This window comes from Rhipicephalus sanguineus, chromosome 1, assembly GCF_013339695.2.
Source record: "Rhipicephalus sanguineus isolate Rsan-2018 chromosome 1, BIME_Rsan_1.4, whole genome shotgun sequence".
Classification (NCBI taxonomy): domain Eukaryota; kingdom Metazoa; phylum Arthropoda; class Arachnida; order Ixodida; family Ixodidae; genus Rhipicephalus; species Rhipicephalus sanguineus.
In genome coordinates this window covers 164,279,453-164,488,629 of record NC_051176.1, presented here as the reverse complement: position 1 = coordinate 164,488,629, position 209,177 = coordinate 164,279,453, and the positions used below count along the sequence as shown (strand labels likewise).

At 45.6% G+C, this 209,177-nt stretch overlaps 1 protein-coding gene and 1 non-coding gene across 2 annotated transcripts; both read left to right on the top strand.

The window, feature by feature from the left end:
• The first annotated feature begins 24,782 nt into the window (after positions 1-24,782).
• Positions 24,783-24,855, top strand: Trnar-ucg (transfer RNA arginine (anticodon UCG)). Its single transcript has one exon. It is a non-coding gene; the product is annotated as a tRNA-Arg (tRNA).
• Positions 24,856-54,810: 29,955 nt separating this feature from the next.
• Positions 54,811-179,246, top strand: LOC119401525 (wings apart-like protein homolog). Its single transcript, XM_037668410.2, has 18 exons — positions 54,811-54,972; positions 61,023-61,208; positions 65,879-67,132; positions 80,114-80,182; positions 82,930-83,073; positions 89,245-89,381; positions 89,617-89,728; positions 92,870-93,124; positions 96,206-96,317; positions 105,205-105,317; positions 107,162-107,238; positions 110,558-110,754; positions 119,684-119,799; positions 130,583-130,717; positions 140,556-140,733; positions 149,477-149,565; positions 159,120-159,215; positions 173,615-179,246. Exons 2-18 carry the CDS (start codon positions 61,032-61,034, stop codon positions 173,678-173,680), a joined length of 3,327 nt encoding a protein of 1,108 aa, XP_037524338.1. The 5' UTR covers positions 54,811-54,972; positions 61,023-61,031; the 3' UTR covers positions 173,681-179,246.
• Positions 179,247-209,177: the final 29,931 nt, after the last annotated feature.

The window sequence follows — 209,177 nt, the reverse complement described above, 5'->3', positions numbered from 1 at the left end:
AAAAAAATTAATGGGGGAAAAAAAGGTCATTCTGCCTTAAGAGGCAGAGAGATCGACCGTGAATTTATATTTTTTGGTATAATAACATAGATTTAATCAATGTAGATAAGGCATTAGGACATCATGAAACAATGAATTTTTTTTTCTTTTTTTTCTTTCTTTTTTTTCTCCTTCGAGCCTGGTGGCAGACATGTCACCGCCCCGTTATAAAGGGGACGCTCATAGCATCCACCTATCCATCCTTCAACAAGCGGACTTGTCTTTTTCCAGGCTGCAACTGCCATACACGGCTATGCTGTGCTTTATCCGCCCCCCTTCTGTTTTCTCTCCCCCTCACCCTCAGTTCCCTTTTCCGCCCCCTTGCTATACCATACTATACATGGCTATGCAATACGTGATTTTGTCAGCGTGACAAGCTTGTTATGATCGGACTTCACGGCTTCGCGCCGCTGGGCCGTTGGAATGGTATGGCGGCATCTGCCCTGCTTTCTTCGCCCTCAACGTTCCCCGAAACGCACCAGATGAGGCGACGACCCTGCCGTAGTGTCCTGGACCCTTCAAAGCTGTCAAGTTCCCTCTTCAATCGCCTTGGACACGCTTGGCTGCATAGGCGGAGATTTTTCATTTTACCGGAGGGGGCGGGGGCCCGACTTGCTCTTCCACCTTTCTCTCTCACTCTCCATATATATATATATATATATATATATATATATATATATATATATATATATATATATATATAGAGAGAGAGAGAGAGAGAGAGAGAGGAGTCCAACTTCCAAATTAAAGAATTTAATGTAACTTTAGTCTCTTAGGTGCCCGCGATATCATAATGAAGATCTGTAAGTGGAAGACCCTAGATTTATTTTTCAATTTACATAAAGGCATCCATCCACCTCGTAACTCTTGACTCGGAGCGAAAAAGGTCGCCTTCGTTGACTGCGTCGCGTAAAATCGATGCACGCAATGCGGGGGATTAGGCTTTACTTTGTTAAAGCATGCGCCACACAGGAGACAGTAGGCTAACGCTATCACGGGAAGCTTTAATTATATGCCAGTGAGTTCAATTAAAGATGGCCGAAAGTAATCCTGAGATGGTAGCAAATACCATTTGCTACCACTACACCTTGTGCGAAGCTGCGGTTATGAATCTGGACGAGTAATGGAGTTTTTCTCATTGGTGGCCGAACTTTTAGTAAAACCCTTCACTGATAAATCAAAACTGCGTACATCTTTTCTCGGCGCTTTTATAAGCAGGCATGTCGAAGGGTACCAATATGTAGGCAACCAAGAAATAACCGTTTTTTTATTGGCGAGTAAGTTTGTGCGAAAGCGTTCACTGACTGACTGTGTCGGGATTGCTTTGTATTCTCAGTATCATTTTTGTGTTCTCAAAACCATACACTACGGGGTTAGAGACAATTAGAGCGCAGACGTCCGTTCCTGCGTTGAGCGGCATCGCCGTTGGCGTCGATGGGATACTGGCCTCTAACCTCGCGTTCTTCCTCTGTCGCGCGCACTGGCCCCTCGGTCGGAGCTCGTGCGCATGCAGGCCTGGCACGTGCACTGCGGCTGGCTTTGCTTGTCGTAACGGGGCTGTGGGCGTTTCACTTGGTTCGCGAGAGCTGCAATACACAGAGTATATAGTGTGCGTAGCACTCGAGCGCTGGCAGTTTCTGTGGCAATATGTAACGAATGTTACATTGCTACAACTGCGGATAGTGAAAACTTCAAACACCGCTGGCGTTGCCCGAACACGAGGCTGCGCTCAGCGAATTAGGCAGTATCGTAATCGCCGGTGAATTTTTTAATTTGTCATAGCTTAAGTCGTCGCTTCAGTTGTTCATCAGCACAACATATTCTGCACGTAAAAATCCGTTTGAGGGGCACTTTTCCATTGAATGTTTGACTTGTCACTGGCCCATGTGCCGAACTTTAAATAGCTGAAATGAAAAACAAGCGGGCATAAACAGCCTCCTGTGAAATAGCTGCCAGACAGGACGACCCGGGGACCTAAGAACCTAAGCCAAGCTCTTAAAAAATACTCTGTGCCGGCGCCAGGGGGGGTTCTGCCTCCCCATGAGGCCAACATGAAACAAGGAAGCTTTTTTTTTTTTTTTTTTTTTCTTCGAGCCTGGTGGCAGACATGTCACCGCCCCGTTTTAAAGGGGACGCTCATAGCATCCATCCATCCATCCAGGCAGTCCGGGGGGGGGCCCAAGCCCCCCAGCCCCCCCGTACTCTCCGCCTATGCTTGGCTGACTTTGACGCTTTTATGGCCTGAAGATGAGCGATTTACAGTCCAGGCTGCTCGGAGGAGGCAGTCGCTTGTGCATTGCTATGTTCAGGCTTCTGCATACTTCTGCGAGATGCACCGAACAATTAGCTGTGTGCTGCAGTAATCCGTTCACTGTGTGTATGGTCCTTTGTGGCATGGTGACCCGACTAGGAGCTGGCCATCCGCTGCGCCGACGGCGCTATCGAAGCAAGGAACGACTGCACCTGACAGCACACCTGACAACGTAGCCCGTTTCCGGGAATGTGTACCGCCGAGATCCCTTCTTGGTGTGTGTCTTTTGTGTCTTGTTCGCCTCCCGGGACCGTCCGTCGTCCAGGTGCACCGCTTCTCTCTTTCCCGGAGTGCGAAGGAGGCGGTGCTTACTTAGTGGGCGGAGATGAAGACAACATCTTTTATTGGACTGTCTTGGACTTGATTGTTTCCTCCAGCAGGGAATCCTGGGAAGGCCCAGGCTTTATAACGCGAGCGTCGGCACGCTCCAGCCTCCAAGAAGCTATGCTACGACGACGCTTCGACAGGCCACGTCGAGGCTACGTCGACGCGACGCAGCGTCGATAGACGACGCTACGACACGCTACCAAAACGACATGTAAAATAAACGTTACTGTTATTAACTCCGGCTCCTGAACTCGACTTCTCCCTGAGGCCAGGCTGCTCCCCGGTCCATATGAGCAGACCCCCGATCACATCAAGCTACATGACACATTAGACACCGATAGCCCAGGCCCCTAAAGTGCTCTGCACTTAGACCGGCGTATGTGAGTGACAACTGCTGCCCCGTCCCTTTAGTACAAAGTGACAGGCCCCCTTTACCGTCGTAGTGAGGGCATAATCTGCCTACTCCGAACTGAAAAAAAAATTGCAGTGGCTAAGCTCGGCTATGCCAGGACATACGTAGCGTTAGCAAAGGTACAGCTGATTATTCTTAGCTTTCCAGATTGTCTAGAATTATTAGCCTTCTTCTGTTCATTCTTCGTACGCTAAACCGCTAATTGCCAGGCAACTACTTCGGGATCCGATGAGATAAGCTTCTCGGCTCTTCTGCGCCGTCGAGCAGCATTTGCGCTCTCCTTCTCCATGGCGTTACCCACCTGCAAACGCCAGTCAGAGGCGCTATCAAGCGGCCCCAGCGCAGTGTCAGACGGCGACTGCACAGCGAAGGCGAATAGCTGCGCGCGCGCCGGCGCCACTGTGCCTCTGGCTACGACGTCACTACTCTCGAATGCGGCGCAGACCAGCAGCGGCGAGCCGCGCGCGGCAGTGGCGGAGTCTGCGCGCGCGCCGGCGCCAGCGTGTCTGCCGCGCCTACGACGCCACTCCTCCCGAACGCGCAGACCAGCAGCGGCGAGCCGTGCGCGGCGGTGGCGGAAAGCGCGTGAGATGCCGGCCAGATGTTCTCTGTGCCGGCTCCGGTGACCCAGCTGTGTGACATCACTGATCCTCGCGCATGCGCAGCACGGCTCATGACCCTCCACGCGAAATCGGCTCCGGCTAGGCAAGTGTAGCTAACGCTACAAAAAACTTTCACTGGTTCTGCAAGATTTTTCGCGCAGAATGCTGGAGACAAGTACGATTCTATACTGACAATCCGTTCAACCAACGTGCGTGATTTTATATGAGACAGAAGGGGCGAAAATGATGACGCGCCATTTTCATCGGGCACCAGAAACTCATAGGGATCAACGTTGGAAAACCAGCTTCTCCACGTTACCTCAAAAGAATAAGCAAATGCCTCAAAATGGATAAGACCATACTAAAATGCAAGATTGCTAACTACCTTCTAAACTGCAATACACGCTCGACAAAGCACCAAATGTTGCTTTAAAACGTAATGTCCGACCATTGTGGTTCACAGGAATGGTTCATGCTACGGCCGGTCGTGCTCTTGAGGAACAAAGAGAAGCCACGACTTCGGAAGGCATGGGCTGTATCGTGCACGCACGCAGTACTCGAAAACAAGACGATGAGGATAAGCTGCTTAAAAAAAACGACAAAATACCTAGTACAAGCCAACTTGTATTTGGTGCTCTAGACAAGACTTCAAAGTTTGTGGTTGATGAAGATGGACATGACCAAGAAACTGCTGAAGGAATAACTAAAGAAACTCATGCTGACAAATTCGATTAAAGGCATGTTAAGCTGGTGCAAATCTGGCCGTGAAGACGTGAGAAAGACTCGGCCTTGACAAGCTCAAAACGGACGCAAAACGATGCAGCAAACTAACTCAAACACCGTTTTTCAGCTTAAAAATGCATAAGTAAAGCGATCTATTTCGAATTATTGTAGAGGAGAAGGCGACATAGCAGCGATGTGCGGCAGTGCACGTATACAAGCATGGGTTGGGTGAGCGATCTGTTGCGCTTCTTCTCGCAGACAAACGAAAGTTATTCGCGCTTATTTAGAGTTTAAGAAAGAAACAGATAAGCACTACACACCGAACGCAAAGAATAAGCGGTCCAATTCGGTATTTGAGACGACTTGCTGTTTTTTCTGACCAGAATCTGCTGCGACGCGCCTTTTTTTTTTTAAGTTCGTCACGTGAGCTTCCAATCTGAGATAACACAGCGGCGGTATTTCCTGCGCGTCCAGCTCGCTCAGTTTCGTTATCGCTGGGATCGGCGCCCTGAATTTCGATTACTACTATGATCTATCTCAAACTAAATGTTTTGGGGGATTTTTTAAAAAATGGGTTTGCCCTAAATTGTCACATCCTACAACTTTCCCATATAAATAACTGCCCCCAAGTTAATAATTGAAAATGGAATTAACAAGTTTTTGTTAATTACTCATTTCAATGTCGCTTTAGGTGCGGAAAAGTTTTTCCGCTTCGACATAGAGTTCGTTTGCGAAGACGACAGGGCCCTGACTGGCATAACATTTTTATAAAAAATGTGTGTTCTAAAAGAAAGACCCTTGACATGACAAGAACTTTATTGGAGTCCTGAGGAACTGATATACAGAGTTTTCAATTTTAGAGTGTATAATCAGGGTGGGGTCCTCTGGGTACACGCGCGTGCATGCCTGAGTGAGTAAGTGAGTGAGTGAGTGAGTGAGTGAGTGAGTGAGTGAGTGAGTGAGTGAGTGAGTGAGTGAGTGAGTGAGTGAGTGAGTGAGTGAGTGAGTGAGTGAGTGAGTGAGTGAGTGAGTGAGTGAGTGAGTGAGTGAGTGAGTGAGTGAGTGAGTGAGTGAGTGAGTGAGTGAGTGAAAAGTTTATTGAGCCGAGAGAGCCGCAGGTCTCGCCCGGCTCAACATGCCAATTCAGAGAATCTCGATTGTGTACATACATCCCGCACTGAAACTTTATTTTTTCACCGTAAACTTTTATGCTTACCAAGCTGGAAATGGTCGACATACATTTCTCGAGAAAAGACACGGCGACACTCGTATCAGCACATACTTGGCGCTTCCAGCGAACCCTCTGGACAGGTGCAAGTCACCATGCAGTACGGGCCTCTATGCAAGATGCATCGTGTGACTTCTACATGCCGCGAGACCTTAACAGACAAGATGAAACATGCCTGCACCGCATCAGATTAAACTGTCTGATTGCCCGTTATGCATTCAATGTAACGCCCCAAAAGACCTGCAACAAGTCCTGTGTGACTGCAGGCGATACGCATCACAGAGACAGTCTCTCAAAGCGGCATTACACCTTCAACGGGACTCGTGCCTAGAACTGCGGCATATTCCGGGCCCGTGGCAAAGCACCATCTGTGCGTTACGTGCCACGAAAGCGCTGTTTACTTTCTTGCGGGTCACGGGTCTCATACAAAGCTTTGTAAACAGTGTAATCTATGTATGTGTGTGCGACTATATGTGCTGTTATGTGTTCATCAGTGTATATATCATAATCATCACCCAGCACCTGGAGTAGCATGTCAGGCGAATAGCCAGGTTAACATCTCGTTTTCATTAAAGCATTTCTCTTTCTCTCGCTCTCTCTCAAGCTGGACGGCTAGTTAATAGAGCTAAGCGCGACGAAAATGCCGCGGCATATATGCAACCTACAAAAATGCTTGCCCTAAAGACACATGCATAAAATCTGGCACCTATATTTGCGTATTTGTGCCTATCTCTGGCTCATATGACTCGACAACTTTCTCTTAAACTTCACTGAAGGTTCATTTGTGGCTTACATACAACTCTAAGTAAGCCTTCTTGCGTTCCATAAGACATATCACGTTCAAACTTAGCAAGACGAACTCAGCGTGACGGTATTTTTTGCCTGACTAGCTATTTGTGTTGAACTTATGCGTGATTCATTATACTTCACAGAAATGTTTTAATCGGCTTTCTCCGTCAAGGTCTTACCACTTAGCAATTTCTGCATTAAAGCATAAGGAGGTTTCGTTTCAGTGGCGTAGCCAGAATTTTTTTCGAGGGGAGGGGAGGAGTTTATTCATACTTTATGTATGTTAGTGTGTGCGTATCTATGTGTGTGTATATACACATGCAAAACTGAAAAAAAAATCGGGGGGGGGGGGGGGGCGGTGGGCTGGCTACGCCAGTGTTTCTTTATTAGGTTGTGTGCGTTAGACAGTGAGGATATTATAGCCACCGAAAAATAAAACACTCCTACAAGGAAACTTTCACCAGAGTGAGATAATAGAAGCTCGCTAATCTAATATGCAGCAAGTTAGCCATTACGACGTGACAAAATTTCCCCCAAGTCGCACGCATAACAAGCCAGAGTCAATGAAAACGCAGCAAAGATAATCATGGACATTAATATGTCCGTCAAGACTTTCCGCAACCAGATAATAATTACGAGAAGCTGACCGCCGCAACCCACACTGCTGGCAAATATAAGCTAGTTGGCTGGTGCAGTCCTGACAACCGCAGAAAAATAATTGGGCCATCGCTCAGCGTAATCGATGCCTCACACATGTATATGTGGTAATAAAATGTCGGTACTGATTGGCGCTTGAAATAAGACGCCAGATAAAGAGCATATAGCGAGCGTCCGTCGTTTCTTTCTCTTGTTCCCTGAAGAGTCAAGCACCCGTCGACGCATCCGCGTTCTCAGCAATTTATGGGGAAATTCTTCTCTATAGCCAGTCGGCAAACCTGTTTTTACTTTCGATTGTAAATGTCGGTCTACTCTATATGTGTTCTCAAGCTGTCAACACGTGTATTTCTTGCCTCCGTAAACCTCTCTCTCTCTCTCGCTCCCTATATATATATATATATATATATATATATATATATATATATATAAAGAGAGAGAGAGAGAAAACCCGCTTCCGTGAGAACAGTAACAAAGGAAGTGTTTGTTTCGACAGTTTCGGGTGAATGCGCTCGTCACGTGGTTCTTTTTGTATTTCGCGGGCTTTCTTTGAAGCTTGGAAAAAATGGTATACGTGAGACTTTCTTTATCGCAAATAATAGAATTGGTATTTCTGAAGACGCTCTCGAACTTTGCAAGCCGCATTCCTAGCCTACAGTCAATATTTAGCAATTATTTTAAATAATACTAATTAACAAAATAGTTAATTACTAAACAAAAAATTGTCTGTAGTGCGCAAGGTGACTCTCAGTAATTTGCAAGGGATTTCACTCGCCTGCCTCCGATATTGTATTTTTTAACCCTTGGCTAAAGATAGCTGGGACACCCGGTATATATATGTATATATATATATATATATATATATATATATATATATATATATATGTATATATATATATATATATATATATATATATATATATATATATGTGTGTGTGTGTGTGTGTGTGTGTGTGTGTGTGTGTGTGTGTGTGTGTGTGTGTGCACACAGCTGCTTTTTACTTTTTTACTAAAAGCAGACATTATTATTAAAACACGAAAAGCAGCGTTATTGATGTGAATGTGTGGTTAATTCTGCTGTCTGCCACTGTTTGGAAAATCAGAGGATTGTGGGTACGTACGATATATCTAAGAAGTTTTATACCTTCTTCAAATCAGAATCCACTTAATTTCTAACAACACAAGTTGGGGGTAACAAACTGTCACCCCATAACAAATAAACTAATCATACCATGTCGATAGTAACAAGTTGACGATAACGAACTGTCACCTCATTCGCAATCTGAATATGTGAAAACTGAGCATGCAGGTGCAATGTTCGCAGGGCCTGTTGACTCTTACAAGTACACGCCTAATCCTTTAGTAAAGCGCCCCTAAAGGAAATCAAGATTGTCGCGCGCATCCCTACTAAGCTTCTTGAACGAGCACTGACGAAGCGCAGCGCAGAGAAATAACCCGCCACGGTCGTACAGTGGTTATGGTGCTCGACTGCTGACCCGAAGGTCGCGGGATCGAATCCCGACCGCGGCGGCCGCATTTCGGTGGAGGCGAAGTGCTTGAGGCTGGAGCACTTCCGTTCTTGAGCCCCCCTCCCCCCCCCCCACCCCACCTGCGCCATCCCTCAATCATATCGTGGTTTTGGGACGTAAAACACCGAGAATTATTATTAGTCCAGAGAAATGAAGGCTGCTGTCTGATAAAATCTTCGGAGAATTATTAGGGATAACGCACATATATTGGACAAACAATGAATACGTGTCACCAACTACGAATACATGCATACACGCACAATATGCACGTATAAACCATATTAAACACGATGGACAAAATTAAAAACCCGCTTCCTTCTACTTCGGGAATACAAAGAAATTTTCATGCGTATATACGCTGCGCCATCACGCTGAAACTGCGCTCAATTTCACCGTGGTTGAAACTAACAAACTCGTTGACTATTTCGTCTAGCGCCAGTTCCGCGGTTCTGTCCTTGTGAACACCTAAAAGTAAAAGACGTGTTAGTCCGCATTGTGTCGTACGGCTGCGGAGGAACGTTATAATTAGACGTAGAGCTCTGAAAGAGTGCTTGCCTGAGGCTACGGATGCAGGAATGGACAGTAGAAGCTGGAGGTGCTTAATAGCTCCTTCAAATGTTCCCGAACCCCTTCCAGCTTTTTCTGTATAGGACATCTATGATGAATTCTACTGTTACTGTGTACACTTTGGACAGAAGAGATGCGCAGAGCATAAACTGTGCTGAAAGTCGAAATAGCTCACGTTCTTTCCAGCGTCCGTCAGCTTCTACACTCACAGCGGCAAGAGAGTGCTACACTGTAAACCACTTTGCACCCTTAAGGGGGTTTCAAGCAAGCAAAACACCCTTTTGCCTAACCAAAATTCGCAAAAATTAGGGTGTAAGGGTGCTTTCCTTCCCCAAAACAGCCTTTAGGGGGTAATGCTCTAACTAAACACCCTTTAGGAGTTAAGGGTGTTATGTGTTATCGAAACACCCATGGCCCATACCACAGCGTGTCAGATGATAACTGAGACTCGCTGATTAAATTGTCGTTGGATCTTCGGCGAGTTTAAATTAAAAGATATGTCCCTTTTAGGGCTATCTACAAGCGTACCATAAATTTACGCCTATTCTCTTAATGTTTATTGTTCATTTATACGGAACAGAAATATCTCCACCGGCACTGAACGGCGGCTTAAGATACTATGGCTATATATACCAGATGGTCAGTGTAAGGCTGTGTAGCACGAGCGCTCCGTCCATGTGGTATTTTACAATACGCTTTATTGTGTGTGCGGTGTGGCGCGTGCGTACACCTTCTATGCTGATGTCATCTATAATTGCATGTTCCCTGACTGGTAGATTTTTTTTTCACATTTTTCAGTGATAAGGGTGTTTAGGCCATTGGAAACACCCTATGGTATGGGTGTTTTGATACGTGAAAAGACCCTTTTCCTAGGGTGTAAGGGTGTTAGTTATAGACACGGCAAAACCCCCTTAAGGGTGTAAAGTGGTTTACTGTGTAGCAACTCTCTTTGCGAGAGTAAACGCTTGTCCCATATTTCACTCCCTTTTCAGGAGTGCTGGGAACTCTCTGCTGCACAGAGTAGGCACGCTCTCACGACAGAGTTCTGGTACTCTGGCTGAACGAGAGTGAACAAGCTCCCTCGCCAGAGTAAAGTCACGCTTTTTAAATGAGGTACATACACTCTCGGCTGGAATTGCGCTACTCCCTCTCAGAGTTTTACAATGCTGGTTGGGCTAGAGTGCATGAACTCCCTCCAAGAGCAGAATCACTCTTGCTGCTGGGACTAACGTTTAAGAAAAGGGGAAAACAGAAATCCTTCGTAAGTTTCCTACAATGTAACTGAACCTGGCTGAAATGCCTCAAGCTTACCTCACACATACACAGAACTCACATCCGCACACTCATTCATACACAACACAGCAACACTCAGTGCTGGGCAGTATCGAAGATACATGTATCTTAGATACTATCTTAGATACTCTATGGGTATCTTGTATCTGTATCGCGATACGTCTCGAAAAACGAGTATCTGTATCTGTATTTCCGATACATTCGACAATGTATCGTGTATCTTAAGATACAAGATACTTCTATCGCAACACAACCGTGCGAAACAATAATCGCTGGCCAAGCTCCGCTTCTCAAGCTGGAACTGGTGCCACTAAGCCATCTGAATAAGTCTAAGGGCGGTGACGTTATTTTATCTTTACGCCAGAGTCATCCAGTCAGGCCAGAATATGAGGAAGGCAAGCGCGCGGACGTGTACGCCGAGCCCACGTACCTTTTGTCTTCTCGATTTTTTTTTCTTTTTGGTTGCGCCGATGCCGCGACACTTGCTCTCAGTCACTGTCCTGCGCCGCGTACTCCACAGCCTGCGGCGTCTATCGCGCAAATTCTGATGTTGATACAGTGTCGTTATTGAAGATTCCCTTGCGTCTTTATTCGTAATGAAATGTGACGCGTGTGAGAATGGGGTTTCTTTGCGTTTCGTGGATTTTACATATCAGCGATTTGAAGAATCCCGTGGATGTAAGTTTGACTGCATGCAATGAATTTCATTATATGCAAATAAGATTCTAACAACTTTAACACCACTGGTACTGATACTAGATCTAATAGAGCAAGCGTTTACCTAACAGAAAATATCTTGGCGTACCGTATTTTTCAATTTTTGTTACATTTATTCAAAGAATGTATGAAATCATAATTTGATTTTTAGCACAAGTGCTTTGTAAGCTGTAATTTTGCATCCCATGCATTACCTACGTCTCTGTACTGTTTTTCGGTCTGGTTACTGAAGTATGTCTTTTGTAACGCGCTACCAAATGAGATCTCTGCTTTATTCTTCTAACTGTCTGATTTATTTGTACTACTGCTTACACATTTACACGTTGCCAAGGCGATTTTGAAAGCAAATATATAGTTATGTGGGCGTGCCTTGAGTATACAGTACAAAAACATTCTGCTTACCGCTTACACTCTAAGCCAAAAATGGAAAAGAACGAGAGTAACTGCCGGTTTTAGTCCTAAAGACCAACTGTTACTCCCCAAAAAGACCAACTGGAACAAGATGGCTGACATGGCTCAAGTTGGGGGAGTAAGCGTTTAGGGTTAGGTTGGAAGGGAGCAACAGAAGGACGAACGGCAACAGTTTCTCTCGGCGCGCAACCGCTGCTCTCCTGCAGGACGCACCCTGTATCGGTCGATGCATGGGCCACATTTTCTTGCGGGCTGGCATAAGGAAACTAGTTTTTGTAAACTGAACAGAGAGATACGCACGCTAATAGGGACATTTGGCTTGTACGTAAACGGATACCTTTACGTTTGAATAAACCATGAGATGTTGATGATAACGGCATTTAAATTATATTTAATTTATATAAGATTGTATAACCGATGCAGAAATATCTTGAGGGGTTTTTAGCGTAGAATACCGGGTTATCCGATGATGGTGTCGCCATCTTGTGACGCTTCGTGCAACCATAGTCGTGGACACGTTTGTTTTCGCCTAGTGTTAGAGAGAAAAAAAATGATTGAAAAGGTAACTCATTCGTAATAATGCCGCGGCAAGGCATTTACACCAGAAGTGGAACGCACGATGTTTCTGAATTAACAATTTTTTGCTTGCCTGCTTCATCTTGTTCCCGCTAGATGGCGTCACCTATCCAGCCTGTCGGGGTATTTATGTCAAGGCTTCTCACGTTTTTACCGCTTCGGTATTCTAATTCTAGGTCACTCTAGTGACTCTAGCCGCTGAAACAAAGTGATCGCAATTACCGCTCGCACTTCGGCTTATTTTTACTCGGCGGCTGGAGCCTCGGCAAAGCGGGTATCGCGAGTAGCCGCGAACGAATGTGGATTTTCGAGATAGGGCCGTAAACGTAAAGCCAATCCGGAGAGTAGTTCACGTTCCGTAAAGGCCCGCGTATGCGCAGATTCGTTCCGGCAACTCGTAACACGGTTTTAACGTAAAGCTAAAAGCCCACAATACAAGCTAAAATCGCCCAATAAAAGGCATGGTTGCACTAGAACGCCAGCACCTGAAGCTGTTGCCGTCGCAAGTCAAATGGCGTGTTTGCGTATAACATTTGGCATAAATATATAGCCTGAGAGTGTGGCAATAAAATGCAAAGCTTCGCGAGACTCCGTGTATACTTCGCGAAAAACAAGCGGTTGAGAGAAGTACGCAGTTGATAGACTTTACATTCGCGGTTTTATGCTGACAACGAGACTGACAGCGAGCTAACGCTGCTGCCTCCCCTACCCCCTCATCTCTACCTTGTCACTGGCTGATTTTGGCGGGAGGGCAGTTATCGCAATCGGGTCCGGTAGTTTGAATTTGTGTTTAATCTCAGAGCAAACGGACGTTATCAGCGCGGGCGGTGTTGTCTTTTCAAAGGGGAGGCGACTCTTCCGCAAAAAATAATATTATTAATATTGATATTAATAATAACAATGATAATAAAGAAGAAGAAAACACACCTCCGGGCAAAAAAGAAAAAAAGAAAAAACTGGCCTTTTAGCTAGCGCAAAGGGAGCACGGCAAAGCCTGTGTTTTCGAGAGAGACTCATTGCCTTGACGTTTTCAGATGTATACATTGTTACCTTCTATTCTCTTTCGAACATCACCACTGGTTCTGTTCGCCTATACTCATTTCACTAACATGTCAGAACGCGCAACGACCCGTCGGTACCTACATAACCCCGTTTCCTTTCAGACGGCGCCGTAGCGTTTGGTGGCGCAGTGGTTAGCGTGCGCGCATGGTGATTAAGTGGTCGCGAGTTCGAATCCTGTGTGTTTGTTGCAAATTTTCTGAAATTTCTTTCTGAACGAGATGTCTGTGTATCATTTATACATCCAAACAAATATGTGTATAAACCTCAATGTGCTCTAGAAGTCAATCAAAAACGAATTTTTTTTTCGGCCCGAGAAGAAACTAAGGAGTAACGGGAAGGAGCATCCGTTGCTCCCTTGAGGAGCATCAGAAAGGAGTAACAGTTGGTCCTCAAGGAGAGCAACGGTTCGTCCGCTTGCCGTTGCTCCTTTTAGGAGAGTAATGGGAGTGGCAAAGCACTTGCTCCCTCAAAGGAGGAACCCCTATACCCCCGTTGCTCTCTTTTGGCTTAGAGTGTAGGAAAATAGCGAAATTGAGTTCGCATTATAACAACGGAAAGCATTAGCAACCATCTTAAAAATGTTAGGAAGGGTATTCAAGAAACCTTGTTTTACTGAATTCTCCGTTTTACTCGTGAGCGTCCCAACGAGCCGTTTCAGGCAATTTTCCATAGGCACTGAATTTTCTATTGTCTCAACAGATAAGTTGACGATACTTCGTGCTCATAGCTATTAAGGGCGCCCTCTGTATTGTGTTTCTGTACTCATTCAATGTGAATGTTCGATACAGAACCACCTCTCTCATTTACTGATATTTGTTTTCCTGTTTTAGGCCTTCTTAAATATTTTTGCACCACTAATCGCCACGAAATGGGAGTTATAAGCGGCAATAGCGCGAATAGAGGCGGTGTCCTACGACGCTTTGTGCAACTGTACAGACTTCTGAGACGTTGCTGTGTTGCACATGTTCTCTCGTTGAAGAAAAATTGCTAAAAATTGCACGTTAGTGAGTATATCAACAAAAAATCCTTTACGCTAGCGGATAAGTAGAATGTGAAAATTCATTGCAGTTTTACGTCATCTACGTATACACAAGGGGTCTCAAACTCAGCTTATAGCCAGCGATAGCAGCGCGTCGCAGTCGCGAAATTTAGTTCCAAGGGCCGGGACAGTGAATATGGTGGGATCGGGGGTCGGAGAGGGCTTGAACAAAATGGCGTCGCCATTTGAAAGGAAGTCTTTCTCATACCTCATATATAGGTCATTTCTGAAGGGGATTTGGAATCAACATTCGAGAAACATTGACACCGATGTACACAACATGTGAAATCTGGACGTGGATTTTGAAATTAAGAGTTTTTGTTCCACGGTTATGTTTCAGCACATGGTGACCACCGTTCCTCACGAAAAGAATGCTTAAGACCAGTCATATCTGTGTAGCTCACGAACATACTTATTAAGAAAATAAAAACAAATGGGACGAAGACGGTCATGTGTGCGGGCCGGGCCGCTAGCGAAAGGTCTCAAACCCTAGAATACACAATGCCCCCCCCCCCCCCTCAACAAAAGATATGTTGCTACCAGCGTTGTTGCTGATGTACACCTGTCCGGATATACGGTATTGCGCAAACCGTCTTTTATGGACAAGGTAAGTCCACATTGTAAACCCACTAGTTGGTCGGCAAGCTGGGCAGCGACTCCCACCAATTGCAAAAATGACAAGCAAGAACCACTGTCAGTGAAGTGTATAAAGAGTTGTCCTGTGAAGAAGCTAAGACAAACCGCAATAAGTTATTTTGGAGAAGGAAACTGATGTACTTTGAGCAAGAAGGGCAAAACTTTTGAGATACTAACAGACGTTTCAATCAAGTGAAACAAAATAGGTCACAGTTAAGAAATTTTCAAGCAGACATTTTCGTGCATAGGCGTTTGCTGCTACATTACATGGATCTATAATAACAAATTTGAGATTGTATCGAAGTATCTTAAGATACAATTCCCGAGTATCGTATCGGATACAATTATTGCTGCAGTATCTTGTATCTGTATCTCCAATACTTCTTGCCTGAGTATCTTGTATCGTATCGCGATACAATTTTCAAGTATCTTTGCCCAGCCCTGGCAACACTGAACATATGCACTACTGGCGCTGCACACAACCATACACCCGGTAACCGGTATACATATCCATGATGTTTTACCTCTCTTCCAGTGCCAGTGGCGACAGCTCTGCTGTGCGTATTTACACAGCAGATATAAACGGAACGCGTGTAAATATCTAATGATCTATTGGGATACGGTTGGCACATCGACCTTTTACTATAAAACAGCATAATATTCAACACTGTTTTCATTCGTAAATTCCAAATATCAGCTGGGACTCTATGATATCGGCTCAATGCCGCACAGCCGCTCATGCCCAAGTCTGAGAGTTGTAGCTGTTGTAGCCACGCGCTTACAAATACACTTGCGACGATCTTTTACCAGGGCTGGCTGATGAATACTTTACGACGTTGCGATCTGGCGTCCGATCGGACATGCGGTGCCGCGGCAGGCGCGGTACGTACGCCAGAAAAGCAACGCCGGTCAACATAACCACAATGCAAGCGCATCTCTGGCGATTCTCGCACTTTCCCTCAACCTCGGTTGCATTTTAATATAACAGTGAAAAGCTTTCGACGATGAAATGCGCATTTTTCAACCTTCGCCAGCCACTTGCACCGAGATCGGTCGCACTAAATATGACCCGTACGACTCCCTGTTATAGGCCTAGCGCACCTGCCGAGTCCGTGTGTACATGCTGTTGGCACTTCTGGGTTTAAGGATATGCAATTCCGACGTGTAAAAATGAGTGTACAGTAGAGCTTTAGTATCGGTTAACCTGAATGAACCATTTTTTCTTGCGTACGGTGTTCGTACAAGAAGCGATGGGCATCGTTACGACGCCGCTTTCAGCAAACGCACCCGGGAGCCACCGAAAGCCGCCGGGCGCACTCGCCGGCACTTCGCAGACACAGACTTGTCAATTGGTACGCCTAGTTGAACTAACATGATGGCATACTTTCTTGCACGTTCAATTTGGTGTTTGGCGATCGGTTATATATGCAGTTGCACCTATCGATTCAGATGCAAATCAGTACACTGACACGGGCGCTGTGCGGGTGTATCGTCGATAGCGCGAGAAAATACAGGTTATTGAATGTCATTCGCGGTCGTCAGCGTGTGTGTATGAAGACGCGCATTTTATTTGAAAAGGAAGGTCGCGTTTATCTTTGGTATGCGACCCGTAGAGATGAAGTCGAGCGGTGAGCTCTATGTTGAGTAGCCTTTTTACGGCGAGCGTGTTGCGTTGTGGCGTGGCGTAGTGGTACACTCTAAGAAAAAAAGGACTAAAAGGGGTAGGGAGGTTAGTCCTTTTGGGGATCAACTGATTTGCCACAACCAATAGTCCTTTTGGGGATGAACTGCAAGGGGATAAACAGTTAGTCTTTGAAGGATTAACTGCAAAGGACTAACGGTTGCTCCTGTAAGGAGTAACAGTTGATTTTCGGATATGGTCCCTGAAGGAGCAAATGTTACTCCTGTAAGGACTAACAGTTGGTTTTTGGAAATGGCCCCTGAAGGAGCAAATGTTACTCCTTGAAGGAGTATTGGTTGATCCTCAAAAATGATCCTTGGGAGAGCAAATCGCGCTTCGCAATTGTAAAAAATGGTGGCGAAGTTACTGGGCTCTTAGGAACGGACATTTCACGGAAACATGCCACTTAAATAGTGCTTTAGAAGTGGTACCCGACTTACATGTATTAACTGCTATTAATGCATTCAGTGAGCGCTTGCAAGCAATAATGCTGATCATTCGAATTTACTTTGCCGAACTTGAGAGAAATTGTGTATACCGGCTTCAAGACTTGTCCTAGCGAGAATATTTAGTTGCGTGCCCTGATCTTTCAGCCCTTTAAAACACTTTGAATCCTATGAACAAGGTAAAAACTTGGCGAGAAGTGGCAAACCACGACACGGGAACACAGGTCACATGAATGACACCAAACACACACACATGCACAGTGATTCAGGTTACCAACGGTTTTGATTTCTTGATTGTGTAAGTTGCAGATAACCTACGGTGTTCTATAAAGTATTCAAGGAAGAAAGAGAAACACGATTCTATTAACATCAATCTTTATTTTTACGAAAACACCAAAAAGGAACGAATGCCATCATTTAGTTGGTGTAGGGCCTGTTCCCGAATTACTAGGGCGAGTCCTACCTGGAAGAAATACAAAAAAGAAAATTTTGTTACAAAATAAAGTAGCTAGAAGAGAACGACTTAACGACGTAAGCCCCAATAATTGCGCAGTCGCATGCTCAAAAACATGCGACGCACAATGCTTTTTTACTCTTCATATTATTTATAATACAATGTACCAAGGCAATGAAAATAATAAACTTACCTTTAAAATTAGCAGAGGGACGTTGTTTGCAGAGCAAGTAAATCCAGAAATTGTTGATCACACCTCGATGTGACGGCGTCCATCTCTGAAGCTTTGCAGAAAGGAAGCTGCGATGGAGTCTTGCATGTAAGCTGAGGTGTCCATTTTTCCGCAGGAAAGTTACGATGTTGGGTCCAATAAACAGGCGGTACACAGAAACAAACGTGCATGCGCGTCCACAATTGCAGCACATGCAGCGAGGTATGTTCTTCACAGCTGCGTTCATAGTCTGCGTAAATAGCGGCACTCGCTGACCCCGAAATAAGAGCAAGATAGTTCACAAGTGACAAACAAGACCCGCACCCGACACTCCGGCGAGCGATACTGAAGAAGGAGTGCGGCGCGGAAGGATACCCAACATAAGCGCTGAAACGTCCGTCAGATTTACACGATTGTCACCGCCAGTGAATATTGGGAAGCTTATTGGTGAACTAAGTTTCAAGTCCTCATAATTTATGACACAATATTAACACACTACAAATTAAATTAAACTTTTCTCGCGTTATTTTCTTGATCGCAGCAGTAAGCGGGCCGACGCGCCGATGCTTTCTTGTCATCTGTGCAGTGGACATTTTGAACATGCGTTCGCCGAATTCCTTACCCCTCAGGTCGTCGCCGCCTGCAACCCGCACCGCGACAGAGTAGAAAGGAGGGCTTCGGAACAATAGGGCGCACCTGGCCGAGAGCTAAGCTCATGATCTTTGAAAGAGGCATTCGTGGGTCTACGATCACTGCTTCGCGTTCGTTCGATGCTGAGCCTTGCTGCAAACAAAGGCCACAGAAAAAACGTCTTCCCTTCAACCTCTTCCCGCAGGAGTAAATGCAACCGTTCGTCCCCCCATTAGTCTTTTCCGAGGTATGTCTAGTCCTCCGAATTTGCACACGACACGCACTTCGCGGCAGTTGGGACTAACGACACGATTTGAGGACTAAATCTGACTTTACTCCCCCTTCAGCCGGTTTTTTTCTTAGAGTGTAGAGACCTCTGCTGAGAATGTCGTGGTGGCAGGTTCGATTCCTCCTGTCGGACGTTTCTTTTTTCTCACGGCTCTTTTTTTTTTTTATTGCAATAATGCTTTAGTGTCTACCTTATTCCAGTGGCAATTAGTTTGTGTCGTAAACTAAGTTGGCGATGCGTTAGAAGTTCCCATGTTCGAGGCTTCTCTGTTGGCGCTTCAGAAACCAAAGGCTATCCTATTAACTTGCACGTTAAAGTGACATCTGTGGCGTCTACGCTCGGCGGATTATGGTTAAGAGACAGTTATATATCGCTGCGCGGCGTCGGCCAGAAGCTCGCGCTGGTTTGTACTCCGCCTTCTTAGGAGGGAGTTCCCGACCCTGTTCACGCTACGTCGGGGCGGGAGTTCCGTGGATTGGGAACTCTATCTGAGTAGCAGAGAGTACGCGGTCTCTTTTACTCTGCCTTCAAGGAAAGAGTAAGTTCCGTGGCTAACTCTCCACTACTCCCCCACGGCGTTAAAAAACTCTAGCGAGAGTGATACAGCCGCTCAGTACTCCCTCTATATCTGTGAGTGTAGAACGGCCCAACGAAAGGACCATCACGCGATCGTGATACACGGCTTAGGAATTCAATTTTTTCGAAGTCGAAATTTTCCTGAAATGTGCAATTCCTCATATCGACCTTACGCGTTGTCCAGCAGATCGGTTTTAGCCCGCCAACACGACATATTTCAATGAAGCGCCCTTAGCAAGATGTACTGCTTCCCCCCCCCCCCTTTTTTTTCTTCTTTTTTTCTTTGTTTGCATCGTTGGTAGAACGCTTCAGTTCACAATGGGCAAGCATGGGCGTATGACCTAGTGTTCAAGGCACTCGCTTTCGGAGTTGGGGACCAGGCTTCAAACGCCAGCCCCGGAAAGGAAACTTATTTCGTTTTATTCCTTGGTGCGTGCCAGCTGTAGCTGAGGAGGGTTCTTGTGTGAGCGCGTCACGTGTTTTTTTTTTCCGCGGTGGAGTGTTTTTTGTAACACCTCCATTACCAGATTCACATGTCAGTCAATGCAAGCTTCGCTTGAAAAAGGAATTGGAATGGGCCAGGGGCGTAGCCAGAAATTTTTTTCGGGGGGGGGGGGGGGTTCAACCATACTTTATGCATGTTCGTGCGTGCGTTTGTATGTGTGCGTGTATATATGGGCAAGCAAAATTGAAAAATTTCGGGAGGGGAGGGGGTTTGAACCCCCCAACCCCCCCAACCCCCCCCCCCCCCCCCCTTGGCTACGCCCCTGGAATGGGCGGGTCACATAATGCGTGAGGGAGATAACCGACGGTCAGTGAGAAGAATGGAATGGATACCGAGGGATGGGAAATGCAGCCGAGGCCGAGGAGTTAGCAAGACAGAGCAAATTGGAGACCACTTGGAGGGACCTTCGCCCTGCAGTGGACAGGGTGTCCCCGCTGTCTGTAAACAGGGTTTCAATATATGCCGACACACTCTATGACGACGCCACCAAATGCATGTTGCTGCCTGTAATAAGTCAGGCTATTCTTTGTGTTCTGATTAATTGCTTAATTACGCCACTTTAATTACCCAACTTTTGAAGCAACGAAGCAGGGCTAAAAATTCCAAGGAGAAAGTTGTAGCTCAGTTTGCAAAACAGCCGATTAGTCAGTTTCTAACGTTCTATCTCTTAAGTGTTAGTGTTTTTATGCTTACTACAGATGCCCTCGAAATTAAAAAAAAAATACCACGTGACATGCCTAGATTGCAGCGCTCCCTAACGGTCCGCGTACAAACGATATGCTTCCCTCGCGACGGTTCATGCAGCGGTCATCGCTTGTGTTGCTGCTAACAAAACGTGCGTCATTGCACAGCCACCAGCATCGTCCCTACCCTGTCGAGGCAGCACACCTGACCAAATGCTATGATCGTTTTCGCGCGGAACGTTTCGGAGGATTGCAGTACGGCGCACAAGCGGGCATGTCACGTGTTTTTTTTTTTTTTGTATTTTGCGGGCATCTGTAGTAAGCTAAAAAACACTAATGCTTAATAAATAGAAAGTTAGAAACTGTCTAATCGGACGTTTTGCAAACTGATCTACAACTTTCCCTTAGGAATTTTTAGCCCAGCTTCGTTGCCTCAAAACTTATTTAATTAAACATGCCTAATTAGGCAATTAGGAAGAGCGCAAGAATAGTGTGGCGTACTCTAGACAATAGTCAGCAAGCTGCATTTGGTCGTGTCGTCATAGAGTGCGTCGGCATATTTTTAAACTCTAGATATCTGGGGAACCCTGTGGAACAGGCTGCTGCTGCTGATTATTATTATTATTATTATTATTATTATTATTATTATTATTATTATTATTATTATTATTATTATTATTATTATTATATTATTATTATGACGATCATGATTATGACTTCTTGTAACAAAATGTTCATATCATTTAATATTCTTTGCACGCCACCCCTTATGTGAGACTCCTTTGAGGTGTCTTTAAGGAAAAAAAAAGTGAACGTGAAGGCATTTGAAAAAAAGCCGGCAGATCCCACGCATTGTGGGAATCGATGTAATGCGAAGCAGCCAGGAAAGAGCTGCATACATCGTCTTGTATGTCGTTTAGCAAAATGCGTGTCATGGTTTTCATGTTAACTCCTATTATTTATGTTCGTCACACAGTAACGTCGCGCAATACCAACTTCGGGGTAGATCAAGCTAGCGAAACGGCCGCCAGCGCACCATGAGCCTGGCACGTAAGTCATGCTGTACATGACATGTGTGTCATGACTTTCCTGTTAACTCGTGTTATTTATGTTTGTCACACAGTCACGTCGCAAGATACCAATTTCGGTGTATATCAAGCTAGCGAAACGGGCGCCAGCGCCCCATGAGCGTGGCACGTAAGTCATGCTGTACATGACATGTGTGTCATGATTTTCATGTTAAGTCGTGTTTTTATGTTCGTCACACAGTCACGTCGCAAGATACCAATTTCGGTGTATATCGAGCTAGCGAAACGGCCGCCAGCGCACCATAAGCGTGGCACGTGTCATGCTGTATATGACATGCGTGTCATGATTTTCATGTTAACTCGTGTTACTTATGTTCGTCACACAGTCACGTCGCGCAATACCAATTTCGGGGTAGATCAAGCTAGCGAAACGACCACCAGCGCCCCATGAGCGTGGCACGTAAGTCATGCTGTACATGACATGCGTGTCATGATATTCATGTTAACTCGTGTTTTTATGTTCGTCACACAGTCATGACGCGCAATACCAATTTCGGGGTAGATCAAGCTAGCGAAACGGCCGCCAGCGCCTCATGGGCGTGGCACGTAAGTCATGCTGTACATGACATACGTGTCATGATTTTCGTGTTAACCTCGTGTTATTTATGTTCGTCACCAGTCACGTCGCGCAATACCAATTTCGGGGTAGATCAAGCTAGCGAAACGACCACCAGCGCCCCATGAGCGTGGCACGTAAGTCATGCTGTACATGACATGCGTGTCATGATATTCATGTTAACTCGTGCTTTTATGTTCGTCACACAGTCATGACGCGCAATACCAATTTCGGGGTAGATCAAGCTAGCGAAACGGCCGCCAGCGCCTCATGGGCGTGGCACGTAAGTCATGCTGTACATGACATACGTGTCATGATTTTCGTGTTAACTCGTGTTATTTATGTTCGTCACACAGTCACGTCGCGCAATACCAATCTCGGGGTAGATCAAGCTAGCGAAACGACCGCCAGCGCCCCATGAGCGTGGCACGTAAGTGATGCTGTACATGACATGTGTGTCATGATTTTCGTGTTAACTCGTATTATTTATGTTCGTTGCACAGTCACGTCGTGCAATACCAATTTCGGTGTAGATAAGCTAGCGAAACGGCCGCCAGCGCACCATGAGCGTGGCATGTAAATCATGCTGTACATGACATGCGTGTCATGATTTTCATGTTAAGTCGTGTTTTTATGTTCGTCACACAGTCACGTCGCAAGATACCAATTTCGGTGTATATCGAGCTAGCGAAACGGCCGCCAGCGCACCATAAGCGTGGCACGTGTCATGCTGTATATGACATGCGTGTCATGATTTTCATGTTAACTCGTGTTACTTATGTTCGTCACACAGTCACGTCGCGCAATACCAATTTCGGGGTAGATCAAGCTAGCGAAACGACCACCAGCGCCCCATGAGCGTGGCACGTAAGTCATGCTGTACATGACATGCGTGTCATGATATTCATGTTAACTCGTGTTTTTATGTTCGTCACACAGTCATGACGCGCAATACCAATTTCGGGGTAGATCAAGCTAGCGAAACGGCCGCCAGCGCCCCATGGGCGTGGCACGTAAGTCATGCTGTACATGACATACGTGTCATGATTTTCGTGTTAACTCGTGTTATTTATGTTCGTCACACAGTCACGTCGCGCAATACCAATTTCGGTGTAGATCAAGCTAGCGAAACGGCCGCCAGCGCCCCATGAGCGTGGCACGTAAGTCATGCTGTACATGACATGCGTGTCATGATTTTCACGTTAACTAGTGTTAATTATGTTCGTTGCACAGTCACGTCGCGCAATACCAATTTCGGTGTAGATCAAGCTAGCGAAACGGCCGCCAGCGCACCATGAGCGTGGCATGTAAATCATGCTGTACATGACATGCGTGTCATGATTTTCATGTTATGACTTGTCATTTATGTTCGTCATACGGTCATGTTACACCATACCAACATTGGTGTACATTCGATCAACCAAGCGACCAGGAGAGCACAAAGTCGTAGGCGGCTAGATAGATAGATAGATAGATAGATAGATAGATAGATAGATAGATAGATAGATAGATAGATAGATAGATAGATAGATAGATAGATAGATAGATAGATAGATAGATAGATACGCTCAAAGTCGCAGAAGTTCGCTAAGAAATGCTTCGCATTTAATATTGCATGCAATAGCGCATAAAATTGGCAGACAGCTCATTGGATTGAGACTGAATGAAGGCGATCTTTTTATAACTTATAATAGTGGTCAGGGTTACCGTTCAGTGTGAACACACTGGCTAATCTTGGCTATAAGGATGGCTATAATATGGCTATGACGGCTACTATTGGCTAAGCGTATCTAAATGTGGCTATATTATCAGTCAATGTAGGCTATCCACCACACCGTCTTAATTCAGTCATAATGCAGTCACCGAATCATGGTTTAGCAGACAACAACCTTGGTTCAGCTTGTTTGTTACAAATTTTTTTTTCCTGCATAGCCAAAGTGTTCACGGAGCTTGGATAAACTACGTAATTTTTGGTTCCTTACTTCACTGACTCAAATATGAAGCTGGAATTTCACTTTGCAGCTGCTCCTTTTCCTGATTTATATTAAATATTTTGCCCTCTACCTTTTTATTCTTTCCTGAAAATTGTGCCTCTAAAGCGATGTCATTTCATGGTCCTCGCTGCCATAAGAATGTATAACGTAACCACTCCAATTGTTGTAAATTTTGCTTCCTAAACCAGTTCATCAAACATTTTGCAATCACGTCCCATGATGTTTTTTTTTTTTTCCTTTTTTTCTGCCTGTGAAGCCACAATGCAAATATTTTGTAAACACATAGCATGTGTCTATTTTTTTTTCTTGGTTTCAAAGCAGGGCACAAAGCTAACGTGCCTTCTTCTCTGCGATATCTCTTTGTAAATGTGACCTTGTATATATATTTCGCTACCCCGCCCCCCTTACGTAATGCCCAACCCAGGGCCCTTAAGGGATAATAAATGATGATGATAAAGTGTTTCAAGGGAATGATGTGCATTCATACGACTCGTTTCACCGTGGAAAAAATTGATGGACCGCCAAAAAAAGTGTGATATCCGCGAAAAACCATCCAACGAAAGAAGCCGGTCAAAGCTCGCCCAGAAAAAATATAATCCCCCCGCCCTCTCCACTAGGAAATGAAGGAATGAGATAAATTTCCTGGTGGATATAAAGTCCGAAAAAGGCTGAATTTACAAAAAGTAAAAGCGAAATAGGATTAACGCTAGGCACAAGTCAGGTTACTGTTGGATAACGCGAACTTCGTGTGTTCGTCCGCGTGGCCTAATGGATAAGGCGTCTGACTTCGGATCAGAAGATTGCAGGTTCGAGTCCTGTCGCGGACGAATCTTTTTTTTTTTCTCGCTTTCTTTTTTTTTGTACGTTACTATAACGTAACGAAGCTTGAAGGCACAAGTTGCTGCAAGAGTGCAGCCTTTGTGCATTTCACGGACACCACACTCCAACGCAATTCGTTAGGCCTAGCTCTTCTGCAAATGCTCTCATTCATGGAGTCTGGTGGCCCTATGATGATGCACCGCTGACACACATCCACTATGGGGTATAGACTACGAATCGGTGCGTTTTTATTGGACGAGACGGCTCCTTTTATTTGTTTCTTTTTGGCTATGAATTTTGAAAAGCGCGCATGACAGCCATTAATGAAAATAGCCTTGTGGCTTGCTCCATCTATCGTTTCACTACAAAAGCACTGACGCAGTATTTCCGCTGCGTCTGCTCCGTATCAACCGATGCTCACATGCTCAACATATCTTGATGGCTCGCTAATTCGCACTGCGGTGAAGCTAACAGACGACGAAGCTAAGGAACGCATAGGGTGACATAGCAGCCATAGGGGCAGCATAGGGGACATAATGTTCAATTATTTGTAGTTTTTAATTGCAGTGTAGTAGTTATGATATAAATGGAAATGAATTAAAGTGGAGGAAAAAGTACCTGCAGTAGGTGGGGCCCGAACCCACAACCTTCGAATTACGCGTCCGATGCCCTACCAGTTGAGCTCCTCTAATCATTCCCCTTCTTTCGCACTGTGGTGAAGTAATTTTTAATGGACGTGTGAATAGGGAACATGATGTTGCATGCGTGCAAGAGTATCGCGCGGAAAATGTGCAGACGTGGGTTCGTGTCCCAGCAGCGGTCAGTTGTTGTTTCTCCCACTTCACTTTGCCTTCTTCAAGGTTTATATATTTCAACTTAGTTGAGCTTGTTTATTGACCACGCAAGTAACGTTGAGTGGCTACTCCTGCAATTTTCTTGGTTTTCATTGTGAGTTGCGTTCATAATAATTGTGATTAATTAACGAATAACGTTTGGCTACTTGGTTCTGATGCATATTCTGTGACATATATTGCGTTTTCGTTTTTGTTTGTTTTCCAAAAAGAGCCAAATGCAGAAACCGAAACTGGACTAAATTTCACGGGAGCGTAAAGCGCGCCTAAGTATCTTTAACTTCTTAAACAGTTGGAATCAAAATGGGACAATTTCTGATTGTAACATGAACTCAAAAAGCAGTTTGTAATAAAAAATGAGCCAAATGCTGCATCTGTTTCAATCAAACTGAGCCACATTAATTAAACCAGCGCTGCGTCAACGATCGTGACCAAAACAACGAACATGGTCTCACCCAATCTGTTTCATTTGTGTCCTCGTTGCTTTGTTACTGTTTTTACGCTCCACAATTACTTTTTCTAGGGCGACTTCTCACTTACTGAAGGACATGATGTTGTAGGGCAAGAAGCGAAGGCCGACTTTACTACTTGTTTTTGCGTCTTAGCGTTAATTTTTGAGTTTAGCGCTACAGTATTATGTCCTTCTTTCCCTCCAAGACGGTATATTTGAAATAAAAGATATATGAAATGAATATATTGGGCACCGATCTATTCCTTGAAGAAGTGATCCGAAACGGCACGGCATAAAAAGAGCTCAGGAGAAGAAGAGCTGGAGCAATTTTCAGGGCCTTCAATGGATGCCAAGAACAACAAAACGCTGCCGACAGTCCAGAATAGTGCGCCTTTTGCCAGGAAGGACCACTCGCTATTGAAGTCTAGTCATCGCCATTACGCGCATGCGACGAAGGACGGCACCGACAGAAGCACAAGGATGATGTTAATTTTACCGAAAAAATTTGCTATACCGTACACTCGAATCGTTTTAGGCTTATTTTACGAGCTAATTCAAGCCCAAATGAAATGTTCAAATGTATAAGAGCCAAATACAAAGTTTACTCTTGAATACCGACGATAGTGGGCTATATAGATTTTAGCCGCAATATAGATTTGAGCTATTTAGGGGGCAGGAACACACTGGCAAAAAACTGTTGGAGCAGGCCCGACCATATTGGCAGTAGCAAAAAAGTGCGCTTTTCTCAGTTTCAGTTAAAGTGCATTTGACACTTTTAGAAAAAAAAAACACCACATATATAATGACTAGCAGTGCAGAAATTTGGGCATGTTGGTGTAACGTTTTGCCGTCCAAAGCGGAGTGCTAACTTCCAACAACAATTTCATTTCCGGGAAGGACTCCACTTTTATACCCACATTTCGTCACAGCCACGTGTCTATTGACAAAGCTAACACGAGGGAACATAATAGTATATAAAACCTACGGATTACATGAATAATAATATCTGGGGTTTAACGTCCCAAAACCACGCTATGATTATGAGAGACGCCGTAGTGGAGGGCTCCGGAAATTTCGACCACCTGGGGTTCTTTAACGTGCACCTAAATCTAAGTACACGGGCCTCAAACATTTTCGCCTCCATCGAAAATGCAGCCGCCGCGGCCGGGATTCAATCCCGCGACCTTCGGGTCAGCAGTCGAGCGCCATAACCACTAGACCAGCGTGGCGGGGCTACGGATTACATTAAGCAAAAAACATTTTATATTCACACATGCGCAGAAAGCTAGGGATTACACCAAACAAAATAGTATTGTATTGGACACATGCGCAGGAATTCCATTTCTTTCTTTGAAAGTGACAGAGATGATTGGTTAACACATGAATCGTCAAGCTCTTCAATATCAGCGCTTTCTTCGGTAAGGCGAGTTAATTTGAATCTGTTTCTCCCAACAATAACAGTGTCTTTAAAACACGGACTGCGTCCGTACTTCTGTTAATGGGTGGCGAAAAAAACCGGCCGGCGAGGACTAGCTGATATTATTAGAGTGTTCCCTAAGCCTCTCACTGACACATCTACCCGTTTGTCCTATTTAACTTCTTACTTCTAGAGCAGAATCGGTCGAAAAGAAACACTTTGCCGTAATGCTGCACACCCGCCGCCTATCACACAACCTGAAGATAGGAAAGCGACAAGAGGGTGACGAGCTGTTTTCAGCCCTAAACAAGTAAAGCAGCTTATGCACAAAGACAAAGCTGTATGGAAACAGAGCAACAAGTACAATAACTGTAGGACCTGTACCTGTGCGGTTTACCGAATTCCATTGTCCCGTGGAGAATGTTACGCACGGGTAGATGTCTGAACGCATGCGTTTATAAAAACACGGGGAGCAATTATATATATATATATATATATATATATATATATATATATATATATATATATATATATATATATATATATATATATATATATATATATATATATATATATATATATATATCGAAAGGTGCACCTCTGAAAGAAAAACAGATTTCGGCACTTCAGACGTCTCTAGACACAATTCTGAATACGCGACACGTGCACGGCAAAGCTCTTTCGCCTCCTTTTTTCTGCGCGCGAGTGTTCTCGTCCAGTTGTTTGGTAATAATGAAGGGCCCTACGAACTTCGCGCAGTTTCTTCGAAGGGGACGGTGTACCTCGTTTCACCCACACCTCATTGCCGATACGGTATAGCGGTGCCCGATGGTGGCGGCGGTCGTAACGTCGCTTTTGCTCCTGTTGGGAATGCATTGTCTTCTTGCGCGCCTCGGTTAGTATTTTGCGGCAGTGTCCCTCGTGCAGCAGAACGTCCAGCATGTACAGGCGTGTCCAAGGAGAGTGTACCGCCAAGTTTTAGTAGTTGGCCGTAGATGATTTGGTATGGAGAGGTTCCGGCTGAACTCTGCAACGCCGTGTTAACTGCGTATATGCAGCCGCTATGAGATGCTCTTCCCAGTCGGCCTCACCAGGCTTGTTGTTCGTACAATACGGTGCCAGTCGACTGTCAGGCCGTTCGCTTGTGGAGGGTAGGCTGCCGCGAAATGATGTTCAACTCTCGCTTGCCGAAGGTACGGGGCTCACGGCTGCGGAAAGTGGTCAACCTGTCGAAGATGAGTTTCTGAGGGAGGCCGTGTCTCCAATCGAAGTGGTCCCGCAGAAAGTTTATGACGCAGCTGGCGGCAAGGGAAGGCACGGCACCGACCTCTATACACCTTGACAAAATGTCCACAGCGACTATAATATATCTGTTGCCTGCTACCGATGTTGGAAAAGGCCCGATGTGGTCTATTCCCGCAGTGTGAAAAATTATCTCCGGTAAGTAATCCAGGTTGACAGCCCGGACGCCGTTTGTGTTGTTGGCATACGTCACAGCTTGCGTCATACGAACGCACATTCCTGTCCATTCTCGGCCACTAAAGGCACTCTTGTGCTTTGCGCAATGTTGTGCGGTATCCGATGTGGCTTCCTTCGGGTGTGTCGTGGATGGCACGCAGAATACTCGAACGTAAGGAGGTAGGGATGACCAAAAGGTGGCGTTCGTCTTGCTTCTCGACCCAACGACGACGATACAGCCTGCCTTCCCGTAAAGCAAACTTGGCGTTGCATCCCGTGTCTCATATGGAATTCATAATGGTGTCTAAATCTTTGTCGACGCGTTGGGCATTCGAAACTTCTTGCTGGGAGAACATGATCCAGCCTTCGCGGTTTTGCAGGGAGCGTTCGTCTGCTGGGTTTCGCGATAAGGCATCCGCAACCTGGTTTTGTGCTCCTGCGCGGTGACGGATGTTGTAAGTGTGATCTTGCGGCCGAACTATCCACCGTGCAAACTTGTATTTGAGGTGCTGTTTAGCGAACATCCACGCCACAGCGGAGTTATCCGCTGTGGCGTGGTTCCCGCTGGTTCCCGACGCGCGCAACAGTCTAGTCACGTGTCACTTTTCATATTTCGCGGGCTTTCTTGATCAACCGGAAAAAATGAGCGCGCAATTAGCACGTTCTTGAAAGTATCGCAGTTTGATGCCATTTGAACATGCCTACATACGCCTCATTGACATTTTGACAATTAGGTGAGTACTTGTCGAGTTACAAATATAATTATGACTAATTAATCAAACCTCATTAACGAAAAAAATAGCAGTGGCAACTCCAGTGTGCTAGGAACAATATGCAGTAGGTTTGCTTCGCGTGACGCCGTTCCTCTTTTTTTTTTAATCGTGCTGCGTGATAGCTGGGACACCCTACATATATATATATATATATATATATATATATATATATATATATATATATATATATATATATATATATATATATATATATATATATATATATATATATATAGGTGTCCCCAGTTAGCGAATTAACCAATCCAGAGATTAAAGGCCAAACCCCATATACGCGAAAATGCACGCGACAGCACGGTCGCTTGGATGGGCAAACCCCATTCACGCGACGGCTTCAGCGAGCGATCTCCACTGTTGCTGGCATGAGGGCGTTTACTCGTGCCAAAAGTGGCCCGTAGTCAGCGGTATGCAATGTAAAATACGATGTTTTGTTGCTTAATGGTACATAAAATGTTTATCATTGTCTTGCAGCATTTTTTTCGATCCCATCACTGCTGCTACGTGCCGCCAAGCCGCGTCACAGACGGCGCGGGACTTGTAGTTCCCGTCCCTGAGGGCACGTTCGCGTTCAACAACGTCAACGTTGCGCTCGCCTCCGTAGTTGGCCATGTTGATGAACGTTGTTGTTGAAGCACGTCGATAAGAAAGTGGCGGCAATCAGCAGTACGTCACTGATGCATCTTGTTCCGGTGTTTTGCTATTGGCTGCTTGAGCACAGCACTTCCGGGCGACGAGCGACGGATTCCAAATCTGGAAAACCGAGCGATCGCGCGAAACCGACCACGCGACACGTGGCGCGAACGGCTCGTTTCGTCGCTCATAGCATCGCTCGTCGCTGTCGCGTGCATTTTCGCGCATATGAGGTTTGGGCTTAACAGTGTTGTACTTTCCAAAGTCAGTTTTTGTGTGCATGTGTGTGTTGTGGAGCCCCTAGTTTGGGGGAGCGCGGTGCGAAAAACAGGCCTACGGCTATTCAGTATCTCTAGTTCTGGCTTCTGGTGTTCTCAAACCAGCAGAAAGAAAAAGAAAGTAAGAAAGAAAGAAAGAAAGAAGAAAGAAGAAAGAAAGAAAGAAAGAAAGAAAGAAAGAAAGAACGCGAGAAAGAAAGAAAGAACGCGAGAAAGCGAGAAAGAAAGGAAGGAACAAACAATCAAGGAAAGAAAGAAGGAATGAAGAAAGAAAGAAAGAAAGAATGAAAGAAAGAAAGAAAGGGGGATGAATGGTTTTGGGTCCCCAAACGCGGAGCGTTGCCTCGAAACAATTCTCGCTCAACGCGCTTCCCCCTACCCGCTGCACTTTGGTTGCTTTAGGTTGCTTTGGTGTCCACCGCTCCTGTCGGCGAGCACAGCCAACACCTTCCAGACGATCTAGACGCACCGCCGCAAGGCGGGTGCTCCCTTGCCACTCTTGTTGTGGGACCATCTCGGTGTCGCGACTTTTTTTTAAGGAGCTCAGAGGGCTACAAAGCGTGAGTGCAGCACAACAGCCAGGGAGCATAAAGGCTCGCTCTGTGAAGTCACCGACAACGCGAAAATAAAACGCCGATGCCATTGCCGCGGGCTCATGCTATTCACTGTTTTGCCCATTATAAATATTGAAGGACAAGGATAAATAAAGAAGTTGTACTGAAACGTACTTGCCCATCACGCAAAGCTTTTGACGACGCTCCACGTTTACATGAATGGGACAGTAGCGTATCGTATTCTATGGCGTTCTTCCACTGAGAGCGAGGTGGCTGGTTCGATTCTACGGCCACGATTTAACCATGGTGAAATGAAATTTCGCATTCTTAGGTGCACATTAAATAAACCTCAGGTTGTGAGAATTCGACCGGAGCCCACCGCTACGGCGTCCTTCAGCGATACGAGATAAGCGAAAAGCGGCATGGGAATATCTAATTGAACGTCAAATATTCTCTTACTTCCTAACAGGGTCAGATATAAGTATACCGAAGTGCATTGTCGGATCAGGCTTTTTGGTATCCCACGATCAATAGTACAGCGCGACAACGGACAAAGGACGCTTCGTAGTCTACTTTTGATGTATATATGAAGCTTGTTCAGTTTGTCGAGTTTATGCAATTAATCAATGAATGGATATAACATTTTCTCAGAGAAAGGATGCTTCTATGACCAGGGTAGGGTGTGTGGATTTTTGGGCAGTTATCGAGGTAAATGCAAGTCGGATCATGCGTTGAGGTTAAGTCAAGTCAGTCCAGTGAGGCCAGTCCCTGCGGAAATTTCGCCTACTGGTTAGAGATGGTTGTAGATGACGTTTATATCGTGGGGGAGAATTAGGTGGATAGGGAGATCCATTCCTCGTAGATGCTGGCAGTACATGCCCCGGTAAATGGACCCTCAGTATATTGTTGTTGTGTGACCGTCCCAAAGCAGGTATTTCATCTACTATGTTTAGATTTATTTTGTCCAACACATCGAGCAGAATTGCTAGGCTGAGCATATGTTCCAACGCGGGCTTTTTGGTACATTAGACTTAAAGTCCCTAGATTTTTCCTTTTTACTTAAGTAGCGACAACTGCCTCCTTTCCCGGCCCTCTCTCACGCGCAGCTGGCGTCCGACCAAGAGGGTGTTGGTCCGACGCCATTTTCTTCTTAACTTGAAAGATTTACAAATCCATGCGCGTCTAAGTACATTAGCCACGCATCTTTCAGCGGACAATATGCTAGCGTGACGCGCCTTTCTCCTCCCGTCAAACCCCTGTCATTAGTGAATGGGGAATCGCGTTTCACCGGTTGCTGGAAAAGCGTTAGGAAGAACATGGCTACCGAAAACGAGCGTTAGCCAATGAGATTCGTCGACGGCGCTTCAATGGTTGTCGGTACTTAAGAAAGAACAGGAAAAAATCTAGGGACTTTAATTAGACTGTGCCACACAGACGAGGACGCAGGAAAGGTGCACACACGCATGGTGAACGGGCTTAGCGTCGTGTCTGCGCGTTCATGTGTCTTTCTTGTGTCCGCGTCTTTATGTGTTCTTTCAACAGGTTTGTTTGTGACTGCTCTCTTCGGCACTGTAAAAAATGCGTTCCGTCTTTTGTGTGACGCTCCGTTACGCTGGGAGTCAGTGCGAAAGGCTGTGGGAACGACCTGTGGAGGTTCGGGGTATATTGTCTCTTTTAGTCTTTCTTTTTCCGAATGTGCTCTTTCCAGTCAAGGGTTTCAGAGGGGTTCGGAAGGGAAGTCGCAGCTGGGGAAGGAAGAACATTGCTTCTCCACTGTTGGAGGACGGAGTGCGCGAGCGCGCATGCGGCGTGCTCCTCAGTGTATATATGCCCACGTTATCCCTTTGGTGACTTGGGGGGGGGGGGGGGGCTATAGGTATTTACGTGGGTGTCTGCACAGGTCTTCAGTTGTTCATATTTATTTCTAATCTGTGTAGGGGTGGCAAACGTTGTTGATTCAACCCTCCGCGTTATCCCCGCTTCCTGCAGCTGTTTATGCAGGCAGCCAGCTTGGAGTCCTCGTTGCGAAGGCCGTTGATTGCTTCAATCACTTCACGTACGGCTTCGAGCTCCAGGTGGCAGATACTTGCATCAGGGTAGCAAGTATGGGCTTTTGATTATCCTGTCTGAAGGGGTGACATCGTGCCTGTTGCGGCAAAATGCTTGCCCTGCGAGTCGCACTTGTACAGCTGCGCGGCATTCGTGTATAGATTGATGCGTCAATACTCTTATAGTTGTGTTGCATTTTGTTTCCTGACAATCATATCTCTCCCGTGTTATAATAATAATAATAATAATAATAATAATAATAAGAAGAAGAAGAAGAAGAAGAAGAAGAATAAGAAGAAGAAGAAAATTCAAGTAAGTGTTCAATGAAGGGGCAAGGATGGTCAAAAGGATTTTGCCTTTTTTTTTTCTTAAAATGTAATCGGAGTTCGAGAAAAAGAAGGCTTACTAACGTATTTTTGATTTATGCATATAATAACTATAACAAGTGGTGGAACGTTCCCTTAGAAGCACTGTGCATGAGAAGCAACTGGAGGATAATCCTACCTGGCGCCCCACGCAAATGAACAACGAGTCACCATTAAAATGTCATGTTGGCTGAAGAAACTGGGTGACTGCACCGCAGATCCCTTCGTAATAATCCGATCACAGAGAAACATTGACCAAGTAACAGATGCTGTACCTGATATGTTCGCTCAGGAACTGCGCTAGTTGCACGACAACGTTGATTTCCATGTGGTAGAATCATCCAAGTGTCTGAACTTCCCTCAATTAATTTTTCTCCATGCAGGGTTCAAAACTGTTCGACCCCTTTTAGGGTGTTCGAAAATACGAATACCCGACTACTTACGACAAGTAATGATATTTTAAAACCATGTTTCATATTACAAATAGTGAATATACTCGCACCCCTTAAACAGAATGAATTATAACGTTCGCATGGTGTGGGAGTCGTAAGCACTTTACGTAAGTTTTACAAATGCACGTAATTCCGTTCACAACTTATTGTTGTGTTATCTTAATTATCAGAAACATTTATTTATTTATTTATTTATTTATTTATTTATTTATTTATTTATTTATTTATTTATTTATTTATTTATTTATACCTACTGCGAATCTCACCTGAAACTGTGGTGGGTAGGGCACATAGGATGTTATCTCATAGATGGCCGTGATAAAGTGATTAAGTAACGATCACGAAACAACAATAGTACTAAATTAGAACAGTAATAACAAGGTACACAGTTCAGTTTTTAGATGCGAAGTATCTTATGGCGGAGCTCCATCCGGTGGTGGTGGTGGTGTGCGGCGTGACCACCCTTACTGCGCATACTCTCTCCACTCCCCTTCTACCCTCCTCCTCTCCACTTCCCCTGTCCCCTCTCCCATTTCCCACTCTCCACTTCCCCTCCCCCTTTCCACTCTTCCTCTGAAACGCGGGCTAGACATGCCGAAATTCTCTCCTGCGCAGCGCCGCGATGAGCACCAGCGCATGCGCGTCCCCTCCCCCTCTCTCTCCTCTCCTACGCTGCCCCACTCTCGGCGCATCTCTTCCTTTCCTGCTCCGCCCTCTCCACCCACCGCGAAGCGCTCGCTCGTGCCTTCAAGCAGCTGGGACTTCCACGGTAGATGACATTCTGCACCCGGTAGGATCAGCCCATCGCGTGCGCCCTGCCCTGCGCGCGGTCCTCAACTACATCGAAGCCGCGCAACTGGCCGACCGCCTTCTCTGAACCACGCCGACCAAGCCACCAACAAACGGAACTTCCGTGTTTTTTTTTCCAGTCATGTGTTTATCGCGTCTTCCCCCTTTTTTTTCTTCTTTTTCCCCCTCTCCCCCCAGTGATGTATTTAACTCCCCCAGGCCTCCTCCTCCACTCTAACTCTAACTTCTCCTATACTTTCTCCCCTTTCCCCCTAGGTGTCGCGGTTGTGGTGTCCTCGCCTGAGAGACAGTTACTGCGTCACTTACCCCCATTATTCACCTAATTTTCCCAAATAAAGAATCTCTTTCTCTCTGCCGACCGCGTTCCCCGCTCGCCCTGTGAGAATCAACAGCCAGGCTAGAGGGAAGACAAGACGCGCGTAGCGTTCCTCTTCACGTTCCACGACGCGAGGTCGGTAGCATGCCCAAAGAACGCCAACGGAACGCGATCGTGCAAGTGCTCCGGCTTCGCATCGCCTCATGGTCCCCTTTAACGGGAAATGGTGTAATTTTTTGTAAACACACAAAGAAATGTGGCGAAATAGCTATAACACTTTTGGCTGCAAAAATCTTTTTTTTTTTCAAGAGGCAGCAAATGAATAAAACACCTGTACACAAGCTACTGCGAGGTGTTTGTGTATTCAAGCTACCTGTACGGTGTTGTGCCAGAGCACCTGACCGAACGGGGAAGCGAACAAACACCTGCACTTCGTTGGAAGTTCAGGGCATCGCGGTCAGCGTTTGCCCTGCGACCAAGAAAAGGGCCGGCACCGGCGACCTGGAAGCAGGGATCAACACCTGCACCACGGCAGACCGGATAACAGTACAAAAGAGCGGCCACGAGCCGCGTCAACACCTGCTACCTAAAAGGCTGGTCAGCACCATAAGGGGAGACGTCAACACCGGCTACCTAAAAGGCTGGTCACCACCATAAGGGGAGACGTCAACACCTGCTACCTAAAAGGCTGTTCAGCACCATAAGAGGACGTCAACACCTGCTACCTAAAAGGCTGTTCAGCACCATAAGAGGACGTCAACACCTGCTACCTAAAAGGCTGTTCAGCACCATAAGGGGACGTCAACACCTGCTACCTAAAAGGCTGGTCAGCACCATAAGGGGAGACGTCAACACCTGCTACCTAAAAGGCTGTTCAGCACCATAAGAGGACGTCAACACCTGCTACCTAAAAGGCTGTTCAGCACCATAAGAGGACGTCAACACCAGCTACCTAAAAGGCTGGTCAGCACTATAAGGGGAGACGTCAACACCTGCTACCTAAAAGACTGGTCAGCACCATAAGGGGAGACGTCAACACCTGCTACCTAAAAGGCTGGTCAGCACCATAAGAGGACGTCAACACCTGCTACCTAAAAGGCTGTTCAGCACCATAAGGGGACGTCAACACCTGCTACCTAAAGGACTGCCCGACAGACTAAGGGGACGTCAACACCTGGGACCAAAGAGCCACCCTGTCAACAATGGACTGGTCCCCTATTTAAGACCGGCCTGGTCCGTTGTTAGAGAGACGCCCCAGCCGACTTGGTCGTGCTGGCAGGCTCTGTCCTGCTATAACCTGCTATAACCTGCTATTACCTGCTATTACCTGCTATACCTGCTATAAACGTTGTTACAGTTTTGTAAACGTTCTGCCTCCTTGCGCTGCTCCTCAGCGATAAGTCCGATCTTCGGCTACATCGGCTAGCCAGCCTCCCGGCTCTCAACGTCACGAAAACCCAATTCGTAACAGTGGTTGGCAGCGCTGGGATACGCTACCTTCATCTCATCGTTCGACACGCTGGGATACGCTACCTCATCTCATCGTTGGACCAGCTGGGATACGCTACCTCAACGTTTGGCTGCACGGGATCTGCTGCCCTGATCCCTACGGTGGGCAAGCCGGATCGGATCCCTGCAGGCCCGAGGAGCGAGGACGACCACGACACCGCTCGACGGCAGCCACGAGTTCGACCGGAGTCAGCTACTTTGGTTGGGTGAGTGCCCAACGTTTACTGGTCATTTCGCCAGACCTCTAGCACAGGCAGATGCTAGGAGAGAGTTTTGTTTTTTGTTTTATTCAATTTACTCACTTTGAACCATGGTATTCGTTTTAAAGTAAGAGTAAATTTTGTAGCAAGGCATCACGAGGAACGTGATCGCGATGGAGAAATACCTAGTGCAGGAGCTCCTTGAAATTTGTGAGGACTTGGGCATTTCCACCAGCTCCGCAAAAACAAAGGAAGCGATTCTCGAGGTGATGCGGGCGGAGAACGTGACGATCGAGGAAGCTGACGAGACCTGGGAGGAAATTTGTGAGAAAAAGCAGCGCAAAAAGCGAGAGGCGGAAGAACGTGAAAGGCGCTTAGAGAGGCAGCGAGAACATGCTCTTAAAATGAAAGAGCTTGATCGTAAGATTCAGGCGCTGAAATGGCAGCGAGCACAATACCAACTCAAGATCTTCGAGACAGGCGAGAACATTGTGTCTTTTCTTGATAAGTTTGAACAGGTCTGCGAAGATGTTGGTGTTAGCCAAGACCTTTTGGTGGAGAGGCTTCTCGCGTTGCTCCCGCGCCAGGGCGCAGCTGTTTTGGAGCGCTTATCAGCTAAGGAAGCGCATGACTTTGATAGAGCTAAATATGCTTTGTTCAGCCACTTTGCTGCTTCAAGTCCGGCTGACTGCGAATGTCGTGACTATAGGTACAGCGCTGAAGCGCGTAGCAAAGCGCTAGAAATTGAGGCCCGTCTCAAAGCACGTGAGGACGAGGCGCTTCGCGTGGCGCAAGAGGCTGAGGCGCTCCGCAAAACGCGTGAGGATGAAGCGCGTCGAAAAGCGCAGGAAGACGAGGCGCGCCGCAGAGACCAAGAGGTCGTGAAGCGTCGCGAAGCGGTAGACGCCGAGGCGTGTCGCAAGGCGCTAGAGGAAAAGGCGAAGGAGAAAGAGATGGTTCTTAAAGCGTTTGAGGATAACGCGAGCCGCAAGACACTAGAGATTGAGGCCCATCGCGCGGCGCTACAGGCCGAGGCGCGCTGCGAAGACCAAGAGGTCGAGAAACGTCGTGACGTGCTGGAGGCTGAAGCTCCTCGAGAGGCGCAGGACGCCGAAGTGCGTCATAGTGAGGAGAAGGCCGACTTCGAAGGCCAAAGAAAAGGTTGTACTCGTGACATTAGTACACCGCCACGAATTGAGACATCTCAAGGCGAGCCGGCGAGGTTAGAAACCGTTGGAACTATCGTTCTGCCAGAAGGGCAGACACCGATAAACGATCCCGAGGATCAGTTAGTTGAGCCGTCTCGTGCCTTGGCAAAGCAAATGGAATGCAGCGTACTTGCGAGTACGAAAGCCAATGCTGCGAGCATTGCGAGCCGTTCGGACAGAAAGAGGCATCGGCGAAAACGTAGAGTGAACTCGAAAGAGACAGGTGGCCACAAGCGAGCTAAAATGGCTAAACGCCGTGCGATGGTCTCGCGAGACGCGAAGCTCCAGGTTAGGCCAAAGAAATCGAAAAGGCTCGCTAAGAAAAGATTGAAGTTCCGGCCGCTGCTAAGATCTAGATTAGGCGTGAATCGTGTCTCGAAGACCCGAATTTCAAGTAAATTCAAGCGCCGTTGTCATCGCCTAATCTTTCCTATGCGAAGAAGCGGCAGGAGCGCAGCGAGGTGTCGCGTACACCTGAACAGCGACAAAGGCTGTTCCCCACAGTCGCGAAAGGGTACCGGCTTAGCCCGGAGGGGTACAATGGGCAGACAAAACCGCTGGTATGCCGGTTTGTCTGAGTTCGGCGGACACGGTACAAACGTCGCCGCTACTAAGTGTGTCGGACAGGTTTGTTCCCTGTCCCTTTGTCGAGATCGGACCCCTCGAAAAGTGTGGAATGCGCGGCTCCCAAGAGTTCGTCTGAAAGGGTGCGTTTGGAGACACCCTGGGATAACCGCAGCATAGAGATGAATTGACACCTTGAAAGAAGTTAGTGTGTTAATGTGTACTAACGAATTGAGGAGTGAAATTTTGTAATTTGTCACTTTCCTCCTCATTGTAGCAGACATTGAGATGTTTGTTTGGTTATTTGTTTCTTTTGTTAATGTTTTTTTTTTTTTTCATGACCGTTAACGTTAGTGTAAAGAGCTGTAAATTGTTTTACGGAGATGTAGGCTGAGTTGAAAGCCTCCGTTTTAGATGCCTTTGTTTCGACATTTAGAAGCATAACTGTTAGCACTCGAGTAGAGGAGAGCTGTTCGTAGTAGTTACAGAGATGAAGGCTGAAGGATAAAAGCCTCTGTTTAACGTACTACTGATTTGTTTTTCAGTACGTGTTAGTATGCGCGTCAGTATAATTTCAGTTTATTTCGTTTTGTGTTAAACGCGTGAGTTTGATTTTCAGTTTATTTCGTTTTGTGTTAAACGCGTGAGTTTGATTTTCAGTTTTACTTCGTATTTAGTTTAAGCGCTTTGTTTTCTTAGTGTAATACTCATTTGCCAAGTGCAATGAGCGAGAGCGTTTTAGCGAAGGGCTAATGTTCTTTATCCTGAGATGTTTTGTTGACAAACATTTAGAACGCTTGCGAGTGGTGCCAAGGCGCACGATTTGGGGAGCACTTAGTGAAGTGTTTGTGGGGCGCACGATTTCGGGAGCACTTAGTGAAGTGTTTGTAGTTTTGGGGCAAAATTGAGTCTTCCCCAGCAACTTCGATCGTCCCCAATCTGCCGATGTCACCATTGAGAATCGCTCGCGAAGAAATTCTGATTGAATTTTAGCAGCGTCACGTACTGACACTTATGTAGAGGCACGTCCTCACTTTGGTATTCTTCCTGAGATACGTTGCTCGTGATGTTTTAATTTTAGCTTAGCGTAGTCTCTAGGAAATGTTTTGTTCTTTTATGCTGGTCTGGCGATTTGATCAGCCTTTGGAGGGCACTTGCTTTGGCCAGAGTGGTTTGGCTTTGTGTTCCTTCTTCGCAGTTCCAGGAAACTGTTGCTGTGCCGCGGAGGTCACTCCTGGTCACTCACATTTGACAATGGTCAGCCAGCATCGCATCGTCCGAGCTGCTTTTGACAGCTCGAACTCTGGATGCATTGTCTTGTGGCGGGGGTGCTGTTGTGCCAGAGCACCTGACCGAACGGGGAAGCGAACAAACACCTGCACTTCGTTGGAAGTTCACGGCATCGCGGTCAGCGTTTGCCCTGCGACCAAGAAAAGGGCCCGCACCGGCGACCTGGAAGCAGGGATCAACATCTGCACCACGGCAGACCGGATAACAGTACAAAAGAGCGGCCACGAGCCGCGTCAGCACCTGCTACCTAAAAGGCTGGTCAGCACCATAAGGGGAGACGTCAACACCTGCTACCTAAAAGGCTGTTCAGCACCATAAGAGGACGTCAACACCTGCTACCTAAAAGGCTGTTCAGCACCATAAGGGGACGTCAACACCTGCTACCTAAAGGACTGCCCGACAGACTAAGGGGACGTCAACACCTGGGACCAAAGAGCCACCCTGTCAACAATGGACTGGTCCCCTATTTAAGACCGGCCTGGTCCGTTGTTAGAGAGACGCCCCAGCCGACTTGGTCGTGCTGGCAGGCTCTGTCCTGCTATAACCTGCTATAACCTGCTATAACCTGCTATTACCTGCTATTACCTGCTATACCTGCTATAAACGTTGTTACTGTTTCATCAACGTTTGGCCTCCTTGTCCTGATCTTAAGCGCTAGTCCGATCTTCGGCTACATCGACTCGCCAGCCTCCCGGCTTTCATCGTCACGAAAACCCAATTCCTAACAACGGCCAACAGGCCGGTGCTCTTCACAGTGAAATCATAGTTACGAACATCGTTGGATTTTGAGACCTAAAAAAATCGCTCAGTAATATTAATGTAAGCTGCACTGTAGGTGTTTATGAACCCGGTTGATAATAATTATTAATATACATTGTGTATTTAGAAAACAAAGTATACTTCCGGGGAAGATGAGAAATCCCTGAGCAGGGAATGTTGCCCGAGCCGACGTTTCGACAAGTGGACTTGACTTCGTCAGGGCGTTGTATGTTTGAAATTTACATAAACATATATCTGCTAAATAATTAGGCAAGTACACTACAAATAATATGTCAACTATCGTAAGACTGCAGAAATTAAACTGGTCACCGCCTGGGTCGAAGATCTACTTCTTATTTTTTCTAATTTGTGACATACGCTGTATGTGCTGGGATAATATGCAGTTCACTTAAGCAAATACACGTGCAAAACTTCTAGCAATACACTTTTAACATGAAAATGTTTTCGGAGAGATGTACCTCACCATTTCAATTGCTTTTATTTATTTACTCATTCATTCATTCATTCATTCATTCATTCATTCTTCATTCATTCATTCATTCATTCATTCATTCCCGCCAGCTTTATGAGCATGAAAAAAGTGTCACAGGGAGGGAGAGCAACTTCCTTGATTATAAACCCAAGTCCGGGCCAACATTCTTGATGACCCACAAGGTTACAGGAGGTGGAAAACAAATTCCCCCGGTTTCACTCGGACGCTCGGATGAATGGGTCGAGGAACACGTGGAGGCGCAGATTCATTCTTTGCCATTATTCATACAATGTAGCCTCTCTACATGCAATAAAGCTTTAGACTGTCGCATCTCGTCGCTGTATTTATCACATTTGCCTCTATTACTGGTTTCTTCTTTCCGTAACTCGTGACTGCCAGCCGATACAATAAAAAGCGCCATTCTCATCGCAAGGCCATCCGGACACCGCAACACCGCCATAAGCTCGTTCAGCTGTGTTCCTACAGGATGACCTTCCGAGACAAACTGCATTCATCAACAATAATACGCGCTTTGAGCGTCTTGTGTCATATTCGTAACATCGTCATCAATATTCCCGCCGTTTATACGCCCACTTCTCGTGAAATGTCCCATTGGGACCCTTGAGGTAAAAATAAAGGAGAAGCCTGTTCATTAGGCCTGTACGAAGTGGTAATGGGTAAGAGACACGTAATGAGCATTTATGGATGAGCTGCGCGTGTATAGGAAAAAAGTCATCCACGTGGCTGGGTGTAGCTTGCATGTTAACTGATGGGCAGAGATAGGAAAACAATGAACTTTATTCTGGTCCTGAGGGGCGACTCCCAACACCAGCCGCCGCGGGCTGATCCGACGTCGGCACGGGCAGGCGGTGCCTGCACCGCCGCATTAGATGCGATAATATTGAGTTCATAAAAAGCGGGTCAGAAGGTATTAGTGGGCGCTATGAATGCCTGCATGGGGGACCGATGTTAATAAGTTGATTAGAATGGTTCTCTGGATTGTTGGATATGCTACCGGAACTACCTGATGTCCTTGTGCTTTCAATGCGTTTGATTTGCATTTTTCCGTTGTTTTAAACATTAGTTATTATCCGTACCGGTCTCCATTTTATATGTGAAAAAAGGAGATCCCTCTTGCAGTTTTTGCCCTGGGATCTTCGTCTGCATTACATTTATTTTGCGATAAAAATGTAATAATGCTTAAGCATTTTACTTGTAGAAATAACCTTATTGTAGCTAACCGTAAGTGTAACTGCCGTGCACAGGTATTGTGACAAGGCGGAAATGGGTAGTCGTGTGTCCACTACACCTTGGTCGCAGGCGTAATTCGACAACTAGAAGAAATGACGATAGATGAACAAGTAAAGGATGGCGTAAACCGCGATCATAAACGCATAACATCTGGATAGCCACATGACGCCAGACAGGAAGCAACAGCAGCGCAATATTTAAAACTTGCTTGATATATTGGCAAGTTTTAACTATTCTGCGGCTGCTGTAAAAAAAAAAAAAACTACAAATATGTCGGGACATCTGAGTATTAAGGTGCAGTGAGTACAAGAGTGTGGTCAGAATTGTTTCATCGGCATGACAGACCGACCGGTTCGATCATCTGTCTATACAACATAGCGTTTTACAAAATTTATTATTTCGTTGTTTATATGAATCGGCTTTCTTTCACATGTTACCATAACCAGTTCTTTTTTATAGAAAAACACCAGCAATTTCGATTTCTCATTTTACCTTCTCAACGGTGCTATTTTTATTGATTTACGAGTTCCTCTACTATAAAGCAGTGTCGCCTGCATGTCGTAAATTTAACAACAAATACATGAAGACCATAGCAGTGATCTTATATGGTTTCTCCCTTCCACGTCCATACAGATGAAAATTACTGATGTTGGAACGTAATTTACCCGGCACCTCCACCACGTGTGACGCAACGGTTAATGCGACCTTGATTAGGCCCCGAAGACACGGCGAAGCGACTGCAACCAAAGGACAGACCACATGACAAGACGAGCCCCACAACAGATGGTGAAGAAGAATGCCACGTGAGGATGTAGGTGTATGGCCAACGAAGCTGCTACTAATAAACGCCCACACTGTTATTAAATAAGTATGCTAGCACTGACCATTGCGCGTTAAGTCAACTAAGACAACACTTTGTTCACGCGAAATTCATTTGGCAATTTGTTTCTTTTGTTCCTCACTTTTCTTTCTTGTGTACCTTTAGTTAGTTCAACTATTGCCTGTTATAGTTTTGCGTTATTAAAGCTAGTTTCGCACGTTAACTCTAGTGTAATCATAGTACTTTTTAAGAACCCTATGCTTTATTATCTTTTTTTTTCATTACTTCTTGTACTTTCTTGATCGTTTCGCAATAATTTTGTGTTTTACGAACATCATTAAAAATAATTCGTAAATTGTGAAAGTTCTTGCTATCAACTTTTGCTATTATATCGTTTAATTACGACATGACTTTGTAAATTGTTTAATATTTGGTTGTCCTTTAAGATATGTTAGAACTATCGCCTCATCACGGTTGCTCTAGTCAACCTGTGTACATACCTATTTTTGTACAGTGGAACTGTATAAACCATGCAGCCTTTCCTAACTGTTCTTTGGAGTGAGGAAATCGAATCGATTGATCAGAACAGCAATGCCAGTTGACATGAAGCAATAACACATACATATATGCAAAGTTGAACAGAATGTGCAATTCAAGTTGCTATCTTGCATACTCGGAATATAATCGCATTATGGGACACTAAAGAGCAATACGATTTTTCTCATATTTGTAAAGTACCACGGCCGCTGGATGAAAAAGCGCACGCTTTTTCATCCAGCGGCCGTGAAAGTACTCTTTCACAATCCCAAAAACGCCACGCTTGCAGCGAGAAAACGCGCAAAACAAAATGTGAGTGGCGACGCCACCTCGAAATTTTCGCACCATTTGCCGTGACATCAGATGTTTTGACGGCGCTTACAAGGGACTACGTAGTTCCTAATCGGTAAAAATGACGTACATTGTCCTCTGAGGGGGCCATAGACTTAACATACCAAGTTTGGGGTAATTTTGTTGAGCCAATGGCGCCGAAATACGATAAATACACTTAGAAATCCGTGGCGTCACGCGGAGTGATTTCGGCGCGAAATTTAAGAACGAAACTTTGAACTTGATTTTCTCCTCTATTAATAAACCTATCATGGCGAAATAACGACATTAGAGTTCTCAGAGCACAATTTATCGATCTAAATCGATACATTGTTTCTCTTTAGTGTCCCTTTAACACCCATTACTCAAGATAATATCGGTATATTAACCGGAAATAAATGAGATTTGAAAGAATGAAATGTGAAATAAAAATTGAGAACATCAGCAGATTTCAGATCATTAACTTGCGTAAAAAAGTTATACAAAATGACTTTTGCAAAAGTTATACAAAAGTTATACAAAATGACAAAAACTTGCCTGAAGCCATGAACTGATCGAAAACCTGTGGCTCCCAGCATACGCTCACGATATCACCATGTGGAACACCCATAGGCACACGATAAGTCGGCTTATTATTATTATTATTATTATTATTATTATTATTATTATTGTTATTATTATTATTATTATTATTATTATTATTATTATTATTATTATTATTATTATTATTATTATTATTATTATTATTATTATTATTATTATTATTATTATTATTATTATTTCACATCTCTCTTGTTCGTCCTGACAAATTTCACCCACCACTCAAACTAACACTCTGTATTTCACCAGAAAAACCAAGCTTTCCCAGAAAAATCGACAAAACGCCCAGATTTGCCTTCAAGCGAGGTGACTACGTTGGCTTGTACCATGACTTGTCCACCACAGATTGGTCACTGGTAACTGACAAACCCAACGTTGATGATCAAGTAGATCAGTTTACGGAGCTTATCTTGACCAGCATGCGCAAGTTCATTCCCCAGTATACACCTCATCATTGTAAATATCCCTCCTGGTTCTCATCAGAACTTATAAGTGCACTGAAACATAAAGATCGTGCACACAGGAAGTATAAACGTTCTGCATCAACTCATTTGAAGGAAGAATTCTGTCGTTTTCGTACTCTTTGTAAACGCCTTTATAAACGGGATCACAGTCTATATATTTCATTTTTAGAAAAAAGCGCGTCTGACAGGCCGGCTGAGTTTTGGAAGTATGTGCGCAAACGGTCGAGCAAAAGTGGCGAGTGTTTCAGGATACTGGACCCAAATGGAGTAGAAGTTCAAGCCGTTGCTGACTGTTTTGCCATGCATTTTTCATCTGTCTATAAGTCTCCAGCCTCTATAGTTAGTAACGGTCGACAGGTTAAGGCAGTTGGCACAGCTGATGCTGTGTCGCTAGATGAAGATTCCATTTCAGAATGCATTAAGCGCTTGAAACCACCCTTTTCAGCTGGCCCAGATGGCATCCCCTCTGCCATACTAAAAGCCTATGACAGTATACTTGTACCAGTATTGACTAGCATATTTAATAAGTGTTCTGCATGCTTCAACGTTTCCTAGCATGTGGAAAACTGCTCGTGTTTTCCCAGTGTTTAAGTCTGGCTGTAAAAGTGACGTCTCGAACTACCGCCCTATTTCCCTTCTTTGTGCCGCATCCAAAATCTTTGAGCTTGCTCTTCACAAAATATTGTCTTTTGATGTAAAAAATTCATTGATTGTGAATCAGCATGGGTTTCTCGCTGGCCGCTCAACTGTCACTTATCTTGCCAGTTTCATGATGCAAGTCTCCACGCCTATTTCGCAGAGAGGACAGGTTGACGCTATTTACTGTGACCTTAGCAATGCTTTTGATGTTGTCAGCCATTCGCTGCTTGTGGATAAACTTGCACACTTTGATGTTGATTCTTCAATTGTGAATCTCCTCCATAGCTATCTTCTTGATAGATTATGTTACGTTGCCGTTAATGGCCAAACGTCCTCTTTGTATAAAGCTACTAGTGGGGTTCCTCAAGGGTCGGTACTGGGCCCACTCCTTTTTTTAATTTATGTTAATGATGTTTCTTCTGTCATTCGGAATTCTTCTTTCCTTTTGTATGGCGATGACATAAAGATATTTAAGGAAATTCATTCAGTTATCGATTGTCGCTTGCTGCAATCTGATTTGTGTTCTTTTTCTGAACGGTGCAGGAGCAATAACCGCTCCCTAAATATTTCAAAAACCAAGGTAATGAGTTTCACTCGAAAAACATCTAGTGTGCCATTTTTATATTCTGTCAATTCTGTGTCGTTGTGTAAGGTATGTGAGATCAATGATCTAGGTGTTCTTTTTGATAGCACCTTACACTTTTCTGCTCACGCTAAGCGTGTTGCTTTGCGGGGTCTTCGCACCCTAGGCTATGTTTGCAGAATGTCTAGTGAATTCCGTTCTCCTGTGCCCTTCCGAAAATTGTACACCGCGCTATGTCTTCCTCAACTAGAGTATGCATCTGTGATCTGGAATGGCATTCCTAATTCCAGCAGCAACGCCATTGAGCGAGTCCAGAAAAAATTCCTAAGCATTTACAACCATCGTTTCGCTAGAAATGACTCTGGATCTCGTTCTAACGCTGCTGGATTATTATCATTGCCATCACTTTACTGCCGACGAAATCGCGCTGATCTGTTATTTCTTTACAAGCTTGTGCATGGTATCATATCCTGCCCTGTACTGCTCAACTGTCTTAATTTCCGAATTCCACGTAAGCTGACCAGAGAGAATAGACCTTTTCATGTAACCGCCTGCCTCTGTGAACATTCGACCATTGGCAGGATACAAGGTCTTTACAATGCTTACTTTTTGGAGCTCGATGTTTTTCACAGCTCCCAGTCGTTGTTCTGCTCCGAGCTTTGCACTGTACTTACATAGCCGCGTACACTGTTCATATTTTTTTTCTGCCTGCGCATAGTTGTATATGTGCAATTTTATAACGTTTTTTATCCCTGATATTTTATTATAAATGTTTCCTTTGTTTTGTTTTTTTCGTGCGCCAGTACAAACACCTTACGGTTGTTCCTGGGCACATTAAACAAACGTTTGATTGATTGATTGATTGATTGATTGATTGATTGATTGATTGATTGATTGATTGATTGATTGATTGATTGATTGATTGATTATTTCTAGCTTCTGAGCAAAGGCACCCTGCAGGGTTCTGTCATATCGCTCTTGCTCTTTAACGTCGCCATGATCAAGCTAGCCAGCCTCATAGATGCCATACCAGACCTACGACATGCTTTTTATGCTGACTATATTACGTTATGGGTAAGGACCTCAAGCACCGGAATGCAAGAAACACGCCTACAAGAAGCAGTAGATACTATCGAGGGCTACTGGCGAAAATGCGGCCTCCGTTGTGCTCTTGAGAAACCGGAACGTTGCAACAAAAGAGGAAGGCCGCCCGTCTGCGATGAACCCTCAACGGAACGCCCATCCCGAAAGTGGAAACCGTATACGAGTACTAGGGCTACACATCCCCAAAGATGGGTCTCGGGCGGCCACCCTCCCGCGACTACAGCGAACGCTATCACAGCTTACGCATCTTGTCAGAAGGGTTGCAAGACATAGAAGTGGCCTAAAGAGCAAGACACGCTATACGCGTAATGCAAGCGCTCCTTACCGGTCAAATAACATACGCCGCCCCCCCCCCCCCCTCGCGCTCAAGAAGGCAGAGGTCGAGAAACTTAACCACCTAATGCACAAATCCATCAAGATCACCCTGGGACTCCCTTCCACAGCTTCAACTACTAGGCTCCTCAGGATGGACGTGCACAACGCATGGCAAGAACTCGCTGAAGCACACAAAGCCAGTCAATTAGAACGTCTGAAGCTTACGCCCACCGGAAGATCGGTGCTCCAACGGCTGAGCTACGCTGACAGAAAAGAAAGAATTCCTCCGAACATTCGCCAATCCTTGTGCATAGCACCAATCCCGCGCATTATGTACCCGACTTACCACAAGGAACGAAGACAAGCCCGATATCAAGTGGGCAACGTACGGCGAAAACACGGGCAAGGTATATGGATGCCGATACACCGACGCAGCCAAATACCCGAGAAAAAAAAAACGCCTACGCCCTGAGCGTCGTAGATGCCCAGGCACCGCACAAAACCCCGACACTTCAGAAGAGGCGGCGATCGCTCTCGCGACGACCACGTGCTTGGTAGCAGCTGTCGTCTTTTCCGATTGTCAAAAAGTCGCGTGTCGGCCGAAGTAGTGAAGATATTGCAGCAACGAAGCACGCCGATCCCGTATACCTGCGTGTCATGGGCTCCTGTACACGAGGGGCTGGTGGAGGGGAACGAAGCGGCATATGCTGCGGCCCGCGATCACGTTTGCTGGGCCATTCCCTCCGTACTCTCGAGACGCCAGGCCTGCGTCCGCGGAGGCAGAGACCATACCAACAACGACTCGGCGATCCTTGAACATCACAGGCTACACCGCAAGGTGTAACCACCACCTCACCCAAAGCTTAACAAAGAAAACAGCACCACACTCGGACGACTCCAAAGCAATACTTACGGAATACTCATGCACAGACTTTACCCAACGCTACACAGATACCTCTGTCCAAAGTGCGGCGTACTGGACACTTTACGCACCTAATTCTCGAATGCCCATGGCAATTAGACACAGACGTATCGCCCTCACCTAAAAACTACAACGCCGGAGAAGAAAGCGACGACCTCATTGAAATGGGAGGCTAAGATCGTCGCCGCGTACCTGGAACAACAACGACGCCTCGTCGCCAGGGCAAAGGAGGCAACGAGGGCCAGAGGATTCCTAGAACGAGGGTAACCCTCCCAACTGGAGTATAAACGAAATGAACGTTTATTCCTGCTCCTCCTCTTTCGCTTCTCAGTCGATTCTATTGACCCTCCCTGCGAAGTTACCTGCCCTTCAAGTGTTGCTGCTCTACCTCTCAGGGATCGGCCTTCCTTTGACCAAGTGACGATGTCATGTGGGCAGGGGCGTAGCCAGAAATTTTTTCGGGGGGGGGGGGGGGGCGCACCTTTAATCTGAAGTGGGGGTTGGGCAGGCAGATGAGATCGAGTGTCATTTTAAGCTCTATATATATGCCATGGCAAAAAAAAAAAAAATCGGGGGGTGGACACGGGCCCGGTGTGCCCCCCTGGCTACGCCACTGCATGTGGGACGTCGTCATATGTCATAACGTCACAAAAAGCGGCGACGACATGCATACGTTTAGCGTGCGCACTTTTGAAAACCGGAGAAAAAACAATCAACAAATGCGAAACGACGCGGTTGTCTTGGTCGCACGAAGCGATTGACGTGACTCATAAAAAGAGCCTGCACCTATAGTATGAATGCCCGCCGTTCCATTCCGACGTCCATCCATTCTCGCCGAGGTCGTCATTTAAGAGCATTACTAATCATCAAGTGCGAGAGGACAACGTACGCGGAAGTGCTGGCTACCAAATGAACTCGGTTGCTAAAGCAGCCCGCTTACTATAACTAAAAAGCGAAAAGGCGAATAGGTGATATGTAGCAACATAAGCAGATGTGCAGGAGTACTGACATGACATTTCTGATTCGTAGTTTTCCAGTTACATTAAACTGAAGTCGAAGCCCTTTTTTACTTTTAAAAATGTCTTCAAATACAGGCAGGCGCCAGAGCGCCCTTAATCTTTTACGCATGTGTAATATAATTGTTTTGTCTGTTGCGAGCATTCTGGGAGTACGACAGCCAAAGTGCAGTGTCTTAAAGGGGCCACGATACCCAACTTTCGATCATATATCCGTGTTATATATCTATACATATAAATTGGAAAGCATTCAGAGAAAGGCCATCAGATTTATTCATAAAAAATATCGGCGCAGTGACTCACTTACTTTTCTACTAACAAAGACAGGGATTTCAACCCTAGCCATTCGAGCAAAGCGAGCTCGTCTGAAATTTCTTCACCAAATAAGCCACAAACGTGTAAAATTAGACGCTACAAAATAATTTACCTTTCATCACTCTCGTATTGCCCGCCATAAGCATCAATACACACTAAATGAGTTCTTTTGCAGAAGGGGCGTAGCCAGAATTTTTTTTTTTTTTTTTTTTGGGGGGGGGGGGGGTCAACCATACTTTATGTATGTTCGTGCGTGCGTTTGTATGTGTGTGTGTGTATATATACGCAAGCAAAGCTGAAAATTTTCGGATGGAGGGGGGAGGGGTTTGAACCCTTCCAACCCCCCCTTGGTTACGCCTCTGTTTTGCAGTAATGTTACCTTTCGGTTTTCTTTTTTTCCCGTGTGTTGTCCATGAGTGGAATAGCCTAGATACATCCATAACTAACACTGTATCACAGTCCGATTTTGTTAAGTTATTGGAAGATGTCATACAGAGAAATATAGCTTTTGTATAATTATGTTTTTCTCAACGTCCATTTGTCTGAACCGAACTCTTTGTAATGACGTTTGTTTAAAATTTTTCTCTCTTGAGCCAAACTTTTTTTTTGTATTCTTTCAGTTGCATGTGTTAATTTGTTGTAAAATTCTATTGCATATTTGATTCATATTTCAGTGTTGAAGATTCCAGTTTCAGTTTTTTTCAGTTTGTCTCATTTGTTTGCTGTATTATAGGTTTTTGTATTTTGACTTTGAAAAATTGCTGTATTTGCTTTTTGCCTATTGTTTCAAATTTGCATTTATGTACAAAGATACGCCCACCTGCTATGGTCTCGACATGAGACTGGCAGTATTGTAAATAAATAAATAAATAAATAAATAAATAAATAAATAAATAAATAAATAAATGTGGGTTAATCCAGTGGCGTAGCTAGGGTAGCACACCGGGCACAAGAACCCCCCCCCCCCTCCCGAAATTTTTTTCTGCCATGGGATACAGAGCACAAAATGACACTCGACCACATTCGCCTGCCCGACCCCCCTTTCAGATCAAGAGGGTGCCCCCAACCCCACCCCCAGAGAAACAAATTTCTGCCTAGGCTCCTGGGTTAACCTTTGTACGTTCACAAAGCTGGCTAAAGTTTAGGGTATTTGGTCGAGCACTTCATTTTATAATTGAATATGTTAAAAATATTTTCAGGAACATTTTTATAAAGACGCGAGTGGCCTGAGAGTCGGGCAGCACTGGCGTACTCGCGAGCCGTGATTATGGCACCGTGACGTAACAAGCTGCTTGCTGTGCAAGCGTCTGCATTCCGGTGAACGATTTTGTTACTTGATCAGCTGCGCGTGCAATCGAGCCATTCAGCTTTCTTCAGTTTGGCCTTGAAATTGAACGATTTGTAGCGGCTGAAACTTCGGTAGAAGACGATGGCTCCACTCCATGCAGGGCAAGACGTCACACATGCCCATAGGTCGGCAAACTCACTCATGAGTCGACTCACTCAGACTCAGACTCACGGCCCAATCTGAGTCTGAGTGAGCCAGAGCGACAGGGGCGTAGCCAGAAATATTTTTCGGGGGGGGGGGGGGGGTTCAACCATACTTTAGGTACGTTCGTGCGTGCGTTTGTATGTGCGCGTGCCTATATACGCAAGCAAAACTGAAAAATTTCGGGGGGGGTTTGAACCCCCCCAACCCCCCTCCCCCCCCTTGGCTACGCCCCTGCAGAGTGAGTTATATTTTCGTGAGTTTGAGTCCGAGTGAATCCGGCTGAGGAAAATTTTATCGAGTCTGAATCGGAGTGAGTCCGGTTGAGGAAAATATTGATGAGTCTGAGTCCGAGTGAGCCCTAAGTGCAAGATATAATTCTTGAATGAGTCTGAGTGAGATCCACCTTTCATTGCCGACGTATGGTCCTATCTGCTCATCTTCAGCAGTACTGTAAACCTTATATCGGCTTACGTTTATACTCAAGTCTATTCAAACATATGTCAACGTACTATGACTTCCACCCGCACACTCTTTCACTAGGAGTTCCTGATAAAAAATATCTCGTGTGAGTCGCATATTTCATAAAAATGTCACTACTGGATTGAAACCACCGATAACTCGTATTTGAAGGTGTAAGATCAATAGGCGTATCGCAGAGCACCGATTATTTGACGTTAAAGAGTATTGAAACCATGATCGAAAAATCTCATTTTACGGCTAACGGATTCATGAGTTCACCCACTCAGACTGAAATCAAGCCGTGAGTATGAGTCTGAGTGAGTCCGGCTGAGTAATATGTTGGTGAGCTTGAGTCCGAGTGAGTCCGGTTGAGAAATAGTTTAGTGAGTCTGAGTCCGAGTGAGTCCGGTTAAGGAAAATTTTGGCGAGTCTGAGTCCGAGTGAGCCCTCAGAGCAAAATATATTTCTTGAGTGAGTCTGAGTGAGCTCCAATTTTTTTGCAGACCTATGCACATGCCATGGCAAAATGGCGGTCGCCGCCGGCTTATTTTGTACAAAAATATTCTTGTACAGTGTATTTTTCACATATGTATATAGGTGCAATATACTATGTGCTTCTACTTATCGCTGAAAACCGCAAATGGTTGGGTGACCGTGTCATGGCCACTTTAAACACCTTACTTTATTATGTGTTCTTGTGCAACATACATATCAGTATGTTGCACTTGTATCCGCGGCATTTTCTCCGCAAAGGCGAACGCACACAAGCCTGCACCAATCGGCGCGCACTCCAGACTGACGTCATGAACCGGAAGGCTTGTGCCCCGCCTTCCGAGAACATTGCCGAGAGTATGAGCGGAAGCGACCGGCTGCCGCGCTTCAGTTCTTCAGTCGTCTGGGCGGGGCCTCTCCGGACTTCTCAAGCTGTATGGTTTCGTACTTTTTCCAAATATTTATGCCAAACCATATGGTGCTCGTGCCCGTGAAGTGTGCGAGTGTTGCGCAGTGCCGAAAATTTTCCTCAAGAGGCCAGCCTCAGTCATGCTGCAATTATTTTTTATTTCTAACCCTTTATTGTTACCACTTTCTCTACCAGAGATAAGCATATTTTTTTTATTGTTTTGCGCCAGTTTCGGCTTCTGTACCCAGTAGGATGGTGCGTCATGATCGTCACAAAATATTTGCTCACCTGGACTGAGGAGGACGCCCACCTTTGGGCTCAAGCCTGGTAGCAAAATAAAGTTTATAATAAAGTTTTCTCTCTCTTACTCCGATCAGTGCAAATGACGAAAACGTCGTAAAAATGTTGCAGTGCCTTAGCTCGGCTATGCCAGGATAACGCATCGTTAGCAAAGGTTCAGCTGATTGTTCTTAGCTTTCCTGATTGTCTAGGATTAGCTTGATTATCATGCTTACTGCTGCTCCAATGACACACACATGGTATACATATTCATATTATGTGGCACATGTATATTTATTTTGCCAGGCAACTGATCCGATGAGTTAAGCTTCTCCGTTCTGCGCCGTTGATCAGCATTTGCGCTCTCCTTCTCTATGGCTAAACCACACTGGCAAACGCCAGTCAGAGGCGCTATCAAGCGGCTCCACTTAGACGGCGACTGCACAGCGGAGGCGAATAGCTGCGCACGCGCCGGCGCCAGTACGTCTACCTCGGCTACGACGTCACTCCTCTGGAAAGCGCAGACCAGCGGCAGCGAGTCGCGCGCGGCAGCGGCGGAGTGCGCGGGAAGTGCCGGCTCCGATGCGCCAGCTGTGTGACATCACTGTGTGACATCAAATCCTCGCGCATGCGCGAGGATTTGAGGAAGCTTTGCAGACCTATGCAAGGAGCCACACAAAACTGGCTCTGCTAGGCCAGTGTAGCTAACGCCACAAACACGCGCGCGCGCGCGCACACACACACGCACACACACACACACACACACACACACACACACACACACACACACACACACTGCATCTCTAGTTTATTTTTATTAGCAACCTCAGCAAATATTGATCTGTGTCGTGGCCTCACGACCCTGAACTCAACTTCAAGAGCACAGTCCTTTGAAGGAGACTGACCAAACAAAAACTGATTTGCGAAAAGAGCGTGACAGCTGCTGCGGTTTCGAAAATTTGTCAGCACTGTGCTGTGCTGTAAGAATGAGCAGAATCGTTTAAGCTATATATATATATATATATATATATATATATATATATATATATATATATATATATATATATATATATATATATATATATATATATATATATATATATATATATATATATATATATATATATATATATATATATATATATATATATATATATATATAATATATATATATATATATATATATATATATATATATATATATACAACTTGCCCCCGGGCTATTGCAAAGCCACATTAGGTCGTGTGAAAAACCCAAGCCTCTGGATAGGGTGGCTCTGCAGATATGAATTGTGCTAGCAGACGATCCCCTGCTAGAAGATGACGTCTTACGCAGAGGACGCCACCAAATGCTTTTATAAATATAGTCTAGTAGTAGCACATTATTATTGATTTCATTTATTTTATAATCTACGTATTTTAAACGCCGTTTAGAAGTCATTTTCCTCGCAAAGTATGAAATATTATATACGAAACTGCCACCTGCTGTATCCTCAATGAACTTCCCGTGTTTTTGATGCTATGATAATGGCGGACGACCCGATGGCGGGTTTGTAAGGCTGGCGAAATGTAACGTCTCTGTTTGTCAATATATGACACTTGATCTTCATGTTCAGCGATAAATTGATGGAGAAGTGGATGCCGTAGAACTAGGTACTTATTCTCATGCTTCATTTTCTGTCTTTTCTATTGCTTCTATGTGGCGCATTGTAGCGCTTACTCAACAAAAGGCCTAGGATGTTCCAAGTCGACGAGCAGAGCCGCGTTGTGCGGAAGAAGAGGCACGGATTTCCCTTCACCTTCGCTTTGCTTGTATTACATAATTTCTTGTGCCTTTAACGTGAACCGTGGTACATGCGTACCGAGGCAACTTACACCACCTTAGCGTAATGCTTGCGAGGAGTTAAAAGAGATCGTTTCGGTTGAACTGCCGTCGACTACGTGGGTATACACATCGTTATCATGGAACTTCCGTTTACATCTCATGGCGGTGGTTAGGTAGCCGTTCTACCCGCTCTTTTACCTTACAGCTGCATGATCGCTACTCGATTGGTACTTGCTAGACATGCTTGTAGGCTCTCGTTTTACGGCCCTGGCGCCGTTTGACCGCTGATAGTAACGCAGTCTGTTACGTAACCGAACCACGCGCTGCCCGCCAATTTTATTTACTGCAATTGCATGTTTATTGTACGAACATTTGTCGACAATTACTAATGCGTCTAAAGGCCTTCGATTTTATTAGCGCAAGAGCGGGCACGCACTAGTCGTTATAACTTCCGCACCAGTAATGGTGCCAACGCGCATGGCGTGTTCCAACAGTATACTAAAAATCGTGTGGACACAGCGCTGTTTTTGGGCGCATTGCACTCCACTTCGAAGCCAGTGCCGCATATGTGAAGTTAACATATCGAAGGAATGCCACACTAAGGTTCCTGGGAAGACGTCAACGGGGGTACAGGAAGCTTTTCAGTTTTTTTTTCTTCTCTCGACAGTAGTACATCTTGATGGTGTCGCTGGCATTTGTCGCTTGTGTACGTGGATAGTTATGCGCGCCTGTCGCGTTGAGACGCCCCGCAGGTCGCACTTGTAGCAGCGGCTGCAGTGCGACAAGAAGTGGTAACTTTAATTTAGCATAATATACTCGTGGGGCAAGCTTTGCTCGATGTCGTCATGCAGAGCAGCTTACACTGGTGAAGCAGGCGCAATGTTTGAAATAAACTAATTAAATATGCTTGCATTGTTAGTTCTCACTGTGCACACAAGGATAGGTGTTAATTCAATGTTCGTTTTCAAACTTGCTGTCACATCTAAACGGTTAATCACATCACATCTAAACGTTTGACAAAAAATACTCTGCCTTTTTTTTTTTTAACAGGCACACTGGTGACATAAGCAACACCCTTATGTCACAAGTGAAACTGTTGTAGTGTATGCACATCTATTGCCAGGGTTCCTATCAAGTGACTGAGTGGCATGGTCTTTTAGGCCATGTGGTATGTTTGCATGATTGATGATGCCCCATTGTGCAGAATTTGTACTGGAAGGTTTCTGTTTTCTTTGGAAACAGATTTCTACTAGTCATCTTGAAGCATGCAGCCCTTTCCTTTTTTTTATATATCACCAACTTTGTCATTTATGAATTAATAGCAGGTCTTTAGTGAGGATAGACTGTGCTTCATTTCAGTTTGGTTCATGCTTTTTGTAATGCTGCTGAGTGTGGCAGCAGGTTCTATCATTCCTTCTTTGTGATGACATGCTGGCACTCGCTTTAAAAAAATCGGTGCACTATGCAATAATTGCTGCCGTCTCGAGCCTTGTGGTAACCTATTTTGAGCTGACTGCGTGCATTGTTCTTTGTTACGTGCACTATTGCAGTAGTTTTACAAATGCTAAAGATTTGGATTTTTATTGTATAACTGAATTCCTACCTGATGTATGGCCAACGTATTATGCCAGGCGTATTTTGCAATACCCATTGTGATGCCTGAAACCTCACAATATGCGAGGTAGCCTTTTTAGCAGCCATCAGTGAAGTATCATTTTTTAAGCCTGTGTGGTTATGTTCTTATAGGTATCGCATGCTCTAAAAACTAATATTGTCATTGGAAAGTACTGCCACTGGTTTTGTTTGAGTGAAATCATAATTGCATAGTGTATGTTTTTTTTAGGCTTTTGTGTGTGTACAACAATACTTACAGGCTGACATAAATTGCGTTTATGTCTTGGGAATAATTTTGCTGTCCATTGAGTTCACTTTTCTGCTTGTGCCAATTGATGATATGCAAACATTGAAGTCTGCTTTCCTGCAAGCTTCTTTTCCGACCAAAAGCTTTTGTTCACAGGCTGCTTTTCTTGCTATTTGTGGTTTCCCCCCACGCCCAGCCTATTCCACTGAAGGTAGTGGACACTGCAAATGCTTTAACAAAGTTAAAAAGGGTTTGTCACGCCTCAAAGTTATGCCTCAGCCCAGTGCACGCATGTCATTGGTGAACCTGTTATTGTGGGATGCAGTTTCACTAGAATGGGGAGAAAAAAAAGCACTTAGCGCATGGAAAGTAGTCTGTGAACGAGAGTTTTTGGTTAGAAAAACTGTTCTCCTCTGATCCGCTCTGTCTTCCTGTCTCAATGTTACGCCTATCATTTTCTGTTCCGTCACACACTTTGTAGTCCTTAAAGAAACTGAAAACCATTTTTTATGTCACCTGCTTCCTTTAGTGCAACGGAAAGCCTACTGGTCAGTGTTTACTCATGGAATGGTAACACAGAAAATGCTATAAAACATTTTATCAGAATTTTTCTGTCTACAGTGCCAAAGAAGTCATAGACGCAACACATGCTGCAAACCATAATAGTCAAACACAATAGTGATTATATGCCGACAAACAAGTGAGGCCCTGCCAATCAAGTCTCTGTTGTTGTGGTTTGTATTAGCGCCCTGCGGCACACTGTGGGCATGTACCACGACTGGACACGAGTTTTCGGTTTCACTAATTGCTGCGAAGGCAGCGCCACTTCTCAGCGTCGACTTCTTTTAATAAATAAGCACAGAATAAAGCGGCGATGCCTAATAATATACAGACTGTGATTTTAAAGGGGTACTGACAGAATATTTTGCTGCCGAGATGGCCTGCGGGATCGATTCCAGTGAACATGCGTATATCTTCAAATAACCAACAGCGAATATAGCTTGGAAGTTACTTTAAATGAATTTTGAAGTTTGCGTGAGCGATCGACATCCTCGCGCTACTGACACCCTCAAAGGGGACCCTTGGGGACCCCCTACTTCACACGTGACCACGCTGCAACAAGTTATGACGACGTCATAGCCGCCATGCTTTTTTTGCCACGTTCGCTACAGCAGCCCACTTCTCGGCGGCTGCTCGCGAACCGCGTGGAAGTGCATCACAGTTCTGTGTGCTGACGTGATCGAGCGCTGCACCCGCTAGGTGGTGATAGTTGCACCCTGATTCTTGTCGTTTTTGAAAACGAAACTGACACTCGTCGGTAATAAGGAGCCTGTAATTATCTGTTGCGTGCTGCAGCAAAGGATGTGCCGTGTTATGACTAACAGGACCCCAGCAGCACATTGCAACAAAAAAACGCGAGGCCAAAATTTTTGTGTCAGTACCCTAAGCATGAATTATGGTGTGCCTAAACAACTGCAGACTGCGTACAGCAATCTGAACGGCTCATTTGCACAGTTCCAAGGCTTGTCCACCAGGCGGCATGACGTGTTTGTTTTTGTGACTTTCAAACGTGATTTGAAAATACAAATTCTGTTCAGATCGAGAAAAGAATTCCGGACTCTGTCACTCTGATTCACATTCTTTCTGCTTTCACTAGTATCTAATCAGAAATTCTGGCCGCTTATCAGTCCCTTCAACTTCTCGAGTTTTTTTTATCCTCCAAGCTCCTTCCCCATGTCCTAATTCTGGCTGCATGTAATGATTGTACTTTTTTCACTTTAGGACAGGGGTAAGCTGCCGGTGAATTATGATATATACGTATATTGATCAATGTATAAAGTGCTATAAAATTATCTTTTGTGTTTGGAAAAGTTGGGATTTCGCCCTGCATCCTTCAAGAAATCTTTGACAAGGCCTTGAATGACCTTCAGTTTTTCTCTTTGAAACCTTTACGAGCTCTGTTAGAAATTTACTATTTTAGTATTTTTAAGTAACTGAAAAATGTGTGTTAAAACTGAACTGGATAGGTGCTTCGTGTAATATCTACAATGACATCACTATCTACCACTTCTTAATGTAGGCACAGTACACATGGTGCTAGTGCCAGAAAAGTGCAGTGGGCGATGTCATGCCACGACACAGCAAGCTGTGTGCCAGCCCTTTGGAGTTTGGCAGCAACGATTTCAGCAATGATAACAATGCTTAAAGGGCTTTGCATTAGTGTTTGTCGCCACTACGCATGCGTCATACGCTAACCTCTTGCGGGCCCCCGTTAAAGGGACACTAAAGGCAAATATTACGTCGACGTTGATTGTTGCAGTAGCGCTGCGGAAACCTCGTCGTGCTTGTTTTGTGCCAAGGAAATGCTTATTTTGAAAGAAAATCACGTTTTAGTGGTCCGCACGGCGTTAGGGCACTTCAAATCACCCTCCTGAATGGACCTTCTGACGTAGCAATTGCCGTGCCCAACGATGCTGCCCTTTACTGTCCGGCCGCTGAAACTACGGTTTCTTGCGCAACAGCGGCCATCAGCCTTGCCAAGGCGCAGCCATGAGCCACTCCGAAACTGTATAGTCCACTGTAACAGAGCTTAGCTTGGCCAGCAGCAGCAGAAGTAGAGTATCGACAGGGCGAAAATAGCGAGAGCCAAGCACACGCAGCAGTACACGATACTGAAACTACCACTGAGATGTGCAGCTCGGCGAAAACGGAACTTTTGAACCACTCGCGCCGTTCCCCATGGTAGCACCAAGCGGTTTTTTTTTGCATGATTCAAACGGAAATGAGCAAGCAGCATTTTTATTACGTCTTGTGATGCACGAAAGGTTTTTATTGCAACTAGTTTGATTAGTAATGGTTAATTGTACTCTGGACTCTGACATCATTGGGATCATTTCCAAGATGTCCCACTCGTGGCGCACATCGTGTCCTACATTGACCTTAATTTCTTGATTACTAGAGCACTGCTGTTGATACTATTGACGTTTTAGACGTTCTCACACATTGACCTTCCACTCTGACATAAATTGTTATTTGCCTTTAGTGTCCCTTTAATGGTCGCTCTGCTGGGCAAACTCGCTTCGATGTTTCTAAGACAGGGTGGCCTGTAAATAGTTTCACATTCAAGGGCATGATTGAGGAATCACAACCATGTTTGTTTTTGGGAAGACATAATGACTGAAAGTCATGTCGTTTGGCACAGATCGTTAGAGTATCAAAGAGCACATATTGCTAAAAGAAGTGCAGAAGGAAGAGAATGAAGCGGCGGCAAAAGAGGAGAGTGTGCGCTTGATGTGCAGCAAGGAACATAGGCATGATATGGACATGTTGGTATTTCTTTTACTTATTATAACTGTTTTCTTCTCCACTCTAATGGCGAAGACACCTTTGTTCCAAACATATATTGTCACTGTGTTGAGATCACTGGACATTGAAAAATCGTCAGAGTTGCTCCTTAATGATTAAGACAGCCTGGTGAAAAAAGATGTTATACAACGTTGTTGATTGATATATCTTTGGATGATACCCTACTTCTGCAACTAATGTAGAGAAAAATCTCTGTCATGTTCTTTTCTGATGAGTTGACTGCAGGAGCTGTGAAGTAAAAGTGTGTATTTCAACACTTTGTGGTCATTTCAGTATTGACAGAGCACTTGAAAGGAATAATGCAGCAATAATATTTTTTGTTGTCTATCAGTCATACGAATTTAGTATCAGAGATGTGAGGCTGTGTTCTAATGCATCTATATTCAGGAGTTCATTTGTGTGCTGCAGAGGTTTCACGTGCTTTTTAATAGATGAGGGAAAAGCAGCATTGAGCATGGAGAAAATGTTCGACATCAGACTTTTGGTTTCCTGTCATGTTCAGACCTGCATTTGCCCTGACAAGCTGTGTGTGGGTTCTGCGAAAGTTAGTGGTACAGTCTGTTTACTGTTAAAGTCTGCATTTGTTTTGAGTAATCTTGAGGCCAGATATGTGTGCTTGAGACCTACTTAAATGTGAATTTGATTTGGTAGGTCTGCATCATGTCAAAGTTTGGAGCAAAGACATACGGCCGAAAGCATGACTGCCGCTTGGCTCCTCCATTGGATCAGATTATTCTGGATAAAGGAGACAGCAAAGCCAGTTCAGCTAAGATGTCAGTTGCAGCTGTGCACCGGTGGGGCATGACTTCATTCACATCTCTTCGTAAGGCAGCTCAGGTAAGGGCCGACAGACGTTCAACTTTCCTTTGTCTCTGCAAAACTTATTTAGCCTTTTGATGAGTTCACGGTGGTAGCCCACCTGTGCCACTTGTGCTGTTGTTGTGATATATTTTCGCTGTTTCAGGCCAAGGGCTGGCTATAGGAAACCGTGGATGTTGTTATGTAACAATTCTATTTCTGTGCCATTCCTCTTTGCTGCTTGTCAGTGCTCTGAGCTGTGCTCCACCCATGTTATCACTGGTATTGGTGGGCTGTGAATGATTGTTGTTAAGAAGAGAATAAAATTCAGTGGAAGGAATCCTTGCATTGCACTAGTCTATGTATCACAGCACTAGCATGGGCCTGTTCATCTTGTCAATCCTTCTAAAAAATTTAAAAAAAAAGAGTACCGAGAAAAGGTGGGTTGGTAGGAGCGAGAGTTGTCAATCTGCTTTTTGTTTACTCCTCATTTGCTTACCCATGATGCTAATGCAGTACCATAACTGTGCTTTTAGGTTATGCTAACTACATGTAGATGTACCATTGCATTCAGTCTTTAGAATGACCTGCTATGTGCGAGCAGCAGTGGCATACTTACAAAAAAAGTAGAGGCTATCAACGGTTTAGCTATGTGTATACTGCCTTGCTTTTTTATTGGGGTGATAATACGTACACTGGCCCGCCAAGCAGCACAGACGTCCTTCACCCTTAGTATAGCTTGCTTTGTCATGGTGCATTGCTCTGTTAGCTCCCTAACTATTGTATTTTTTTAAAGTGCATAGTACTTTAGAGGTCTGGCTTGTCCTCCATACATAGATCTTGTGGCGTGGTCACGCTTACAATAAAACGCTCAATACAGGCCTAAAACATGGCTAGCAATGCTCAAAACCGGGTTAAAATAAACAAACAAGGTCTAAAATAATATAATTAACAGCAATAACCATGAAGTAATTGCTATAATTTACTTAATATTGCTAAAAATGCTTCAGACACATGCGATTGACTCCTGCGCCGCACAAGAGAGGGCGCCGTCTCCTCACATAGCGCACAATTGCTCCTGTTACCTGTATTTCGCTGGCGCTTGGTCGCTACATTTGAAAAGGGAAACAACCTGACGGAACCCGCTGCAGACGACGCGTATCTCAACTGCCGTAACAAGCAGGAAGTCATTAAAGCTAATCAGAAAGTAGTGCGCATGTTGCATACCGAGTTTGTAAATCTCCCTAACAAAATCTACTCGTGCCGGGGAAACCCTACATGCTTACCTCAAACATTAATGTCATCGACGGCTTGGTAAACGGAGCAGTGAGATCTCTGCGGATGGGAATCGCTGGGTGACTGTGCTACGCACTTCCTCAGGTTTCACAGTAGTGGAGCTGCATTTGGTTTTTTCTTTTCTTTTTATGATGGAGCAGTAGCTGCTCAGCAGGCCAGGGTAATATCGTTCCGCGAGAGAGTGAGACGAAGGAACCGGGGTAAGGCATTGCTTGAATGGCAGTGCCTTCTCCACTTGAGCTGTGGCCAGAATCTCCACAGGAGATTCTGGCCACAGCTCAAGGGTTGCAGCTATGTTGAATGCAGTAGTACAGTTGAATCTAGCATATGTATAGCAAAGTAGTATGTTGAAAAAAAAACTTAATATTGCGAATTTTATTGCATCATGGTTTTAGCGCTGTAGTGCTGATGATGAAAAAACATTTTTTATTTACTAAAAGGCTTCTGGGCAAGTGGCTGGGGTCCTCAGTCCAGGGCTCCACTGGCCTTTGTGGCTCGCTGGGCTTGGTCGAGCAGAGCCAGCTGGCTCTCCCGATCCTTGCTAGCAAGCCAGTTCTCCCACTGCCTTGTTCGAGATGTTGTCTCCCAAAGGGGAGAATTGATGTTTTGGAGCCACGATTCGCATTCCCACGTAATGTGGGCGAGAGTTGGCTGTTCCCTACTCCCCACACCACAGACAGCTGCGCGCCTATATTGTGGTATTTATGTAGTGTTTTCTTTGTAAATGAGGGTACGTGTTGGTTTATACTTGGCGCCAGACTTGCGCCTGTTCTCCAGTCAGATCCGGATGGAGATGACCGTATTTTTGTCATTCTCCTCTTTGGTTTTCGAGGATGTCGCGTGGAGTTGTTGGTGGTTCCTCGAGGGTTGCAACTGGTGCTCGGATGCCTATTTTGTGAGCAAGCCGGTTGGCCCTTTTGTTGCCCTCAAGTCCTGCATGTGCGGGGCACCAAAGTATTGCATGCGGATTTAGGAGTTGTTTCCCTAGGATTCTCATTGCCGTCCTTGAAATTGCCCCAGCCTGAAACATACGGTAAGTGGATTGAGAGTCTGTAATCACAAGGGCCGAGTCTCCCTTTTGTTCTACGCACCTTATCGTCATAGCAACCACCGCCGTTTTGGCTGTACTGACTGATGTTATTTTATCAATGCCGCTACGGTTGTATCTCCGCTTGTTGCAACAATTGTGTAACGATTGCCGTGCAGTCTGCAGGCATGTGTAGAAGATGGTTGGGTTATTACCGTAACGCTTCTGTAGTGTTCGGGCTTTGGCTTGCTGTCTGCCTGGGTGATACTTCGTGTTCATATTAGTATTGGGAATGGGGGATGCCATGATTTGGGCCCTAATGTTGTTAGGTTAGGTAATAAGTATGTCTCCTCTCCGGCGTGTTGAGGTCTTAAGGGGTAGCCAAGCTGCTTGAGTAGAGTTCCGCCTTGCTCCGTAGCCAGAGTCTTTCAGTGCTTTTCTGGTCATGAAACTCCACCTGTAGTAAGCTGCCGCTAGGTTCATGGCTGTGGGTGTGGGGCATCCGTGTCCGTGTCCGTGGCAATTGTTTATCTTGCATCAGACCGCTACGATTCTTCTCTCACTTACATTTTGCCTGACATAAAATGTGGTTGTTGCATCCATGAGGGAAAAAGCTATTTTTGCTGAAATTTGTAAGATATCAAGGCTATGATGGGGCCAGTTGTGCTGAAGCAGCGATATTGAATGGGTGTGTTGTTGCAGCGCAGTTCCTAACCTCATGCAGGGCAGGATGAGGTCATTTAGGCACCAGATATTTACTTAGGCTTGTGACGCTGTGCAAGTGTCAGAAACTCGCCAACTGACAAATGGAAGTCTCACAGCGAGGCTTGAGGCAGCATTGATCGCGCTATTTATAATTGGACCGTTCAGCTTCTGAATCGGCTTTTGGAGAAGGGCTGATGGGATTGGACATGCACATCAAAAAAACAAAACAGAAAAACCCTGAAGATGGTAGTCCGTGGCCTGTTGTTGTATGTGAGATTACTGCTGGGTTGTTCTGCGATGAGGTGGTCGTTATCTTAAGTGCCCTTCACAAACAAACCCCACAACTTACCTGTAATGTAAAGTTTTGTTTTTTGAAGAGAGGCATGGCATGTCACTTGCATACTTATCACTACCTTGACTGAAATGTATGCTTCCTGTGTCTAACCGGTGCATTGTAAAATTTTTGTTGTGGCTATCTAGTTTGTTTTAAATGAGTTTGTTGCCAGATAAGTCTTCTCTTCCTCCAGCGTGGAATTATAACTAATAGAGAGCTTTGTGATGCTCGTACTGGCAGCATGAATTGTGCATTCACCTAAGATGACTTGAAGGCGAAAGTCATCTTTTTTCTTCTCAGTCGATGTGTTAGGGAGCCTACATGAATGGCCGGTCATGTAGGCTCCCTAGATGTATTTATCCTGCCCCGCCACCCTCTGAAAGCTTTATGCACCTAGCGTGGTTTCGCACTGCGTCCAGGACCGGAGGCACTTCACCGGGTTTTGCACTGCCTCCGTGATCAGCCCACCTCTGACCAAGCTACGATATCATGTGATGACTGTGTAGGCTTATGCCACAGGAGCGAAGGAACGAGATGGCTGAACCAGAATCGACGCCAGCAGGGAACAAGAGCCGTGGCTTCACGTGCCACGGTGAAGCGCCGTCTTTATTTTCTTCTCTCGAGGTTGCGCGCTTTCTGGTTTTGTTCGCTGCCCAAAGGAGGGCACTACAACAGCATTATGTGGCGTTACATCATATGACGTCACCCCAGAATTTGTGATGTCATGATGAGTCATAAATTTTTGCAATCTGGGACGTCATATGGTGACGTCATCACATGATGATTTTTTGCACCACTCGTACCCGATGCCACAGGATGTGAGACACCGCTGACACCGACAGTCAAATTTCGTGTTTAGTGAGGCATTTAAGGCTTTCACCTTAATATATCTTGTGCAAGATAACGAACGTGCTTGCAAGATATTGTGTTATATGTGTAAAGTGTGGGCCCCAGCAGCTTACTGTGTAATATTACATGGTGTAGCAGTGCAGTTCACTTTCATAGGCTTTGTATGCATATGATCAATACCTATTGCTATCTCTATAAACAGCATATAAAGCTTTGTAGTAGGCTTTGATACAGTCTGGTGGAAGGGGCTGTTTGCCTTTCACTTGGGCATTGTTATATATCTTGTTCATGTTGTGTTGGCTAAAAGTTGGGAATAGCACTTTATTTCACAAATTTTTTTACCTGTGGTTGCTGTGGAATACAACACATGATTGTGATGCTGTGGTAGCGAGTTATAATTTTCCTTTATAGAACTCTTGCTGCAATTTTGAGTTTCACTTCAATTGATATGCGAGGAAAATGCATTGTCTTATTATTTTCAAATCTGGTTTGTTTCAGTCTAATGGCCAGCCTGATGGAGTAAATGAGGGACCAGTGTCATCTGATGCAAAGGCTCCCAACCCTCCATTAGATGACGACCCATTCAGTTTTGACATTGACCACGATGAAACGTTGTCTCGTAGCAGCAAAAGTGCAAGCTCACGTTTGCATGGCTCGGCACAGGACCCTGCACACGCAGGCAGCCAGCCGCTGCCTCCAAAGCCCAAGAAGTTCTTCAAAAGCCGCAACACCACTTGTACATCATCACCATTAGCATCTCAGACATCAGCACGTGCTGTGGCGCAATTTGACAGACTGCGTACATCAAGTTCCAACTCGGTTGCTAGCAAGTCTAAGGACAAGAACGAACCTGTGTCCAAAGTGGGCATAAGCTGGGGCCCTGATGATAATGTTGACTTCCGATGTGTAAAACTGGAAAAGAGCAGAAGTGCAGCTGCACTTTCGAGGGATCATCCACTTACTTCTTCTCTGTCATCTGGACCTGCAACTGCTGCTCCATTGACTTTGGCTCCTGTGATGGCAGCTGCTATGACTGTGGCTCCTTCAACCTCATTACCTTTAACTGCTGCACCTCATATGTCCGCTTCTGTGACGGCTGCCCCACTGCCTGCTGCACAAGGATTGCCAACACCTTCTACTTTTATCGCTGATGATTCTGTAAAAGGCAGTGAGCCTGGTGATGATAATGATCACAGCTCATTCCATGCTCCGCCAGTCATCCGAACATACTCTCGAAAGAGAAACCCAGGTGCTCCAGCGGAGACGCCAGGCATGGTGATACCGGTCAAGAGAACTGCAACGACAGTAGCTGTTAGTGATGCCTTGGTATCTGGTTTGGTGCTGGTGGTGCCTAGTACAAACGTAGGTATGACCTGTGTGACTGATGTTAGTGAGGTGGCAAGCTCTGGTGAAACATCTTTTCCTGGAGAGGTGGCTAGCACCAGTGAAAGAGTTGCTGCTAACTTGTCGCTCACAGACACAAAAATGGAGGATGAACCCCCAGTGACCTTGCAACATATTAGTGCAGCGGCCTCAAACTCTCCGCTTCCCAGTTCTCAGGACTCTGAGCTGCTATCTATGGCTGGTGATGGAACATCTCAAGGCTCAATTACAGATTCACAGGAGTCGACACCTGCATTTCAGAACTTGCCATCAAGTTCACAAGAGGATGCGGTGAAACCTTCTGAACCAAAAGCATCGTCTTCTAGGTGCATATTCAAGAGCAAGAAGATATTCCAGAGTCCAAAGAAGGTAAGCAGCCATGTTTACAAAATTGCACCTAGTCTTTGTTTCATACATCAGGTTCTATGCTGTGGAAGCTATGCAAGAAGTTCGGTCAGCAAATTGTGCAAGTCCGCGCGTCTCGTGCTTGGCCTGTACGATTAGCTCTGGCTGCGTGCTACCATAACTAATCGCCGTAGGCCACGGTATGAAAAAAAGAAAAGAAAAAAGATACGCTAAGTGATTCAGAACAACCTATTGACAACCGTATAAATAACGGGGTTTTTTTATTTCTTAGGCTCAAAGCATGTTCATTTATTACTCGGTGTAAAAACGAAAAAAAGGTCGCATTATGGGTGGTCACTTCATTAAACTATTTCTTTGTTTGAATGCATTTACGGCAAGAAGTCTCACTAGCTTCCATAGCACTTCGCCTGATCTATGAAACGGAGCATAGGGTGTTTGTCATTGTGTACCTGTATGAGGCCACATTGTACTGCACGCTGTTACAAGCCTACAGTATAATGCCATCACTTATTTTATCATGTACAAGATATGTCTTAACCCTTTGGGGGATCGAATTTTTTTGCAAAATGCAGTCCAAAAATGTGTATTTTTCTAATGCTGAATTAAATTCTTCAGATGAGTCTATTTAAGAACAAAAATTCATATTTTTTTTTGCCTGACTGTAAAGTGACAAAAAAAATTATTTTTGTTGTTACATGCACATGGTTTATTCATGAGTAACATCAAGCAAAATCTTAAAAAAAAATGCTTCAACGATTTTTTATAAATAAAAATTATGCGTTGTATTAAACATAGCTCACGGACATACAGAAATATACTTGGGGAATAGTCCACGTCGGAAGAATCGCCACTCGACTCACTAGCAGCAGAGCAACCGGCGTGCACTTCCATGGCGTAAGCGAACTTTTTGAGTGAGTGCACGGAAGAAAACTGTATGGTTGTGCACCTGTCCAGAAAGCAAAACGAGTGAAAAAGCTATAATAATCCTTTGTCTTATCGCCAACGAGACGGAGTTAGCTTTTCCAGGTCCCCAAAACAGGAAACGCAACCACGGCGGCATGGTTTGTGTAATTTAGTGCCACACGGAAACAGATGTAATCGTGCCCCGGGGAGCAGGAAACGAGAGAATAACAAGCGGTCACCCTTTGAGAGATCAGAAACTAGACAGCCATCAGCTTTGCGGGTGTGAGAAGCGGTAACCATCTGAAGGACGAAACCAAAACCATCCGCACCGAGCGCATGCTTGGATGCACAAAGGAAAGCTGGCACGCCGCTTTGGAAAGAAAAAAAAAAACGGAGACATCGGTGCATGAAAAAAAATTCCACGCATTTCCAAAGTATGGCAGCACATGCCTAGCAAGAGAAATGATCGAAAAAGGCGCGCGTTTTAAACATAAAGGCATGTCGTACATGCACGGTGAAAACCCTTTGGTGCCTGTTAGGTGATGCCGTAAATGTACGGCGAAAACCCTCAAAGGGTTAAAAGGGCCATGATACCCAATTTTCAGTCGTAAAATCGTAATCTGTGTTATGCGGGTTAATCCCTGTGCGTTCACAAACAAGCTGGCGAAATTTTTGTGCATTTGCTCCAGCACTTATTTTATAATTGATTATTTTTATAAACACGCGAGCGGCCTGAGAGTCCGGCAACACTGGCGCACTCTCGAGGCATGACGTAACAAGCTGCTTGTTCTGCGAGTGTCTGCTTTCCGGCGAACGATTTTGTTCCGTGCTCACCTGCGCGTGCAATTGAGTTATTTGAGGACGTCTTGAGGGGCTAGTTGGTTCATACTATGCAGGAAAATTTGCGCTAAACTAGAAAAGGACAACACAAAGAAGGAACACTTCAACAGATTGAGCGCACACTACCAACTGTTTTTATTGAACGTAGAGCATCAGTTAAATAGGGAACCCCGAACTGCGCAGACACCCCGTGGCTGCGCATAGCTGCACAGACACATTGAGGAACATCACGTGTTAACGCACCTTATTCATCAAAAAAGAAACTTCTGCACAGTAGAGCGCTACCGAGGCCTCACTTACACAGCTATTTTTTTTCCCGTTAATAAAGAACGCTTCCAAAACCTCCCGAGCACACGTGTTTTTGCTATGTCCCAGTATCTTAGTCTGTTGGAATCGTGCTTCGCATCCACAGGCAGCGCAGTGAGCTGGCAAATTCGCCATTTCTTTATTTTTGATTGACAGCTGGTGTTCACGTGCGCGGTCATTTACGCAGCGGCTTGTTTGGCCCACATAAGACCTGCCCCAGGAAAGCGGTATCTCGTACACCACTCCTACATCGCATTGCACAACCGGGTTGGCATGCTTTTTGCTACACAGGCTACCGCGCTCTTCACCGCTCGAAATGCGCGTGCACAGCTTCGAAAGCTTCTTAGGCGCAGAGAACACCATGCCAACGCCGTGGCGATTGGCAACCTTTTTCAGGTTGTGTGTCACCCGGTGTATATAGGGTAACACAATCGGCTTCTCACGCCCATTGGACGAGTCCCCCAGCTGCGGTTTTCGCGAACGCCCTTTTAGCTTTTTTAGGAGGGTTTCAGCCACCGTCAGCACAGACTGTGGGAACCCAGCTGCCTTCGGTCGTCCAATCTGAGCACTGAAGCTGGCCAGCCTCTCATGCGGGCACGATCTCACCAGTGCAGACTCCAAACACAGTGACACGATCGCCCTCTTTACTACCTTGGAGTGTGATGAATTGTATGGTAAAGGCTTCTTAGACTGCGGACAGTACGAGTAACATGTATGGTTATGCTTGAAAATGAGCTTAAGATCTAAAAACTGAAGCGTTCCCTCCTGCGGTAGCTCGTACGTAAAACATAGACCCCTCCCATACTTGTTAAACTTCATTAAAACAATGTCCACACAATCGGGGTTCCCTATTTAACTGATGCTCTACGTTCAGTAAAAACACTTGGCAGTGTGCGCTCGATCTGTTGCAGTGTTCCTTCTTTGTGTTGTCCTTTTCTAGTTTAGCGTAAATTTTTCTGCTGAGTTATTTGAGCTTTCTTCAGCTTGGCATCAAAATTGAATGCTTGCAGTAGCTGAAACTTCTGTAAAAGACTGCTGTGCTCCTCGCAGCACGTGACATCACACACGCCATGGCAAAGTGGCGGTCGCCGGCGGTGGGTGGGGTTTATATAGCCGGTGACTTCTAGAGCTTATTTTGCACTGAAGTATTCACTTACAGTCCATTTTTCATGTATAATAATAATTGCTGGGGTTTAATGTCCCCAAACCATGATACGATTATGAGAGACGCCGTAGTGGAGGGCTCTGGAAATTTCGACCACCTGGGGTTCTTTAATGTGCACCTAAATCTAAGTACATGGGCCGCAAGAATTTTTGCCTCCTTCAGAAAATACGGCTGCCGTGGCCAGGATTCGATCCCGTGACCTTCGGGTTAGCAGTCGAGCACCATAACCACTAGACCTCCGTGGCGGGTCATTTTTCATGTATGTATAGGCACAATTGACCCTTTACTTCTATTTTTTGCTGAAAACTGCAAATTGTTGGGTGACCGTGTCATGGCCCCTTTAAAGGGGTCATGAAGCACCCCTTGGGCTTGTTGAAAAAAGACATCCTGCGGAAAGCTGACACGGCTATGAACTGCTCAGCCAAATATTGCAGTCGTGCGCGCCGCGTAAAGGCTACAAGCGGAATGCGAAGTTGCTGTTTTCTCAGGTGCCCTCTTTTCAAACAGAGGCCGGTTCTCACTCTCGTCGGTGGGCGGGGCGTCTGCCGATTGACGTCGCGATCTGCATCGCCGCGTCGCAAAAGACATAGCATCCTCATTGGCCGATAGCCGACGTAAATCGAGAGCGGCGCTTGGATCAGATACGCTTCTTGCCACGGGGTGCCGCCACTTGCCAGCGCCGCACTCCTCAGTACACGGTAGCCGTGCTCGCGCACGCGAATCACAGCGGGAGAGCGATCGCATTTCATGATGCGCGCTGACGTAACTTCTTTCCCCCATGCCATCCCTCCCTGTCTAGCTTCCAGTGCGCTTGTCGGCACGAGAAAAGAAAGCGCTGAGAGCGTGCACCCAAACCCCGTAACTCCGCTCATTCTTGACGGATTTGAGAAATTTTTACGGCAATAGATTTGGGAGGCAGTAAACTCCGATGCTGAGGTCATTAAATCATTACTTGGAAAAGTGGTTCATGACCCCTTTAATGCTAAGGCTCTTTTAGGAAGCACAGTGTCCCAGACAACACTGTGAATTACTATTTGCGTGCACATGAGAGCCCTGTGGTATGCAAACAGTGTGTCGGCATGTTTTGAAATATTAACTGATTGTTTAAATGCCTATTGTTCTGCAGTATAGGTGAAATCAGACAGTTATAAAAATGGAGAGCTTGCACTGGGTATGGGCATTTGTAAGATAGCAGAGTTCAAAAGTAGGGATGAGCGAATAGTGAATTGGAGGTTCGAAGCGAATCTGAAGCGAATAGTGATTTGGTCGAATAATTTCGAATCGAATAGTTCGAATAGTATTTACCACGTATTATTAAGAAAAATGAGCATTTTTGTCATGACCCTTGCACAATATTTTTAAGGATTGGAACTAAGTATGAGTGAATGTTACTTTTTTGGTTTGAAATTAAGTGGAAGCAGCCTTGAATAGTATCAAGATTTGAATAGCAGTAGGGTGCAAGTTATAAGTGGTGCAATACATTACAATTTAAAAATTACTATACTTAGCACATATAAGCCCATATAACACGCTTTTAAACTTTAAAAAATATGTACATTTAACCTTGAAGTGTGGCTTCGCGGCAGTGGAGATTTCCCCTGGATGGGTTGTTTCATGGCACAGCAACCAGACACTGCAGTGAAACCACCTTTACAGGGGGTTATGTGTGGTCAAATGTATACATATATTCGTTCATTTCGAATAATCTAAATTCGTATCGAAGCGAATTCGAATACTGTAATATTCGTTCGAATATTCAAAACGCCCGAATATTCGCCCATCCCTATTCAAAAGTAAATAAAGCGTGCACACATCACTTGCAGTCACATACTCAGTGTGGCCATGCAGCAAAATAATCCAAGAAGTTGTGCATTCAAAGCACTGCCAGTGTCACCATAATGGATGTCTGTGGTCGGCCTGCGCATCTCATTTCTCCATGTTGCTAAATCACATCCTTCCTACATTTGCTTGCTCTTTGTGCAGTCTGTTTCCACCTAACTACCTTAGTACTTAAAAAGTCACAAACACCAGTTGCCATCACATGCCATGTAGTTTACACTCGTGCAAATATTCAAGGCTGTACATTGCATTTCCTCTGCGCCACTTGTGTGTTATCACTGCAGCCAGTGATTTCACATCAGTCTTTCTCTTATGAATTTGCTTGCAAAACAAAGTGAGTTGCATGCCAAGTTTCACCTTCCTCAAGCTCTGTTCCTGCACTAAACCAACATACGATGTTCCTGCCTATCAGTCCGTGTTTGCTGAAGACAACTGCCCAAGAACTGTGTACTTGAAGCTGAAACTTGGCAAAGACAGAAAAATTGGTTTGTTGCCTGTGAGTAACACTGGTGCTTAAAGGGTTAAGGCTGCTCATAAACAGGAAACTTGTCTCCTCTGTTCATAGCATTGCCTGTTTTAAATTTATCTCTCAAGTCCTTATAGTGATGAAAAAGATGCCGTGGTTGAACGCAGTGAAGCCAAGTTTGTTGAGTGATGTAGCTCGGTTTTGCTCAGAGACGACACTTGACGCTGTCAGTGCTGTCAATGTGAACACGCAGTGAATTTGAATGCACCCAGCACCTCTCGCAGTGGTGGCACGAAAGACTGACCTTGAGCCGCAGTTCGTTTTTGCGAACCCGCTGCACTAGCGTTTCGTTGAAGCTATTTGGCTGGCATTGCAAGAACACATGAGGCACATAGAATGAAGCATGTGATCAGCACGCTGACCTTGGCTGAGCTTGCAGGTCACGGAATGAGACGTTTTCTTGGTTTGTACCTGGAAGAGTAGAGCTATCGCACTAAAATGTTGTGTGGTTTGTTACCATACCTCTATTTTTATGTCTAAACACTAAACCCCTAAACTTGGGCCAAATCATGCAAGAAGTATACTCTTGGATGGCAACTTGGGTTGGTACTTCGGGTACGTACCACTCTTCAGTGAGCCACCTTGATGCCAACTTGTGTAATACCCCTGTCACACGGCAAATCTAATGTCATTTACAGCGAATGTCATTCGTTTGTAACACAATATTAATGAGAACTAACAGACAATAATGCCAGGGAAAGTATAGGCGATGTTATTTGTAGCAATTAGGATATAAATATGAAGAAAGTAAAGTGGACGAAAAGATAACATGCCGCCGGCAATCCCCTATACTTTTCCTGGCATTATTATCTGTTAGTTCTCATTAATAATGTGTTTAACAAACAAAAACGAGCCCTTAAGAGTCATCGTCTTTCCTTCATTCATTCAGAATCTAATGCCATTAGATGGAAACGACATTTTCTGTCGAATGAGTTCACGAAACACATTCGCATTCGATTTCGAACCGAATGCACAGTCTCGACGCCAGGGACGTTTTAGGGAGATGGCTGTTAACTTATGTATACGTAACTTTTGTAATTTGTAAATATCTTATTCTTTCTAGAATAACTTATTACTGGTTTGATGACGTAATAGCATGCGCGAAAGTTTTTAAAAGAAAGCTACTCTCAACTACAGTGGCTGGACACCGGCCATGTTTCATTTGTGCTCTTTTGTCGTTGTTGCCTGTATCGCGGGTGTTGATCGTTCGATTGCACACGTTTTAGTGATCAAGGTGGTGACTACACGAATTAGCTGCCGCCGTCTCATTTCCGCAGCCGGGGTGTCAGTCGTGCTCCTACGCTTCAGTTCACTGTACTCACGCCTGGTCATATCGTGGGCCATGTTTGTTTTTGATTGGCTCTTGGCTTGACTTCGTTTGTTTCGTGCAGCTGTCGCAAGTTGTGTAAAACAGCTGCGTTTATTTCTGGGAGCAGCTTTTTAGTGATAAAGAATTATTTTCGAGGATACATGCATATTACATGCAAGTTTTATTAAGACTTTTATTTCTCCCAAAGTCACAGTTCACGAGGACTAAGGTCATGGTCATCATTTTAAAATTTTTGTTTTCGTCGTGGGACAGCAGGCAGGTAAAATGACATTAAGTTCACCTAATGTCATTCGTTGTAAATGACTTTAAATTTACTGTGTGACAGGGGTATAACTCTGTATCAGAACACAATGTGCTGCACTTCGAATTAGTATGGGGCATACGCAAGGTTGTAGCTGCAAGACAGTTGTATGATTCATAATTATTCTCTACCAAACCAAGCTGTCCCTGCATTAAGTACGTGTCAATTCAAGTTGAGCCTGCTTTCATTTCATTAAATCTAAATATTGAATTGAATGTGTTAGTAATCCATGCCTTAATAATGTGGCATAGAATCAAGACTGATGACATATAGGTCACGAGGACATAGTGCTCATTTAAAGGGACATTAAAGGCAAATATTAAGTCGACGTTGATTGTTGAAATAGCGGTCCAGAAACCTCGTAGTGCTGCTTTTGTGCCAAGGAAGTGCTTATTTTGAAATAAAATCACGTTTTTAGTGGTCCGCATCGCGTTAGCGCGCTTCAAATCTCCCGCCTGAAAATACGACTCTCATACGTCACTGCTGCCGTGCCCAATGTTGCCCGCTTTTACTGCGCGGCCGCCGACACTAGTAGCAGCAGAGCGGAAGTAGCGGGACCCACAGTAGCAACAACGGCCATCGAGGCTTGCCGCAATCGCCGCAATGGATGTGGACGGAGAACCTGACAACGAGACATTGGCTCGCGACGCTAGGCTCCAATTCAGCGACTTGAGCCCCGATGATCACGGTATGCTGCTGAGGGCTCGTAGTGCCGGCGTCGTTGCGTACTACGATAGCAGCCTCGGCAGCGACTCTCCCGAGCCCGAGCCCGAAAGCAGCGAGGAAACCAGCAGTGCGGTGTCGGGCGACGAAGCTCATGCGGCATTTTGTCGAACTTTCTGTCAGAGCGACTTTCACAAGCGTGCAAAACACACGCAGGCAGTACGCGATCCCGAAACTACCACTGAGACGGGTGAGGCGCAGTTCGGCGAAAACGAAACCTTTGAACCACGCGCGCCGTTCCCCATGGCAACGCCACGGATGTTTTTTTTTTTTTTTTCATGAATCAAGCGGAAACGAACAAACAGCATTTTATTACGTCTTTTGATGCTCGGAAGGTTCTTTTTTTACTGCTGCTAGTTTGATTACTAGTGATTTATTGTAGGCCGACTTCCATACGTCATCGGGATCACTTCGAAAATGTCCCACTCGTGGCGCTCGTCATGTGATACATTTAGCTTAATTTCTCGGTAAGTAGGGCACTGCTGTTGATAACATTGCCGTTTTAGAAGTTGTCATACATTGGACTTTCACTCTGACATAAATTGTTATTTGCCTTTAGTGTCCCTTTAAAACAAACTGAGATTTTTAGAAAGTGACAAGTACCGTATACACAAAATAGCTCATCTTGCACGCATGCAGTGGAAAAGCTAGCTCAGACATGCCATCCACACAGGGCACTGATATTAAAGAACCATGCCTCACTTTGTATGTATCACGTTGTTTGTCTTTTCATTGTGTCGTCTGCTGAAAGTTTTTAATGATTGTGGCAATGAAAATATACACTTCAACTTTCAGTGAGTAGTGCAGTGCAAATAAGGAAACTTCATTTGCAGTGTTTTCTTTCTCTCTCTCAGTAAGTCTTGTTTTTTGCCAAGATTACCTGATGAGGTGGCTTAGTGGCTCGGGCATAGTAGTGCCTAGTATAAGTTTGTGGGTTTGATTCCCAGCTGTGGCGGCCACATTTTGAAGGGGTTGGAAAAAAAGAACACCTGTGTGACAGCCCAGGCTGTCAAAATTAATTTGGCATCTCCCATTACGGTGTGCCTTGTAATAACTTTCAACATGCAAAGCCCCACAACTTAATTTTTAAAAAAAGCTAGAAAATTATCTGTGTGTGCACTACATCATCTTCCCTAAATGTACAGCATGTCATTTGCAACCACAATGTTCTGGTGTGGCATTTAGAGTTGTAGTGCCTGCTTGATTGAGCGCCTCTTCAGTTTGCCTGTTGCTTGTCAGACTGCTTGATAAGTTTGAATGAATGATAAGTTTGAATTCCTGCCCTTTCTGGACTAAGACCACCATTAGCTTGGGCCAACAAGGATGAGTTCGCTGCCTTCTTTTTCAGTCAATAAAGGTTTAATTAATTAATAATTATTCAGCACCTTGTGGCATGTCCTCTTTTTGCAGTAAACTGCACAAAGAGGACACTGCACAAACATATGCAGCTGCTCTATACTCTATTTACACATGTCGCATAAAAGCCGTGGTAGCTTTTACGTTGTGCAACATTATTTGCAGCAAAACGTTGAGCCTGCATCCTATAACCACTTCACCTTTGCAATGCACACTTCTATGAACTACACTCAAACATTGTTATAACAGTCGCATCTGCCACCAAAAAAACTTCGTTATATCCGGAAATTCATTATAAATGTTCATTTGTAACACTGCATCTATGACAAGACTATTCTTCCTTTACTTTGTCATAACCGATAATTCATTATATCTGTGTTCGTTATATCGAGGTGTGAGTGTACACTGTTAAGCTGTGATTCTAATCCAGTCTACTGATGATGACAGTGGCTTATGAGCTGCCATGATGGCGCAATTGCTACGACATCGGGCAGTTCTGTGGGAGGTCGCAAGTTCAATTTCCAGTCATAGTGGCTTATTATGATGGCAGGGAAATGCGGAACTCCTCGTGTACTTGAATTTAGATTCCCCAGCTCGTCAACAACTAATCTTGGGTCTCCTGGTTGTCTCATCATTAGCTTGTTTGGCACGCTAAAACCCCCTAGTTTAACCTGGTGATGATGGTAGGCATGGGGCACTTGCAATTACTCTAATCTGGAGTAACGCTGGTTTTACATGTTACTAATTACTACTTACTAATGTTACAGCATGTCACTAATTTGATTTTGGCAGTATGTACTGGATTGGTTCGAATTGCTTGCAGGTATAATAAAAGGATGTGTTCAAAACTCTTATCCGACTGCAATACAATGACTTGAAATGCCACTTGGTTAGGCCCTCTACTCAAGCACAGAAATGAGTTCTGTGTACAAATGTGCAGAGTGTGAAGTAGGGTGAGACCAGTGTGGTCAACAATCGTTGCCTTCAAGTGTTAACAGAGTCAACTTCAACTTGCCTAGTTATTAAGAGCATGGAAAATGGATTGAATGACAAAGAACAGTGACGCAAACAAGCACAGCATTATTTGTATTAGTCCCCCCCCCCCCTTTTTTTTTCTTATTTTCTATATAACTAAAAATGTGGACACCAAAGGGGAGGTATTTGCATTATCATACCATCTCGAAATCTCGCCTTAAGTAACCAGAGCAGGTTAGCAGGCCTTGCAGGTGTTGTGAATTTCTCAAGTTACCAGACATACACGTTTCTTTTCTGTTTGGAAAAGAAAGTAGTTTAGCTTTCCATTCATCCACTTTGATACACAGAATATGAATTTTTTTTAGCATGTCGAGCAATATAATTAAGCGTGAAAGGTACCTTGTTCCATACATAGTAGGTGTGCGATTTACTGAAGCTGTGTGAATAATGCGGTCATAGAAGTCTCACTCAGCCCATTTGGAAGTCCAGCTGGGTGTTTTTTTTTTAACTTTATGTCAAGTGACATTACTTGTGCATTGTGCTTCCAGTATGTGACATGCTATCTTTTGGTTGGGAGTGCAAGTGGGTCACTGGTTCCAGAAACATTTTGACTGACCCACCACGGTGGTCCAGTGGTTATGGTGCTCGACTGCTGACCCGAAGGTTGCGGGCTCGAATCCCGGTCGCAGCGGCCGCATTTTTGATGGAAGTGCAAATGCTTGAGGCCCGTGTACTTAGATTTAGGTGCACGTTAAAGAACCCCAGATGTTCGAAATTTCCGGAGGCCACCACTAAGGCATTCCTCATAATCATGTCGTGGTTTTGGATGTTAAACCCCAGCAATTATTATTGTTATTATAAACGTTTTGACTGGAAATAGGATCAAATCTCCGATGCCTTTCATACAATACCGTGTTTTACAGTATTGGACTTCACTTTTCGTAAGATTACGTGCTGTATGCCTATGTCTTTCTTTTGTATATGGCTCGCTATTTGTGGTTGCTAGTGAGAGTGGCGAGAGAAGTCTCTCTAGCTTTTGTAGTGCTTCCTGTTAAATAAAAAATAGAGTGTACGTAATTACATTGTCATCTGCATTGTATATGAGTACTTTGTTATTTGCCCCTGTGCGTCAGTGACCATGGCGTTCTTCCAGTAATAAGGTCACTGGTTCCAGATATGGCTGTGCCGGCCGCATTTTGAGGGTGGCAAATAGTGAAGAAACTCCTATGGTCAGATTTGTGTGCACGTTTAAGAGGTCCAGGTGCTCGAAATTAAAGCAGAGCCCTTCACTGAAATGTCTTTCATAGCTTGAGTGTTGCATTGGGATGTTAAAACCTGTGGGTTAATCAACCATATGCCGCTGATAATGCTCCAAGACTGTGCATTTGCTACGCGTGGAACCACTAACAATTTTTCAAATTAGTTGTGTATTTTTTACAGCTTTTCTTGTCAGCTCAAATTTAAAAGCATGTAACACTACTTTTATTGACATCAATGTAGACATATAACACTTTTCGATATGCTCTCTTTGTGTCGCTTTCTCAATGATAGGTGACCATTTACACCCTGCCACCAGGTGAACTCATCTGGCTGCCAGATATAAACATAAATTGCAGCAACTTGTATTACAAAGGCATATATGCCCGTTTGAATTGAACCAATCGAAGAAATGTTGGTTACATATTAAAGATATCTTTTATTGAAGGGCCCCTAAACCACCCATAGGTCGAAACTTAGTTGTGATATTGCAGTTGTGCATGAGTCTACAACAAACACGTAGCCATGAGAATTTTTTCGAAACGGTGCCGTAATAGTAGTGGAGTTACATGCTTTTGATGATACAAAAGAGGCCCTCGTTCATTTCACTCTTTCCTTCGCTATTCTCCATTTGTCGGCTATTCTCTCCTCCTGGCCGAGCGCGTACCTGCGAGCGAACAAACAGGTGTTGTAGATGACGAGCAGACGACATGGTGACGTCACGGTGAACATTGAGGAGGTGAGGAATGTTGAAAGGCACAGGAGATGAGAACGGATCGTTTCTTGGAATTCGTGGGGCACCCGCGGCTTGTAGCGCTGCTGCGTTTGTCATTGTTGATCGTGATGGCGTTCTGAACTCGATGCGGGCGTTGACTTGAAATGTTAAAAATTATCGGAGGTGGTTTAGGGGCCCTTTAAGGTAACAAAAAAAGAACTCCACTTTTTCCATGTTAGTCTTGTGTAAAATTTATCTGGCACTTGGTACATGTCCTGCACTTTTGACTTGGGGCAGAGTGCATTTAGCAACCAGAAAGTAGTTGGCCAGTTATATTGCTCATCATGCTTTGTTTCAGGCATGGCACCGGGTTACCGTTTGTGTATACTTTATAACAAAGTTATGGAATAAAGAGACCGTAGCACCTGTCCTCCTTATTTGCTCAGTTGTGTGTGTACTGTGGAGTCTGTAGTTTCTTTTGCTGCTGTGAGTGTTGGCTGTTAGACAGACTGCTAGGGCTATCACCGGGACTTTGTGTTTTATTTGTGCGCATTAACACTTTGACTTTAATTGGGGTACATTGGATTCTTGAATAAATGGATTGGAACTGTGAGGAATAACACATTAATTTTCTGACATGATGCCATGAAGCAGTGAATGTATACTTTATCACATTTAGTGGTTTCAATGTACAAAAGCTTGTATTTCTTTACTCCCCCCCCTCCCCCCCCCCCCCTTTTTTGTGCAGCCTAAAGCAGTTTACAAGCTTCGACACTGGCAGACCCCAGATGCTGAGGAAGACCTTGAATCGACAGAGGTAAGGAGCTGTCCATTGCATTTTGTGTTTCTTGGGCTCCCTCTTCTTATACAGAGGCCGGTACTCATTCTCTTTATGGCTGCCGGCACCTGCTGCTGTGCGTCGCATAACTAGTAGCATGCTGTTGGCCAAAAGCTGACAGAAATCAAGAGCGGCATTTGAATCAGATTCGCTTCTTGTCACAGGGTGCTGCGTCATGCCGCTGTCGCGCTCAATAGTTTGCTGTCATCACACAGTAGCTATACTAGCGTGCACAGGAATTGCAACGGCAGAGTGCGATCGTGTTTCAAGTGCGTTCAAGGTCATAACACACGCTGTCATCACTTCTTTCCCCCGTGCCATCCCTCCCTGTGCAGCGTTCAGCACACTCGTTGGGGCGAGAGGAGAAAGTGCTTAAAGCGTGCAACAAATCCCTGTAACTTGGCACGTTTTCGACGGATTCGACAAAATTTTGCAGCAGTTGAGTCGTGGGGCAGTAAACTATGAACACTGCTGAACGCTGCTTGTGGGTATGAACATTCTCCCTGAACACTGCTTGTGGGTATGACATTCTTCAATTTCTTGTTTATGGCCCAGTTATTTTTCTAGATGATGATTTGTTCATGACACTGTTTCTGACAATGTGTGTCAGCAGCCATGATGATCTCTAAAAAAAAAGAGAATTTACTAAACAATTCTGAGAGTGTCATACCCTGTAGTGTTCTTTTGAGTAAAGATCAACACTATTTGCAGCTTCCTGGCATGTTTTGCTACAGCGCTAGGCTTTCCACGAGCAGACCATATAATTGGACCATGTAGCATGTTGTAACTTGAGAACTACTCAAGGTATCATGATGAAACTGCATATTTCCCTATACAAGACACTTATTAGTATGCATGCCAAATTTCATTGCTCTAGGTCAACAAACAAAAAAGTTTTTTTTCAATGCCACCTCCCCCCTTAAATAACTGTTGCCATGCAAAAGTTCAAAGCAGGCAAAAGTTCAAAACTACGTTGTTGTTTTTTTTCCTAGACTTCTACCGTCCTCTTGAGCTGAAAATTGAGCCCAAAGCCAAATGCTGTCCATAACTCACCTTGCCATTGAGAGGAGCAAACTTTAGGCTGAACAGTGCGACTCGTCATTGGTGGTTTTTGTGTAACCTGCAAGGGGGGGGGGGGATGAGTACAGGTAAAGTCTGAAGGTTAAAGGGTTGTGCCTAGTTGATGGCTGAGGTGAAAATCATGTGATAATATACCAGGTGCTATAGGTATTGAACTGTACAGTATGCAGACTGGGTTTTGCATTGTAAAAACTTCATTCCAGCTTTATTTTGACTTGTGCATGCTTCATTTGGGGGAAAAAGTGATCCATTGTGCAATATTGCTCTAAAATGGAACATAGATGATTATGCTGAGTGAAAGTGAAAGCCTCTTTCTTTGTTGCTTCCTCATCAGTAAAACTGAAACCAAAATTTAAAGCATGCTATCATCATCCTGGCATTTGGCGGAGCAGTCGGCAACTGTTGGTGAATTCCATTGGCGGATTTGGAGTGGCCGACGAACTCTGCGCTGGAGCATTCCACTCCGGCGGAGAGCAACTGAAGGAAATCTGCCAATGGAACACACGTGCTCTCGCCAGAGCATATGGTAGGGAGCGCTAGCGCACACTTGATTCGCAAGCGCCCAGCCTTCCTCGCGTTTCGCACCGTTTTCGCCTTCACGGGCGCGAGCGGAGATACCGGGCACGGTCGGAAAGCGCATTGCATCGCGCACGTAGTACGCCACGCTCTGCACACGCGCGGGGAGCTTGCAACTTCAAGTCGAATCCACCTCTTTTCACGGAGTAGAGAGAGCTGCTCCGTGGAGTGAATCTGGCAGCAAAGCTGCTCCTGATCTGCCAATGAAACACACAGAGAGCACTCTCAATCTGCCAGTGCAACAGACTTACTCCGAATGGAGCAAAAAAAACTGCTACCGGAAGTGCTCCAAATCTGCCAATGGAATTCACCATGTGGTTCCAGATATCACAAACTTCTGTCCCCTTGTCATGGCACTTCTTCACTACAATCGGTCGTTGTGCCATTAAACACTATATATTACCCTCATCATCACTTGCACCCCAACTGTGCCAAGTTGTGCCGGATGGGATTTGCAGTGCCTTTCTGATAAAATTCTGAAAAACTGCATCATATGAGTCTTGGAATTTGATGGGATATACCGCTGGCTTGATGGAACATGTGCACCTTGACGAGCTCTGTAATACATTTTCATTAACCATTACCTTACCACCTGAAATTGTTCTTTGTAGCTGTGCAACACTGCATTTTATGTTTCTTCAAAGTACAATGGGGTGGGGTGGAATTACATCTGATGGCTGGCTTCATATTTTCGTTGTCAGTGTGTTGGCCCATGTTACTGAGAAACTTACATGTAATATGAGAAACGCAATCTAAGGCTTGCCACTTCATGGCACACCTTCGTGCGTCTCCTCCTCCAGGCAGCACTGTCATGTAGCATCCTTCAACCCTTTAAAAAGCACAATAGCAGAACTTCCGGTTGCCATTGCATCCGAGCATTTCCTGCATGTGGCATTACTGCTTGTGATAAATACTCCTGCAAAGCATTGTTCTCAGTAATAAGTGTAAAAAACTTAGTTCTGAAAACGATGTATTGAATCTAGTATTGCATTATTTTTTTTTTTTAGTCTCGTGAATATATCACAATTGAGTGTTTCTCAATGCGGGCAATTATGTTTATATCATTTTAGGCTGCACATGATCGAAACAAGCTTGCTGAGGAATTTGACGAAGATGTGTTCAGTGACAATGCTCTAACAAGAGAAGTACATCAACCATCACAGCCATGGAAAGATGCTGTAACATCAGTGAAGTGTCCTCGCCAGGCTCGTGGGGTAAGGGTTGCTGTGAACTTTCATCCTCATAAAGCAAATTTAGAATAAAGGACTATAATAAACAGCAAAGTGAATTAGTTCTATGTTGCAAGTCATTCATACAATATGCTTTCAAAATAATTATGATGTGTATGTACCTGATTATCATACCTTATGCATCAACATTTGTTTAAGAGTTGTGTATGATGAAACATATATATTATGTGGTTACAAAAATCAGCACTTCATTATCTCATATTTTTGTGTTGGAGTACCATATACAGTGGGGTGTGTCCAGATAAGATCGAACACGAGGTCCCGGTCACCATTCCCGATTCTGATGAAATTTACTGTAGGTGTAGGCATTACACCCAGAACAATGGTTTCGCAGTTAGTTTTGCGAAAAAAAAATTTGTTCGCCTGAAAAGAAATATACAAATTTTGGCCGCAAAAAACGCTTTTCCGCCAATTTCGCGATTTCTGAATTTTGAGCGCACCTAGGGAAAAAACGGTGCACTTCTTCATCACAATATTTATTCCCCTTAAAGAACAACTGAAATAGAATCTCATGAGTCTATTATTTACCTTACTTGTCGAAGCACTTTTGAAGAAAAAAATCACAAACTTGGCAAATCGCACAAAATACCTGTATTTCGGGAATTTATTGCTGCAAGCAAGTTAAAGTGAGGATAATAAAAATCGGTACATATTAACTTTCATACTTTCGCTCTCTTTTAAAATAATTTGTGTGGTTTTGTCGCGCTCCGTTTTACTTGATAATTGGGCTGAAACGTAAGTAATTTACCAAAAACGCCGAACTTTGAAAATGATTTTCTCAAAAAGGCCATTTTTAATTTTTTTTAAAATCCCTCTGATTGAAGTCAAGGACGTCATCTATCATTATGCAGAAAAAAATGTTGCATTATTTTGGTTGCTAACAAGTTATAGTGCGTCAAATGAGACCATGCCAGCCTAGCGGCCGCGTCGTTCGTTATGGGCTGAAACTCGGATATAAGTTGCTCAAAATACTTGTACGTGACATAATCACAAATCAGCAGCTCCACACCAACAGATGCGCAGCCCGGTGTCATGGTTCAGCAAGCTTTGTCTTGGGATCAGCCGCTTGGCAAACCCGCAGCAGCGGCTGCTCGATGCTGCGGGCACTCACATTACATGAGTGCCGCTTCGACTGCGGATGAGCCCCGCTTGCGCGCCAAATGCAATGCCAGGAAACTGTGGTAAAAGTGCCCTATGTGGTTCAGGCTTAACTAAAGAACGTCAGGCTGAAGAAAACTTACCTTTGAAGGCACATATTCACTTTTTGCATGCCTTGCTTCAAGGAAAGCACAGCATGTACATGGGGATAGCGAAAATTGCAAAAAGGAGAAGAGAGAGAAGAAGAAGCTGCCTGTTTTGGACATCTCCAATGCTCGTGTATTCGTCTTTATCTACGCTGTATCAAAACGATTTTGCTGAAAGTTCACTGTGCCTGAAAAAGTAATTCATTCAGCATGGACAATGAGAAAGGAGCGACAGTGATGAAAGAGGTGCTCTGATTGCTCCAAACTGCTCATAAAGAGAAATGATGCTACAAGCTTCTCCAAACTGTGATTTTGGTTAGTAACTGCTCCAAAACAGCGCTGACAAAATGAAGACGAGGAACTTTAACCGTGTGACCTACTGACAAGCCCTAAAGAAACCGATAAAAATCTGTATACTACCATTCTAGTATGCAGCTTTGTCGGCTCTGATCTCATTTATGCAACAAAAACTAGCATGTCAAGCATGCAGGCTATTTTGGTGAAGTTTGAGAATGACTGAAATTGCTTTGATCTCATACCGATTTATCAACTGCTGCTTTGGCTACAGTAATATGTGACTGTGGTTGTTTCTGTAATATGGTGCTCAGCTTTACCGGATTGATCTCATTTCTGCCACGAGTACTGGGTTTTAAATACAGTCAACTGCCGATTTTTCGGACGCCTGACTTTCCGGACATGCTCGAAAATTCGGACGCTTTCGTGGCATCGTCACCAGCCCCATAGACTTCAATGTATTAGAACGTCCGAAATTTCGTACGCTGAAGCTATTCCGCCTCCGATTTTTTGGACTTTCTGCCCAAATTGCAGGTCTGAAAGGCATTATTTGAAGTCCCCACCTCTGCCACATCTATTATCTCGTAGGTTCGAACCAGCGCTTTTGCCAGTCGATCTGTTTGAGACAGTAGCAGAGTCCGAAAGTCAGTTTTGCCGCAATACCGAAGCGTTATGGGGTGAAGCAGACCAGAAATTCAAAGGGGCCGCTATCGCGGCGCCGTGCGGCGATGTTACGGATAAGCAGTGGAAATGCACGGAGGCGTGATGGCGGCAGCTGGCAAACGTGCCAGTACGCCTTGATCGCTGACAACCCTTACGATAAGCATCTTCAGTTACCTGCTCGGTAGTGCACGTGGCCTAGCGCAGTTGCATGAGTACTGCACGCATTTAATAGGCGAGAACCCAAATGCGCCGCGCCGCCATTCCTGCTGCATCTTTGCACGAGACCGCTAAGTGCGCCGCATATACGCGTTGACTTCGCGGACGAAACCAGCTCGCCATTGTCGCGCCCGTGTGCGGTCAGGACCTAAGTGCGCATCACGAATCTTTTCATGATAAATGCGTGCGTACGATACAGCAACAGTAAAGTGACAGCGTCAGCTTAGTTGGCGATGTGCTGCACACAACTAGAAACGATCGGCTTGACACGGCAGCAAATGCAGCGTATCGGCGGCGATTCGGCGATGTGTGTGCACATCGTTTACATGCGCACACGCATCGGAGAAAGCCGGACGAGGCGTCCGCTCTTCCGCCACAGTCTTTGTGTTCCGCGTCATCGTTTACAAACACTTCATGCAAGATAGCCGTAATCTATTCCGCACTTTGCTGTTATCAGCAGCGCTCATCACGAGAAGCAAGTGGCGGTTGGCACGTACCTAGTTAAGCGGGGTTCGCGGCAGGTACCGAATGTATTTGTGAGAGCCTGGACGTGCACCAAAATGCCTGATAATTGTACTGGGAGGCATTAAAGCTATTTCGGAAGTGGCTGGGGCGATTTGACCGCTTCAGTTAAATAAAAAAGCATGAATTCGACTTTTCGGACTGCCCGATTTTTCGGACGATTTCGTGGTCCCTAGGGAGTCCGAAAAATCGGCAGTTGACTGTATATAGCTTATTTCACAGCGCATTCGATAGCCCGCCGTCTTTTCACTTGTTTGTTTCAAGCAATTTACGTTGTTGTTTGTGAAATATCGTTCATAATACATAATAATATTTGTGAGACGCTTCGCCAGTGCTTTGAACTCCAGGATTTGTGTTGCATATTTTGCTATCTGCTCCTAAAGCACCAATAGCTGCTCCAAAGCAATACTTTTTCTGCTCCAAAATCTGCTCCAAAAAGTAAATTCACTTCCATTACTGAGACCCGCCACGTTGGTGTAGTGGTTATGGCGCGCAACTGCTGACCCACAGGTCGTGGGATCGAATCGCGGCTGCGGCGGCCGCATAGGCGGAGAGTACGGGGGGGCAGGGGGGCTCGACCCCCCCGTATGGCTTCAACCCCACTGATGGCGGCCCGAGAAATTTGTCAAGATCTTGGCTTAGGTCCCCGTCCACTGACAACTGTTGGCCGTCCCGTTCGGTAGCTATTTCACAGGGGGCTGTTTATGCCCGCTTCTTTTTAATTTCAGGCTTTTAACATTCGGATCATGTACCAGTGACGAGTGAAACATTCAGCTGAAAATGCCCTCAAACGGATTTGTACGTGCAGAATATGCTGAGTCTTGAATTGCATAGCGACTGGTTTTCAGAAAAAAAAAATGCTACTGAGAATACAAAGCAATCCCGACACAATCAGTCGGGGAATGTTTTCGCACAGACTTGCTCTCCAATAAAAAGGTAATTTCCTGGTTGTCTACAAAGAGGTACACTTCCACATGCCTGCCCAGAAAGGTTGCAGAGAAAAGACGGTACGCATTTTTTATTTATCAGCAAAGGGTTTTACTGCCAGTTAAGTGACCTAAAAGCAACTCAAATACTCATCCGGAAAACAACCTTCGACGGAAAAATTCGTCACCCAGCTTCGCACTAGGTCTAGTGGTAGCAAATGGTATTTTATACCATCTGATAATTATTTTCGGTCATCTTAAATTGTATATTCACTGGTATAATTAAAGCTTCCTGTGCCAGCATTAGCCCATTCTCTCCTGCCTGTGCATGTTTTAACAAAGTAAGTAAAGCATGTCAATAAAAAAATTCTGCAGATCCCACGCAATGTCAGAATCTATTTTATGTGATGCAGTGACAGAGTAGCAGCAGAACACACCCATAGTAGCAGCCTATACCACATTTTTGGCATTGAGCCAGGCATTACGAAGTAGATGAGATGTTTTTGTGTAAATTGAAAAATAAATCTACAGTCTCCCACTAGCTATCTTAATAATGATATAGCGCTGACGGCACCTAAGGCACTAAAGCTGTATTAAATTCTTTAAGTTGGAAGTCGGGCTCCCTCCCTCCCCATATATATATATATATATATATACACACGTGTGTGTGCGTGTGTGGAGAGAGAGAAATGTGGAAGAGCCAGTGCGGCCCCCGCCCCCCCCCCCCGGGAAAATGAAAACTCTCTGCCTATGGGCGGCCGCATTTTCGATGGAGGTGAAAATTCCTGAGGCCCGTGTACTTAGATTTAGGTGCACATTAAAGAACCCCAGGTGGTCGAAATTTCCGGAGCCCTCCCCTATGGTGTCCCTTATAATAATATCGTGGTTTTGGGACGTTACACCCCAACAATTATTATTATATTATTCCATCACTGAGCTAAAAATAACACAAAAATACCTATGTTCACGGAGGTGTTTCCTCTTTCGCACTGCTGAGCGTCGTGATCTTGGTGAGTGCCGCTTTCCTCGCATACACGGCTGTGTAAGAAAATTGGGAGGGGGGGGGGGGATGATCGAAGGCCGGTCAGATGACATTTAAGGGGAGTGCAGACCCCCTGATTGGCTGTTGCTATTGCAGTTTGTGCACTGAAGCTACCAGCAGCTACCATGAACAGCAGGGAGCAGACTCTCGTTTTGATAAATTTTAAACTGGAATTTTGAATGGAGAGCTGAGTGCAGTCTTTAGCTGGTTATACTGTGATTGATGGGAGGCGTACTGTGTTAGGTCAGTGCACACTAAAGTACCCTAGGTAGTCAAAATTATCCACAGCCCTCCACGATGGTGTGCCTCATAACCATACCATGGTTTTGACCAGTGAAACTGTGGATATTTTATATTATTATTAATAAAAGGTGCTTTCTCAAGGCCCAGACGAGCCATTGATTGTGCTGGACCGAAGAAGTCGAAGGCGTTGTGAAATCCCATATCATGTCGGTAAATTAGCAACAGCAAAGAAAATTTCATCTTGTCCAGTAGTGCACTACATTTGACATTGCAAAAGTTGGGCAAGTGAGAATGTAGATAATGCTATGGCACTAGTTCTCACACCTCTGTGCAGCCATGGGTTGTTGCTGACTATGCCATTTTGAGGTACGGTACATGTAATGTCACCGTTACAGAAGCAATGCAGAGCAGTGCCGTGCTTGAGTGCATACTTAGTAGCCTTTAACAGCAGACGTGCATACAACATTCGTGGCAAAACAGCAAAAAGCAAGGTGCCATGATGCTGTTCTTGCGTGGTGGCCGCCTCGCGAAGCAACAGGCATGTGGCGTCATCAGTACCACGACCGTGATTGTTTAGTGCCGCAGTAAATTTAGAGTGTGGTCATCATGCATGAAGAAAAAAAAATCAAATATTTGGTGATTCATTTCAAGGGTGCCATCATTGCATGAGTAAATATGGTACCTTTTCATTGTGAAACTTTGAGTGTGGTCTTCTAACTCCATTGAGATTCAGTTATGAACAACTGCATGTGATTCAAACATTTTACCACTGCTACCGTCAAGTGTAGTTCAATGTATTGTAATTTACGACAATGGGGAAATTTCAAATTTTGATATATATTGAGTCTAAAGGCACTGTACAAAAGGGATCAGATTATGAAATGTAAAAATTATGGTGAGGATTTTGTAACTACATTACATCGAGGTTAATTTGGATACATCTGTTGCATATGTATTGACTGTGTTTTGTTTTTCTTTTTTTCAGCTGTACACAGTAGTCCGCAATGTGAAAAAGGCCTATCAATGCCACGAATCGGGAGAAACACAAGAATTCAATGATGACATTGAATATTTACTGGAGGGAGTGCAGCCTGGCAATCCCATTGGAGCTAGATGCCTGAGGTAAGGCAGGATATGTTGCTTCTAGCTGTTGATTGTCAGTAAAAGAGCTTTCAGTTGGTTGTAAACTCTGCTAGGTACAGAGAGAGTCGAGGATGATTTCATGCAAGTTTTGTACCAGTCTGTCACAGATTTCAAGTTCTTAAACATCCGTCATTGTACTGCAGCTGCTTCGCAAACAGGCTATGCTTGAAGCTATGTTTTCCATAAGTTTTTTTTTCTTATACTTTATTTGCAGTGTTGTTGGCCTGGCATCTAAGTGCATGGTTCCAGCATTCCGGATGCACTTACGAGCTCATGGAATTGTGTGCAAATTCTTCAGTGCCTTAACTGATGCTCCTTCTGACCCAGTAAGTTTCAGCGTTCACTCTTTTTCCTTCTGTATGCTTATGAGGTAAAGTAAGAGTAAACTCTGGCTTATTAATAAATGTTGGAATTATGAAAGGAGTTATAACAGATGGTCAATGTGAAGTGGACGAGATGTTGGGTGATAATAGTTCAGAACACTTGTTGAAAGCATGGAGTGCTGCTTCTGTCACCCTTTAGAGTTGAAGGTTGAACCGAAAGCCAATTGCTGACTGTAACAGGAGCACACGTTGGACTTAATGGGTGTGACTCATCATTTGCAATATTAGGGGCAGCGCCAGAGACGGGCATAGGGGGGCGGCAGCTCCCCCACTTCTACCACTTGCACATAGAACACACGATGGATGTGGGGGCTTTGGACTTCATACAGAAGCTCACGGGGGTGGCAGCAAAAATGCACCTGGAGTGTCGATATAATTGCTGTCACAATAACACAGTGCTGTTTTGTCATGACATGAGAAATAATTGTAATTGTTGTACTGTTTAGAAATGTTCACTCACACAGGCATAGTGTTGATATCGAAAGCACTTGGAAACATTTTTTATACACATATAGTACAGGGCTATACTTTTGCACGGTATTTCATAGGGATATTACAGCTGTTCTATATAAACAATAATTCCACATACCCATGTTTGATATATCTGAGGTTGAATGTGTAATAATTAAAAACCTCTACAAGTACATGTGCGAAACTTGAAAACCCCACAGTGGGAGAGAATGAGTGACGCTAGTGCTCTGTGCTGGTGTCTGCCATTTGTTTACACTGCTTTTCTTAAGCCTTATCCTAGCATTAATTTACCCATTAGTTGGCTTTCTCTTTTTTATCTCTTGGCTTATCTCTTGGGGAGGGGACTTCGTGAAAACCTCCAGCACTTCTAGTGCTTTCTTTTTTCTCTTTCTTTGTGAAAGTTCATGTGACTCATGCAAATTTTCCTTTGTGGAATACTTCATAAAATAAAGCCAGAAAACTCATGAACATCGCCAAACACTGTATAAGAAAGTCCCAGCAAAGCTGGATATTTCCAACATAATTTAGGCAGTAAAGCTGCCTAAAGTGTGTTAAAAGTGTTGCTGCTGTAAAGTAGGGAGCATGGGACGGCATTCCGCACCTTTGAAAAAGCTTTGGCAGGGTCTTGAAGGTTCTTAAATACCCTTGAATTTTTGTCTCGGAAACCTCTACAAATCCTGTCGTGAATTACCGTATTTATTTGAATATAGGTCGACCTTTTTTTCCCAAAAATGTTGCCCATAATCAGCTATCGACCTATATTCGTGACCAAAGAATCTCGACCTATATTCGCGATCAAAGCGACCAAAAGCACCGCACCTATGGCGTTCAACTGCCGCGCCTGCTGTTCTTCAAGCAGTTCCTGCTATATACGCACATTATATACCATAAAATCTGGTATAAAAACCGTACCCGTTCGCCTTTTCTGACTAAGTAACTAAGAAAAAAAAAGTTATTTGTGCAACCGCCTTTTCAAAGCCCCCGCGAAACGCAGCCGCTCCGCCATGTTTGCGCTGGAACCCGTGATTTCCCTAGGTAGGCCGTGAAGTCCCTAGCCCCCTAGTCGTGCTGCCTGCCGACGCGCAGCCGCACTGGCACTGGCCTAAGGCCTCACTCTTTGTTTGTTGTTTGATCTGACGTGACGGTTCGCATTTGCAAATGCGCGGTTGCGACGGTGTCACGTCGGTAGAGCTACACAGCTGACTTCAAGCGTCAAGTGATACTTTTTGCCGAGAATTCCAGCAATTGTGCCGCTCAGCGTGAGTTCGACGTAAAAGTTGATTAGGGGTTGGCGGAAGCAGCGGGACCGACTGTTCGCGTGCAATGGATAGCGTCGTGCTTTTCGCGGCCCAGCAACTGGCAGGCATGACACTCTTGAAAAAGAACTGAGGCTCCGGACGTCAAGGAGGCCCTGCAGAAGGCCAACAGACCTGGTCGTCATACCGCTAGGTATGACGTCCCGGCTACATTAAGGACCGGGTGGCGAAGAGTTACAAAGAGTGGCTTGAAGGAGGATGCTGCAATGACACCGACGGGACGCCGCGAGAAGGGCTTCCCTCAATAGGCAGTTTTAGAATAGCGTACGCTAAGTTAGCGTTAGCGTTTGCCACTTAACGGGAGGCCCCAAGCGGTTAGCGTACGACGCATGTGCAGTTGCGCGAAAAGCCAACGCAAAGCTCTGCGTACGCTATTCTAAAACTGCCTTATGAAGTTGCGACGTGGGTGAAGGACACGCGGAAAGACTTGCCAGCGGAAATTATCGTGACTGGCTTTAAAAAGTGCTGCATTTCCAACGCAATCGATGGCAGCGAAGTCAACGTCATTTGGGATGCCGAGGATGCCTGCGAAGAATCCGACAACCTTCCTTGCACATCTGACGAACATGACACTCCCGGCAGCGACTAGGGCGCTAAGTTAAGTGTAAATAAAGGTGTGGTATGTTTCAATTTTCCTGTTTCTAAAAAAAAAACATGGGTCGACCTATTTTCGAATATTTTTTTTTTATTTCTCGTAGAGTGCTATAAGTAGGGGTCGACCTATATTCGTGCCCGACCTATTTTCGAACAAATACGGTATCCTTCATTTCTGTGGCATCAGTTGCTCTCATGACTATTACTGGCACTGAGGCATTAGCTTCCTCTGAAGTACCTTTAACCACAAAGCTGACTAGAAAACGAGAGTTTTTCAGAGACTACATTGTAATTTTTAACGTTGGCAAGCTTAATATTGATGCATCACTATGTAAACAATGCGTCATAATAAGTAGGCTGTTGAAACTATTTTTTGTTTTGTCGTAAAACGTCTAAGAACAAAATGTAATGGTTCTTTTTATCATTCGCAGCTTTGTTTAGGTTTGTTACTCTGTAAAAGAAGCAAAAAAAAATGCAGAAGAATTTTTAGCTAGAAGCTTTGCTGTCGGCGAAGAATCCAAATATGAAATGGTGCAAAGCTGACCACGATCAATTATCAATTTTACATATGCAGTAGCAAAGCTCTGGTAGCTGCGGGAGGTTGTTTGTGAGCTTGGCACATGTAGCATGATCTTTTTAATTTTACTAAAATTAACACTTTGTGTGCACTCTGATGGCCCCCACCATATATTTTTTTTTGCAGAGCCTGTCACTGTGCACAGCTACGTTGTTCTTTGTCCTGAGCCAAGACCGTCTCACTATGGACCTGGACGCGTCTACACTGTCTCTGATGCTGCAACTGTTTGAGTCGGACCCTCAACAAGGGGAGGGTGGCTTGACTACCACTCCAAGCTCCTCCTCTGAGCTTATTGAGAGGCATCGTGAGAAGGTGCAGCAGCTTTGTGAACAGATGCAGCAGAAAGGTCATGCCAAGCACCTAAACCTCAACAGAGTCAATGTGAGGACCCTGCTCATTTCAACTTGTTTGTGCACGTGCTCACTATTGTCATGTTATATCTTTAAAAATCTGTGGTGTGTGACTGCTGACCCGCAAATCACGAGATCAAATCCCAGCCCCCGCGGCTGTAAAGAACGCCAGATGGTCAAAATTTCCTGAGCCCTCCGCTACGGTGTCTCTCATAATCAAATCGTGGTTTTGGGGCGTTAAACCCCAATAATTATAATTATTACTTTAAGAATCTGTATTAGATTCCAACACTTCATATGGGATATGTTTTGAATACAGAAGAATCCCGGCGAACTGCAATCTCTTCAACTGAATTGCTCCTTAAATGGAACTCGACCTCTAATTTGGTTGGATTTGTATTTGGGTGCTGCGTCCCTGTACATATTTCTGGATAAACGAAACTGCTGTTAAATTTAACATAATTTCCCGGCCCCCTCAGGTTCTGTTTAGATTATACTGTATTTACCACATTTACTCACATAATGATTGCACTTTCATTCTAAAAAAAAATTGAACCATTCTTGAAGCTGCAGTCATTACGCTGGGTAAAATTTTCTGGTGAAGAATCAGGTTGCAGGTTGAAATTTTTACAATGGCTGCCATGACTATAATCAAGGAATCTGGCTGAAAGAGGTCTACTTTTGTATTAAAGGCACCCGTTCACCTCACTTTGTGCAATTGCTCAATGGAATGCTTGGCGTGTACGCAGGGTATCATGAAAAATACAAGATTAGAAACTGCCCTCTTCACCATTTCCAATGCCTGCATATTTGCCTTTATCTACGATGTATCAAAACTGTTTAGCTGAAAATGCTCCGTGCCTGAAGAAATAACTTTGGTCAGTGTGGTTGATGAGAGATGAGCTGAAAATTTCGCAAAAAATTTTGTGGAGGCACCTCGTATTTCCCACTGCCGAGCGCTACCATCTTGGTATGTTCTGAAAGTTCACTGCTCTGCCTTTCCTATCCCACCCTTCTCGCATACAGTGGCTGCATAGGAAAATAGGAAAAAGAAAAAAAAACATTATGATAAATCCAGGTCTCACGAAATATGCAATGTATGTGGACCTCCGATTGGCTGTTGCTATGGCAAGTGCACTGATGCTACCGGTGGCATGCTTGCCTATAGGCCTTCTTTGAAAACTTCACTGATATGCGATTTTTTGTCAGATAATTTCATGATGGTAAACAGTGGCAAACCAATATTCATATTGGAAAGTTTGAAACTAGAACCACATAGCGGTGTATGGAGAGCCAAGAACAACCTTTATCTGATCATATGCGGTGAATGAAAGGAGACGTTTATTGCAAGGCTCTGACGAGCTGGTGATCACACTGGATCGAAGAAGGGCACATCATCGCAATTCGTGCCACATTGCAATAAGGCTGTTTTATATGAACCGTGGGAGAGACAACGAAAGCAATAGTTCCGCAGCTTAAAGGCCAACTCCGGCGATTTTTTGGCCATGTCAAAGTAATGGTGCTTTTATGTTCCTAAGACGCTCCTGTCACGGGCCTGATCGCAGAAACAGTCGGCAAATTGGAGAACAATTTTAAATAAGCAAAAAAGCACCACACCGAAACCGAAACCCAACCGAGCATACTGTCTTCGCGTGATGTATAAGTGGGGACGAAACCGCAAATCATGCAAGGCATGCCGGTCCCGCCAGCGCATAGTATGAAAGCTGCGAAAGCGGCGAAGAGCAGACGCTCAGTTGAAAGGTGACCGTCGGAAATCTTGTGTGTGACTGACCGTGTCACGTGCACAAGCTGAGCTGTCGGAAAATGACAGCTGCGATTCCGACGCATTTGGAGGCCAACTATAATGGCCATTCCTCTTCGATGAAGTGGAACACACTTGTTGTTTAGCTCTTTGCTTGCCTGGTTACACATTCCACCGCCAGATGGCACCACCTGTCCAGGCAGCTCAAGTTTGTGGGGCCGTGATCGGGTAAAGTGCTATCGCTGAGAAGTTCGCGGACTAACTAAAGCTTCTTAATATTGCTATGGGAAGAGTGCATCAGTTTGACAATAGCGGCGTTCAACATCGCATTGGTACGGCCGAAGGAATTTAATATAAGCCAAGTATGAGCCACCTTTCGCACTATTAGGTTACGTTGTTTCGCACGATGCGCAGCTCACCGTATACCGATAGGCCCGGTCACGGTGCATCCTGTATATGCTACGGAAAGTGTTTCCGTGGTGTTCACGCATGTGCATTCTTTAGTCGGTAGGGTATTACCATACTTTCCGTGCGGTAAACCGGCATTGCTAGCTAAAACACTCTAATATAGAGACGCAGGGTAATCGTTAGGTGCGAGTGTTTCGTGACTGCCAACGGGGAATCGTGTGCAGCCCACAACGCGACACCACTTGCCACCCATCGCACGCATTACCACAACCACAAGGAACTGAAATTCACACGGCCAGCCGACGAAGCGCTTGCCAAACACTCGCGATTGTTGCCTTGCGGATAGCAGATGCTTTAGGGGTCCCTCGGTTCCGTCACTTCCGCTTAACAAAAATGACGTCACGCACACAATGTTGCCAATAATTTTGGAAAGCGAGGTGGGGAGAGTCGGGGCAATCAATAAAATTCATTTGCAATGAATCTGCGTATGTTTCCAGCTTGTAATTTGACATAAATAACGGGAACGTGAAAAGGAACGTACCCAACGAATTTTATTGAGATCCATGGACCTCGAAAAATTGCCGGAGTTGGCCTTTAAAAAGTGATTATGCGTTATTGTATGCTGGGTAAGTGCCACTCACTTGAGCAAGCAACTGCAGTGGATGGTTGGCCTGAGCAATCCTACTTGCAGCATCTCAGGATTATGGTTTACACTTGCAGTGTTTGCCGTAGTGAATGTTTCATTGTCAGTGCAGTCACCACTGCCTGTGAGATAACAGCTATTTTCTGTGGTGTATAACTGCTGAAAGCTGCACAAAATCCTGTTTTTTTAGTATAGGTGTCACTTGTAATCTTTTAAATGGCATTCTTTTCGTCATGCTAATATGTGACGGTAAGACTATACTGCAGTCACTGTGCACATTTGTGTATTTTTTCTTGCAGACTGGCACACTAGCACTGGAGACTCTACTAAGCTTAACATCTAGGCGAGCAGGAGAGTGGTTCAAGGAAGAGTTGCGGTTACAAGGTGGACTGACGCATATTGTAAATACAGGTGAGGCACAAAAACCTCCTCTGCTTTTCTTGTTTTGCTTGTTTGTCGTTTGCATGCATGCTTATCTTTTAATAATAAAGTAATACAGTCAAACCTCGATATATCGAACACGGACATATCGAATTATTGCCTATATCGAACGGTTCCTATATCACGTGGGAAATTGCATGCATTTCTAATTTTTTTATTTCGAACGAAGTTTGACGTATAATGGATATATCGAACTCGGCCACCCCGAACCGCCCGCGCTCCGTTGACAGGCGGCGAGCTTTCCCGCCGCGCTCCGTTGACAGGCGGCGAGCTTTCCCGCAACTCTCGAAAATAGCGGTAGCGCGGTGGGCGTTTACGACTGCTGCACACATCGATGGCGCCGAGTGCGCCACTTGAACGTAGCGGCATACGCACGCCACAGCCTTACAGCAACGACGCACTGCACTTGTTGCACCAGCTCCTCCTTGATAGTATCGCCAGGCACCCGTCGCATCGGTCGTTGTTGTGCTCGTGTGTTAGGCCTGCCGCGCGTTGTGGTGTGTGTAGCGATGGCTGCAGACGCGAAGAAACGGACGACCCTGACTTTTGCAGCAAAACTGGAAGCAATCCAGCGCGTTGAGAATGGTGAAAAGAAGTCGAGCGTCGCGGACGGGTTAGGCATACCAAGGAGCACATTGAGTACTCTGCTCAAAAACAAAGCCGACATAAAGGCCAAGGCCGAGAAGAGTCAGCACTCGGGCGCGCGGCATGTACGCAAAGCTGCTTTTGAAGATGTTGAGAAGTCTCTCCACAAGTGGTTCGTGGACGCAAGGGCCCGAAATATTCCTGTATCGGGGCCGATGTTGCAACAGAAGGCAAAGAACTTTGCATTCATTCTCGGCGTCGAGAATTTCAGTGCGAGTAGCGGTTGGCTACGTTTTAAGACTCGTTTCAACATTGTCGGGAAGTCTGTTTCGGGAGAGAGTGAGGACGCCAATGATGAAGAAATTCAGAAGTGGCTTGATCATGAGTGGCCCAAAGTTCTCGCCAAGTATGAGCCGAGCCAAATCTTTAATGCTGACGAGACGGGCCTGTTCTGGCAAATGCTTCCGCGGCAAATGCTGGACACTCGCGGGGACAAGTGGCACGGGGGCAAGCAAGGCAAGGCCCGTGTGACGGTCCTATTGGCTGCCAATATGGATGGGAGCACGAAGCTGCGGCCACTTGTAATTGGCAAATTTAAAACCCCGAGGTGCATGCGGAACTGCCCCAATATTCCGGTGACTTATGCCTGGAATAAGAAGTCGTGGATGACGAGGGATATTTTCCTCAAGTGGCTGAAGGCGTGGGATTCGGACCTGGTGCGTCAGGGACGGAAGGTATGTCTTATCGTCGATAACTGCACGGCACACCACACCGATGCCCAACTGAGCAACATCGAAGTGGTATTTCTGCCGCCCAACACCACTTCGAAGCTCCAACCGTTGGACCAGGGCATTATCCGCACATTTAAGTCTATCTACAAGCGTCGGCTGATCGACATTTTGCTTGTAAGACTCCGGATGGGCCAAGATCTGAAGATCGATCTTTTGGGCGCCATCCAAATGCTCAAGGCGTCGTGGCAAAACGTCAAGCAGTCGACGATAGCCAACTGCTTTCGGCATGCGGGCTTCGGTGGACGCACTGACGAAGCATCAGTGGAAGAATCCGAGGAAGCTGGGTTGGCATGCGCAGATGAAGAAAGCGAGCTCGCCGAAACGTGGAGCAAGCTGGAGAGCTTTGTTGGTGCGGAGCCGCAAAGCATGTGCATCGAAGACTTCGTTGGAGGTGACGACAGCACTGGTACAACGGCGGAGCTAACGGATGTAGAGATCGTCGCCGAAGCTACCGCTGAGCAGCCGAATGAAGACGCTGCTGAGGTGGATCCCGCAAGCGCTGATGGTGCCCCGCTCCCGACATCAGCTGAGGTCGTAGCCGCTTTGGCCCTTGCGCGCCGCCACTGCAGCGCGATTGAAGGCACCGGCCTTTCACTTGTGGATTGCCTGGACTATGTTGAGGACGCAGTCGTCAAACACGCCATTGCCAACAAAAAGCAGGCTACTCTTTTTCAGTATTTTAAGCCAACACAATAAATACTTTGTTTGAATCTTCAAGGGAGTATTTACTGCACCACGATTGGTTCGTTGGTTGTTTTCCACAAGTTCTTGACGCATTTTTTACGTGATTTTTTATATCGAATTCTGGATATATCTAACTATTTCGCGATCGCCGTGCCATTCGATATATCGAGGTTCGACTGTATTACAATATTATAGCAATATTACAAACATTATTCCATAACAGCGTTAACATAAGTTATGGTCGGGTATGTTTTACTGTATTACTCGCATAATTTGTGCACTTTCTTAAAAATATTTGTGGGCCTCAAAGAAGGGGTGCACAAATTATGAGAAAATTTTCAGAACACTTTGTCACTAATATCTGTGATGAAGGTTATGGCAAAACAAAGTATCACGTTTGTGTTGTGTTCTACTTACACAGTCAAACCCCGTTAATACGTACCCGCTTTAAGCGTACTAACTGTTAAAACGTAGTTGCGATGAATCCCCGACCAAGTCTCATAGAGCCTAATGCATTCGCTGACCGCTTAGGCCGTAGTGCTTCGTCCTATGCCTACCGGTTAGTGCGTACCCTGCGTACCGCGATAACGTTTTGTGCCATAAAATTTTACTGCGCCACTGAACTTCCCGCCCCCCCCGCCCCAACGTGCCGCCAAAGATTTTCCACCTTCGAGAAGTGCCTAGATTGGTCAATCGCTGATTCCGACTTCCGCGTGATTGCGACGACACTTTTGCGAGTAAGCACCGGGAAAGAACGAAGGTGAGGCGGCGGCCGCCGACGGACGCGCTAGCATGACTTATCGCCGACAACCATATCGCAATAAGTTTCTTCAGTTATCTGCTCGGGCACGCGCGCGGCGCAGCACTACTTTAAGCCTACTGCATGCTTTTAATAGGTGACAACCTGAACGTGCTGCCGCCTCGTCGTGCGGCGCCGTGTTCAAGCGCGCGCTGCTTTGTAGAAACGAAAGCAGCTCGCTGTTGCGGAGAATTGAGCGTTGCTGGTCGCGGGTGACGAGAAACCTCTTTGCATTGACGCTATCACGCTAAACGCACGTGTACCGTACAGCAAGCGTAGCGCTGTTGTAACCATACTGCACGCTTTTATTGTGCGACCACCCAAACGCACTCCCGTCCGCTGCCAGCACCGCTAGAGCCTCGCAGGTGCGCATCGCTTACAGGAAGTCCGTCATCGCTGCGTTAACTGAACAAGCTACTCACCGCATCTGTGCATGGTCTGGAGCGAAGTGGGTACAAAGAACACTCCCACGACAAATGTGCGCGTGCAGTGCAGCAAGCAGCCCGGCAGTGACGGCGTGAGCCGAGAAGGCCACGCGCTGCACGCAACTAGCCAGGAGACGATCAGCTCCACGCAGCCGTACCGCGTTTCACTGAAACTGTCAGTTTTCGTTTAGTAGCAGATCGCGGTACAGACGCACACACATATAGCCGACACTGACCGTTCCGTCGCTATGTCAGTCACTGCGTATACCGGTCCCTGTAATATAGTTCCGAAATGCTCCTTGGCGTCGCCACCACGCGCTATTGGCACTACCGGACGGTCGTGCGAGAGTGCCAGAATCTTTTCTCCACTTTGGCAAAAACAAAGAAAAGGCTTTGCAGTGGGTAGTTTAGGCAATATTTGCTGTGGCACTGTATATATTTCTTTGCTGCCGGCGATGGCGTATGCAAGGAGATGCAAATTTTTACTTGGTGGTTAATGCGTACTACCATTTAGTGTGTAGTTATGCGTCGGACTCGGTTAAATTGAGTTATCCTTAATATCAAACTCTTTTCGAACACGACGGTACTTTAATGACAATGCATAGGAAAATGTACAGCTGCATGGAATAAAAATAGCTGGAGCACTTCTTGTATCGAACATTGGGCAACACAAAATTCCCCCAAGCTGGCTTTCTCTCTTGAAAGGGGGCTTTTCTGCATGCATTTGGGAGAGCGAGAGGTGTGATTAGTAGGGAACCGCGAGGTGCGAGTAGAAACTACTGTTCGCTGCTCGTTTTTCCGTGATTCTCCACTCGCTTTGTTGATGTGGTGGCTGCCGTGAAATGGCAGAACTCGCTGTTCTCCGCAAAGCTGGCAATAATCAACAGAGTTGAACGTAGAGAAAAGAAGTCTGATGCCGCCACTGCATACAGCATCCCAAGAAGCATGCTTGAGTACGATATTGAAGAACAAGGCCGACATTAGGGCCATGGCGGGCGGTAGGGCCTGCTGCTTCTGGTGCCCAAATAGTACATACAGCTGTGTTTTGAGACGACCTTTTACAAGTGGTTCCTGTATATTAGGTCCCAAAACATTCCTTTTTCTGGTTCCATGATTGATGAAAATGCAAGAGATCTTGCTTTTATGCTCGACAGAGCCAACTTTTGGGGCAGCTCTAGTTGGCTGCAGCACTTCTAAGAGCCTCGAGACAACATAGTTGGCCAAGTGCTCACCGGTGAAGACTGTGCAGTACACGGCAAGTGCGTCAGTAGTTCAATGCGTCATGGAACGATGTCGAGAAACAAATGATTCGGAACTGCTTTCAGCATTGTGGTCTTGGCATTTCTGGTGAGTTTGGTGCCAATTCTCCACCTGTTCAGTGCGATAAATTCCTCAAGGATTTAAATGTGACCATATTCGATAGAGATCTGTCTGGCTGGGTGAAAATTCATACGAAAAAATAATAAACTCTCCAGGCACTTATAGTCCAAAGTTGCTAAAGTTAAAATTTAAACCACTATAACTGACCCGACATTTCCAGACTGATTCGGTCCCTTCCTCAGGGGTGACTGTTCGGCCGGCTCCGAAGCTAGCGACTTTCTTTGGTGGTGTCCTCCTCTCCATCATCCTTCTTCCCGCCGTTCTTGTTGCTGCGGTGTTTTTTCCACTGGTTCCATAGACCGTGCACATACACACTTGGTAAGGTTCCGGTTGAGCGGTTAACATTTCCAGGTGTTGTTTGGATATGCCAGGACTCTAAGAACTGTCTTCTAGTGTGGCTGCCTTCTGTGTCGATGACCCGGGCGTCGTCAAAATTGATGCGATTGTCCATCTTTTCGCTGTGTTCTGCGAGAGCATTTCGCGCAGCGTTGAAGCTACGCACGTCGTTTTGGTGTTGCCGTATCCTTACGGGGAAGTTTGTCTCACCTATGCAAGTGGCATTGCAGTCCATGCATGGAACCTCGCAGACCAACCCGGGGAATCTTCTTTTGGCAACCGATCTTTTGGCCGTGGCTAGAGTCGCCCGATTGTCGACACGGGTTTGTGCGCTACCTGGATGCCCTCCCTCCCCAACACCCTGGACAGCTGCTCGCTGATTCCCGGAATGCATGGGACCAACGTTTCCGGGAGGCCTCATTGTTAGTGTCACCTTTTGCAGAAGAATGCAGGTGGGGGGCGCTTTCCCGGCGTTGCTGGCTTACTTGGTGAATAAAGCTCTTTGGGTATCCATTGTCCAGGAGGTCGGTGGTATTTCTTTGGAGCTGCAGATGGCCCCTGCGCGATTTAGGAGTGTGTTGACCACTGATGTTTTGTGGGCAGTCGGGTGGTTAGAACTGAACTGCAGATATCGTCCAGTGTGTGTCCCGCTTTTTGCCGTTTCACTAGCCCATCCAGAAAAGGAAGAATGTTGTTCTTTCCACGTTCCACGGTGAATTGAATCGCCGGTTCCATCGAATTTAGGCGTGCCAGGAAACTGTCGATGTTAGACTCCTTGATCATGCAAAAGACGTCATCCACATATCAAAAATGAACCACCAAAAATATTTTTAAGATTTTGGGACCGCATCGGTCCCTAAACGTCGGGTCAGTTATAGTTGTTTAAATTTTAACTTTAGCAACTTTGGACTATAAGTGGCTGGAGAGCTTTTTTTTTTTTTTTTCGTATTCCTCAAGGAACTCAGATTATTTGTGGGCCCAGCTGTCCTTGTTTTCCGGGTGCCATTTCTGATGAGACAGTAGCAGCTGTCTTCGTGTCCATTGGCTACAATATTGAGACTAACCAAGAGCATGCCAGCAACAGTATTGAGGACTCGGCGTCTTATGACGTGCCCGCATTTTCTGAAGCACTTCATGTCCTGAACCTTCTTTGCCACTACTGCATATTAATGTAACGCTGTGGGCTCAGCTGCCCTCAATTACTGGACAGCGTTGAAAAGTGCATGCTTCACAATGCATTGAAAAGAAAAAAATAAGAGGCGATCAGAGACTTTTTTTTCACACTGATGTGCCCATGGTGTGTATATTTAGAAAATAAAGAGCAGTATTTTGAGATTCGTTGTTTACATTGATAAATTCTTTACAAGTTTTTATTGAATTATACGATATATCAAACCAGTTCCTGCTTTCTTGCGAGTTTTATATAACAGCTGTGCCAACTGTGCCAATTTGATAAAATTCCTTGCTTTTGCACAAAGCTGAGCCGAAACCATGAAATTTGAAATTGTGCCATACTGCGCCACAATGCCCACCAGCCTCAAAATTTTTTCAGATGCGCTAATTTTAGCAAGAAATGGAGGCCGCGTTGGCCACCCGCAGTTTTGGCATCATCATAATCCAATCCAAACCAGATGCACAGACACTAACCTTAAACCCACTGCAAAAGAACAGAAAAAGGACGGCGGTTCTAAAATTTCCTGGCCTTGTTCTACTGCATGCAGAATGATTTTTAAGCCACTTTCGCCGTAGTACACTGGTGCCATGCGGAAAAGTGTACTAAGATTTAGAAGGGGCTATTAGTACTAGCTTTCACGATACACTGCGCATTTTGTTCTTTAATTACTCATGCATGCACGCACCATATAACTATGTGTACTGGTATGATTGCTGGCCTCTAAAGAAATGACTTGCAATCATTCAGAGCTGTGTATGACGTTTCTGCGGCCCTGAGAAACAATAAAACAAGAACATACTCCAGGTCTCTTCTTTCGCCACCGCCACTTGCTCCTGCTTTACGAATCTCTCGGATTTCGAGGTCGCCAGGTTGACAGGTCCTCATTGGCATTTGCAGCACCTGTCATATGATTTGACAGGCGTTGCAAATGCTAACGTGGACTTCATCGTCGTTTGCACTGTGGGGTGGTTCAGCACCCTGCTTCTGTTGAAATAGCAGGGCTCACGTGCACTTTTCATGAGTTCGATGTTGAATGGTGGGTAAATATTTTTGTTTTTCTTTCTAAAAGTAAGCCTTCTTTGTTATACTGTTCCAAGTTTGGGATTTCATGCTAAAATATTGAGGGTTTTTTTTTCCCTGTAACCTGATGCAAATTTGGATTTTCATGCTCCAAAAGCAACTTTTTGCAACGAAAGCTGTTATGCGATCACAACAAGGGCCATTTTTGGCGCCGTAGTTGTCCGCCACCGCCACTGTACGTAACCACTATCACTCGAAATGAGAAAAAAAAAAACGAAGTAAGAGAAAAATTCAAGGATGGAATGAGGTTCGAACCTGGGCCCTCTGCGTGGGAGCCCAGTGTTTTACCTCAAAGCCATGCCGGTGCTTGAAACTGCTTTGCAAAAAGACCCTACACAGGCTTCATGTCGAGAAGGAACCACATTAACATATGTAATGTAGCGTGGTAGAAGAGTAAAATAACAACCAAGCGTTATACAACATGAATTCTGTAACCACGTGTCACACAATGCGAATTGCACAACGAGTGGTTTGTTGAATGCTTCGAACCCATTACAAAGGGCTGTTCCATAATTCTTCATAGTCATCAGCCACAGCATCAACAAAGTGCACATAATGCTTTACAGGTGTTTAGCAGGTACCACGGTTTTCCACAGAATGACGAAAAATTGCATAGTGGCTGCTACCCTACTTCACAAAAATTATGATTTATAGCGTAGTCGGTTCCTCGCAAGTGCACTTCTCTTGGTTGCCAAGGAAGGCCATAAGGCTCCCATGATCCATTTCCTCAGGTCTCAATAAAGTTAATTCCCTCTCTCTATCTCTTTTTCACGTTAGGGTATGTTATAAAGCGTGGTGGGAGAGTGAAATAACGACCGGGCATCACACAACGCAAATTACATAACTAGTAAGTCCTTTAAAGCTTCCAAACCATTACAAAAGGCTCAGTCATAATTCTTCATCGTCATCAGCTGTCGCATCAAGAAACTGCACATTTGGTACCTCGCTTCTCCGCAGAATGACGAGTAATGTGCTGGGTGCTTCCCAACTTCAGAAAAATTATGATTTTTGGCCTAGTGGGTACGTTGCTAGTGTACTTGTATTAGTAGCCATAAGAGAGTATAACGGGCACTGGAAATGGCGCTCTTCGAGCTTTCGCTGTGACTGTGCTGCGCTTTCCGAGCAGGCCTGGCATTCTTTTCTTGCTCCAAAAATTTCTGCAAATCCTATTTCGGCTGTTGCACCCCTGTATATGGTGTTTGACTGTATTTCTAAATATACTGATTCTAGTAAAGCTGCCAGTAAAGGAAAAAGAGGACAGAATGGGGATAGAATAGCAACTAATTGAGGTTAAATAGTTTTAAAAAAGTGAACGTTGTATTGGAACTTATTTCTAAATACAGCAACTGTCTATTAAGCTGCATGTTGACTTTTAAAGTGGGATGAATGTACTAATTGCATTGTAAATGTAGAGTTACCCTATTGGAAACATTTTTACTTAGGTGTTTTATGGATGAGGCAACTAAAGGTTGATGACCGGAATTCAAGGTTTGCGTTTTATATGCACATCTGTAATTTTGATATTTCGTACAGTTTTGTTGACATCTTTTCTGGCACTAGGTACACTCACTTATGCCAGGTATTGTTTTGTCTTTCATTTTAGTGAGTGAATGCCTCAGTTATTTTGGAGAAGGGGTCACAGTCTTGGAAAATCCAACAGACTTCAAACTGGAGAAGCTGAAGAAGATTGACAGATGCTCTCGTGTATTAGAAAATGTGAGTTACATTTGAAGTTTTTGACAAAAATGTTCTAAATTCTAGTACTCTGTGGCCCTGCCACAAGGCAGAGTGAGGGGTGGTCTGAGCATGCTGCATTCAATTTTACATACTGATGACAACAGGTATTGCATTAGACACCTATTCCTGGAGACCGATGCTAGAGCGCAAGTTCCTTGTGATGGAGAGTTAAATTAGGAATGGTTTTAATATGCACACTTTGATAGTTATACGTCTCGATGTACAGCCCTCAGCGATTTAAATGCGATACATACTTGGCCTCCAAGGCGTTCAGTGCTTCTTGCACCACTGTTGAACGTACAATCTGAATCGCAGTGTATCAGCTTGGCGTCCCCAGCGCTTGCCAATGGAGAAAAAAAACACCTATTAGTATGTGGGTTGTGCATCACATTTGAATCGCTGAGCACTAGGCTTGTTCATGCTCTTTCTCTCTTGACACCTTGACTAGGTACGTTAAGTATAAGCATTAAAAACTGATGCTTGCTTAAATAGACGCAGTTTGGATTCATTTTGAGTATGTGTTTGTCAACAGCTTTTCTTTTTAACAGCTGCTTTCACTTAACCCATATGCCCAGTGCCCTAGATATAGGACGCCTCTTTGATACACTCTAACATTGCTATTTCTTTACCTGATGACTAGCACCACCTACAGCACATCAAGCAGCCCTCATCGCTATTTCTTTAGTTGATGACTAGTGCCACCTATAGCACATCAAGCAGGCCTCATTGAAGCCTGCTTGATGTGCTGTAGGTGGCGCTAGTCATCAGCTAAAGAAATAGCGATGTTAGAGTGCATCAAAGAAGCGTCCTATATGTAGGACACTGGGCATATATGGGTTAATTGATTGCTACTGTTTAGCAAGATTGAAGCTTACACAAAATGCAGTGACTGCATGTTTGGTTAGAATTGGTAGCATGCTGCTATTTTTTATTTAACTGCTCATTATTACTAATATTATGCGAAACATAATTCACTGCCTTGTATGGTGAAAACAATTCAGCTCATTTTCCATTTTGTGCTCCTTCATTGTTTGTGCTTTCTTAGCCTACATTGTCTAAACATATCAGGCATTAAATTTAGGCCATGCCGAGCCAGCTAGGCTCCACGGTTACAGTATTGTGAGAGAGAGCAATGATGCAGCAGTTTCTCTTGCTGCTGCTTCATAAGTGGAGGCCGGTATTTTATGTATGCACTGTGGGAGGACTTGGTTAAAGGTAGATGGCAGTGCATTTTTTTTTATTAATGAAAGTCATATATTGTCTATATTAGAAGTATTCCAAGGAAAGTATTTGTAAATTGTCAATTTCATTTCTTTATGTTTATTTACATATGAAGCTACTGGCCACTTACTGATGTCAGGGCATCTGGACACAGGTACTATGAAGGCACAGTAACAATGTTCAGCAGGCAACATATGCTTATAAATTGCTAACATCAGCTCTTAGTTTTGTCTCAAGGCAAATAACACCAACAATCAGAGGCTTAGAGGCTACTAATAATTGAAACAAGCGTGAAGTTTTTAATGTACGTAGAAAACAAGTAGAAGTAAGAGACAAAGTGTTCACCGGTGCCTAAACTGCATGATTACATGATACTCTGAGATTCAGCTTGCTTTTATTCAGCCCACCTATTAGCTGTCAGACTTGTGCAGCTAATAGGTCAATTTAATGTTAATCTCTATTCGTGATAATAAATAGAGATTAACATTGTACCACGAGAAGAAATGGGTGCAAAAGTCTTGAACAAAGTGAAGGGTCAAGTGGTGCAGGTTTGACAGGAGAAATATTTATTCTGATTTATAAGTTGCATCTGTTTGGCCTAGGTTACATACATGAATCCTGACAACCAGAGGTACCTGCTGGATTTCAAGGACTCCCTCATGGTGGCATCATACGTCAGGCAAGTTCTTAGCACTGTTAAGACCACTTGTAGCTATGGTGCGTCTAACAATGTGTGACGGCCATATTTGTACTATAGAAGAAATGGGGAGGATGAAAGGTACCAAGAGACTTGCACGAAACACTTCCCACTTTGTGTAGGTTGTGTCATATCAATATCACGTGTGTTGTCAATCAGGCAATCCTTGATTCGATGCCAGCAAACTATAAAGTGGACAGAAATTTTTTGCATGAACAAGTGTGTACATATTGTGTATGCCACCTGCCACTCGAGTACACTTCTTTATTGATTTGCTGTGTGCTGTTTACATGCTGGGTTGTTTATTGCTTGGGAGCTTAGTGTGTTTACTGATATTACTAGAAAGGCACCTAATGATAGTGTCTGTGCGTGCCAGCAATTTAATATCATGAAAATGATGTGCAGTATATATGGATGTGCATAAGTTTTATCCTTATCACATGGAATGTCTAACTTTTTGGGTTGACATGGAAGTTTTTGTTACTGCATGTTCATTAAATGGCAATTTTTGGCATAGGAGCTCTATTAGATATCTGTTATAGAGTTAAAAACCTTAGTATAACAAAATCTGGAAATTGGGACAATACAGTAATACCTCGTTAACTCGAACTCGCATATCGAAAAATCAGCTAAGTTGAAATTTTCTGCGGTACCGTACGATTTCTCATAGGTGCAATGTATTTATGCCCTTTATCTCGAAGTATTGCCATGCCCACTTTCGGATATCTCAAAATCTTGACTGAGAGTGGAACAGAAACTTCGGCGCCGAACCATTCCACAAGGTTCGCGCAAGGCTGCCGTGCTTACGACAAAGCGGACACTGTTTTCAAGTGTGAAGTCGGAACCTAGTGGCATAACTTTGTCAAGCAACACTGGATCACGTTATGTGACGCTGTCACGACCTACTGTAGTCCTGACCTGCACAGCGAGCAGAACGCCAGCACGCACATGTTGGCGCTTCTTTCTACTGCTAGGGGCCTTTCCGCCGCCGTTTTGACTCTACTAATTACCCCAACCACGCAGCATCTCTGTGGTCATCTGCTCACACGGAGTTGAGATGTTTGCGTGGGCGTGCACTCTGTAAAACGAAGAAAGAAATGAGAAAAGGGGCATTTACTGAGTAAAATCAGCAATAACAGTACAATGTAGTTCCTAGTGATGCGTGAGAAAAGGATCAAGGCAGTTTTTCTTGAAGGTGAGGCTACTCTTAATTGGTTGTTTATCATGGACGTGCGAGAACGTCGTTACATCAATACAAAATTATACGTACGTGTTGTACAACTAACGTGATGAACTCGTACATTTAATTTTGCTCAGTAAACGTTTCTAGAGCTTGTTCACTGACAGGTAGGTCATTGTTCATTTCCGTAACCGACAAAACAATAAAAAATTGTTATTACCAATGGTCGAAATTTTCACCAGTGTTGGAGCAGTTGATTTTTTTGTAAACAGACTGGTGAAATGTTGGCTGAAGTGTCGTGTAATCATTCTTACCATTAGAGGTGTTGCAGTAATTAAAAAATACGACCAGACTTATAAGTACTGCGAAGAAGCAATCTGAAACTAAGCACTCTTACAGCACGCACTGTTGTGCACCCACGCATCCGCAGGTGGGGTAACTCGAATGCCCCTTTAGTGGCGAAGTTCGGAACGAGAGCCAGCACAAGCAGCTTCGTAGAACGACGCTAGCTGGGCAGGTCAGGATTACAGTAGGTCGTGGACGCTATAGATGTGCACAGAGGCAGGCCATAGATGTTCTCTGGGCAGGCCCTGCAAAATAGCACGATTTGTACGCTTCGTTATGTTTACCACCAGAGATGCGATTTCAGTATTGTTTTATCTATGCAAGGCACGTAGCATGGGTTTTTTCGTCGGCCGTGCAGTGTGGTGAGGATAACACTGCCAAAGCAAAGCAAGTCACTGATGCTGCAAAGAAAGGTAGCCCTAATCAAAGCGGATTCGAGGCTCGAAGTTTCTGGACATCAAAACGGCACTGATTGTGTGAATGCATCATGCGAGAGGAGCTAGCCTTCCAGTCACAACAACGTTAGGCAGTTTTAGAATAGCGTACACTAACTTAGCAGTCCTTGCGGTTGCCCGCTATTTTCGTCACTTAAAGGGACTCTAAAAGCAAATAACAATTTATGTCAGAGTGAAAGGTCAGTGTGTGAGAATGTCTAACATCAGTATTATCAACGGCAGTGCTCTACTAATCGAGAAATTAAGGTAAATGTAGGATGCGATACGTGCCACGAATGGGACATTTTGGAAATGATCCAGATGACGTTAAGAGCCCCGAGTACAATTAACCTCTAGTAATCAAACTAGTTCCAATAACAAAAGAACCTTCCATGCATCACAAGACATAATAAAATGCTGCTTGTTCGTTTCTGTGTGATTCATAGAAAAAAGAATCTCAGCGTGAGTGGTTCAAAAGTTCCGTTTTTGCCGAGCAGCGCTTCGCTAATGCAGTCACACCTCAGTGGTAGTTTCGGTATTGCGTACTGCTGCCTGTGCTTGGCTCTCGCTATTTTCGCCCTGTCGATACTCTACTTCTTGCTGGCCATGCTAAGCTCCATTACAGTAAACTCTACAGTTTCGGAGTGGCCCGTGGCTGCGTCTTGGCAAGGTTGGTGGCCACTTCGGCAGCCGGGCAGTAAAGGCGGGCAACGTTGAGTACGGCAACTGCTGCGTCAGAAGGTCCGTTCAGGCGGGTGATTTGAAGTGCGCTAACGCCGTGTGGACCACTAAAACGTGATTTTCTTTCAAAATAAGCATTTCCTTGGCACAAAACAAGCACTACGAGGTTTCTGCAATGCTATTTCAACAATCAACGTCGACTTAATATTTGCCTTTAGTGTCCCTTTAACGGGGGCCCGCAAGAGGTTAGCGTATGACGCATGCGTAGTGGCGACAAACACTAATGCAAAGCTTTGCGTACACTATTCTGAAACTGCCTATTGACAGAAAAGGCCGATTCTCTGGACATGGCGGTGGGCTACACCGATATGGTTGTGAAAAGGCTGCTTTATGGATCATTGCACAAGCTTAGTGCCACAAGGAACTCGTAGGTCCGTGGCATTCGTCCATGGCAATGCTAAGCCGGCTTTTCATGTTCGTTCTACGACCAGTTTAGTAGTAGCACACACTTTCATTTGCACTCCAGCTTAACACTGCTAGGCAGCAAAAGTTCTTGTAAATGCCTTTGAAGTTTCTGGTAAAGGTTTTATTTTTTTATAACCCAATGACTGTAAGAGTACTGCCAGATTGAGATAGTTTTTTTTTGTTCGTTTGTTTGCAGGCTGCTGTTGTTGTGCCAGTCTAGCCTGATAGTACACCCAGTTCTGAATGAGCCTACAGCAGGAACTGGTGGCAGCAAAATGGGTGAAGGCCAGATCACCTCAGTGGTTTTGCAGAGCTTGCGAGGACCTGGTGCCGTTTTTTTCTCCTGCCTGTTGTCTGTCCTTCGTGTACTTCTGAACATGACACATGAGAGCCGTGAGTACACAGCATGTTTCCCTCTGCTTTCTCTTTATGCCAACTTTCAAAGCCATCATTACTCATGTTAGTGTGGCAATCGCCATCGTTGCATAAGCTAAACGTTGGTATAACGAACTACCTAAACATTCTTTTATGTTAGTAAACAGAGTCATTGGCCAATACTTTGGATTCGACAGGCACCATACAAAAATCAAAAGTTTGAATAATGAGGAATCGAAGTATTAGGTTTGTAATAAGAACACAAGTGGAAGAAAAAGTACTGTTGTGTGCACATAGGCTTGCATGCTGCCGTTTCGGATAGATGAAAGTACACTCATATTTTGCTGCACATTAAAGATCCCCAGGTGGTCAAAATTAGTCTGGAGTCCCCTGCTACAATATGCCTCATAATTATATCATGGTTTTGGCATGAAGTTATTATTATAAAGTACAGTCAATCCATGCACCAAATCTCCATTTCTCAACAGCTTTTTTTAACCCTTTGAGGGCTTACGCTGTACATGTACGGCATCACCTAACAGGCACCAAAGGGTTTTCACCGTACATGTACGACATTGCCTGCATGTTTAAAACGTGCCTTTTTTGATCATTTCTCTTGCTTTGCACGTGCTGCCACACTTCGGGAATATGTGGAATTTTTATCATGCGCCAATGTCACTCCTTTCTTTTTTTTTTTTTTTTTCCTTTCCAAAGCGGTGCGCCGGCTTTTACTCTCTCGTGTATTAACCCTCGGGGTGTAATTTCATCTGTTTCTGTGCAGCGCTAAATTGCACAAACCATGCCACCGTTGTTGCATTTCCTGTTTTTAAGACTCGAAATTACTAACTCCGTCTCGTTGGCGATAAGACAAAGGACTATTATAGCTTTTTCACTCGGTTTGCTTTCCGGATGGGCGCACAACCATACAGCTTTCTTCCGTGCGCTCACTCACGCTGTTCGCATACGCTATGGAAGTGCACGCCGGTTGCTCTGCTGCTAGTGAGTCGAGTGGAGATTCTTATGATCTGTACTATTTCCCAAGTGTATTTTGTATATCTGTGAGCTATGTTTAATACAATGCATAATTTTTGTTTATAAAAAAATAATGTTTTTTTTTTTTAAGGATTTTGCTTGATGTCACCACGAATAAACCATGTGTATGTAACAACAAAAATGATTTTTTCTCACTTTAAGGTCGCATAAAAAATTTTCGACAATTTTTTTCTTAAATAGAATCCTCTAAAGAATTTAATCATCTGAAGAGCAATCGTCTGAAAAATTATCTGAAGAGCAATAAAAAAAATACACATTTTTGGAGTGCATTTCGCGAAAAAAATCAACCCTCAAAGGGTTAAACATATGTCGACCATATTTCCTCTCATAGCAGAATATGACAGCTTTCTTTGCAACAGTCATTGTCCAGCGATTCGCCTACTACGTTGCAGTCTTCTTTGGTGCAGACATGAGGGCAGAATGAGTGCTGCTTGGAGCTTCTTGATGATATTAAGAGACAAAAATTCATAATGGCAGCCAAAGAAGGTGCCCTAGACTGTACTACTATTTAATGCTTAAATGAGCAAATGCTGCATGTGCAAAACACATGACAAACCGCCAATCCAGCCCTTGTAACCTAGCAGTCTGACATGCTTTGGCTTGTTTCTTGGTTTGTCGTATGGTTTGAGCATGCTAACAAAGCTGGGTCTTCTGGGCTGTGCTATTTTCATTTTTCAGAAGGCCCCAATAACTCAAAAAGCTGCCTATTTGTGCTTCACATGGTAGCTGAATTATCACGCAGTTGTGCAGGCAGAGTCTGAATTATTCAATGGCACTAGCTAGTGGTGTTGTGGAGCTGTTCAAGTAGTCGAGCATGTCTGAATTATAGGTTGGCAACTTGTTTTCCTGCTATTATCAAACCATAAACGCAGGGCCTGACATGGTACCTGTTACAGTGAAGCAATATTTTGCAAGTGCAGCACAATATACAGGGTGTTTTTTATTTTTTGTTTCTTCAGTTGCACCAAACTTCTGAATTACTGCAGTATTGCGAGAACAAATGAGTAAGGGAAAACCTTGATTCATAAATTATACTTTATTTTCACAACTTATAATTGGGAAACAGGTATCATATATATACAGTGGAACCTCGATTATCTGTCCCCCGGTTTCGCGACGACCCGCATTTTACAACGAATCGGTTTGGTCCCGGCGAAATCCCCATAGAAATAATGTATTTAAAACCTTGGTTATACGACGCAATTTTACGCCGATCCCGCGTCTTACGACGACTTTTCGATTCCGTCCGATTCGAATCGGACGCCCACAAAAATATTCCCGAGTGTAAAATAAGAACTTAAGTTCCCCTAGGTTGTCGGTTAGAAAAGTAGAGAGTGAGACAGTATGCCTTCTTAGAATGTAAAATTTATTCTCCAGGCAGTTCATGCGCTTCTGTAATCCAGTTTTCCTGGCTTAGGATCGCTTCAGGATACGCCTCGATCGCATGCGTATCCAGGCTTGTTACGTAGACAAGCTCTCTCTAGTACACGGAGAAGCTCCAACTGGTTTAAAGCTCATCTTTGAGATCCGCATATTTTCACGTTTTCGGTCCGTGGAAACTTTTCCTGGTCGACATACAGCTGATCTGCGTTTGTTTGCGGCACTCGCAGTCACAGGCCTTGAGCAAGCAAAAGGACGCGACGCAGCTATTTTTACAGTGTAAAATAACTTTCGCTTGACGTGGACGTTCACCAACAGAGGGGCATCACCAGTTGCACTTCACAATTAAGGGAACAAATATGCGCACAGCTCAGTCGCGCACGAAAGCATCCTACGCAAACTCTTGCTCTGTCACCATTATGTGATTGCGATGACACTGTGTCTGACTCTTCTGATGGGAGGCTGTTGCCAACGCGGTTTCGGTTTCGTTTTAACGTGCAGGCACTTTTCAGACTCTATTTGTCGGGAGGACGATGCGCGTTGGATTGGATATCTTAAAGTTAAGGATAACGACTCGCTCACACCTCATTTAACTAAGTAATGCTGCCATTAGCTGCCATTTTTAAAAATAATTTAATCTACCATCCTTGGAGAACCTCAGGGTCTTGTCATGGGCTATGGAGGCAGTCTGTTCCCCTTTTTTTGGGCAAAGCTGACTGCCACTGCCAATATTTTGACTTTTTCGATTATAAGACGCCCGGATTATAAGACGGTTTTGTGTGGTTCCCTCAAAGTCGTATAATCAGGGTTCCACTGTATTTCATTCTTATATGAAATGTTCTTACACGTCATGACTGCATGGCAAACATGGCAGACATGACATTACTTGTAGGTTGAACAATCTGAAACTTCCTCCTCCTTGATGCCATGTGCAACCCTGTTGGCTTCACCATGCATTGAGGAAGGGACCTTTAAAAGAGCAAAAGAGTGCAAAATTTATCGTCTTGGTCTTCCATGTGGCACCTTGCGCTGTAATATCGGGCAAAAACAATGGTGACAGTGTTCTGTACACAATGTACCTGCTTACGTATTTTCCAGTGTGTAAGTAGCAACCCCTATTTTTAATGGGTTTTAAAAAGAAATTGTAAGCAGTCAAACCTCAGAATAATGATCCTCGTTTTAACAAAATGCACAATTTAATGAGCTATTTTCATTTCCAATCTTAACGCCATTAAGAACCATGCATTTCTCTTTTTTTTTCTCACAATTTGGCAAAGTAACAATTTGTGGCAGTTTCGATTTCAATTTAACGAAATCCTCGTGCATTGCATATACACACACCTGGTGACTATGACAAATGAAAGAGTGACGGACATCAATAGAGAGAAAATCAATCATCAGGTGACCTCTTGCTTGAAAATGTTGCCTGTAGGTGACATTAGTGATCTATTGCTTTTTTTTTTCTGTAAAGGTTAATTGGGGCACCCTTCAACTCATGGTGTGGCCAACTCCACATTGTGCTGCAAAAGATCTTCCGCCTTTTCAGTTGCCCAACCCGCCAGACCATTATGCAGTGATTCCACTCCTGCGCCAAACTGCGCCAAAGTCTCGGGTTTGAGGGTGTCTATCACCGGCAATCGCACGGCCGGCGCGTCAGAACATGTGCAGCTTGCAAAAGTGCGGAGAGCTGGGCTTGTTGGTTGTACATGATTAGAAAACCAGCGCAAAACCACAGGACACACAGGAAGGGGACGCACACAGCGCTGAACTCTCAACAAATTTATTGTGAAAAACCAAATGCATCGCCTATAAATACACATGAACCACTCGCATAATAGTGCGTCACTGGACATAGCGCAGATAAGCCGCGAATAGCACAACCAAGACCGATCACATCAAACGCCTCCGTAGATACTCCATTTCCTTGGGCAATAATGCGATTGACGGGGTGCTGACACAGTTTTCACCCAACTGCGCAATCTTATACGCTTCAACAACTTCACATGTTAGGCGGTCCCTGTGCTTGCTGACAACAATTGCCGGGAGAGTTTTCGTTGCATATTATGACATTTGTTGGCAATTAACGGCCTTTACCTTTCACAGTGATGCATTCCTTCTCTCGTTTGTCCTCTGAGCGTAGTTTGGCGCGCAAGCGGAGCTCATCCGCAGTCGAAGCGGTACTCATGTAATGTGAGTGCCCGCAGCATCGAGCGGCCGCTGCTGCGGGTTTGTCAAGCGGCTGATCCCAAGACAAAGCTTGCTTAACCATGACACTGGGCTGCGCATTTGTTGGTGTGGAGCTGCTGATTTGTGATTGTGTCACGTACAAGTATTTTTAACAACTTATATCCGAGTTTCAGCCCATAACGAACGACGCGGCCGCTAGGCTGGCATGGTCACATTTGACGCACTATAACTTGTTAGCAACCAAAATAATGCAACGTTTTTTTCTGCACAATGGTAGATGACGTCCTTGACTTCAATCAGAGGGATTTTAAAAAAAATTAAAAATGGCCTTTCTGAGAAAATCATTTTCAAAGTTCGGCGTTTTTGGTAAATCACTTACGTTTCAGCCCAATTATCGAGTAAACCCGAGCGCGATAAAACCACGCGAATTATTTTAAAAGAGAGCGAAAGTATCAAAGTTAATATGTACCGATTTTCATTATCCTCACTTGAACTTGCTTGCAGCAATAAATTCCTGAAATAGAGGTATTTTGTGCGATTTGCCAAGTTTGTGATTTTTTTCTTCAAAAGTGCTTCGACAAGCAAGGGAAATAATAGACTCATAAGATTGTATTTCACTTGTTCTTTAAGGGGAATAAATATTGTGACGAAGAAGTGCACCGTTTTTTTCCTAGGTGCGCTCAAAATACAGAAATCACGAAATTGGCGGAAAAGCGTTTTTTGTGGCCAAAATTTATATTTTTTTTTCAGGCGAACAAAATTTTTTTTTGCATAACTAACTGCGAAACCATTGTTCTTGGTGTAATGCCTAGACCTACAGTAAAGTTCATCACAATCGGGAATGGTGACCGAGACCTCGTGTTCGATCTTATCTGGACACACCCTGCTATGGGATGGAACGTTCTGGATGATGAAACCGAATTCAAGAAAAGTAGGCCAAACATCTGACTGCTCCTTGCTGACTTTTATGGTGGTATTGTCCCCGAGAACGGACACTGGTATTGCTACAATCGTGGTGATTGTGACGTCATGGCAAGGACTAGCCTGCTCCGCCACCGAGGATCGCCTTTTTCTGCAGTCGCCGTGTTCCCGCTCTTTCGCGACACAGTGGTGATTAGTACTCCGCAATTTCGCCAAGCAAATCTCGTAAGGTAATTAAAAGGTGGAAGGAAAATACTTATGCCAAATGGTTCTAACTTCATTAAAGCTGGGCTTAGGCTCCGCAGCTAAATCACGTGTCCCAATGTATTACAAATGGAATTAAGACATTTTTGATTCACTGACTACTTCGTGGTTTATCGTGCAAGTTATGTCTGCCTCTACGGGACACTTTAAGTGAATCTGTCTGTCATAAAAAAATTACATAGCATCTTTGAATAATTAAACACAATAATTATGCCAATCACATGAAGGTTTCAGAAATGCTGAGATACTGGTACTTTGATCATTTAGAGATTTCTTCTAAGCAGTTGTCAGTGATTATTTAGTCGTATACCCTGCTTTGCGCGAACTGCTGATCCAGTGAACCGCCTCGTTGGAAATGGTAAACACTGCATGTGGAGCATTGCTGATAGCATTCGTTTTGAAAACAAGCGCCAGAAAGTCGAAATGAGTGTCTGAATTGTTTCGATGGTGCACGCATTGATGTGGCTCACATAACCATTCGTCTTTCACCTCAATGATGCAATGACTCGTCTCGCACATTATATCCACATACAGGTGCAATCTGACAGCAATAATAAGTTTGAGCAATTAAGGTAAACTTTCTTATGTAGTGCTCAGGAGCACTAAAATTATTGTAAGAAAAACGTGAAACTAAACAGCATGGTGAGTGAGCAAGTACACAAGAAAGACTAATAGAATTCTCGGGTGAGCGCTGCTTCGAAGATATTTTGCTAGACTTGATACTGCATCTGTTTTTGTGACTGTGCGCGGGGCTTGGCATAGCGCTGCAAATGCTGTCCACACATATGCGGATGCGTCCAATACAAATAACACTTGCAGAAGCGAAACAGTCATATCTCTTAAAGGAATTGCCCAAGAACAACGCGACCTAATAATGGAAATATAGTGTTTTACGTCTGAAAACTGCGATATGATTATGAGGCACGACACAGATTAATTTTGACTGTCTGGGGTTCTTTGCGTATCTGAGCATGTGCATTTTCTTGTATTTCGCCCCCATCTAATTGTGGCTGCCATGGTCGGGAATTGAACCAACACCCTCGAGCTTTGCAGCGCAACACAACGATGCAACCTGATCACCGCTTTCAAAGAATGTACGATGGAGCATGGGAACAGTTGACGATTCTATGCATAAATATATAGTTGTTTGTTGTTTTTTGTTGTTTTACCAGGAACATTATCTCTGTTGTTTTTGTCATTGATCTGAAGCTTGAAGCAAGCAAAAAGTGAACACAAACAGTGATGGAAGCAAGCACGTTATGTAGGTGCATTGCGGCGGGCGTTGAAAGTCTGTGCTGTGGTCATCCAGGCCTCCCGCCAGGTGGTCTTATCAACACACAAGTGTGTGTTGATAATGTAATGTTTCAAGGGACCCATGTCCGCTGAGCGCAGGTCACGTGCTGGCCGGCTGCATGACACAATCACCGCTTTCCTTACTGCGTGGTTTTGTGTTTAGAATATGCAAAGCACCTGTAATGTCGCCAGACGGGAATGTCTGGCGACATTCCCGTCTGCATTTTTCTGTGCCCACTTTTTGATAAACTGCAGAAAAAGTGAAAGTATTGGTGTCAAAATAAAATATTCATGCAATGCTTATTTTTTTCTGTATGATACTCATAAAAAAAATTTTTAGACGCTTGGTTCCTCTCCTTGTTCATTTATTTTTTTCAGCTTGCAACTTGGCCATTTGAATAACTCTGACATGGGACATGATTTGCCCTATCTATCATAAAATAGTTTAATACTGTTTTGTTCCTGTGTTGTTTCACAACTAAGAATGTTCTCTTGCTCTTTTTTTTACTAGCTGCTCTAAAACGCAATTTTTACTGTTCCAAAAAGTTCTCAAAAAGCAACCTGAGCTGTCCCACCCCTTGTACTCGTCCTCAGTAGTCATCATCAAGCCAGCTCTCTTCATTAACTTCAATGCCCAGCCCTTGCTGGCCTTGAAGTCTGCCTCGATATTCGTGTTTACGAAGCCAAGTCGTGGGCTTCTTGCATAACCATTTTGCATATCACGAGTGGAAACCGATCATGTAGCTGAATCACGTATGCCGCAAGCTCTGGAAAGTATCCCAACTTCGGCCCGTGAGAACCTCAACGTTTGGCGTCGCATGAAAAAATTTGGGCACACTGCGGTTGCCACTGCTGTACCACCCATTCAGATGTTTGCTCCTAACTTGTGTCCTGCTGCACAGTTGTCCATTTTTTCGGCATGGCGAATAGCAACACTTTTGAACGCTGCTGTGTATGAGCACCAATAGTATTTGGGCCCTCGGGATACCCGCCGTGATAGCTTAGCATGTAAGGTGTTCTGCTGCTAAGCTTGAGGGGCATGGGTTTGATTCTCGGCATGGTGGCTGCATTTCTATGGGAGGGAAAGAACACCATGTGCTTAGTATTAGGTGCGCATTAAAAATCCCAAGGTGGTCATAATTAATCCGGAGTACCCTGCTACACCATGCCTCCTAATCATATTGTGGTTTTGGCACACAAAACCCCTGCAATTATTACTTTATTATTACTCACAACGATGAAGCATGACGATCAAGCGTGGATGCGACTGTTGGGGGGGGGGGGGGGGATGCGTCAAAAAGAGAAGCTCTTCTATCAACTTCCGGTAGCCCCCAAACAAATCGCTGCTTAACTAACCGCTGCTCGCCATTAGGAGGGCCACTGCTGATTGGAACAACAGCTCTTTCATCAATGATTAACACTCAATATATGGCATTCAAAGCTCTTATGGGAGTGTCCATCATTGATAGAACAGGCACTGTTTCAATCAGCAGTGGTAATCCTGATGTCGCACAGCAGCTCAGCAAAAGTTGAAAAAAAAATTTTTTTTCTTCTTCTTCTTTTTCAGAACAAGCAAGTGAAATATGTTATGCATTGAACTGGAAATAGTTGTCCTAACCACGTCGTTGCATCCCTGATATCTTGTTTGCAAGTCGAGCCCCCAACTTCGCATTTCAAATTTAAATAAAACAGGTCAGCCTATAATTGTGTATATACGGTAATAATGTTTTTGGCTGCAAGTATCACTTCATTATATTGAGGTTTGGAAGTAATCAGTGTGGCTTTGAATATATTTGATCCTATTTTAAGTGTTCCCTCTTAACCAGTGGATTTGCTCACCTGTTTGCAGTCTTGGGCAGCAAAGTTGTTGGTAGCCAACCAGGACTACTCGCTGCCATTTTGCTCTGCATCCTGCAAGTACCAAAAGCAGTGCCAACGGAGCAGCGTTTCGACCTTTTGGTTTTGGTGAGTGTATACGATTTTTGCAGTTTTTTACAAAGGCTTGTAGGCATGTTTCAGCTTGCTAGTAGCAGCATTAATGGCATTGTGAAGTTTAAAAATTGAACCACCGTACACAGATACCTCGTTGCTGCGAGCCTGGAGTTTCAAGTCATTCGTGATTTAAAAAAATTATTTTAATTCTCAGTAAAATGAAATACGTAGCATCGAATGGAGGATATGTGTTCAGGATATTGCCATTCCACGAACTTATCGTCTACATTATAGTAACAGTCAACGTCCGATTTTTCGGACTCCCTAGGGACCGAAAAATCGTCCGAAAAATCGGGCAGTCCGAAAAAACGAATTCATGCTTTTTTTATTCCACTCAAGTGGTCAAATCACCACAGCCACATCCGAAGAAGCTTTAATGCCTCCCAGTACAATTATCAGGCATTTTGGTACGCGCCCAGGCTCTCGCAAATACATTCAGTACCTGCCGCGAACCGCGCTTAACTGCGTGCCAACCGCCACTTGCAAGTTTGCTTCTCGTGATGAGCGCCGCTGATACCAGCAAAGCGCGGGATAGATTACGGCTCTCCCGCATGGAGCGTTTGGAAACGATGACGCGGAACACAAAGACTGTGGCAGGAGAGCGGACGACTGGTCCGGCTTTCCCCTATGCATCTGCCCACGTAAACGATGCATACACACATCGCCGAATCTCCGACGATACGCAGCATTTGCTGCCGTGTGAAGCCGATCGTTTCTAGTTGTGTGCAGCACATCGCCAACTAAGCTGACGTCGTCACTGTACTGTTGCTGTATCGTACGCACGCATTCATCATGAAAGTGTTGGTGATGCGCACTTTGTTCCTGACCGCACATGGGCGCGCCAATGGCGAGCTGGTTTCGTCCGTGAAGGCAACGCGTCCGTGTGGCGCACTTTGCGGTCTTGCACAAAGAGGCAGCATGAATGGCGGCGCAGCGCGTTTGGGTTCTCGCCTATTAAATGCGTGCAGTATGTATACAACTGCGCTAGGCCACATGCACGACCGGGCAGTTAACTTAAGATGCTTATCGTAAGTGTTGTCGGCGATTAAGCCGTACTGGCGCATTTGCCAGCGGCCGCCATCACACCTCCGTGCATTTCCGCTTCTTATCCGTAAAGACATCGCCGCACGGCGCCGTGATAGTGGCCCCTTTGAATTTCTGGTCTGCTTCACCCCACAACACTTTGGCATTGCGGCAAAGCTGACTTTCGGACTCTGCTACTGTCGCAAACAGATCGACTCGCGAAAGCGCTGGTTCGAACCTAAAGAATGATAGACGCGGCTGAGGCGGGGGCTTCAAATAATGCCTTTCGGACCTGCAATTTGGGCAGAAAGTCCGAAAAATCAGACGCGGAAGAGTTCCAGCGTCCGAAATTTCGGACGTTCTAATGCGTTGACGTCTATGGGGCTACTGACGGTGCCACGAAAGCGTCCGAATTTTCGAGCATGTCCGGAAAATCGGGCGTCCGAAAAATCGGCAGTTGACTGTACATGATGCCATGCCAGGACAAGTACATTACTGAAATAGGGACATCTGGACAAAGAAATCTGGAAAAGTTCCGAGGCAGTCAATTGTTCTTTGATGCTGCACGTTCATTGGACAGAGTTGGAGAGAACAAGTGGTATGGTTCGGTGAACATAATACAGTAGACTCTCGGAAAATTCAAACTTGAGGGACCTCAGGATTTTATTTGAATTATCAGAAGTTTGAATAATCAGAAGTTCTCATAAATATGACTCAGGGCAACACACCAACTAACACTGCAATTTTTATTGTTTCTCAGTGCCGCAGCAACATCATAGACTGCTCTGCATGATTGCCAGTAAAATTTTTTGACATCAGCGATAATACTGGTACTTGCAAGCATTATACAAGGCACACACTGGTGTGTAATTAAGGGGAGATGCTACTCGAAAAATGGCCTTTTTTGAGAAAATTGTCACTTTTGACATTTCACTTGTAAAATTATGTTTGGTCATTAAACTTTTATTTTCCCGAGTATCAAGGCTGAATTCAGATTAGAAATTGGTGAAAAATCTATTTCAATCGGGCAATGTCACTCTGGCCTCAGCCACAGCAGGTGCTGAGGCCACAGTGTATGGTAAGTTGATGTGGTAAAGGGGAAAGCATGAATCATGTGGCCAAGCACCATGGCACGGCACTCCGTAAACTGCCATTACCACCTCCCCGTGGAGATACGTTGAAAGATGATGCAACACAAGAGCTGCAAAATATTTACGAAATTGCAATAACCACCCACATTAAATGTCCAAGAAATGTATCTTGCCATGCGAGCATCCTACTTTAATTTTAGCAACATGGCAGGAAGTCACCAATTCTGTTCAGAAGGAGTGACTTCCTGGTGTAAGCACAGGCGAGCCAGAGCTCTTTGGGAGTGCGTACCAGATTACACTCTAATCTTGACCAACGAACAGGTGTTGCCTGCACATCCATTATATAAGCACCTCACAGATGAAAAGCTCTTGGTTCCCTGTCTACAAGGAACAATGCAAGGTGTTGTGGACTTGCTCAACAGCAAGGTCTGACTTTTGTGTCCAAAGACAAACGCTCCCATCCTGTACAGCTGTGGAAGCTGCAACAATGGCTACCTCGTTCTTCAATAAAGGATATTCAAACTTTGAGCACATCCTTCAAGAGCTTGATATACTGCCACCTGAAGAACTTGTCACCCTGGGCCACTCACATGACCAGAGGCGAATCGAAAGAGTGTCTGTCTGCATGCAAAACAGCCGAGGCATGGGCTCATCACTGCCACATGGTGAAGAGAGTGCACCTTTATGGCTAACTTAAGGGCTGGGAAATATTAACATATGGAGCCGGACGTCTTGAAGTGCGCTCGCTGTTTGGAGTGTGGATTGTTCTATGCTCTCACAAAGTTTCATGCTAATCGCACTGTATATTGAAGAATACACACGTTTATAACTTTTAAATGCATTTTTCTCAATTTCCATTTTGAGGCAATTCTGACATGTTGTGCACAAACTTTCATGCACTTAAAATAGTTCTATCATAACGAAATTTTGCACAGAGCTTCTTCAGCCATTCTAAAATACAGATATCTATATGAATTTGCACTATACATTACATATTTTTGGTTTAATAACTTTATATGCTGATAGGGGAGATGTAAAATATACATTTGGTACCCTCGATTTTTTATAAAAAAGGTAGCAAGTTAAGCAGACATTTGAGGTACTTTTTAGTACTGTACTGCTCATGTGCAGCAAAATGAGCTATCTTGGGATTCTGTGTGAAAATTTTTAAAAAGCTAAAAAGTGTGCACAAAAAACCCAATATTTTGTTGTCAAAGTTGTAGTAACTCTGGAACTATTACAGTTATCAGAAAACTAATTACAGTTTTGAAATCAGCATCACAAACTCTACTATTACCCAAAATTTCAAAGTTCTAAGTCAAGAAATAAAAAAAAATCGTTTTCGAGTAGCATCTCCCCTTAAGGGACGAAATGTGTTGCGTCCCACGACAGTAGCTAGTCCCTTCTAATTCTTAAGATGCTTTCTTGCATGGCATACCGCAGAGAAAGTGTCTTTAAAGGGGTCATGAAACACTTTTCCAAGTAATGATCTAATGACCTCAGTATCGCAGTTTACTGCCTCCCGAATCGATTGCCGCAAAAATTTCTCGAATCCGTCAAGAATGAGCGAAGTTATGGGGGTTTGGCGCACGCTCTCAGCGCTTTCTCTCTTTTCTCATGCCTACGAGCACACTGGAAGCTACATAGGATGGCACGGGGGAAGGAAGTTACGTCAGCGTGCGTCATGAAACGCGATCGCTCTCCCGCTGTGATTCGCGTGCGCGAGTGCGGCTACCGTGTACTGAGGAGTGCGGCGCCGGCAAATGACGGCACCCCGTGGCAAGAAGCGCATCTGATCCGAACGTTGCTCTCGATTCACGTCGGCTATCAGCCAATAAGCATGCTATGTCTCTTGCGACGTAAACTGGCAGATCAGCGACGTCAACGTGCAGGCGCGCCCCGCCCCCCGACGAGAGTGAGAACTGGCCTCTGTTTGAAAAGAGGGTGCCTGGGGAAACGGCAACTTCGTGCTCCGCTTGTGGCCTTTACGCGGCGCGTACGACTGTAATATTTGGCAGAGCAGGTCATAGCCGTGTCAGCTTTCCACAGGATGTGTTTTTTCGACAAGCCCAAGGGGTGCTTCATGACCCCTTTAAGAAACATTTGGCACGCGATAAATCAAGGCCAGGCCGTATGTTTTTTTTCCCTCGGTCAGCACGAGATTATTGGTACGCGAGGTTCGGCTAGTTTGGCCATTTTGTAGGCAGGCAATCAGCCTTATTTGTGCCTGTTAGTATAAAAAATGTGAATGTTCAGCTAGAAGCAACAAAGGCAGCAGATATTTCCAAACATGGACAAGCAAGAAGTTTGAATTAACCAAATTTGTGCAGTGAGGCAGTTTGAATTAAGCAGCTTTAAAATACATTGAAAACATAGTGGGCCAACCAAAAACTTAAGATTTGTTTGAAATGACCAAAAGTTTGAATTATTAAGAGTTCGAATTATCAAGAGTCTACTGTAGTGAGAAAGGGAAATTGGCAACCGCCCATTTGTAGCACGAAGCCATAAGGAAAGGCATTGGTCCCGGCTTCGAACCCCAGACCAGAACGAATTTTTTGGCTACTAAGAAGCTTTCTGAGAAATCCATGTGGATTTCCCTATGGCTAGAAACGGATGGTTGTCAATTCCGCTTTCTTAACCCTTGCGCTACCTTGCGGGATTTCGCCGAACCGATTTGCAGAACATGACAGCATCAGCGTCATGCCACTCTAGGTAATACCCAAGGTTTTGATGGCAAGCTGCGGCAGCAGAATGGGCACGATAGCTTCGCTAGGTCACTTTAGCTTCGCTTCCTCAGGACGTTGAAACTGTGCTTCTTTCAGTATATGCATGATGTATGACCACAGTGAAAAGGACCTGGCCAGTGCGACATCAAGTAGTGGTAGCTCGATCTCGCTTTCATAAAATTGATTTTCTTAATATTATTGAAATTAGCTTTTTCTTTTTTTTTTGTACTGCTCTGTTATTCGTACATTCTTTGAAGTTCACTGGCAAAATTAAGCTTAACCCTTTCCCTACTGAAGACTAACTAGCTTGTCCACACTGTGCCCCAACCAAGCTACCTTGATCTGTTTTGCTGAGTTGTCTTTGACTTCAACAGATGGCTCCGGAAAAAAAAAATATTTAAAACTCATTCAAAGCATGCATTTCGGTCGAGAAACAACTTAATTGTGGCAATTAGAATTATAAATGGCGTCCTTCTGTGTGTGTGCATGCGCAAACCGTCTGCAGCTGCGCTTGAAAAGAAAAAGGCGCTTGTTCGCTGAAGTTTCGCCGGACTAGGAGAGTGAAGAATAATTTCTGTTCTTCTTTGAGTGCAGCTGTGATGACACAGTGCAGTACTACAGTCAACTGCCGATTTTTTGGACGCCCGATTTTCCGGACATGCTTGAAAATTCGGACGTTTTCGCGGCACCGTCACCAGCCCCATAGACTTCAATGTATTAGAACGTCCAAAATTTCGGACGCTGAAGCTATTCCGCGTCCGATTTTTCGGACTTTCTGCCCAAATTGCAGGTCCGAAAGGCATTATTTGAAGCCCCCACCTCTGCTGCATCTATCATCTCGTAGGTTCGAACCAGCACTTTCGCGAGTCGATCTGTTTGAGACAGTAGCAGAGTCCGAAAGTCAGCTTTGCTGCAATGCCAAAGCGTTATGGGGTGAAGCAGACCAGAAATTCAAACGGGCCGCTATCGCGGCGCCGCTTGGCGATGTTACGGATAAGCAGTGGAAATGCACGGAGGCGTGATGGCAGCAGCTGGCCAACGGGCCAGTATGGCTTAATCGCTGACAACCCTTACGATAAGCATCTTCAGTTAACTGCTCGGTAGTGCACGTGGCGTAGCGCAGTTGCATGCGTACTGCACGCATTTAATAGGCAAGAACCCAAATGCGCCGCGCCGCCATTCCTGCTGCCTCTTTGTGCGAGACGCTAAGTGCGCCGCGTAGACGCGTTGCCTTCGCGGACGACACCAGCTCGCCATTGGCGCGCCCATGTGCGGTCAGGAACAAAGTGCGCATCACCAACACTTTCATGATGAATGCGTGCGTACGATACAGCAACAGTACAGTGACGACGTCAGCTTAGTTGGCGATGTGCTGCACACAACTAGAACCGATCGGTTTCACACAGCAGCAAATGCTGCGTATCGGCGGCGATTCGGCGATGTGTGTGCGCATGTTTACATGCGCACACACACGTGGAAAGCCGGACGAATCGTCCGCTCTTCCGCCACAGTCTGTGTTCCGCGTAATCGTTTACAAACACTTCATGCGAGATAGCGCTTTGCTGTTATCAGCGGCGCTCATCACGAGATACAAAAGTGGCGGTTGGCAGGTACGTAGTTAAGTGGGGTTCGCGCCAGGTAACGAATGTGTTTGCAAGAGCCTGGGCGCGCACCAAAATGCCTGATAATTGTACTGGGAGGCATTAAAGCTATTTCGGACGTGGCTGTGCCGATTTGACCACTTGAGCAGAATAAAAAAGCATGAATTTGTTTTTTCGGACGATTTCGCGGTCCCTAGGGAGTCCGAAAAATCGGCAGTTAATCTTCACGGAACTATCAAATTCGGATGACAACCACGTCTTGGCATATCGGCAGTGCCGCTGATAGATGTAAACAAACCCCCACTGGCGTGTCCAAGGTTTCCTTTCACCGCCTTGCTTGTTGCTTTGCTTTATTTTGTTAAATTCTGAAGAGGCATTTTCTGCACCGAGAACTAAAGATGCTCAGACACTCTCTGTGGTGCAGTGCAGAGAAGCCAATCCTTTGCTTATTAAAAAAAAAATTTTTTCCATGTATCTTGCGAATAAAGTGCCTTTCATTATTTTTTTCAGTTTGAACATACGTAGAATCAGTTAGGCACATAATTAGTCACATAAAAAAATGGGGTTTTTTAAAATCATTTTTGGCCAAAAAGCTCAGTAGGGAAAGGGCTAAACATTTTAGTTTTGCATTTTAGTTTCGCAGTATATTTTGAACAAGAAGTCACTGAAAAATCAATTTCTTTCAGCATTGTCAACACATGAAAACAGCAAATTATACATCTGAGGGCCATTTTTAAAATCCCACATTTGAAGATGGCCTTCTGTTGAGGAGCGGAGAAAGGCTGCAGCAGAAATCACTGAAAAAACTGTTGGTGTAGCTGGATGACAGTTAACTCATAGTTTACATGCACAACGACAGAGCTGCTGCTAGCACGTCACGAGTTGCTGTCCCCATGTGACTTAGACTTGTGTCACTCTGAAGCCGCTTCCTTGGTATAGAGACCAAAAGTGGTTTTTAAGGTAGCGGCATTTAAAATATATTCCGAGGCACCACAGTACTCTTCTCGGGGTTCTCGTCACCAGTATTATTAGAGCGACAGTATCAAAATTTTTAAAATTCATGTCAGTACTCCTTTAAAGGAGTACTGACATGAATGTGAACTGCGTGGCCAAAACTGCATCGCCCTGCGGCAATGCAGTTTTGGCCGCGCAATCCGCATTTTCATTTTCCTGTGCTGCCCTCAGCTGTTTTGGTAGAACCGAGACTACTGGGACAAGTGGTATTGCCAGGCCAAAAGCCTCCAAGATCAAGAGGCATCTCGCGACTTTACCGCTAGGGGAAGAGTGCATGCACCGTGGCATGTTTATCTCGCCAGTGCCTCTCACCACGCATCCTCACCTTACCGCTCTGACACATGCGACACGTAGAGGAAGCCTTGCTCAGTCATTGGCTGTGGGCGGATGACAATTGCTGACGTGTTATATTGCTGAGGTGGGCATAGTCACAACAAAGAGCTACGCCTGCCCCTCTTCGTTGCTGATAAGAGTGGGAAGGCCGAGCAAGAAACCGAAAACAGCTGAAGCGGGTTCTACACCCTGTAACATCCCTATTACAGCATCTATTCACATTGTACAAGTGCGCAGTTAACTCTCCATCACAAATTTTGGATCATGAGGTTGTTTACTGGCTGTTTAATGAAAAAAGTATTTCTAAGGAACACCTTCTGAAGCTACTTTTCCGGACCAGAAATTGTGAAAATAAAAGAAAATTATTCTTTGAAAATGTTAATTTTGGATTCTGCCACTACTGATGCGTAACCTCATCAACTTTCATGCATCCTAGATCATTATTCTAGCCAAGCATTTTATATCACATCAGCTGCTGATGGAGTTCTGTTTTTGCTATTTTCTCCATATTAATTTTTCCTAACCTTACTGTCTTCTGTCAAGCTTTTTCCAGCTTTGGCACATTCTTTTTTGATCATTTTTGTTGGGCTGAAAAGCTGAATGTTTAGAGTGTGCAAAAGGATGTCAACTGTTACTTTGGGAAGTTACAAGTGTTTTTAAAGGATGAAATAAGAAAAATGCCTTTTTTCAGTCATTCAATTGATAACTTATAACCTTCTTGGCAAGCTCGAGCCATAAGATTATACTTGTTGCACTCTTTGGCATGTGTAGAATCCAGTGACATTTAATTCGGCCAGATCTGTGCAGCCAGTTTAATCATTATGTGATCAAATGATGTTATCATTATTAATTCATTTTAAAATTAATGGCATAGTTTGCATAAAAATTGAGTTCATAGTTGACATTGTCACATGGTCGTGATGTTGACGAAGGCAGCAATCGGCGTGTTCAAGACGACACTTTTTATTTGGGTGAACCTGTGCCCGGTGAACGAGAAATCAAACTACAAGCGACATACACTGTACACTGACAGACTGACAACGGCAAATAGAGCGTCGGCAGTCAATAATCTGATCTGTGGTTTAGGCGCATTGGCATTTATACATGCGGCATCGAACTTTCGAGTCTTACCAAAGCTGGTGGCCACACTAGTTCCAGAATGAACGCAACTATCCGCGTTTGCGCGTCCAGGCCTATCAGAAGATTCTAAAATAATCTGGAAGGTTCCCAGACATTCGTGCGTGGTTCGTGAAAGGCAGTGTACTACGTGTAACAAACCGGTTACATAGAAATAAAAAAAGGAGTGCGCCTGGCATTGCCCCCCTCTGAAAAAGCACTGTTCCTATGCTTTTTTAAAACAGAACATGAAAGGGGAAAAAATATGCATACACAAAGACAGAACAATTATACAGAAAGCAAGAAGTAAGAGTCATCAGGTTCGCTAACGCATATAAAACGGTTTAAGGCGCGCGACATGGACGACTTCAGGATGTGTGCGGCGCCGCTGGAAGTTCGTAATGCTGTCATGGATGACCTCGTAGTCCAGAGCGCCGAGATGTCAAAGCACCTTGTATGCACCGAAGTACCGTCGAAGATATTTTTTGCTTAGTCCACGTCGGCGTATTAGCGTCCAGACACAGACACGGTTGCCAGGCTGGTATTTCATGAAGCATCGCCGAAGATTGTAATGGTGGCTGTCGGTCGTCTGCCGATTCTTGATGCGTAGTCGTGTCCAGTAGTACTTTTCCTGTATTATTGCAAGCGTGCGGGAAACACCAAGATGTCCAGCCATCGGGTCGTGGTGTAGGGCCTGGAGGACTTCTAGTCGCAATGCTGAAGGCACCACGAGAAGGTAGTCGGCTCGAAGTGGCGAGAAGTTCTTATTTAGGAGAATGCCGTTTCACAAGAAAAACGACTCCAGTCCTTGCTTGAATACCTCGGAACAGTGGCGGTCCTGCCCTCAAGATATTTCACAAGGCCTCTGAGTTCTGAGTCGGCTCGCTGTCGTTCAGTGAAATCATCGGCACTCATGGTCCCCAAGAAGCAGTCATCATCCTGGCCGTCCTGCAGCGGTAGGTCGACAGGGGCACGAGACAGGCAGTCAGCGTCAGAGTGCTTTTTTTCCAGACTTGTAAATGATGGTAATGTCGAATTCTTGAAGTCTCGGACTCCACTGTGCGATGCGACATGAAGGGCCCTTCAAGTTAGCTAGCCAACTCAAGGCGTGGTGGTCGCTCACAACTCTGAAGGGTCTCCCGCAGAGGTAGGGGTGAAACTTGAATGTAGCCCAGATGATGGCAAGGCATTCCTCTTCTGTGGCATCGAACATTAGAGTCTTATCGCTGGTGGCTGCACTAGTTCCAGAATAAACTCCACTGTCTGCGTTTGCGCGCTCAAGCCTATCAGAAGATTCTAAAATAATCTGGAAGGTTCCCATTCATGTGCGATTCATGGAAGGCAGTGATTGTACTACGTTTTTAACAAACCAGTGACACAGAAATACAAAAGGGAGCGTGTGTGGCAATATCAGCAAATGAAAATACATAATTACTGAAGTTTTCATCATCCTAACTTACCGTATTTATTCGAATCTAAGCCGATGTTTTTATTTTTTTCGAAAAAAGAAACGATGTGTGAAAGTGGGGGGAGGGGGAGTCGGCTTAGACTCTAGTACAATGATTAAGTTTTCTTTTTTTCTGGCCTTGCAAATCTGGGGAGTCTGCTTAGAATCGGGGCCGGCCTAGATTCGAGTAAATACGGTAAATGATATAGCACTTTGTCTAAAAACCGCTTCCCCCTTGAGTCTGCTCTGAGACAAGTGTGCTTCACAGCTGAGCAATTAGGCTGCTCTTTGCAAGTGCATTTACATGTGATTTCGCTTTTTTTTTTGCTTGTATGCTATGCTTGTGTGTGTTTTGCATTTTTTTGTAGTCATTTCCATACTTGTTACTTTGTCTTCTATATCTAGTCACTGGGATTACTCATCAACCTAGTGGAGCACTGTGAAGAGAACAGGGAGCGCCTGGCTAATACGCAAACAGTCGGTTCGTTTGAATCCGTCTGTGACCAGATGGAGATGCCGGCATTCAATGCTCTCATGGATGTGAGTATTGCATTCAAATAGTGCTTGGCATGTTGCCAAGAACAGCATGCTAATCTGCATAAGGTTTCCAGTTCCAAAACAAGTTCTTGGTGTAACGATTACTTTTAAGAGCCCCAAACTTCCTTTAACATGGGGAAAGAATATTGCAGTTTTGGCTAAAAGGGGAAGCAGTGACGAAGATATGAAAGCATTTAAATACTGCACGAGGTAAGCCTCGTGGTTTTAAGGACAATGTAAATTGCAGTAAACATAAGCTTACTAACTACATATTCGCCCCGAGATCGGGCTACAGGTGGCAGCACCGTTGCCTGGATTAGGCAGTCAGCGGCACGTCTCCAAATGTACGCAGCGGTGCTCAGTTGTGAGTGGCTTGAGCTGATTGTCAGTGAATAAAATGCATTGAATGTGGCCTAGTGCTAATGTGCACTCTTTCCAGTGCCAAATTAATTAAAGCCTGCCGAACGTTACTATTACTTGTGAGAGAAGCGCAATCTTCCATTGAACAGTATGCTCACCCTCGGTGACAGTCTGCATTTTCGTACTACAGTAGAGTCCTGTTAAGACTAACCTGAAGGCACTGCGGTCATTTGCTTGTCTTATCAGGAGTTAGGCTTATCAGAAGTGCCCCTCCCCCCCAAAAAAAAGATATGCTACCATGCCCAAGTGCATCCAAATATGTTACTTGAAAGCACTGAATGGAGTAGACTTACAATGGGGGGGAAATCACAAGAAAAAGCATTCATTTGGCTCATCTAGATAAAAACTATACTTTCATGTACCGTATTTACACAAATCTAACGTACACCCACTTATGTCGGTTAAAAATAAAAGTGCACTTAAATATATTGCTACCACGTTATAAAGTAACGTTGCTTGTTGGGCGAGTTGGAACGAGTCAGTCATAATGTAGTTCAGCGCAAAAAACAGGCAACAGACGAGCGAGAGGACAAGGACACAGCGCATTCTTCCAACTAAAGTTTATTGGATTGGGACGCATGTATATATACACACAGGGAAAACAAGAAAAGAAAAAAAAAACAGGGAAGTAAAAACCAAAAGGTGAAATCAAGAAAAGTGCCGATAAGTCACACACATGTGCCAACACCGCCCCCCTTCCCATGTCTCACCAAAAACAAAAGCTCTTTGTCAGAAAGATGCAAGGAAGGCATGCTTTCGAATGCGTCCCCAGACCGTTTGATTTCCTCAGCCTCGATGATTTCCCTCACCCTTTGGTCCCGACTGCGTGCAAGGACTGCAGTGTTTTCAAAGAGGGGCCTACACTCGCAATCCCGCACGTGGATGCCGAGGTGCCCCGATACTGTCGTTTGGACGCTGTAATAGTGCTCACGGAGTCTCTCATTCAGACAACGTCCCGTCTGACCCACGGTTTTTTTCTTTTCTTGCTTTCCCTGGTTGTCGGCGATAAATCATAATGGCACATTCATCGCCAGCCGCCACATCGCCTTCGCTTTCCTCTGATGCTTATCCGTGAAGGAATCGCCGCAGTCGTGCGGAAGTAGTATAATCATTGATCGGCCGGTCTCTGCCGTTACCGAAAAGACGAAAGACATCTTGCGGCACATTGTGGCGTCGACGCAGTGAACTTATAAGCTCCGAAAAGTTATCATGGTCATCGCTTATTGTATTGTATGGTTTCTTGCGTTCCAAGGCATAGGTTCATCGTAGGCGGTCGTATCTGAAGAGAACGGCACCAGAAAAGGTTGCCGTGCGAAAGCTGACCACAAAGCTTCATGCTGCCTCCTATTTCTTTTTTTTTTTTTATTCGTCACTGCCATTCTGCCACTGAAGAAATGCCAGGAAAGTGAGCGACCTCGCTCGCATCGCCCGTAATCAGTGCGCGTTGCTTGCTGATTTAGGGTGTCCTCGTCACGAGTAAACTGGAGCGGGGCACGCACAAGCGTGCGCCCCTCATGCTTTAGAAGGCCTGCTTTAACTTTTTTTCACTTCGTATGCGCCATATTTTTACCGTGATCGTGCCTGAAGTGTTCGTTTTAAAAGTCTATATGTGGATGCACTTTCAATGGTCAGCATAGGAAAAACGTAAGTGCACCGAAATATAGTCGTTATAACCGATAGATCGTTATATCTGGGATCGTTATAAGTGGCTTCGACTGTACACAGAAAACCTAACACACACAATATACCGCAAAGGCAGTGGCGCCGATGTTCGACTCACCACGAGGGCCCCTGAGCTCGACTTGCAGAATCACACCCAAGGACCCCGTCAAAAGCCATCCATCCACGCACGCTGCCAAACCCCAAAGAGACTCGCTGCTGTTTTCTGTCCGCCAGCCTAACCTCTCCTTCACCAGGCGGCGCTGCTGGCGCCACCGCGCCAACCTTGCACCGCACGATCACAGCACTACCCCTTGCTCGGTGGCCGTTAAAGCTAACTGCGGCTAATCCGCAAGACACGCGTGCACCATGAGGCGCAAACGACTTTACAGGGGGTAATAGCACCCTCACGTCCCCCAACCTCAAATCAACACATACCCCGTTAAAAAAAATACAACTAAAAAAAAAACAGCTGCACAAGCTTTAGGAAAAAAGGCAACACTTGTTCCTAAAGTCCCCAAAGAATGTTCTTGCACTGCGACACAGCCGCTGGTCCGACACCGCTGCACTGGCTCGACAACTTGACCTCGGTCTCGGACCTGCAAAGGCAACGTGGCCATCAGCGTGAGAGAACGTCGCTCGCACCGACACATTTTCTGATTGCGGGCAGCACTCACGAGGGCTCCAGTTTGAAGGCAGCTGCGCAGGTCACAGGCATGTCCATTGCCCGACACGTCTCAACCGCATTCCTGGCCAGCGGCGAAGACGATGTGCAGAAGACAGCCCAGACACGGGCTACATCACTCTCGCTGCGTACACTGAAAACACTCGACAGAACAGTGCAGTACAACAATGGGATGGGAGCTATGGACGCATCGCCCACGTGGAACAATAGTCAGTACGGCTAGCAAAGACATCGGCAGTGACTGAGATGCCTAGTGCAGGTAAACAAAGGTTGCTTTTCTTAGTTCGTGCATCGCAAGATAGAATGAGGGAAGCAGAGTGCAACACGTCAAAACCACGATCCAGCGGGTTGTGTCCCACGTGCGACAGGCAGCTCCGCAGAGACTAGGCCTAACGAGTCGCTCGACAACAACTGGCATCCAACAAGCACCCCGCACAGACGCAGAAGAGGTAGTCTCAAGAATACATCAGCTCTGAGAGGTGGCCCTACTCGCTCGATGCACACAGCAGCTTACCGAGCGATCGGCGCCCACCATCCCTGACGGTGTCGCGACACCCCGGCGTCAAGCCGCAATACAAGTCAGCAACAACGCCCCTGGCCCCTGGCCACCCAGCTCCCTGAGCCACGACTCCCAGAGTCAAAGAGATAGACGAAACAATTTACAGAAAACTCAGACCACCTACGGGTTTCCATATTCAGTCGCTTCGGGCTTGCCCACAATCCTTGTGCTCTATGCCTCTCTCTCCCAGGATGTGGACCCTATGGCTCTCGTACCAACAACTCAACAACATTCTTCAAAAAAAAAAAAAAAAAAACTTGCTAACAGAACAAAACACTCGTAGCATGCCGACATGTTCAAACACACCACAGCAACCGATCTCCTCGCTCTCAAGAAAGCACGCCCAGGCACGCCGCCGACGCTTGTGACCATAATCCTCCCTGGGCGTAATCTGACCCGGCTCAAACACAATGGTTGCCCCAAACCGCGAAAACTGTTGTCCGATGCTCCAAGAGCCTCACGTTGGGTGCTTGCAGAATGCGCTGTGTACAGCGCATTCTGCAAGAGTACCTCGCTCGAGGGCACACTATTGCCCAAAGACGCGACCACATTTGTGGCGTGTGCTGAACTATCTTGTGGCCTTAGCGTCTTACTGGCCGCGTCGGGAGGTGACGGGGCGTCCGGCGTGGTGTGCTCCGTCGTAGGCCTAGTCCCTTCTAACGCAGTCGCTTCAACATCCTGGTTGTCCCGCGTGAAACAACCAAAATTTACGCTGTCGGAAAGTCCAAACAATTTCCCCGTCTTAGCCATTAGGATCAACATTCTGCAACATGACATCAGACAACATGAACAAGTCCTGGAGTTCAGACATGCCCATTGTCCTACGTTAACGGAGTGTCGGTAGTCGCTCATGTCCACAAAACTTGTCGTGTTGCCAAATTCATTAACATTGGGTGCCAGATGAAGGGTCCAGCTCTATGCACGGCTGGTGCAGAAGCCTAGCTCCGGTTCCAGCCGCACACAGTCGCACCGTGCATGTGTTAATATCCCCTTCTCGTAGCTCGAGTAATCGCAGCTATGACTTGTTCGGGTGAATAAGTCAACAGGCTAGGTCAACAAACAACACTAAATTGCTCGCTAGCAATAACGTGTAAACATCGCATAGAGGGATAGTCCGCTTTAAGTAGAAAACAAAGGGTAAGGCTTACTCCTTCGGTCGATTGTGAGCTCGCGTGCGAGGGTTGTTTCACTCGCAGAGTGCAAGTACCCTTTCCCGAAAGCAGGGAAACGAGGAATAGGGCGCGGCTCCAACTGGCGGGATTAAGGGGAGATGTGGGTCGAAAAACGCAATTTTTCAAAAATTATCTTGTTTGCACCTGTTTCGTTAAGATTAGTATCTCTACTGTTTCAAAAATAAAAATCAATGTCGAGACTCAACTGGAAATGCATTGAAATTGCATCTAAAGAGCGCAAGGTGGCTGTTAATCTTGACCGAAAGTGTGACATCTTCTAGCGTCTCGCGGCTGATAATGCGCGGCCGCTCGCCATTGGGGATCGCATGAGGAGATCTTTAAATAACCACGGTTTTCCGCGCTGCAGAAGTGCAAGAAATAATAAAGAAAGCATGCTTTTGCCGCGCTTTTCGAGCGCTGCGACTGGCTTTTAAATCATGTGGCACGGATCGGGGACCGCCATTGGCCGCTGCGCGCCTTGCGTGTTGCAAAGCCTGCTTGCAGGGTCGGTGTTTCATCGAGCTACGCAGCTGAACAACGTTTCTCTCGCGTATTTATTTTCATTGTGGACGAAGAGAACCGTAGCAAGCGCAGTCACAGGCCAGTGAAGTATCGATCGGTGAACAAATTTCGAGGACGCCGGCGCAAATGGAAGCCAAACACTCGCCGAACGGCAAGTGCGTCTGCTGCCGCGAGGCCTAGCGACGGCGATGCTTCCGACGAGTTCGCCGCGCCGTTCGAGTATGTCAGTGCCTCTCAAAGAGAAGATCAGACTCTTCGACAAAGAAGAAAGATCACGGTAGAAAGAGTCTTCATTGATCGTTAACATAACAGCATTGAACATCCTCGTGATCAGTGCAGTGTGTCCAACGTGTCACCGGTTGGGAATACGCGTCCGGGAACCAGCTTACAAACGCAAAGGCGTCATTTCTGGAACTGCAATGCGAGAACAGCAAGTTGCTTCGAGCGAGGAGGCCAGCGTAGGGGCGGCGAGTGACTGACCGATCGCAAGCAAAACCTACGGCAGCGGGAGCTTGCGCAATAGCTACTCTGCTCGAAAGAGCTGTGAAGGAGAAACTTATGATGCTGGCTCATTTTACTGGCAGTGGATACTAGAAGAACAATTCACCTCTTTTGTGTGCAATTTTGATCGGATTTCGTTACCTCTTTCATAAATAAACATCCAATTTTAACTTTAAACTTCGTTTTTCTCAAAACACTCTTTTTGACTACATTTTCAGCGTGCCCCTCTTGTTTTTGGTACTTCTGGTGCTCAGATCTGCATGAAATTTTGCCCAAGTTTTCTCTAATGTGTGTGGAGTGCAGTTATCTCCTCGAAATCTGAATATTATGTTATGCACATTAGAAAATTTGCAAGTAAACATTTACTGGGGTCTGGGTAATATGGACTTCCGATGTTTGATTTTTTCACGTCTAGTAAATACTTTATATGCACTTTCTGGATAGTTTTCGGCACTCTACAGATCAATTGGAGCAGTATGAGCCATCAATTGTTAAAATATATAGAAGTTTAAGGATCGAAATAGGGGGGCTACAAGGCCTATGTTTTACACATTTGTCATAGTGCAGAACAAAAAGTATGCAACCCACAAGAAAGCTAATTATATATTTGAAATCAGCCTAAAAATCTCTACAAATACCCCAAGTTTCATTGCTCTAGGATGAATATTTAGAAAACAAAAATTTCTTCGAGCCGCGTCTTCCCTTAAGCGGTTCTTAGAAAAGGGGCTACGGGGCTCCCTCTCCGCGTGGCCTGTTGGTTCCCATCGTCAGTCCGCAGTCGCAGCAGCATTAAGGAAAGGAAATGGGCGCGGGCTATTTCACAGGTAGTATCTGGAATTATACAGTAAAAAAAAATAAAGGGTATCAAATAAGAAGGAACTGGTAGCTATTTCACATTTGTTTCACAATTCTGAAGCCAAATTGCTTGCGGTAAGTTGGTGACTATAACATTTGGCTCCAAATTGGGGGTGTGTGATTGACACACAGCCAGGGCAGCTGTGTCTTGATTTGGGTGAAATGTAAAACATTTATATGAAGGTGCACATTAAGACACCCCTGGTATTGAAAGTATTTGTCATTGTAGTAAAGCGAGTATTGTCGATGTCAGAGAAGATTCGTGGGGCGCCCATGAAACCATGAATGGCACCCATCGAGGGCTGTTGTTCCTCGCTCCTTGCTCTGTTGTTGAGCGAGGGGCAAGGAAGGGTATACGCGCCGCCCGCTGATGGCTGCCGAGATAGCGCGCGCGCCAACGATCGCGAACATATTGGGGAGGGGGGAGGGTGTTAACAATTTGGACTTTTTACAGGACGTGATGCCGAAAACCCGTCGAGAGTGCCCATATAATTGCTTTCGCAGTAAAAAGGGACAGTGGTTCTCAAATTTCCAATGCTTGTTTTATTGCGTCCAGAACGCTTTTTTAGCCACATTTGCCGCAGTACACTGGTGTCCTGTGGAAAAGCGTACTGTGATTTAGAAGGGACTATTAGTGCTAGCTGTCAGGGACACAAGACATTTTGTTCCTTCATTACTCATTCGGGCACTTGCCCTGTAATTACGAGTACTAATATGATCACTGACGTCTAAAAAGTTATTGACAATCATTTGGAGCTGTTGTGTATGGCGTTTCTGCGGCCTTGAGAAACAAATAGACAAAAATGTACACCAGTTTTCTTTTTTCTCCACCCCCACTTGCTCCTGCTTTGCTAATCTCCCGAATTTCGATGTTGCCAGGTTCGCAGGTCCACATTAGCATTTGCAGTGCCTCTCGAAATATTTGACAGGCCCTGTCAATGCTAATGTAGACTTAGTCATTGTTTGCACTGTGGGGTGGCTCAACACACTGCTTATACAGTCGAGCCCGACTATATCGAACCCGTTTGCATCAAATTATCCCGTATATCGAACAATTTGTAAGCACAGTAAATTTACATTGAGAGTATATAGCAAAAGTTACTGTTACATCGAACAAAAATAGCAACGACAACCGATATATCAAACTCCATGTGCCTCAAAAGTGCCCCAGCAAGTTGGCTTTCCCTCACGGTGGCGGGGAAAACTGCCGGCGCCACCCTAGAAAAAGTGGTTTAGACCTGGCTGTGCACGGCCGAACATCCCTCTGCACAAAATGATCCTGACCTGCTCGCAGCGCTTACAGCCAATCAGAGGCTGTCGTGCTTTCTCCGAGGCGCGGAGGCGGTACAAGTGGGTACCATTTTTTCTTTCTTTATGCTTGCATGCCTGCTGCTACCTCTTTTCCTAGAGTCCCCATTCAGCGTAGTCCGTGCTGGTGGCGTTGGCTGTTGGTGCTCTGTGAACTTTCTGGGCACGCTGTCGTCATGGCTTGTGCAAAGAGGCAGAATTGGCCGTTCGCCGCGAAACTCGAAATCATAAATTTAGTCGAGCGCGGTGAGACGAAGTCCGACGTAGCCGCCGCGTACAAGATTCCAAGGAGCACCTTGAGTACTATCCTGAGACATCAGGGCCAAGTCGGACAAAAGGCCAGGTGCCCGTGGCGCCCGACGTGTGCGCACTGTTGTTTACAAAGACGTGTACGACGTGTGTGCACTGCTGTGTACGAGACACCGCAGGTGTTTCCGCCGAAGTTTGGAGCGAGCTGGCAGAGTTCCCGGGTGCTATCGACGGATCGACAATCGACGAGTTCGTCAGTGCGGACGATGATGTCGCCATCATGGGCCAGCTACAAGATAAGGACTACATTGCAGACGTTGTGCCGACCACGAGCCAAAGCGACAGCAATAAGGATGGCCCGTTGCCGACATCCTCCGAAGTGATTAGTGCACTTGCGTTGGTCCGGCGCTATTGCGTGAATATGGAAGGTTGCGGCCTCAGCTGCTCCGACTTGTTGGACAATGTGGAGGCGTGCGTGCTGTCGCACGCAGCCATGTCGTTGAAACAGAAGAAAATCCAGGACTATTTTGTTCCAAAGTAGGGCACGCAAGTAAGCCACCATATTAATAAAGTACTTTTCTTATTGGTATGTGCCTTTGTGTCATCAAATCCTATAGCGGGCCTATATCGAATTATGCCATATATCGAACTAATAAACGTTTTTTGGCGAGTTCGATATACCCGGGTTCGACTGTATTGAAAAATCAGTGTTCACGGGCACTGTGACGAGTTCGCTAATGTTGAATGGTTTGTACGTATTTTTGTTTTCTTTTCTGAACGTAAGCCTTCTTTGTTATACTGCTCCAAATTTGGGATTTCATGCTAAAAAAGTCAGGGGTTTTTTTTTTTTCGTAGCCTACTCCAAATTTGGATTTTTGTGCTCCAAAAGCAACATTTTGCTGCTCCAAAAATTGCTCCAAATCCTATTTCGGCTGTTGCACCCCTGATAATGATAGTCGGCGACACATCGGATACGATAGAATTCTGCCCACTTGGAAGTGGCTTATTACAATAATATGTCTCAAAGCTTGACAGGAATAAAATCCTTTGAAGAGAATGATCTGAAAACATGTTACAAGTGCCGCAAACAGGCCGCTATGGATAGTTCTGTGAGGGGACATTGCGTGTGGTAACATCATGCTATTATCATCGCAATCGCTGGAGGTAGAAGGGGAAGGGCTTGCTTGGTCGCAGCCGTGCTAGCTGCACAATGCCTGGCAACTGTTTCAAATGCGAGTTTTCACCCGTTTGTGCATTTGTGAAAGATGACACCGACTAAGCGCAAGGTGATATCTCGTGAGGTGAAGCAGCAAATTCATCGCGATTTCCGGCAAGGTCTCAAGGTTGGAAGCCTCACGAAAAAAATATAGGCTTTTGCAATCGACGATTTCAGCTATCCTCAAGCCTCGAGACGTCCTCAAAAATTTTGACTTTCGTCAGCATGCTTAAATAATTTTAAAGTCTTCAGTGTTCTTTACTATGACTCATTGTTCGACCCAATTGACTTATCGTTGGTGAGTAAATAGGCCTACATGCACGAGGAAATGTGTTGGCGTGCTCTTTTTTTTTTTTTTTTCTAGTCAAGATATAACTGAAGCAAGGTGTGTGACCAAGCTAGTTGGTATTCCATAGCGTGTTTCACGGGCTGTTCATGTCACACAAGATATAACGATAATCGGTCATAAGTATAGAATTTTCCGGTTTTGGAAATATGATTATAAATAAATTGCACTGTAGCATATTTTATGTTAGAAGTGACAAAATGCTGTTTTGTTGTATGCCTTAAGTGGTGGCCATTTCTTAATTAAATTTGACTTTTGCTGCCTTTCTACAGCAGGCCATGCAAAGGCTTTGTTGCTGTTTTGTCATTATGGCTGGCTCCAACATGAGCTTGTCTTTTTCGGTGCACAGCTGTTCACAGACAAAGTTGAGGCAGCTCACCAGTCTGAGGAGCAAGCCAATGAGCTGCTGAGCAACCAGGAGAAGAAGATGAAAGCTTCCCTGGAACCACAGAAAGGGGAGCCACTGCCCACCAGCCAACAATCTGCACTTTCCCAGGCTGATGACCTTGAGGAGACACTTATGAAAGGTTTGGGCACTGTTCTACCTGCTCCCCTTTGCATATTTTGCTCGTCACAACCTCCTCTATGCTGATTGCTCAGAGGAGCAGGAGTACTTAAAGGGATACTGACAGGAATATTTTCAGTTGTCGTTTTTCTTTTTTTTTTTTGTGTGTCAAATGAAAGGTCAAGCCCTCAAGAGCCTAGAAAAGATAGTGCTAAGCATGAGTGCACCCTGAAAAAGTTATTAAAGTATGTTTTTAAAAGCTAGTTTCGGTTCCTATTGTACCCTGACGTCACAACACGGTATGAGCTCGTCATGTGCTCGCACAATATATAGTGACATTTCCACGGCCGCTCCGCACCGTGGCTCCATTGGTGACGCACAAGCAGCCATTTTGGAAGTTTTGATGACGCACAAGTGGCCATCTTGGAAGTTTTGGTACCTAATGTCATCACAACTAGCCAGACTGCTGCGTGTAGTCACCCGAATTTGTACTGTAGCCTGACGTCAAGCTAGTGGCGATGTCAGTAGGTGTGCCATGGAAAAATTGACTTTAATATGAAAATAAAATATCTTATCAGCATTTGCTGAGCTTCACACTTGCTGAAAGCAGTCTCTGCATACAGGAGATTTGTATGGCAGAGTAAACTCGCCTTCGAAAAAAAAAAAAGGTGTCAGTACCCCTTTAACGCTATCGTGTTAAAAAAATTGGCCGCGTATCTGCGTGCTTCGCTGCAAATGTCGTCTAAAAACGATAGAAGAGGCGCTGCGTGAGATATTGACGCCATCCGGCAATACGTCGGGAAACATGAGTGCTGTGTTGTGGGCTGGTAGTCCCGGTGCAGCAGCAGGCGAAGACCGGCGGTGACCAACGCGACCGGCGGGGACGCCAGCCAGCCCGAACACGCGGTTTGGCGCGATGCGCTGAAGCAGAAGAAACGTCCGCACTCAACGAGTACTCTCCACACACTCTTTAATTTACACGTCGCCTGCGTAAAACAGGAATGCCAGAGCGGCGACCCATGGCATTCCTACAGTGCAATACAGAACCGAAACCGAAACACAACATTGAGCTCGTGCAGAGGGCACGGAGGAAGGCAAGTTTCAGCGCAGTCGCATTTTCAGCGCAGCTTAAAGGGATACTGAACAAAAATTTGAAAAAGCTACGAAAACACTTACATTCGACTCGGACGACACGACTGTTCCTGTACGCAGCGTTTATTTCACGTAATTTCGAGCAGTTGGCCGTATTTTTAGTGGATTGTGAGAGCGCGGCGGCTGCATGCCACTGCGCTTGTCGGCGGATGTGACGTCGAGTGCTCCGGCAAGAGGGGGGCAAGCGGCACGTCTCTCCTGCCCTGCCACTTCCCTTTCTCCACCTCTCCTCTCAAGAACCGAGGGTGGCTGGTGTGGCGCTGAGCCTTGTCCTCTTTTCCCCACATAGGAAACAAAATAGCGCTTATTCCTCAAAAACCGCTACAACTACCGAGCGTGTCGCGAGAGCGCAAAGATGCAAGGTGCGAGTGACAGTGGTTCCACGAGCGGTCATTGCGACTCCGAGTTCGACAGGCCTCGAAAACGGATGCGCCAAATACAACCATATGCGTGTGACCGTTCTGCTGTGTCAAGCGACAGCAAGGACGACGAGCCAGACGAGCCGCCGTAGCCCAACGTGGGTCAGCAGCCGGGACCAGCAATTTATACATTAACTCATAGTCACTATCCTCGAAGTGTTCGGAGCGCAAAAAGTCACGCTTTGAAGGCACCCACGTTGGCTGCGATGGGCGCGCAGCGCGAATCCATATCCTTCGAAGCTTTGGCTCTGTTGGAAAGGTATGACAGGGCACAGCCTAGCGCAGAACAGCGTTGAGGCATTCTGCGTTGTGTCAGGTGCTTCACCGTTCACATTACGTAGCAGCACACAACACAGACGGCAAATTCGTAGACGTGGGCGCAAGCTCCGCTTGAGAAAACAACTATACGGCCGAGAGCGCGGCAATTGCGTCGTTGGCTGCCGGTTGAGAACACGCACGGAGAACACCTTCCCGACCGTGAAAACACGTTTTGAGAGAGACACGCGGCAGCGGGTGGCGTCTTGCGATGTTGATTGGTAAGCGATTTTGCTGCGAGCACGGTTGGCGAGTCACTATCCGCGGAGTTTTGCGTCACTTCCTCTCTAGTTCGCGGCGCGGCCGCTAGACGCGCCAATTCGCGAAAAATGCATTAAATTCATTATTTTCTGCTAGTCTCTGGCTGAAATGAAGGTTGTTTCAACAAATTTCAGCACCCAATCTTTCAATTGAGTCATTTATCTCGGCGGCGGAAATTTTGTTCAGTATCCCTTTAAGAAACTAGGGTCTTTAGAATTACGTATGTATGCATTTTCTATTAAAGGAACACACCACCTAATACTTACCTACTGATGTTGCGCCTCAGGTATGCGTGATATTTACTTTTGGATCGACAACGTTCACAAGTGGTTCAACTTTGGCCGAGTGGTTGAATCGAGGGACGTGCGGACAAACAGAAATACAGACCAAAATTTCTCCGTTTAAGTATCCTAAGAAAGACTATCGTCTTTAAAAACACCAGGCCTGCGCGGAACACGCAGCACAGTCACATAAGCTGGAGGAGAGAGGCCACCGTTGTAAACGTTGTAAACTGTCTTAGGACGCTTAAACTGCAAGTACGGTCGCGAAGTACCCACTACGCCGTAATTCTTGTTCATTTTGTGATGTAGCAAACTACCCACTACGCGTCTCTAAGGGAGTCCGTGCCTCTAGCTGCACACATTTGATTCGCCTGCACCACCTGAACCAGTTCATGAGGTGCTGCACCTTGCCATTCGTTTCAGCGGTGCAGCAATGGCGAGCTCTAAACCACATCATTCGTTTCAAGAAGTGCAGGATAGCGCTGGTTCATGATTTTCCTACACCCCCTATGCTGACGGTGCCGGCTTGGTGCAGTCGTGCGCGAGCGCGCTAGCAGCTGAGGATACGACGCAGCATTCAGGCATTGGCACCGTACCCGCACCTACTAACGTGGTGTGTGTTGCCAAGGTGTTTGCGCCTCAGGAACTGTCCACGTGTGCGGTTTGCCACCTGTCAGTGTTAGGTGGACGGCGTAAACTAAGCGAACAAAAATAAGACCAGCACAATGTCGGCACCTCGTCATTCGTTTCTGGTGTCGCACTATCCCTGCACCACTTAACTCGCGCTGCACATTTTCTGAACTTCTCGTGCACTGCCGTGAACCGGTTCCGATTGGTGCACAGGCGAATCGAACGGACCTTATGCTGCCGTGGCTGATGATGAACTACGGCTGACCCCTTTGTAATTAGTGGACTGCTTCAAACCATCCACTTGGTAAACAATTCACATGATTTGACGCCTGGTGCGACTGTACACTTCTGCCATGCAATATTAGATCTTTAACGAGACCTCTCACCCGATATGAGGTGCGTATAGGGTATTTTATCCGAAGCAGTTTTATTTCTGTTAATCAAATTATTTGAGACCTCGTTCGTTTATTTTAACGCGGTTTTTAGCATTGCTAGCCTTGTTTTGGGCCTGTATTGACCACTTGATTTTGAGCGTGATCACGCCACATCATATCTATGATATGATATGAGCTTGTGGGCAGACAACAATAATGCTGAGATTCAAGCATTCCGCTCAGCCACAATCATCGCTCTTTGCCACCTTTGGACAGCTAAGTAGCCTGCATCATATCTGTCTCTGGTGCCTCTTTCGCAAAGCTGCATATTTTGCTGGCTACGTGAAAATTAGAATCGGGCTTAGGATGGCCGCCGTCCACTTAGCTGTCTGTTTTGCTGTCTACATGCGGACTACTAATATACAGTAGAACCTCGTTGATACGTTTCCGAAAAAAACGCGGAAAATAAACGTATGATGCGGGAAAATGTACGATCCGAATCCAGTAAAAATTGAGGCTGAGAAGCCCATATTGAGGTGCAAGGGCAAAAAACATTTATTTCTCAAAAAAACATGGAGGGACTCTTCGATTTTCGACCTCCTGAGATCTCGCTGGCAGCCAGAGGTCAGCCAGCTAGTTCCGGTCCTGACCGAAAATAACGTCGTGGTCACGTGTATTGAAATCCCGAGACAACCCGAATATTGCAAAATCGAACTCTGGGACAACCAGCGTAAACGTGAAGAAATGCTACCCCCGTGTCAGCACACAAAAGTTTGCGCCGCATGAGCGTCGCTTCTTTCTGCATTGCTGCTTGGAAATATGGGGCTAGGTTTGCTAAAGAGCAGAAGTGATATTCTCGAGCATATGCATTTGGGATACGATCATGTACGTTCGCAAGATCACGCGTGACTTGCCCCGTCAGTGAAGAAAACTGCCACTCGCTAAAGGCTTAACTAGCTCAACTCTTCGCAGTGCACGTAACAATCGCAGTGCAACACAATATGCGAAATCTCGCGAAAGTGGTAAGCATCCCCGAAAGCAACAGCTGTTCGCGGCTATCGCGTACTGCGTCGCACACTTGCGCTGATCAGTTTGCGTTCTGTCTTAACTTGAGACAAGCGCTGGTATGTTCGCCGCCACTCGTAATTGCACCATCTCGCACGGCGGAACAGGCTTTAAACGATAACGTCCGGCGTAATGGCAACTGAAGGTGAAGTCCCCAAGCGCCCTCACTGCGATCTGTCGAGTCCTCACAGAGATGGCGGCGAGCGTGCATCGTCTCGTTTTGGCATCTGATAGCCAGAAACCTCCCAGATATCATCCAGAACAAATCTTTTCTGGCAGCTTCTGACGACCCGCTGGTAGGCAGAATTTCCCAGCCAGAGAAATACGAACGTCGACTGGAATTGCGCCGGCCGGAGCAACCCAAGAACGAATGCGCTCTGGGAGAAAATTGTGGGGGAAATTATCGGCCATATTCACTGGGCACAATGGCGGCGTTGCTATGGTTGCAGGTCGCAGCGTGTTGTGCGGCGGTGGCGATTCGGCGGTGGCATGTGCGTTTCCGCGGCAAGCCGTTTGAAGATTTTGACGGCTAGCGTTGCCGCCTGCCTTCGGGTCGGTGCGTGGTTGACAGAGAGCGGGGATCGAGCAATTCGGAGAAGACACGGAGGGGATGATCGAGCAATTCAGAAGAGACGCGGAGGGAACAATTGTGCAAAGCAGAGAAAGCACGGAGAGGGGAAAGGCACTGCGGAGAAGCTTCCGTCGCCGCGCAGCGGCTGTCTGCCACTTCGGGCTTCATAAGTACACGAGAGGGCCCTTTTTGCACACCTGAATGAGAGTTTTTGAGCACAAAATGTATCATACGACCACCTTTTTCCGCGGTGCTGAACGTTGCTGCCGAATAGTCGTATTTTCCAGGAACGTATTAACCGGAACGTATTACACACAGCTGTATTGGGTTATTTTTAATTTTCGGGATTTCGAGCGTAGGAGCCGGGAAATGTACTAAGCGGGATCGTATCAACGAGGTTCTACTGTACACCTATTTGTTCATTTTGAATACTTCGAAATTGCCTATAATTTAAATTCGAATCAAAGGGAATTCGAATACTGTAATATTCTTTTGAATATTCGAAATGCTCGAATATTCGCACAAGCCTACTCTTTAGGCGTTAACAATGTGCACAACAGAAACATGCGTCTGCCATACTCGCATGTTGCAGTGAAAACGATAAACATATGTTGTAGTTAAGTTACTGAAAACCACAGGGGCAGGAAATGGGTACTGTGACCACCCAAGCGTGGTCATGCGCATATCTTGAGGTGACCAGCAGACGTCTCGTAGCTTTGTACGTGTTGTGCTCTCACTCCAAAGTTCGTGTTGAAGCGGTAGACAACACGAAGGTCACTTTGCTTGCTGCAGCGGCCACATTTATAAAGGAGTGAGCTGCTAGCCTTTCTTCGTATAAAATTCCAATTTGTTGCTGTATCACATTTGTTGCTTCACTGAGTTTTTGTTTCCTCAGTCAGTACGCTATTGTTGGTGCGTGTAGTTTGGCTAGTTTTGCCGCTTTGACACGTTGCTTATATGTATCAAAGCGGCAAAACTAGCCATACTGCATGCACCAACAATTGCAGTCGGCACCAACAATTCCAGCAGTCGGCTTCATTTGCAACTGTTAGTGATATAAAAATAGAAATGTTCGGCCCAAAGCAACAAAGGCAGCAGATATTTTCGGGTAAGGACGAGCAAATAGTGTGAATCAACCAAATTAAGGGGGAAGGCTACTCTTTTAAAACTTCTTTAAATTCCTGATCTATTTCGTTGAAACTTGCTGAGTATATGTATATTTGTGTGCTGATTTCAAATATGCAATTATTTTTCTTGTACAATATGTAGTTTTTAAAACATCAAACATTTTATGTGCCTTTTTCAGGTATCATTTCTCCTAAGCTGGGAGAATCACAAAGTAAATCAGCATATAACAATATTCTGGAATGAGAACTGTGTGCAAGAAAACAGGAATGGACGTTCTAAACCAATTTGTACAAAAGTTATAGTATGTTGAACATTCACAAGTTAGTCCACGTGAAGCTGGGATTTCACTCATAAATGTTCACCATAGTATAACTTTTGTTCAAATGGGTTTAGAATATCCATTCTTGTTTTCTAGCATACAGTTTTCATTCCAGATTATTGTGATATATGGATATGCTTTGTAATTTTCCTGGTTTAGGAAAAACCTTGCCCAGAAAAAAGGCACATGAAATGTTTGATATTTGAAAGGGAAGCTGAAGCACTTTTAAAAAAAAATGACTTGGGAATGTGTAATCATAGTTAGATCCTTGCTGAATACGCAAACCAATGTAATAGTTCACAGAAGTGAACGCAAATGGCATTTCTTGGCAAAAAAACAGCGGCTGCAGCTGCAGGGCTTCTTCAACTGCTGAGCGAAGGCGGTGACGTCAACTTCGGTGTGCCGCGTCATCGGCGCCATCAGCTCTGTAAAAGCATGGCCTTCGCGATCAGTTCCACCAACGCGCGCAGCCAGAAGTAGTCACGGAGGCCACGGCTCCGCCAAAATCACGGTGGTAGAATAAAACAGGTGGCCTATCGAGCGCCGCGAGCGCGTCGTCGTACTGCTCGAGTTGCTCGCGGCCGCCGCTAGGTACGCGACGAGTTTTGGGGCCGAAAGATGCGCACCGCAAGCTCTCGCTGTGCTGTAAAAACCGGTTTCTCTAGCTAATTTTGTGGCTTTAAACGGTTGTTTGTGCTTTTACTATCTTGTAGTGGCTGTCTGCCAGCTTCGACTGCAAAAGTAAGAGCGCCAGGCTTTATGGAGCTTAAATTTTTTTAATCGACGCGGGTAGCCCCGATATGACTGTCACAGGGTGCCGATTGCAAGAGACGTGCGCGTATTTTTTTTTTTTTTTTCGAAAGCGTGAAAATTCCTACCGGCGAGTGTACGGAGTAAAAAAAAAAGCATTTGGTTTTCACGTTATCGAATGTACGTCGAAGGACTGTAGCTGGCGGTCTTTCCATGGAATTGCATTTCTCCACAACTGCAGTCGCTTTTCGTCTTTCGGCGCGGAGAAAAGACACAGCTTTTCTTTGCACGTTTTGTAGCCACATTTGAAATTTGGAGCAAAGCATTTTCGTCCCATGGTGGCCGCCGCATCAGCGGCACACATGAGCCACCGTGGTTTCAGCCGTGGTTCCAGCTTACAAAGTGAGCGGAAACACCGATGCGGTCGCGCACGTTGGTTTGACAGAGTGCAAAAAACGCGACGCATCAGAGCGGATCTCAAGCCGTGGGATCACCTAATCACGACCACAGTGATCTGGCCGTGATCATGACTCAAAGGCTGATTGCGACTTTGCGACGCTGGTTGCGTCACATAGGGACGCTCTTGCTCTTCGGACGCTTGCACCCACGGACGCCTCCGCATTTATCGAAGATGACCAAGCAGAAAGGAAGAGACGCGGCTGCAACGCTGGTTGCGTTGCATGCTTTCATTAGTGGCGCGTCCGTTCTAAGCGACGGCAACTCTTCAGTGTTGCTCTAGGCCTCTGGTGTAATAAATACACCGCGGATCTCTTTCTCAAAAGTTAAAGATGTAAATTGCAGTTTAAATGCTCGCGACGCACGCTGGCCACATGCTTTCAAATGCGCCGGAACGGAGATATCGGCCCAGAGTATACCTGCTGCCACCTTGCGGAAAAGCGGCGGCAACTCGAGCACCTCCGTGACACGCGCGGCGCATTGGCGGAGCGGCGCGTCGAGCTGCAACCGTGGCCAACGTTTATAGAAACGTTGAGCGTGGCCAAAACTACCGACGTGGCCAAAACTACCGACGCGTTCGCGTGGGTGGAGCAAGACGAACTTTTCTTTCGCGTATTTTAAAGCTCCTGCTGCCACAACAGCGAAAAAAAATTACGCCATCGTCGACAATAATGTTGGTCCTTGTTAACAACGAAGTTTTACCGAAGTGTAGAACCACTTCAGCATCCCTTTAAAGACTGCATATTGTACTGGAAAAATTGCATACTTGAAACCAGTGCACAAGTATATGTACAACGAGTTTCAAGAAAATCAATCAAGAATTTAAAATATACACTGAAAACATAGCTGGCCAAGTAAAAATTTGAAATTTGTTTGAATTAGGTAACTGAAAGTTTGAATTATCGCTAGTAATAGAAGTTTACTGTACTTGGCTATTTTTTTCTCTTGATGAAGTTCAAAAGCTGCTATTCTGTATTTGCATGCTATATGTGCTGGTCATGAAAGCATTCTAACCTCATCTGTGTTGTATTCTTTTGATTGCAGCACTTCAGAAAGCTGGCAAGCACATGGAACATAGCATAGTGTGTGCCTACATTGCCTTGCTACTTGGCTGTGCTGTGCAGAATAACAAGGTAACTATTCATAGCATGTCGTTCCTTATGAATTGTAAAGGCAGCTCTATATTGCATATTCTATTAGTGTCAAATCACAGGAAGTTTGTAACTAAAAGGGCACCGAAACAAGCCCAAAAGATGTGTGAAGATTTTTTGATGGAAACATTCTGGTCGTGTGTCACATTACAGGCCAAAGAGTTTTTCACTGCGCAAGCTTAACCCGTTGTGGTTCATTGTCAGCCCCTGTCCGACAACGCAACACGGCCGTAGCAGTCCGCTGTCGGCCATTGTGTGACAAAGGTTTTGGGGTTGAATTTTGAGGGTTTTCTCACTGCAATGCCTGTGCATTCTCCCCATACATGATAAGCCCTCAATTGACCTTTTCGGTTCTGGCATTGTCAAATGACGACACCACACGAAATTTCTCCCAGCACCTCGGAAACTAAACCAAAGCTGCTAATTCTTAGGAGGGTATTTCTTCAATGATCCCCATTGTGATCTAAACCACCAGTGTGGCATTTTTGGGGAGCTGGGAGCCACAAAGAAGCTTGACCGAAGTCATGGGTGACGCCGAGGCGGGAAAGCGCCATTTTCGGGACGAAGTCCTGAAGTTGTTTCTAGGACTTCCACTCTGCCAAATACGACGTTGGTTCAGGTTTTGTGTACTCTAGTGAGTAGCAGGAATTAAGGAGCCATTTTTCTCATTTCACGACCACTGAGCCCTGCTGATCAAATTTGACGCCATGTTTGTAAATCCATAAATACTTACACCACTGGCTCAATTTTTTGCTTGTGGTCTTCTGAGGTCCTTGCTATTAGAAAAACATGGACAAAAATATTCTCTACAAAAATAAAAATTCCAGGGCTGAAAGGGTTAAGAAATAAATTCATTTTGTGAGTGTTTCCTTTTTTTTTTTCCCCCACAAGGGTGAAACTCAATATCCAGCCCTGACCTTCTGGATATCCAAGTGTTCTCACAAGCGTGCTGTTTGCTGTGAAGCATGGCCGCTTTTTCACCTTGTGCATTTTACGGCAGTAATGAAGCATTTTGAGAAAGCGATAATGACTTACCCCTGTACAGTAGACTCTCGATAATTCAAACTTGAGGGGACCTCGGGATTTTATTTGAATTATCAGAAGTACTCATAAATATAACTCAGGGCAACACACCGACTAACACTGCGATGCCACAGCAACATCATAGACTGCTCTGCATGTTTGCCAGTAAAAGTTTTAGACATCAGCGATAGGCATGCACGTGTGTGTAATTGACGGACAAAATGTGTTGCATTTCACGACAGTTGCTAGCCCCTTCTAATCCTTAGGACACTTTCTCGCACAGCATACTGCAGAGAAAGTGACTTTAAGAAACGTTTGGCGTGCGATAGATCAAGGCCAGACAGTACAGTTTTTTTTCCTTCGGTAAGCACGAGATTAGTATTGGTGCGCAAGGTTCGGCTAGTTTGGCTGTTATGTAGGCAGGCAATCAGCTTTATTTGCACCTGTTAGTAACAGAAAAACGTGAATGTTCAGCTAGAAGCAACAAAGGCAGCAGATATTTCCATACATGGACAAGCAAAAAGTTTGAATTAACCGAATTTGTGCAGTGAGGCAGTTTGAATTAAGCAGCTTTAAAATACATTGAACACATAGTGGGCCAACCACAAATTTAAGATTTGTTTGAATTTATCCGAAAGTTTGAATTGTCACAGTTTGAATTATCGAGAGTCTACTGTATTCTCAAACAGGCCTCGACTCGAATTTCGTCCATCATTTGACTGAGTTGAGCACAGCGCCGCTGCTTGACTGAAAATGACGCCGCACTTCTCAAGAATCGCTGCAGATTATCGCTGACATGCAGTAACTTGTTCTGCCTCAAGACGGCGCTCCCATCGATTTTCTCAAGTCAAGGTGGAGCGAAGGGACGTTCTAAAATATGGGGGTTAGAGGGGCCCTGCAACACTTTTTGAGCATGGTCAGAAAACGCTGCCTATCGGTAGTCGAGGCTCCCAAGAACACACGAGCCAAGCATTAAAGCGCAACACGCGGCCTGGAATTTACAATTCAGCTAAAGTCAGCTAAAGATCGCTCCCTCTTCTCTTGACAAATGATGCTATTTGCCGCGAGATCGGACTATGTGTGGCAGCACCGTCGCCACGTTTGTGTGAATAGGCGGTCGGTGGCATCTATGGGTCATTCCACGCCAACTGTCCCAGCCTTGGCACTCGACCATCTGCGATATGAATGAAAAAAATCGAGGACCATCCATCTGAAGCCAGAAGCCTTCCGCCAAAATATTTTTGGCGAAAAAAATTTTTCAGTGCCGCAAACCCTATGTGAAGTTTTTCGGAAAGCTCGAAACTATGGCTCGGAAAATGCGTTTTCAAAAAATCTCTTCTTCATATATTAGGCTAGGACAAATTTCTCCCTACATAACGATCGTAGGCTTCTCACTTAAAATAAGTTTCACGAACGTTTAGGCTTTCGTGAAATTTTCATGCGGCCTTAAATATTGACAATATGACCCATATTGGGGATTTTTTCATAGAAAGGCGACATTCAGTGAAATTTAATATTTTGATTTAACTGATTGCCAGGAAGTTTTACTGTAGCCCAAAAATAGTTTGAGACGTATATGGCATGAAATGTTCTGTAGAGCTGACGACAAAGTTGCAAAAAAGTTGATTTTTGCACATGTTTAGTCGTAAATTTAACATTGAGGTGCTCCTAGTAAAATTATGCTAAATAGCGCATTTACTAGCAACATTAGTTGTCTACTGACTGAAAAAGTTTTATCAAATTACTTTTTGTTTTAAGGAAGAAAAAAATTTTTGAAGTTGTGGTCTGCCGATGTCTATTTTTGCTCGTGTTTTCTCTTCGAAGAAACGCGTCCAGCGGTTAGTACAACCTACATGGGCGCGAGGTTCGCCACGGAACAGCTAGACAACATAATAATCTCTGCCCGTGCTTATTTGAATGCTTTAATAGTGAGTATTGGCCTGAGTAAAAGAGAAATACGAACTCCGCTAGAGTGAATTTAACCACATGCAGCTGTCCATTGAAGGTCGGCATAGTGAGCTTACGCAACAGCGGGAAGTGACACCGATGCGTGCGACAACCCGTTGCATGCGCAAAGGTTTAAAAATGGCAAAAGGAACAGATTAGTTGCTTTAACAAAGGAGATCAGTTGCACTTGTGACGAACACAATCGTATATAAGCATAGGCGTGCGCAGGGTTCTCCATCAGGGAGGGGGGGCGGATGCGAAGGTTCATCCCAGTGCACCCCCCCCCCTTACTAAGTGAATGTACGAGGCAGATTTTGCGCCCCCCCCTCCCTCTTAGGTGACAAGGGGTCAATGTATGGGGCAGAATTTGTGCCCGTCCTCTTAGGTGATTAGGGGGGGGGCGCCCCCCCCCCCCCCTTGTGCGCACGCCTATGTATATAAGTGATGATGTTTGACCAAGAACCGTGAATTGGTGCAAAAGTACAACATGCGTTTCATATTACAGCAACTGAATTTTTCCTTAATCTTAGTGTTTTTCCCACTTTTATATCTGTGCGCAGGTAACGGAGCGTTGCACGCATTGGTGTCACTTCCCGCTGTTGCGTAAGCTCACTATGCCGACCTTCAATGGACAGCTGCATGTGGTTAAATTCACTCTAGCGGAGTTCGTATTTCTCTTTTACTCAGGCCAATACTCACTATTAAAGCATTCAAATAAGCACGGGCAGAGATTATTATGTTGTCTAGCTGTTCCGTGGCGAATTTCGCGCCCATGTAGGTTGTACTAACCGCTGGACGCGTTTCTTCGAAGAGAAAACACGAGCAAAAATAGACATCGGCAGACCACAACTTCAAAAATTTTTTTCTTCCTTAAAACAAAAAGTAATTTGATAAAACTTTTTCAGTCAGTAGACAACTAATGTTGCTAGTAAATGCGCTATTTAGCATAATTTTACTAGGAGCACCTCAATGTTAAATTAACGACTAAACATGTGCAAAAATCAACTTTTTTGCAACTTTGTCGTCAGCTCTACAGAACATTTCACGCCATATACGTCTCAAACTATTTTTGGGCTACAGTAAAACTTCCTGGCAATCAGTTAAATCAAAATATTAAATTTCACTGAATGTCGCCTTTCTATGAAAAAATCCCCAATATGGGTCATATTGTCAATATTTAAGGCCGCATGAAAATTTCACGAAAGCCTAAACGTTCGTGAAACTTATTTTAAGTGAGAAGCCTACGATCGTTATGTAGGGAAAAATTTGTCCTAGCCTAATATATGAAGAAGAGATTTTTTGAAAACGCATTTTCCGAGCCATAGTTTTGAGCTTTCCGAAAAACTTCACATAGGGTTTGCGGCACTGAAAAATTTTTTTCGCCAAAAATATTTTGGCGGAAGGCTTCTGGCTTCAGATGGATGGTCCTCGATTTTTTTCATTCATATCGCAGATGGTCGAGAGCCAAGGCTGGGACAGTTGGCGTGGAATGACCCGTATACAAATGTACGCAGCGGTGCTTCGCCGTAGGCAGTTTGAGTCGATTGTCGGCGAATAAAGCGTGTTGACTGCTGCCTAATGGTGATGTATACGCCCTCCATTGCCGCATGAATGCACAAAACCGCCCTAACGTTCGTATTACGTGTGAGAGAAGCGCAATCTGCCAACCAATGGGGTACTGGCCTTTGGTCACATTTGTGTTTTGCACTGTGCTCGATGTTTTTTCTTGCTTTATTTGTAGTTGTTTAAATTGTGTTTTGCCTATACCACAAAATAAACAGCGTTGCGCGACTGAGCCAATTAAGTATTTAATTCTTGCTCTAGCGGCTAGGATAAAAGAGTCTGCATTTCTGCGTAATTAGATGAAGTAGAACTTTGGGCACTCTGCTTTTGTGTTTGCATGAATACGCGTATTGCTATAAAAATGCGTGCCTTGAGGTCTTCTTTACCGCTAACCAGCCTCTGTAGACGCTAGTTCATGCTTTGTGGTATCACAAGGATTTCCAAATCGCCAGCACATCACGAGATAATGTTGCTAAAATTCTGCATTCACACCTCGACATTTAGTACTTTTTTTCGTTTCGGACGATGCCAAATGCACTATGTTATGTGCTTGAACGACAAAGTGGCACCTACATTGAAATGATTTTGGCGACTGGAAGGTACGATGGTTAGAGCTAGCGCCATACCGACATGTGCATGCACTCTCTTATTAGAGTGCATACAAGTCTCGTAAGGCGAAACGCTTATGTATATCGTGTAGGCATATGTACAACCATTTGATACTGTGCTAGTACAATGGAATAAGCTGTAACTTGATGATGTGTATAATCTACGCACACATGCGAACACGGTGTGGCTAGCAGACGACGCAAGGAGCCATCCACATCACGGGGTTTCGTCCGCTCGCCGCTAGGTGCTGACTATGCTCGATCTTGCGGCCAATATACTCAAAATCACTGCATCATATACTCAAGTTCCATGCCATTGGCTGATTTGAGCATTTTGAGCATGGTCGCCGTGGGATACCGCCACGTGCTCGCACTAGTGATCACACTGAAAGTCAGCAGTGCGTTCAAAGAAAAAAAAGAAAAGCAAATGCTCAAGTTCATGATGTGCGCTGACGAAGGGCCGCATCTCAGTGCGCTCGCTGGTGGGAGAGGAGAGAGAAAGCGCTTGAAGCGTGCGACAAATCCCGGTAACTCCGCTCATACTTCACGGATTCTAAATATTTTTGCGGCATGCGATTCGTGAAGCGTCATGCGCTAATAGTGAGACTAGTCCATTATAACTCAGAAAAGTGTTGCAGTGCCCCTTTAATGCTGGCTGTGGTAAAGCACTTCAAGAAATTACCCCACAACTTGGCTACACTCCAGGATCATGCTCCCTGCGGCGGGCTGCTGAAAAGGATGCACGGCGCATCAAGAAGTCAACTAAAGTGCACGAAACTGCTCCAAAGAAGCACAAAACTGACTTGAAATCAAAAGAAAATGTGTCCTCAAAGGCAAAGGACTACATCCCAGGCGGGTTTTAGGTGCTCATAGCTAATATTAAACTGCTTTCGTGTAACAAAACTTTGAGCTCCGTTTTCTCAGCTTCCATTTTTTGTGAAGTTGCTGTCGGTCATACCAGTGCTACTTCATAACTATTGAAGCTAAAATCATTCTGTTTTTTTAAACTTAGCTCTTGAAACACTGGCCAGCGCCTTCATTTTCACCTGCAAGTCGTAAAAAATTTTATAATTTTGTTTTTGCAAAAGTTGTCGGTAAGAAAACATGTATAAGACATTTCAGAAATTTTTACTGTGCTCATTTTGACATAAAAAAAATAAACGAATAGCATTACGTCATACAGTGGGCCTTGCTGAATATGTGTAAACAAATATGTTACCAAAATTATGTTTAATTAACCAATTATTAGGGTATGATTGTAAAGGTCTATCAAATGTTGTAACTCGGAAACTATATTAGATATCTTAAAATTGATTTCATTTATGATATCAGCATAGCAAATCACATCAGTGTACCAAATTTCATCAATATATCCATATAAATAACGAAGATAATTTTCATTGCCACGTCCCCCCTTAAGTGAGGAAGAGAATGACATTCCTTCATCAGACTGTGATGACAGTGATTCGACAGAAGCAAGTGACAAAGACCATGACGGCTTTTCATCAGACCGTGCGGATCACTACTCTGCGAGCTATGCATATTCTTGCAAGTTAATGAATTGGTGGTGAAAGCTTTCTTTTTCCGGCTTCTCGAAGTTTTGATTTTGCAATAAGCTTCATATTAATGCGAATGCACCAATGGAATTATGGCGAAAATAGCAGTGACACCCGCAGTGCTGCCAGAACCTCATCCAACAGCTGATGGGTGACGGGAGGGCTCGTGCCTGTCTGCACATATGGAGTGTGAGGAAAGGCTAGATGGGAAGAACCAATTCATTTACAAGATGCCAAGCTGAACCAGCAAGGACTGTGCTGTTCGTAGTGATTGAAAAACAAGGGGGCAGGAGGGAAACTTGCAATAACAAAACTTGCAAAAGTTTGCAAAACTTTTTCAAGTAATAATCTGCAAAACTTGCTGTAATAACCGGGTTTAAGATTTCTGCAAAACTTGCAGTAATAACCCACATCCGTACCCAGGCGAATGCTTCAAACTGGTTTCACATGGTGCTCAAATATTATTGCAAGAGTTGGGTGTAGAAGGCAACAGGAAAAATATGAATGTTCTTCTAGTTTTTCGTACACAGCTTGGGTTTTTCTTTGCAGCGCCAGAAACTGCCAAAATAGATTTCAGGTAGGCGCATTCAGTTTGTCGCCTATTAAAAGCATGCAGTAGGCCTAAAGTAGTGCTGTGTCGCACACGTGCCCAAGTAGATATCTGAAGATACTTATTGTGATAAGGTCGTCGGCGAAAAGTCATGCTGGCGTGTTCGTCAGTGGCCGCCGCCTCACCTTCGTTCTTTCCCTATGCTTCCCCACAAAGGCGTCGCCGCAGTTGCGTGGAAGTCGGAATCGGTGATCGACCGATCTATGTACTTCTTGAAAAGACTGAAAAGCTTTGGCAGCACATTGTGGTGTCGGGAAGTTCAGCGGCTCAGTATAACTTTATGGCACAAAAGGTTATCGCAGTACGCAGGGTACGCACTAACCAGTAGGCGTAGGACGAAGCCTATGGCTTAAGCGGTCAGCGAATGCATTAGGCTCTATGAGACTCGGTCGAGGATTCGTCGCAACTACGTTTTAACCGTTAGTACGCTTAAAGTGAGTACGTATTAACGAGGTTTGACTGTGTACCGAAACCCAACCTTCACCAATTACCCGAATATCCGCACAGTTAGTCAAAGCAAAACACAGCAAATATGGCATTCGCTCCCCCTCCGACTATCTCCTCTTCTCGAGCGGTGTCACTTCTTTCACAGATATGGCCAAAGATGGGTGACTGATGCAGCTAGATGCCCTATTGTTAATATGGAAAGCTTCCGCAAGTTCATGTGTCGTGTGATCTCTGTGTTTGAACAAAATTTCCGTCGCAGCGAACCGCACCTAACATCGGCCCTCAGCACAGTGCATGGCTAAGTGTGTTAGTGGTCTTCCCTGTAAAGAAAACTGGTGCTCCCTTTGGCACATCGGCCTGTCTGGCCAACGTAGACATGTCCACAGGACAGAGGGATGCAATATACGTTTGTCTTACAAGGCACGAACCTGAGTCTGGTTAATGGCGCAACCGCATATCACAACGTTGTCAAGCCTGTTGCCTACCATTGAACACAGCCTACTTAGCTTATTAGTAGCAGAAAAAACGACTCCGAGCCCAAATCGCTGCGTTGTCTTCTTCAGCCTGTGTGACAGCGCGTGTACATATGGCATAACTGCCACTTAGTGATTTTTATCCAGACTGTGGCTGCGATCATCACGACCTTTTATCTGCTTGATAAGGCATTGGCAGGCGGCTTGTATCACCGAGACAGGAAAGGCTGCATCTTTAAGGTCTACTTGTTCATTAAAGCTGCACAGAGTAAAATGTTGACATGACCTACTGACAGCTGATTTCAGACATGACATAGCTATCCCGTTCTTTACTAGCTTTGAGTGGAAGAAACAGTAGCTCAAGAGTGGCTAGGTGGACCGGGGTGCGTACATCCAGCAAACACGCTGTAAGGAAAAATGCAGTGATAGGTCAAGGAATCTTAAGGTGTTGTTAACAGGCATTTCAGAGGGGAAAATCGCCCTGCCATGGTGGTCTACTGGTTACAGTGCTCGACTGCTGACCCGCAGGTCATGGGATCGAATCCCGGCCGCGGTGGCTGCATTTTCGATGGAGGCGAAAATGTTTGAGGCCCGTGTACTTAGATTTAGGTGCACGTTAAAGAACCCCAGGTGGTCGAAATTTCAGGAGCCCTCCACTACAGCATCTCTCATAATCATATCGTGGTTTTGGGACGTTGAACCAGAGATGATATTATTACAGGGGAGAATCAAACCACCGGTAAAGGCCTGGAGTACAACATCTGCAAATGATTTGATTTGTATGTTGCTTGCCAACACTAAAAATTCATTTGCATACTGAAAAACTTTTATGGTTGTGTCTTGCAAATCAATTTGCAAGCCCCTATCGACCCTGCTCAGGAAAATGTTACTCAGGCCGGGGGCAACCCTCGACCCTATCCACACACCCAACCTTTGTACGAAGACCTTATCTTTAATCCCACCAAGGTGTTGCTGCAGCATGTGAGCGAATGCATTGTTAACAATAACGGCGACGTGTCATTTAGGGATGCCTGTGGAACCACGGTAGAGGCCTTTTTGGAACTGTTAAGCTTCTAAAAAGTGAGTGGCCACTGCACAGTCTATAGTATCCAGATTTTAAAACTATTGAGTGCTTAATTAACAAGGCTACAGTGTGGTGCTTAGGGGGTAGAACATGTCACCGTGTGCCGAGAATTTCATGGTTTGCTTGCTTATGTTAGGATAAATGGCATGAGGATGCACTTGTAGCACACACATTACAGATAAAGTATAGAGATGTTAATAAATGTATGGGTGTTCCTCTTTGCAGGAGTTGGCTGAAAAGTTGCGGGAGTACACACCAGAGGGCAAGTTTGAGCCATTGGTCGACGCACTTAAGAAATTTCACAATTTTATCAATCTTACGGTAAGTATTGCTTATGAAAACTAGCGCATTAGTGCCAACCCTATCTTGTCTACAGTACTGTTTATTCATCCAGTATGTACACAGTGCATAAGTGCATATGGTCATCTTTGAATGTTCTTGCTGCGAAAAAGTGTAGTGAAACTGTAATTCGAAACTTCTTCATTTAGATTGACATATAGCTTGAACTCATTGCTTGGCCTTGGCATAGTTGCATGTACTGTAGGCTTCCATTAATTCGACTGGTTTACATAGCTCTTTGGTTAAATTAACTCTATTCTATACAAAGATTCTGAGAGCGCAGCTCGATTTCGTTCTGTTTTGCTCGTTTTGGGGCATGTAGGAGATTCAACGCGATGTGAGTCAGTCCAAGAGATTCATATGAAGGAATACTATACCTCATCAGCGTTATATACTGTCTACGTGTATATCCATGAGAAGTGACATCATTGTCGTGCGATTCTTGTGTCTCATTTTGTGCCATAGTGAATTGGCAACTAGCTCGCCAAGCTTCTCATTTTAATTAGTTATTATAGACTACAGTAAAACCTCGTTAATTCGAAGGCCTTGGGACCATAAAATATCCCAATTAAGTGGGATTCCCAATTATCCGAAACAACACGTAATCAAAGAAATCAGCCAGAAAACGTGATATACGGAAGTCACACCTTTATTGTGGCAAGTCCGCCTACTTAGAGAAAAATTCCTCCATGCGTGACTGACACGTTCGGTAGTTCCCAGCACTGAAAGTCATAATTTCCAGCCTGTCAATGGGGCGCAGCATCTCAGCCTCGCCGCCATTGCACTCGACGAAGCTGCGCACAACACTCAAGGCATTGATGACATCTGCCAAAAGGGGTGCTCGGGAGGGCTCGTCATCGCTGTCAACATTAGAGGCCGAATCGGTCGATCTCGCAGCTATCTCGCTGTCGATGTCGGCGTAACATGTCTGCACTGTGCACTCGACATTTGCGTACTCGGAGAATCCGATTGGAGTGCACTCCTCGTCTTCCGTGTGCAAAGCCTCATATCGAGTGCAGAGAGTCTCCCCTTCTTCATCAAACGGGCAAGTGACAGCGGTGACAGCACACTCAGCGGAGGTTGCCTCTTCTTTCACAAACCCGGCGTGCTCAAAACACCGTCGGATAACGGTGGCCTCCACCTGCCTCCATGTGTGAACAATGAGGCAAATACCACCGAGGAGGTCAGTGTTATACTCCTTTCCATTGTCATAGCAAAGGAGCATTCGCTTCAACAAATTGTAGCGATATATTTTCCTGGTATGGTGTATGACGCCCTGGTCCATCGGCTGTGATAGCGACATCGTGTTCGGGGGTAGAAAGACCAGCCTGATTGCTTGCAGGTTCTGAATGTCGCCTGAGCTGGGCAATTATCGACGACGAACAAAACGCTGCGCCCTGCGGCCACAAACTTGCGGTCAAGGTGCCGCATGTATTCTTCAAAGAGTGCAGCCATCATCCAAGCTTTCTTGTTGTTTTTATAGATCAGGTCATCCTTGGATGGCAATCGTGCATTTTTGAAACAACGAGTCTTTTCTCTCTTCCCAATAACAAGCAGTGGCAGCTTATGCTCACCGCACATGCTTGCACCAAACAAAACAGTGATTCTGTCTTTGTTCTGTTTCCGCCCCTTAATGTCTGCCTTTTTCAAAGCGAACGTCTTCGTAGGCAACATTTTGTAGAATAGAGCAGCTTCATCAAGGTGGTAAACATCCGCTGCTTCGTACTTGGCGAGTAGTGGAGCCAAGGTGTGCTGCTTCCAGCCGTTGACAACAGACTGATCCGCGCTGCCACTCTCACCACAAACAGTCACGAATGCCAGGTTGTTGCGCTCCTTAAATCGGCAAAACCACCCATTGCTGCATTTAAACTCAGAATGTCCAAGTTGCAGCGCCAGCTGGTTGGCCTTCTCACGCAATATGGTCCGATTGACAGGAAGGTGTGCTGCGTTGGCTTTCTGCAGCCAGTCGATCAGAACTGCTTCAACGTCTGCGTACGTAGGCGGGTGTACTCGTGTACGCTTTGACGAGTGCGTCTTGCTGTAAACATCGAGAATTTTTTCCTTATTCTTGATGATGTTGCACAGCATTGACAGAGGCACGTGGTGCTTTTCGGCGAGAGCCGTTTTCGATGCCGTCGACTTGCTGGCCTCTTCAGTTAAGCACACCTTTTCGTGCTGGGACAAGCTCTTGTACTTCAGCATCTTCCTTCCAAGCACACCTCAGTCAACCAATTCACAGGGAAGACACTCAAGCGGAGACAGGAGACAAACAGAGCAGTCGCACCGAATCGCACAATGCTCGCCAGCGACATCCAAATGACACAAAGACTCCACAAAATATTCACTTCGCTAGAGGGGCTAACATTGCTGTTGAGAAGATGATGATCATAATCGCAACTGCATGCATCGTCGTCTGGCAATTGCTCAAACATGGCGTCTACGACGTATTCCCGGTAAAAAAAAGAAGCATGGCCTTCGAGATCCATACATAAAAAAAAATGTGTATGTTTTAGTTACAGTCTCCGAGATTCGCAACATCCTTTGCATATCTCGGAAGTCGCGGCCAAGTGTGCCAATTAACCGGGAAGGGGCAGAAGGCCGCACCAATTGTCTGGTTAAATTTACATGTAAAAATTTGGGACCGCGCAAATAATACAAATTATCCGAAATTCCCAATTAGCAGAGTACAAATTACCGATGTTTCACTGTATTTTACGGATGGATTTCGCTGCCACCATATTGGGCTGTATGTAGCCTTGCCGTTTTGTATCTTAACTAAATGAACAGTGCTACAGTAGACCCATATGCATGAATACAGTTAGGTTGGTGCATTCAACATTTCATAACCCCCATTAATTCATGTCGTATTACAAAAATAAGAAAAGATTAGTTTAACAGCCCAAGTTGGTGGGGCCGATAGAGTGTACGCAGTTTTCAAAATCGGAGCTTTCATTTTTGCAGTGTGACAGTGGTGTATTCATCCGAGTTTAATTTGTTTCACTTAAGTGTCCACTACATTTCACCGTTTGTTTTGGTAACTTAATTTTTTTTTTATTAAAGTGATTCATTTTATTATGTTGCACCTTGTAACATTTTACTGTGGTACTGTGATAAACTGCTTCACTATGATAATGTTAACGAATCATATGCAAAAGAAGAGCATTTTGAAAATGTTGAGGGGTCCTGAAATGTGTTCAGTTTTGTGTTCTTTAGTAAATTCAGTCAATATGTTACATGATTAAAAGAATGCAAATGTTTTTTTAGAATACATTGCTTTATCTTTGTCATATTAATGGCATGCACATGGGCAGTCGGTTATTGATTGAAACCACTTATTTTTCTTGCTCTAACAACTGCTTCAAAACACCAAAAGTCACTTCCCTGCATTTCTCCCCTGCCTTTCTCCTTTCTCTCTCTCTATCATGGTATTACAGTCGATCCTGGATATATCGAACTCGGATATATCGAATTATTGGCTATATCGAACAGTTGAGAAATCCCCTTGAATTTCCCATGCAAAAGTATGGGGCTGGTGTGCACGTATATCGAACCCCCGCACAGCGAAACATCCGCTATATCGAACGCTGCCCCGCGCCGAAGCCCAGAAAGTGCATCTTTCCTAACAACTATTGATCATTTTTCGGCCGCGTTAGTCCCTCGTCGCGCGCAGGTGACAAAATTGTGTTGCTCTAGTTCGTTGCGCAGCGCTTGTCAGTTCACCAGTATATTGACGCGCAATACGCAAGTTTTAACGCATGGGCTAGTGTTTTTCGAAGAGGCTGATTGCCGAGGGCACCAAAGTGAGAATTCGAAGTGACTTCGCAGTCTTGTTGTAATGTTTGCACTCCCTTCCTTGTCTCTTCGCGCACGATGGCATGCGGGCCCGCAAAGCATGGCCTTCAAGATCCGCAACCTCGTGGCGTATTTCTAGTGTTCTCGGTTTTAAAATGCTGATCTCAGAGGCTACGCTTTTTTTCGCATTTCTCGCCAAAATAGTGGCTGCCTTCTGCAAAGCCACAAGTGCCATCGGTATCGCCAACATGTCGACGGTGGTGAAATGTTCCTTTGTGCAGCGTGTACTTCGCGCTTTGTTCTTGATGAATCGGTATTCGAGAGTCGAACTAAACACTGTCCCGCTGGTAGCGATAAACATTATGACCGGTTCTTGGAACAACGTCAAGTAAAGCGCCGTCGTGCACTGTTTCCTTACGTGCCTTGGTGCCAGGTGACGACTTTGGGTGCGTCATGACCGCAGACTACGGCGTACGGTGCATCAGGGAAACGGGCGCCGTATCGGACGGGAGCACAGCGAGTGACCTTATCGGTGCAGATAACGATGTAGCTGTTTCTGATTGCATCGATGCCGACATTGTAGCTGACGTTGCCGGTGCTGCGGAAAACGGCGCGCAAGAAGCAAGACAAGTTTATGGACTATTTGCATGCGAAATAAAGTGCGCTACCTTGCAAAAGAAGTTCTCACCTTGTTCTTTAGCATATGTGAGCGAATCGTTATGTTCACGCTTTTTACAATTTCGGAAAACTGTGTCGAGGCCTGCAGTGCTTTAATTAAAGCCTTAAATACGCATATTTCGTATTTTGAATTATCGATATATCGAACTATTTCGCGGTCCCCTTCGAGTTCAATATATCCGGGATCGACTGTATACGAGCAGCACACAATGTTTGCAAAGTCAAGCCAAAATTTATTTCGCACCTTTATTATCTACTGAATTCACGACCACTGTTTACCTACTGTGATTGCTCTCGCTGCCACTGTTGCTGCATCTACAGTCATCACTGTTAAACAGAAAGTTGTCTTGTCTCCCATTGAGCCTATTGCTGATGGAGAATTTTCTGGCGCTCTTGCAAACAGTCTTTGCTGGCATTGCTTTCATGCATGCACATACACAATCTTTTCTCATCTAGAAAATTGAAATTAGAAATAAGGCAAAATTAGAAATTAGAAATAAGGCAAACGACAGGGGTGAGACAGCTGCACATATTGCGCATTTTTGATATGATCCCATTTTCCTGCGCCAAGCTGGTTCAAAAGCATAAAAATCGCAAAAATTGCGCCTAACTGCTTCAAAACAGCCTCAAGAGAATTTTGATGCCCAGGTCAGCTTTAGTGGGGGAAAAAAGGCTGAGTTGACATGATTTTCCAACCAGTGCCAGGAATACTAAGAAAATAATGCATTCGCAGAACATATAAACGAGCCCAAGCGTGTTTCTTCTATGCATCTTTCTAATGAAGGCTCCCATGGTGCCGCCATAATTGCCTCTGGACTTGTCAATATGTGTGACCCCGCAAAAGTGTGCTGCCTTGCCCCGAACATGCTGCTTCTACTCACTAGGCTGTGTGTACTGGCACTTAGCGAAAACTACCGAGTAGCATGCATAGTGGGGTTGACTCTCAGGTTCTTTGTTGTGCGTAGCGTGTACCTCTGGTCGCTGCGGTTTTTGTGTCGACGCAGCTGCGTTTGGTCACCTACACGCATGTTTGCCGTCGGCAAGCACCTTGTGGCGTGAACATGGCATCAACTAGCTTTCTGCATGCGACGTGTCTCCGCAATGCTCTAGCGCATGGGTTCTCAAACTGGATTCCGGGAGCGGCCAGAACGAATGCAACCCGCTCCCGTTTTACCCCCATTAGCAACGAATTTCTTTATTTGGACGGGCAAATTTGCATTGCATTTTGTATTTAACGAAGTCATCGCACGCCGCATCCGCACATCGGGTGTCTGCAGGTAGCAAGAGACCCACGTGGTAGCAGCAGTAAAGACTCGTCGTCTAGTGCACGCCATGATACTTACGCGATTTGCGGACCCATGGTGACAGAACGCGCGCAGCACTGGTAATTCATGCTCGTGAGCGTTGAAACCAGTTCACACGACATTAACAAGCACCTCAGCGCTTTATTCGTGGCTCATGGCGCGTCGGTGTTCACATGGCACAGTTTTCATACACAGTGATTTGCCGCTGGTTTTTGTAGATTTTGTGATCAAAACGCGCAACGAGCACTTTGATACGCGTAAGAGGCGTCGCTTCGTGCCGGCTGTGGGCTACACGAGCATTTAAGCTTAACTTTACGCCCGACGTATCGGTCGACGACTGTTTCGCTGTGCGACTGGCATGCCTCCTTTTTTGTTTTGCAAAAAATAAACCAGGCCTCTGTACGTCCGGTGCTGCGTTTGTGTGAACACATTGCTTACGGTGCGCGGTGCATGAAGCATGCAGTGCATGCTGGGCGGGCGCTTTACGCGACTCGCAGAGCGGCCCAGGGAGGGGGGGATAGCAAGTTTATGTAATATCGGGAGTTCTACATCAATGGCGATAGCCTTCGATATTAAAGAAAAGAGAACAGGCAGTGTTAATACTGTGGTAGCACGCATCAAGATATGTTTGTTACACGGGCGAGAAACTACGTCGCGTGGTATGTAAAAAGGTAGGGTAGTTCATACCTGGTGATAATCTGTTAAAAAATCTTCCTCTAAAGGCTCTTTCACTGTTATGTGTATTCTAAGCCAATTAAAATATTTGCTTGTCCCCCCAAGTCTCTACAAATTTGTTTTTTCAAGCTCTTAGGACGACATATTAAATGCCGCTAACTGCTCCAAATCGAGGTTCTTCTGCTCCAAAATAGAAATTTTGCTGCTCCAAAAACTGCTCCCAATTCAGTTTCAGCTGTCTCACCCCTGCAAATAAGGAAAATCCATGTTATAACATAGATTTTACTGTGTAGCCTAACTGCGAAGCCAGTTGTGGAATTCACTAAAACTATGATTTTTTTTTTCATTGCATCTAAATATCTTTTTCAAAGTTTCAGCTAGCGGATACGTAGATACAGTGTTGAACTGAAAAGCTGAACAGTTTCTAGATCTGTGTTTCTCTTGTAATGTTCCTGTGTGCTTTGATAAGCCAAACAAATATTTAATGTTCGTCTGCAAGGGGACACTACTTCATTTAGAATACTTCATTAGAATATGCTCGCGCCAGTTCAGCGGTATTCTATAGATCATACATGGCTTAATGTCTGCATATCTAGGCAAATGTTCGAACCCCAGGCCACTCGTCTCACTAGCAGCAGAGCAACCGGCGCGCACTTCCATAACGTAAGCGAACAGTGTGAGTGAGCACACGGAAGAAAGCTGTATGGTTGTGTGCCCGTCCGGAAAGCAAAACGAGTGAAAAAGCTATAATAATCCTTTGTCTTATTGCCAACGAGACTGAGTTCGTTTTTCCGAGTCCCCGAAACAGGAAACGCAACCATGGCGGCATCGTTTGTGTAATTTAGCACCGCACGGAAACAGATGTAATCATCCCTCGGGGATTACCGTATTTACTCGCATAATAGGCGCAATTTTTTTTCAGAAAATCCGGCTCGAAGTTAGGGGTGCGCCAATTACGCGGGGTAAAATTTTCGAAAATTTTTTCGACTCGGTTCCCGCGCTTTAAATCTGCACATTTGTCAAGTAAAAGGTGACTTTATCGTTTACCAATTAATTCAGCATAAAACAAACATACCTACGTACCTTTTAATGAACAAGCAAGAGCCGTCAACTGCACACACACACGTAAAATTTATTTACACAAAAGTCGTAGGTGTTCCTCCTTTTCCCTATTCGGAGTCCGAGTCGGAGATCACACATTCATCCTCGCCGAGCGGGGATTCGTTTTCGGTGTCCGAATCATCCGCACCCCACAACATGTCATCCTCACTCGCATCCAGTGCGTTCGAGATACCCGTCTTCTTGAAGCTTTTCCTGACGACTTCGTCGGAGATCGCCTGCCACGCTTCCACGATCCAAGCGCACAGCATTTCCACAGGCGGCCTCTTAATCTTACCATCTGGAGTCAGCTGATGTTGTCCTCCAGCCATCCAGGTGGTGTACAGTTTTCGAACATTGTCCTTGAAAGGTTTATTCAAGGACACGTCCAAAGGCTGCAGTATCGATGTGAGGCCGCCCGGAATCACTGCCAGATCTGTGCGCAGCTCCTTTAGCTCATCTCGTACGCGGTCTACTAGGTGCCCACGAAAACTGTCCAGGACAAGCATGGACGGGAACAACAGACCACCCGGCCGCCGACCCCAGACTGTTTTCACCCAATCCACCATGAGTTCCGCGCTCATCCAGCCTTTTTCCTGGACTCTGACGTAGATGCCTTGAGGGAAATTTGCCTTTGGGAGCGTCTTACGTTTAAAAATAACGTAAGGCGGTAGCTTGCGCCCATCCACTGTCACCGCCAGCTTTACAGTGCATCGTTGTTTATCAGCGCCAGACGTTCTGAAGATGACGCTCCGTGCACCTTTCTCCTCCACTGTCGTGTTCCGCGGCATATCAAAGCAAAGGGGTGTCTGATCAGCGTTGCCGATCTGGCACAAAATGAAGTCTTTCTGTTGTCAGAGCTTTATAACAAAACGGTGAAAGTCCACCACTTTGTCCTCATATGCTGCGGGCAAGCGCTGGCACAAGGTGGTCCGCCTTCGCAGTGCGAGGCCATGGCGCCGCATGAAACGAGTTGTCCATCCGGAGCTGGCTTTGAACTCTTTTGCTTCGATGCCCTGTGCTCGGGCTATTCTGCGCGCCTCAGTCTGCACAATATCCAATGACACAGCACAGCCGTCTTGTCGTAGCTCCCGTATATGCCGGACCAGTTGCTCTTCGACGTTCGGATACCTGCCGGTCTTGGCACCGCGGAAAGCCCGTCGTGTCTTCTTCGTCGCCTTAAGTTTTTCTTCTTGATCCCTCCAGTACCGAATACTGGTTTCTCCAACACTGAAATGCCTGCTTGCAGCCCGGTTGCCGTGCTCCAGCGCGTACTGCACTGCCTTCAGTTTAAATCCAGCCGTGTAGCTCGTGTACTTCCCCATGGTGGAACCAAAGTTGAATACACGACCACAACATGCGCACACCGCTTGCAAAATGGCGTTCTTTCTTTTTCTCTGATGGTGGTGATGGTGATCGAGCCCCCGGCGTTGTACACGTGACCTCCAAAAAGCGCGGAGATTTGGGGGGTACTGTATCAGTAATTGATGGAACAGCCATTTTTTTTTTTTTTTTCGCTCATGGACACTTTTTTTTTTTTTTCAAGTTTTATTTCGACAAACACGTTGGTTAGGTCGTTGCACTTCGAATTTTTTTTATTTGCTCGTCGATTTGCCTTCTTTTTTTCTTCAGGGTACGGGGACCGCGTTCCAACTGTACTGCTGGGGGGTAGAATCGTTTCAGGGTGCGCCTATTATGCGCGGAATTAAAAACAATCGAATTTTCCGCGACCAAACTAGGGGTGCGCCTATTATGCGAGTAAATACGGTAATAGGCGAAAGAGTAACAAGCGGTCACCCTTTGAGAGATTAGAAACCAGACAACCATCAACTTTGTGGGCACGAGAAGCGATAACCACCTGAAGGACGAAACCGAAGCCAGCCACACTGCGCACGCGTGCTTGGATGCGCAAGTGAAAGCTGGCGCGCCGCTTTGCAAAAAAAAACAAAAACGGAGAGACATCGGCACATGAAAGAAATTCCATGTATTCCTGAAATGTGGCAGCACATGCCAAGCAAGAGAAATGATCAAAAAAAGCACACGTTTTAAACATCCAGGCAATGTCACACTTGTACAGCGAAAACCCTTTGGTGCCTGTTAGTTTATGCCGTACATGTACGGCGTAAACCCTCAAAGGGTTAGAAATGAATGCGCTCTGGCTGGCTCTGGCTTTGGCAGTCTGCAGTTTGCCGGAAGTAGCCAGGGAAAAAACCGAACATGGCAGTTTGACTCAACCAACTACTATGACCTTCGACATGTCCGTGATTTTTTTTTTTTTTTCATAAAGATCGAGGCAAATTTAGGGGTGGGATCATTACGCTGGGTAAGCTAACATAATGGGGGGGGAAAAAATATTATGTAGGTGCTACATCAGTTGCACACTGCCATTTTATTTTTCTCCCATTCTATAACTGGCCTCTCACTTTTACTCAGAGTGAGTTCTCACTGCCGTCACCGCAAGATGCATTGTCGGGTGCGGCAGTGTCATCGCTGAGGGAATCGTTACAGTCCCACAGAAAGTAAATTCTTCTGCTAGAAAAAACCGTGCAGCATTGCCTGGTACATGCATAGTTGGTCCAGTGCAATACCACTGTGGCCCGCAGACAGCCAGACACGTCGCAAAAGCACTGAAAGTACCTCTGAAAGCGATCATCCGAAAATGGGCTCTTCGCTTCACCTCCTGCTAAACTTCACCACTGCACTCTAGTAATCATAGCTATTCTAGTACACGCTACTGTAACTACACACACAGGCGCACTCAGCCAAGATGTTGCTGGTTACAACCGAAGAGATGAGAATGCCATCTTCCACAGAACTATAATAACTAGAGCTATGCGAATAGCAAAATTTTGGGTGCGAAGCGAATTCGAATAATAAAGATTGAGTGCGAATCGAATCAAATGATTTTCTAATATTTCTCAAATATTTTTCGAATACTTCGAAGCGAAATTACAGAAAAAAGTTGCAGAGGATCCCTAAGTATATTCTTACGAGACAGGAACAATTACAAGTCACAAACATGGTCAAAGAACAGATTTATATTCCTAAGAGGGAATGCGGCTTTTATATTGCAAGAAATAAGAAATAAATCTATTTTCGAAAATCATTTTCAGTTTCTGTAACCATTTTTCTGATTCCAAAATATCTTCACTGAAAACTACGTAGAAGTGCAGTAGGAAATTTGTTGTGCTTACTGAGAAGGCCAAAATTATTGTGGAAATCGCAAAAAAAAAAGAAACTGCGTTAAAAGAAATTATAGCTTTGTAACGGCTCAACCGGACGCTGCCATTTTGGGCTCGTCGGAAAGAGCATTTCTCCATCTTCAAATTTCCTGCTTCAGCTAGGCCCTCCATTCAGAAAAAGGGTACAAAAAGCAAATGTTTGAAGTTCATTTCAAGGCCTTCGATTGGCTGCATCCGCCATGTTGCGCCAGCACGCCTCGCCATTGGTCCGATACTCACTCCGGGAGAGTGTCGTCTACTGCTTGAACATCGCGAGGTCACGGCTGTCTAAAATCGCGCTACTTAGTGACACGTTCGCACTCGTTCTGTGTTCACGGGTCAACGATCATTTAGAATATAATTACGCTTTAGTTTGCCAGGTGCAAGCAGAAGCTCAAGAATCAGATTACGATAGTGCACCGTGCTCGTCACGAACATCGCAGATGTGCGTCTGGGACCAACTGCTCTGCTTATCAGCATTTCGCACCTCGCGACGAAGACCATCGCGGGACGACTCTTCATACTTGCGATCGAGCATGACGTACTTTGAAACATCGGGTACCGTGGCCACGCACATCACTTGCTGCTCGGTGTCGTGGCTATGCCTAACTGCGCTCACGGCGCCGAAGTACAAGATGAATTGGAACTTTGCGGGCAAGAACATTGTGCTAGCAGACATGCGAAAGCGAAGAAGCCGCAATGTGTTTCGTCGCATGCAACGAATAGCATCGCCCACTGGCTCCTCGGAACCGTGGATGGGCATTTTACGCATAGGCAGCGTACCCCACCGGCAAGCTCATCGTGCAGCAACAACTGCTTGGAGAACCGGTGGAAACGGCTAGCAATTTCGCACGTTGGCGCCTCAAAACGCAAGACCAAGCACGCTGCACGCTTATTTATCGTCTTTATATTTATTTTACGGCAGCTCAAATAGTAATATTTCGGTGCGAATTGAATAGCAAACACTATTCGAAAAATATTCTAAAGTTCGAATATTCACACACCGCTAGTAATAACTGTATGTGAATCTATAGCCCCAATAGTTAATAGCATTAAAGAACCAAACATACACAGCGCACTTGCACGGCTCACAAACACAAGAAACATGACTACAAAGTGACAAAGCGATCAAACCGCGGAAAGCATGGAAGCACCTCTCATGATGATGATGATGAGCTGATACAAACGACAGCTCTGGGCAACTGACACAGATCACAAAGCCCTTATGTTTGCTAACTGCACGTGGCATTTCTAAAATACGTCATAGATACCATTTTCGCATTGCATAATACAAATCTCGAAGGCCATGCTTTTGCTCGCAGGAACTTTTAAAAGTCATTGGTGCTGTGCGCCAAGTTTGGGGTGTGAGTATGCAGAAACTAAGAAAAAAAAAAGCAAATTTTGACGAGATTCGGATCATTATGCGAGTAAATATAGTAGTCACAGACTGATTCGCTTTTATATGGGAAGTACCGCAAAAGTATACAAATAATATGGCATTACGAAAAAAAAAATATTTCAAGAACATAAGCAAAAGTCATTTGTGTTGAAACTGAGATCTGGTGACCAGGTGATGCTGTGCCAACGAAGTCCTTTTTACAGCTGCTGTGCAGCACTCATAAAGTCAAAGGATATGAAGGTTCATCCTAATGTGGTAATCAGTGTAGGCAAATCCATTGCACCCATTCTGCCACCTCAACTTGCCATCAGATGCTGGGGTATTGCTCAGAGTGGCATGACACTGAATGCTACGTTTACTGAATCGACCCACTTGCTCCCCACTTAGCCCGATGAGTGGGCACCATCTAAACATGTCGGACACCACCGAAACAAAAGAGCTTTGGTCTGAAATCACATGAAAGCAATGCGCCATGTGCCAACCTCAAAGCAATGGCCACCATGAACATAGCCACGTTTTTTTGTTTTGCGGCATCGCGTGCACATCCAAAAAGTCAAGCAAGACTTGCTACAGCGTCACAAATTTCGGTCACTGCTGTGCACTGGTTCAACAGAAGTAGGTCAGTTTTATTACAGAACACCTGCGTAGTAATATGGAGTTAGTAGCAGTGTGGCAGATATCTGCAAGCTGCCAAAAAAAAAAAAAAAGGATCTGTTGGCTTTTGAAAACTTGTAGCAGTGCACTCAGTGAAAAAAAACTTTCGTTTGCAGTAAAAGCAATTATTAGTTCCAAATGCCTTTGTGCTCAGAATTGATCCTATTCTTCAGTGTCCAGAACAGCTTTTTTCGGCTTCGGGATCATGGAGGGTGAACTCTGTGACATCTCTAAACAGGCAGCGACATCCTTTTTCTCGCCGATCAAGGTAGCTTCTTACATGGGGGACGTGGCACTTAGGGAATGAAAATCAACCAAAAAATCAAGTTTTTGCTGGCCATCTCTTCACGTTCCTGACATCACTGTGCACCTAATTACAAATTTTCATTGCTGCATACCGTCGTCTTCTATCCACATCTTACTTTAATAAACCAAAACCGTGCATCCTGCCCTTTAAATTGAGGGCAAACAGCAAACCATTTTTTATGCTCTTCCTGTAATGGAGGAGCAATATCTCTTGTTCTGTCTGGGGTATCATTACGATTTCTTTTTCTCTTCTAAGATAAATAGATGTGATGTGTCGTAAGGCAAATTTTGTTATAGTGCTTTCTTAAGGAAATGTTCTAAATCAAGGTATTGTTTTCAGTATTAATTGGGGCATTTTTTAAATTGGGTCCAACAGCCCACAACTCTGCTTGGAAATGGGCTAAAGCAATGATTTATACTTTACAACACACTACAAACATTCTCAATGTATTCTGTGGATTGTACATTAGTGTGCAGGTTCTGGTTAATTAGCTAATTAGGCCTTAAACAAAGAAGTAGGTGTTTGTGATATCCTGGAAACTACTTATCATAGGAAAAAAGCAATTGCATATTTGAAATCAGCGCACAAACATTCTTAGACTCTGCAAGTTCCATCAAAATCGATCAAGAATCTAAAAAAAAGTTTTAAAGTGCCACGTCTCCCCTTAGTACTGCCACCAATACAGCTACTGATGCTCCTCATTTAACATATGGCAATAACAAAAACACCAAATTGGACATTTGTGTGTGGCTTGGGTGGCGTGAAGTACGAACTGCACCAGTTGTAGAGTGCACAGTACAGTGCTCTGGGATCCTTGCATGCATGCTCTCCATCTCTCCCCAGCTCTAGAAGCGAGGAGGGAAGCATTAGGGTTCCCCCTTTTCTTCCCCCAAGCTCTGCCAAAAAAGATGCTGCTCCTCTTTGGTGGCTCACGCAGTTTGAAAAATTAATTATCAAAAACCATGCATAACGCAGCCATGTGGTCACTGGCATCAGTAGAAGTTTGAATTTATTGCCTTTGTCTCCCTTTGCAGCAGCAGGGAAACTTGGTTAAATTGAATTTGTAGATAAATGCGCCTCATTATATTGAGGTTGATAATTGTTCTATGGGCATAAAGTTGTAAAGTGTTTAATACTGCATTATATCAAGAAATATTTTATATTGATGTTTGTTATATCAAGCTCTAACTGTATATGCAATTTTGTAACATCTGATGTGTTGATGTGACATTCTATATATTTTTTTATTCCAGGGTGTGCTTGGAAATCGAGCCACAAAAAGCATGCAGTGTGTCATCAAAGTCCTGGAAGACAGCTGATTATCCAAGGCCAGGCATTTTGACCCCCTTGCAAGCTTGCCTACCTTGCCTTTGAAACCTGTTCTATCAAGGCAGCCAAGTCTGATTCCATGACAGCTCCCACTCACTGGCACGTGTGCATGCTAATTGTGAAGGCCTTTTTCTTGACACAGCAACCTTGCTCTTAATTCTGTATATATGTGGCATGTTTCTCCGTCGTCTTTATTCCTTTTTTTCTTTCTTTTATTTCTCCATTGGAGAGGTTTTACATTTGACATGCTTTGTGGCATCAGGTTGAGGGAAGACTGGTGTCCTTGCAAAGACATTTTGAGAAGTTTTGAGCAGGCCGTGTTCATTTTTTTATTGTTATTATTGTGCAGAATGTTAGGCAAGGCAAGCCACCTCAGGCTGGATCTTGCACACATTCATTTTTTTTTTCCTCCACCTCCTCGAAATGTTCATTTTCGGCTCCTGTGCTTGGTCAAAAGCCAGCTGTTGGGGTTGAAAATTTGGCTTCTGTCGAATTGAGTGAGTGGAAAGCAAACGTTTGAAAACCAAACAAAGTCCAAACAGGTGCAAGATGCCAGCCCTGTTCTACATTGGAGAACACTTAGCATTGCCAGGACTTCATGTAACCACAGATACGTGCACCAAAGCGCAATGTACAGTGTTTTATAGTTCTATCAATTACTATTGCAACCAGAGGTAGTTTATTTAAGGATTTTCAGACATTGTCTTGGCCTTTTATTACTTTTTAACATGTGTTTTACTCCTGCTGAAGTCTTTTTATGTGGTGGTCTTTATTTGTCATCTGCTTCTACAGTGCGATTCATTTATAAGGGTATTCACAAAATCACACAATCTGGTCATTGTAGCTGGTTATTCAGTAACCTTCAGTCTGCTACCCAGCAATGTTTAAACAGCGTCATTAGAGTGGGCACATAAGGCAGGGTGCTGCATCATAAGGGTGCGTGTGTGTCTGCTCTGCACTTTGGCACTGAAAAGGCCACACACTTCGTGTTTCCAACAATTGTGGTCCTGATCTGGTGCACAGTGCAGTTCACTTTTATGGGGAACACACTAATGTGTTAGTTTTCACTTTGCGGGTACTCCAGCCTCAAGTTCTGGCTGAAGCTTTGCCAATGCATTGGACAGTAGTGTAGGCACCAGTACCAGAATGCATCTCACCTGCTCCAACGCCGAACAATTCCACACATGCCAACAAGAAAAAAAAAAAAAGAAAATCCTTGCTTTATGCTCAAGCGTTCCATTTAACAGTGAGTTGCACTGTACATAGTAGTTGACCATACAAACACTCTAGTTTAGAACCCCTGTATTAAAGCTCACACGTACTGTTGCATTGCACATTATTTGTGTTATAATTGGGGTGTCGAATTAGGAAAGAATGCTTGGGTGGTTTAGGTTTCAATTTGTCTCTTATTTCAATTCAGTTTGGGAAAAATACAAACTAGAGTGGTTCCAGGATTGGTTCAGTGCACTGCACTTTATTATTGGCCACACATGGTAAGTGTCTACGAGGATTGGAGGTGACCTGAGTGGCACATAGGGGGCATAACTGTGTTTAAGCAGATTAATCAATCTTTAGGTTAATTTTAATTTAACATTGCAGCAGCAGATATGTTATTCCTCTTAATGTAAATTTAAATATTTTGCAATCTTCTATCATGGTAGCTTTGTGGCTATGATGTGCTACTAAACATGAGGTCACATGTTTGATTGCTAACCACGGTGGCTGCATTTTGATGAGGGTGAAATAGAAAAATTTAGGTTTAGGTATCTGTTGAAGCTTCCCGGGCGGACAAAATTAATTGGAAGCCCCTCACTATTGCATGGCTACTTATATCTTGGCTTTGGCATGTAAAGCCCGAGAATTAATTTTTTTAATGCCCAGCCTTATGTAACTCAGAAGGATAAACTGTTGGGCGAGTTGGTAATTCATTCTGGAAAACAAATAGCGCGAAAAAACGTGGGACTAGTAAAAGAAAGCAACAGGACAACTGTGTGGCTAAACCTTCTCTTGCTTTGAACAAAGTTGAGATAGGGTATCTGGATGCGCACATCTGAGGTTTGGGTTTTGTGCGTGGTGAACGTGTGGTTTGCTTGGTATAAATACATTCGTTTTTTTAATAAAGGTTCAGTTGTTAGTATGCGCTTGTCCTGTTGCTTTCTTCTACTAGTCCCACGTTTTTTCGCGCTATTTGTTTTCCAGCCTTATGTATTCTGAATGCACTTGTACATATCATTAAGTGCAACTAAGATAGCAAATGTCTGTGACGATGTACAGTCACACTTTATATGAGCTGTATAACATGGCTCCCATGGTTGAAGTGGTGGCAACATCACACTGCGACACCAACATACGAAAAATTGCTGAAGAAAACACTTGTTTGCTGGTATTTTGTACAGCAGTTTAACATTGCCGGTGTCGTCGTGTGGAGCTCTTTCACCGCTGGGACCGTGTTGTAGCTCATATTGACCATTACTGTACATGATGCAGGAACATTGTGGCAAAACTGCATTGTTTAATGTTTTGTGCCTTGCGCATCACTTAAGATGTTGGCCGTAATATTGTAAATGGTGTATCGAATAAGTGAATAGAATGAGCTGTTCATTATGTGAACGTGAAAAAATTCATGTTAAAAAATTATTGTGTGATATTGTTTTGCAAAAGTGACAGGAAGTTTTTTACTACACACTGCGGACAATAATCAAGCAGCTTTGTAGTTGGAACTACATAGACAAATCAAGTGATGAAATAAACTGGTTCCAGCTTTTAATTGTGCAGTGGAGAGACAAATAATAATTAATCATAAGAGGGATGCTGCTCCTTTCATATGCATTGCAATGTCTACCTGGCTAGATTTGAAACTTTGAACACCTGAATCTAGGTGCCTGTACCTTTCGGCACGTGCTCAGCATCTGTCCCAAATTATGCGTTCAAACCATATTACCAGTCTGCTGGCAGCGAGTGAGATAGGCCAAGTCAGATTAATTCTGTTTTGGAACTGCAATCGTGGAAAAAAAAAAAGGCTAAGAATCGGATGCCAAAAAATTGCACCGTCCAAAACTCTGGTGTCGTTGTACATTGGCTCTATTGGGCATGTGATGGTGCATGCCGTAAAGGCATCCTAATTGTAAGTTATGTCCGGAGAAGCAGTCAGGGACAGTATCGGTTCTGCTTTCAGTCCAGTTCAACACCCTAGTTATATGTTGCTTTTTTTTTTTTTTTTTAATAACATCCTCAATCAGGCTACCCTGAAGTTGTGTGCCAAAACTTGTATGATGTGCAATGCTTTGCTAAGGAGCATCATAGAGGCAAGTTGTGAAGAAAAAACAGCATGAGTAGAGTTTCACATTGTGTTTTGTGCACAACGAATACTGAGGCTGAGAAATAAAATGAAAGTAGTAACGCAATAACAGTACTGCTAGACCGCAATCTATTCTGTGCCCCAAGGTGTGTAAGCGACCTTCCTAATTGCTCCTTGGTGTAGTAAGGAGCTGTAAACAGCAGCAGTGCTGCTACCTTGTATGTTGGCAGAGTTCCCAACTGTTACCTCCACAAGTGCACTAACATTTGGTTTGTTTCTTCTTTCTTTCCTTTTTTCTCATACTTACAAACTCCTGAATTTTCTGAAATGTTAATGAATTTGTGCTTTTTCTGGTATTTTACTTTCCTCTAAAATTTGTTTGCCTTAAAAGTTTCTCACCGTTCTCTGACCATACCCTTGAAAGGCTTGTGATGGTGAAAGATCACCATGCCTGCTTCAAGCAAGTTCATTCTGACGAGTTCCTGTAGCTGTCAAAATCTTATGCTGCAAAGTCACTGTCGTCGGTAAATATGTTGCTTGTCAGTCTCTGCTGTGAACATGTTTGCTGCTGCTTTTGTGCTGGTTTTAAAAGTAAATCGTAGTTAATAAATTACAGTGTGATTGTGTCCCACAACAAAAGGTTTGTACTTAAGGGAAACCATATTTAAAATACCTGCATTTCATCCCCCACCCCTGCCTAGTATCGTGTCCGCAGAATCTTTAAGATTCACACGTTGAGTCGACAGATATGTTTTTACCATCATTTCTTGGAGGTATGTCAATAATCATGTCCTTACACTTGGCAGGCTAGAGAAAAGCTCATTGCACTGAGGCAGTGCTCACTTATATTGCTTGCCAAGATTATACGCGAGCCCACCACAGATTTTCTCGGTGTGCCCCGTGTGGTGATGATGTCCGGTGAGCATTGCTACAGTTGATCGAGGATGCTATTATAAGCCTTTAGTTCTCCTTGATTATTATCACTGTTGTATGTATTTATGTGAACATATTATTTGTTTTGTAGTCGCTACAAGAGTTTGTGGTGTAGCATCTGATTTATAAGTGATGGTATGTGTGTAACACTATAACTGGACTGCACTGTGTTTAATTTATCCTGGTGTTATCTTGTGAAGTCCTCCCTGATAGCACAGTTACATTGAGAGTATGAAATCTTGCTTTGGACTTAGTGGGTGCACTTTTTATTTATTTATGACCCGTTTTGTCCGGATTTAGGCAAGTCAGCCAAGGGCAAAAAGGACCTTGTACAAGTTTTATTTTTTTGCTAGTAATATACGCTAGCGTGTTGGTGTTCTAAGCTATTTGGGCATCCTTAACAATGACGTTTTAAACCACAACATTCATGATTTCTTTTTTTAAGTTGCAAAGAGTGATGGAGGGAGCTCTGCTTGCCATGTTTGAAAGCTGCACATAAGTAGCTTTCAGTGTTGTTTTTTCTGTTGAATTGGCTTAGCAAAAATGATATATTTGGGTGCAGGTGTTATACATGCAGCCTTTCCTAATGTACAATGTTGCTGAACTTTTTTTTCAATCACTTGTTTAGAGCCCTTGCCAGTTTTGCAGATGGGAAACCAGGGACTAGAAATAATGGGTTGGATGTATAGGTACTGGTGTAGGATACATCTGTGGTACTGTGGAAGCACACTCGGGCCTTTCCTTGCCGTTTTAGAGGGATGTGTGGAAATGAGTGGCATATGGTGTGCATGATTTTTGTGCTTTGTGTATGTATGTGCGTGTCAGAGCAGTGTACCCTAGACTGATCAGTAACATTGCTGACAGAGTAAAGCCAGATTCCAGGTTCAGCACCATTATTATATATATATATATATATATATATAATATTATTTTTTTCGTTCATAGCTGGATCATCAACCTGCCTGTGAATTGGGCACAGTGTGTACATACTACCATTGTTTCACCGCCACCACCACCACCCACCACTGCATTCTAAAAAAAAAAAGCTTTGATTACATGAGGTCTTTGTTTTACAAGGCTATTTATTGACTCTCGAGATATTCTGGTTCGTTGTGCTTTGTGGCTGTTTCATTTTCCTTGTGGGCACCATGTTAATTATGACGTTGTACAAAGTTCATACGTTCATGGACGTATGCTGCACGTGCTTCCCCCATTTCATCTTCTTGTGTTTAATAAGGATGTGGTATTTGTATCAGAATATTTATTTACAGGACAAAAACAACCAATGTTCTGAAAAAAGGAGTCAATAAATTTTATGAAAATAAGGCTTTTTCTTTATTTTCGTTATGAGAGAACTCCCGTTTTGTGGGGGTGAGCAGGCTGCTGCTGTTATATAAATAAGCAATATGATGTGCAGGCGCACGTACGAAACGAAAAACAAAATATTACGTTTATTTGACGTTTCGACCAGGGACTGGTCTTTTTCAAGAGAGTAGTTGGCAGGCACAGTCACTGAATTTATACACGTTTGCTCTAAGAGAGGTGCGAAGAAAGAGTTCTCTTACAATAACAAGAAAATGGCCACTGTGCCCACAGAAGAAGATGTGCTCACTTGCAGCAAGAGGTGGGACAAGTGCTTGTGCAGTAACAAGGAAAACGACAAACAACAACAGCAGCAAAAAGAGTGATACTATGCACTAACGGCGAGGGAGGGGAGGAGGGGGGAATGCTTGTACAGTATCAAGAGAAATGACAAACAACAACAGCAAGAAAACATGCACACACAAAGAGTTGAGGGCGTTTGGCAATGAATGCTCCCCGGCATTAAATCTATGTAACACACAGTATATCCTAATCTACAAACAAAGTGTGGAATTTCACTGATTCTGGGAGGCGCGGCAGCACCAGCATGTTCTGTATGAGGAAATGGCAGGTGAACGCGTGTCTTACAAACGGCCCTTCCCTCTTTTTCTTTTTTTCTTCAAAATTTTTGTAGGTCCCTTCGGACCAAATGACACAACCCGCCACGAAAAGCATAGGTGGAAACTTGACAACCACTGTTGCACTCAGGCCTCACTGTTGGGGGAATTCCCTGATAGTTGGGAATTGCAGTGATTCCACTCCTGCGCCAAAGTGCGCCAAATTGTATTTACCGCGCCATCCTGATAATATCGACGAAAATTGCGCCAAACTGCGCCAAAGTCTCGGGTTTTGGGGCGTCTATCACCGGCAGTCGCACCGCCGGCGCGTCAGAACATGTCCAGCTTGATCTTGTAGCTGCCAAAGTCATAACCACGGACCAAGACTTATTGCGCTGAATAAATAGCGCTCGCGCGTGCGTCCCGAGTAAGTCACGATGCCATGCACGGTGCCGACGCAGCTTCTGTTCTGCAAGTCGGCTCGACAGCAAAACGCGCTCTCCACAGAGGCTCGTGACGTCTATAGGCCTATCGGTAGCGAGAAAGTGCGACAGCGATTCATCGGCGAACGTCGTCTGTTCCAGAAACGCTGCTGATAGCTCGTTTCAAGCGTCGCACGGCACGTAAGGAAAGCAATGTTCAGTAATGACTACATGCGTGCCGCTAAAATGTCTGTCACTTCTGTTTCTGGACATCGCGGAATGAAATCGGGGGATATCGAGCAATATCGAATTTTCATTGCTTCGCGTTTATGGAAGAGCACGCGAACGGTGGGAACGCGTTGACACTTCTCCTCAGATATACTTTATCCATGGATCTTCATCCAGAAGAGCTCTTTCGTAATTTCTTCCACTACACATCCGAAGTTTGTAATCACTCTGCGGTAAATACCCCCTAAAAGGCCCTGCCCTTTTGAGCTCGCGTGCTAGGGTTCCAATTCGAAGTTTTTGCTAGCTCTTTTTTAAAATGTCATCTCATTAATAAAAGCATATCTCCTGGTCGGATCAGCCGCAAATGGGCAGCTGTCAGTAGCGGGCCCATCGCTGACGGCCTACAGTGAAGTGGCTACGCCATGTTACACGTCCGCCCCTCGCTTTCCAGGGTCACTAGCGGAGGGATAAAAAAGAACTCGCAGTTTCGCTTAAGGGCGAAGCAATGAATGCGATACCAACAAATTGTATTGTTAAGCGAAGTAAGGCTAGCAGCTAGATCGCTTGGATCCGATCTCGCGTAACTCAACAAAACGCTGGTTTAAGGGAATATGGCCGCTCCAGGAAGCGAAGCGTTTTCGTGCTCTGAGTTCTCTAAACGCGTAGTAAGCGTTGAGAGCACAGCAAGTTTACGAGCCGTCTCTTGATGCCTCGAGATAGCGCGCGCGCAAGCGACTGCGCCTTTCGAACGATGCGGTCCCCTCCCCCCCCCCCCCCCGCTCCCCTGGCGTCCCTTCATGCTCCTTACGAAAGACGGGCGGGGCGTTTCCTCTCTGTTTGATGAGCAATCCACAGCAGGCCCGCACGCGGGAAGATGTTATCTCATGCACTCTCCGTGCGACGAAGACAGACGGCCGGCTAGTTTAATCTCCGCTTCAGCCGTGCTCGTCGCCAGCGCTCGCGAGCTTTTACCCGCGGCTACAATGCGCGTGGTGATGTTATCAATTTGGACTTTATACGAAAAATTACGGCGACGGCAAAAATCCGTTGAGTGTCCATATAATTGCCATCACAATAAAAATAAAAAAAATTGAGGAGCCATTTCACTCTGTGAAGTGGATAAGCGAAGCTGTTTCGCGCATGGCACAGAGGTGACAGGCCAGGTTGTTAACGGCCAGGCTTAACGTTCAGTACGCAATATTAATGCGAAAGCCTTAGATGCTTTATCAAACACGAAAATTGACCGTCGGCGGCGTCAATCGATTGATGCAAAAAATAATCAACATGTGATGGCGTTATCATCACGTCATAGATCGTCAAAGCTTGTGACGTTATCATGGCGTCATATATTGTGATGTCACGTGATGACGTCATCGCAGGACATCGTCGCTTTACACTGCTTCCGTGATCGGTGCGCCGATCATGGAGCTAGCGCAAAACCAGGTGAGGTGCAGAAAGCTTGCAGAGAGGATCAACCCGTCGATCGAGAAGAAAAATAACGTGGCTTTCGCCTTGGAGTCTTCTTAGGGGAGTGCATTAGGGATAGTGTGGCTCTTTGCCATTGAGGCACTGCTGTAAATCACGGCGTTTGTCTACCACGTCTGCTGATAACCACATGTATTTAGATTGTTATTTCATAAAGTGCAATTTTATTGATCCGGTATTCTGTTTATTTGCTAGTGTCGAAAATAGTCGACGAAGAGGTTAATCCAGAACACTCAACTGCATGAGTCCTTATTTTTTCATTAGCCAGTGAAGTATGGAGCTCTCCTGAGATGATTTTTTCCACGAGATTTGCAATGAATCGAAATATTTCTAGGCTTCATAAGAGCCCCATAATAATTATTAAGGTGCTTGAATGTTAATGCAATATGCTTCTGTAGTGTACTCCAGGATGTAAAATTTGCTGCTCCAGAGTGCTCCCAGATGTAAAATCATCTGCTCCAAAGTGCTCCAAGATTACAATTTTTCTGCTCCAAAGTGCTCCAAAACGGAAATTTTGCTGCTCCGAAAATTGCTCCAAATCAGAAGTCCTCGGTAGCATCACTGGAATTGTAACAGTGAGTGTCTGCATGTTTGCAGCAGCTCACTTATGTGAGGTGAGCTGCTGCAATGTAGACTGATACCGTTTCTTATTGGCTACAAAAAGTTGACAGAACAGACAAGTACTGTTGCCAAGTGTAACTGTGAACCACACAGGATTTTAAAATTTTTACCCATTTACTGATTTTGAGTGAAAACAGTGCAGAAGTAAGTGCGCTACCTGGTTTTCAATTTTATAATTAAAAAAAATCGCTGTGTACTGCTGTTGTTTGGCTGGCTATTATAGCCACCACCTTTTCCCGCAATTTTGTTTACGAAGTCGAGGTGTAGAGTCAAACGAGCTTGCAGGTTGCGCATTTTTGACAAGTCTACCATTTGTGCGGCACATAATTGCCGCCATACTAGCATATGGAAGACTTAAGAAGCACATGGTACTAGAGATGCAATAATTAAAACCAATGGTTGGCTGCCTTGTTTTGTGAAACCGGTTTGGGGTCGACCACAACCATCCTTGAATTACCCTGAATGCTGTACTAGCTGCAAGGATGGTGCAGAGATTATACTTGTATCTAATGATTTCATAAGCCTGTAATGTCACGTTTATTACATTTGCGTATTTACTACCACACTTGGGCTGCTGTGCTTGCGAGTGGGCAGGATTCCCATTATATTCTTTTCACAGGCCCAGAGTTAACATAGTAACCACTTGTCATAAGCGTTACGTGATCAAATTTGTCTACTCTGGATGCTCTTAATCCAGGGGTCTGAATCGCTTGCCCGCGTGTCACTTTCGTGTGGCTCGGAGCACAGCAAGCAGCGCCCTTGTCATTGCAGTGTGTACGGTGCAACGACATGCGAGAAGAAATGGGAGACGTTTTTATCTCGCTAAGACCGGCTCGCTTCTCGCCCGGTTGGCGGCTACTACAAAAGGTTGCGGATTTTGGTCGCCGTTACTGACGTATTTTTTTGCAGTTCTTGTGCTAATCGTGACATTGCAAATGGTAAGTACGACAAGGAATTCGAAATTCGCAACTGCGCCTTAGCGCTCGCCATCTAGTGGGCGCTCCTGGGAGCGTTATAAGTAGTTTGTCTTGAAGCGAAACAAGTCACTTCGCGTCGAAGCTTTCGCTTGTTGGTGAAACATCGGAGGGAACCCAATGTACTTGGGTTCCCTCCAATGTACCCGTCTTCTTTTGCGCTGTGTTCCCTCCAAAGTTATAACATTACGGTGTGCGCTGAGAAATTGCTGCATAGTTCACAAATTGTTGTCATGCCGCCGCGCAAAAGGCCGAAAACGAAAGAAGTGATGTCGAAAGACTTTCGTCGTGTACCGGGATGCGCGTCATCTAGCTGGAAGGACAGCCACGCAGCAGACGACGGGAAACGGGACGGCGACCCCTTACAAAAATGTATGTAGACATTGGAGCACTGCACGGGCCGTGATACTCGGCCCGGGCCCGGGACTCGTTCAAATTTACCCGCCCGAACCCGGCCCGCCGACTCAAAGCGAGACCCGGGCCCGGCCCGGCCCGGCCCGACCCGAACACAGATCGGGCCCGACTGGGGCCCGAGCCAATAATCTAGGTGGTGTTGCCCGAGGATAGAATCGACCGCAAGGGCGTTTTAAGTGGCAAATATCTACGCATGCTTGGCGCATGCTTCGCTAGCAAGTATACTTTAATCTACGGTATCTTCTTGTAAAAAGGGGCTGGCTCACCGTGGAAACAGTTGAGCGGACATACTGGGTACGATTAATGTTTGTTCGGCAGTGGTATACTGTACCTCATTTTCTAGGAATACAATCGGGATCATCAATAGCGTTTTGCAGCAGATATTGCAGGAAGAAGTGATTTGCAGTATGAGTCCGGTTTTGATAAGGAGTGCAATAAAAACAGAGGGGACAGAGAACAGAACGCTCTATTCACTTAGTTTTTATTGCGCTCTCTATTCAAATTTAAATGGACACGAAAGTGAAACAATGAATCGGCTTAGATTGATAAATTGTACTTTGAGAAATCTAATGTCGTTAGTTTCACCAACACATTTGTATTAATAAAGGAGAAAATCAGGATCAGGGTTTCGTTCGCAAATTTCGCGCCAAAATCTCCACGTGTGACAACACGGATTTCAAAGCGTATTTTTCGTATTTTGGTGACTTTGTCTTGTCGAAACTTCCTGAAGCTTCGTATGTTAAGTCTATGGCCCCCCTTCGGAAGACAATACACTTCATTTTTACCGATTAGGAACTGCGTAGGACCTAGCAGACATGCGGGAATTTCAAGGTGGCGTCACCAGCCGTAATTTTTTTTTTTGCACGTTTTCGCGCTTCCCATGCGTCTTCTCGCGGCAGCCGTGGTGATTTTGGAATTATGAAAGGGTAATTTACTAATACGCCAAAAATCGTTTTTTTTTTCCTTTAGTGTCCCTTTAAAGCATGCTGTAACGAGAAAGCCAACCGTGCACCCTTCTGGATATGTAGCACATATATCTTCATCATAGTAGCACCTTGCCACGTCAAGAGAATAGAGGGGAAAAGTCAAATTTATTAATTCGTTGTGAATACACTAACCTAGATAAAAATTATAACGAACCGCGCGCACCACGTGCACTGTGGAAATACGTATAAAAAGCCTAATGGAAAAAAAAAGCAACTATTTGTCATAGCAGTCTTTTCATATATCACACCACTGCTATTATATACAGTCTATAAGCCTTTGTGGCATAGTTTATAGCTTATTTGTTCGCATGTTATTGTACAAAAAATCAAATTATAGATTTCACTATAAGCACGCCATGCGCCGTTCCATCACATGTCCTACCGCGCTAAAGTTTCTTGCACTGCTTGCTCTAGCCGCAGAGGCGCACATCTGCCTTGAGAAATGTGAAGGCGTCGGCAGTCGTAGTTCTCAACTTCCACCACTGGAGCTAATTTAGGATGCCTTTTTGGACCTCTGCAGAATGAAAATAGCTGTCCAGCTAATCCCTTCATTTCTCTCGTTCCCGAACGTTGTGCCACTCTTCCATATGATCTATAAATGCTTCTGAGGGCTTCTGCTTGCAATTTTCAGCAGTGTTTGTTATGCACGGCTTGCACAGGGCTCTGTTCTGTCCATATTATAATGGTGTATGCCTTCCTAACGATGTTGTACCGGTAGAAGGTGGCCTACGCTGGTAAGACTACACTGGTAGGACTGGCAATAGGTGTGGACGATGTGATTGCGATCTATTTTCGGGGTTCATTCCAGTTTGTTAATAAAGGCGCGAATGATAATAATATCTGGGGTTTAACGTCTCAAAACCACGATTTCATTATGGGAGACGCCGTAGTGGAGTGCTCGGGAATTTCGACCACCTGGGATTCTTTAACGTGCACTTAAATCTAAGTACATAGGCCTCAAACATTTTCGCCTCCATAGAAAATGCAGCCGCCGCGGCCGGGATTTGATCCCGCGACCTTCGGGTCAGCAGTCGAGCGCCATAACCACTACACCACCGTGGCGGGGCAAAGGTGCTAATAAGCTTACCGACGCTTACTCATTGGATGCATATGATTCGAGGTAAGGGGCATCCCCGGCATGGAATTCGTGATTCTTATTTCAAGCCAGATATTTCGTCAAGCTAATATACTTTGCCTTTAAACATGAGCATACATGTTTAATGGACTTATGCTATTCCTACACATTCCAACGCTGTTGTGGCAGTATCATGTAGCTCTCGCACTATATAGTGCCGGGGTCTCAAACACACGGCCCGTGGACCTCTCACTAGCGGCCTGCAGCCCGCACATGACTGTCTTTGTCCCATTTTTTTTTTTATTTATAAGCACGTTCTTGAGCTACACAGGCATGACAGGTCTAAAACATTTTTTTTTTTTTCGTGAGGCACCGCTTGCAGCCACCACGTGTTGATACATAACTGTGAAATAAAACTGTATATTGCAGAATTAGCGTCCAGATTTGAGTCATTTTGGATATATGTATCGATATAGTGGTGGTAACTTGCCGCCAAGTACCCTTCAGAAATGACCCACATGAAATCTTACAGAGGGCTTTAAAATGGCAACGTTAGCTGACATCTGGTAGAACCTACTCTCCCTCTCTCACCCCTCCTTTTACTTCGTCACTGTCCTGGCCCTTGCGGAAGTAAAATTTCGTGAACGCGGCCCGTTAGCTGGTGCGAATTTGAGACCCCTGATATAGCGGAACAAGAGGAATGTTCAGATGTGAGCAATGTGGGCAAACAAAGCAGGCTGTGTATGTCCATCTCGCGTCACATGACCACTGGGAGCCTAGACGGAGCCATGGAAAAAAAATGTCTTTATAGGGATGATATGCAACGAGACTGCGCGCAGTCTTTTCGTTTTAGTGGAGGGCTGGAACTTGCAAGAACGTTTCCCCGCCTTGGGGCTCCGTGATCGCACTTGCGAAGATAAGTTATAGGTATAATTTTTTTATGTTACATTTATTACTGCGATTACTAAATAATATTAGGAATATAAAATAAAAACGAATGCAAATAAAGCACGGAATAGCGAGATGTTAGCTGTATAAGCGCCTGGTCTATTTACTTTCAGCTCGCCCGTTTCAGATAAATCAAGTAGCTCCATATGCAAGAAGCGAAAGAAGATCAGTACTTGTCACTCATAAAACTTCTTCAAATAGCTTGCCCCGCATAAAAAAAAAATAATCGTTTTATCGAGATACAGTGAAACCTCGGTGATACGATCACAGCTCATACGAATTTCGGGGTGATACGAATTTTTCGTTGGTCCCGGCCAAGGCCCATTGCCTGCAATGTAATGGAGTACGGTTGCTGCGAACCGATTTTCACCCAGCGACGTTTGATACGAACGTACGCTACCGCCGAGGCACGAAGAGGTGCTGTCCGCGCTGTCGCGGAAGACGCGCCAAGCACGTGCGAGCGCGGGAACGCAAGCGTGGGCATGCGCGCCGCACCGCCAAATCGTCAGAATTGCGGTGTAGAAAAACACTTTTTTAAAGGTGGACGAAGATCGAGAGATGGCGAGGACGATCTTGGCGAAGGAGTCAGGCCTCACAACGTCAACACGCGTGACCGTTGAGGTCGCACTTGTGCGGGCACGGTCGTAAATCTCCCAAAAAACATCCCCAACACCTACGCGATAACAAAATCAGAACACAGGACCGTGGTTCTGTTATTGTGTGGCCTTAATCCATTGCGTACAAGCGCTTCTTTTGTTTCTTTCGCTGTAGTACTCCGGTGTCATGAGAAAGGCATACTAAAATTTGGAAGGGCTACTGCTGTCGCGGGTCACAACGCACCTGGTTCATTAATTAAATACGCGCATACGGACCGTATATATACGAGTGCTGGTATGATTGCCGACATCTAAATACTTAACTGACAATCATTTAGGGTTCTTCCTGACGTTGCCGCGGCCCTGAAAAACAGCAAATGAATATGTACGCCAGCTTTCTTTTGTCGCATGCTAATTTTCCATGCTTTCTGGTGATACGAATTTCGGATGATACGCATATTTTTGGTGGTCCCGTGAGATTCGTATCACCGAGGTTTCACTGTAAAATGTGAAACGTATATGTACGCGCTACGTAGGAGGAAGACACTTGAAAGGGACAGACACTAAAAAACAATTCTTCCATTATCAGTAAATTACTCTTAAAATTCCATAATCACCACACTCGCTGCGACAAGAGTCTTGGTAAGCGAGAAACACGCGCAAAACAAAAAAGGGCGATTGCCGACGCGACCTTCAAAATTGTGCAACAAACACCGTGACGTCATAGATTCTGACGGCGTCTACTGGGATCTACGTAGTTCCTAATCGATAAAAATTAAGTACATTGACGTCTGAGAGAGCCATAAACTTAACATACCAAGTTTTATGAAGTTTCGTTGACACAATGTCCCCGAAATACGACAAATACAGTTTGAAATCCGTGACGCCCAAGAAACCCGGGCCCGGCCCTAAGCCCGGAACTTCAGACCCGAGCCCGGCCCGGGCCCGCCGTGAAAACTACTTTACCCGACCCGGCCCGTGGGCCGGGCCGGGCCCGGGTTTTCGGGTAGGCGCGAGCCCGTGCAGTGCTCTAGTAGACATTCTATAGACTCTCTAAAAATGAGTTCAGACTGTCTACAGACTGTCTAAACCTATTTTTGCAAGGGACGTTACCGGCGGCCACATTGGTATACGAGTCGAATAGGTATCCAATTCAATCCGTATCGAAGCCCAAAAAGCATGTATGAAGAAAGGTCACGAGGCGCGCGTGAACTACCTTCCCCCGTGTCACCCCTCCCAGCTTAGCTTCCAGCACGTTCGTCGGGACGAGAGAAGAGAGAAAGCAATTACAGCGTGCGACAAATCTTTGCAACTCCGCTCGTACTGCACGGATTCTAAAAATTTTTGGGGCGGTCGATTCGTGCAGTGAAGCCATTCCATGGCTACTTGGAAAAGTGATGCAGGGCCCCTTTAAGTGCGTAGCACTTTAGGGGTTCTGCTTGTCGTCCATCCATAGATATGATGTGGCGTGATCACGCTCAAAATCAAGGGGTCAATACAGTCCCAAAACAAGGCTAGCAATGCTCAAAACCGCGTTAAAATAAACGAACGAGGTCTAAAATAATATGATTAACAGAAATAAAACTGCTTCGGATAAAATACCCTATACGCGCCTCATATCGGGTGAGAGGTCTCGTTAAAGATCTAATATTGCATGGCAGAAGTGTACAGTCGCATCAGGCATCAAATCATGTGAATTGTTTACCAAGTGGATGGTTTGAAGCAGTCCACTAATTACAAAGGGGTCAGCCGTAGTTCATCATCAGCCACGGCAGCATAAGGTCCGTTCGATTCGCCTGTGCACCAATCGGAACCGGTTCACGGCGGTGCACGAGAAGTTCAGAAAATGTGCAGCGCGAGTTAAGTGGTGCAGGGATAGTGCGACACCAGAAACGAATGACGAGGTGCCGACATTGTGCTGGTCTTATTATTGTTCGCTTAGTTTACGCCGTCCACCTAACACTGAGGGGTGGCAAACCACACATGTGGACAGTTCCTGAGGCGCAAACACCTTGACAACACACACCACGTTAGTAGGTGTGGGTACGGTGCCTACGCCTGAATGCTGCGTCGTATCCTCAGCTACTAGCGCGCACGCGCACGACTGCACCAAGCCGGCACCGTCAGCATAGGGGGTGCAGGAAAATAATGAACCAGCGCTATCCTGCACTTCTTGAAACGAATGACGTGGTTTATAGCTCGCCATTGCTGTACCGCTGAAACGAATGGCAAGGTGCAGCACCTCGTGAACTAGTTCAGGTGGTGCAGGCGAATCGAACGTGTGCAGCTAGGGGCACGGACTCCCCGCGTAGTGGGTTTGCTACATCACAAAATGAACAAGAATTACGGCGTAGCGGGCACTTCGCGACCGTACTTGCAGTTTAAGCGTTTAGAACGTTTAGAACGTTTACAGTTTAGAACGTTTACAACGGTGGCCTCTCTCCTCCAGCTTACGTGACTGCTGCGTGTTCCGCGCAGGCCTGGCGTTTTTTAACACGATAGCGTTAAAGGGGTACTGACACCTTTTTTTTTTTTCGAAGGCGAGTTTACTCTGCCATACAAATATCCTGTATGCAGAGACGGCTTTGAGAAAGTGTGAAGCTCAGCAAATGCAGATAAGATATTTTAATTTGATATTCAAGTCAATTTTTTCATGGCGCACCTACTGACATCGACACTAGCTTGACGTCAGGATACAGTACAAATTCTGGTGACTTCACGCAGCAGTATGGCTAGTTGTGATGACGTTAGGTACCGAAACTTCCAAGATGGCCGCTTGTGCGTCCTCAAAACTTCCAAAATGGCCGCTTGTGCGTCACCACGGTGCGGAGCGGCCGTGGAAACGTCACGAATATATTTTGCGAGCACGTGATGAGAAGCTCATACCGTATTGTGACGTCAGAGTACAGTAGGAACCGAAGCTAGCTTTTAAAAACATACTGTAATTACTTTTTCAGGGCGCACTCGCGCTTAGCACTACCTTTTCTAGGCTCTTGAGGGCTTGACCTTTCATTTGAAAATATTCGTGTCAGTGCCCCTTTAAACAGCTCGTTTCGCAGAAATACCGGTGTCGGTGTCGGCATCGTTGGTTGTGAGCGAAAATACATCATCTTGTCCGTGACCATAAAATCGAGAAAGATGCAAATACAACAAATAATAAAGAATGTGCAACTTGGAAAGAGAATCGAACCCAGGCCGTCTGCGTGGCAAGCAGGTGTTCTACCACAGAGCCACGTACTGCTTGAAACTGCTTCGGCCCCATTGAAGCGACGGCTTTGGCCAAGACTAGAGTGTCCAAAGCGCCGCAGACACGATTCGGAAACTCTTAGCTCCTGCTTGACCGAAAGCGAGCACACGCAAAGGGCTTTGGGGCCCCTATTCAAAAACCCCCTAGTGTCATCCCACACAGCTGTGACATAGGACACATGTTTACTAGCGGCTCCTCTGCGCACACTATCGCCGCAAAAGTAATTTGGGACGCGCACAAGCGGCCAATCGCACGCACGCACGCACGCGTCCACTTCCGTCAAGCTTGCAGTGAAAGAAGGCGTCTGCTACGCGACCCGCTTGCGGTTCCAACGGCCGCCGCTATGCGGCTTTCAGTGGCGCCCCTATAGGCGCTGCGCATCGCGGATATGAATGTCATGTAGTGGAAGGAGTCGTCTTAAAGGGCCCCTCACCAGGTTTGACAATTTTGAGCTGACGAGCGCAATGCGTACACTGGGCGTTCACGATCACGTCTGCCAAAATTTGCAACGCTACGCGCCGAGGAAATGGGTCAAATTTCAAGCTGAACGCTGCTTGCCCTTCTTCTCGCGGACGTGCGCCCAGAGAATGAGGGGATGACGTACACGAGAGAATGGCCATACGTAGACGGTAGTGCTGTGACGTCGGTCCTCTACGTAGACGACCGTGTTCTGACGTTGCCTACGTGACACTACGATAATTATTTGACACGACATGTGTAGTTTGTGTAATTTGTTGCTTGAATAGATGAATAAAACTTAAGAGAAATAATGCGACACACAAATGGAATGTATGCGTCCTTTTCATTTTTTTTTCGGTGAATTGCAGCGAGATGCGGGGCTAATGTGCCTCCGTTTCGCATGCGTTCGTGTCCCTGCGGTTAGCGCATCGAGCAGACGCCAGCCCTGAAACGAAAGTAATGTTCTGGCACGTTCGAGCACTCATTAGGCTCATTTATTCTCCCGCGTCTATTTAGACGGTCACGTGGCACTGGCTCTTAATACCGCTAGTCTCGTGCCCGTACAAATGCCGCAACTTCCATGCCCGTCCCGCGGAAACAGGCAGTACACCACAGAGAACGCCGACAGAACGCCTACGGCTGCTACATCAAAAAAATTTGCAGTGGCTTAGCTCGGCTATGCCAGGATATACGTAGCGTTAGCAAAGATTCAGCTGTTAGCTTCCCAGATTTTCTAGGATTATTAGCCTTCTTCTGTTCATTCTTCGTACGCTGAACCGCTAATTGCCGGGCAACTACTTCGGGATCCGATGAGATAAGCTTCTCGGCTCTTCTGCGCCGTTGAGCAGCATTTGCGCTCTCCTTCTCCATGGCGTTACCCACATGCAAACGCCAGTCAGAGGCGCTATCAAGCGGCTCCAGCCCAGTGTCAGACGGCGACTGCACAGCGAAGGCGAATAGCTGCGCGCGCGCCGGCGCCAGTGTGTCTGCCATGGCTACGACGTCACTCCTCTTGAATGCGCAGACCAGCAGCGGCGAGTAGCGCGCGGCGGTGGCGGAGTCTGCGCGCGCGCCGGCGCCAGTGTGTCGCCGCGGCTACGACGCCACTCCTCCCGAAAGCGCAGACCAGCAGCGGCGAGTCGCGCGCGGCGGTGGCGGAGAGCGCGTGAGATGCCGACTCCAGTGAGCCAGCTGTGTGACATCACTGATCCTCGCGCATGCGCAGCACGGCTCATGACCATCCACGCGAAATCGGCTCCGGCTAGGCAAGTGTAGCTAACGCTACAAAAAGGTAGCGGCGGTAGCGGCCGTACGCCGTCTAACGCCGCTCGCGTGCTCGGGCTGGCTCGGGCACGTCATGCGCACGTGACCATGCATGCTAATCCTCCGGCTCCGCTGCCGAAGAAGGCAGGGAAGGGATTTGGCTTGCGAAGGCTACACGGGCCGAGTGGCAAGGGTTTGAAACGCGCCTCCTCGAATCATGGTTTCGCGCCGTTACAAATTATTGTTTTTCTCAGCTCGTAATGAACCGATCGTTTCCTTACGGCACAGTTGAGGCATGCACCGACAACTGAAGCATTGCAAGGCTAGCAGCTGAGAAGGCGATGCGCACGGGGCCCGATTAAGCTATCGCGTCTCTTGAAGGCGAAGCTCAAGCGTCCTCCAAGTTTTTTTTCTCTCTTTCTTTCTTTTTTCTTTTTAAAGGTCTGGCTTAATCGATCGATATTGCTTTCGTCAGTGAGCACACTGGCAAGCACACGCTGATCGATCACACTCTTGCGCGTGCGTGACATTTGCGACATATCCGTCTCTTTAAAGTGCGCTTATAGAAAGTGTAGTGACTGGTGACTCGCTAAGTCTTGCTTAAATCGCTAAGTTGCTTAACTCGCTAAGTCTTACTCAAATGCACCAAGGCTAAACGGCGCTCTTACACGCCCCGTTTAACGCAATGCTGATCTCATTGAAGAAACCGCTTTCGCGTGGGTAAATTATTCTTCACCTAAAAATGAAGAAACTCGATTAAAAACAATGTTACCTTTTTCCTGATGTTGTCACGGCTCCCTCGTCGCTTGCACAGTGTCACGCAGCAGTGGGAAGGCATCGCAGAACGAATGCGAAAATTGAGCAACAGCGCCTGATATGCTGCGATATGCGGCTAGTGGTTTCGTTTTTCGCACCCCGGTACAACATGGCGGACGGCGCTTGCGGGGTTGTCGACTGATGCCGGTCTACATTTTGAATATTCGCTATCCCCTTGACATCAAAGACGTAAAGGGCAAAACCAAGTCCGAATCTACTCCGCCCTTCGTAGTGTAGACCAACAGGTGTTTAGGTACATGTATCACCCAACCGAATCGAACCCAACGTTGACCCTCTTTTGTAAGTTTGGTATTTTTAATTAGTAGCTCTTCTACAGTGTTGACGTAATTGAAGAAAGAAGGTATGCCGGAAGAACAAACGAAATTGATTAATTGAAGCAGGGGCGTACAAGAAATTTTGCAGCGGAGCTTCCTAAGAGGAACTGTCGCTTGCGCGAAGGCTGCTCATGCCATGTACGGGCAATGCTCTTTAGCCAACGTTAGGCAGCAGTTCGCAAGCTTAGCCACTGCGCTGTATGGCATTGTGCGTACAGGGGACTCTCATGCCTCACTCAGGGTCCATATGACGGCTTCCTAAAGTAGTTTTCTTTCGAAATTATTCTAGATTATATTTCATCTTGATTATAGTGTTCGATAGTTTTTTATGCCCGACTTCAATATCGCTTTGCCTCCGCCCCCCCCCCCCTGGTTTTAGCCCTGGAAGGAGTGTTTTTTTTTTTTTTTTTAAGGTCAATAAAAAAATGCATCTGAAAACCCAGTTTACTTCCCATGAAAGGCTTTCTATTCAGTTACGAATTCCGAAACCCGCACGCCTTCATTGCGCGCAACGGTTTTCAGCCGCATGGATCAACTTTTCGTGAGAGTGGAGCTAGGCCGACTGCTATTAATTTTAATTTTTAATTCAATTCAGTGCTCCCCATGTGTAACGAATGCTCTGCACCAATCGTAGTTACGATAATTTATATAAGTTTGCTGGTTTTCTTTATCATTATTTTTTATACAATGATGTTCGGACATTTGTTTTGTGAAATGTTCCACGCTCCAGACATAAAAATTATACATGCTTTCTAGTGTTACTGAGAATATAGCTTCATCTATGAAATGCAGCAAGTTGCGTTCAAATCAATTCAGTGGTGTTTCATAAAAGCATTTCTCAGTTTTACGTGTATTTGAATGGAGAAATGCGAGGCGGAACCCCGAGGAAGCGCGATATATTTAACGCCCGCGTTTCGTTCTTTTATTGTTGTTGATTCGAAGAACCAATATTTCAACAGAATATACGTTGTGGTGTGTGTGTGTGTGTGTGTGTGTGTGTGTGTGTGTGTGTGTGTGTGTGTGTGCGTGCGTGTGTGCGTGCGTGTGTGTGTGTGTGTGTGTGCGTGCTGTGCGTGCGTGTGTGCGTGCGTGTGTGTGTGTGTGTGTGTGTGTGTGTGTGTGTGGTGTGTGTGTGTGCGTGCGTGCGTGCGTGCGCGCGCGCTTGAGAAAGCAAATTTTATCAGCTTGCAGCATGAGATATAGCCAGAGCTGTGGAAGGACTCTGTTATAGCTCAACCGCGCTTGATGTAAAGGCGTTAGCATTCGCGCCAAAGCACAGTCTTAGCGAGTGAGCATTGTTAGCCTGGAAACGAATATTTCCGACGCTGATCGCCGTCGTGACGTTTGCATCTCTGAAGAAGTAGTGCCTACAGTGAAAACAAATTCCCGTAAACGGCGCGCAACTCCGCTCGAAGCGCTCCCCCTTGGCCTCCCTCCCCTTAATACTCAAGGCATACTTCCGGAGTCGTCGTCGACTGGAAGTGACAACTTTGACAAGCGTGTTCCGCGCCAGTCGAGCATGGGGCGCCTGTCAGTGCGGTGCCGAAGAACGATTTCCTGCGCCGGCCGCTTCAATCCCGCCGCGCGCGACGCGCCGCGGTTCCTCGATCCCGCAGCTTCGGTGGCTCGCGAACACATTGCGCTGCTCGTTACTTTTTCCTCCCCCTCAATCCTCATTTCCACCCCCCCCCCTTTTTTGACTGCTCTTGTCTTCTGCCACGTCATTGGCGGCTGCGGCGCGGCTGCGACAGCCGGCGCGGCGATATCGGATCTGACATTCAGCCGACAGCCACTTTAACAGCCCGACAACTCCTTCCGAGGTAAGGGTTTCGATCTCGTCGCTCGCTTTCTGCCCCTCCGCTACCTCCCCTATTTTCATCCGCTCTTTTTTTTATTATTATTATTTCTCGTCACTTATTTTGAAAATTCGAGCGCATAAAATATGAGACAGCCTGCCCAGCCTCTGGCTATATATGCAGACAACTCTATAGCTTCATCTCCGCTGCTTCTGAGACAATTGGGTGTGCAAGCTGCACTTAGTACTGGGTGAGAGCTGCGGCATCAAGGCCGACGAACAGAAGATGCCCTTCTCAGTGCATGGACGGCGATAGGCGTGTACACACTGCACTGCAGTACGCCGACGAACCTTCGTCTACAGCGTGGTTCTGAGGACACGTGTTCGGTGCCTGTGGAATGATGTAGGTACTATGGTTGTGACGACGGAGCAAGGTATAATGAGAATGTCTCCCATCTACCACACCAGGTAGATTGGCACGTCGGTTGCTCAACGTACGACATATTGTGTACACTCCGTCTTGATGTTCTGACGAGTATAGAAATCAATATTTTTTGTGTGTGTTCTTTTCTTTGCTTTTGTGTACCTTAGACCACTTGTTACCATTCACGGCTAGAACGCACCCATAACACCATAATAAATATACTATTGTAATTCCCTTTACAATGTGATTTATGAAGTCATATATACTATAGTATATTGCAGGGCAGGCGACAACATCGCGTGGTTTCCAGAGGCTCGGGAGGAAATATAGGCTATTGTGGCGACCAGGCGTGTTGCCCGATATAGGTGAGTGGTCTTTGTGCTGGTACCGCTTGCCCGTGTTCGTCGTGTGACGTCAGAACAGATAGCGGGGCGACAACTGTGTGCGCCAAGCTACCTTGACCACGTGTTGTTCCCCGGAGTGTATATTATCGACCGGCACAATAAAGAGGGGAGTTTTTTCCTTTCGTCACCGAGAGCGCAGCTCGTCGACTGGTTATTGCGACACGCATACGCGTCGCGCTCGTATGCAGTGTCACGACATGGTGTCAGAAGTGTGGACTGGTCAACTATCTCGCTGAGGCCTTGGACGGCAGCATTCCCACGAAATGGCAGACAAGCCCACAATGGTAATCCCGGGGCTCCAGCAGCCACCACCGCTGGACTTCGACAAAACGTCGGAGTGGCTGGCGTGGATCGACCACTTCGATGACTACCGCTTCGCCACAGCTCTCAATGAACGTTCGGGAGAGGTCCAGGTACGCGCGCTACTTTACACAATGGGCCGCCAAGCCCGCGAAGTCTTTGCTACATTTGGGCTGACCGGCGAAGAAGCAAAAAGTTATGATGTCGTCAAGCAAAAGTTCGACAGTCATTTCGTCAAAGAAAGGAACATTGTTTATGAAAGTGCCTGCTTTCACAGACGCCAACAACGGCCAGAAGAATCGGTGGATCAGTTCGCAACCGCACTTCACGTGCTGGCAGACCGCTGCGACTTCGGAGATATGAAGAAGAGACTCATCCGAGACCGGTTTGTCGTCGGGCTCCGGGACGCTCAACTGTCCGAGGCCTTGCAGATGGACCCGCAGCTGACATTGGCTACGGCGCTGGCCAAGGCTCGCCTCAAGGAAACCGTGCGACAGCAGCAGCAGAGCCTTCGACCGGAAGGGGTGCACATCGGTGGCCTACAAGAACTTCAGGACCAAGGCGCCGTCGTGGACGCCGTGGGCCACCAGAAACGCCCGCAACACAACGGGGGACGGTGTCCCTACTGCGTCGGCGACGCGCACCCGAGGTCGACGTGCCCGGCCCGAGCTTGCAAGTGCCACTGCTGTGGTAACAAAGGACATTTTGCGAGGGCCTGCCTCAAGAAAGCTGGGTCAGCAGAAAGAAAGGTACGCGTCTGGGCTGTCGAGTGTGATACCGGAGAAACTTTCATTGGCGCGATTGACGCGGCCGGGAAAGCGCGCTATGTGCATGTTCTGATTAACTCTGTGCCTATCCTTGCTAAAGTTGATTCCGGTGCGGAAGTGTCGGTTCTACCTTCTACATTTCCAGGATTACCCACCCGCCTGGATAACGCAGACGAGGTGCTACAGGGGGCTGGCGGCAACAAGCTCAATGTTCTAGGCAAATTTGTCGCAGAGATTGCGTGGAAAGGGAGGACGGTCCGTCAAACGTGCTATGTCGTTAGCCCTCTTCGCGACGTACTTCTCGGGCTGCCAGCCTTAGAGGCTTTAGGTGTTGTCAAATTTGCCGACGCGCTTAGTGCAGACGAGCAACGGTATGAAACCCTTTTTCCGCGCATGGGGCGAAGTCTAGGCACAATCCCAGGAGAATACACTATTAGGCTACAACCGGGTGCCATTCCGCATGCCATAACCGTTCCACGGCGAGTGCCGATTCCGCTCGTGGGAAAGCTAAAGCACGAAATCGAGAGACTCGTGCGCATGGTAATAATTAGAAAGGTAGACAGCCCCACGGATTCGTGCGCAGGAATAGTCCTGGTAACGAAACAGTCGGGCGAACTGAGAGCATGCGTCGACCTCACAAAGCTAAATAAGTGCGTCGTTCGTGAGCGCTTCACGCTACCAACGGTGGATCAAGCATTAGGCTCTCTGGCCGGTGCGAAATGGTTTTCGAAGCTTGACGCCTACTCGGGGTTCCATCAAGTCCGACTAAGTAGGGACTGTGAAGAACTAACTACGTTCTTGACTCCATTCGGGAGGTACTGTTTTACTAGACTACCGTTCGGAATTACGTCCGCTCCGGAGTATTTCCAGAAAAGGATGTCCGAAATCCTATGCGGCCTGCCAGGTGTTGTCAACGTCATGGATGACATTCTAGTGTTTGGTAATACGAAATCCCAACACGACGAACGTTTAGCAGAGGTTATGTCACGCCTGGCTAGCGCAAACGTGACTCTGAACAAGGAAAAGTGCCAGTTCGGCGTTAACAAAGTGAAGTTTCTGGGCCATATTCTGAATGAGAATGGAATTGAGCCTGATCCAGCAAAGGTTAGCGCTGTTAAAAATCTAAACGCCCCGAAAAATGTCACCGAACTGAGAAGCTTGCTCGGCATGGCTAATCGGTCGCTTTTTGCCTCACCTGGCGCAGACTACTGCTCCGATGCGTGCTCTTTTGCACAAAGATAGCGAATGGGTCTGGGGGTGTGACCAAGAAAAGGCGCTCAACGAGCTGAAAGGGCTAATTTGTTCTGCGCAGTGTATGGCCATGTACGATGCAACACTTCCTACCGTCCTTTCAGCGGATGCATCCTCTTTCGGACTGGGAGCTGTACTTTTTCAAACGCAGAAAGACGGCCACCGTAGACCAATAGCTTTCGCATCTCGATCCCTCACGAACACAGAGCGGCGATACTCCCAGATAAAAAAGGAAGCGCTAGCACTGACGTGGGCAGCCGAAAGATTTGACGAGTACATCCGTGGCCTAAACGTTACCTTCGAAACGGATCACAAGCCCTTAGTGTCCTTACTAGGCCAGATGGCGATTGATGATATGCCCCCGAGAATTCAACGCTTTCGGCTCCGACTAATGCGCTATCTTTTCAGTGTTCAGTACGTTCCCGGCAAATCGCTAGTCACAGCCGACACCCTTTCGCGGTCTCCAGTTGCATGCAGCAATTTTGAAAAGGGCTTGTGTGTGTCAGATGTCACAGCATACTCTAAGGCGTGTTTGCTTGGCTTGGAAACGGGCGACAATTTTTTGTCTAGAGTGAGAGAATGTCAAATGAATGATCCCATTTGTAAACACCTGCGCAGGCTGTGTAAGGCCAATTGGCCAAGCAAACCGAATGTTCCGTCTTTCCTCATGCCTTACTGGCAAGATAGAGCATGCCTTAATATGATTGATGGTCTCTTGCTGAAAGGAACAAGGCTGGTAATCCCACTATCTCTAAGAACAGATGTGCTGCGCAGATTGCATGATGGGCATCAGGGGATTGGGCGTTGTCGCAGTGTGGCTAAATGTTCTGTCTGGTGGCCAGGGTTGAGCACCGAACTGGCACAGTTCGTGAATCAGTGCACTGTTTGCGCACAGCATGCTCAGCAACTGGCCGAGCCCATGATAGCAACCGCAACGCCATCGTTTCCTTGGGAGAAAGTGGGAGTAGATCTGTGCGCAATCAACGGCCAGGCATACCTTGTCGCAGTGGATTATCTTTCACGGTACCCTGAGGTAGTCAATCTTCCCTCCACAAAGTCTGGAACGGTCATTGATAGACTGAAAGATATTTTTGCTAGGCATGGAATCCCTGAGTGTGTGGTGACAGACAACGGTCCTCAGTTCGTGGCCACCGAGTTCGAACAGTTCGCGGTGTCATACGGGTTTCGCGACGTCACCGTGAGTCCGAGGCACCCACAGGGGAACGGGGAAGTAGAGCGAATGGTTCAGACGGTTAAGCACCTCATTCTAAAGTCTAAAGACCCTTACCTGGCATTGCTGGCTTACAGGGCGACGCCCGGCATTCTTGGAGTCAGTCCTGCTGAAGTACTTATGCGTAGGCGATTGAGGACAAGAGACCCAATGCTACCGCGTCATCGAAATCCGGCAAAAAGCAGCGCGAAAGAAGTCGTGGCCCGCGACCATGATGTCAGGCAGCGGCAGTGCCGCTACTACAACCAACGCCATCGTGCCAGACGGCTTTCCAAGCTAGAAGCAGGGGACCTGGTCTGGGTGACAGACATGCAATCCAAGGCCACAGTCCTCGAACCAGCACCAAAACCGCGGTCATATGTAGTGCGAACAGACGACGGTGTGGTCCTCCGCCGAAACAGGAGAATGCTTAACCGTCTACCAAAAGAAAGGGCGCACACGGAAACTTACGAATTTCCAGAAAACTCGGAGGAGCCAAGCGGGGCACAAATGGCTCGTAGCCCAGATGGCTCGACAGCAACAGATTCAGCGGTGCCTCCGACTCGCGTTGTGGCCAATAGTGAACCCACTTCCATTGTAACGCGGTTTGGTAGAGTGGTAGAGAAGCCCATACGACGGGCATTGATGAGTAGTGGTTTGGTGTTTTGTTTTGTATAACATATATTCTGTTTTGTTTTGTACAACAGATATTCTCTATCATGTATGTGCGCATGTTCCGATGCTTGGAATAAAAAAAGGGGTGATGTGCTGGTACCGCTTGCCCGTGTTCGGCGTGTGACGTCAGAACAGATAGCGGGGCGACAACTGTATGCGCCAAGCTACCTTGACCACGTGATATTCCCCGGAGTGTATATTATCGACCGGCACAATAAAGAGGGGAGTTTTTTCCTTTCGTCACCGAGAGCGCAGCTCGTCGACTGGTTATTGCGACACGCATACGCGTCGCGCTCGTATGCAGTATCACGACAGTCTTATTCCAGGAAAACATGGCTCTCTGCCCATGGGCGTCGGCGGGATTTTGTCTTGGGGGGGGGGGGGGGTGCGATTCCGTGTTGCATCGCGACTGGTGGAGGAGGGGAGCGCTGGTGTAGCTTGGGTGGGGGACGAGTGCTGGTGTGGCTTGAGGGGGGCAAGTGCCTTTTGTGCACCCCCCTGCCGACGCCCATGTTTCTGCCGGCAGCATGGCCCTATCAACGAGCCAAAGCTGGTCCTCGATGTCCTGGCTCATCAGCAGAGCCAGATATGTGCCGAAATTTTACCAGCCAGCCAATCAGCCACAGACAGATAGATAGATAGAGATAGATAGATAGATAGATAGATAGATAGATAGATAGATAGATAGATAGATAGATAGATAGATAGATAGATAGATAGATAGATAGATAGATCAGGCAACCAGGTTGGCTTAACGCTTTTGTATTCGAGTGATGACAGGGTGTCAGCTTGACCTGAAAGAAAATATATGGGTCTGACATTACCTTCCACGTGAATAAACTACAACAGGCATATTAAAGCAGCGCCCTCAAACAGGCTCACTTTTAGGTAGCCAGTATTAAAGAAAGGATGCAGAAAAAAAAGTTATCGCCCTGGGACTTTATCTGCCATTCCCCAGCCCAGGAGAAGGAAAAAAAAATATGGCTGATCCCCCTTTCATAGGAATCGGTATAACACGAAAGTGAAACATGTCTTCACAGGGGTAGTTCAACGTTATATTGTGCATTGTTTCGCCACGAGAGCGAAGGAATGAATGCTATAGCAACAAATTGTAATGTCACGCGAAAATGCCAAATAGCTCGAAACTTGCAGCGCGATCTAAAACAGAAAGGACGCACGAAAAGAACGTACACAGGACGAGCGCGAACTAAGAACTGTCACAGTTGTTACTTCTTTGTGAGCAGCGCGCTCCTTTCGGAAACGCGGCCGCTGTAGCAAGCGAAGTGACCTTCGTGCTCTCTGTAACGTCAACGGAAACTTGCGGTGAAAGCACAAGACGTACAAACTGCCCCGATCACGAGATAAGCGCGCGCGCACGAGAGACACCAGCGCGCCCTGCTAGGGTGCCTTGAAGAGGGGCCCCCGCATCGAGGCACTCTACGCCCTACACGCTCTTCGCGCCGTCTCGCTAATGATAACAAGAACACGCTGAAGCCACCGAGCTCCGAGGACCGCCAACGGTAAATAGTGTATATAAATAGCTCGCCGTTAGTTATTTGAGGAACGTATGCTCTGTGGCAGAGTGGTTTCGCGCTGCGGAGCGAAATGTCATAGGTTCGACTCCCGGCAACGGAACTTTTTCTTATAGTTTTTGCTTTGCCATCTGTTAGTGTATATCTTACAATGTCATATCCGCGACGGAAATACGTCCATAGAGCCGTGGTGGATCCTGGCATAAAACACTTTTGTGTTAAAAACATTTATTCGTAGAAAAGAAGGAGTTTGTGGTGTGGGCCCACTTTGGTCCGCAGGACCCATCTAGCAGCACTGGCTGCCCTCAGTCCAGGGCGTCACAGGCAGTTGCCGCCCTGCGTGCAGTGTCGATCAAACTGAGTTCATCGTCAAGGCTGTCGCTAGGGTGCCTTGATGCCTGCGCGCTTCGCGCGCATCGAGGCACTCTAGCTGTCGCTGACTAGCAGCTCCTCCCACCGCTCCGAACTCGCTTGTTCAATGAGGAGCAGGCCGGAGATGGCCCGGCATGTCCAGGTAGTGTATAAGCGTTTCTCAGAGCACCATGGGCAGCGCGCTAGGTATTCTGTTGGGTGCAATTTATTTGGGAAATTTAAGTTTGTGTAGGTTCCGGAGTGAAATAACTAGAAGAATAAGGATGGGATGGGGCTCATTCGGCAAGCATTATCAAATCATGAATGGTAGTCTACCACTATCCCTCAAGAGGAAGGTATATATAACAGCTGCATCTTACCAGTACTTACCTACGGAGCAGAAACCTGGAGACTTACAAAGAGGGTTCAACTTCAATTGAGGACGACGCAGCGAGCGATGGAAAAAGGAAAATGATAGGTGTAACCTTAAGAGACGGGAAGAGAGCAGAGTGGGTCAGGGAACACACGGGGGTTAAGGACATCATATAGTTGAAATCAAGAAGAAGAAATGAATATGGGCCGGGCACGTAGCACGTCGGCAGGATAACCGGTGGTCATTAAGGGTAACTGACTGGATTCCAAGAGATGGCGCGTGAGGGGGAGACAGAAAATTGGGTGGGTAGATGAGATCAAGAAGTTTGTAGGTATAACGTGGCAGCAGGAAAGCACAGGAGCGGGTTGATTGGCGGAACATGGGAGAGGCCTTTGCCCTGCAGTGGGCGTAGACAGGCTGATGATGATGATGAGGTTCCGGTCTGGATTAAATGCCAGCTGACAGCTTCCTCCTTTGTTAGTTTTTTGTATGGGGAGGGAGTAGATGCGCCCGAGTAACCTGTAGTAATTTAGGATGACCGCATAATCACACGGGACCGGGTATAGTCCGAGGCAGAGTCATGGGATTCTCGCTCCGTTGTGTGCCCTCGAGCCACCCTGTCTGGCTCCTGGTTCACTTCTAATCCCTTGTGACCCGGCGTCCATATTATCCTGTGCCGGCTGACCCGCCCATTTGAAAAAATTCTACAGGCCGCCTGAGAGTGCACAAGGATGTCAAGTGACCGCCATTGGTGGTTGCCGTTGGCAATGGCCAAAGCGATGGCCGTTTCTTCAGCCTCCGTAACGGGGGAGCGGTAATCACAATAAGGCTACAGCCTTATTGTTATTACCAGTGGTGAGCGCTGCATCTACATATCTTGCGTTCGTACTATTTCAGTGCTCTTTCCGAAGAGCCTCGACTCGACCCTCCCGTCGACCATGATGGAGGTGGGGGTCCACATTAGGTGCTATGGGGGCAACGTTGTATGTAGCTCGGAAGTTGGGCGGAACAGGTTGTTAGACAATATCTGGAAGGCGGCCCATATGCCCAATGCGCCGCAGTAAACCCCTGCCGGTGGGAGTCTGTGCGAATCGGGAGAGTTGGGTGGCTAGTCGCTCTTCCCGTAACTCTTCAAATGTGTAATGAACGTCAAGGCTTAAACGTTTGTTGTTAGGGGTTCCTAGAGGGAGCTTAAGGGGCCCTACAACACTTTCAGCATGGTCAGAAAATGCAGCCGATCGGTAGTCGAGGCTCCTGAGAACATGTGAGCCAAGCATTATAGCACAGCACGCGGCCTGGATTTTACGAATAATTTTCAAAGTGCGCTAGAAATCGCTCACTCTTCTCTCGACAAATGATGCCATAAACACAAATGGCCGCGCCATAAACTCAAAGTCCGTGGCCGTTGGCTGATTTGAACAACGTGAGCTGCATAGTTACCACGGCCGCCGGGGGATGCCGCGGGTGGGACGCGGGTGGGACGCGGGTGGTTCCCTGTAGGGCCGTGTTGTAGGTGAAACCATATTGCTTTTTTAGCGCAAAAAACGACACCACAAGAAAGAAGACGGAACACAGCGCTGTGTTCCGTCTTGTTTCTTGTGGTGTCGTTTTTTGCGCTAAAAAAACAATATGGATTCTCACCAACTAGCCCGCCAACACATTTTGTAGGTGAAAGTTGCGTATGGCAGGATTTCGTCCCATGTCTTATGCTCAGTGTCAACGGTCATCGACAGCACGTCAGCAATGTTGCGGTTTGGGTGTTCCGTCAACCCCTTCGTTTGTGGGTGGTATGCAGTGCTTTTCCTATGACTGGTTTTAGTCATCATCATCAAGGACTGCATCAACGTAGATGTGAAGGCTGCTCCTCGATCGGTAATCACGACCATTGGGGCACTATGTCGAAGAACTATGTTTTGAACGAAAAACTTGGCAATTTCAGTTGCCGTTGTTCGCCCAAGGCAGCCGGTTTCAGCATACCGTGTCGAATGGTCAGTCGCGACGACGATCCACCTTTTCCTTGATGGCAACATTGGAAACGGTCCGAGAAGGTCCATTCCCACTTGTTGAAATGGAGTCTTAGGAGGGTCTATGGGCTGGAGAAGGTCGGCCATCTTGAGGGGTGGTGCTTCGCGCCTTTGAAATTCGCGACATGTCTTCACGTAATGCCGCAAAGACGCAAACAACTTGGGTCAGTAATATTTACAACTTGGCCCAGTGACAACTTGGGCCAGTAATTAGTAAACAAGTTGGGCCAGTAAAGTGACCCGCCGACGGTTCATCATGACAGGCTTCTAAGATTTCAGGCCTCATGGCTGACGGTACAACGAGTAGGAACTTCTCCTTGTACTCAAAGTTCCTCTTGTAGAGTGCATTAGCTCGGAGGCAGAATGAGGATAATGCTCTCGTAAATATGCGTGGAACTTGGACGTCAAACCCTTCGAGATGCTTTATCAATTGGAAGAGTTCTGTGTCAGCCCGTTGATGCTTGGCGATTTCTGAGGTTTCCATTACACAAAAGAATGGGAAGCAGGCCCGTAGCCGGGGGGGGGAAGGGGCTAGCCCCCCTCCCCCCGAAATTTTGGTGAAGTAAATAGGTGATGAAAATATGTGTTTTTATTGCGAAAGCAATTATATGGACAGTCTCGACGGGCTTTTGCCGTCGCTGTCGCCGTCATGTCCTTCCGGTGTGAAGTCCAAATTGATAAGATACCCCCGCGCATTGTACGTTCTACTGCGGGTAAAAGCACGCGAGCGGGGGCGACGAACGCGGCCGAAGCAGAGTTCAAACGAGCCGGCTCATTTCCGTCGCTCGTAGGGTGCATGCGATAACATCACCCCGCTCGGGAGGCCCGCCGTCGGAGCAGACAGGAAACTCCCCGCCCGTCTTTAACGAGCCTTAAAAGACGCGAGGGGGTGGGGGGAGTGTCGCGCGAGGAGCAACTTTGAACTTTGAATCTAAGGTCGCGATCGCTGGCGCGCGCGCTATCTCGAAAGCCATCGCAGCTGGAATGTCGCTGGCGCACAACAGAGGCCGAATGGAAGTGCTTTAAACTCACACAGGCCGTCGGGGGTTACGAAAGCAGTCGTTTCATGGTCATCGTCGAGAGAAGGCAGAGAATGCTCTCCAGTCCAGGAACCAGCGCACGAACGAGTGTTGGCATGTATATAGAGAAAACTTATTGTCGGCAGTCTCTGCGGCATTATGAATGGCCTTTAGAATGGTGGTGGTAGGGTGGTGAGGGTGTGACTGTTCTGACGGTTCGACTGCACCCACATGCCCAGGATGCGTATAATTTTTAGGGGCGAAGCACCCTATAGGGTCTCGGTCTGTCGGCGGTGCATCGTCGTCTGCTGTTACCGCGTACGTCGTCGTGACCCATTTGCTTGCATGCATCGTCGTATCCTGTCCATTTGCTTGAGCGCAAGAGAGGGCACCACCACCTCAGCGCTCGCCGTGTGGCGAGAGAGAGCGAACGGCGCGCGTTGACTATGGAAACGCTCTTTCTGCGACGAACGCTGAACTACCAGCTCGAGAGGAGCGAGAACGCCCCCTCACCCGCGAGAGACAACGCCGACGCAGGCAGCTTCTGCTAGCGAGTTTCTTGAAAAAACCGACTGCTTGCGCTGCACAATCGTTCACCGGCCACCCCGTATATATAGGCACTGGATCTTGACCTGCAATGTAGTGCCGCTGGGAGATTTGTACGTAGTTGAACAATAAAGATTCGCAGCGTGCACGTTAACTAAAAGCTGACAGCGGGTCTCTGTGTCTAATCTTTGTTCTGTCTCTCATCGCCCATTAGCAGTGATTTTGCTGTGGGAAACACCGGCGCACACTGCATGCTTCGCCCCTCCGCAGGTTTCACGTTAATGGAGCTATTTGCCTGTATTCCTTGCCTGGTCAGCATAATGTGTCGCCGATGGTTGGGATCTTGGATCCTACAGGAGTATGTCATCTCCCCGCTGCTTTTCAATGTAGCAGTGATAGGCCTCGTGTGGAAACTCCAACAAGCTGAGGGAGTCGACCATGCGCTCTATGTGGATGATATTACGATATGCCACTGAGGGCTAGCTCCCTCGGAGAAAAAGATACACATCTGCAACAATCGGCTACCTGCGTTGAGGACTACGTATGGGATCGTGGCGTCGCCTGCTCCTCAGAGAAGTAGGAGCTCCTTCGCATCTGGCATTCAAAGAAAAACAAGCTCCCAAGCCTAAGCAGCGCGTCGCTTTGGTCTTACAAGGTCGAGCCGTGGTCGGAACAGCGCTCCGGCCACTTTATAGATGGGATCAGTCGGCAGTGAGATATGGATAATGATAGTGCCGTACAATCGAGGGGAAGGAATTCGTGCAAAATTGCGACACATGTTGTTGGCGCTAGTCCCGTACCGCTTCCAAGGTCCGGAATGCTGTCTCCGGCAGCGAACAGGTAACAACACGGTTGTTTGCAGTATAAGCTTATTTGAGGGCGCTGCCTTTATATGCAGGTTAGAGTCACTGTATATGTTAGGGAACATACACAGTAACTCTAATGCGGATGGCAGCGTAGTCACGTGTTATTTTTCCCATTTCGCGGGCTCTCTTTATCAGCCGGACAAAAAAAAAAACGAGCCCTCAGTTAGTATGTTGCAGAAAATTGCTCGTTTAGATGTCACTTAAACATGCTTACATATGCCTCATTGACACTTTTTGATAATTAGATGAGTGCTTGTCGAAGTACAAAGCTTATTGTATATAACTACTTAAATCTCATTAATGAAAAAATTATCAGCAGCTACTCCAGTATATTGGGAACAATATGTTCAAGGTTTTCTCCGGGTGTCACAGTTCTTCCTTTTTAAAATCTATAGGTGCTCGATGGCTGGGACACCTTGTATAGTCGTTCCGTAATTCGTCGATATGAATGAGATTTAGTCACATGCAAGGTGCCGTCTGACCTTGATATTTAATTTTAAAATTTAGGAAAAATTTGGTATAGATTATATAATAAAACAGCGCTTAAGACGGGACGAGACGAGGACACAGACACGGCATCTTAAGCGCTGTTTTATTCTTCATCTACTATGCACCAAGCAGCTCAATCAAGCGCACTGGTATAGATTAAAGGGACACTAAAGAGCAAAACGATTTTTCTCATTTGGTAAAGTACTCTTTCACGGTGACCAAAAACACCACGCTTGCTGCGAGAGACGCTTAGTAAGCGAGAAAATGCGCAAAAACAAAATGTGAGTGGCGACGCCACCTTGAAGTTTCCGCACCATTCGCCGTGACGTCACTTGTTTTGACGGCGCCTACTAGGGTCTACGTAGTTCCTAATCGGTAAAAATGAAGTATATTGTCCTTTGAGGGGGCCATAGACTTAACGTACCAAGTTTGGGGTAAATTTGTTGAGCCAATGGCGCCAAAATACAATGCGCTTTGAAATCCGTGACGTCACGCGGGGAGATTTCGGCGCGAAATGTAAATATGAAACTTTGAACTTGATTTTCTCCTCTATTAATAAACCTATGATGATGAAATTAACGACATTAGAATTCGCACAATTTATCGACCTAAACCGATTCATTGTATCTCCTTAGTGTCCCTTTAAATACTCGAAACTCCTATTTTCTCGTCGAATTTCACTCATTTATTCGTTTCCCGCAACCGCGACTTTCTAGCTAGACCATTAAAAATGGCGCAAGCGCAACGCTTATATAACGACGCTTTGTGATTGTTGGTTGATCCAAATACTAATCAGGGCCGTTGAGCGTAGGCGTGTTTCGTTAATCTCACCAACGCAGTTTCATTGTTTCGTCTCGTTTCTACGTCAGTGCACGTCGAAACGGGCTTTTCTCAATTCACTGAAGTGTAATGAACAGCGTACTACGGAACGAGGAAAGAGGGCGGAAAAGGATTAGCGTAGGCCTGAATGGCGGAGAGGAAGAATAGGGCTATGCGTTCGGGGGACATAATCCGTAATGAGATAATAAGCGTCACGGCGGTGCCGCCTTCTCAGCCCTCGCTCTTAACCGTGCGAGCCATTTCCGGTAGCTGAGCTCGTGGCGGGCTCTTCTCCCAAAGTGCACGCGCCATTTCCGCACGGCTGTTTCTTTAGCCAGCTAAACAAAAAAAAAACAATAATAAAAAAGCGTCGACTGTGCCAATTTAAACGGGTGCGGAGAGAAAGTCGTTATTTTTGCCCAGGCGAGCGTGAAATACGCGAAAGGTATAAACGGCCACGCTCCGCGCGCATATAAGTGCGCAGCGTCGTACAACTTGCACACGCTCCTTTTCCTGCGCTTTTCTTTCCGTTTTTTTTTTTTTTCGTTGCCTTCCTCGCTTCTCGTGCGCAGCATTGCTCGTTTACGTAAATGCCTCCTACGGGCGTTTCTTCCAAGCGAGTG

What these genes read in the sequence shown, in the direction of transcription:
- LOC119401525 (XM_037668410.2), top strand. Translation starts at nt 61,032, where the DNA reads ATGTCAAAGTTTGGAGCAAAGACATACGGCCGAAAGCATGACTGCCGC. An exon ending in CTCTTCGTAAGGCAGCTCAG is followed by an intron (nt 61,209 to 65,878) that starts GTAAGGGCCGAC and finishes GGTTTGTTTCAG; the next exon opens with TCTAATGGCCAGCCTGATGG. An exon ending in ATTGGAGCTAGATGCCTGAG is followed by an intron (nt 89,382 to 89,616) that starts GTAAGGCAGGAT and finishes CTTTATTTGCAG; the next exon opens with TGTTGTTGGCCTGGCATCTA.